This window comes from Balaenoptera physalus (assembly GCF_965194825.1).
Source record: "Balaenoptera physalus genome assembly, chromosome: X".
NCBI lineage: Eukaryota > Metazoa > Chordata > Mammalia > Artiodactyla > Balaenopteridae > Balaenoptera > Balaenoptera physalus.
In genome coordinates, this window is record NC_138903.1 from 113,467,279 (window position 1) to 113,753,546 (window position 286,268).

The window sequence follows — 286,268 nt, forward strand, 5'->3', positions numbered from 1 at the left end:
TCTAAAGCCCTCAGAGGAAAGAGGGAGTCACTCAAAGCTCTGACCAGATGCCAGGCAGGACAACTCAAAGGTGAGTCAGTGAGCTGTTGACAATGTTTTGCTCTACTCAGTGGGATCTCGAATGATCCGGGGGGCTCCCCGATTAAGTCACTGAAACTGCTCAAGTGAGGAGCCCTGGTGCCTGTCTTTTCAGAGATATAAGCTGGAGGACTCCCACATTCTGGCCAGGCCCACTTGGAGCTCCCCCTCCTAACACAGGCCGTTCCTTCCTCTACCCTGCAGTTTCTTTATTGAAAGTTTAAAATTGTGTCATATGATAATGAGCTAGGGATTAGAGAGAAGATTGGAGCTTGCTTGGCTGCCGATGGGTTTGTAGTGCAAGACCATCATTGTTCTGCACTTCCCCCTAGGGGGCGCTAAAATGTCACAACCCAGCAGTCGAGCGGTCTTGCCACGAACCTCGGCTCAGGAGGCAAGCTGTAGCTGTTGTTCGTTTCTTCCCAGGAAGATGAAGAAGAGAGAGATCAAAGGCAGATGATAAAGGAAGCTTTTGCTGGGGATGATGTCATCAGAGACTTCTTGAAAGAGAAGAGGGAAGCTGTGGCGGCCAGTAAGCCGAAAGACGTGGACCTGACTCTGCCTGGCTGGGGCGAGTGGGGTGGTGTGGGCCTGAAGCCCAGTGCCAAGAAGAGACGCCGGTAAGAACAGGGGAGAAAGCCTGTCAGAAGGGCACCAGGTTCTCCCACTTCACCTTCATGCGTCCTCTCTGCCCTTTTGACTAAGTCCTTAATGCTCTTAGTCAGACGTCCTGCTGTTCTGCTTTCCAGGTTTCTCATTAAAGCCCCTGAGGGTCCTCCAAGGAAAGACGAGAATTTGCCAAATGTGATTCTCAGTGAGAAGCGGAACATCCATGCAGCGGCTCATCAGGTGAGGGATAGAGAGCTCTTTAGCAGCGTCCTCTTTGCTGCCTGGCTCTCCTGCTTGGGAGGAGTGTTCTGGTGCCCTGTGGTCAAGAGGGATGTGTTATCTTGGCCACAGAATCGGATCTATTTTTGTTTTCACTGGCTCTGAGATGAATAATTCCAAATTGACTCTGCTGTTTTAATTACTGGCTGGGAAAGTTAAAACTTAAAGGATAATCTTTGCAGCAATGGTGAGGCCCCCAAATCTGCATTTTCAGCTAGTACCCCCAGATAATGCTGATGCAAATGGGCCTCACCAAACTAAGAATTGCTGTTCTGCAGGCTTGTGTCTATAGTCCAGGTAATGTTCAGAGGCTATAGGTTTAAGCTGCATCTTAAGAAAAATGAGGACCAACCGGTACTTGTTCAGGACAGTGAAAAGGTTTAAAATTGTGTCATGTGATAATGAGCTAGGGATGTTTACCCAAGAGAGGAGCAGATTTGAGCATGATCATGGTCTTCAAGTATATTGAAGGCTGTCGTGTGGAAGTCACATAAAGTAGAAGTTAGAGGAAAGGCAGAGTTCAAGGAAAAACTTTCTGCCGGTCGAAAGAGAGAAGGGGTTGCTCTGGGGTTGTGAGCATGTGTAAAAGGGACTTGGGAATGAGATTGGACTCGGTGACCTTTATGTTCCCTTCAGTTCTGAAAGTCTGTGGCCCTGTGATCTGTCCCCAGCCGGTTTAATATTGAAATGAGTTGTATTTTTCCTTCTGAAGTGGGGGAGGGCTATTTAATAGGTACAGAAGAGAGGAGAAAATATCGTTTCAGTAATACTCTGTTGATCTTATTTTGCTGCATAAATTGAATTGTAATCCCAATTGAGGATATATAACCAGAAAAATAGGCAATGAACAAGCAGTTATGGGATAAGAGGGAGAGAAAAGGGGTGCTTCACCGGGCCCGGATTCTAGGTGAAGGGCAGAGTACAGACCTCAATAAAGATCACCCTTCCCTTCCAGGAATCTTAACTATTTGTTTTTTAATACAGTCACAGTAAATTGACAAATAACTTTCCAAGAAGCTCCCTTGATTTTCCTCATCTTTTTAATAAGCTATATACACTTCAGGTCCCAGCATGCAATAGAATAAAGCACTTTGAGCCAAAGGGGGAAAAACCTCCCAAGACTGAATATTTTGTGCAGGTGTTTTTTTCTGTTCTTTTGCTCTGGGTGACATGCACAGATCTAGCTATCAACCCCACTAAGACCCTCCCTTAACCTAAAGAATCTGTGTCCTTCACCACCACCAGGACTGCCCGGCGGTACTCAGCTTCTCTTGAGTGTTCCATTGAGTATCTCTAGAGACTACTGATTGTAACTTACCCGTTTTTCTGCTTACGTCTTTTTGCTCCTCTTTGGCCATCGGGGAGGTGTTTAAAGATTATTTATATGTCTGAAGGTAGCGCTTTGGTGGAGTGGAGAAGAATCCTGGGCAAGGAAATGAGACTTGGGAAGAGCATGAAGCTAAGTGTAATAGCCTGGTAGAGTTCAGGATTCAGGAATAAATCTTTGGGTTCCGTAAAACATCAATCCTGTGAATCAGGGGGAGGAAAGGAAGGGATTAAGAGCATGAAGAAGGTAGGAGAGTCACAGAGATACACCAATACTCAGATGTGTCTTGCAGTCACAATGTTGTATAGGGAGACCCACTGGGGGCCAGCAACCCGCAGCTCCTGTAGTGTTCCTATAGCTGCAGGGGCCTTGTTCGGATGGTTTTTCAATCCCTAGATTGTTGTGTAAGCCTGGGGGAAGGGAGGTTCTAATCCAAATTAGGCCCCTCTACTCCCATATGCCATCAAGCAGATTGGCACTCCTAAGGTTGGATGGGGGCATGGGGATACCTTAGCCTCTCAGAAGCTTCACTCACTGCAGCCATTGTGTAGAACTGTGGCCTATGTGCTAAAACTACCTGACCAGGTGCCATTAGAGTTTACAGGCCTGGCTCACGCCACGTCTCTCTGCCTTCCTTTCTAGGTGCGGATGCTTCCATATCCATTCACACACCATCAGCAATTTGAAAGGACCATTCAGACCCCTATAGGATCTACATGGAACACCCAGAGGGCCTTCCAAAAGCTGACTATGCCCAAGGTTGTCACCAAGCCAGGCCATATCATTAAGCCTATAAAAGCAGAGGATGTGGGCTACCGGTCTTCCTCAAGGTCGGACCTCTCTGTCGTACAGAGAAATCCAAAACGACTCTCCATACGTCACAAAAAACAGCTGAAGAAAAACTCTGTAGACTGAGTTGCTGGAGTAGTGACACCTTGGTGCCCGGAACTGGGAGCCCTGACTGCTCCCCCATTGGCCCGGTTTTACTCCGAGCTGCAGGATCAGTTCCAAAACTGGCTTAGCACACCGCGGGTGTAGTTAAGCCACATTTTAGAAATAAAGGCGTTTTTTAAATCTATTTAACTGGAGTGTGTTCTGTGTTGTTTCCCATTTCCTTCAAGTCAGACAAGACACCTTTGGATGCTCCCCATTGCATTTCTCCAGTCGCACTTGTCAGGGGACCGTATTTTCTTACCAAGGACTATGTTGTCCTAAATTGGACTGGAGGGAAGTTACCCTAGCCTACGACCTTAAATCCATCACATCGGATATAACCATAAACAACCAGTTTAAAGAGTCAGGGATAGTAATTAAATACTGTATATTCTTAACCTCTGAACCTAGCAGCAGTATGCACAAATCATTCAATTGGATTCTGCTCGGGGCTGGTCCTAGGATGGTGCTGAAGCTGGGTTCAGCTTTAAGTCTAACCACTATGGTTTTCTTTTCATGTGTGAGCCTCCCGGCTTACACAGGTTGCTGTCTAGAGTAGTTAGCACTTTTACCCTTACTTTACAGATGAGGTAGATGAGCTTTCAGAAGTAAAGCTCTATTCCCTTTACTTCCTAATGCAGGGCCAACTCCTCACCATTGTTTATAGTTTATTCAAGCATTACTTTGCTACATGGCAGTTTACGTCAGCTTCTCGGCTCTGAGGAACCTGCCTTTCTCTGGATGACAATATGTATCGAAAGGGCCCCTGCAGCCAAGATTCCTCACAAGGAATTGGAGAAACCCCTCCATTGATTCCGAAAGGACATAGCCACTACTGCACTTCACCTCCTGCCTTGGAGATGGGTCCCCCCAGCCTTTTTAGACCAAGATGGGGGTTAATTTTTGTGTGTCACAGAACCCTCTGAGAATTTGAAGTTATGAACCCTCCCCAGAAAAATGCACAAACGCCTACACCATTTTACATACAGTTTCAGGAGCTTTGCAGACATTTGGAATCCCTGGGCCAAAAGTTCTGCCACTCCACGAATATTCTTTTGCAATGCCCCCCACCAATATGGCCCTCTTTTCTGAGTCCATCACTCTCCAGATCAGTTCCCAAGTGTTTCCACCTCAAAGGTAACTAGTCCCAATGCCTTTATTTTAGAGGCTTAAGATTTCAGTTAGTGACTATGCAGTGGGACCCCAGACTAACTCCGAAGCCAAAAGCCACGCCATAAATGTCTATAAAATTCCCAGTGGCAGCTGTCGGCCCGGACTACCATTGCTCATCCTCTCAAGAACCTGCCCTGTGCTGGGAAGGGAACTGAATATGTTGATAGTGTTCAGAGCTCAAGGGGTATTTTTAAGTTATCCATTGGTTTGAGATTATCCGCGATCCACTTGCTGGTTGTCACTTTAAGTCAGTAGCCAGTGAGGGGGAATGGTGGACCTCTGCCCACTCCTGCCTCCCTTGAAGAGACCATAACCTTCTCTTTCACTCTTTTGAGCACAAAGCTGCCACCTCCGTCCCACCCCCCCCCCCAAATCGAAGCACCCAATCAAGTGCCCCCTGTAAACGGCCAATCCCCGTCTACTTTCTCGGGACCCTCTTCAGCTCCGTGTGCTCCCCGCGGCCCAGGAGTGATGCAAACGACCCCATCCTTCAAAGGGGAGGGCAGGCGCTGGAACGTGCTATAAACGGCGCCCACTCCCAGCCTTCCAAGCCCCCAAACGGATTCGATTGTTGTTTCGTGGGGCTTTTTTTTTTTCTTTTCTTCCTCCGAACCTCCGAAGTGTTCTCCCTTCCCATTGGCCGGAGCTGCCCCTTGACGCCACCCTGGCCTTGCTCGCTGATTGGTCCATTCTGGATGTGCCCAAGCCTTTTTCCCAGGGTGTGGCCCCCCCGCCCCCAACAGGGTTCTGACCCCTGGCTCCTCCCTTCCCCCCCAGCCCCCCTCTCTGTTCCGAATGGTACCGCCCTGGCTCGGCTCCCCCTCGGCCCAGGCCCCTGCCCTTAGGGCCCCCGGACGGGGCGGGGCACGCTGGGGACGGGCAGAGGGCGGTGGTGGCGCCTTCCTGCCGAGCCCGAGGCCGCCCCCGCCACCCTTCTGCAGCCCTCGTAGGTCCCACTTTCCCCTGGGCAGTCTTCGTCCTGCCTTGGTAGCCCCGTCCCGTCTGTGCGGCCCCCACCGTGGTCTTTCGGTCATCCCGAACGGCAGCGTTAAATCCCTGCCCTCAGCGCTCCACACACGCCCATCCACCTCCACCCTCGGGTTCTTGCAGTACTCCCTCTCCCCGCGTCTGCTCACCCTTCCCCTCCCGAGCCCGCCGAAGCCCCGGCCCGCCTTCCTCGCGGACTGTCCATCCCCAGGATCCCCCTCCCTGTGTGTGGCCCTTCCTCCCAGCGGCCTCCCCTTCGCGGCTTCCCCTCCCCTTCGTGGCCAGCGTGGTGGAGCACTCCCGGCCCACCCCCCTTTCTCCGTACCCCCGCGCTCCCTTCTTATGTTGTCCCTTCACGTCCCTCTCTAAGTCCCTCCCACACCAGCCCCCCCACGCCGTACACACATACCCCTCCCTCCGAGGCGTCCCCCAGCGCCCCTCCCCTACCCCCGCTTGTCTACGCCCCTCCCACCCACCCCGTCCTTTTGTCTCCTCTTTGGTCTCTAAGTCCCCCGCCCCTCCCTCACTCCCGCCCTCGCTCCCCGCGAGCACGCTCTTATCTTCCCCAGGTCCTGGCGCCCCGCCCCCTGGCCGCGCCCCGCTGGCCCCCTCCCTCCCGCGGCCCCATCTCCGCCCTCGGCGCTCCGCCCTCCCCCCCCGCGGCTCCGGGCCCGCCAGCCCGGCCGACCTCCCTGGTTCCCGGCTCGCTCCTCCCGCCGCCGCCGCCGCAGCCGCCGCCGCTGCTCCCCGACCCACCCTTCCCGGGTCGGCGGCTCGCTCTCCCGCGCAGTACCCCCGCACAGACACACACGCACTCCCACCCGCCTCGCCCGCTCGCCCGCTCAGGCCCTGCGGCGGCCTGGCCCCGCGAGGCGCGCAGCCTGCCCTCGGGGGAGCCTCGGCGTCCCCCGGCCACCGGCACCTCGTGGGCGGGCGCACGGCCCGGGAGCGCGAACCCGGGCCGGGTCGCCCCCTCCCCCAGCCTGGCCCTCGGCGGCCGCCCGGGACTCAGGCGCCCGTCGGAAGTGATTGGGGGACGGGCGGGCCACGGCGCCTCCCGCAACCCGGGCCTGGCCGGCGCGCCCTGGGGACATGCTGCGACCCTACCGCACGGGATGACTTTACCCAGAGCTTCCTCCAGGCTCCCGCCCCAAACCTGTGCCACCAGCGCGCAGTGCGTAGCAGGGACTAGCGGCTAGCGGGATGGGGTGGGAGGGGGACTGTCCCGAAAATACCCTGAGGAACCTGAGCTGCGGACCGTGAGGCCCAGAGAGGTGAGGGCCAGTGACACGCCCCGGCCACCCAAGGAGAAAGGGCGATCCCACGCGGATCGCCTCGGCCCCCGCCTCCCAGTCCCGGGCTGCCCACCTCCAGGGCGCAGAGCTACGTTGCCTCTGGCCCTTTGTATCCACCCCACGCCCGTGGAGGACTGGAATTAAACCTCAATCCGGGGTGGCAGGCGCGGCTCAAGTGAACAGAAAACCCAGCCACAGGTCAATGGGCACTTTTTTTAAAAACAAAGTCTGTTCGGTGATGCCCAAATTGACCGCGTTTCCTCGCCTGAACCTCTTCCCCCAAGCCCTCACTCAGTCTTACCTATTTACCCACCAGACTGGAAGCTCTTTGAAGGGGGCCCTGTTTGTCTCTGTGGCTCCCTCAATGGATCCCTTGTGATTGGCGGACAAGTGGATTTATTTGTTAACTGCCCGCCTTTGGGATCTGTGTCATTATCGTGTGACTTAAGGTTGTAAACTCGGGAGGGCCAGGACCGGGTCGGGATTACTAGCTCGTGCCAGGCACAGCATGATGCCCAAAGGGATGGGCCGTCAATGTTTTTTGAGTCTGATGTAGCTAATTATGCAGGAGGCAGATGCCTACCTCCTCCTGGTCCTCAGAACTCCCAGTTCCAGAGCTGGATGTCCTGAGTAAGGAAGAAAATAAGGAGCTGCCTTAGTTCATTCCCAGTCCCAGGCCGACTTCATAGGGCCAGATCCGGCTGCACTCATCAGAACACACTGGGTGATGTGACTTTCCAGTACTGGGAATGGGTTTGCAGGGAGCCATAAACTCCCCACTTTAACTCCCATCAGTTTGCAACTGGAGCTGGGAGGAAGGAAGTAGCCAGTTTTTTTCTCCCTGTAAAGCAAACTGTCCCATATAAGGATCAAACCTGAAGCTCCTCATCCACTTACCCCAAGGTCAAGCTGAACCCCACTGTGTCAGAGTAAGGAGGCTACAAACAAACTGGACCCGATCAACAGCAGTCAACCCCAGGGAAAGAGGGACAGTGGAAGTGCTCCTTCCTCCCATTTATGGATGCAAGATTGATACTGTACTTTGCAGCGGTTTATTTGTAACCTGGTCACTTTAGAGTCAGTCCAGCTCCCTGCCCAACTCACACCCCCACCCCCAGTCGGACAGGTCCTCTCTGTCCTTCCTCAGCCCTACACTGTCTTTACCCAAGTCAGCCTGCTCTAAATGGACACGGTCAGTGATCCAAGCAGAAACTGAAACAGTAACAATCGGACAGTGTCAAGAGACTCGGGCAGAGATGCCTCGGAGCGCCCGGCCTCCTCCTCTGCCTTGGCACAGATGTTCTTATTGTCCTGGAAAGAAATACGAAATTCCCTCCCCAAGTGTGGAGGGGGGATGCTCCAGGGCTTAGCCTCCAAGGACAGAGTTGCTAGCCCAGCCCCAGTCTCTCTGCCCCCTAATTATTCAGAATGGGACAGTCACCATCCCTCTTCCCCAACCTAGCCAAGGCTGGTCCCCGAGCCATTTGTCCCCCTCACTAAGGAGATTAAGGCGAGTGGGGCTGGAGCTACATGAGGAGATTACTAAGCTGTTCCGACGTTCTCTTTAGGGACCGTTAGCACATCAAAATACATATTTGGAAAATACAATTAACACTGGGAGAAAAACAGTAAACACAGTGTCACTATGCCAGGCTCAACAGTTTTGTTTTGTTTTGTTTTGTTTAAATGCTAATGGCCTCAAATGGGGAGCAGCATCCATCAGTTAAATAAACAAGCCATTAGACTGAGACTAGAAGTGTCAACACATGACTAATCTACTAATAGGGAGAAGGCATCGCTAGTTAGGAGCAAGGCAGCAAAGCATGCTGGAGATTGTGGAGCGGGCTGCTGAAGCACATAGTATGTGGGTTTTGGAGCCGATGAGACCTGAGTTTGAATCCTACCTCTACCAGTTGTTCGCTATGTGGCCTTCAATGAGTCAAGTTGTTTCATTTCTCTGAACTTCTGTTTTCCATTCTGTAAAATGGGGACCAGCACAGTACCTCCATCACAGGGCTGTTGTGGGGATGAACTGAGATAATACAAGTCAAGTTCTGAGCCTGCCACGCTGTAAGTGTTCCACGCCTTTTAGCTATTACTGATAATAATAAAGTACCTAGCACATGGTATACACTCCAAAAATGGCAGCAATGAAGATGAAAAATAAATGACTTTTGGTTGCTAGATATTAGCCATAAAAGGTGAACATGGACCCCTGGTGTCCCCAGAACCTCCCAAATATAGCTGGCAAAGGGATGCTGTTGGTTGCTTAATTCCAACTTCTTAAGGCCATACCTTTAACCCGGGATTAGCTCTAGCCCGTAAGGATCACTGTCCTGTTCCAGGGTTGCTGGATTCTAGGGCCTTCTGTCCTGGCACCTGCCTAAGAAGCCTGAGTTAAGCTGGCTCTCCCAGGTGGAGACCAGCCTGGTAGTGGCCTGGGCATCCTTCCCCAGCTAACCAGACCCATCCTATAGAGAGTATGCTGGGCTGTTCTCAGTTGCCTTCTTCCTGTTGTGTGTGAAGACAGGTGGGGACCACAGTACTGAGGGGGGCCAAAGTGAGGAGGAAGGGGGCAGGGAGGGGCCCACAGGACGCTCAGGAGAAATAACTGTGACCTAGACAAAGTTGTTGGCCTTTCTTCTTGACCCACCCTCTCCTTTTGAAGCCCGCTCTCCTCCCTGTCACCTGCCAAGGAGGTCTGTCCTCAGCCAAATGGAGTGTCCCTCTTCACTTGCCAGCTCCACTGATACCCCCTCTCCCTTTGTCCCTTCCTGTTTCAAGAGAGTCTTGCTCTCAGTCTGGAAGGTTGGTAAGTACTGGTTTAGAAAATTCTCTCTGCACAGGTAAGGAGTTAAGCTAGTACTGGCTTAACATGCCACCCCCTCCCCAGGTCTTGTGGTTGCATAGGAGCCTCTTTAACTTGGGGAAAAAAATCCTCAAGGTGCCTAGAAAAGAATGCAAACAGATGGCAGGGGATTTCTGGGCCTTCAACAGGCTGAGGTGGCATGGGCAGGAGAGAACTTTTACCCTTCGTTGTCCGTGACGCTGCTCTGTTTTGCCTCCTTGAAAATTCTGCCTTGTATTCTGGGCCCTGAGCAGACCCAGCCAACACCCCTCCTCCAGGCACTCACCCTCTCCTCTCCAGTTCTACACCCGGAGTAACCCCACACCCCAGGAACCAGTTCAGTCCTCAAGCTCCATGCTCCTTCATCCACATCTCCCAGCTGAGCCCTGAAATAGGCCCCCTCCTGGCTCTGCCCTTCACTAGCAAAGAACAGATTAACCTGATCAATTCAGCCTTCTCCACAACCGTTTATTGAGCACTCAAGGGTTAATGTGTTCTCCCTCCAGCCACACCCAACTGGACTGCAGTTCTCAAAGCACACCAGTCAGGTCTGTGCTAGAGTCTATGCAGTTGGCAACTGTTCTCTGAGCCTGGACCACTGTAACCAGGCCCCCAACCCTGTTCTCTGCAAATCAAAGTCTCTTGTTCAAAGGACCAGCTGAACTGCCCCTGCCTCTGGGAAGCTGCCCACAGTGCCCCAGGTGAAGTCATCTTCCCGCCCACCCGCCTGGGTTTACAGCACTCAGTAGTCCCTCTTTGAGGGCCTCCTTGCACATTCTGCCTGGCATAAAAATTAGTTGCTGGCTTGCTGCTCTCCTATGGGATAGATGTAACCTTTTTGTAGCTGAGGAGGGCTTCTGCTTCACTTTATGCTTTGGGTTTCAAACCCACACAAAGGACTAGATAGTACAATGCACCCCCATCACCTAGATTCCACAATTATCAAGATTTTGCCACATTTGTTTCTGCTTCATGTTTGTATCCGGCATCCCACACAAACAGTGCCTAGCACTGCCTTGAACAGCTCTTTCAACAAAGGAGCTGAGGCTTGGTGGGAAACGGTGGGAATTCAGGCTTGCAGAGCAGGTTCCTGGGGGTGATGTGGGCTGGGGGAGTGGGTAATTAATATAAAAAGTTGCCCATGCTTGAGTATCTATTATGAGCCAGGTGTTTTCCAGTTGATCTCATTTCACCTTCACCTTATTGGGGTAGGTTCTGTTATCCTGATTTTGCAGATGAGAAAACAAGACTCAGAGAGGTGAAGGGACTTACCTAGGTCCCCCAGATGGACAGTGGCAGAGCTGAGATTCAAATCCAAGTCCTGTGCCCTTCTGCTATGCTGCGCAGCCTGCCTCGAAGAGTGCCAAGCAGGCTGCCACCTGCTCTGCTTCAGTTTGACAAAATGCAAGACACGCTTTGTGTGTGTCCTTGCACGGTAGCATGCATACACACGTGCACGCACAGATGCATGCACACCCACACAGCAACCTGCGTGTTCACAGTAGGATTGTAAAATAATTACACTGATCTTTGTGGGGTCAATATTCTCATCTTATAAATCACCCCTTAGCCCTGTAAGCATGGAAGGAAGAGGGGGTACGAGGGGGCAGAGGGCTGAGCAGTGTGTGTGTGTGTGTGTGTGTGTGTCCCACGGGTTGAGGGAATTGTGGAAGCCTCTCCCAGATCGCCTGGGGCCAGTGTTCTCAAAAGGGAAACAAAGTCTCTTTCCCTGATCCCAGCGTTCTCAAAAGGGAAACAATGTCTCTTTCCTTGATCCCCCCAGTACAGTACATTCTCTTCAGATCTGCACAATGACCTTGCAACACGCACCCTCCTCTTCAGCCATGCTGCCTCCCTGAAAAAACCTTGCTCTCTGCAGCCTTTGTTCTTTTGCACCACCCCCCACCGCACGGGGATTCAGATTCGTGGTGTCCCTCTAGTCTGATATCCTCCCCACCTCTTTCCATACCTGAATTTCCCAAGTCAAGGTTCAAGACTCACCTCCTCCCAGAAGCCTTCCCTGATTCTGACCACCTCTCAACTTTTTCATCCTGTCTGATTTTTTTTTTTAACCTGAATCTTGATGCTCTGCTCTCTTGCCTTGTTCTCTAGTTTCTTATAATCTGTTTCCTTGCCCACACTGTAAGCCCCTTGAGCTCACAGTTTTGGCTATAGAGAAATAAAGGAAAGTTTTTCAAGAAAGACACGTGGTCAGCTTCCTTTTTCTTCCCATGGTCCTTGCTTCCTCCATGTTGTCACCTGGGTTTGTAGCTTTGCTGCCACTGGCATCTTTTCTATGAAGATCATGAGGTAAAAAGGAGATTCACATGTTTACCTTGATCTCTTCTTTTTACTTTTTCATCCTTGTCTTTCATTTGCTCAGGTGGGCAGAGGGCTAACTGGGGTCTGAAAAGCCTTAAACCACAGAAGATTCACCCTGAAGCTACTCTCTGGCTTTGCGGGTCTTTTTTTTTTTTTTTTTTCCTAAGCATTTGTGGGAGGGGAAACAAAATCTATTGGGCAGGTTAATACCTGCAATACTACTTCCCATTTCCCTCCCCTTTACCTACTTCACCTCCCTCTCCTCCCTCTCTCCCCCACAAACCGCCCCAACACACACACACACACACACACACACACACACACACACACACACACACAATTACAGCTAGAAAAAGACAGCTCATTTTCCAGATTTCAGGAACTCCAAACAGCGAAGTTTTGGACGACAGTGTTCCACAGACTCAGAGATGGGGCCACCTTATGCCACCAAAGGAATTCTTTCCACTTGGCAAGATGCTGAACATTGAGGGGTCGCCTTAATCTTTGAGCAGTGATGTTGGAATAGGTTTCCCTTGCCGGGCCAGGGAGGATGGAGAGGCAAGGGTTGAGCCCCCTCCCTTCCTCCCAATACCACCCCTGGAAATTTAAGGGGGGGGGGGTGAGGAGCAGTGTCGTAGCCCTTAAAAAGGCCTATGCTAAATGCCCAGTCTTCCAGTGCCTGTCAGTAAAGGCACCAAAATGAATTATAACTCTCTTAGTGTGACGTGTACCTCCCTCCCAGCTGAGCCTGAAACTAGAGATGCTTCAACAACGTTGTACCCGATTCTTATGCATTTTCACTTATCTCCCCAAGGAGGCGGGGCCAGGAAGGCTATTGCTGCCCCATTGTACAGATAGGGGGAACTGAGGCACTGGTCCAATTATCTCGCAGGAAGAGAAATTCCTTTTCAACTTTGGGGAACTCCTTATCCCTCAGGGAGTCCCAGTCCCCTCCGCTGGGGTTCCCAGCACGGCGGAGTTCTGACAGAGCTTCCGGGAATGAAGGTGAAGAGAGGATGGTCCATTCCTTCCTGTAGCTCCAATTCCTTTAACCAGGCGTCACGGGTCGCATCTTTTCCCTCGATCTTTTCTGGCGCCCCTCCAGCAGCTCTCAACACTCCCCGCCCCTGCGCCCCGCCCCTGTTTCCCAAAGGCCTTTCAAGAACCGCCCTACGCTGGGCCGCTCCCTTCCCTCAGCTAACTCGGGGACCCCGGGAAAGGCCTCCGGGCCTGACCCTTCTGATCCAGCAGGCTGAGGGCCCCAGAGAGCCACATGGACGGATAGGAGAGATGTGCTCAAGAGGAGCCAGACTCTCCCCAAGTTAGAACGCTGGCTCTGAGTATCCTCCGTTGGAGCCCTGGACTTGCCTTTGTCTTTCTAGTTAAAAGGTGCCTGCCTGCCTGCCTGCCTGCCTGCCTATAGGAAAGTGCTGCCCTTGACCCTTGAAGGGAGGAGGTTGTATCGATTCACCCATATTCTGCCCCTGTCAGCCTTTCCATCATACGGATTTGTATGATGGAGGGTGAGGGTGGAGAAAAGGCTCCCTGTGCAACACAGATCTGAATTCAGTCTCTGGCCAGGGCTGGGGAGATTGGTCTGTGTGTGGAGTTGAGGGGTCCATTGAGGCCTGGATTAATGGGGTTGGGTTCAGTCTGCAGCCAGGGTTAGGGCCAGGATTAGAAGTCAGGGCAGGTGTCTTATCTTTGGGGCCTCCTATTCAAGAATGTCTAATCATGCTCCCTGTCAGGAGCTGGGTTTAACTGGGATCCCTTCCAGAAGGCAGTGAAAAGTCCCTAGAGTTGGCCTCAGGGGGCTTGACTTCTAGTCTTGGCTCTGACACCCATTTTCTGTGTGGCTGGCCTTAAACAAGTCACTTCCCTTCTTTGATCTTCAGTTTCTTCATCTGAAAAATGGGATCAGTCTTAGTCTCTGAGGTTCCATCTAGTTCTGAGAATGTATTACTTTGGGTCTGTGGGAATGTAGAAAAAGCTGTTCTACTGATCTTGTAGAGTTAAAAATAAGACAATGTAAGGGAAAAGAGTTCAAAAGAATGCAAAAGACCAGAGGAAAATGAAATGCTATTTTTCTTTCATTAAAAACATTATAAAAGTATCACATGCTCGTTGTAGAAATTTTAAAAATACAGGAAACTGTGAAGATCATAAAAAACATTTGTAATCCTACCACATAGCTTACCATCGTTAACATTCCAGTCTTTGTATTTTACTATATATTTTAAATAAAGTGGAATCATGCTGTATATAATTGGTCTGTAACCTACATTTTTTATATAAAATGTATATTGTAATTTTCAATGTCATTAAATATTTTTTGAAAACATGATTTTTAAAGACTTCATAGTATTCTGTTCAATGAATGTGCCATAATTTATTTACCCACTCTTTTGTTGGGTATTTAGATTGTTTAGCTTTTTCCATTATTATAAATATAATTTATTATGAACATCTTTTGTGCATATGTGATTTTACAAAAAACTGGATCAAGAGGTATGAGTATTAAAATGTTATGATTGGAACATACGCAAAGGTAAAATAGTTTAACAGACCCCCATGTACCCATCTCCTAGTTTCAATAATAATCAACTGATGGCCGATCTTTTTTCACCTATACCTTCACCTATTTCTTCCTGCCAATGGATTATTTTGAAGCAAACCTTGTACATCATGTAATTTTGATAGGTGTATATCATGTAATTTTGCTAGGTGTATTTTTAATATTTGACACACAGAACCAAATTGACCTATTAAAATATTTTACTAGTTTACACTCCTACCAGAATATTCATACCAGCTTTATTCACAATAACCCAGTCAGTGCAACCTGGAAACAACCCAAATAACTATCACCGGGTAAATAATTTTTTAATGGTATATTTATTACAGTGAAATACCACTCAGAAATGCAAAGGAATAAACTCCAATACAGGTAACAACGTGGATGAACCTCAAAAACATTTATGCTGAGTGAGAGAAACTAGCCAAAATACTATATACTGTATAATCTCACTATATGAAATTCTAGAAAATACAAACAAAACTATAGTGACAGAAAGCAGGTCCATGGTTACCTGGGGAGAGAGGTGGGGGAAGATATGGACTATTAAAAGCAAAGTTTTGGGGAAGATGGATATGTTCTGTATCTTGATTGTGGCCGTGGTTTTATGGGTAGATATATATACCAAAACTCATTAAATTGCACAATTTCAATGGACATTAATTGTAGCTAAAGTATCCCTCAATCAAGCTGATTTTTTAAACATGCTTCCCTAAACTCTTACCAACAGAGTATTATTTAAATAACTATTATTAAAATAAATTTAAATGTATACATATATATTTGTGAACTTGATGGGTAAAAAATTCTATGTCAATATCTCAGTATTTGACTTTGCACTTCTTTAGCAATATTGAATATTTTTCCTACTTTATTGGCCATTAGTATTTCTTGTTTTGCAAATTGCCAATTCATGTCCTTTGCCTAGTTTTCTAATGAGATGTTTGTCTTTTTCATGTGGATTTGTAAGACTTCTTTATATATCAAAGATACTTAAACTTTGTCATATATTGTAAATACTCCTTGCCGTCTAATTTTGCTTGTGGTGTTATTATTTTTTAAATATAGAAGTTTTACATTTTTACATAGCCAAATCTATATTTTCATGTCCTTTATTGTTTCTTCATTTACCTTTATGTCTAGAAAGACTTTCCCTATTCTCAGGACCAGAGGAATATTCCCCTATTTTCTTCTAGGTTGCTTATGGTCTTATTGTTCGCTGTTCTTTTCCACTCTGGAGCAGAGTGTATAAGTGCAAGCATTAGCTCTGGAGTCAGATGGAGCTGGGACCAAAATCAGCTCCACCCCTTACTTACTAGCCCTGTGACCAAGGGCATATTCATCTTCCTCCACTATAAAGTGGGGATAATAATAGTTTCCAACTTACAGGGTGGTTTTCAGGATTAAATGAAATAATATATGTAAAGAATTTGTAGAGCAATGAGGGTGCCATCTCTGGCTGGAAGGGTGGAAACGAGACTGGCATGCAGAGAGTCCTTAAGGAACCCCCATCCCAGGCTTAGGGGGCAGGGTAGGGAGTGGGGAGAGACAAAGATGGCAAGGGGAACATGTATAGCAAATTGATAGTGCTCAGGAAACATCAGCAACTGTATTTGGACATTTTTTATTTTGAGTTGCTCAGTATTCAAGCACTCTGATGATTTGAAGCAAATCCCAAGACACACGAAGGCAGATATTCCCTTTCTCTATCCACCAGCAGCTTGGTAGCAGAGATGTGGCCCAGGGTCTGCCAGTCAGATGCTCTCTCTCCCTCTGGACTTTGGAACTTGAGTGGTACAGCACTGCAAGGGAGAAAAGCAATTATTCCTGGAGATCTCAGCAGCCAGACATCCAGAAGAGCAGCAGTTAAGTCTCTGGAGGGGACCATGCAGTCACAGCATCCTGAGCAAGCCCGTCCTGTGGCATGATCCTGACTGTGCCTGCCTCCCCTGCTTCCTACCCTTTTCCTGAGGCTGGTTCTTTAACATAGTCACGGTCACAGTGAGATCCCCAATAGCCTTCCAACAAACTCCTTTCCTGCTTCAGTTAGTTCGAATTAGATTCTGTGGTTTGCAACCAAGAACCTGACTCATCAGGCTACTATGATTTAACTATGGAATTTACATTGGCAGATGGCATGAGGTGCTAACTTTTCCCCCCAAATAATCATATATCCACAAACCATTTGTTAAATAATCCATTCTCTTCCCACCGATTTGAAATGCGTGACATTTTCCACCGAATGAGCTCTTGCTCTTGGGACTGTCCCATTGACTAGAATTCCTTGTCTCTCCTAGAACACCAGAGGGTTTTTCATTCTCTTCTCCACAAGGGAAGTCTCCTGTTCTAGAACCCCAGACTGCCTGCTTCATACTGAGCACTCTGGATATCTAAGGACTTCTCTCTCTTTAAGCTGGAGGACTGCATTAAGAAACATGTCTGCTGACTTTAGGTCTCCCCATAGCAAGACATCTATTTGACGATTCCAGCCCCCATTTGGAGAAACTCAGAGGGGTTAGAAGTGCTTACCTAATGAAAAAAGAAATGCCCCAAGATAAGCACCCACTCCCACTCCACCCACCTCACTGGTTCCTTATTCTGTATAATTCTCATTGTCATCTGTGGCAACACCCAGGAGAGAAGAGGACCTACTAAGCTTCCTCCAGACACAGGAGCTTGATCTATAGACCCCCTGAGACCTGCCAGTGGCTACAGTGCTTGCCTCCTGGTCTATTTTCTTGGTGACATCAAAACTGAGGTTGTTGGGAGTTCCCTGGTGGCCTAGTGGTTGGGACTCTGGGCTTTCACTGCTGTGGCTCAGGTTCGATCCCTGGTCAGGGAACTGAGGTCCCGCAAGCCGCGAGGTGTGGCCACAAAAAACATAAACAAAAACAAAAACAAAAAAACTGAAACGGAGGCTGTAGAGCAGTGGAGGTGCCATCTCTGGCTGGAAGGGTGGAAATGGAGTTGGCATCCAGAGAGTCCTTAAGGAACTCGCAGCCCAAGCTTAAGGGGCAGGCTAGGGAGTGGGGAGAGGCAAAGGTGGTGAGGGGGAGGAGGAGAGGGTCCTCTGAGGCAGGGACTGTGTTGAGTTACAACATGGTACCACAAGGCCTGAGAATGTCTGGCTGCCAATGAGTGTATGGAAGGGCAGACACTTGTGGAAATGCCCAAGTGAAAGGACCAATCCATGTCACAGAAAATAACTAGATCTGAACGTGGGGGGTGGGAAACAGGTGGTTCTATAATTGTCTTCAGCAAAGACATGGTATTGCCGGGCTGGTCATGGGTAAAGGATAAAGGAGATGGTAGGACTGGGAGCTTTCATTTATTTTATTTGTTTATTTTCTATTTCCCAGCTTTACTGAGAAATAATTGACATATAACCTGGGAGCTTTTAAAAAGCAACAGGAATCGACACAATGGGCTATTACATGGCCACTAAATGATGTTTACAAGGACCTTTTCAATAACATGAGGAGATTCTTTTTATAATTTTAAGTAAAAATAAAAAAGGCAAGCTATAAAATGGTATATTGAGTTGAATCACAAACTGTATGGAAAAACTATGCCTTTTTAAAAAGACTGGAAGGAAATGCACCAAAATATTAACCGCAGTTGATTGTCTTTGGATGGTAGTTATTTAACAATACTAGGTAGAGGCAAACTATCAAAGACCTATTAAGTATCAGGTCTGTGCTTGGCATTTTACTTAGATAAATTATCACATGTCTTTGCACAACAACCCTGTGAGGCAATTACTCCCACTTTACAGGTGAGAAAATTGAGTCTCCCAGAGGCTAACTAGCTGAAATCCACACAGCTCAGAAGTGGCATAATTAAAAATTATTGATTAAAAATTATGTTTCTGCTTTTTTCTATTTTCCAAATTTTTGACAATGAACATGTGCTTTCTACCTTTTCCCAACTGTCCCTTTCTTCAACTAATTAATCCTTCTTGGATTAGGAACAAAGGGAAGCATTCTCTCCCATTCCTCAGAATTTGTGATCTCTTTCTCAGTAGAGCAGTAGTTCCTGGTGGGGAGGGACTCAGTCCCCAGTCCTGAACACAGAGGGGCACACAGTGATGCTGAATAGATGTTTGTGCAATAAAGAACTGAATGAAGGAATAAATGAGTAACAGTCATAAAAAGTTCATTGTGGTGATGTTAATACTGTGTGTCTACAAGGTGTTTGGGGAAGAGACAGCCCTTTCACCAGAATGTTGAGAAGGGTACCTTTAGGACTATACACCTTCCTATGAGACTTGGGTCCCCTTGCCCCGAGCAACCCAGCCAGTCATATCTCAAGTGATATCCCTAATCTTGGGGACTCCATGTACTGGGCCTGCCACCCAAGGCTTGTAGCTACCATGTCCTTCTTTCCACTAAAATACCCTTGTGTTTGTCAGGCCCCAGCTCCTGGCGGGCTGGAGCTGGGAGGGGGTCTAACTAAGGTCAGGGAGATGCTGGAATTTCAGAGCATCCTGGAAGGCCCTGAGGATAACAGGGAGTTGACTGTATTTTGCAAACTAAAAAAGATGAAAGATAAAGGAATTCACACGATTAATATGCCAATATGAAAGGCCTGGGATAGCCAAGGAACACCTGACCTGCTCACAGGGACCTGGAATCTGGATTTGGAATCCCTGCCCAGTGACCCCAATGGTGAGGCCAAGCAGGCAGTGAGAGGGGAGGGCAGGACCAAGGCAAACCTCTCTGTGCCCCTGGCCCAGACTCATCAGTGGGTGGTCACCTCCTAGCCCTGTGGGGCAGGGGGACAGGGGACAGGATACTGACTTCATTTCCTCCTAGCCCGTGCTTCCCCAATGGAAAAAGTGGAAAAAGTGGGCTGAGGAAAGTTTTCATTGAACTGGTAGCACTTTGTAAAATTATAGCCAATTCCCAGTAATCAGCACGAACAAGGGGCCAGCAGTAGGGCCTGCAATTAGATCAAGAAAAATAGCAATGTTTACAATCCAATTTGTTTTAAAACAGCAGATTTACCTTTATAATTATGAACCAGTGCAGGTTCCTGCTAGAAGGAGCTAGCCTGTGCTCCAGCCCTTCTAATGCTCAGATTAATCCCTCCACCTGCACCTACATCCCCCAGACTCCAGAGCTCTCCTCAGCCTTCAAGGCCATGTTCCTCCAAGAAGCCTTGCAGCTCCTCGGTCATTTCTCCTTCTTCCATACTCCCTCTAGCTCTTTCCTAGTGCTGGGTAGAGTCCTTTCACAGTCAACTCTGACTGTCCGACTGTTACCGCCTCTCTTAGAGCGGAAGCTCCCAGAAGGGAGGTCACAGCCTTTCAGCTGTGCTGTCCGTCTTAGCAGCCCCCGGACCCAGCACAGTGCCTGGCACAGTGGACTCCTCACCCAAACCTCGTTTCTTGTTGCCCAATGGGCAACAGTGTCTACCCCGCGGGGTCCCAATTCCCAGTGGACTTGCGGGGACGGGGGTAGCTCTAAGGTCTGGAAGATTCCAGATTCCCAGGGCCCTGGGGAAGCCCCCCTGCGGATAACAGGGAGTTGCCCTTATTCTGCAAGCTAGAAAGGAGTATTTACCAGGCCCAATTACAGCTGATTTTGTCGTTCCAGGAATGGGGAAGCGTCAAGCCTAGCTGCATGGGCAGAGTGAGACAGCGAGGGGAATTAAGGGCTCCTTCCGCGGGAGGACCGGGTCTCCGGCCCTCATTGGATCACTGGTCTCCCCAAGTGGGGGACCTGAGAGTTGAGGCTGGGGAGGAGAGGGAAAGGGAGGGGGAGACCCGGGGCCGCGCTGCCCTCCCTCCGGCTCCTCCTTCTCTCGCGGTCCCCGCCGGCCTCCCTCTTGGGCTCTTTGTCTGTCGGTCGGTCTGTCTGTCGGCTCTCTCGCGCACTGGCTCTCCTGCTCTCGTTCTCTCTCTCCCCCCCAACCCTCGGTTCACGTGACCGACTGCTCTCAACGGCTCCGATCACCTCTTCCTGAGGCAGCACCTTTCGGTTGGTAACAGGAGACACTCGGGTGTTGGGGGCAGGATGGGTTTCCTTCCTCCGTTTTTTCCTCCTCGCCTTCTCGGGCAGCTCCGGCCGCTCCTCTCGGCTCGGCCTCCGGCCCCTCCACCCCTCCAGCCTCTCCCAGCCCCCATAGTGCTCGCTCCCTCTCTTCTCCCCTCCCCTCTCCCCCTCACCCCTCGCCCGGGCCTCCCTCCTTCCCCGATGCCAGCCCTCTTTGGGGAGGGGGCTTCTGCGCGGGGGACAGACAAAAGGGCTCGGACGGACTCCGGGGGCACCCCTCTGCAGCTCCCCACCACGTGGCCCCTCCCTCCGCGGGCGGCGTGCAGCTCCCCCGTCCCCTCCCCAGCCAGAGGTCTGGGGAGTTAGGGCCCCCGAGGCACCATCCTTTCCCCGTTCGCGCCAATCGCTCTGCCGCGGGTGCTGAGCCTCCGGGCGCCTCGAACATCAAGGAATGCACCGGGCGCCGGTGGGGGGAGACGCTCCGAGGACCGAGGCAACGCTCTCGGTTCCCAGGCTGGGGAACCGCCAGCCTCACTGGGGAGACTAGGACCCCGCCGTCGGAAGGCTCCTGGTCCTGTGGGGGTGGATGACAAGGTCTCCAACCTCAGGGAGCCAGAGTCTGATGACAGAGACTCAGTCTCCCTCTCTTTTGCAGTACAAACTCAATGAAAAAAAGGATGAATCCGAAAGTGCCCTGCAAAAGCAGAGCTGGACCTACATATTCGTGAACTTCTGGCAGAACCAGATTGTGTTTCCCTGCCCATCTTGGCCAGCACTTAGCGAACTGCCTCTCCCTGGCCTACCAACCCCCGCCTCCAAAATTTGGAATTAAAAGTGAACTCTCTCTCATTCCATACCAGGGTAAATTTTTAAACAAAGGCCATTTAGAGATGGAAGTTATCAAGTAAATCAGGCAAACCATTTTCAAAGCTGCCTCACTGTACATGCACACTTAGCTGGTGCCTAGAGCCATGGTACTAGCCTGGCCCTAGATACCATGGGCATGTGTTTTAGAGCTTACGGAGGGACAGTTTCCCTGAGCCCCGCCCCCCCCCCACTGACCACAACTTAAAACCATTTTAGTCAATAAAGCTAAATTCCCTCAAGGGATACTGCCTGTGGCCAAAGTCACCCTTGCCGCACCTTAGGCATATCCCGAGCCAATCCTGATAACAATTACCCAAATGCTGGGAGGGGAGGGGTGCCGGAAGGAATTCCATCTCTCCAGGATCTTAGGGAGGGACTTGAGCTGAGAAATGCCCCAGGTTTGATAGGTAACAGGTAACACAATACTTAACTTGCAATTGTGAAGCAATTATACTCCAATAAAGATGTATAAAAATAAAACTTATTAAGAATGGTCACCACAGCTACAACGTATTGAGCACGTAAGAAAGTGCCAAGTACATAGTACACATCATATTTAATCCAATAACAGTCTCATGTGGTAGGTACTATTATTATCCCGGTTTAACAGATAAGGAAACTATGGCTCAGAGAAGGTAACTTGAAGAGGTCACACAGCTGGTTAGTGGCAGAGCTGGGTTTGGAATCCAGGTCTGGCCAACGCCCAAGTCCAGGCCCTCAACCACTCACTACACTATCTCGCCTCTTTCCCACAGCGAGTGATTCTAAAACTCTCCCAGAAGGAACAGGGACAATCATGGGCCAGGGCACAATCTTGCTGGAAATTGGCTGGCTACCAAAACGTGGGGGGTCAACAGCGGCCCTGGGTTACCCCACTGGCATTGTAAATGCCACAGACTCCCAAATGAAAGTCCAGACTCCTAGATTCCGAACGTAGAATCCAAAGAACACGTCCTGTCTGCCCATCCCCACAGAAATCATCCCACTTCCGGTTTCTGCTTTTCTGGTAGTGGGGAGATTTGCAGGCTACCAGGCCTTCAGTGAGCTTCTTGTAGGCAGTGTTATGGGGGGTGGGGGTGGGCATGATAATGGACCCCCACTGCCCTACCCCCAGTCCTCCCTGGAGGGAGGACAAATAGGCCCATTGATTTGAAACTCTCCCAGAGGGCATTAGAGTAATGACTCTGGACTGTGTGATGCCTACACCCCCTTTGACCTCCCTACTGACCCCTGCCCTGGGAGGTTCCAAAGGCCACAAATCTCGGTTGCTTGTGGGCCATGTGGTTTGTGGCTGTTTGTAGTTTTGGAAGGGAGGGGGAAACTACGGGGGTAGGGGACACTGCTTCTCACTGTGCCTGGCTTCCCGAGAGAACTAGCAAGGGGCGGGCAGGGCCCCTTCCAAACCCTGCCAAGACACACTGCAACTACTGATACGGGCTCCATCATTTATTTTTGAAAGCAGCAGGGCTCTTGGCTCATTTGCATAAATGTTTGCACTGCCTGCTATATTTTGGTTCGGGAGAAGGGCACCAGAGTACAGAACATACATAACAGATTTGTAACTGGGCAGCTTGAGCCTGCCCCTGGCTAGGTGAGCTAGCCAGCCAGCCCAAGACGGCCCCTCCTCCCCCGTGTCTACTTTTGAAAGCCCCTCTAACTGCAGAGTCCAGCACCAGGGATATGTGGCAACAGAAAGATCTTGCTCCTAAAGGGGTACTTCTAAGCCGGGTGTGTAGGTAGATGGGTAGATAAGAGAGCATTTAAAAGAAAAATAGTTATTTATTTATTTATTTGGTTGCGTCGGGTCTTAGTGATGGGATAAGAGAGCATTTTGACTTGAAAAGGGTTGGGAGTCTGGACTCCTGATTTCCATTGTTCAAAAAAGAAACATTTATTGAGTGACTCCTATGTGCCAAGCATTTTATTAGGCACTGAGATCACATAATAAATATCAAGACCCTGTCTCCATCATTGAGGCACTCACAGTCCAGCAGTGCATGGGTGACAGAAACGCGATTTTTAAAAAAACCAGAAAACAAAAACCCTAAGTGCGTTGTGCCATCAGAGAGAGGATAAGAGAGGATTGCTAAGGTAGCACCCAGCTAGTGGGAGGCATGGAGTCTGGAGAGACTTGATGGGGGATGTGATTGCTTAATCTGAGTCTTAAACATCAACCCCTGCCCCCCATCTCCAAGGTGTGTTTTAACCTCTATTACTAATTCCCTGTGTGAGCTCAGCAAACGTCCAAGCTCTCTGGGCTGCCTCGGTTTCTTCATCTTCAAAATGGGAGCAATAATCTGTGAAGTGGGCCCCTGTGTGCCCTACCTCCCACCGTGCTTGGTCCTATATCCAACCTCGACCCCAGGTCGAGAGCGTAACTACCAGTTTCATCGAGATGCCACGCAAACATGTGGCGAAGCCGGAGAGTGGGGACTATTGAGAGGTGATGGGAGTGGGTGATGCGGTGGCGTTCAGGGGGTGTGGCCCCAAAGGAAGGTGCGGGGTGGGGGGTGGGTAATCTCCTCGTTTCGCAGTTAACTATCTTTCCCCGGCGACTTCTCTCCCCCGGCGTCTTGAAGCGGGAACTAAGTAGCAGCATCGGGGAGGAGAGTGGGGCTGCTGGGGAGAAGGCACCTCAGGATAGCAGTCGAGCGTCGTCTGCTTCAGGCCCCCCACTCCATGCCGTCTATCTTGAGGACGGAAGCAGAGGGAAGGGTTGTCCTTTCCTACCTTCACCCCTCCGCGATTGGGATCACCTTAGTTTCTCTCTGGAGTCGGGTATTTGCCCACACTTTTTTTTTTTTAATCCTAAATCTGGCCCACCTTTGGGGAGGGGGGGGTCACCCGTTCCGTTAAGTTTCCTCCTCACAGAGTAAAGAAGGACTTCCTTTTACCCGTCCTAAACGACCCCCCTAGGGCTTCGGGGAGGCGCGAGAGCCGGGGGCCGGGCCGGGGCCGAGCCGGCTGCGCTGCCCCTCCAGGATTTCCTGCACTCGGCGCGGCGAGGTCTGCTCGAACTTCGGCCTCCGAAGCAGGCGACTCGGCTTCCCTTTAAAATGCAGAAACTCCCGGCCCACACCCCCGCCCCTCCGGCCACCTCCTCCCCTTCCCCCTCCGCCCCCGCCCCGGCTTAAGCTCCTCCCAGAGCCCTGGGCGCGGGGGCCTCCCTGCCACCTGCCCGCTGCCCATCCCACATGCAAAGCGTGACCGCCGGGGAAGGAAGGCGAGCGCGCGCCCACACCGGCCCTGCGCCGCGGCGACAGCGACAGCGAGCAGCTCGCCTACTCCGTCCGTCTGCGCTTACCCAGCATGCACTTCCAGGCCCCGAGCTATCTCGGAGCTGCAGCCCCAGGGTCAGAGCGGCCGGAAGAAACAGGAAGTTTGGGACGGTCCTAGTCGTGGGGCCGGGAGTCCTAAACGGCAGGCCCTTCGCTCGGCTCTGCCGCTCCCTTCCCCCGCCCCCTCCCTCTGGCGGACTTCCCTGGGGTCCGTTTCGGGGGCTGGCCCGAACTCCAAAAATCCAGATGTGTTTGGGGGTCATTCAAGGCGCACTCCCAGGGTTCCCTTCGCCGTAGCATCTCCGGGCTTTAGGGATCGAGGGGTGGGAGGGGGAGGGAGTGCTCCCGCCCTGCGGGTGGGTGGGTGGTGGTAGGCCCCGAGGGTGGTTTGTCTTCTGCCCGCGGAGAGGGAGAAGGACGCTAGGTGGGGTGGAGGTTGAGGGCTGCAGGTTAGCCTCCCACAGCTACCTCTTGGGCAGGTAGGGCAGAGGTTGGAACCTGGTGTCGAGTCCAGAGTTACTGTCTTCCCTCCCCTCCGCCAGTTAGCATCGCTCTAATCTGCCCTCCGCGCCGACTACGGCTACCCCATCAGCAACCATCTCACTAACGTGCACTGCTGTTAACCAGGGCCGCCGGGGCAAGGGAGACAGGATGCCTAACGCAGCCACGTTCCTCGGGCAGAAAACTCAAAGGGCACGCCCTGTTGAAGGCGCTCTCCATCCACACACCCCTTTGGCCAGGCAAGAAGGACTGGCGTCTCAGTTCCCTTGGCCTCCCTCTCAGTCTCCATCCCTCCAACACCAGGCAACCTCACTCAACTATCTGCAACTATGGCTCTCCCTGGCCTAGAGCTGAGAGGGGTAGGGGTCACGGTGGATCCCAGTGGGTGGTGCTGATCCTAGCATGCCACTTGGCCAATCCTTTTACGGTTGTGCAGACAGGCCCTTTGTGTGGAGGCGCTGGTTTTCTTCTCATAGCCTTATACTCCCAGCCGGGAACTTCTCACTCCCAGCTCTATAGGAGTTTCTAGGTTCTCCTGGTTACCTGGACCTAGTGTGCATCTTCCTAGATTTCCTGAGAAGAAGGCTGGCTAGGAGAACAAGGATGAATATTTTGGAAGTAGGAAAGTGAAGGTGAAAGCTCATTGGCTGTAGAATGATTGTGAGACTGTCACTGTAGTTTCTGTCCCAGACACCTCCAGGCGGAATTAATTGGCCTTTCCTCTGGGCTCCCATAGCATAGGATTTATACCTCTATTATCACATTGTATTGTAATTATTTGTTTACATGTTTCTCCCCCCTGCTAGAGGTGAGTTCCTGGAGGGCAGAAACTAAGTCTTATTTATCTCTGCAGCTCCCCGGCACAGATCCCGGCTCACAAAAGGGCTGTTGAATAAATGAATCAGAAATGGAAGGGATTCAATTAGATGACCTCCAGGATCTCGTTCAGCTCTAATATTCTGTGATGCAATTTAAACACGCACCCATAGTTGCACTCACACACATGTAAACACACAGCAAATAGACAAACACCATCATGCCACAGTCCGGGTGGAAAGCGAACAGACGTTACATGATGCCAAGTAACTGGCCTTTTGAAAGTTGAATCTTCAAACCTAAACATCTGAAGTGTCGACAACCAACGTCACAACTGGTTTGGCTGATTTTGTTTTAAATAAATTTATTTTTTTTATTTGTTTATTTTTGGCTGCGTTGGGTCTTCGTTGCTGCACGTGGGCTTTCTCTAGTTGCGGTGAGCGGGGGCTACTCTTCGTTGTGGCGTGCGGGCTTCTCATTGCGGTGGCTTCTCTTGTTGCGGAGCACGGGCTCTAGGCATGCAGGCTTCAGTAGTTGTGGCACCTGGGCTCAGTAGTTGTGGCTCACGGGCTCTAGAGCGCAGGCTCAGTGGTTGTGGCGCACGGGCTTAGTTGCTCTGCGGCATGTGGGATCTTCCTGGACCAGGGCTCGAACCGGTGTCCCCTGCATTGGCAGGCGGATTCTTAACCACTGCGCCACCAGGGAAGCCCTGGCTGATTTTTTTTTTTTCCGCTGCTCTGACTTTTTAAGTAGCCATAGCCTTACATGTGGAAACAGTGAACATTTGAGCTGAAAGGGCCCTCTGAGATGCTCTGGTACAAGTCTCTTCATTTTACAGAGGAGAAGGTGCAAAGTCAGACAGGAGCAGAAACGTCAATCCCGCATTTGTGCCACTTGGAGCGTGCACATGTATGACACGTTTGTATGCAGACACGGCTGCTGACATGCACAGACGTGGGTGCATCCCTGAAACATGTGCCACCACTACACCTGGGTACACCCTCCCCCCAACACCCACCTAGCAAACAAGGACGCCCCCGCCCCCGTGTGGCTGCTGAGCAAGGAAGGGAGGGCAGGGGTCAGCCGGGCCTAGGCAGCCCTTGCCAGAGTTCGAAGGGGACCTAGAAGCCTACAGGTTTGCAGCTGCCATTAACGTGCTTGGCTCGCCCAGCTCCCCTCGGCTCTCCTCGGTCTGCAGAGGGCGAGGAGAGGAGACATTCCGGGCTCATTCCAGCGAGCCGTGTGCACGCTGCAGGCGTGGTATGTGAGCAAGCGGCGGGCTTCCAGCTGCTGCCTTCGAGGGCTGACAGGCAACCCCCTCCCCCCAGACAAAACTCCTCACCCACCGCTGGCCTCTCTTCACATGGGCATGATTAAGGCAACCAGGACCACTGCAAGCCCTTCTCAAAAGGAGAGAAATTACGGCTTTTTCTCCACCTCGCCTGCCCACCTTTTCCTAGGGGAATCTCCTCTCTCAGACCCACCTCCAAGTGGGCGTCCAGGCGGACTTAAGCCCCCCGACCCCCGCCTGCCCCACTAGCCCTCTTACAACATGCTCCTTTAACACTCCCGTGGATAGCTTGCACCCTAATCATTGGTGCCCACTCATTTCCCGCCATCAGGGTCCTCTCTCCCACCTTTACCCCACTTATCGTGAGCATCCCTTCCCCGCCTTTGAAGGGTGCTTTATAGCTTTCAAAGCGTGTTTTATTTTACCTTTGCCACAGCCCTGTAAGGCAAGTATTAGTAGCTTCATCCGACACACCAGGAGACTGAAGCTGAGAAGATAAGCAAGCTGCCCAAAGTCACACAGCTAATACGTGAGAATGGGGCAGGGCCACAACCTCCATTTTTGACTATCAAGGGCATGTTTTGCCCACTCTGCCACCCTAATGCCCAGTTGATGTCCAGCTCCCCAAAGTGAGGGAGGCGCCTTTCTGCTTCTTTTGTACCTCCAGGGTACCTGATGTAGCACGGGCTCTGCACACAATGGGCATTCCGAGGCCTGGGTAGACAACAGACCGATGATGCCACCAGCCAGAGAATCCTGTAAGCTCCAGGAAGGGAGAGGCACTTGCAGACCAAGGGTGTTGTGTACCACCAGAGTCTTTTCAGCAGCCCCCCGCCTTGTCTCTTCTCAGTTCTAACTTGCTCAGGGAGAGCAGTGCCAAGGCCAGAGAGGAGAGCATCTCTAGGGTCTCCCCTCCCCCTCTCTACTGGGGCTTCGGAGTGTTCAGAGCTCATGAATAAAGCTAATATTGGAACTAGTCGTCTACTAGTTCGAGAGGGACTGTTGTCTGGATCCTTCTTTGCAGGGACAGATTGTGCCAATAGAATGCCCCAGGCCCCAGCCCTTTCTTGCGGCTGGCTCAAAACGAGGGCGTCCCCCCCCCCTCGCCCCACACCGCCTTTTTATGAGTCTCAGCTGATTTCCCTTGAGGGCCGCCCTCCTCGGCAGCCCCGCCCCTCACCAATCGGACTCCCTCACTGTACCTGGGCCCCGCCCCGACTGTCCTGAGGGGCGGGGCCAGCCCTAGGGCAAGCTGGGGCAGGAAGTGGTTGCAATTACACACTCCCGCCCCGCACTGGCTGCCACTGCTGGAGCGACAGTGCTAACTCGGCCGGCCCCAAACGTCAGGGTAGGAGCTGGAAGAGGGCTCGGCCGGGGGCTCCTGCGCTGGAACGAAGCTCCTTTCCTGAAGGAAGGGAGTTTCCAAGGCTGGGCAACGCTGGAAGCCTCAGTTGGCTGCTGGTCACATCCAGGGATGAAGGGAGGAGATCGTGGGTCTCCGTCCCCATCCCAGCATGGTAGCCACTAGGCACAATCGTCCCTTTTAAACCTGGCCACTAGCTAAAAGCAGCTTTTCCCTGCTGTTTGGGCCCCCTGCTTGCGACTGCCAGGACTGACGGCCCTGACCCCTCCTACCAGGGGAGGACAAGCTTTGATCCTCTACTGCTGCAAATCACCAGAGCACAGTGGCTTTATACCCCCTATTCCTCCTTAGTTCCTTGGGCATTCCCATCTGGGGCCAGCTCTGGGCCAGGTGGAGGGTGTGGCTGGTGTGGCCCGAGCCATGTGCTAAATACCACGTAGAGAGAGGGATGGGGGAGTTTGAGAATGTTTGGCTGGGATGGCTTCAGAACAATCTGGGGTGGACTTTCACTGAGAGCATTTTTAGCTCAGCAAATTGGGGCTGTATTCGAGAAATGGCGGGAGAAGAGGGCTCAGTGAAGAGACTGGAGAAATGAAGGTGATATGGGAGTACGGGAGGGAATGGGGATGAGTGAACTAGTCAGGGTTAAAAACAAAAAAGCCTAAAAACCCAGTGGATGCAATGGGGGCTCCTCTTTGCCCTTCACTAACATCTTCTCCTGCAAGACCCAGGCTCCTTCAGTATGTCTGCATCCTGCAAAGCCCGCACTCAGCGGTTGCCTCCTCAGCTTCAAAGCCCCATTTCACATCCTACTAAAAGCTTCATCACACCCTCCTTTCCTTGTTCAATTGAAAGCGCTCCTCTTCTCCCAGGCCAGGCCTGCCCAATCCGCTGAGGTGGTTTAAGGCTCATTTGGGGGCTACCCAAAGAGGAGGGTCTCCCCTGCCCACCCCACCCATCCTGGCAGGAGCCAAAGGCTTTGTGGCCCAGTTTGAGGGGCTACTGATCAGCAGCCTTTTCCCATGGGCTTCCAGGCTCCCAAGAGACTGGGAAGCTGAGTCATAGGCAACTCCAGGCTCCACAGACAGCACAGCAAGAGAAAGAGGGAAGAAAAAAAAGAAAAAGGTGCAAAAACAAACGGGAGGGGCAGGTTCATTACCTGGGGAGCGGAGTGGTGGAGCAGGAGGGACTCTTAGCCCTGCCTTAGTCTTGCTTCACTCATAGATGGAGATCACAATCAGAAGATTGTCTCTGAATATGAAAGATGATGACAGGACACAGGATCAAATAAAGAAATAAGGATGGAGGTGTTTTGTAAACTAGTAAGTTCTATACAGATGTGAGGGATTACTATTATTATTGCTATGCATTATGAATTTTCATTTTGCTCCCATGGATCTGGTTTATTCAATACTCTCCTTAATAGAGGAGCATGACATAGCCAGGTTAGCCTTGAGGCTTTTGAGGCCCTGAGTGAAGCAGTGTGTGTGTGTGTGTGTGTGTCTGTGTGTGTGTGTGTGTGTGAGTGTGTGAGAGAGAAAGAGATCCAGAGACACAGAGGGAGGGAAATGGGAGGGAGCCACTGGGTGGAACCCCTTCCCTCAACATTTGTCCCTGGAAAGATAGGGTTATAATGAACAAGGAGCCATTTGAAGGGGAGAAGACCTCACAGATTACATGGCCAGGGAGAACTAGGAGACAAGTCTTGTTCGTCTCTGCACCCTCAACACCCAGAACAAGCTCCTTCTGAGCTCAAGTGCTCAATGTCTGCCCATTGAATGACTGATGGAAAGGCTGCTGGAAGGAAAGAGCGATGGGTGTGCCCACCCTTCTGTCCCCTCTGCTGCCCTAGTGCTGACTGTGTGCAGATGAGTCTCAGCTCCTTTCAGCTGTAGGAGTCACGTCCACCAGCCCAGTCCCCCGAGAGCTGATATGTCCCTGCAAGTCTGTGACAGTCACTGTACCCCTGATGTCTCTGCCACAACTAGGTGCCTGGTGTTCGGAGGCCCTGCACACAGCCAAGGCCACTTGCGCCACACGTCATTGCTCTTCGAAGCTTCACAAGACCCTCCAGGCTCTTGCAAAGCCTCGGGACCATTCTGAACATCAATCAAAAAACAAATGGGGTCATGGATGGGGAAGCACTTTGTGACCAGCAAAGCCCCATACAAATGTAAGGGATTATTGCATTGTATCTCAAAAAGAGCATTCCGACTCTTTGAGGGTTGTAGTTATTTGGATTTTGGCAAACAGGAGTTTACCACATTATAAAATGTGTGTGTGTGTGTGTGTGTGTGTGTGTGTGTGTGTGTCGGGGGGGTGTCTGCACAAGTGCATGTTCAGTGATAAGACCCACAGATAGAAACCTACTTGGCCAAGTAACACAAAGAGTCGTTTAGACCATGCAGAGCCATACTGGTAAGTTAACAAGAATTCGAATTCCCTGGCCTTCTGTCTTTTTCAATATGCTTCTATATAGGTGCTCTCATCAGATTCTCCCACAACACTGTGCCACTGTTAAGTCTCTGTGACTTGAGTTCAGTAGAATAAAGCACACAGTGAGCTCCGAGGAATCTACTTTTGAGACTTGCAGGCTCTGAGAACTTTGCCTGGGAGAAATTTTCAGGCAGAGAAAAACATGGTCTGTGTAGGTCCTGGCAGGGCACTCCAGACCCATGCCAACTTCCCTCCATTCTCTGTCCCCACAGAGCAGCTCTACAATGCCTCCATAACGACCTCCAGACCAAGAAGAAGGCTCTCTTTCAGTCAGTCATTCAATCAACAAACCTGTTTTGAGTGCTTTCCCATCAGTTCCAGGCCTTCTGCTAGACCCTGGGGCTACAAAAATGAAGAAGCTTTCATTGCTCACTATTCACCTCTCGCCTCTCAAGCGACATGTTTTGTAGCATCTTTTCCCCTTCAAGGCTCTCCTTGATGTTCATTTTATTCTGCTGAGTGAAGCCAGGGCTAATGATTTTGAATCCAGCCCTGGTTGTTCGGTCTCTGATTGGGCAACAAGGGGCCCCTTTGGAGAGGGCAGTGCTCAGAACATCAAATGGGGCTCTCAGACATGGGGCGCAAGTATCACAAACCTCCAGAGGAGATGCAAGCCTGACTCTTTTTTTTTTTTTTTTGTCCACACCCTTGAAGAATCAGGAGAAAAATCATGCGATTAGCATTGTGTTGGAATAGCATTCTCACCTTAGGTTTTGTCAGAGCAGATGCTCTGGGTCTGGAAAGCCTCTCTGGTAAGTCCAGCTTAGGCTGTCACCTTTTGGTGGGGGCGGTTAAAGGGCTGTCTTATTGGTCCCCAGTACATGGCCATGTGCATCCTTGGTGGGGAAACTCTAATTAGTTAACTAGAACATTCAAACAGAATGCCTTCCTGGATTTTGGAATTTTCCAATTTAGTAAAGGTTAACTTCCACCTCCTTTCTTGTTTAGCTTCTTGGTGTGGAAAACCTTTCTCACGTGCATGAGACCACTTTCTAGATTGTCAGTAGACTTTAATGAGCAACTCAATAGAACCTCTCTGTTGACTGGGTGTCTTGCAGGGATTTGCAACCAGTGGATCCCAAACTGGGGTCCCTGAACCCATAAAAGCCTGGGAGAGAATCAATGAATTGCACTGGTATTTCATAAAGTCTAGTGAAACGTACCAGCATGAGGTTGCAGAGGTTAACTACAAGGGCAAGTGTTTTTGGCTTTGGCTGGAATTAAATGACCTCAGTGTGACTATCTTGGGCTGATCTGAAGTTCTGGCCCAATTTTGTATGTATCTGATACGTTATTCAATGGAAAATTATTACTTTAAAATATATCCTGTTTAAGTAGATAAATATTTTGAATACAGAGGGTTAAGAACACAGACTCTGGAACCAGACTGCCTGGATTCAGATCCCGACTTCAAAACTTAGTAGCTGGGGGACTTCCTTGGTGGTGGAGTGGTTGGGAATCCGCCTGCCAATGCAGGGGACATGGGTTAGAGCCCTGGTCCGGGAAGATCCCACATGCCGCAGAGCAACTAAGCCCGTGAGCCACAACTACTGAGCCTGCGCTCTAGAGCCCGCGTGCTGCAACTACTGAAGCCCATGCGCCTAGAGCCTGTGCTCTGCAACAAGAGAAGCCACTGCAATGAGAAGCCCGCGCACCGCAAAGAAGAGTAGCCCCTGCTCGCCACAACTAGAGAAAGCTCGCGCGCAGCAACGAAGACCCAGTGCAGACCCCCCCTCCAAAAAAAACAAAACAAAAACAAAACTTAGTAGCTGGGAATGGATAAACAAATTACTGCACATCCATACAACGGAATATTATTCGGCCATAAAAAGGAATGAAGATACATGCTACAATGCAGACGAACCTTGAAAACTTGATACTGACCAGAAACTAAAAGCCACATATTATATGGTTTCACTTAAATGAAATATTCAGAATAGTTAAATCTGTAGAAACAGAAAGCAGACAGGAGGTTGCCAGAGTCTGGAGAGTGAAAGGGGAGCAACTGTTTAACAGGTACGGAGTTTCATTTTGGGGTGATGAAAACATTTTGGAACTAGTTAGAGGTGGTGGTTGCACAATGTTGTGAATGTACTAAATGCCAGTGAATTGCACACTGTATTTTTTTTTCAGTGTTGAATTTATTTTTAATGAAAACATTGATAAATATTTTCTAGATTTCTAATTTTTGAAATGGAATGTTTTTATAGAACATTTTGTTAGCTCAAAACACTTTAAAAATTTTTTAATTGAAGTATAGTTGATGTAGCATATTATATAAGTTACAGGTGTACAATATAGTGATCCACAATTTTTAAAGGTTATACTACATTTATAGTTATAATAAAATATTGGCTATATTCTCTGTATTGTACAATATATCCTTGTAGCTTATTTTATACATAATAGTTTGTACATAATAGTTTTATAGAACATTTGTTTATTCTTTTTTACTGAAGTATAGTTGATTTACAATGTTTTGACAGTTTCAAGTGTACAGCAAGTGTATCCGCTATACACACACATATATATTCTTTTTCAGATTCTTTTCCATTATAGGTTATTACAAGATATTGAGTATATAGTTCCCTGTGCTATACAGTAGGTCCTTGCCGTTTACCTATTTTACATATAGTAGTGTGTATGTGTTAATCCCAAACTCTTAATTTATCTCTCCCCCCACCCCAAATTGCGCACTTTAAAATTGTTAATTTAGGGACTTCCCTGGTGGTCCAGTGGTTAAGACTCTGTGCTTCCACTGCAGGGGGCGCGGGTTCCATCCCTGATTGGGGAGCTAAGATCCCGCATGCTGTGTGGTGCGGACAAAAAGTAAAATAAAATAAAATTATTACTTTATTTTATGTGAATTTGGCCTCAGTTAAAAAAACCTACTAGCTGGGCAACTTTGGACAAGTCACCGAACCTTTGTGGGCTTCAATTTCTTCATCTGTAAAAGGGGAAAATAATAGTATTTACCTTATGGAGTTGTTAGGAGTATTTAAAGAGTAACTATTTGTAAAATCCTTTTAAAAAAATATTTATTTATTTATTTTTATTTATTTGGCTGCATTTGGTCTTGGTTGCGGCACGCAGGATCTTCCGTTGCAGCACGTGGGCTTCTTTCTAGCTGTGGCACACAAGCTCAGTAGTTGTGGCACGCAGGCTTAGCTGTCCCACGGCATGTGGGATCTTAATTCCCCGACCAGGGATCAAACCCGCATCCCCTGCATTGGAAGGCGGATTCTTAACCACTGGACCACCAGGGAAGTCCCTGTAAAATCCTAAAACAGTGTTTAGCACACACTAAGTGACATATAACTGTGTGTTTAAAATGGGGTCTATGAGGGGCAAAATAATAAAACCTTTGGTAGTGAAAAGTTTGGGGGTCCCTGGTGAAGATGAAAATAGAAAAAGTGCTCAATGTCTTTCAGAGGGTCATCTAAAAATCCTCTGGTTCCAACTTCCCGGTAGCGCTTGTTAGAAATTCAGAGTATGAGGCACCACCCCAGACCTATTCAATAAGACCCTGGGTGGGAGGGTGCCTTGGAATCTGAATTCTGACAAGCTCCCCACTCCCCCCAAGTGATTATTGTGTATATTAAATTTGAGAAATTTTGGTGTGAGCATTTAAAGTGAGTATGTACTGAAGGCAGAATGCTGGCTTCCTGGATTTTTAAAAAATCTAAATCCCAGGTCTCAACTTGTTTTTTTAATCATCTTGTGACGACTGTCTTCCCAAAATGGACAGTTCTTCCTCTGGAGCCCCTTGAAGTTTAATGAGCAAGAACAGACACACAAGAACACATATAAACACACAGGCCCGAAATAAGCATGGTATCTTTACCAAGTTATCTACAGCAGCTAAACCATGTGCTTACTCTAGTCTGTAATGTTGGAAGTACTATGCTGGGCTGTGTGGAGGACACAGTAAAACATGGCCCTTGTCCTCCGGATACTTGCAAATTCTAAGAGAGAAGATGGCTACTGAAAAGGCTGGGTGGGGTGTCCTGGGAGTGGTTGATTTGAGGAGTGTGGTACGTGGGGGGGGGGTCGGGGGGTTGGGAGACAATAGTGTGGCCCCGACTTGAAGGGTCCCATGCCCCCACTGAACACCTACTGTCAAACAATCCCAAAGTATTCCTGGAGCTCTGCCTCCTTGAATGCTCCCAGAAACTGTGGGCGATGCACCTTCTATGACTATGACAAGTCCCTCAGATGGGGAGGTAGAACTAAGGCACAGAGCACAGAAAAGAACCAAGTGCTAAGTAGTACTTGCCATGGGGCCAAGAGTTCAGAGGCAGAAGCATTCAGAGAAAGCTTCATGGCAGCAGGGCTTGAAGGATTTGGCCAGGTGAAGGGGCGCTCAAGTGTAGGCACACAGATAGGGGTGAGAATAGTATGTGTAGCTTCAGCAGGGCACGTCAATCCTGTGCCGGCATCCTGAAGCCGACACAGAATCACCACCACAGCCAGAGGAAGGCACCGCTCCAGGAACAGGAATTTGGTGAGCTCCCACTGAATGTGGGCCACTGGACTGAGTGCTATTCTCAATCTTCTTTAGCCTCTTTGGAGGAAGAGGTAATAGTTCGACTGACTCAAAGGTCTTGCTAAATTTTATTCCATTCTCCTCTTCAAAAATACACCTCTCTTTTTCTTTATGTTCAGGTTGTAGCTTTTATTCCCAGGCTTGAATTAAGCAGGTGCTCCCAAGTTCTGAACTCTTTAAAAACTCCTCACATTAAAAAAAACAAACAAAAAAAAAAACAAACTACTATGGGGTGTCTACTAGGGGCCAGGCCCTTTTCTAAGTGTTTAACATACAAGAACTCATCTGATCCTTGGAACATTTTCAGGAGGTATTTATTAGGCCTCATTTTATAAATGAGGAAACTGAGGCTCAGAAGGAAGTCGAGTGTCCAAGGTAATATTGCTAGGAAGTGGCGGAGCCAGGATTCAATCATGTCTGTCTAACTTCAGAGACTGTGTGAATTAAATGGGAAGAGAAAGACTAAAAAGGACCAAGATTTAAAACTGAGTCTTTGGGAATTCCCTGGTGGCACAGCAGTTAAGAATCTGCCTGCCAATGCAGGGGACACAGGTTCGGGCCCTGGTCCAGGAAGATCCCACATGCCACGGAGCAACTAAGCCCGTGCACCACAACTACTGAGCCTGCGCTCTAGAGCCCACGAGCCACAACTACTGAGCCCACATGCCACAACTACTGAAGCCCGCGTGCCTAGAGCCCATGCTCCGCAACAAGAGAAGCCACCGCAATGAGAAGCCCGCGCACCGCAACGAAGAGTAGCCCCTGCTCGCCGCAAGCCACAACTAGAGAAAGCGCGCACACAGCAACGAAGGCCCAACGCAGCCAAAAATAAATTTAAAATAATAATAATAATAAATTTTAAAAAAAGCCCCGAGTCTTTAATAACTGGCTAGAAGGGAAGCCAGGTCTGGGCCTCAGTTTCCTCACTATAAAATAAGAGGGTTGGATTAGATGATCCATTCATTCATTCACTTAACAAACACTCATAGAGGGCCTACTCCATGCCAGGGTGGGGGATGTTTGGAGGAGAGGACAGAGGCTGTGACACATGGATGAGAAATACTGGGTTCCTTCATCCAACAAAGGGAAAATCTGGTTGGAGAGCTAAATAGGCAGAGCATAGAAGTGCTAACTAAAGGGACAAGCTCAGTACTGTGGGGTACCACTAAGGAGGGAGTGAGGAGGTCTTGGGGGTCAGGGAGTGGGGAATCAGGGAAGGTGGCAGGAAAGAGCTGGCTTAAGTAATGGTTGAGTGGCATTTCAACATGCTGAGAAGGGCATAGAAAAAGCTGAGGGAGCAGTCAAGGAAGCGCTCCTCTTGTCCAAGGAATGGCAAGAGGGCCAGTTTGGTGAGAACAGAGGCCCTGTGAGCGACATGGGAGGAAAGGAGGCTGGAATCGGATCGGGGAAGGCCCTGAAAGCTAGGTGAAGGCTCATGGACTTGATTTTGTTGGCAGCTTGCAGCCACAGCCAGTTTTTCAGGAGGGCAGATGATTTCTTAGAGTTCCTTCCACCTCTAACACTGTCTGTTTGATTAAGAACCTTGTTAAGTGCCTAGGAGTCTTAGGGAAGGGGGGAGGCTTGACCCAGAGAGACCTCTGGGGTGATTTTAGTCCCCTTCCTCATTTCCCCCCCTTTGGCTATAAAATCCAGAAAGGTTGTTGGTTGTTTACAGAGTTAAGTTTAACCAGACATACTGTCTCCCCATCTAGACCCGGGGCTCTGAGAGGGCAGAGACCAGGCCTTCCTTAGCTGCAGTGAGCCACTGGAATGCTTCTCCAGCAGCAACCTGCTGCAATAGGGTTTGTGCATTTGAGATTTACGTGAATAGGGGGCAATGAATTTTCCCCTGTGGCCCCTCCTAGAGCATAAAGTGAAACACTTGAGAGCACATAGTGTTTGTAACTCATGGTCTGTCTTACTGACCTAGTACCAGCCCCACTCTTTTCCCACATTTGCAAGGTTCTTTCTGTACCCCAATCTCCCCTGGTCTGCTTTCAACTGGGGTGACTTAGAATGAGCCCTTCAGCAGTCTTGAGACCCTGGGTTCCAAACGTGACTTCACCTTCAACTGACTGGGGTGCAGGGGATGAAGGGATGACCAGAAGCTGCAAATGTGCTTCATTCTGACACTCTAAAGATCTAAACCACTGGGATTTTATTGTTGTTATTGTTGTCATAGGGCTGGGCTGTTTTACCAGAGAGACAAGGCCTGTGATTGCAGAATAAAGCAGAGAATTGAAGCAATTATCCTATGAATTTAGCCAGAGGTTGGTTTGGAGCTTAAATTACCCTGGGACCCCCCCCACCCCCAAGTGCCCTGTTTTGTCTGGTAAGCTTCAGGAAGGTAGGGCCCAGGCCAGTGTCACCCCTAGGTCTCTGAGCTACACCTAGGGAGGCTGGTGGTGCCAATGCTGATAATAATAACTCTTGCATGAGCCCAGTGGTTTACAGTGTACAAAATTCTTTCCCATCCATTAGCTCATCTGATGCTCAGGGGTGTCCCTGTAAGGGAGGTATGACAGGTGCATTGATTTCCATATTTTAGAGCAGGGGGAAGACCCAAAATACAGTACCGGGCATCAGGCTGGCACTACTTAAATGTTAGGGCTTGCTTGAGGTCACACTGCTAGCTATCGACAAGACAGGACTGGGATCTGATTCTTAGAACTCTCCAAACAATCCTCTTTCCATTACACCAAGCTGCCTCTCTGAGTCCAGCTGTTATCGATGGGAGAAACAATTAGAAAAACAATCCTGCCTGAAAAGGAATATTTTGACATGAAATGGAGGCGCTATTCCATATTAAAAAGAGCTCCGGATGTGGAAACAGGACTACTGGGGTTGAATCCTGGCTCAGGCACTCACTAGCCATATGACCTTGAGCAAGCCACTCATAGCTGCTCATGGACTCAGTTTCCTCAATTACAACATCAAGAGTTGTAGTGAGAAACAAATGAAATAACACAAGTGAAAGGGCTTTGTAAACACTCTGATGTTGTACAAAGGTAAGGTATTATTATGATGATGTTGTGGTTCTAGCCTCAAATAAAAGAATCATTAAACTCTACATTCTTTACAAGGTTTCCCACAGCTCTCCCCACCCTGCTCCTTGGTTTCCCATCATCTCCTGTAGGGCAGGAAGTGTGGCCCCCCAACAGGAAAAGGCTCAGAAATGCTAGGGCTTCAGCCAGGAAATAACCATCTTGCCCCAACCTATATTTCGCCAGATAAATGATGCAGCCAAATGGTGAGACACAGACGAGTGGGAACGGAGGTGTCCAGAATCTGTTTCATTCTCAAACCAAGGAGCAAAGTAGCCCTAAGGCCCTAAGGGCCTTAAGAGACGTGGAGATTTAGTAATTACCAGATTAATTAAAATCAGTGAAGACAGCCAATTTAAATCAAAGCAGAAGTGGTGGGGCCTGCATTATCAGGCCCGATAGAGGCAATTTCCCCCCTTAATAATGCATTTTGCGTTCATATGTTGATTAGCTTAAACAAATCATTTCCCAATCTTCACTTTCCCTTGGTGCAACTTAGGCCACATTTTTAAGGTGTGTGTGGGGTGCATGGCAGGGCAGGAGTGGTCAAGTAAAACAGCTAGTGAAGAGGTTCCCAAAGCAAAGCAAAATGGCAAGCGGTATGTCCACACTGCTGGCAACAGATTTTGACGTTGGTGAGGACAAGCAAGAGGGGTCATAGAACACCAGGCCTCATCCAGCAGCAAAGCCACTGCAGCCTTAGTGGCTTGCCCTCCTCCGCAATACTCACACACATCCTTCAAACCAGGTGAGGGAGACATACCAGGCAAGTCTCAACTGCCATCTCTAAAGTCCTTCCAAAGGAGAGAAGGAGAGAAGACACCCCACAGCTTAGAGATGGAACCTCTGGGCCTAGGACAAAGGAGGGGGGCGGGGAGGAGGGGAGGAGGAAGACATTAATCCTGCAGGGCTTCCTTCCAGTCCACATCACCCTCTGGCTTCCTTAGTATAGATAAATATATAATAAATAATATCAATATATCTGCACATTAAAGATTGTTTTTTCAAATTCCTGCTATTCATTTCACATTCCGTTTACAAAGCCCTGAACCCTCCAGGAACTGCAGGGCACCTCCCCTAATACCCTCTATGTTGAGGAGATGCCTTTGAAGTCCCCACCACCGACTCAGGGTTGGAGCTGCTAAGAAACACCCTAAGACTGAAAGTAAGTCCGCCCGGCAGCTTCAGCTCCATCGCAAGCTGCTCTCCTCAGAGTTAATGTAAAGTCATCAGAGTTCCAATGTGGACCGCAGGCTTCTCAGCCCTTCAGTGCCGGGGATAGCCTGGGATGTAAACACATACGAGGATTTATTCCTTTGGCCAGGAGAGGAGTCGTTAGGGTAAAGGGTAAGGGTCAAGGGGTTCAGTTTGGTGACTGAGGAGCCCGGGGAAAGAGAGCCAGGTTTTCGGCCCGAGTCGTGCAGGCTCCCCCCTTTACAGACCTTTCGTCCCCCTCCTCCTTCCTCCCTCGGGCCTCTCACTCCTACCCGCCCCCCCACCCAGATGCCTCCACGCCCAGGCCGGGGGCTGCCCTTTGAGTTCTGCCCAGGGGGGCTGCAGCCCCGGCCGTTGCCACGAAGGGTGGGCCGCCCCGGAGACGCGAGGCGAGGCAGCGTGCCCCGGCATTTTCCCTTCCCCAGCACCTGTCCCACTTCGGCGCCGGGGCTGGGGCTGCACCCGCGGGCGGCCTCGGTGCCCGTGCCGGAGCCACGCACCGAGGTCGCCCGGGTTAGGGAAGTGGGGGGCCGGGAGAGGGGCGGGGCGTCCGGCGGGGCGTCCGTCCCCCCCGCAGGCAAGACCCTAACCCCCCCCATACACAGAGGCTAAACGGAGAAAGAGAGAGCCACACATAAAGCTCGAGCGAAAACGCTTGCTCTCCGACCCCGAGCGGCGTTGCTCGCCCCCCCTCCTTCCTGGAGCCAGGGGCTGGCCAGGGAAGGTGGCTCCGTTCTTCCCCCGTGGCCAGTGCGGGGTCTGCGGCTGCCCGGCGAGGTTCCGGCTTCCCCGGGGCTGGCAGGGGGAGCCCCGAGAACTGCAGGCCCGCCCCCCCTTCCTCCTCCTCCTTCCCCTCCTCCCCCACGTGTCCTCCCGGAGCCCAGCGGCCTGATCCCAGCACCCCCCTCCACCTCCCTCCTCCTCCCGCTTCGCCCGCTTCCCCGGCAGCGTGGAGAAGAGCAAAGTTGCGACAGCGGCCGAGGGGCTCTGCCCAGGTGAAGGGGGCTCCGTGGGAGCGGGGAAGGGGGGGTACGGCGCGGCCCTGCGGCGGGGGCGGAGAGAAGATAAAGAAACTTGCTTTCCTCGGCCCCCACCCCGCGCGGGTTCGGATCTTGCGTGGACCCAGCCCTCGTGGCGAGACGCGGCAACGCCGCCGGGACCGAGGCCGGCACCGGGACCGGGACCAGGACCGCGCGCCTGAGTCGGCTCGGCGGGCGCAGGCAGCGGGCCAGGCCGGCACCCAGGCAAGGGCGGGGTGGGTGGCCGTACACCGGACCGAACCGGGGACTCCGGTGGCTTGGGCGCGGGCCGAACCCGGATCGGGCCGAGTTGGGTGGCGAAGTAGGACGTGGATTCGGGGGCGGGGCGCGGCGGGAGGGGGAAACCAGGCCCGGCCGGACTGGCCTGGGCGTGGGGGCGGGGGGCGAGTTCGGGGCACTTGCTGGGCTCGGGACCGAGCAGTAGGGCGGGGCGGCGCTAGGGGCTGGGCCGGACCAGCGGGGAGAGGGCGAGGGGAGGGGGAGCCGGGGGTGGAGTAGGGGCGTGGAGTTGCGAGCGGGGTCTGGCCTCGGCCGGGGGCGAAGGTAGATCGGCGGGGCCGCCAGCGGAGGGAGGGAGGCCCGCGGCAGCGCGGCGGCGGCGAAGGCCAGCTTCCGCGGAGTTTGTGCCCGGGCTTCCCGGGCTCCGGCAGCCTCAAGCGCACAAATGGGGCTAGGGGATTGACTGGTAAGCAACTACGAGTGTTAGACGGTGTTCGGTGGCGATTCCGGGAAAAGCTAGGAGAGACACTGTCTGCAATTATGCCGCACCCCCCCCACCCACCTCTTTAGCATCTGGATTCTGCTCTCAGGGGGCCGCGGACCCTCCCCGCCGCAACCCTTTCACTCTCCAGCACTCCCACCGCCTCCCCCCGCCCCTTACTCGGCCATCTGACTCTCCTAGGGTTGTGTGTTTGGGGGTGGACGACGGCGGGGGGGGGGTGTAATACTTTTCCTCTCGCGGCGGCAGCCTAGTTCCTATCTTATTCCTACATGTAGCGTCGCTTTGAGTAGCATGGACATTGGGGTTTAGATAATCTACCCCCAACTAACGCCCCCCGCAAGCGATTTGATGGCTTTTAAGGAAGGGGACGAATCCCTGGATTTCCACGCCTGGGATGAGGTTTGAGGATTGGGATTCACCCCCAGCTCACTTCCACTACCAACCCCTCTTTCCTTGTGAGCCATTTCCACGGGGATCCGAACTTGAGGGGGGGGGGAACGGGAGAATTAATGTGCTTCTCTGTCTCTACACAGGGTCGGCGTGGCCAAGGACGGCTAGTCTCGGAGGGAAAGTAGCCACCAGTCCAACTCGGGTCGCCCCCACTATTACTTCGGTGAGGGGGGCAACGCTAAGAAGGGGATACTGGTGGGTAAGGGCCCAGTATAAGGGAGGGGGCTGGGTAGTCGCCCCCGAGGGACTCCCTTTCTTGGCTGGGAGGGAGACGCGAGCCCCGGCTTCAAGGGAGGGGTTCCGGGGAGGGAGATGGGGGGTGGCGATGAGGGGGGGCGGGAAGAAGGGGGGAGTCACGCCCTGCCAGCAAGGGGAGCCTCCCTCAGGCCCCTGGGAGAAGGGGACTGAATGTGTCTGCTCTGTGCTGCCGGGCAGGGGAGATCTGGGGTCTCCGGATTTGCACACTGGATCCAGCACCAGTGGCCTGAGAAAGTCAGGTCGGGGCATAAGGTGGAGAGCGTTGGAAGAAAGAGAGAAACCCCTGGCCGTGGTGCACTGATCATTTCCCTTCCTCAACCTCCCCCTTCGTGGGGCGTACGGGGGGGGCGTGGAGCTCCTGCAGCCTCTCGAATTGAGCGCCTCCGCCTCTCCTGGGAGTCTAGCTTTTTGCCCGGCTTGCTGCAGCCACCGCTGCCTCCCTCTCCGGAATCCGCTCGGTCCTCGCAGCGATCCCCTCCTCCTCCCCTCCCCTCCCAGTGTCACCGGGGCTGCTTGGCTCTGCCCCCTTCGCCGCCGCTTGCTCCCTGCTTTCGTCCCTCCCTCTCTTGCTCTCTCCCTCCCTTCGCCTCCTCCTCCCCATTCCTCCCCCCGGACAGGCGGCATTCTGGGAGTTGTAGTCCCGCGGAGCGGTGGCTGGCGCCGCCCGCGAACCCGACCGGACTCCACTTCCCGTCGAGCCTTGCGACCGGCACCCACTCCACCAGGCTTCGCTCGCACACACAGACACACACACACACACACCGCTCTCCCCCTCACTCTTTCGCTCGCCGCGGCTGCTGCCAGTGTGTGGCTCTGTCTCTCCTCCGCTTTGCTGAGCCCTCCCTTCTTCCTCTCAGTTCCTAGAGTCCGACCGCCGCCGCCGCCGAGAGAGAGGAGAAGGAGGTCGGTGGCAATAAGGGGCGGAGGGGGCATCAGATCGGGGCAGTATTAGGCGGGTGGTGGCTCAGAGGGGGTAAGAGGGAGTCCGGGTGGCGGCCTGAGCCTCCCCGCGGAGCCGACTCGGGAACAGGTGCGTCTTTTTTTTCTCTCCTCCAACCCCTCCACCCCTTTTGACTCCCCGGCTTTCTCGTATCCTCCACCCGCTCCTTTCTACCTCAAGCCTTTCCCCAACCCTGTCCCTTCTTCGCCCCGCGGCCGCTCTGCTTGCCCCCCGGGGGCGCCGTCCTCTTCGTGTCCCCGGACGTAGCGCTCCCTGGAGCTCGCTCTGTCCTCGCCCCTCCCAGCGGGACAGCTCCCCTCCACTTCCCACCTTCGTACCCCATTCTTGCCCTACCCTACCCCCTCCTCACCCCTTCTCCCTTAGCCAGGTGAGACTTGTTCGCCACGATCCGAGAGTCTTCATCCCGGCTGGGCGGGGGTCTCCATGGAAACGGGGGTCGGGTTGATCCTGGGGGGGGAACCATTGGAATTACCCCACTCCTCGGAAAGGGAGGTGAAGGCTACGGTCTTGTTAACTACCTGGCCCCAACCCCCTGATACAAGGATCCGACGATCCGAAGGGAGGCTGGCCAGCAGGGCAGGGCGAGAAAGGGCTTGTTTTTTTGGGGGGGGGGCTGTCCGTGATGAAGTCCTGAAGAGACCAGGAGAAAATACCCTCCAACCTCAGAGGGGAGGTGCGACGGGTGCTCTTAAGGGCTGCTTTCTCCCTGGTGTCGGGGTGCAGGAACCGTAGGGTAAGGGGTACCCCTAGGTGGCGGCGGGGCCTGGGTTCGGGAGTGGGAGTACTGTGATGGGGGCAGGGGCAATTATCCGAGTCCCTGGAAAAAAGGCGGGGGATGACTTCGGAGCGCCCTGGCTCCGCTGCCCTCGCTCTAGGGGAGGGGGCCGCCGGGCCGGGCGCGGCGGGGAGGGGGCTTAAATTGAAGGAGGATGAGCTCGGGGGCAATTCATACTAGCCCCGGCAAGCCAGGGGGGAGATCCGGCGTGCAAGCTCTCCACCCGCTTCGCGCCAGGCCTGGAAGCAAGGGGTCTGAGAGCGAAGCTGAGGGCTGCAAGGAGGGAGGCTCCGGTTACTGGGCCGGGTTTCGGGATCGGGGGCAATCCCCCAGCCCTTGGAGAAGGAGGGAGAGGGATGGCCGCGAACCCCAGGGCTCCCCCACCCCGGGTCCTAAGGGGCGTGAGGAACGGACAGCAGGCCTGGCGGAGCTGGATTCGAACGGATCGCGGCTGGGGACTGGGGTGGGGGGGTGCTTAGTGGTGGGCTTTGGGGGGAGCAGTCCCGCGGCGGGGCGGGCGGGCGGGGCGTGGGGCTCCGGCGGGCGGCGGGGCGGGGCCGGGGCGGCGCTGCTGCCGCCGCCGCCGCTGCCGCCGCCGCCGCTGCTGCTCCTGCTGGGGCCGCCGCAGCCGTTGCCGTCGCCGCCGCCGCCGCTTCTGGGCGGGGAACGGAGGCCAAAGGGAGTCCCGTGCCGGGGCAGAGGGCGCAGGCGGCGCGCAGTGGGGAGGGGACCGTCCTGGGGGCGGGTGCAGGCGGGGGGTGGAGCCCCCGACGGGGGGCGGTACGAGCCGGGACGACGACGACGAAGAGCCCCGGGGGCCGGGTGCATGGAGGACGAGGTGCTGGGAGAAGGAAGCGGGGGGTGGGTCCCGCGACGGGCCTCGTGGGCTTGGCTTCTCGAGGTTCTGCTTCGGGACAGAGCCCTGCGGGGGTGCCCAGAGGCCCGGGAAGGGACCGGGAGGTGAGCTGGACGATGGAGGGGGCCCTTCTTGCTGGGGTCCCGCCGAGAGGAAGGCTGGGCCAGAGGGACGTCCGGGGCAAGGCTGGGAGGAGCCGGCCGCACCTCAGCTGGGGATTTCGAGTTATGGAGGTGTGGGAGATTGTTGTAGGGAAAGACGTGGTCGAGGGGAAAGGCGGGAGGGAACCACACTGCAAACCTGGGAGGCCGGTGGGGGTGCACTTCTATTCCGCCCGCTCCCCCCCCCCCAGTGGAAGCACTCTGGTTTTGTTTTATTGTTTTGAAAATTTTAAGTGTTGGTTGTACGAAGCTGTCGATGCGGTGATACTTATTTATTCTTGGTGTCTCCTAGAGTAGACAGTAAGGACAGGCGTACCTTGGTGAGGACGCATCTAGCCCAGGGTTTAGGGGCTCTTTATGCGAGTGTGGGAAGGGGGCCCTGTAACTTCTGCGGCAGCGGAATACTCTCAAGGCAGTTTGGAGGCAGTCCCCGTGGCACAGAGGTGGAGTACAATTGCAGAAATGTTTGGTGAGACTTCTGGGGGTGCAACTGTAGGTTTGCATTACCCTGGTTAGCCCGTGGTTCTTTCAACTTAGAAGGCTATTTCTCAAAGTCACACTGCTGAAACGTTTTTCGGGGGAAATGAATGGGGTATGTATTCGGGGTTGGGAGTAGATTAGGTTGATAATAAAATTACAAGGTTGGAAGGGACTTTAAAGGTCATCTAATTTTCTGTTTACCTGTCCTGTCCTTGAATGTTGGGAGAGAGGAAGCTTTATTTGGGGAGAGATGGTAGGCAGCACAATGGAGCAGAGTTTAGGGGTACTTAAATTGGATGGTGATGTCACCATGTAGTACTGAAGAGGACAGTATGTAGGAAAGAAATTTGGAGGATTCCACTGGAGGATTAAGTGGGGTAACCTAATCCCAAGAATCATCCAGAGGCTCCAAATAGAAGCAAAATGCAGGGGGAGGAACCTGTAAAATTTTGATGGAGAAGCGAAGTTAGTAGGAAAGACTGGGGGAGCTAGGAGGAGCAGGAGGCTTGGTGATGCAAGTTAAGAGACTCTGAAGGCTGATGGAGTTGAGGAGGGACGTGGCCATCTGACTAAGCTATGTGGATATTGCTAGGCAGTCTCATCTTTTGATATGGCAACTGAGGCAGCTGCCCTTGGGGTGGATATAGGGGACAAGAGTCACAGGCCATGGGGCACAGAGACTTACTCAAATTGATGTTAAGAGGGTTGACCCCGTTGCTAGCTTTGCAGCAAAGGTAGGTAGGTTTCTTTTTGTTATGGCCCTGAGAAGTTGCTGATGAAGGAAGGGGAGAGGACTCTGATGTCTCGGTTAAGGAGGACTAGTTCTTGAGGCCACAAGGAAGAGATGGCAAATTGTTGGGACAGGGCAGAGGAAAGCTAAGTCCCTGGGAAGTTCTGCAGTTGGAGTCTGGATTGGGCAGAGTGGAGGGGATTTCCACAAGAAATGGTGGCTGTACCAAGGGCACTTGCAGAGCTGATTGTTTTGATTTGCCAGGAGAGGATAGGGAGGGAAGGAGGATCCCTTTCTTTCTCAGTGATGTAAACTTTCTTGGGAAGCAAAGGGGGTTCCTCCAGAGGTCTCTTTGCTTTACTCATGCTACAGTTCACTACATAGGAAAAAAAAGGTTAGTACAGGGGGCAGAGGATCTCAACATGATGAGTCTGGATTATGGGTTTTAGAGAGGGTATTCTTTTAGGGGAACAGAATTATGGGAGAAAAGGACTTGAATACTAGAAAGAAGGAAGGCAGAAAGAGAAGTCAGAAGTGGGTTGGTTGGACAGTGAAGAGGGAAGAAAGGTGATGACACTGGTTCCATGTTAGGGCTAAGTAGGAAAAAGTGGAACCTTGAAATCTCCAGGATAATGTTTTCCGAAGTAAAGTTTGAAGAATCTTTAAGGCTCTTTACACTTCCATGCTAGAATCAGTGAGGTTTGGGCAAGAGAGAAGGATGATCTTTTTTTTTTTTTCAATTTTATTTATTTATTTATTTATTTTTGGCTGCGTTGGGTCTTCGTTGCTGCGCGCGGGCTTTCTCTAGTTGCGGCGAGCGGGGGCTACTCTTTGTTGCAGTGGGTGCTCATTGTGGTGGCTTCTCTTATCGCGGAGCAAAGGATCTAGGTGCGCAGGCTTCAGTAGTTGCAGCACGCGGGCTCAGTAGTTGTGGCTCACGGGCTTAGTTACTCCGCGGCATGTGGGATCTTCCCGGACCAGGGCACGAACCTGTGTACCCTGCATTGGCAGACGGATTCTTAACCACTGTGCCACCAGGGAAGCCCGAGAAGGATGATCTTGGGTAAAAATAGGGCTACAGAGAAACTGATATGTAGGAAGAAATAGAAATATATTTACACATAAGGAAATAGGGAGTTTAGAGATACTATACAGGCTGAAAAATGCAGAATAGAGAAAGAGGGTGGGATAACAAGCCAAAGGAGGAAGGTGTTTATTCAGATGTCATTGGGAGCTGGTGTGGGGAAGGTAAAAACTTGCCTTTGATAGCCGCTGCCCTGGGAGGGCCCAGGAAGCAGAGGTTAGCTGGGATCCAGGGCTTATAAGTCTAAGCATGAATTAGAAAATCTAGACTAAAGTAAGGATATTGAATGGGGGAAGGAATTAACCGTCATAAATAGAATGGCCTTGAAAGAATGAGAAAGTGGGAATACACCAGTTTTTCCAGTCTGCAAGTGGGAGGAATCCTAGATATATGGAGATGGATGATGGAAATTCCAGAATGAAACAGGATAAAGAACAGTGGCCTGAGAGCCTTGGGCCAGAATTGGAGGGTGGAGTGGGGGCATGGAGGAGAGGCGCTAATCAGGGGTTGGACAGCTGGAGTGGTTCATTGCTTCTAGGCTGAGCTAAGTTTGAGATGGACTAGAATGGCCTCAGAGGGTAGAGAGCTGTTTTCCAGTGTCAACCAGCATCTGGGATTGAGAGAGGAGGAGTTCATGGTTGAGTTGGGTGGGAAAGTGAACACTAGAGTGGAACGGAGAGAGTGCTGGGGAAAGCGGAAATTGTTGGGATAAAATAGACAGGGAAAAGGAGAAGCCACTGATGATTACATGAGGGGGGAAGGAAGGCCCTAGACCTTTGAGTTTTCCAAAAGAAAGGAAATTTCTTAATGTTGGAGTTCCAGTTGGGTGTGAGTCTCTGCTTGCCAGAAGGTTTAGCGTCTGACCGGCCAAAGAGGGAGGTAATAAGAAGTAATCTACCTTTCGGCCACTAGGATGCTATACAGTATTTTATATAATCTCACATACAAACTAGGCTTTATTAACGCCAGTTTTTGAATGGTCATCCTTAAAATAACGTAGAAACTGTTCTCCTTCTAAATCATACGCTTTCCTACTGTTCATAACTTAAAAGCACTCTTTTATGATGAAAACTTTCTTTGGTGAACTAAAGTTGAATTCTAGTCAAGAGTAAAATTTAACTCTGTTTCTATCCCCATCATTCCAATGTGCTGTTCTGGTTCCCTCTTTTTTTTTTTTTTTAAAGCAGAAGCCACCCTTTCCCCATGAAACATTAAAAAGTGAATCATTGTTTAAAAAGTGGCTGCAGGCTGCATGTCAAGGTCATATTCTCCCTGCCCAATGGATTGTGATGAATTTGAAGAGAGATGATTTATTATTTGTAAAATGGGGTAATTTTTAGCTTATTCATGAGAGTATGTGACGCAGGATACATCTTCATTTGGATTTTAAGAAGACCTTAAGCTAAGTATCCATGAAGAATTGAGAGTACTGAGGGGCAGGCAAAGTTTTGTGTTATAGGCTTCTTTGACCGTCTGCTAAGAAACAAAATTTGGTTACCTCATTGCTAAGGTATGCCTAGAAATCTTAGTGTTAGTGCCATTTAAGGGTACAGTCGAGTTTTGTTATAATGCTGGTGTCCGGGGACAAGGAGAGCAAGCAGGTTTTCATTTTTCCAAGTTCTATAGAGAAGTGCACTACATGTGGCTCTGAGCCCAGGAGTGAGTGGATGCACTCTATACCTGGACCTGAGAGGTGATTAGGTGTCTTACTATGATGAGGCTTTACTCAGCGTGACTTGGTGGTACCACGCACGGGTTAGTGTGGTCCAGTGGTTCTCAGACTTTAGCCCGCATCAGAATTACCTGGAAGCCTTTGGAGACATACAGCCCTCAGTTACAGTCCACATTCTTCTACTTCCTAGTCGTGTGGAACTTCCTTGAGCCTCAGTTTTCTCATCTATAAAATGGAGATGATAATCCTAGTCTCACAGGGCTGTGAGGATTACACAAGATGATGCATCTATAGTGCCAGGTCCATAGCAGGTGCCCAATAAATGGCATCTATTATTATAGTATAATCTAGTTTTTCTTATTCAATTGTGTCCTATGACATTACCTTTTTATATCACACGATGGTAGACATGGTGGCAGAAAGAAAACTATCAATAGCTCCTGAGTGCTCCCCTTATATCTTGATTCTCTGTGCTCTTTCTCCATATTCCTGTTGTATTAGTACACATTTAGCATTTACGACGTGGTAGGAGGAAAGAGCTTGGCTCATCACTGCATTATTGCATCCACCTTTGAGGTGGAAGTGGCAGCTTCTTTAACAGCTCTGCTGTAACCCTGCTTAGTATTTCAGAGCAGGAACTGAAGGGTGTATATCCAGTCGAAACTTCACGGCACATTTTGGTCCGTGCTTTAGAAATGACCCAAACGTAGTTTACCAGGGTGACATTTTAAAAAGCCATTGCTTTCTGAAAAGGGCTGCTGTGTTTAATTATGACTGGTTGGGCTTTCCAGCTGTCTCTGACATCTGGGAGTTCTACAAGAGCTGGTAGATAGAGCCCAGGTCTGGTATGGCTCTATGGCAAGGATGTTCATCAGTGATTGGATGGGAGAGATTAACGTCTCAAATAGCTCAGGTATCCCCAAACCAAACTTTTGGGCAGAGAAAAATGATGGGCTGTAAAATATAGTCCCTCTCTGCAGCCAAAGTGAAGTTTGATGCCAACAATCAGCTATGCCAATATAGGGAGAGTGTGATACCAGGCCAATTTAAAACTAGATGAGTAAACAGATTAATAATTTCTGTTTGACTTCAGAAATGCATTATTATTCTCTACCTGTCCCCCTCCCCAGCAGATCTACCTTCCTATTTATATTATGCTTAGGCAAATATTAAAATGAGTTGTTCCCTGAGCACACATCTACTGTAAGTGGCAGAAGGCAGTCCATAAGTCGGCTGGGTTTAAAAATTAGCTGTGGCTAAGCTACAGATAATTGGAAGTTGACTTTATTGTTTTGCCCCAGCCCAATTTTATTTTATTTCTGTGGTTTCTTTACCATGGAAGTAAGGAGAAGAAAGAAGAGAAAGTTTATGAGAGAGCACGGGAAGTAAAAGGAATTCAAAAACCCAATGCTTTTTTTTTTAAATTAACTAATTAATTAATTAATTAATTTTTGGTTGCGTTGGGTCTTCGTTGCTGCACATGGGCTTTCTCTAGTTGCGGCGAGCGGGGGCTACTCTTCGTTGTGGTGCGTAGGCTTCTCATTGTGGTGGCTTCTCTTGTTGCGGAGCACGGGCCCTAGGTGCGGGTGCTCAGTAGTTGTGGCTCGCGGGCTCTACAGCACAGGCTCAGTAGTTGTGGCGCACGGGCTTAGTTGCTCTGTGGCATGTGGGATCTTCCCAGACCAGGGCTCGAACCTGTGTCCCCTGCATTGGCAGGTGGATTCTTAACCACTGCGCCACCAGGGAAGCCTGACCCAATGCTTTTTACATGGGGTTGTTCTTGGTTTCTGTATGGGGTAGAGGGAATTTTAGTTTTTCCCCGTAGTTTAGCAAGTAATTATCGAGCGCATATTGTGTGCTTTGTGTCATGCTAGACACTATTGGGAAGAACTATTAAAAGAAGTAGAAAATATTTTTTCTAGCCTTGAGAAACCTATAGACTGGTAGCAGGTTGAGCCAATATTGAGAGTTTGAAATTCTGTGAGCTAATTGTGTGTGTGTGTGTGTGTGTGTGTGTGTGTACCTTTGAATGAGTAAATATATAAAATGAGTTAAGCCCATATTCTGGGGTGAGAGAATAGAAAAAAAAAATAGGCTGATATGGCCTCTCCAAATATTTGTGTAAGAGGTCCAGGAGAGCTTTTTAAAAAAAGGCCAAAGTTTGGTGAGGAGGAATCCTCTTTAGGTGAAAAATTCCATATCATGAATGCTGTATACTGAAATGGAGGACCTGAGAGCCACTGTCACAGTTTATGGCAGGGAGGACACAGAAGCATCACAAAAGGGACTGAAGTCTCAGATTACAATGATTCAACTTTGGAGTGTGAAAGACACACCAAATATTCACATGGTCCTGCTGAAGACCAAATTGAGGAAAGCCAACTCATTTTTTTGATCTAGTAGAAATGAGAAGTGCTCAAAGGATGACCCTACTTACTTAGGGTGACATTTTGAGGTGGCTTTGGAAAAGGACTGATTAATTTCATGATGTTTAGGTTTTCTAGATATCTGTGACATCTAGAAGTTGTACAAAATCTTGTTCCTAGAGCCTAGGTCCAGTTTAAAGCTATGATGAGGTATTTTCCTTAAATGGAGTAAAATAATTTCCTTACAGCAGGAAATGGAAGTGAGTACTATTTGAATAATAGGAAAAAAGTATCTTGGCAGTGGGTGGAAAAGCTAAAATGATCTGGTGGTATGAAAATATACGTGAGAGATTAAAACTTTTGTTTTTGCCTACTTCACTGCTGAAATCGATTACCTTTGGTCCGTTCAAGTGCTTTTGTGTTATTCTCAGTTTTTGCAGATGACATAGTAACTGCACATAGTGAGATGTCTCAGATGGTTGAGAAGTGGGGGCTGAAAATACCCTCCAAGTTTTGCCCCCCACAGTTTAGGCTTCGGGTACTAGCGTACAGCCGTCCCTTGGTATCTGCGGGGTATTGGTTACACGAACCCCCGTGGATATCAAAATGGAGACGAAAATCCGTGGACACTCAAGTCCCTGATGAAAAATGGCGGAGTAGAAAGAACACAGTCAGCCTTCCGCAGCCTCGCGCGAGGTTCGCATCCTTGCGCGAGGTTCGCATCCTTGCGCGAGGTTCGCATCCTCGCGCGAGGTTCGCATCCTCGCGCGAGGTTCGCATCCGCGCGCTAGGTTCGCATTCGCGCACGAGGTTCGCATCCGCGCACGAGGTTCGAATCCTCGCGCGAGCTTCGCATCCTCGCGCTAGGTTCGCATCCGCGCACGAGGTTCGCATCCGCGCACGAGGTTCGCATCTGCGCACGAGGCTCGCATCCGCGCACGAGGCTCGCATCCGCGCACGAGGTTCGCATCCGCGCACGAGGTTCGCATCCGCGCACGAGGTTTGCATTCCCGGATTCAGCCGACTGCGGATGTGAAACCCACGGTTACCGCCGGTAAACTGTATATCATTCTTCAAGGGTATTGCCGCTGTGTGATTAGATGATTCTGAATGGGTTTTGGCAGTTTTAAAACATCAAAATGACTCTGAATGGATGGATTCAGCGCTCGTGAGGAGACTGAAAAGGCTGTGAGGTGGACTGAGAAAGGTTTGGATGGTAATGCTCACCGGGAGAGCTCCGAAGTGGTCGCAAGCCTTGGTCACTGCTTCGAGATGAATGTCTAGCTTTCCAAAGTGACTACTTTGTCGGTAACGACATTTATTCATTTGAATGAGTAAGCTCTCATGCGTTTAGCAGATAGTTAACATTCCTTTGTATCTAAGTCTCATAAATGTTTATGACGCAGGGTTTTCAAACATGGAGGTACCCAAGGAGTCTGTGAAGGTGTCTGTGCTAGAGCCGTGTGCAGACAACTCCTTAGCCTTCTCGGTAAATACAGGAATGAATGCATCTGGGAACAGTGTGCAGTGTCCCTTATAAGACTTATCTCTTGGAGTAGAACTCGTGGAACTATTTGGATAGAAAAAAAAAACCTCAGGGTAACCAGGAAGTGCTAGAATAGAAGGTGGGGATGAACAGTGCAAAGGGCCCCTTCCTCCTTTCAATTGCCCAGCAGATTATTTTCAGTTGATTTTGTGCGTGTGTATGTTTGTGTGTGGTGGTGTATAGTGGTAGAGGAACCTGTTTTGCATAAAGGGAAGCAAAGTGATTGGGGCATGTATACGGGACTCTTCAGTTTCAAGGAATGGTATTTGGTTAATGGTAGGGAAAGAAGAGGGGATAGTGATACTGAGTGGAAAGCTGGAGGAGAATATTAGAATATCATATGGGAAATCATTAAATTAGAACAATTTAAGTTGGAAGAACTTCCTCATTGGGGGGTGAGGTTTAGGATACGTAATTAAGTAGGAGAAATAGGAATGCTAGTCCTACACGTGGAAGAAGGCAGAGGGACAAGGAGGGTAAGACCTGTGGTGAGGGTTCTATATCTAAAGTCAGGTAAAGTTATCCTTGTTGGGTATGTGTAAACTTTCCTGTTGAAAACAATGATTTTGAGACATTTTGACATCCTCTAAAGGCACTCCAGTGACTGGGTGGAAGCCGAGGCCTTTTCATGTTCCCTAGGATCTCAATGCCAGTGATCACTTGGACCTCCTTGGGGGTGTCTTAGATGCTGCTTTTCCCAAAGTGGGGTAGTAGGGTGGCCTTGCCTTTGCTTCTGTGGAATCAGAATGTGAATACCTCTGTCTTACGGGAGCTTTCCCCAGGGCTCTGGATTTCTATTGGAGCAGTAGGTCCCAAAGTTGGTTTTCTTTACTTATTAGTCATCACTGACCCAGCCCTCCTTCTTTAACTGTCTACTGGCCACGCCTATCCTCTTGAGGACAGATTCAGGGCCAGGCTTCAAGAGGAATATTTTCCGGCTCTTTCATTTTTTTAAAGTCATAATTGCTTCCAGGTCACAAGACAGTGTGAACCAAAAGAGTCCTGGGGGAGTACTACCAGATTTAGTTTAACTGAGGCCTTCTTAATTGAGTTTCTAATTTACTGTCTGGATGGTAGAGTCCAAGCAGGAGTAAATGGGCAGGCTTCATGCTATGTGTAGGGGTCCTAGTTGTATGCCATGCGTTGCCAGCACCAGTTGTTCTGCATGTAAGGGGTCTTTGGCCACAAAAGGAGCTATGTGATTCTGGGGAACTGGTCCACTAGACTAACAAACACCCTGTTTGGTCATTTTCTTTTCTTTCCTTTTATTTTTTAATATATTTATTTATTTATTTTTGGCTGCATTGGGTCTTCGTTCTTGCGTGTGGGCTTTCTCTAGCCCCGCGGTGAGCAGGGGCTACTCTCCGTTGCAGTGCACGGGCTTCTCATTGAGGTGGCTTCTCTTGTTGCGGAGCTCAGGCTCTAGGCACGCAGGCTTCGTAGTTGTGGCTCACGGACTCTAGAGCACAGGCTCAATAGTTGTGGCGCATGGGCTTAGTTGATCCGCGGCATGTGGGATCTTCCCGGGCCAGGGATCGAACCTGTGTCCCCTGCATTGGCAGGCGGATTCTTTTTTTTTTTTTTTATAAATTTATTTTATTATTTTATTTTATTTATTTATTGTTTCTGGCTGCTTTGGGTCTTCGTTGCTGCGCGTGGTCTTTTCTCTGGTTGTGGCAAGTGGGAGCTACTCTTCGTTGCGGTTCACGGGCTTCTCATTGCGGTGGCTTCTCTTGTTGCGGAGCACGGGCTCTAGGTGCATGGGCTTCAGTAGTTGCAGCACACGGGCTCAGTAGTTGTGGCTCATGGGCTCTAGAGCGGAGGCTCAGTAGTTGTGGCCCATGGGCTTAGCTGCTCCGCGGCATGCGGGATCTTTCCAGACCAGGGATCGAACCCATGTCCCCTGCACTGGCAGGTGGATTCTCAACCACTGCATGGCAGGCGGATTCTTAACCACCGTGCCACCAGGGAAGTCCCCTGTCTGGTCATTTTCGGGGGCAAAAACTAAAAGCTTTTAATAATGTCTACTTTTGTAAAGAAAAAAAAAAAGTCAGATAGATGCTCTGTTACCTCCTGTCATGTCCTCCTCTTCCTCACATGCAGGATGAGCATGCTTTTGCTTGTCCTTGTTGTGAAATCTGCTTGTTTTGGCATCTTCCTTTCAAAACAGAACCAAAAAAGTCTACCCAATCTGTACAATCTCCTTTGAGATTTTAGTGCTGACTGTCCCTTATTAACAACTCCCCCAACCCTAACTTGGGCTACAATTCGATGTTCTTCCCCTTTTGAGAACATATTCTCTCTAAACTTTTCTAAAATGTCTGCCTTCAGTGCTTCCCCCCAGTGTTTCAGTTTGGCCCACTATGGTGAAATATTTCAGGTTCCCCTATTTCATTTTTTTCCTTTTTGGTTGTTATATGCTATGGGCTTCTCTTTTATGCCTTTCACACCTGCACTTGTCTTCGAGCATTTTTTTTTTTTTCCGTTTGGATTTTTGGGGGAAAGAGTTCTGCCTCATCATGGTTTTTCTTCTACTACCTGCTCGTCCTCAGCTTAGCTGCTCTTTTCACCATTTTAAGGTTATTGCTCTCCTGTTAGTCCATTTCTCTTTGGTTTCCCCTGTTTCATAGTGCGGTGATTGTGCCTGGCTACCTGCTTTTTGCCGCCCGCTTCTTGGATTCATTCCCTTGTATCTTGGTCAGTCCTTTTACTTATGTGTACATGTGCCTTCTAAATCAAAAAGTTTTCTTTATTTATATTTTCAGCCACACTTATCACTTTGGATTGGTGGAGCATGTGTTCTCCTTTGTTCTCACCACAAGTTGGATGTGTCTTTTGAGTTTTTCCCCCCAAAGTGGGGACAGCTCACAGTGGTCCTGCTGCCTTCCAGGCAGTGACCAGCATTTGATTCTGGGGCCGTGCAGCTGTTCATTTCTTAGCAATTACATGGTTGTGACATCTGGGAAAATCCTTTGCGGTATTTCGTATCCCTGTGCCTGTGCTTCCTGGGTCACTTGAGATTACCAGGTTTCTTCCAAGTTCCTTTTAGGAACTTCGCCTTTTGCCTTTGATGTGATGGTTCCCATCAGAGAGGGAGTGAGAGAGAGATTGAGAATTGTACACCACACATGAGTGCAGGCACTACGAGCAAAAGCAAGCTGGGCCCCAAGTGTGTACACCAGTGAAACCTACCAAGTGTGGCGTGTCTGTAGGATTTTTCCTTTCTGCTCACCTCTCCTGAGGCGTAGTGTACAGCTGAGTGGTTATTAATTTGATCGGATATGATAATAACAAAACAAAACCCTGGGCCTACTGGATCAGAAATTCCAGGGCTGGGACCTATGAATCTGTATTTTGAACCAGCACCTCGGTGATTCTGACTTGGGAAATATTGGTGTGCATTGTCCATCTTGACTCCTCCTGTCCTATGTGGGCATTGACGCCACTGGTGCCTCTTTAGAAGTTCCCTTTGCATACTCTCTGGCTCAGGAGAACCGATCTTTGCTTCTTGTGTAGACCACTTAGCTCTGTGCTCTCCTGACTGCGCTTTCTACCCCTCCCCTCCCCTCCCTGCCTCCGCAAAGGCTACTATTAATTAGCAGCAGAGGACTTCACGTAAGAAGAGGTGTTGGTCTGACAAAATCATAGTGGAAGAGTGGGAGGCTGAGATTTAAGCAGATGCTCTATCTTCAGGATCTTGTGAAAGTGGGGCTGCCTAGGATCAGGTTTGCTCTCTAGGTAGTCATAAAATGCACATTGTATGGTAATTATTTTGGTTTTTACTTGCTTTTCTTGTTGTTGTTATTGTTATTTGGGGATTTGGGGGGTCTAAAAACTCCCTTATCTAGGTAATGATATTTTATACGTTACTCTGTTTCCAAATGCCAGGATACCCCCTCTGATTTCTGTCCCAGGCTGGTCAGCCAACAGGCTGAGCTATTGTTTCCTAAACTGGGATATTCCAAGATACTCTAAGAAACAGTCAAAACTTGATCAACCGGGATGTTTAGGGAGTGGGATCCCGGTGACCTGATGTGACGCAGACAGTCAACCCATTTGTCTTACCCCTTGTGGAAATCTCTAAAATTATGTGTGAGCCCACATAACTGTTTTAGGAATGTTAAAGATAACTTTCAGAAAAAGATAAAATCATCAGTCTCTTACAGATGTAAAAATGAACACGTATTAAAGATTTTATTTTACTCGTTAATCAGCAAGAGAACCAGACAGATGTTATAGCCGGTTCAAAGAAAAAGTCCAAAAAGCACAAATTTATATGGAGTAAAGGAATTGAATTGCAAATGGAGGCAAAACTGGTTTTTCCACAGTGGGGAGGAAAGTCAATCCAAACTGCATGGGACAAGACAGAGTTTGCATATCCATCAGTTACCTGCAATTTACAAAGGTGCAAAATAACTCAAAGACAATGAACTGGGCTAGAATCAGGCAGCTTGGAAGGGTGTGCTATAGATAATGCATAGCGTTTTCATTGAAATACGTTTTTTTAAAATAGTAAGCATGGTGAATACTTTTTAGGGAGGTTTCTTTTGCTTCATGTAATTTCTCAGGGTCACCACCTCAATTCTCATCCAGGTTTCACTTCCATATAACACGTATATACTGAGTACTTACTATACGTAAGATATTGCAGAAGAACCAGAGACAGAAAAGACAGTATTTCTTACCGTAAGTAAGATTGTCTGGGGGTGGGGGCAAGACAGACGTGCCACATCCCCAACTAACCACACAGCAGAGGGACTAAGAATCTGTGCTGTGGTAGGGGTGGGAATGAAATGTTTGAGGAGAACCAGAGAGGGAGGAGTTAACCGACCAGGGGCTGGGGCTGGGGAGATGACATGATGACATTTAAGCTAGGCTTTGAGAGAGGACAGAAAGGAAGAGGGGACACAGGAGAGGCCACTTCAGGGAAGGGCCAGGAGTCGGGGTGGCAAGGGCGCAGGGAAATAGCAGGATGTGGCTGAAGAGGAGGCTAGAGGGGAGGTTTGAGAGCAGGTTGTGGAAGGCCCTGAATGCTGTGCTAAGAAATGTGGGCTTGATTCTGAAGACAGAGGAAAGCTATTGAAAGCTTTGGAGGAGGGAGGGGGTGATGTGATCGAACTGGTTCTTTAGAAGATGAATTGATTGTAGAATCAAGAGATTGGAGGCAGAGGGACTAGTTAAGAGGCTAGTGTAATATTCTGGTCGAGAAATGATGAGGGTCTGCATCAGGGCAGTGGCGAGAGGGGTAGAAGGAGAGGATGGAGATGGCATTATTAAGGCTTGACTCCTGATTGCATGTGGGTGGTGGGGGAGAGAAGGAGTTGAATGCTGAAATTTCCAGGCTAGGGGATAGTGGTGCTATTAACTAAGATAGGAAACACGCTGGGCGTGGGGGTGGGGAGCAGGTTTATGGTAACATAATGAGTTCGGTTTGAGACACATTGAGTTTGAGGGGCTCGGTGGACATCCAATTAACAGCAAGTTGCTGGCAGCTGGAAATTCTGGTCTGGGTCTAAGGAGAGAGGTCAGGGCTAGAGATACAGATTTGGGAGTCATCAGCGCACGAAGGGGTGAGTTGAAACTGAGAGCTCTTGAGCTAAGCGAAAAGGAGGGGCAGGACACACACACACACACACACACACACACACAGGGGGAGGGGGTTTAGGGCAGAGGGAGGGGGGCGGAGGGGTTGGGGAGAGCCAGTGAGAGCCAGACTTGAGCTAGAGAGACAGGAAGAGGAGAGACAGAGGAAGACAGAAGGACAAGAGAGGGAGACTGAAGGCTGAGGCCCGAGGACTAAGAGTAGGGGGGGAGGCAGCGGGGAGGGAGGAGAGAGTGGAGCCTGAGGGGAAATAAGAAAAGTGAGATAAAGGAGGGAAAGGACAGGGGCAGGAGGGTGGGAAAGGGGAGAACGTTGGAGGAGAGGGGACCGTGGCAGGGGAGGAGAGAGAGGGAGAAGAGAAGCAGAGGAGAGGGGAAGAGAGAGAGAGCTGGGAGAATAATAGGGGGAAGGGGAATGAGGAGGAGGAATAGAAATGGGAGAGAGAGATTGAGAGAGGAGGGGGAAGGGAAAGAGAGAGATGAGTGGGGTAGGAAGAGAAAGAAGGAGGGAAGGGGAAGGGATAGGAGAGGGTGGCAGAGGTGAGGAGAGATGGAGGGCCAGGTTTCTGGGGTGGCAGGAGAGAAGGGCCCCAGATAGGCCAGCAGGCACTGGGTCTGCAAAGCCAGGCAAGGGGCAAGTACAAAGGAAGGGGCGAAGGCAACGGTATCCTATGCGACAGGGACAGGAGTAGGATGAGGACTGAGGAGAGAATGGGGGATGTGGCCCTGCTCTCCTCTCACTGACTCTCTCCCTTGTCTGCTCCCTCTGTGCCAGCCACACTGGCCTCCTGGCTCTTTTCTGATCTTAGCAGGCACCTCGTGCCTTAAGGACCTTTGCAAGGTTGTTCCTTCTGCCTGGAATGCTCTTCCCCAGATATCCACATGGCTCACCTCTTTGCTTCCTTCAGGATGTTTAAATGTCTCCTTCTCAGCAAAGCCTACTCTGATCACCCACTTACACATTGTAGCCCATTCCACTCCCCGCCCCCCACCATCGCCCTTGCCCCTTAGCCTGTGTTATACCACCTTCTAACATACTGTAACACAGACTCATTTAACGTGTTTATTGTCCATCTCATCCCACTAGAATATAAACTCCATGAAGGCAGAGATTTCTGGTCTTTTTTGTTAATTGTTGAATCCCCAGTACCTAGGACAGTGCCAGCACATAGTAGGTGCTCAATACATATTTGTTGAATGAGTAAGTGATGTTGTGTTGAATATGGATGATCTCTGAAAATTGTATAAAGGATAAATGAAACAAATTCCTGAGGTGACTGTATTTTACTGTGGTTTACTTCTTTGGAAAGTGGAGAACAGCATAAAATTCTGATCACTGTAGGGTTTTGTTCAGTTGAGCTTTGATGAATAAGGCTTTTAGCTAATAAGTTAATTTGAGTTTGAGGGTCTCAAGACAAGCTCATTGGATAAACCTCTTTCTCTTGATGCCTCATTTTCTCTGGAAGGTGAATTGGCTGTGCAGTGGTCGTCAACAGCGAGAACCCGACATTGGCTGGTGAAGGAGGCGGTAGGTCATGGGGATGACAGACCGATAGGAGGGGACAAGGGCAGACATGTGCGGTTCTTGCTGGAGCATTGTTTTCTGTTTGTGGTCAGAGCACAAGGAGTATGGCATCTGATCTGAAGGGCACTTTAAACCAGGTTAGGTATATGCATTATATCTGTATAACTCCTAACTTGAAATTAGAATGAGTATTTTTGAAGGGCTTATAAAGAAAGCATGTGCTTCCTCTGGAGAGCTTAAATTGGTTATGTCACTCAAATACTTCAGTACTCATGGATTGGAGAGTTGACAAGAAAAAGATTCCCCAGTAGCCTTTCGATGCCCTGTTCATATATGGGAATGACCCTCTAATTGTAGTTGGTTAGACTAAATGTGTGTAGAACAATATACTGGCATCTCACTTGTCTGAAATAGATTGAATTTCCTTGAACACTCATGCATATCTGTCTTTCAGATAATTTAAAAATCACTCTAGGTGATTAACAGCATCCTCGTCTCCATCCTGAAACCTATGGATTCCTGGAAAGCTGGTGCTCCCTCATCCCCATTTGGACCTTAATTTTCCATAGCAGGCTGGCTTGTGAGAGAGACTGCTTTAACATTTTGGTGCTCTAATTACCTTTATTTATTTAAATGTTTCCGCATAAAAGGTGGTTAAAGCAGCTGTCCGTGTTACAAGTTTTGACTTTTGGGAGTTCTTTTTCCCCAGGGGGAGTGGCCACAGCAGGTCCTAGCTGGTGGTGAGTGGCTGTCATGATCTCTACAGCACCGCTCTACAGCGGCGTGCACAACTGGACCAGTTCTGACCGGATTCGCATGTGTGGCATCAACGAGGAGAGGTGAGGAGGCTGGGAAGGTGGCCATCGCCGGCTTCCAGTGAGCGGTGCCTGCTCCCTGGCGAGGTAGCTGCAGCAGCGCCTGAGGGGGGACCTTGGGGAGGGGGCTGCTGGTTGTTTCTAATTTTCCTGAGATGGGCTGGGGCTGGGGCTGTGTGAGTGGCCTGCTCTGCCATGCCGTCCCTGTTCAGATGAAAGTGAGGAGGCCAACAGATGACCTTTTGCCAACTAGTATTTGTCTACTCATTAAGAACTGTCAGACTGTGGATTAAAGGGAAGCTCAGGCAATTGCAAGTTTTATTTGCTGCATCCATGTTCTGTGCTCAAGGATACGTGTAAGATATTTTTGGTCCTCGATCTAAGCCTGGAAGAAAGGCGATTTTGTCATTCAGCTTTATACTGGAAACTGTTAGTGGGTATTCTGGTGATCAGCACTTTCCTGCCTCACGAGGCTAATGATGATTCGCAGTGAGATCCTTATGAAGTATCAAAGGAGGATCAAACTGCTTAACGTAGTTTTTGTATGAAATTGAGAGTTGGTGATGCTTGCCTGATCTGCGTGTGTTTTCAGTTTTCTGTTCACCAAAATACTGGGTTGACCAGGCTGTTCCATTTCCTGATCATGCCCCGTATGAAGAGCACTCAAAATGGCCTTCAGATTCTACATTTGATTTTCATAACCCTTGGCCAAAGAGCTGTGTGTGGTGGTTGCAATGCCTCTCCCATTTTTAGAGAAGGTATGGCTCCCCCATGCTTGCTGGTTTCAATATATCGACTGTTGAAATCCAAATACATCAAATCAGTCACCTAGAACACAGAACGGTATGGCTTTCCCTGGGATTCAAGATCTGGCATTTCCTTGGGGAAATCTTGGAAGTGTATGCATGGGTGTGTGTGCATGTGGGGGAGTGTTGGTAATATTGAAGGGAAAAGGAATGGACGTCTTTGTGTGTATCTATTTTCTTCTTCTGTTCTGAACTGGAGAAGTATGTACTTGTGTGAGGTTCAGGTTAGGAGAATAGACCTTTTTATTATTTTTTTAAAGCCATTAGCTCCTGATGGTTTAATGCTGTCTATACTGAGGAACAAGTTAGAGATGGACTTAAAAGGAATTTAATTTTAGAATATAAAAATCAAGATGAAGGAAAATAAGACAAAATTCTTCTCAGATCTGCACGAGAAAGGTATTTTCCTTTGCATATGAGGTATGTCCTTAGATAATAACTAAGAGATGATCTGGGCCCTGATTTGCGTGAGTATTCATTGGCAACTAGTTATAAGTAGTTGAGGCTTTGATGTAGAGATCTGGACTAGAGCCTTCAAAAAATCAATGAACAAGTTACCTTAGTTTACTGTCTATTCTAAATCCCCTCTGAAAAAGGACCAGGAAGTGGGCCCGAACCTGATTTTCCCTCCTTATGGACTTTTCTTGGGATGTTAGATTACCAAATATGCCAAGTGGTTAAGATGACCTTTTTTAAGTGTTGTCACTTCTGATCTCATCTACCCATTGCTGTCACCTTCCCACTACAGCCCAGGCCATGCTATAGCTGATTTCCAAAATGTGATCTCACCTTATTTAAAAACCATCTTCCTTAGCCCTTGACCACCTGTAGAACTTCGACATTTCGGGTGTAAAGCTGCATCTGGGGGTTAACTCTTGAAGTTATGTTTGAGAAGCCTGCCCAGTGCCATCAGATGTAGCTGAGGACTGTAGAAACTGGGGACAGGGGGTTTATGGTGGCCTCAGGTGGCCGACTCTAGACAAGCCCCCAGCTAAATCCCTCTGTTTGCTTGCTTGCTGCTTCCTTTCTTGTACCCATTCATGCCATCATTCACCAAACATTTATTAAACTCAATCAGAGCAAACCAGTAGTCATGGGATATTGGTGGTAAGTGCTGTCGAGTGGCATGTACAGGTCCCGTGGGAGTCTACAGGCCAGAATGAAAAACTTCCTGGGGGAATAAGGGAAGGCTTCCCAGAGGCAGTGACCTTTGCGCCGGGGCTTGGGGGATGAGTAGGAGTTTCAGGTGAGGGCTGGTATTTCTCACATGGTGTGTTTGCGGGAGACCTTGGCTGGAATGAAGGCAGTCTTGGGGTGCTATGGGAAGTCTGCAGGGGCTGGGATCTAAGCGAGATGTGTGCCATGTAGTTAGGGCCCAAAAGGAACTGAAAAAGGTCTGGTTTGACAGTGGTGCTAGCCCTTAATAATTAGGGAAACAGCCCTGAAAGGTTATGGCTGTTTCTGGTTTAGGTTCAACAAAGCCTTGAGTATAATGGCCCAGGGTCATCTCTGTTGGGAAGAAAAGGTGGGATTGATTTTCAGACCTGACTGAAGCCTGCTTTGACCCCTGCTCCCTTCTCCCCGCCACCCACACCCTCCTAATCTTGCCCAGTTGACCCTCCTCTCCCCATGCACCCCTGCCCTGCAAGCTGTCTCTGTCCCAGGTTCTTCTCTCAATGGAGCAATTTAACGTTTGCTTGGCTTTACACACCTCTCTCCTCAGAGGGTTTGAAACGTGGCCACAGGACATTTTCCCAGAGCCTTGGGGGCTGGCACTCAGGTGTGGGTATGGCTGGAGTAGCCACGACTGCTGTTGGCCGCTGCCACCTCCAGAGTCTCTGGGCCGGTGGCTCTGCCGTTCTCTGGTGGCTGCCTTCGAAGGCAGGGTTTCTATTTTCAAGGTGACTTTATGCAGGGTGGGAGCCGAGCAAGGAGGACCAAATATGCAGCTGAACTCCCCTGTGTATGGTGAGGACGGGGGAAATGGAAATAGTGTCTCCCCTCTGCGGTCCCTCATGTGGGGTTGGTGAAGGGGGGGTTCCCTGCCGCTCCTTTTTCCTCGTCACCATCCTCCCCACAAAACCATCCCTGGCCTGGCCTAAGGCTGGGTATTGGTCTTGCTTTTCTGGGCTCTCAGGGATTGATGTCGAAGTATGTTTTCCCTTTCCCTCAGGCTCCCCTTCCTCCCCTTCCTTGAGACCCCCGACTGCATCTCCAGCCCGCCTCTCTCCTTATGATCATTTCTGTTTGTCACCAGCAGTCATTGCCAGCAGTGGAACCCTCCCACTTCTGCCAGCCTAGATGCCTTTTAAAGGGAACAAGCCTTTCCCCCCGGTTAGTCCCTTCTGGAGCCCTGAAAAGATGGGGAGAGGCCCGCGGTGATCCCCTTGCCTTTTTTGCTTCTCTTGCCCCAGGTACAATTTTGGGGTCCGTCAACGGTGCCCTGTTCCAGTGGGAGGGAAGGAGTTAGTTCTTGTGGGGGGTTGGTTGTGGGCGCCCTGACTGCCCTTTGGTTAGGATGGCTGGTGAGGCAGGTGCTGGCTTCTTCCCTGGCTGTTGCAGAGCTCAGGGCGAGGCTCTGAAGAAGGGGGGCAAACCCCAAGGCAGTCTAGCTCCCCAGAGGTGCACAGAGCATTCCTGTGCTTTGCACCCTAGGAACCACATCTCAGGGCTTCTTCTGGAGCTTTATTCCTGCACCTCAGCTTTCCACTTGGCCACTCACACCATGGCTCCTGCCCCACTGGTGTCTTCCCTAGGGCAGCAGTGGCACATTCTTGCTATAACTCAAAATACCAAACTTCCAGTGGGTGTTTGTTTTCTCTTCAACTTCACCCTCCCAGTCTGACCTTTTTTGGTCAGGATATACCATTTCCTAAGATTCTTGCCCAAATTTTAGAGAAGACATTTTGAGGAGGTGAGGGTACAGTTGAGTTTTCCTCCTTTGGGAACCAACTCTCTGGCCTTGAGCATTTCCCTCTGCAATATACCAACTTGAATTTGGGGTCTGTAGCTTTGAAGGCTTCCTTCCCTTTGCGATGGGAGAAAATGCAGTGGTGCTTGGAGGCCAAGTGGAGAGTAGGGGAGCTGGCAGGGGATAGGATGCAAGCAAGAGCAGAAAGGTAGGAAGGAGGGTGCTGGCTTGAGCTCTCTGGTACCCTAGAAAAGGGGGAGAGATACCCTAGAGAGAAAGAAGTCGTGCCCTTGAAATGCCCCTTGATGCTCAGTGACCTGCCTCAAATCAGTATCATTATGTGCGCTAATAAACGTGTATCTGCTCTAGGCAAGCTCATCAGGTGACTAGGTGATGATTTGGATTTAGAACATGAACCACAATGGGGGTGGTTATTTGTTTTAGGAAAGGGTTACCCTTATGGTACCTGTAGCCAGCTTTCCTTGTAGACTTAAAATAAGATCATATTTACGAGGAAAGCAGTTCGCATGCCTTTTGGGATCTTCTGTGAATTACCTCTCCCCTTCTGGCAATGCCCAGTACCTCCTGGACGGTCACCTTGATGGATAAGCTCTAGGGACAAGGCAAAGGTGCTGGGGTCCTCCACACTCCTGGTGAGAGCCCTAGAATACACAGCCCAAAGAGGGGAGTCTAGTCAGATCAGGCTCCTTTGCTGGAACTTGAAAAGCTGGGCACGGAGGCTCCGGTTTGCAGCCTGGACCTCCCCTACCCCTAGTTCCTTGTGATTTCCCGCAAGCCACCAAAGGAAGCGAGACAGGAGGGTTTTATGGGAACCCAGGCAGGCAGGGGGTGTTCTGGGGAAGGTGGTGGTGGCCTGAAGACTAGGCCTCATGTCCCTTTTCTGGTTGTGTCTCCCATGCTAGAAGAGCACCTCTTTCTGATGAGGAGTCCACGACAGGTGACTGCCAGCGCTTTGGATCTCAGGAGTTTTGTGTCAGCAGTTTTTCCAAGGTAAGGGGCCATGCAGAACCACATGCCACCTGCCAACGGGTGGAGCTGAACTGCTCAGGCAACGTGCCCAGCCTGCCATCCCAAGAAGGGGGCCAGGAAAGGACAGGGTGTTTCCCAGGAGTTGCTGTATGTGAGACAGAAATTGGCCAGCTTCTCTTTGCTTCTGCCTGGTTGGTCGAGTTGCAAAGAGGACCAGCAGTCACCTCTCCTGGGCCTCGGGACACTTGCACGATCTACAGAGAGCTCGCTAAGATGGGCACGCTGCTCTGTCGTTGCAGGTGGAGCTCACGGCAGTTGGAAGTGGCAGCAATGCCCGGGGGGCAGACCCAGATGGCAGTGCAACAGAAAAACTTGGGCACAAGTCAGAAGACAGGCCTGACGACGCCCAGCCGAAAATGGACTATGCTGGGAATGTGGCAGAGGCAGGGGGCCCCTTGGTGTCACTGAGCAGCCCAGGAGAGGGGCTCAAGCTTCCCACTTCCGACGGCCTGGAGGCCAGCAACGGCACGGCGGACTGCTCCTGGACGCCCCTCAGCACCCAAATGAGCAAACAGGTGGACTGCTCGCCAGCTGGGGCGAAGGCTTTGGACTCTCGGCAGGGTGTCGGGGAGAAGAATACTTTCATTTTGGCAACTCTAGGAACTGGCGTCCCCGTGGAGGGCACCCTGCCTCTGGTTACCACTAACTTCAGTCCGCTGCCAGCCCCCATCTGCCCCCCGGCTCCCAGTTCAGCCTCTGTCCCCCCATCTGTTCCAGATGCATTCCAGGTCCCCCTCTCCGTCCCCGCCCCAGTGCCCCATTCCGGGCTCGTTCCCGTCCAGGTTGCCACTTCGGTTCCGGCCCCTTCCCCTCCCTTAGCACCAGTCCCGGCTCTGGCTCCGGCGCCACCATCAGTGCCCACACTCATCTCCGACTCGAGCCCTCTTTCGGTTTCGGCCTCAGTCTTGGTGCCCATGCCAGCTTCTGCTCCCCCGTCGGGCCCCGTTCCCCTGTCGGCTCCGGCCCCTACCCCCATCTCAGTCCCAGTTTCAGCTCCTCCCTTGGCTCTGATCCAGGCTCCCGTGCCCCCTTCGGCTCCGACCCTGGTCCTCGCACCTGTCCCCACTCCAGTTCTGGCTCCGATGCCGGCGTCCACGCCTCCGGCAGCTCCAGCCCCTCTGTCGGTGCCGATGCCCACCCCGACCCCGTCCTCTGGCCCGCCTTCTACCCCCACCCTCATCCCTGCCTTTGCTCCCACGCCGGTGCCTGCACCCACCCCAGCCCCAATCTTCACTCCAGCCCCCACGCCCATGCCGGCTGCCACGCCCACTGCCATTCCCACCTCTGCACCCATCCCGGCGTCCTTTAGTTTGAGTCGAGTGTGTTTTCCTGCAGCTCAGGCACCAGCTATGCAAAAAGTCCCCCTGTCCTTTCAGCCAGGGACAGTGCTGACCCCGAGCCAGCCGCTGGTCTATATCCCGCCTCCAAGCTGTGGGCAGCCACTCAGCGTGGCCACACTGCCAACCACCCTGGGAGTCTCCTCCACCCTTACACTCCCTGTCCTGCCATCCTACCTGCAGGACAGGTGTCTCCCTGGGGTGCTGGCCTCCCCAGAGCTGCGGTCTTACCCATATGCATTTTCTGTGGCCCGGCCTCTGACTTCGGAGTCCAAGCTGGTCTCTCTGGAGGTGAACAGGCTCCCCTGCGCTTCCCCGTCCAGCAGCACCAGCACCCAGCCGGCACCCGATGGGGTCCCCGGGCCTTTGGCAGATACTTCCCTCTCCACTGCTTCTGCCAAGGTGCTTCCACCACCACAGCCTCTGCTGCCAGCCCCCAGCGTGAGCTCAGCCCCACCGCATCCTGCCAAGATGCCAGGTGGCAACGAGCAACAAACAGAAGGGACTTCCGTCACTTTCTCTCCCCTCAAGTCACCTCCACAGCTGGAGCGAGAGATGGCCTCTCCGCCCGAGTGCAGCGAGATGCCCCTGGACCTCTCCTCCAAGTCCAACCGGCAGAAGCTCCCGTTGCCGAACCAACGCAAGACGCCTCCCATGCCCGTGTTGACCCCCGTGCACACCAGCAGCAAGGCCCTCCTCTCCACGGTCCTGTCTAGGTCCCAGCGCACAACCCAGGCTGCCGGCAGCAATGTCACCTCATGCCTGGGCTCCACTTCCTCGCCCTTCGTCATCTTTCCTGAGATCGTGAGGAACGGGGACCCAAGCACCTGGGTGAAGAACTCCACTGCGCTGATCAGCACCATTCCCGGCACCTACGTGGGAGTGGCCAACCCAGTGCCTGCATCCCTCCTGCTGAACAAAGACCCCAACCTGGGCCTCAACCGAGACCCCCGCCATCTCCCCAAGCAGGAGCCCATCTCCATCATCGATCAAGGAGAGCCCAAGAGCACTGGTGCCCCCTGTGGCAAGAAGGGCAGCCAGGCTGGGACTGAGGGACAGCCAAGCACAGTCAAGCGTTACACCCCAGCCCGCATCGCCCCTGGGCTGCCGGGCTGCCAAACCAAGGAGCTCTCCCTCTGGAAGCCCACGGGGCCAGCAAATATTTACCCACGGTGTTCAGTCAACGGGAAACCCACCAGCACCCAGGTCCTGCCTGTTGGCTGGTCACCATACCACCAGGCGTCTCTGCTTTCCATCGGCATTTCCAGTGCCGGGCAGCTGACCCCCAGCCAGGGGGTGCCCATCAGGCCCACCAGCGTCGTTCCTGAGTTTTCTGGTGTGCCGTCCCTTGGCCCTGGTGAGGCTGTGCATGGACTTCCCGAGGGGCAGCCACGGCCCGGGGGCCCCTTTGCTCCAGAGCAGGACACGGGCACAAAGAACAAAACTTGCCGGATTGCTGCCAAGCCTTACGAGGAACAAGTGAACCCTGTCCTCCTGACGCTCAGCCCTCAGACAGGGACCCTGGCACTGTCTGTGCAGCCTAGCAGTGGGGACCTGAGAGTGAATCAGGGGCCTGAGGAATCAGAGAGCCACCTCTGCCCCGACAGCACTCCTAAGCTGGAAGGCCCCCAGGGGGCTTGCGGCCTGAAGCTGGCAGGAGACACGAAGCCTAAGAACCAAGTGCTGGCCACTTATATGTCCCATGAGCTGGTCCTGGCCACCCCCCAGAACCTGCACAAGATGCCCGAGCTGCCTTTGCTACCTCATGACAGCCACCCCAAGGAACTCATCTTGGACGTGGTCCCGAGCGGCAAGAGGGCCTCCAGCACAGATCTTTCACAGCTCGGAAGCCAGGTGGACCTGGGGCGGGTGAAAATGGAGAAGGTGGATGGTGATGTGGTCTTCAATTTAGCCACCTGCTTCCGGGCCGATGGCCTCCCAGCAGCTACCCAGAGGGGCCAAGCTGAAGTGCGGAGTAAGGCCGGGCAGGCTCGAGTGAAACAGGAAAGTGTAGGTGTCTTTCCTTGCAAGAACAAGTGGCAGCCAGACTCGGTGGTGACCGATGGGGTGACCGAATCTCTGCCGCCCAAGAAAATGAAGTCTGGCAAAGAGAAGGATGGTGAGGAGCAGCAGCCACAAGCCAAGGTTATGGTCCGGAGTTCCCATGGACCCAAGGTGAGTGCTGGGCTGAGGTTGAGGGCCGGGCCGAGACACCAGGGGTCTGCTTTGTCCTGCAGACGTCAACCTCGTGCAGTGTTCTTTAATTTTATTTATTTATTTACCTATCTATCTATCTATTTATTTATTTATGGCTCCATTGGGTCTTCGTTGCTGCGCGTGGGCTTTCTCTAGTTGCAGCAAGCGGGGGCTACTCTTCGTCGCAGTGCGCAGGCTTCTCATTGCGGGGGCTTCTCTTGTTGTGAAGCACAGGCTCTAGGTGCGTGGGCTTCAGTAGTTGTGGCTCGCAAGCTCTAGAGCGCAGGCTCAGTAGTTGTGGCGCACGGGCTTAGTTGCTCCGTGGCATGTGGGATCTTCCCGGACCAGGGCTCGAACCCGTGTGCCCTGCATTGGCAGGCAGATTCTTAACCACTGTGCCATCAGGGAAGCCCTCGTGCAGTGTTCTTGAGTAGCTCTGTGAACTGAGCTGATTGGAAGGCTTGTGTAAAGTGAATCATGACCCTTACCAAGTAACATTCTCCATATATGGTGTTTTAGCGTGGGGAGGGGTGGGCTTCTATTTTGTAGATGTGGGAAATGATTCGGTCCCTGAGGCTAGGAAAGCCATTGTCCCAGATGAGGTTGGAAAGTGGAAGAATACCGTACGATACGGGGAGGGAAATCAATTAATAACAGGCCCTTCCTTGCATGGCCATTCTTCCTTTTCCTTTTCTAAGATGACTGCTGGCCTTGAGAGCTTAGGGTCCAGGGAGGCAAGGGGCCTTTGACAAGGTTGTTCTCTGCACCACCGGGGTAAGCCTGCTCAGGATTTGCTTGGAGTTTTGTGGGGCTTGAGCCAATTCAGCTTCTGGGCAAATCCACCAGTTTCCTATCCCCCTAATGCTTGGGGTGGCAGCTGTGGGTTTCAGCCCATTGGGAATTTGGTGTCCAAGGCAGATGGGCATCTGGGTCTGGGTTCTTAATAGGCTAAGGATGATGGCAGGGTTCTAGGCCAAAAGGTGGGCTAAGAGGACTTGGCCTGAATCCAGTGTTCCTCCAAAGAGGATCTGAAGGCCACTAGTGATCAAGGAGATTCTTGAAGCAGTTGAGGATAGGGCTTATTCAAAATATGGAGCAATTTGAGGTTATGTTAACAAGCCTTCAAATTGGATGTTGAATAGATCTCTAGCCAGAGCACTATGAATTTGTTTGTGGCAGAAGCTCTTAGTCTTTTTTGGACCATAGAGCACTTTGGGGAGCTGATGAGAGCTGTGAACCCTGCTCCCCGAAACATGGCCTCAGAATTTTGGCCATAATTTCAAGGGGCTCATGGACCCAACCCCCTCCCCAAAGCCCACCCATGGCCTCCAGGTTAAGAACCCTGGGAGTAGAGTTTGGGTGGGTTTTTCTCAGTGACCCCATGACCACCTCAGTACGGCAGAGACATGCCAAGTAGGAACATAGGTCATTACACAGTAGAGCATATGTCTAGCATTTGCTCAGGTAACTGCAATCTGCTCTTGGTGATAATAATAATAGTTCATGTCGTTATAGTTGTTACCGTTTGTTGAATTCCTACTATATACCAAGTGCTTTCTACATATGTTATCTAACTTAATCCTTCAAATAACCCTATGAGGTGAACACTACACCCAATACACAGATAAGAAAATGAGTAAGTTGTTACCCAAAGTTACACAGCTACTAAATGACAGAAGTGGAACTCAAGCTCCAGTCTCATTGGTTCTGAAGTTCACATTCTAAAACAACTGTACCCCAATTTAAAAAAATTAAAAGAAAAAAAGAAAGATAAAGTTCATGTTCATCTTGAGCTATGCCACACTGTCTTCCACTCTGCTTATGTATAGCTGTTTCACTGACCATTTAGCAAGTGTTTGTTGAGCGTCTACTATGTGCCAGTCCTTGCCAGGCAGTGGGAATACATCTTCAGGAGGGCAGTACAGCATTTTGGTGAGGAGTATGCTCTCTGGAGCCAGGCACAGCGCCTGAGTGTGAATCCTGGTTCTGCTTCTTCCTAGCTGTGTGATATCAGTCAAGTTACTTCATCTCTCTCGCCCTCAGTTTCCTCATCTATACAATGAGACAGTGATAGTACCTACTCATAGGGCTGTGTAAAGATTAAATGAAATGATGATGTGAAATGTCCAGAATGGGCAAATTGATAGAGACAGAAAGTAGATTAGTAGTTGCCTAAGGCTGGCAGGGATGAGGAATTGGAGAGTGACGGCTTAATGGGTACAGGGTTTCTATTTGGGGTGATGAAAAAGTTCTAGAACTAGATAGTGATGATCCTTGCACATTTCCGTGGTTGTATTAAAAACAGTTGAATAATAAACATAAATCAGTGTATGATATATCTCAGTAAATTATATGTCAACAAAGCTATTGTTAAAAAAAGATAAAATGAAGTGATACGTGTAAATGCTTAGAACAGTGCCTGGCACATAGTAAGTGCTCAGAAAGTGTTAGTGGCTGCTGTTGATATCATTAGTATTACAAATAGGATAGACCCTCATGGAGCTTACGTCTTGCAGGTGACTCGCTGACAGGCAGGCACTGTCCCTTCCTATATTAGATGAACAGTTCACTGGGCCCACTGACAGATGCAGAGGGCAGAGAATAAAGTCACAGCATCAGGAGCCTTGAAGCAGCCCTTGGCAACTGCCTGTAATGATTTAGTAAATGTCCATTTTTCCGGAAAGCAAATAACTTAGATCTTTCTTTTCTTATGTTCCATTTTCCTGAGAAAGAAACCATTGATAAGCAAAACTAAGATCAGGGGTCGATTCAAAGCAGCCCCTTTCAGGGTATGGCCAAGAATCAGAATACTCTCTGTAGTGTATACAGCAGTAGGAATATAATGTTATGTACATGAAACTTATATAATGTTATAAACCAATGTTACCTCAATAAAAAAATTAAATAAAAAATTTTTTTAAAAAAGAATCAGTCTCCTGTCTCCTACACCACCTGCCCCAAGGCCGCACGGAATCCTGAAGGACCTTCTGAATCATCAGCAAAGAAAGTTCTGCTTCATCTGGTGCTGGTTGTCTTCTCATCTTTTGGAAAATTCTTTGGAAAACCCTTCAAAACTCTGTTAACCAGAACATTCATCTTACATGGTCTGTTCATCATCGCAACTTTTTGCCTAAGTTGGAGTGTGCGATATATTTTTACTCTGAGTGTTGCCCTTGCAGAACATACAGACACAGATCCCTTCTAGATGTTCTGTTTTACTTGTTTTTGTCTCTCTTAGGAAGTAAAAGTTAATGATCTGTACTTGAAAGAGCCAGCTAAAAATGATATTCAGAAATAAATACGACATGTTCAAATTGACATGCACTGAACTTTATTCCGCCTGACTTGAGGTAGTTGTTCTGTGGCCATACCTGAAGGTCACACTTCAAGCAGCAGTTGCCCATATTCCTCTTTCCTTCCCATTTCTTTCTTTCTCCTAACACTTTGGTTTGTAGGAACTGGCAGCAAGTAAAGGGAGAAACTGAATTTTCAACTCAGCCCTCTGCTGAATAAGAAGCAGGAGGAGTTCATGGGATAGCAGGAGTCCCTGGAATTTGATGGGGAATGGTGACTCTATGGAGACATGTTCCCCCCACCCCCCCACCGGAAAAATGTTCCATCAGTAAGACATCTGCCATCCCCTTAGCTGGAGCTGGACCATGATAACTTTTTAGAATGTGGTGTGCGGGTCTGCTTAGGGGGAAAACAACTCTTCCTTTCTTCCTAGGGCCCGCTGTCATTGTTAAAATGTTTTGCTTACTCTGCACTCCCTGGATCCTACAATACTAGAAATCCCTACCTTGCCCTATTTCTTGTTGGGTGGCATGGAGAGATCTCAGAGCTTGTGAGAATCTGTGACTGCTAGGCTCAGAGTGTCCTTGCAATGTGTAAGCACAACCATTGTGCCTACCCCATGCGCCGGGCAGTAGGTATGAGTGCGGATGACCAAAACCAGTGGAGGACACAAGTAAGGAAGAAGAGGAGTGAGAGCTGAGGTGAAGAGGCCCGGGCTGGGTGCCAGGAGCCCTGGGTCTTAGTCCTAGCTCAGCCGTTTTCTCACTGCAGGCACAGAGCAGCTAACTTGCAGGTTTGCCTAGTCCCTGACGGCCCCTGAGCAAGTGGACGCCTTGGGCTGTGTTGCCCTGGACAAGTCATTTAACCTCTTATCTTGGAGGCTCAGTTTCCTCGTCTGTTCAAGGGTGTGATACTAGCTTTTTCTCTCTGGGTTGTTGGGAAGAACAAATCGAATATTAGAGAGAGTCTTTGGAAAAGGTGAAAGGGCCTCAGAATGTAAAGGGTCGTTATTGAAAATGCCTGGGCCTTTTCGGTGTCTTTCCTAAGTACGGGGAGATTGGAATTGCTGCCGTGGTAGACTTTTCTTCTTGCCTTAGTTGAATCTTTTTTCTGGTATTAATCTACACGTGAAAATAGATAATTTTTCTTGAGTTGGCCCATATGAGAATTAGTTTCAGTTGTTGATGTCAATACTATTCACAGTGAAGTTATTTGAACAATGTAGTCATCCAACTTGCAGAAGAGGCATTTTTGTTTTCTGTCCATCTCTCTATTGCTGTTCGGATATAGAGAGTATGGGGCCTGACTTTGCACCTTTTCAAATGACTTTGGGTGTTTATTCGGCTTGTGAATGCAGACTCTGTGGACGTGTTTCAAATGATGGGGTATGGATGTCTATGGGGATTAGCTAGGGCACTGGATTCAGTCCAAAAAGCCTCTGTAGCCCACTGTGGAAGGCAGCGGGCGGCCCCTTCCCCCAGCCTCCACCTGGGCAGCTCGTGTCCGTGTGTCAGTATCAGGGCACAGGGCTCAACATTAAGAGGGCTTTCTTAAGAAGTGAAACTGACCTCAGACCTGACTCTCTCCACCTCTCCACAGTGCCGGAAGCCACCTAGTGACCCCCAGGAACCCACCAAGAAAAGCCCCAGGGGGGCTTCAGATTCAGGAAAAGAGCACAATGGAGTCAGGGTAAAGCACAAGCACCGGAAGCCAACAAAGCCAGAGTCCCAGTCTCCAGGAAAACGAGCCGATGGCCACGAGGAAGGTAGGCCCCGTGGGTCCTGGCCCTCTTGATGGGCTGCAGAGGGATCCCTATGGTGGGTGGGGGGGAGGGGCTCTGAAACTGACCAGGAAAGTGAGACTTCCTCACTGTGGGAGAAAGATATAATTTGAAAAAAGTATTTATTTATTTATTTGTTTGTTTGGCTGTGCCGGGTCTTAGTTGCGGCACACGGGATCTTCGTTGCAGCATGCGGGATCTAGTTCCCTGACCAGGGATTGAACCCGGGCCCCCTGCATTGGGAGCACAGAGTCTTAGCCACTGCACCAGCAGGGAAGTCCCAGGAGGAGGATATAATTGACACCTCTGAAATCTAAGCGGAGGGAGAAGGGAGACGGGAGTGGGGGCTTACGCTGCTCACCCTGGTTGCTAGAATAAGGCACACTCTGAAGTGGTGCTTTTCAGACAGACAAGAGTCAGTCCTACAGCAGAGTAGCCAACCTATTACCCTGCAGTGGGTCTAGGCTCAGAGAAGAAATGGGTTTAATGAGGATTAAGACCAAATGGGGGTTATTTACACTGTTTTCTCTACCTTTGGTATATTTGGAAGCTCCCATTATAAAAGTTAAAAATTAATAGCTAGCTAGCTAGAAGGGTTAGAGGAATCCTAAACCCTTATTATTTAGGGACACACAGGATGTTTGGGTTGGGGAGGTGTGTATGTAACCCGTATGCTCTGCCACTAATAGTGCCTTGGCGCCCTCAGCAGAGAGAAGCCCGCGTATTCCTGCCCATAGTAGCCAGTGTTCATAGCCTTGCCTGTCTGAAGTGACCTGCCTCTTTCTAGTCTGTTCTTATATAGCAGTTTTCCGCTGTCCGCCGCTCCCTGCTCCCATCTTCCTGCCTTGCTCAATCCTCTACGATTCATGGAGGTTGCCCTTCTCTGGGACCTGCTCCAGCTCAGTTATAACGCTGTGGAGGCGCAGCAGCCTCACAGTCGTCCAGGCAACCGGGCCTTCCACTTTGTGGCGTGCCGGCGAATCGATGCCGTGCACTGCCTTTTTTGGTGTCAGCAAAAATGACCCAACTCCCAGTTTTCAAAAACCACCGGGAAAAGCTCCTTCTCTAAAAGAGATATGTAGGTGATAGCAGCATAAGGGGAATTAATAAATGTAATGCAGGGAGAACACAAACCCTCCCTTGAGTTTTCCAGTTGAGCCTCTTGGGTTGGGAGGGTGGGGGAGGCTTTCCTGTCCTGAGACTCTGATTGTGATATTCCTGCCTTCTGCCCTGAAACCACACACCACTCCAGGTTCCTTGGAGAAGAAGGCAAAGAGCAGTTTCCGTGACTTCATCCCCGTGGTCCTGAGCACCCGGACGCGCAGTCAGTCTGGTGAGTGACCCTGAGGCTGAGGCCCATCTTGGCACTTCTCTGCAGAGAGGTAGAAGTCTGGTCGAGCGATTTTGCCATTGGCCCAGGTGGAGAGTTGGAAATTTGATTCACCGTGCCAAGATGCCCAGCTCCTTGAAGAGACGAGAGAGCCCAGGGTAGGAGCTGGGTCGTTGCCCACGATTTTAGGATGATTTACTTAGCTTTTCATAACAGAGATTTGACATCTCTTGTTGGCAGCCAGTGGTGGAAAGAGGAAAGGCCTGTGCCACTCAGGAAAACTGGTTCTACTCCAGGCTTTGGCATCTCGTGATTTTTGGGGCCAGTCTCTGGCACAGACATTTAACCTTTGGGCCTCTGTCCTCTTGCCCTGTGTGCCAGGCATCATCCAAATTGGAAATGGTCACTGAGTCGTCAGGGCCAGCAGAATCACCTCTGGTCCCCTGAACTTGTATTGGTCAACCCCCAGTGTCTAGAAAAGGATAGCCCTTTATAGCTACTACTGTTGTCTGCTAGCCTCCAAGTTGGTATTTAGTGCTAGAAATGGTTGCCCCAGTTCACCCAGATTTCCATGCAAAGTGGATGGAATGGGGAAGCAGGGCACAGTGTAAACTCAGTTATCTGACATTCTATTAATGGGCACCTCAGCACATGGAGAGCGCGGTGGTAATTGGGGCTCGTAATGACAGCCTGGAGGCCTCGAAAAATCCTGAAGTGTCCTCTGAATCATCAAAGAACGATTACATTACAGCCGTTCCCATTTTAGTGTTAAACACATTGTAGTGTATTTGATTCTTTGGAAATTGGTGATCCCTGTGTGATCTCTATGGTGATTCGTGTTAACCAGAATATTAGATTAACTAGAACACTTCATTCCCTGCCTAGTCTGTATAATGGAAAGTTTGCTGGATATTTGCTGTCTTTAAGCGGTCTGACTGACTTGAAGCTTTGGTCAAGAGCCACTGCCACTCCGTTGGCCTCGAACCTTTTCTTTGTTTTTTTGGCTGCACCGCGCGGCTTGTGGAATCTTAGTTCCCCAACCAGGGGTTGAACCTGGGCCCTTGGCGGTGAAAGCGCGGAGTCCTAACCGCTGGACCACTAGGGAATTCCCTCGAACCATTTCTTTCTTCTGCTGACCTCACTTGGGTTTGGGGATTGTCGAGTTAATAGCCGGGCCTCGAGAGAAAGATGGTGGTATCTCAGAGCTGCTTCTGAGAAAGATGTCAGATCTCCTGGATCACTAAACCGGGCCAATTTAGGACTGTGCTTGTTGTTAGCAGAATTGAAGGCAGGCGTGGGGAGGAAAATGGCCTCTTGGCCGGGTGGCAGAGGAGGGTAGTAAAGGTCCCATCATCCTGGGGTGGTGGGGAGAGGAGGGGGAAGTGCCTGCCTAACGGTGAGGAACAGCTGCAGCGGGGCAGGGGGGTGGAGCTGGGGAGAAAGCTCCACCCCTGGACTCTTGGCTGCTCAATAGGAGGTGGGGTCAAGGAAGGGAAGAGGGCCTGGCTGAGGAGCATTTGGGCGGGACTAACGCAGGCTATGTCACAGGAAAGGGGCTCCTTCTTGCTTCACTTTTCCTGAGACTCTTTGGTGACAACTCTGCTTGCCCAGGGTGGCTCTGTCAGCAAGATTGGGGTGGTCACATAGCATGGGCGGGGGCGCCATGTCAGTCTGCCCTCCCTCACCCTCTACTAAACCCTGTGGCCCTTTCCTGCCCCTCAGACAAGTCTCGGCACCTTATAAGCACAAAGTAAGAGTTTGTGGAATGAATGAAAGTGGCAGGGCAGCGTGGATGAGGAAGGGTGTGAGGTTTGGATACTTGATAGCTGTGTAACATATTGGACTCTGTAAAGCGCTTAAGGGTGAATTATCTCATTTGAGCCTCAGAACAGTCCTGTGAGGTCAGTAAGGCAGAGAACAGTATTCTCATTTTATAGACGAGGAGACAGAAGTGAAGGAACTTTCTGAGAGCATACAGCCAATAACTGGCAGAGCCTGAACTCGAACCCACCTTCAAACTCCTAATCCAGGGCACTTGCTTCGACACCATACTCTTGGTCCTTTGAAGAGGTACCTGACCGTCCTCTGTACATCCCGTCCACAGGAAGCATCTGTAGCTCCTTTGCTGGTATGGCAGACAGTGACATGGGAAGCCAGGAAGTCTTCCCCACCGAGGAGGAAGAGGAGGTGACCCCCACCCCGGCCAAGCGTCGCAAGGTGAGAAAGACCCAACGGGACACCCAGTATCGCAGCCACCATGCCCAGGACAAGACCCTGCTGAGCCAGGGCCGCAGGCACCTGTGGCGAGCCCGAGAGATGCCCTGGAGGACAGAGGCTGCCCGGCAAATGTGGGACACCAACGAGGAGGAGGAGGAAGACGAGGAGGAGGGCCTGGTGAAGAGGAAGAAACGGAGACGGCAGAAGAGCCGAAAATATCAGACTGGGGAGTACCTGACTGAACAAGAAGAAGAGCAGCGGCGGAAAGGGAGAGCAGGTAAGGCCGGCCAGGGGCTGCTGCCCCAGGGAGCTGCTGTCCCCCGTCCCCAAACCACAGTGACTCTGGCTTCTGGGGACCCTCGGGCATCTTGGGTGTTCCCACCTCTGCCTCCTCTACGCCAGCCAAAGGCCTCTGCACCCAGAGAAACATGGTGCTATGAGCTCCAGCTGCCAGAGGGGGTCACTCAACTCCATTCCCGAGGTCTTGGCTTGGGGTTGAGATTGAATGACATTGGACTGACCTACAGGTGAGCTGAGGACATGCAGCCCCGAGCTCTCCAATTTTTTATAAAAGTCTGAACCTGTGGGCAAGGCCACAGTGACGTCCTTGGTGTGGGACAACTCAATACCAGGGAGTTCTCTGGTTGGCTTGAGGGAGTTGGGTCTTTTGGGAGGTTGGGTTTTCTCTCCTAGAATCCGGGCTTCAAGAAGAAAGAGGGTATTGGCTGCCTTTCCTGGGATGCCTCCAGCCCCTAAACTAAAAAGAAGCACAATGGTTTCCTCAACCCAACAGAAGAACTTCAAGTAGAAGCGGGCACAACTTGGCTTTCTTGGTTAAAGCCACAAAGGTTATTAAGAGGCAGAGTGAAGCTTTCAGATGACATCATTTTTGTTGGACCTGCAGGCATCATTTTTGTTGGAAAATCAGGCAGCCCAAGGAGAGAACACCAGGCTTTGTTTGGCCACGTTAGACGCTATAATATGTAATCATGGAGGCACAGACTGTCACCAAGGCTAATATCAGTTTGTTCTGCTAAGTGCTCTTCGGGCCCATTCCTATAGTGGATTTCTAGATGAGCAAAAAGCACATCTCTGGGTTCAATGAGAACACCTCTGTCTCTCACTCTCTTTCTCTGACTTCTGCCCTTGAAACAACAATTGATTGGCTCCTATAATGTATTCATCCTGAGCTGTCGGTAAATATCTGCAGTCTCCATATTAGTGAAAACTGAATAACCACATCTGAGTGGGTAGTAGATTCTGGGTTTGCTATAATGCGAAGAAGGCTAAACCTCATTTCCAGCTCTGTTTAAGTAGAGATATATACAATACCTATTCCTACACTTAAGAGAGTGATCGAGCCAATTTTCATCAACCGTGTGAGAGAGTGGGGATGATTTTCCCAGTTTTCTGCCATAGCCATATGGATTGGTCAGGAATGAGTTGTCAAGCAGTTGGCCTCAGCCACTTGTGTTAGGATGAAGAGGAGCTTTTGTATCACCCAGTCTTCTCTAATGAGATCTGGTTTCCTAGAAGCTTGGAAGCTTCTTATGGAACTTATCGGCTTTTGGAACCAGAAGGACCTTCGAGATTACCTGGCCCAGTTTTCCACCCAATGCGGAGATCTCCACAGCACTCTTGACAGGTAGCCTCAACTTAACCACCTCCAGGAGCATGGGAACGCCATTCAGCAAGGCATCCTGCTTGTTGTGGAGGCAGCTCCAGCTGTTGGAAAGTAGATCATTCTCCCTTTGAGTTGAGTTTGTTGGCTTTGGCCTGTGGTCTGGTCACCTTCCTCTAGATCTGATGGTGACTCTTCATGAAGGAATTGCCTGGCAAACATCTCTTTTCTCCGAAACCTCTGATCCCTCCTATTGCTACCCTCTTTCAGGTTGACATCAGAGAGTCAGGCAGAGACCAAACTAGACAGGTCACTTTACTCCTGTCTGGGCCTCATGATCTTTCCTTTCGTCCTTGGCTTGGGTCTCTCTTTTCTTGATTTGCAGAAGGGGATAGGAAGAGCCATTGCCACTCATACACCTGCTACCTTCACTCTCTGTTCCTTTCTGTGCTACTGTGAGGCTGTTCCACTACAGTTGAATAAACTCCACAGCCTGCCCTGCCCTGAGTACATAGGGAAGGGGCTGCTGCTTTTTCTGTGGCATTGAATGCTGTAATATGGCTTCCCTGTGTTTCCTGAGGTCCTCACAAGGCATGGTTCTGTTCCTTCCTCTTTTGCCTCAGCCCAAACTTGTTGCATCAAAAGGCCTGGTTGAGAACGTGCTGGCTGGAAGTGCCATTAGAAGCCATCCAGCACAGCAGTTCTTAGACAGATGTGGGGACCCACTAGTGGGTTGGAGCTAGTTGGGAGGAAGGGGTGGTATGGCAGCTGGCCTTCTAAGAGCTGTGCATAACCTGCAGACAATTCCTCATGCTGTAATGATGGTTCCTACATCCGGATCTGCCCTTGGCGATTTCACACGTAAGAGCGCGTGCAAAGGTCAGGGGAGGCGAGTTGAGAACTCTTGGATCTTGCTCAACCCCCTCGTTTCACAACCTGGAGAAACTGAGGCTGCAGTCACTCACTTCACAGACATACTGATCTTTTGCCGTGTACTGGGCACGGTGGCCAGTCCTGTGGGGGAGATAAAGAACACATGGGCATGGCCCTACCTAAAGAGCTTACACTTAAATAATACGATAATGATACCTTATTCTTTATAACACTTTATAAAGGGGTGATGTGGGTTATATGCTCCCATTTTACAGACGTGGAAACTGAGGCTCAGGGAGATTATGACCTGCCCTCAGCAGTCACACAGCTAGTGGCCAAGTCATGTAACACTAATGCTAAGAGATAAGGATAAACTCAATCTGTCCCCCTACCTCTGGAGTTTAGGACTGACCCTGTGGGATGAGGCTCTTGGTAATGGAGTTCCCAGCAGGCCTGTTTGAAACTGGAATGTGCTCTGTTCAGTGAGCTATGGCTAGAATTAGAGATGTTGCCCAGTGTGTCCCAGTGACTTGATTTCCAGCCACGGAGGGCAGCAGGTTTCTGTGATTGCCCACCAGTTAAGTCGGCCCATGGCAGCTTCTGGTTTCAGGGAGTTTCTGTGGCTTTGATCTTTGTGTGCTTGGAGAGAGACCAACAGGGCAGTCAGGCGGGTAGAGCTGAGGCTATGAAGGAAGCCTTCTACCATTTACTCCCCACCCCAGTATACTTCATATTTCACTTCAGCAGAGCTGCTAAATTTGTTTTCATATTAGAGTGGAAAAAAAGACAAAGTGGGGAAAAGCTGAAAAGAAAGTTCTGATTTGCTCTGGGCTATGGGGAAATCCTTTTAAAATTACCCTCATCTTGGGGACAGCCAGATGGGCCACCCCCTGCTAGCAGGGCTGGGAGTTGTTGTCTCCTGCGTGTAGAAGAGGGACTTTGATGCGGAAGCACAGTGTCCATTCGAGAAGCATTTAGTGGAATAGTCAGCACCGTGCCAGATATGGGTAGCGAATAGTTACACAACTTTGTACTGAGGTTCTAATCCCCAAAGTCCTCTGATTCAGCTTAGAGGAAGGCGTTGCTTTTCTGTGTTCCATTTCCCTGACATCCATTCTTTCCTGTTTCTTGCCTTCAGATTTAAAGGCCCGTAAGCAGAAGACTTCCTCCCAAAGTTCGGAGCACCACCTCAGGAACAGGAACCTTCTCTTGCCCAACAAAGCCCAGGGGATTTCAGATTCACCAAATGGTTTCCTCCCAAATAACCTAGAGGAGCCAGCCTGCCTTGAAAATTCAGAAAAGCCATCAGGAAAACGAAAGTGCAAGACCAAGCACATGACGACGGTCTCAGAAGAGGCAAAGGTACATTACCAGCCAGGGGAGCTGTAGAGGAGGGGCATTGTGGCGGCCGGGGCCGGGCTAGGTTGGCACATTTTCCAGGCAGGCTCCTCAGTCAACAGTCTTCTGAGTGAGTGAGTACACGGGGTGGGGGGGGGGAGATCAAATTAACCCATATTTATTAAAATATTTTAAACTAGTTCTAGAAGGGTTGGGGTGTGGATTTGAAGAATGGGAACTAAAGTTAGAGCTAACAAGAAGCATCTGCAAACTATGGGGTTTGGCCCATGATGGCTTTTCCTTGACAATCCTTGAATCTCCTTTGAGTTAGGGAAGAGCTAAAGAATATGGCAGGATGTTACCCTGAATAGCTTGTTAACATCCAATCAAGAAGCTTTTGTATGGGCTTAACTCACTGGAAACCAATCAGGGAGCTTTCTGAGTCAATCAAGGTAGAAAACAACTTACAGAAGCAAGGATGTTGATGTCCAGGCCAAGGTTGCCTAAGGGTGGGGCTGAAGGAATTCTTCCACTTGGGCCGGTCATAGCTGTACTTCCCCAACCCCACTCCTCAGTTCCTTTGCTTCTCGTGGAAGCAGAGGAGCAGGTAAGTGGGCACTCACCAATCAATAGCCAGGCAAGCGTTCTAGAACCCCTGTTCAAAATTGACGTCTCTTTTGGGTCTGATGTTCATGGCACTGGTGTTGAGTTCCGCATTGCACAATTCAAAAAAAATTACACCGTCCTTATCCTGGGTGAGCTGTACATTTGAGAGAAGTGAGGTTCAGGTTCAAATGTTTACCTGTAATATGTGTTTGTCTTGACAACCAAAAAAAAGGTCATATTGGGCTTGTTTTGGTGGTTGTGATCCTTACGGTTCTTTCCAGCTCCAGAGCAGGGATCCCTGTGTGGCACTGGCAAAAGGTAGGAGACCCAAGTGCTTGAGTCCCCCCTCCTTTCCCCTTCCTCGTTCTGGAATCTGGTTCCAGCTCAAAGTACTCAAGCCTATTTCTTCTTCTTTAAAAATGGAGATGATACTTCATGTCCTTTCCATCTCAAGAGGGTGCTTGGGGGAAGAAAGGAGGCAACGGATGTGAAGGGCTTTGAGAACAGTAAAGTGCTCTCTCTGAGGCTGGTGTACATCCTCGAGTTTCAGGCCGAGGTAAGAATGAGGAGACAGAGGCTCGGAGAGGCAAGGTAGCAGTGCCAGTTCCCTGTGACCCCCAGAGGAGGCCTAGGCAGGAGAGGGGAAGTCTGGTCTGTGCCAGGTGCTCTGCTTGCGTGATCGCTCTTAATTCCCACAGTAGCTGTCTTCATTCTATGGTGAGGAAACTGAGGCTTGGGGAGGTTAGTGGACTTGTTCGAGGTTACTCGGTGACCTGAGTGAGAGACTTGGGGTGTGAGGCCGGCCTGGCTGCCCTTGGCGCACGCCCCCCACTCTTTGCCTATGTCTCCACCCTGTGAATGGGTGGCTTCTGTCTATCCGGGAGACACTGGGGGAGGGGGCAGCTGAGCAGGGAGACACTGCAACCCTGAGCAGCTCTGGCGAAAGGTGGGCGTCCCCCTCCCCTGCTCTTCCCCACACACTCAGATGGCCCCGTCCCACACAAAGGTGGCCAGCCGCCTGACGTTCAGCAGCACACGCTGATGCTTCTGTCTGGTTATTCTGCCTGGCGGTGTGTCCACTGACATGTTCTCCCAGAGAGGTTTTCTCCCTTCACAGGGCCTCCCTTTCTCCCTCCCGCCTTTCTTTCTCTCCTAGTCACCACCACCTGCTCCAGTTGCCCCCATGGCACGGTGCTTTGTAGTGGGAAGCAAGGTGGTGGGAGGGCGGGGGACGCACGTGCAACACTAAAGCTGGGGCATCGGCCAAAGGCTTCTTCCCACAGGGGTTCCGAGCCAGGGAGGAAGGGGGGAGGGGGAGGTGGTCCCCATTTGCTCTTGCTCCTCCCTCAGGCAGCCTCCCTTGTCTCTGGCAGCTCTGGCCCCTAGAAAGAGAGTCACCCTTTGGCTCCCGGCTTGGCTTAGCAAAAACCTGGGTACTTTACCCAGCGTCCTCCAGTATCACCATAATACACCTCTATCCTCCCGGCAGTAAAGCAGCATTCTACACTCATAGCCGGTGCCTTCCTGCTAGCTATCATACCTCTCTGCCCTTTTGGGATGTGGACATATAGCAGCTCTTGTCTTGGGATTTACCAGAGGAAACAAATGCCCTGGGACCTTGTCTTTTCCCTGCTGCCATTCCTTTCCTGGCTTCGTGTCTTTCTAGGCAACTCTTCTGGCTGCCCAGGGCTCTCCATATAGCTGCCTTGGATCAAGTCAACAAATGCTTGTTGCAGTGATGTGCCCAACCCCGAGTTAAGTGTTGTAAGGAACAAAAGAGAAGATGACAATGTGAACCCTGACCCCGGGGAGCTTCAAACGTAGCAGGAGAGGCCAGACTTGTCCGTGAAACAACAGGAGGAAATTGACAGTCAGACATAAGGCATTGGACTATGTGATTCAGACTAGGTGTTCTGGGTGTTGCAGAGAAAGAGGGCAGTGGGGACCAGAGTGTTGTAGAATGTTGTAGAAGACACAGGATTTAAGTGAGACCTTGATGCTCTAAGGGACTTGGGTAAGTGGGATGTATTAGTTATCTATTGCAGTGCAACAAACTACCCTAAGAGTTAGCAGCTTAACCCAACAATAAACATGTATTATCTCGTACACTTTCTGGGGGTCGGGAATTCAGGAGCAGCTTCGCTGTGTCTGGCTTGGGGTCTCCCGCGCGTGAAGTTGCAGTCATGGTGTCAGCCAGGGCTTCATTCATCGGAAGGCTTGACTGGGGCTGGAGGATCTGCTTCTAGAGTGGCTCCCTCACATGGTGGCAAGTTGATGCTTGTTGTTGGCAGGAGGCCTCCTTTACTTGCCCCGTGGGCCTCTCTAAAGGGATGCTTGAGTGTCCTCATGACCTGGCAGCAGGCTTCCTCCAGAACGAGTGATCCAAAAGAGAGCAAAGCAGAAGCAACATTGTCTTTTAGGACCTAGCCTTGGAAGTCACACACCGTCATCTCTGCCTTCTCCTGTTGGCTACACAGATCAGTCCTCTCCAGTGCAGAAGGGGGCTACACAAGAGCATGAATATCAGGAGGTGGGGATCATCAGGGGCCATCTTAAAGTCTGATGAAGGCACATTCTTGTCCTCGGGCCCCCCAGTGATTCATACCCTTCCACATGCAAGTCATACCCTCCTCTCCCAAGGCCCCCCCCAGAGTCTTGTCCGCTTACGGTATCAACTCCAGGTTTCGAATCTCATCATCTAACTTAGGTCCAGGTGCAGATGAGGCGCCTTGGGTCTGGTTCCTCGAGTACAGCTCCTCGAACACAGTTCCTCCCCATCTGAAGTCCCCTCCCTTCATCTGAAAGAGACAAGTTACCTGCCCCTATAGACTCACTAAACCGTGCTGGGCCAGGCATGGGAACTTGCTCTAGACATTCCAGTTCAAGATGGGAGGATAAAGGAGACACGCAGGGGTCATTTCATCAGGAGAGGACACTAACGTTTTGTGAAAACCCACCTTGTGCATTGTTCTGGAGCTGCTCTAGCTCATTATCGCAAAGACCCCGCAAGGGAAAAAGCGAGGCTCCGAGAGGTTGGGTCTTGCCCCAGGTCTTATAGCTAGCGGCTGGCAGAGGCAGGATTCAAAACCCGGTCTGTCTGCTTCGTGAGCTTGATCGCTTTCCACCATCCCAGGTGGGCATGAGTGTGATCGGGGACACAGTGTGGTGAGAGGTGGGAAAAACCTGGTGAGGGTTGGATGTGGGGGGAAGGTTTTTGCAACAAGAGTGAAGGCTTCCACAGCCGTGCCTCTTTAGTCAAAGCTAGCTGTCTCCACTTCTCTTTACTCTGAGAGTTTGCTCCCGCTTATTTATCGAGATGACTTGTAAAAACCACAATAAACGGGGACTGAGGCAGGTAAAGAAGGCATGCAGAGTGCTTGAGAGAGGCTGGGATGTCTCCTCAACCTGCGCTTTCCAATCCTGTCGTTATTCCTTGGTTTCTGGGGTTGAGGACTTGAGCCCCTTAGCGTCTGCTCACCAGGTAGAAATGAGCGGGGACCTGTGCTGATCTAGGACTGCGTCTCTGCTTTCCAGGGCAAAGGGCGTTGGAGCCAGCAGAAGACACGCTCTCCCAAATCTCCCACCCCAGCGAGACCCACAGAACCATGCACGCCCTCGAAGTCCCGAAGTGCTGGCCCAGAGGAGGCCTCTGAGTCACCTGCAGCCCGGCAGATCCCCCCAGAGGCTCGTCGGCTCATAGTGAACAAAAATGCTGGCGAGACCCTCCTGCAGCGGGCGGCCCGTCTTGGCTATAAGGTAAGGAGCCGCCCCAGCCACAGGATGCCATTGCCTGAGCATCTGTGGAGAAGCTTCTCGCCACTGGCTCTTCTGTGGCCTGGGCAGGGCTTGGTTTGGGGCTTGAGCCCAGGCTGGCCTCCTCCTACTGCGCAGACGGCCTCTGAGGCCACCTTGACCCTGGCGTGGTGTGTGGGAATGCAAACCCTTTTGAAAGGCAATTTAGGATGAACAGAATTGAAATGGTAACACAATATCATCCAGTACATTCCTAGGCCAGAAATGGGATTTGGGGGTTTTTATGTCGTCTTGAATTTCCCGGTGCCGTGGCTCCCCCACTCAGGGACGGGGGTGATCATTGCTCACTCTTTACATCCCTCTCCAGCTTCTCCTCGTTTCGGCTTCTGGTAGTGGGGGGGTCAGGAGTACATTGGAGGGGCAGAGATGAGCTCACCCGACCTTATGCTACTTCCCTATGGATCGAAAAGAAATTAGGAAAGGAAGCTGGTGTTTATTTTGTCGTGTTGAGTTCTCATTACGTCGTGTCCTTTCATCTTCACTGTAAGCCTATGGCAGTAGGTTTTATTAACCCCATTTTATAGGTGAGAAAATCAGGGGTTAGCAATGTTAAGTGATACATCCACAGTCACTCAGCTACTACGTACATGTGAGTCTGAATTCACACCAAAGTCTTTTTGATTCCCAAATGCCAAGGTAGGGGCAGAAGCCTGACTCATTTGCCATCATTCAGTTACCTTGTTGGACATTTTTGTTGATATGAGCTCCTTGACCATGCGCCTTTGCCCGCCACACCACTTATTTCCCCAGGATTTGCTCTGAAGGGTGGAGCTGCTGGGCTTTAGAGTAGGCCCTGTTTTTTTTTTAAGGCTTCCGACACGCATAACTGACTCATTTAAAGACACCTGCACTCCCAGCCAGCCTGGTTGGCACGGGAGAGCCGCTTTGACAATGTCTTACTGGCAAGCCACGTATCTGTCTCGAGCACCTCGTGTGGGGGCCTGGGTAGCTGCCAAGGGAGATCGAAAGAAAAAATGATGACCAACACTTGCCCTTTAAGTGAACTTCTTTTACCTGGGGCCAAAGCAGCCAACAGGAAACCACAGGCCAACCAATCAGGACAGGGCAAGAGCAGGTTGGACAGCCTGTCATGGGAGGGAGGGAGGGAGGGAGGGAGGAGTAGTCTGAGGCCTGGAGGAAGAGGCAACATCTGCACTGATGAGGAGGGTAGGGGGCCTTGTGGTCCCCTGGGTAGAGGCAGTGGGCACACACAGGCTCGCGCGCTCGCTAGCTCTAGCCAGCCAGCCAGTGAGCTAGCTGTCAGTCAGGACGACTGAGTCCCATCTCACCAGGGCCTGGGGGAGTTGATGAGAGGCCCCTGGTAGCTGCTGTCAGCCTCTTTCCCTCAGAAGAGGGGCTGCCTCTCCCCTCCCCGTCAGCGTGTTCACCAGCTTCATCCTAGACTAGCTAGGCTGCTTCTCGGCCTGGAGTCCCACTTCTGGTCCTGTCGCCTCAGCCCAGGGAAGCTAATCATTACTACGGATGAGTGACCATACTGGCTTATCCTTGGAACAGTCTTGATTTGAGGGGAGGGCTGGAATTGACTGCCCAGGGATAAACATCCAGCGATAGTACTTAAAACAATTAAAACCAGCATCCAGGGATAGTACTTAAACCAATTCTTTCTTCCTTGTTCTCGAATTACTGCCAGGGGCTGTGCTTGCCAGCACATGTCTCATTTCTCTGGTCTGGGGCTGTCTCGAAAAGCCCCAGACTACAGAAAGGGTGCTCAGACACTTGAGGCCTGAGGGTGCAAGCTCTGGGTGGGCAGGTGAGCCTCTCTGAGGGCCTCACGCCAGCAAACCACACCCAGATGAGTATTCTCGGTCACTGGAATTGCCTCCCCACGGCTGAGGACACGGCCCAAAGTTGAGCCCCTGGCAATGGCACCTCAGGACTGATTTTGTTGGCAAAAGATTTTGAGATTTGCCTGTCAGTCTCTGGACTAAAGAGCAGGTTCTGAGACTCTGGACATTTGGAGAGCTTCACACCTAACTCGGGTGATTTCCGGAGTTCGGCCTCTGTTTGCTCACGGTGCTCTCCCTGTTCCCACAGGACGTTGTTCTCTACTGCCTCCAGAAAGACAGTGAAGATGTGAATCACCGTGACAACGCTGGCTACACGGCCCTGCACGAGGCCTGCTCCCGGGGCTGGACTGACATCCTGAACATCCTGCTGGAGCACGGTGCCAACGTAAACTGCAGCGCGCAGGACGGCACGAGGCAAGAAGGCTGCTCCCCTTACCCCCCGCCAGCCCCCCCCCCCCCGCTCAGCCCCTCCCTCAAGAGAACCTGCCCCGGTTCGGACAGGTTTAGGGCAAGGCTGGATGAGTTCCTGCTGGCCAGTGCACGTTGCTCACTGAGGGGAGGCTGGTGTTGTCTAGGGATCATCCTGTGCACCTGTCTCAGGCAGAATCTCGGGCTTTAGGAATTGGGAGGTTGACCTTAGGGTAACATCCCAGATATGATTCTTGAATTGATGTCTATATACTTAAGAAAAAAAAAAAGACACCTGCCATTGTCTTAAAGAAATTGCACCCGTTCTCCTGTGCTCTATTCGAGGGACTACTTCCTGGGTGAAACTGACACAAGTTGCATACCGCGTGGGGGGACTTGGGTCAAAGGCTGTAGGCTCTGCTTGGCCACCGGCCTGGTGTGTGGAGCAGCTCTGCTCATCCCTGCTCTGGGGCAGTCGTCTGGGTTTTTCCGTTCCTATCCCCCAGCATCTGCTCTAAGTTTATCCTCAGTCAGGGGCCCGTTCTCTCCTGAGCTCCAGAACTAACAGCGGAGCTCCATTGTGCCACAGGGACTGTCCCGTCATGGTGGGGGAAAGATAAGAGAGAGAAATGGGAGGGAGGAGAAAGGTAGGGCTAGAGGGCAGTGCAGGCCAGCAAGTGGTTCCCCTGCCCTAAGTCTTACCCACGTTACACTGGGGTCATCTCAGTTTGCTTTCCCTGATGAGGTGGCGTGAGGCCTAGACACCCAGCTTCCCACTTGGGCCCTGCTGTTCTCACCCTGTATCACCTCGCAGGCCAGTTCACGATGCGGTGGTCAACGACAACCTGGAAACCATCTGGCTCTTGCTGTCCTACGGGGCTGACCCCACGCTGGCCACCTACTCAGGACAGACGGCCATGAAGCTGGCCAGCAGCGACACCATGAAGCGCTTTCTGAGCGGTGAGTACGGCCCAGACTCAAAACCTCGTTCCTAGGTCTGGCCTCTGATCCCTGAGCTCCCGAGATGCCCTTCATCTCCCTCCATCTCAAGCACCTCCCATGAGGGGCGTCAGCCCTCTGCACGGGCTTTTCTTCTGGCGGCTCAGAAATCTCTGTGAACTTTAAAAAGTCAGAATGTCGCTTCCTCTTGTCCCTGTGCTTTGAGTGTCCACATCACACACATCCTCTTCAGGGCCCTGGTAGCCCGCGGGGACCCATTTCCCCGCTCGGTATGTGGGGAGGCCTCCCTGTGGGACAGCAGCCCCACTAGTAGATTTAGTTGGGGGCAAAATGTGTGGACTTGTGCTTTGAATGGTATGTCGGTTGCAAAGAAGTGACACTTAACATTTTGCTTTTGTTTTTGCACTTTGTACTTTCTCCCTGTTGGTGATCAAAGTCCAACCCTTGGGACCCCTCCAATGCTTTCTTCCTCACACTCTGTGGCGACTGTGATGTTCCCTCTGCATCCTCCTGCTTCTTTTTCCTCCTCCCTCACCTGCCCCCTCTGGAAAAGTAGTGTTAAGGCCCATGGCAAGGGCCACAAGCCAACTTGCATTTATTTTCTTATTAGTGGATGACAGCTGTTTGTCTGCAGTTAGATAGCTCTGCCGAGTTGGGCAGCAGGGAGGAGGGAAGGAGGGAAGTCTAGCTTGGGCATGCTCAGTGGGAATCTCCTCAGACTTGACCTCCGAATGAAGGAACCCCGCCTCCTTCGTGACATCACAGCTTGGCCCTTGCACTAGCAGTGACTTCTTCAGGCTGCCTGAGCGGCAGTTGGTCGGATGGAGCAGCTGGGAGTTGTGTTGCTGATCCTCCGCGGAGGCTTCAATGTTTGTGGTACAGCCCCTCTCGCCTGGAAGCCCACAGGGCCAAGGATTCGCCCGAGGCCGCTCCCTCTCTCCCAGGCTGTGGCCTCAGTCCCCAACTCTCCCCACCCCCTGCCTCCCCCAATACAGTCCTGGGCTCCCAACCAGGGGCTCATTTGTTTATTGAACAAAGGTTAACTAGGTAGCTGATGATGGAGGAAGAAACAAAGGAACCTGAGCTAAAGGTCCCCATGGAAAGAGGACTAGGTGGGAATTGCCTTCTAGGTACTAATAAAAGCTGGAGGGGGAGTGACAGGAGGCCGCTGAGGGAGCCCTTGACTCCTGCTCGGCCAGCCCCCATCCAGTCCGCAGCCAAACCAATGCATCCCTGCTGGCCACCCGCTGTGTGCAGGCCTCCCGCCCCCAGCAGGACCCAGCCTCTCTGGCTGCAGCAGGAGGACTGCCTCTTCCCTCTGCCAGCTCTGGGGTCCCAGGCCCGTGTCTGTGAGGGGTGGAGCCGCTTGGGGATGCTCCTTCAGGCCTTTGTTCTGGGGCAGTGAGGACTCTTGTTCACTTTAGCTGGACCATCACTGGGGCGCGGGGCTCGGGGCAAGCCACCCTCTGTGGCCTCTTCCTGCGTGCCGCGCACCGCACGCACTCTCCTCCACGCGCACGCGTGTTGTCTGCACTCCACACAATTCCCAGGAAAAGCTGGCACACAGGAACATCTCAACATGATAAAAGCACTGCACGAAGCTCTCCTTTGATCAGCAGGTCTCATCTAGGGGTCTCTTTGGGCTAGAGACTGCCCTCCTGAGGGCTTGGGGCCCTCTGGGTCCAAATAAAGCTGTCTCTGACCACCATTGCACGCAAAGTCTTTTCTTCCCCGACCCCTTCTCCAAAATCCCCAAGGAGTTTGAATGTTGAAGCCATTTTAAGTAGTTAAAGAATTAGAAATAAACATGTTTTTCTCTCTTCTTCTCATGTCTGTTAACTAATCCCAACTACTAGAAAGCCTTTTGATGCCTCCTTAAACTAACTTGAATGCTAGTCTGTGTTGCAGACGCAAGAGGAGACTTTTCTTAATTCTGGCACTTCCTAGCCTGTCCAGGCTGAACACCCTCATTCAAATCTTGACATTGTTTCTCAACTTTATGGGCATGGAGCTATAACTTCATAGTGGGAGCCGGGAGCTGAAAGGAGTGTTAAAACTGGGCCACCTCTTTTCCATGCAAATACTGAGTGCCGATTGAAGACAGAGCTCTGACTGGCTGTTAGGGAAAGTGCTCAGTCTGGCTAGGACCTTGGCAGCCGGGAGATGCAGGCACCGGGAGGAGGGACTTGAGCCCAAAGGCTGTTTTGGGGGGATGAGAAGTATTACTCAGGGCCTTTTTTAAAAAAATAAATGTATTTAGTATTTATTTATTTCTGGCCGCGTTGGGTCTTTGTTGCTGTGCGCGGGCTTTCTCTAGTTGCGGCGAGCGGGGGCTACTCTTTTGCTGCGGTGCGCGGGCTTTCTCTAGTTGCGGCGAGCGGGGGCTACTCTTTTGCTGCGGTGCGCGGGATTCTCATTGCGGTGGCTTCTCTTGTTGCAGAGCACAGGCTCTAGGCTGCACGGGCTTAGCCCGCTCCGCGGCATGTGGGATCTTCCCGGACCAGGGCTCAAACTCGTGTCCCCTGCATTGGCAGGTGGATTCTTAACCACTGCGCCACCAGGGAAGTCCCCCCCCCCACCACCTTTTTTTTTTAATTGAGGAGAAACTCACCCAACAGGACCATTTTGAAGTGAACAATTCAGTGGCATTTTGTACATTCACGATGTTGTGCAACCATCACCAGGAGCTTTTTCGATTCCTTGAACCGGGTATTTCTCTTTTTTCATCTCCATAGCGCTCCCCTGCCCCAAATCTCAAGGAACCACTGGGTAGAGTGGCTGCAGGAAGCACCATGAGGTTGAGGGTTGGGGAGGCCCCTACACCTAGATGCGTCCGTGTGGACTTCCGGATTTCTTTTTACCTTGCCTGTCTGGCCGAGGTAGTTAAAAAGCTTTTTGCTTTTCATCCCCAAGCATTTGCCTGACCAAATTCTCCATAGATTAATTGTCTTCTTCCTCCCCTAGTGGAGATCCCACTGGGCAGCAAATGAAGGCGAGTCCCTGTAGGGTGTAAAGGGCAGAAACGGCGAGCCAGAGAGATTATCAGGGTTGTGCCTCATGTAGAGCATCCCTCGTTTTGTGCAAGTCCCCTGCTCTGGAAAAGTCTGGGAATCAAATCCTCTTTTAAATACAAGGGGATGGTATCCGGTAGTGAATTCTTCTGTAAAGCAGAAGATGCTGGTAATTTGTGTGGGTTGAAAATGTGGATTTTCCTACATTGGCTTGGCTTAACACGAGGCCCATTTCTCCTGAGATCCTGAAGGGTATAGTGGTGCTCCTTCATGCGTTTGTTCATTCGTGAGTTTATAGAGCACCTGTTAGGTTTCAGGTACAGTTCTGGGTACTGGAGGTCAGACAGTGAACCTTTTCTCTCTCGTCCTTGGGCTCGGAACACCAAGCCATCCAAACCCTCCGAGAGGCCTTTGGAAGACCTCCTCCTTGGGCCAGATTACAGGCAGGCATGTGACCGATTTCCCTTTGACCCTTTGAAGAAAAGAATAATATCCAACCTACCCAAGGGAAAACAGATTCGTTTTTCGTCCTCTGTCAGAAAGAATGTGGGAGCTGGGGGGAATTGTTGCAGTTTGGGTTGGGGCATTGGAGGAAGTATCAGGACTGCTTTTCCTTCCACTGATGAAAGGGTTAGCAATTTACCACTTGAGGTCACTGAATCACAGGTTTTTGTTTTTCCTGCCAGAGACCTCAGCCATATGACCCCATGTCGAAGACCGCTTGTTTTTTGTTTTTCTCTCCTTTCATGTCCCTCAGCTGGTGACTTGGTTGGAGGAGATGGGGAGGGGTACGATGGGACCCTGGGACATAGAGAAACTCTGATTGCCAGGGTCACGGCTCACACTGAGTACTTTAAAAAAATGTTTTTTTATCAAGGCAAAATTCACATAACATAAAATTAACCATTTAAAAGTGAACAATTCAGTGGCGTTTAGTGTGTTCACAGTGTTGTACAACCACTACCTCTATCGAGCTCCAAAACATTTTCATCCCCCCAAAATGAAACCCCATACGCATTAAGCAGTTGCTCTCTACCACCATGCCCCGCCCCCTCAGCCCCCTGGCAACCACCTGTCTACTTTGTCTCTATGGATTTGCCCATTCTGGACATTTCATATAAATGGGATCATACAATATGGGGTCTTTTGAGTCTCACTTCTTTCACGTAGCATCATGTTTTCAAGGTCTGTCCACGTAGTGGCATGTTTTTAAGGCTGAATAATATCCATTCGTATGGATAGATCACATTGTCTCTTATCCATTCATCAGCTGACGGACATTTGGGTTCTGTCCACCTTTTGGCAGTTGTGCCTAGTGCTGCTGTGAACACGCGTGAACAAATATTTGTTTGATTCAATATTTGTTTGTTTTCAATTATTTGGGGTATATACCTAGGAGCAGGATTGCTGGGCTGAGGGTTCTTTTTTGAAGGCAAGGTAAGAGAAAAGAACTGAAAGTTAAGGGGACGGCAAGGGAGAATCAAGGAAAAGGAGTCACTCCTCATCCTGATTGTACGAGAAGACGTGAGGAAACGTGCCTCAAAGCTGCCCCGTCAAGCAGACCTTGATGGTTCCTCTTGTAAGCCACTCGTGGGCCTGTTCCGACTTTGGCATCTTTGCCTGTGCCAGTTAACTTTGGGCTGTCTCAAGAAGGCAAATTCACCTGCAAATGACAAAGATGTGTTGCCAGCGAGGAAAATTAGAGGAATGTGCTGGGGGCTCTGAAGGCAGCTCCAAGAGAAGCTTGGAGCCCCAGGAATGTGGTGAGCAAGGGCTGCTCTGATGGAGTCCTCGTGTGACCTGTGCGGGGGACAGCAGTCACTTGAATGCATATGTTCCGGACCCAGGCTGAGTAAGCACATGACTTTATAGTCTCGCCTTACAGTAATTTCTGCCCCGCCGCCCACTTTTTTCCCCATGTGTTTATTATGCTCTTACTGTGTGCCAGGCACCTGGGCTTCGGTACCAGGGAGGCAGTGATGAACAGGACAGACGTGGGCGCTGCCTTTAGGGAACTTACGATCTCATTCCTTTATCTTCCGGGACACCTAGCACAGGGCTAGGCACAGAATAGACACCTACCTGACAGATGCCTTTGGAAGGAATTACTTCCAACTCCCAAATGGCACAGGGTACAGAAGAGGAAATAAGCTGGCAGCCGTGACCTCAGAGTTTTTTCACATAGAATGCACAAAAGATCTAATGTACATGATGAAAGGTTTTCCGCTCTGGCTGCTCGGCCATTACTTGAATGCTTCTCTCTGACTGCCTTTTCCTCTCGGAAGAAACCCTTCATCTCCTAGAAGGTTGCTAAAAAACGACTGCTTTCAGTAGCTCACAACAGCTGATGGGCATTTTTGCTGATAGAATGTGTGACCCAAAGGGAAGGTATATTGGACCGTGGCGATGCCTTCCATCCGGGAAGCTTAGCTCTGCTCCTTTAAGAGTAGCTGCCAACTTCCTCCTGGGATTTGGTTTTCAGGGGGCACCCTCACCTCACCTGTGCCCTTTGGACTCTCTCCTGTCCTGTTGCCCAGGTGTCACAGCTAAATCAGCTTGCCAACTGTACTACGTGGCATATTGGCAACCACTGGGCCACGTGCCCACAGATGACACAGTTGAATTTGTCATGGAAACCTGCCTTTTGTCCACGTGGGGCTGAGAGGTGAAACAATTCACCTAGATGGTGCTTAGCTAGGGAACAAGGAGGCTAAGGGGTGACCTGATGTCTGTTCTCAGATCAAGTAAGCAAAAGGTTTAAAATGGGGTTTTTTTGGAGAATTTGGTGGTCCAGTGGTTAGGACTTGGTGCTTTCACTGCCAGGACCTGAGTTCAATCCCTGGTTGGGAACTAAGATCCCACAAGCCATGTGGTGCAGCCAAAAAACAAAACAAAAAAAAAACAAAAACAAACCACTGAGTCCTAACCCCTTAGCCTCCTTTTTTCCTAGTTTCGTCCATGTTATAGTGTGTAACAGTACTTCATTCCTCCTAATGGAGGATTGGATAATATTCCATTGTGTTTATCCACATTTTTTTTAATCCCTTCATCAGCTGAATGACATTTGGGTTGTTTCCACTTTTTGGAGATTGTGAATAGAGCTGCTGTGGAACATTCATGTATGAGTTTTTATTTGAATACCTGTTTTTAATTCTTTTGGGTATATACCTAGGAGTGGAAGCAATAGGTTTTCATGAGGATAAACTTGGCCATTCCCCTCCCCACCATGTTTTCAAAGATGAAACAGAAGGAATTATGCTTCCTTATCTTACTTTGAATTGGCAAGATCGCGATTGGATATATGAACATTGTGACCAACAGGGAATTGAAATTCTGGGATAGGTCTAGGATTCTGCTTGCAGAGTAATTCCCTACATCATTTGAAGCAGGGGTCGCAGGCCTAAATGCCTTCAGGCTGATTGTGTTAGAGAGCAGAGCAGGCTGGGTGGGGCCTGCTGAATTGGAGAACGCACATGTCGCCTCTCCCTCCAGCCAACTGTTGACATGTAGGAATGTGGATGCAGTGTTGCCAGATCTCCTGATTTTTTTTCAAGAAAAGTTGGAAATCCGAATTTTTAAGTGAAATTTCCCGATTTTAAAATGTTAGAAGTTAATTAAATTATAGGGGTTTAAAACACTGGACCAAAACCTAGACAGTAAGCGGGCTAGATTTGGCTGTTGGCTGCTGGTTTGTAACCTCTGATGGATAGCAGGAAGCGGATTTCTCTTGGGTCGCTCCCAGCCCCTCTTATGGTCCTTCCTTTCCATCTTCCATTCTCCTAACCCCATATGGATATACTTTGCTTCTAGATTCCTTCTCTAACCTACCTCCTTTTCTCACTTCCCTCTCTTCTTTCATCAGATCACCTCTTGGATCTTCAGGGCCGGGCAGAGGGTGATCCTGGCGTTTCCTGGGACTTTTACAGCAGTTCTGTGTTGGGTAAGCTTTAAGTGGGATTCTTCCCACCCTTGTCTATGGCTCAGAGGTTTGGGATCTGCTTTGGGTTTCACTGATTCTTCTCAAAGCTAGGAGTGACCTAATGGAGGTAGCCCTTCTTCACCCATTAGTAGCTTACAGACCCTTTCAGCCCACACTCTAGCCCATGCCTCCCCCAGACTCAGAACTTGTTGGCCAAAACCAGGAGATGCCATTGATTTGGAGAAAGCCATCCGTCATTAGCCCTCTACCACTCCCCACCCTGGGTACGTTAAAAATTCTCTCTTTTCCAAGTCCCTTTCTCCTCCGTTGCTTTGTCCTAACCCTGCCAGAAGCGCCTGTGTGCGTTGTCACCTCTTCTGGTATTGCTCACACTCCAGAGGGACCCAGCCCCTCATCTGGCAGCTACCATTCCCTCCCTGCCCTGCCCCCAAGATGCACACAGAGTTTCTGAGATAGCTGCTGTCTCCCGAGCCCTTAGCCTTCTTGCCCGAGCTTTCCTTTGTTGGAAGAGCAGTGAGCCTTTATCTGTGGCCGTCATCCGGCATTCACGCATTGGACCAGGGGCTGCAGATCGAGGGAGGCACCCACTACTAAGCTTGGGGGGAAGCTGGAGCAGGAGAAACAGGCCACACCCGAACACACGGCTGGGGAAGGGAACAGGCTGAGCCCCCTCCGGGCTTCTGGGGACGCCAGCAGGCAGTCTGGTGGCTTGGGAAAGCTGCGGTTTGAAGGGCAAGTGTTTTCCCTTGCCTTCGACTGCTGATGACATCTTCAGGCTTCTGTCTCCAACAATTGGGCAGCGTATCCTTCACACCACCTTGCTTTTTTCCGGTTGAAAGGTGGAGGAGTATAAGGAATCTCTGGCCACAAAGTACTACCTCCCAGGGCTAGAACTTTCACGTGCCCTCCCAAGGATGTGAGCCACGAGATGAGAGACATTTGGCCCTGACCGGGGATCTGGTTGTTGGTCTCCTGATCACCCACCGCCGCACCTCTTTGTCTTGTTGGAACATTTCTTTGGTTTTATGCATGTAGCTAAGTCCTAATTCCCTGTATGATGTCTTTACAGAGGAAGAAGAAGGGTTTGCCTGTGACCTCCTACATAATCCTCCTGGGAACTCCGATCAAGAAGGAGATGATGTGGAAGAGGATGATTTTATGTTCGAGCTCTCAGACAAGCCTCTTCTCCCTTGCTACAACCTCCAGGTGTCAGTGTCCCGCGGGTGAGTGTTTGAGAGATCTATGAGGACCAAGCACTAGCAGCCTGGCAACCCTGGCCCGCCTCCCTGCGAATGCTGGAGTTCTCCAGAAGGAAGCTGAGACCTGGAGAACAAGTGCTAGAGCATAGGAAAGATAATATATGACCAAGTCCAGCCTGACTTTCCAGCCCAGATTAGATATGTTCAGAATAGCTCTAGGTACATTGACTATGTGTGTTTTCCAAAACCAAAATCTAGATTCACTCTCTGAAGGATTTTTGCCCTGTTCCTGGGTGTAAGAGATGATCTGGGAGATATTTGGGCTGGTGAACTATTAGAATCTCTGGAACATTTTTGTGGTTTCTGGGGACAGCCAGACAGAATATTTGAAATTGAGATTCTTGGAAAAGCCGGGACATATGGTTGCCATAGCTATGGGGCCACCGGGGTCCTTAAGTAATCCACAGGCTGGTTTCTCATTGCCTTAATGTTGGCGAGATGATGGCGTGGCCGCTGTCCTCTCAGATTACCGTGCACATTATAACGAGGATCACCCGTTTGCGGAGGCTAGGATATACTTGATGCTTAGCATTAGACTGAACCCAATTTAACCTTTATTTGATGATTCAGAAGGGAGTTCAGCGGCCTGCAGGGCCGTGGCTGTACTGGTTAGGAGGATGCAGGATACACTGTCCTTTTGTTCTTGGCCTCCATCATTAAGTGTCCTCTTCTTGGTATCTTCACATATTTCAAATACCTTTGCAGACACTTTTAAGGATACTTTTTCTTTGATATCTATTTTTAAAATATCAGACCCTATTTTTTTAAAACGAAAGCACATGAAGTGCACTTGATAGAGAGACGGGGAGGAGGGGGCAATGGATTAGGAACCCTGTGAGGGAGCCCCTCAGTTGACGACTCTAACCACTAGACCACAGTTTCTTTGCATCCCTTCCCCCCTGGCCTGATAAGAATAAAAATAGCCTCTATGATGACACTAGTAGGGATCAAGTTTCACGGGGTTTTGGTCCTTATTCTTCTGGGCATAAGCTGATCCCTGAGGGCGGGGCTGGGCCTCTGGGATATAGTATTGCACAGTTAATTAATTCTTCCAAAGTATTCAGCACCTCCTTCTCTGAAACAGGATCTTGGGCCCCAGGCAGTAAAAGGACCGGGGTAGTGTGCTTTAGGTGCGGACAGAACACGGGGCAACCGAGGGCCGCGCACCACTCAGCAAGCTGGGCGGCAGGCAGGTTTTCCGTTGAGAGCTTGGTACCAGCAGAGCTGGTTTTCCTGATGTTACATCCTCCAGCGCCACTTCTTTTTTTTTTTTTTTTTTAATTTTATTTATTTATTTATTTATGGCTGTGTTGGGTCTTCGTTTCTGTGCGAGGGCTTTCTCCAGTTGCGCCAAGCGGGGGCCACTCTTCATCGCGGTGCGCGGGCCTCTCACTGTCGCGGCCTCTCTTGTTGCGGAGCACAGGCTCCAGACACGCAGGCTCAGTAATTGTGGCTCACGGGCTTAGTTGCTCCGCGGCATGTGGGATCTTCCCAGACCAGGGCTCGAACCCGTGTCCCCTGCATTGGCAGGCAGATTCTCAACCACTGCGCCACCAGGGAAGCCCCAGCGCCACTTCTGAATCTGCCCTTCCACACGGCTACAGCACGATGTGAACGTTTATGTTCTTAAAGAAGTGTGTGTGTGTGTGTGTGTGTGTGTGTGTGTGTGTGTGTGTGTGTGTGTAGAATGATGACTCCGAGGCCCTGTGGCTTTCAGAAGTGCCTTCTGACTCATCAAAGCAAGACTGAATTGTGATCACCAGTGTTAATGTTCTGAGGGGGTTTTTCCTCCATTCTTTGAAAGCGATGTCCAAGTGTCTGGCATCTGTAGTCCCTTTCCCTTAACCCAGAACACCCCATTCCCTGATTGTGTGAGATGACAGAGGTTATTGTCATTTGGAAGAAATGCTGCATTTTAGGGATGAGGACTGTGGGTCTGGGTAGAAGTTTTAGGTGCTGTACAGAACATTCAATTCCAGAAACATGTGTTAAGCAGTTGTACCAGGTCAAACCCTGAGGGCTAGAGTATAGCTCTGGCCTTCAAAGAATCTCCAGTCTGATAGAGGACACAGACAAGTATACCATTAACTCTAATAAAAGACCAAGTTCCTAAGCAGATTTATTATTGTAAAACACTCAAACAGTTCAGAAGGGTGTCAAGTGAAAAGTAAAAGTTCCGGTCCACCCCAAGTCCCCATTCCTGTGCCACAGAGAGAACCACAGTTTACATTTCTTTTATATTCTTTCTGAAATGGGCTCTGTTACAGGTATTATAATAGGGGTACAAGCCAAGTGCCATGAGACTGTGGAAGATGGGATGAGCAACCGGTTACATCGGGGGAAGGCTTCACTGGTGACAGGGAGTCTGCACTGCGCCAGTGAGGAGAGGAGGATGGAGGGTGTGGCATGAGCAAAGGCACTGAGACATTCAAGTTCAGAAAACAGGGCTAGTCCTTCATCAAATGGCTGGCACTTGGTGGGATGGGGATACAGTGTGCGCGTGCGCACGTGTGTGTGTGTGTGTGTGTGTGTGTGTGTGTGTGAAAGAGAGAGGGAGATTGGGTGGAGACAGGGCTGAAGGGGTTGAATGGGGTCGTGTTTGAATGGGGTCTTGCATGATAATCATGCTAAAGAGTTTGAAGGGTTTTTTGCTGGAGATACTGGGGATCCATTGAAAGTGGTTTAGGGAGCGAGTGAAAAGGTCCGATATTCTTTTTAGAAAACGAAGAATAACAGAGGACCCAGTGAGGGTGGGTGGGGGCTGGCTCTTGGCAGAGGGAAACCAGTTAGGAGGCTGATGCAATATAGTCCAGGCTAAAAGTGGTAAAGGCTGGAAGTGGGACAGTGGAATGGCGAATGGCGAGGAGGGACAGCCCTGGAAACAGGGACCACTGACATGGGGATGCAGCATTTCCTCGTGGTTTAGTCAAAGCAAGCGTTTGGCCCGGGCCAGGCTAGCAGCCCCCCTCCCAGCTGCCCCCAGGCTGTCGCCCAGTCGGGTGTGCTCAGCAAAGTCAGACTGGCTGTAGCTGTAACGTGAGCTCTGGCCCTGCAGAAATGATGGTGCTCCGCTGGAGAAAAAACTTGTCTAATGCATTCCAGAGCCAAAGAGAAATGCCTTTTGGATTACCCGCAGTTTAGGCCTTTCTCCACGGCTCCCCCTCTGCCGGGGAAGGTCTTGGAGAACAAGGAGGCAGGGGAAGCAGGAGTGAGAACAGGAAAGGGAAGCCAGACAGGCTGGCAGGGATCGCTCGGGGCAGAACTGGTCCCAGCAGATGGTAAATTCCAGGTCACGGGTGCGGGTAAGGCCTGGGGAAGCCTGCTCAGAGTTTTAGGTTCTGGAAGGCCCATTTCCCTCATGGGTTGAGTGCTCGCCATTTAGCTGAAAGCTGGGCCTGCCAATGTGGGGGACAGGAGAAAATATGCACCTCCGCTACACCCATGGGGTCTGTGGCTTAGTGGAGGGTGGCCAGACCGGCAGCCCTCCCACCTGCTCCCAGCACCCCACCCCCGCCGCCCCGTCCCCTTGGCCCCCTCCCCTAACTCCCATTCTTGCCGTTTCTAGGCCCTGCAACTGGTTTCTCTTTACCGACGTCCTGAAGAGGCTGAAGCTTTCCTCGAGGATCTTTCAGGCTCGGTTCCCGCACTTTGAAATCGCCACCTTGCCCAAGGCCGAGTTCTACCGGCAGGTGGCCTCCAGTCAGCTGCTGACCCCCGCCGAGTGGCCTGGAGGCATGGACGCCACCTCCGCCCCGGGCTCCTCTGAGACTGTGGAGCTGGTGCGGTACGAGGCGGAGCTGCTTCGGCTCCTAGGGTCTGAGGTGGAGTTCCAGCCTTGGAACAGTTGACCGGGAAAACAGCCCCTCCCTTTTCTTCTTTCTCCTCCCAAGTTCACCCTTCCCCCACCTCCCATGTCTTTCCCCCACCGAGCACCAGACTGCAGAAAGAGGCAATAATACGGACCAACAAGAAGCCGCCTTATCAATGCCAGCATTAGTGACTGGATTGTTTTTTGTTTTTTGTTTGGTTACAGTTAGTTCTCATCTCCCTGTCATCGTCATTGTTGTCGTGGTTGGTGACGGGGGTGGAAAGTTGAACTCCACGTCTGAGGACAAGAGGTCCCAGGGGTGGTGGGAGGTGGCGCCAGGGTCCCTTGGACTGGCCTCCTTGTGTGTGACCAAGACCAAACCTGGGCCCTGGGTGGCCACGGCCTGTCCGGAGGAGAAATGAGAAAAGCCCAAATCTCTGAGCGCCCCCTCTGTTCCCCTGTGTTCTTTTGTCTTCCATAGTATTTATTTTATTAGTATTTAATTTGTATTGTTTCATTGGTTTCTGATAAGTCTGTATCACTGTGACAATTTGAGACAACTTGTTGTATTGAGGGACTTTCTTCACCTCCTTTCTTTGTCTTTCTCGATTAAGCTCTGAAGCTGTTCCCTCCCTCTGAAAAAGTTACTCCCAGGTTTTTTTCTACCACTGGGGAGGGGGTGGGGAGGGGTGGGGGGGGCCATTGGCTTGTGACTAATGATGGTGGCTGGTGCTGGCCCAGGTCTGGGGGGTGGGGGGTGAATCCTGAGTCTTTGGTGCTCACCCCTCCCCCAGTTTTTCCCCGTTTCACCCTCCTGCCCTTTGCAGCAGCCCTGCTGTCTCGAGATCAGTGTTTACTGGGAAGGGGAGGATTATGGGAGTAAGGGGTTAATGAGTTACTCTTACGGAGGAGAGTTGAGAATGGGTCTGAAGGATAAGGTAGCCCCCTCCTTGCTGTCCTCACCGCCCTCCTCAGAGTGCACAATATGGGTTTGTTCCTGCAGCTTTCCCCCCTGAGCCCCCGGCCGCCCTGGATACTGAGCCTCTCAGCTCCCCACCCTTGTCCCCATCTCTCCCCCTTGCCTGACTCAGAGCACCCCTTTCCTCTCTCTTCTCTCTCTCCTCCCTCCTTCTCCCTCTGCCCCCCACCCCTGTTCTCCTTTGGAATCTGCAGAGGGCTCTGGGATTGCCTGCCAGATGTTGAACCTAGGCCTTAGCTATTTCCTAGGTTGAGGGCAGGAGTCTGGTCTCCGGCCAGCCTCCACTCCTGCCTGGGGACCTGGGGCTGAGTGTGCGGCCCTACCAGGCTTCCCTTCCGGCGCTGGGTTTGTTCATGGAGAGAGAGGGAGGGGCTTGGGCTGCTTCCCTGTCCCAGCTCCCTCTGTGGCGTTGTCTTTCCCACTCTTGTTCTTATTTTTCTACCAATTGCTATTTTTCCGAACAATCCTTGTAGAGAGTACGTGCCATCCAAAGGTGGGAGGGCCTCCCTATGGCCAGCTATGGTTGGAGATGGTACAGTTTTATTGTACAGGTGCTAAAACAACAACAACAAAAGAAGAAAATGGAAAAAAAAAGGACAAAAAAAAAGGCAAAAAAAAAAGAGCCAGTTTGAGGATGGGACAATCTGTTCTCTGGAGACTCCTGACCCTTGAAGGAGCATTGGTGGTTATTTTCTTTGTATTGTGTTTGTTCTTTGTTCCCAGGGGGAAGTTCTAGGCCCCCTTCTGTAGGACTGCTCCCCACCCCCACCATACTGCCCAGTTGGTTTTGAACAGTTGTTCTCCCTTTCTAAAAAAAAAAAATATATATATATATATATATATATATATGTATGTGTGTATATATATATATATATATGAAATTGAGGGGTTTTGGGGGTTTTAATTTTTTGGTTTTGTTGGGGCTCATGGTATTGTGTGGTTTATTTTATGTTTGCCTTTACTTTTTTGCATTTGGGTGTGTATTCTGGCTGCCCTTTATGTTTAATTTTAAGCAACTGGCTGTGGAGTCAAAAACACTTGCATACTGAAAAACCTGTGTCAGGGCTTCTGTCTCCTGTCTTCTCTCCTCCCCGTATTGGCTCTTCCGTCGTTACAGAAGGTGGGCATCCCCATGAAGTCAGTGGGGAAAGCCCTGATCCTGCTTTGCGGTTTTGGGTCCTGATGGGCACAGCAAATGAGGACAAGGTGGAGTGGCCAGTGAGCATTTGGGTCACTGGGGCAAGATCTGGAAAGGAAAGGAAAGGCAGGGGCAAATCCTGGGGGTGGGCCAGTGGGGAGAGTTGAGCACCTGCGTTGATTGGGCGCGGGGGGGCGGGGTTTGGTGGGGTCCCCCCGCGCGTGTGCACACGTTCCTCGTTCTGCACAGGAGGAGCATGATCGGAGGGAGGGACCCTCTTTAGGTGGCTGTGAGGGATGATCCTCTTTAACTCAAGGAAATCACCTGCCTGCCAGCTCTCTTTCCTGCCCTGGGCCACCTGTGTCAGCAGCTGACTTCATGGTCTTGTCACTGCCCTCACTGTCATGCCGGTGTCCCCCCTGCCCCCCTACCCAGTGCAGTCTTTCTGTGGTTCTGCTTTCCCAAGACCCAGCTACTATGGAGGCAAGATGCCCATCCTGGATTTTACAACTTTTCTCCCTACTTCTGAAAACCAGTGGTAGAAGCTATGATTCCTTCTGACTGCTGGCTCCAGAATGAGCCCGTTATTGTTTGAGGGGAACGGGATGCCTTCAGGCCTGGGATGAGGCCCTTTTAAGCTATGTTCTTAGGACCTCTCACTGTGGCTGCAGTCTCTGGAGCACCGTATCAGCATACAGGCCAGGGGTCTGTGTGTCTGGCCGACGGGAGTCCAGCCAGCCCCCGAGTGATCTGTGAGCTGCCCAGGTGGAGGAGCAGCAGCATTCCTCCCCAGTGGCCTCCACTTACCCGCTTTCTGATCCTGAGGCCTCGGGTTCCCAAACAACACCTGAGGCCATGTGGCGAGTGCAAGGATCCAGCTAGGCCAAGGATGCTATGGGAGCTCAGAGGCATGGGCAGGGGCACAGGGTTGTTCAGAAGTGATGCCTAGTTGACAAGTAGGAAAATGGGAATTAGAGGTGGCAGGGAAGAATCTTTGAACTAAGGAGACATCTGAGCACAGGCTTGGAGACAGACAAGGGTAGTATGTGCAGGAAACTACAACCCACTTCAGTGTCACTGGAGCTAGAAGGTACAGGTGGGGGAGGAGGGTGTAGGAGCCCTGCCAGCCATGCCAGGGAGTATGGCTTTGACTTTTGCCTGAGGTGATGGGGAACCATGGGAACTCTTTAAGCCAGGTATGACAGAGTATTTTTTTTGTTTTTCTTTTAATACATTGGTAAAAATGTGCTGGAGGTAGGACAGGCAGAGGGAGGGGAAAAGGTGATTCCTTGAGATTCAGAAGAAAGGATGAAGGGAGAGTCGTGGGGATGCGACAAGGATTTCCATTTAGGGCAGGAGGGAGATGCTGTGGGCAAAGTCCGAATGACCCCAAAGGAATAGGTGATGGTCCTTTGGGGACCCGTGGACAGCCATGGGCGTTTGGGGTGTGTGGGTGTGCACACCCCTTTATTTCTCTGGAGAAAGGGGATGAGTTAAAAGCGGGACCAAACAGCAGTTTCTTTTCTTGCTTTTGGGTTCCCTTCCCCACACCTTTTCTGGAGTCCTCTCACTGCCCTTCTGCCAGAGTGGGAAGATCAAAGCAGGAGGTACGGACTGTGAATCCCATAAAGCAGGAGGTAAATCTGCATCCCTGGTCCGGACTAGGGTGAGGACGATGGCCTCTTATTAAATGATCTAATCCTTTCAGTGCGGCCTAGGGGAAAGAGCCAGCCCACCACTTAGCATCTAGGCTGACTTCGGGTGAGAGAGAACCTAATCTTTCGAGCCTTCATTGCTCCATCTGCCAAATGGGGCTCAATTTACTGCCGACGGAAGAAAATCATACTGAGTAAACATGGCTGTTTAGCTTAAGTTAGTTCCTCCTACATGCTGAGGTCACGAGCTTACAGTTAATGATGGTCTTACCAGAATGTTCATTTTTGGGGTGCAGTGTTGAGAGGGAGGCCCTGTTCAAGTCTCCGTACTCCGAGGAAGGATGACCCGCGATCCGTCTGGGTTGCGGGGGGCGGAATTGGGCGGTAAGCTCCTGCCCCTTCCATATTTTACCCTATGACGGGGAAGCTTGTTGGGTGCTTTACTGTGTCCCGTCCCTGCTAAGACAAGTGCGTGTGTGGTTCGCGGAGGATGAGGTCCGCCCCAAGGGCGGCCTGCTTAGCTCCCAGGGGGAGGGGCCAAGTGCTGGAGCCTTCTGGACCCCGCAACGGGGCGGGCCAGGCTCCACGTGTTCCCCGAAACCACGGGTTTCCATGGCGAGGCGGGCTGCTAAGCTGCAGCGTTGGGCAAACGGACTCGAACGCCTCCCAGGAGCCCGGGCTCACGCCGCGGGCGGTCGGGGCCCTCCACGCGCAGACGGCTGTCGCGGGTGCCTCGATCACTCTCCGATTTCAAGGTTGAAAGCGGCGGTGCGTGCAAGTGTAGCTAAAGGCAGGCCGCGGTGGGGAGGTGGCCAGGCCGGGCGCCCCGCGGCTGGGGGCGGCGGCCCGGTCTCACTCCCGCCGCCCGTGCGAGAGAGGCGGCCGGCGCAGGAGGCCAGGCCCGCCGCGTGCTCACCTGCTAGTCCCGGAGGCTGGGGGTGGGGGGCGACGGGGCGGGGCCAGGGCGCGACCGGCCAATGGGGAGAGGGCATTCATTCGACTGCTGAATTCCCTCTGGAAAGGGGAAGGGGAGGGGGAGGGGGCCGGGGGAAAAGTTCCAAGCTACGGAGCGATGGAAGGCCTTGGTGGGGGCCGGAGCCGCCCAGGGACAGTTTGGGGCGCAGGGGCAGGACTGAGGGAGAGGAAGATGCCGGCCGCGGCCGCCTCCGCCAAGAGCGGCGCGCCCCGCCCTGGCCGCCTCTCCCTTCCCGGGCTCCGCCGGGTCACCCGCCCGCCTGCGCCGGCTCCGTAGCGCCACCTGCTGGACGCCGGCCGCACGCCTGGAGTGCCAAGGCGGAGGCTCTCACAGGCTGCGACCGCCTTGGCCTCCCAGGCCTGGGAGCGGCCGGAGGGCAATGAGCTCACCTCGGATCCAGCGGCTTTGGAGCCGGAGGCAACCGCCTCTTTAAAAATACATGATGGGGTCAGAAAGACTGCGACCGTGAGAATAACTTATTGTTCCGCCCCTCCCACAGGGCCTGACACTTCTACCACTCAGTCGCACCCAGGGATGAGGAAATAGTGATGAGTCTGTCCCAGGAAGGGGGCAGCAGAAAAGGGCAGGAGTTCAGAGTCTTCGGGGCACCCGGTGGCAGCAAGGCACTGCTGGAAGCAGCCTTGGTCTCCTTGTGGACCCTGCTGTCCTGGGGTGGCCGCAGACGTGGGCAAGGGAGGCAGCTGCCTGCAGTGCTGTATGAGGGGAAAAAAGCCGTGGTAGCCCCCAAGTGTGGGTTGTCCTTTTCTCGCCCCTCTTGCCTGCCTTAGTATAGGGCTGAAATCCCCATGATTAGAAACAGGACTCATTCATTCTTTCAATAAACATTTATTGAGCACCTACTGTGTGCCAGGCACTGTGCTAGGCGCTGGGGATACATCAGTGACTAACACACAGTCCCTGTCCTTGAGGAGCTCACAGTCTATCGGAGGGGAAACATACATAAACACATAGCTAAGGAGCTACCATGTGCTAAGTGCTACAATAAGAGGTATATACAAAGTGCTGTGGGAGCTCAGAGGAGGGAGTAATGCATCAGCTGCTGGGGGTGAGGAGCAAGTCTCTTGACTCTATTAAACCATTGCAAAGGCAGGGATGTTGTTGCCACGTGACCCTGGTTGAAATGAACCTGTCTCCTGAGGCTCTCCTCTAGCCCTCTCCCATAACTATATCAGCACAGGTTAGTTTATCAGATTAGCTAATTTAACACTTCGAGTAGGAAAGAAACTGGACAGGGAAGTTTCTTTAGGGGCAGGAGATGTTCAAAGTAGTAACAACTCTTGGGTGCTAAGGCTGGGGGGTGGGGTGGGGGTACCATGAGGGCACTGAGCCAGGGAGGGCAGGCCCTGGGCAGTGGAGCACCTGGGGTGAGTGCCTGTGCAGAGGGGAGGTCGGAGGTCACCTACCTCAAACTTTGGTCCCCCATCTCTCACCAGCTCAATCAGTAACCGTCCGCTGATGCTCACTAGTTGCTTCGTAGTGTGCCCTGCTCTTTGGGTGATACAGTCCCCTGCCCCTCAGAAGGTAACACACTAATTGGGGAGACTAAATAGGTTCAGGTCACTGAAGATTTGAGTAACAGTTTGTGATTATTATAGAGGAGATGTCACAGGCTGCTCACAATCAGTTGCCAAAAGAGTGGCAACTGCAACAAGTTTAAATGAACTCACTTAAGGATAGGCTGGTCTGGGGAGGCAGCTTCCATGAACCAAGACTTGAAGGATGGATACAACTTAACTGGTACTAGCGGGGTGGGAAGACCATTCCGGTTGAGCAGAAGCAAGTAAAGCAAAAGCACAGAGGTGGGAAACTCCAACAGAGGCACATTCAAAGTCCAGCCAATCCATCCCTTTGACTGGAGCAGTACACAGGTCAGGGGAGCAATGTTGAGCCGATTGGGGAAGTCAGGCCCTGATGGTGAAGGGCCTTGTCAGAAGGTCAAAGACTTGGGAACCTGTCTGAAGACAGAGCTGATGCTAAGCGCAAAATACTTCTGGAACGGCTGCCCTGAGCCCTCAAGTGCTCCCCCACACCTCCTCCAGGACCCCTGGACTGCCTCACGATTCAGAAAATAAAGGGTTAATGCCCAGCTGCTCAGAACAGATTGGAGGTGAAGTATTTTGAGTGTCACCCCGACCTGGAGGCATCCTGGCAGAGGAATAACAGAGGTGGTGCCCTGGCAGATTGGACGGGCTGAGTCGGATCACCCCGGGGGGCTGCTAATATGTCTGGGGAGGGGGTTAAGCTCTGAGTGAGTTTCAGCTAGGCTGGGACTGTGGAAGAACGGCCAGATTTGAGAGACAGTGGGGAACTGCGCTGGAGTTCAGGAAATGGGGAGGGGACAGGGTCAAGTGAACGCAGCCATCAGCTGGCTCTGAAATGTCAAGCTTAGAAGGTCAGGAAAATGGTGGCACCATTAACAGAAACAGGCAAGTCATGACGGCCGTTTTGTTTCGAAAGGTTTTGTGTGTGTGGAGGACTTTCAAAAATCCATTTTTGACAGAGGGGCACTCTTTGAGGGACTGACAGGCATCCAGGTAGAACTATCCAGCAGACCGCTAGAAATGTGAGCCAGAAGCTGAGGAGAAGAGTGAGGGCTGGAGCTCTAGATTTCAGACCCAACCCAAAGAGCCCTCCTGGAGCCAGGAGGATGGATGAGGCCCTTGGGGGCACCCACATGTAAAGTGGTAGATGTGGAGCCAGCACGGGCACAGAGAGAGAGGGTGACGGAGGGCTCGGATGAGCCCAGCTAGTGCCGAAGGGGATGGGAAGTAGTGTCATGTGCCGTGAGGGCTCACAGGGGCCAAGAACTCTGAAGAAGACCTTCGTATGATGAGTTCTATGGGGTTGGGGTGAGGGGGGCAGGGCCACTCTTAACCCATGTGGCACCTTTGTGCCAAAATTACTTTTAAAGGTGACCCTTTTCAAGATGCTTTACTTTCCGCCACCAGGAAATGGTCATAATAAACTGATTTTATTAGAAAAAGTCACGTTAACGCCAAGCGCTGGAGACGTGTAAGAAATACACCTGCACAACCATATATGCTTCCCTTCTGGGGGGAGAAGAGGGAGAACAAGAGGACGATAATGGGCTTGGCAGTGACCAGGAGAGAAGGGCAACCAGGGGAGGTAGTTAGGTCACGTGGCTGGTTTTGTGCCAAGGACATAGCAAAGGTCCTGAGGCACTGATTCACATTAACCAAATTCATCAGATAATATCACTGTTTCCAAGGCTGACACATTAGAGCTCTTAGCCTGGCTCTGAAACTTGGCGGAGAGAGGAAAGCGAATTCACAGAAGAGAAAGGGGACAGGATGGAGGCCCCAGGTCGAGGGGTTGACTTCACGAGAAAATTGGCTGAGCCCTTCTCAGAAAGAGGAAAGACGGAAGGAAGGCACGTGGAGAGACAGGAGGGACGGGAAGCTCACAGCTGCTGGCTCCCATCTTCGTGGAGGAGGAATCAGGGTGAGGTGAGAAAGCTGGAGATCAGGGGCCGAGGCCCACTGGAGGTGGTCTGCTGCAGCCGTCGCGGGAGTGGCTGGGTGGACCGACCTGTGAGGGGAGTAGAAAGTAGGCTGAGCAGCAAGTAGGCACGAGCGGGGACGGAGGCGGGCCCAAAGCACATTGCTACTGGATTATCCGACTGTCCCCGGCACCACCTGCCAGCAGGGAAGCGGCAGGGGCAAAATTAATCAGGAGGGAAGCCAGGATCTGGGGTGCAGGGCAGGGCGCCCGTGAAGGCTGGTGTTACAGCCCGAGCCCTTGGCGCAAATATCCAGCTAATTTAGCCCCCCTCCCCCTGGGGACTTTGTGGCTGGGTCTGCCCCCGGAGGGGCGCTTCAGCAAAGCACTCTGGGGAGCTGACGTTTCCGGCCTGCTGGCTGATGACTGGTGGGCAAAGAGGCTGAGCCCAGGAAGAAAGCGTCTTCCCCAACACACGTGCCCATTGAAGGTCTCCTCCCCTGGACCTGCTCCAGCTCTGTGACATCTCTCCAGATTTGGGGGCTCCAACCTGTACCCCATAGGCTCAGAACAACCGAATCTTGGTTTGTACAAAGGGAACCGGAGAAGGCTTTCCCTTAAAACAAAAAATTCCCCATCTCTGTGGCTGACCCACAGAGAGACACACACCCTTGAAGACCTCACAGCTACACCCCCGTCCTCACCAAAGAAATGGAGATACAGACCCACGAGTACACACAAATACGTACAGAGATATTCACATACGGGATAGTAAATACTCTGTGGAGGGAAAGAAGATGGTGAAATACAGCCAGGTGAAAAGACTCTTCTCACGAAGCCCCTACCCCAGCCCTGGCTACAAACGTCTCAGGAGGTCTGCCCTCCATCACCAAGTCAGCCTATTACCCCGACAAGAACATATCCCCTAGTGCTCTTGAAAGCCGTGGTCTGACACCAGGGATGCTCCGACTGGGCCTGTCTTGGCCATGGTGACGCCAGGCAGGGGTGGGGCACGGAGGTGTGGTGTACTGACACCCCACTGAAATATAAGGGCAGGTGCACTACTTAAGTCAGTCTCTCTTAGAGGAAGTCCGTATACAAATGCTGCTCAACTTTGCCTGGTGGGTCACACTTCCCCCCAAGCCCTCCGTTTATATGTCATGGGGCTCCATCTTAATGAGGGAAGTAGGGTTGAATGGGGAGAAGGGGGCTGGGGTTGGGGATCTGGTCAGCAGGCTCCCAGATGTGGTCACACTAGGCTCAGCCGTAAACAGGGACCCTGAGCCCGAGGAGAGCTCAAGTTCAGCCACCGGGGTCAGCCCAACAGTGGGGCGGCTGGGAGGAGAGAAAGTCTGGTTTCCCAGAAGGCTCGGATTGTGGGAACCCCTTGAAACTACCTGGGTTGAAAGTGGCTGAAGGTGAGCCTGATCCCTCAGGAGCTCCCTCAGGGTCTCTTCAGGAACCAGCAGCCCCTCCATGGGGGCCCCAGTCATCATGCCCTGTACATAGGAGGAGGGCCTCAGCGGCCCCTCCTTGACCCCAGGGGCTGCTGTGGCACCGGAAGTCCTGATGAAGGCCGCAATCACAGTCCCGGGGGGCTGAGAGCTGGGCCCGGCTGGGCCAGCCCCTGTGACCGAGGGTGGTGCTGGATTGGTCGCACAGTTGCCCCCAGCCAGAATTTGGGGGAGGCTACTGAGAATCAGCGGAGCCCCTGGTGCGGCCACCTGGTTCTCTTGGAAACTGGTGTTCAGGGGGAAGGAGGCCTGCAAAGTGAAGGTGTCCTTGAAGGTCGAAGCAGGCGGAACACTCTGGAGAACGAGCTGGGTTGAAGCAGTAGTACTGGCAGGAGGCCCGTTGGTCAGCACGGTGGTCAGCGGGATGGTCTGCAGGGTCAAGGCCGAGCCTGACCCGACAGGGGCCACTCCTAGGTGGATGTTGCTGGGCACTGAAGACGTACTGAGGAGAAACAGAAAACAGATTTGGTTCAGGTAGGAGGCTCAGAAGGAGGGCACAGGAGGAACAGAGCCGAAGGCGTTTTCTTTCTTTGTCGTCACTTTGGCTACCGTTTGTTGAGCACTTAGTAAAGGTCAGGGATCATTCTAACTGGCTGGCATGCAGGATTTCACTCAATCTTCCGATCAGCCCATGAGTTGAATAAGATTAACAATCTGATTTTACTGTGTGAGGAAACAGGAACAGAGAGGTTATGTAACTTGCCCTAGACCACACAGCCAGTAACAGGGACACATCAAGGCTTTCTGACTCCAGAGCTCGTGTTTGTCACCGCTCCACTCTACTGCCATCCCTCTTCAGAAGAGCATCCCTGTGGCCCACACCAGCGTAGTAACAGGTACATACATATAAGCCAGGCAAGGCCCAAAGTTTTCATGGAAAATTGGAGGCACCTTAGTGTGGACAAGAAGTAGCAAGAGCTTTCCTGGTGGGCTTGGAGGGCCTGAGGAAGGCAGGATGTAACATTCTCTGTTGCCTCTTTTCTGGAGTGGAGGAGGCTTGGGGGGATGGGCCCAGGAGTGGAGGCTCCCGGTGGCTGCTTGGGGAGCACTCTGGGGTAACAGAAACAGCCCCAGCTGGCAAGAGAAGCCCCCCAGGTCAACAGCTGGCTCGGCCGTTACATTGGCGTGTGACCTCAGGCAAGTCACTTTTCCTCTTTTAACCAACAAGTGTCCCACTGGCTTCCCAGGGATGCCACAAGGGTCCCAGGAGACCCGAGAGAGTGCGGAGCTTTGCAAGAAGCTGAAAACGCCCCCCATCACGAGGTACTATGGGAAGACTTGGAACGACCTGGGTGCACTTACCTCACAGCTTTGGTGCGTTTGGCCTGGCTCTCTGGTGGAGAGACAAGCACCGTGGAGGTAGTGGGGATCTCCTCGTCTAGAGACAGTCCCGATTCCAGACTCGCAGATGGCTGTAGACCAACGTGCTGAACCTTTGGCTTTTCCCAGGAAGTGGCGCCCCTGCCATGCGGGGCAGCTCTGGATGATACCCTGGAGCTGGCTCGCCGGGTGGTGCTGCTGGACGAGGTGGAGGGAGCGGAGGCCTGAGGGGATGTGGCTGTGACTTCACTTCTCTCATCCTCGTCTTCAATCACCACCAGGTCCTTGGGCATCTCCTTAAACTGGTACACCAGCCTCTGTCCTTCCACTTTGGCAAGGATGCCTCTTTGGTAGTAATATCTGTGGGACACGGGGCAGAAAGTGGGGGGTGAGCCAGGGACACACCACCCTCCCGGGCAGGGCGCGCATGAGGTGGAGGCTGGTCGGGGAGCCAGACGGGAGCCCAAGGGCAAGGGAAGGGGTAGGGCCAACTCTCGGACTTGGAAGGCTTTTATGAAATTTCTGATCTCTCCCCCTGATGACTCAAAGGGTCCACAAGAAGGGATTGCAAACGCTGATCTCCATCCTGCTTTGGGGCAGAGGACGGGGGTGAGTGAAGGATGGGAGGGGGTGGACGATGGGGGTTCAGCGGTCCCCCAACCTGAGAGACCAACCGTGGGTAAGTCAGGCCCATCTTCCTGGGCCCCTAGCTTGCAGAATGTGAAGGAAGCCCTTCTTGGGGATGGGGGGCCCTAAAGTTCTCTTTCTGCTCTAAAAAGAAAAAAGGCTAGGACAGAAATGCAAGAGGAAGGGGACTGTCCCTCCCAGGCGGGACCTGGGAAATGGGCTGGGGGGCAAGCAAACGGGAGGGTCACAGGAATTCCCTCCTCCGAAGAGTGTCCCGGTGACCCAGGCCACAGGAGCGAGGCACTTACACATCACCCAGACAGAGCCCAGTCTCTTCAGGGAAAATTGGAGACCTCTTAGCGACAGGACTCCTTGGACAGAAGGAAGAGCTTGGTGGCCCCTCAGGGCAGGGGCTCCTACCTTAGTGCCCGCCCCATCGTCTCATAGTTCATGTCAGGCTTGTTCTTCTGCTTCCCCCACAGCTTGGACACCGCTTTGGAATCCACCAGCTTGAAGATGCCTTTCTCTCGCTGGGTCCACTTGATGTACTTGGGGCAGGTGTTCCGGTCTTGCAGAAGTGCGAGGAGGAACTCCCACAGGTAGATGGTGCTGCCTGCAGAGCGGCGGGCGGTGAGGGGGCGCCCAGGCCCCCCGGCTCCCTACCCGCCTCACCTGCCTCCCCGCCGTACCTTTGCCATCCTTCGATTTCTTCCGAATGGGGATGCTGGGGTCAGTGACGGGTGAGGTACTGCGGTTGCCCTTGGTCTTCCGGACTGTGGGGGGATGGTGGGAGCAGGATGAGGCTGAGCCCAGCCAGCGTGAGCGCTGAAGGGCAGGCTCCTGAGACGGAGGGCCCAAGCGCTCGCCGAGTTAGGGGTGGTGAGGCAGACAAGGAAGAGGCAGGTTGGGAGGCCCAGGGTCACTCTCCACAGGCATAGCCTTCAGGTGCCCGCACCTGCCCAATGGCCCGCCCTCGTTTTCAGGCCCCAAAGGTAGAGCAGAACACCGCTCCTGTGTGGGGCAATGGAGTGCTTGCCGATGAGCCACCTTTAGAAGATCAGAATCTGCCGCGCCTCATTTTTGAAACAAAAAGGCAGCCTAAAGGCGTGACTGTGGTGCGGATAAGTGTGGCACCAGGGTTTGCTTGCCGCACGGACACGGCAGTATCGACCAGCCACCGCCTGAGTAAATCAATAACACTGGCGCTTGGGAAAGCCCAAAGTCCTCTCCCATACGTGGTCTCGGCTCCGTAAGCTCCGAGAGGGAAGATAAGAGCACGGGTTGAGGCAGAGGCCCCCAGAGGGCCAGGGACTGGCCAGGGGGCCAAGCCTGGTGTCTGAACACTCAGTACAGGATGCAACCCATGGGGATCATTGGGTTTTTAAAAGTTTACATATCTGCTGGGCAGATGGGGGTGGCCTGGGCAATGTCAGGCTTTGGGCAGGCCACCTGATGAGGCCCGTCTTTCCAGAAGGGAGGACTTTCTGTCCACCCCGCCACACCAGAGAGCTGTTCTCTTAATGTGTCTGTGAGCCTCACCCCGACACTCACCCCTACTTATGGTCTCCCTGAGCCCCTCCTACTGCCCACCACCCTGAAGGAACACTCTCCCTCCCCCACCTCCCCCTTTCTCTCTCTTACTTCTCTTCTTCGATTTTCCAGTCTTCTTGGCACTTTCTTCTCTGGGGACCTTCTCCTCCAGACAGTGTTCCTCCTGGTCACCAGTGTCACCAGCCCTGTTCAGGGCGTCGGGCTCAGAGACAGGAAACAGGTAGTTGGGCAGAGTGACGGCTGGAGCAGGGTCCGGGTCTGGAAGCATTTCGGAGGTGCTGACTGCAAGAAGAAAGGCCTGAGGTGGCTGGGGCCCAGGGCACGGCCTCCCAGTGCACAAGAGAGCGGCGGGCTCCTGGGGGGGCGGGGCGAGGCGCCATTCCCCATGGTCCCAGACACAGGATACACCTGAAAACGCCTCCCGTGTCTCACAACACTAGGAGAGGAAACATCTGCAGAGCTGTGGGCGCGAGCTGGCCCCAATCACGGCGGCCACGTTTATAGCCCACTGCTGGTGGTGGGGAAGTTCCAGGTGACACCCAAGGAAAAGGGCCACCTTGATTTAGTCATCTACTCATTTCACAACCGGAAGGGGCCTTAGACATCATTTAGCCCAATTCCTCTGCTTTTCTGGTGAGGAAACTGAGACCCAGAGATGGCAGAGCATGTGCCCAAGGTCACACAGCAAGCTGGTCACACATGCCTGGTACATGCAGGCACTCAGAAAATATTTGTTGAATCCTGAATGAATATTAGTGACAGAGTCGGGGTTAGGAATGCTAGGATTCAGAATTTGCAGCTTCAGGGCTTTCTTTCCCCCACTGTATCCCAGCGCCTCCTTGGGAAGGGGCAGTTGGAGCCAGGAATCCTCCTGTGGAGTCACGGCAAATGCCTGGGGGGTGCCGAGGGAGAAGCCTGCCTCGGGGGCCATCGGAGGAGGTAGGGGCCAATCTCCCAGAACAGTGAAGGGATGAGAAAGCTCCCAGCCTGGTCCATTTCTAAATAAGCCACACCCTGCACGGTCTTCCTGGGAGCTCAGCAAGACAGCAGAGGGGCCTGAAGTTACCCTGGCCAATAGTATTCAGCCTTAAAAAGGAAGGAAATTCTGACACATGCTATGCATGGACGGACCTTGAGGACATTACATAAGTGAAATAAGCCAGTCCCTCCAAAACAAGTACTGTAAGCTTCTACTTATCTGAGGTCCCTAGAGGAGTCGAATTCATTGACACAGAAAGTAGAATGGTGGTGGCCAGGGGCTGAGGGGAAGGGGAAATGGGGAGTTAGTGTTTCATGGGGACAGACTTTCAGTTTTACAAGATGGCAAGAGTTCTGGAGAGGATGGTGGTGGCCGCACAACATAACAAATGTACTTAATACCATGGACCTGCACACTGAAAAATGGTTCAGGTGGTCCATTTTATGTTATGTGTATTTTACCATAATTGAAAAACTAGAAAAAAAAAACCCCAAAGAGTCACCCTGGCCATCTTTGCTTGTCTCCAGTGCCGTCCTGCCCTTCCCATTCCAGCCAGAGCCAAACAGCACGTGCACGTGTATATGGGTGCGTGTGGGTGCGCACACATGTCCCTGAGAATCTAATACACGGATGTGATATTTTTAAATGGAATTTTGTATTGCTTCAACTTAAGGTGCCAGGGTTCAAACTTACAGATCTGCTTCTCATCCAGGATGTCATTGGGAGACTCGACGTTGAGCAAGACTTCAGTGGTTGACATGGTTTGCGAGGTTGCTTCATTGTCATCTGGTGCCGGGTTCCATGATGTGGGGGAGAAGAAAAGTTCCCTCAGGGCATAAGGCAGTGGATGCAGCTACAACCAGGGCCAGCTCAGAGAATGGAGCTAAGGAGCCCAGGGGCAGCCGGGAGGGGACCAGAGCGCCTCCCACCCTGATTCTCCACCTCTCTCTACACCCATCCCAGCTGGTCTCCCCTCACTGTCCCGCTCCATCTCAGGAGATCATGAATCCATTTAGGTGGTTTCCTCCTCTCTGAAGTGGTACTACCTCCTGCTTATCCTAATCACCCCATCTAATTTCCACCTGTTGGGGGCCTTGACCTTGGCTGTGTGGGGTCACTAGAAGCCATTGTGGACTACTGTTCCCTGAAGACAGAACCCCTTTCTCCTCCACACCTTCTTTGCCCAGGAAGGAAACAGACCTGCCAGCAAAAAACTGCCCTCCAGGATCTGATCCTGAGTCATGCACAAGGTCCCGTCTGTTATGATGCCATTGTGAACGTCGTCCAGCTCCAGGCCTGAGTACAGATGCAGTAATTCGGGGTAGGGGACCTGCTCCACGATCACAGCTGGGAACACTGAGGGGTCTTCCAGCTACGGAGAAGAGAGGGATCTGGTTCAGGGCTCACCCGCCTCTCCCAGGAAGCCCTCCGTACCAGAATCTGGCCCTTCTTGCAATTCCTAATTCTTGGATCCCTCAGGGGCTGTCCTTTGTAGGGCATGACATTGCTCTGGGTCCAACCTCACTAGGTGATGCTTTGAGTGGGTTCTTAATTAATAGAGATGGGTTAACTCTGTACCAGCTGCACTCAACCAAGGGCAGACAGTTCTAACTGGTCGTAGTTACGGGTTAATCAGTGACCAGGGTTACTGCTCAGTCTATGAGGATAAGGCTCATTCTGAAGCCAGTAGGAAAGGATTCGTCAATGGCAAGGGCGAGGGACTCAGCCTACCCTCAGGGTTGGGTACCAGGGTTAGGGGCTCAGATTGTGAACATCTTAGGGCTCAGTCTGTGGTGATGAGAGTAGGAATGAAGACAGAAGAACAGAGGCATTATAGAGGTAGGAAGGTGAGGGCCTAGTCCCTGCCTGGATGGGGGGAGGGTTCTGATTTCCAGCTTGATTCAGTGGGTGCATGGGGATACTGTTCTTGTTAAGGGGGAACCCAGAAGGACGTGGAGCAGGTTTTTGGAGAAAGATAGGGAGAAAGTGTCTGAATATGGTGAGTTGGAGGTACCACTGAGGTATTTAAAATGGAGATACCTCAGGGAGACAAAAATATGTATCCAAGAGCTCATCCCTGGGAGTGGATAAAATTATTGGCATGAGAATTTGACCCCCAGAGGACATAGTTGTTCTAAAATCAAACAAAGCTAAATTTAAAAAATGAGTGCAATCACCACTGTTCTTTAAAAATGACGAATAGGGGCTTCCCTGGCGCAGTGGTTAAGAATCTGCCTGCCAATGCAGGGGACATGGGTTCGAGCCCTGATCCGGGAAGATCCCACATGCTGCAGAGCAACTAAGCCCGTGTGCCACAACTACTGAGCCTGCGCTCTAGAGCCCACAAGCCACAACTACTGAAGCCCATGCGCCTAGAGCCCGTGCTCCGCAACAGAAGCTACCACACCACAACAAAGAGTAGCCCCCGCTCGCTGCAACTAGAGAAAGCCCGGGCACAGCAACGAAGACCCAATGCAGCCAAAAATAAATAAATTAAACAAATTTTTAAAAAATGACGAATAGAAGGAAATATACCAGGATGTTCATAATAATTATATTTTGGTTGTGGGACTTTGGGTGATTTTTTTTCTTTTCTACTTGTCTGTATTTTCCAAATTTTCTTTCATGAGTCTGTTAATTCTTTCTTCATGAAAAAAAGAATGAGAATGCTCAGTTCTGCCTAATGTTCCTGAAGGATCCAGAAGAATAAAATCGATGAAACTGGCTTTGGGTTTGGCCGCTGGGCAGTCACCCGGCTAGAGCAGTTTCAGGGGAGTGCTGGGGTCCCAAAACACATTACAACAGATGTCAGAGAGGACGGACAGAGGGAGGCAGGCAGGTGGGCGTAGTGATTAAGGCCACAGAGTCTAGAGCTACCTGTCCAGTACGATAGCCACTAGCCACCGGTGACTGTGTAAATTTTTTCAAGATTAAAGTTTCAGTTCTTCAGTTGCACCAGCCATACTTCAAGTGCTCCATAGCCACATGGCCCCACATTGGACAGCGCAAATCTAGAGCATTTCTAGCATCTCAGATAATTCTATTGCACTGTGCTGATCTAGAGCCAGACTACCTGGGTTTGAAACCAAACTCTGCTATTTACGAGCAGTGTGATCTTGGGCAAGTTACCTAACCTTTCTGTGCATCGGTTTCCTCCTTTATAAAACTGGGGCGATCATATTATTGACCCCATAGGGTTTTTTAAACAGATCAATGTAGATAAAGCACTTAGAACAGGGTCTGGCATAGAGTAGGTTCTCATTAGGTGCTTTAGGCATCAGGGGCTTCTAGGAGACTAGTAACGTTTTATTTCTTAACCTGGGTGGTGAGCTAATGCGTATTCACTTTATAGTTATTCTTTAAAAAAATATATATATATATATAATTTATGCACTCTTTTGTATTCATTTTTTAAATTGAAGTATAGTTAATTTACAATGTTGTGTTAGTTTCAAGTGTACAGGAAAGTGATGCAGTTATACATACATACACACACATATACACACACATATATATGTTCTTTTACAGATTCTTTTCCATTATACATTACCTCTTTTGTATTCACAGTATATTTTGCAACAAAAATTGTTTCCTAAAAAGAGTGAGAGAAGGGAGGTGAAAAAGTAAACCCGGAGGGTGGAGGCTACACTGGGGAGAAGAACAGAGCTAAGAAGGTGGTATGTTGGAGGAGGCGGGCAGAAGGGAGGAAAGGGTTTCTTTTAGGGTTGGGGAGACATGAAAACGTTCTAGGTTGAGGAGAAAGGTGTGGGAGGTCTGAAAGGTACAGGAGAGAGAGGAGGTGATGGATGGTGTGAGGTCTTGAAGGCGGCAGGAGAGAAGAGATTAAGCACTGGGGTAGGTGTTACCCTTGGAAGGAAGAGGGACACTTCTTTGTCCCAGGCCGCTGGAAAGGAAATAGGAACAGGTGATGTTATTGCTAAGAGGGAGAAGGGAGGGAAAGTGAGGGCGTCCTTGGGTTTGAGCTTCTCTGTGGATTGGAGGAGCGGCTGTCTGCTGAGGGTGGAGGGGCAGGCGTGGGGTCGGGAGGGAAGAACAGCTTCGGTGAAGAGCAGCCTTTATGAAGAACAGAAATAATTGCTGAGTGGACTAGAAACAAGTCAAAAAGTGACTAGCGGAGTTGAGAACCCAGGTAAAGTTAGATTTTTCTTCCCTTCGTCCAGGAGGCTAGGCACACCAGAGATGCTGGATAAAACTGAGCAACTTTAGGTTAAGACCTAGCTGGACAGAAAGTACCATGTACTCCAAGCCCACTAGGGGGCAACCTTTGGTAGGTCACTAGAGATTGGACAAAGTTTCCCATCCTCACAGGGATCTGGGATAGACAGCATCAGAATTAGGCTGGGGTGCCCTTGGAGATAATCCAGCTTGACCTCCTCTTGGTGAAGATGGGGAGATGGCAGCCAGATAGGGTCGGGGACAGGACTTGCCCAGGCGACACTGTGGCCACACTGGGATCAGAGCCCAGGACTTTGGACTTCTAATCTTCCATTCCTTCTACCGGACCTGGCTGCCTCTTCTTCTCCAGTGTGTGGAAGGAGGGTAGTGGAGGGTAGGGATGAGTGTGCCAGGACACCATCCAATGGGTACATATAAGTACCCTAGTGCCAGGCAAGGTATGGAGCAGTGGGGGCCTGAGTGCCAGAATTCTGTCCTATTTTCCAATTTCCTCCCACTAGAGGAACCTATCTCCAGTTTATCCTGAATCCTTAGATCGAGGTTGAAAAGACGGTTATGGAAGGGCTCGTCCACCGGGCTAGAGACATGAGTCTGAAGGTGCTGGGGGTTGGACTGTACCCTGCGGTGCCAGCTGGCAGTTCTCAGTCCCGCTATGTGGTTGTCCCAGCACCTTACTCACTGTGACACTGGAGGTGAAGCAAAGTGGCCAAAAATGCACATGGAGGTCAGTGTACACCTGTGCATTCAGCCCCTGTTGCTGACTGACAGCTCAGCTAGTGTAATTAGCAGCTGCTTGGCTGGCTTGGGAACTATACGTGCCCTGTAGTTGCATGTGGGCAAAACCAGCTCACTAAATGACCACCCGATGACTACTGCCTGGCCGCATGGGACTCGTTGGTGCACAGTCTGGCTGGCAAGAAGCCCCTATGTCCTGAACCTAGTAGGTGCTTGATCAATATTTGCTGACTGGGACTTCCCTGGTGGTCCAGTTGTAAAGAATCTGCCTTCCAATGCAGGGGATGCGGGTTCGATCCCTGGTCGGGGAACTAAGATCCCACATGCTGCGGGGCAACTAAGACCGCGTGCCTCAACAACTGAGCCCGCATGCCTCATCTAGAGAGAGAAAACCCGCATGCCACAACTAGAGAGAAGTCCAAGTGCTGCAACGAAGAACCCGCGCACCACAACAAAAGATCCTGCATGCCGCAACGAATATCCCGTGTGCCGCAACTAAGACCCGACGCAGCCAAAAATAAACATACATAAATAAATAAATAAAATATACATTAAAACAACAACAACAACAACAATATTTGCTTTCTGGCTAGCTGGCTGGTCGGCCGGCTCACTGGCTGTCTGCCTGCCTGTCTGTGTCTATCTGATCGTCTGTGCCGGCTGACCAGGCTCTGTTCTCTGGGGCCATACCTGGTGGATGTCATCCATTCCGTTGCTTGCAAACTCAAAGATCAGGTCACTGGGCTGCAGAGTAATAGCCATGCTGTCTTCTCAGAGGGCCGACTGCGGGATCCGCAGGGCCCTCTGGAGGCGTGGGGTTTCCTAAATGAAGAGATGCTGTACCTTGGAGCCTAGAGCCTACACCACGAGCCACGGTAAAATAGGGGTTGTAGAGAGCTGGAGTAGGTGGTGGCCTAAGCCAGGTTCAAGGCTGCATGCTGGGCTGGGCCAAGTGCAGGAGCGACCTATAGAGAAGGGAGAGATGGGGGCAGTGAGTAAGTCCCCTTCCTTGAGGTCTGTTCCTAGGACAGACTGCCAGAAGAGGGATAGCCAAAAGTGGAGGACAGTGGGAGCAGAAGGGGGAGGGAAAAGAAAAGGAGGCAGGTAAGGAAAGAAGGAAGAAGAGAAAGTTAATTGAGTCACCTTGAGGGGGAAGAGGCTGAGCCTCAATGCCAGTCTGGGTCACCAGCATCTGCACCTGAGCTGGCCTCCCTCCCTTCCCACGCCCTCTGGAGAAGGTGAGAGATAGCGGGAATTTGGGCTCTCTCCACTCTGAAGATTAATCCCCAGGGTGTGCCACAGGGGAAGCCAGGGGCAGCCCATCTGGCCTCATGGATGGAGCATGAAGAATCCCTACAGAACCCTTGGCTGGGGAAAGAATCTGTGTGCGAGACTTGGGGTGGGGACATTTGGGTGCACGGGATGGTCTTCTAGGCTCTGCCTGGCTCAGTTTGCCTTGGGAGTAGGGGCCACTTAGTTCTGAAGGGCAGAGTCCACAGTGGAAGTAATGTCTCACTGTAGGGGTTGTGCTGTCAGGGCCAGTGACAGCCTGACCCTGCTTGAGGGGATGGGACTCTCAGACTCAGCCACGCCTCCAGAGAGCCTGGAGACAGAGGGACAGGTGGGCCGCATGTCCTGCGCTCTCGTCAGCACCCAGCCACCGCCGCCGCCCGCCAGAGACGATGGCCTCTGTGCCGTATGTGGCTTGTGCTCTTGGTTTAGCTTTGCTTTCAGTTTCAAGACTGAACTGTCACCCTGGGAACCGGCGAGGAGAGCCGCAGCTGGGGGAGGGGCGCAGGGAACCTTCCCCATCGTCCAGGGCCAGCTCAGGGCCCCCCTCTTCCAGGAGATCTGTCTGCTGCAGTCCACACGTCTGTCCTCTGTGGCACTCACAGTCTGTACCTCAGGTGCTCACGTGGCACCCGGGCCTCTGATTGTTTCCTGTGCTCGCTGCCCTTCTCGAGTCATCTGCGCAGCACCCAGGCCTGCCTCCCAAAGCCCTGGCTCCCCTCCCACGCCCCTCCCTCCACCGCGGTCAGCATCTCCAGCCCGAACACTCAGGTAGCACAGCTTTGGCCCCGAGGGTTCTGCTCTGCGTGGTACCCGCGTGTGTGTAGCTGTGGCAGGTCTACGAACAGCCTGGTTCAACCATAAGCGTCTGAAGAACTGGCTCCACGCACCATAGGAGGAGCGACACACTTGACCCCCAGCTCCTCGACACTCCTTTGGCTGTGTCAGGGTGGCAAAACCTTCTCCTGGCCCGTAAAGAAAGGAGGAACTTCAGAGAGGGACAAAGGGGAGGAAAGGGAGGGGGATCACGGGTGACCTCCCTGATGACCGCTCTCCCCCACAGGAGACACCCAGGCCTCTCCCACTTCCTTTCCGTTAGCCCACAGGGCTGGCTCCGCCCTCCCCCCCCCCACACCTTTCCACCCACCCCCAAGCAAAAACTTTGAGAAGTCGCTCAAGTCAACGTGGCAGGTCTTAGTTTCCCTTTGGGTGAATGAGAGGCTGAGCCCCGCTAGCACGGCTTTCCACCACAACCCCCCCACCCCCCCCCACCTGCACGTGACCCGGGCGCCTGTGGCCTCCTGGAGAAGCCTCCCAGGGCCATTTATGCTTGGAAGGTCTGTCTCCCCCAGCCAAAGTGCCCCAAGGCCCGCATTCCGCAGCTCCCGCCCTCCCACAGGCCGACGTCTGCCCCCAGGAAGCATTCTCATACTAATCAAATGAAAGGCGATCACTTTCACCTAATCCCACTTTGTCTAAACATGAAACTCCTGTGTCTGCCCCCCCTCTCCTCCGAGGTCATTCCGCCATGGCCTCTCCCTCCAGGTTTGCTCATCAATTTGGCTTCTCTTCACAGTTCTGTGCACCTCCCTTACCTCCCCCATTGGAACGTGGCTTCACTGAGGGCATGGATGAAACTTTAGCACCTTGCACCGTGCTGGGCATGTAGCAGGCGCTCAATGTATGTTTGTGGAACGAACACATGAATGAATGGTACTGGTCAGCTAGTACCAGTGAGGTGTGTTTCCTGGGCAATAAGTATACCCATGCGTACACTGGGTGTGGGGTGGGTGTCACGTGCTCTAGCTTACAGGAGAGAGAGAAACGTGTGCACTCTGTGTGTGTTACATCTGTGTATTTCTGCACTGTAATTTACAACGAGGGGAGCTCGGGAGGGAGTTTGCTGTGGGTGTGCAAACACACTGTAGATATACATATGTGCAGGGTGTGGGGATATGTGCGTGAGAGCCTCTGTGTGTCAAAGGGCTCTGGTCCTGGCTGGGCCAGCACAACCACAAGCTCAGTCGTCGGTTCCTCCTCCGCCAGGCCTGCCTTTGTGAGAATGACAAGCCCGAGCTAATACTGGCTACACACCAAGCTGATGCCGGCTGGCAGAAGCTGGCTGTGGTGAAGTGGGCCGGGGTGGGGCCCAGGGTTCTGCTGGTGAGAGGGCAGCCACGGCCACCCAGCCCCCCCCACGGAAAACTCAAAGTCCTCTTGCTTCCCAGGAGGAGAATGCCAGTAGCAGAATGTGTACGTGGCCCACGGGTCCTTGGTGTGAGCCCCCACCAGGCCCGCTCTCCTAGGGGGGTGGTGGGAGAGGGAAGGCAGCTCCGCACTGGATTGGATGGAACCCTTGGCCATCAAGGCAAAAAGGAGAGGTTTGAAATACAAGATAGAGACGAATCCAATTGCCTTCTTTAGGTATCAGCGTGTCTAAATATCCAAATTCAGGACTTGGTTGGTGCAGGTCCCGACGGCCCAGAATTGTGACTACTGTGAGGCTGCACCCAGCACCCAAGGCTGATCCTGGTTTCTCGCTCTGCCCGAGCTCGAGCCTGAAGCTAAGGTGAAGAGGTGTGTGCGGTGGGGGTGGGGAGCTAAGAAAAGTCTCCCCTCACCCCCATGGAACCTTCCAGTCCAGAAGGTTTCACCCTTCCCCCTTCAGATGTTTGAGGATTTGAAAGTGAGAGGTGGGGAGAGGCTCATTTGCATGTTCACTCACTCTCCCCCAAGTCCCTCAAAATAACCTCCCTCTCCCAGGAACCTGAAACCAAAGAAGCCACCAGCACAAGAAGGCCCGCCCTGCTGGAGGCCGGGGAGGCCCGCACAGGGGCTCCCCTCCCTGGCGTCCTTACAGACGCCCTGGGACACACATTCACTGGCCTAGAGCCCTGGACACCGCCTCATGGGTGAGTGGGGGGCTAGGAAGGTCCACAAGGACACTCGGCTCAAGGAATCGGGCACCTGGTTACCCTTAGTAACCAGTGCTGAGTTCCTCCCACCCCGCCCCATCATTGCAAAGCTCACAGCTGGCTCCAGTCAAAGTCCACTCCCAGGGTGGCAAGAGCTCCACTCCCTTTGAGGCCACTGCAGTATCCCTGGCTCCCAGGGCCTGTCCTACTTGGGCTGAAAGCAAAGCCTTTGTGAGAGCATATGGCCCCGGCCTGTGCGTGTGCGCGCACATGTGCGCATGCGCCACAGGAGGGAGCAAGAAAGCGAGGGCGCCCACACCCCCGGCCTGCAAACGCACACCTCTGGTTCTCTGTGGTTGTGATTGCATTTCAAAACCAAAATAGCAAAATAGAAGTGGTTTGGGCTGTTCCTGCGTCATCACAGCTGGGCCCCCTTCAGACGTACAGACCCTTTCTGGGACTGTCACTGGAACACGTCAAGCGGTGTCCAGCACCCACCCATCTGGGCCTCCCCTACAGGAAACAGCCCCTATGTGAAAGCCACGTCCACAGCCTCCGTGGAGCAAGTTTAAATCTACACCCGTTCGGCTGAGCCAATGGCTCTCACAGAATCACTAATAACACCCGTGGCATTTTCACACACGCCGGCAAACATGGGGGCCAGATGGTCAGCTCGGCCCACAGAGCAGAGCTCTCCAGTTCCTCGCCCTCTCGCAGCCGGCTCTCACTCCTGAAATACCCCGTCCTCCCTGAAACCTTTCTGGAATTCTCTGGAAAGGAAGTGACAATTTCCTTCATGCCATTTCCCACTCCCTCAACACCCCTCCCCCACAACCACAAACAAAATGGAAACTACCCCAGGAACAGCTGTACCCTCTACTTAAAAACAGCCCCTCCTCCGACTAATAGTCATCAAGCAGCACATTTGCACACTGCACCACATGACCAGTGGCGTGTATTTAAGAGGCAGAGGGCCAGACTCGGGGGTCCAGTCTGTAGCCGTGGACGTAGCAGAAGTAAGCCAAGTGTGGGACTCCTGCACAACCTTGGTCCAACTAGAGCTGGACTCCAAGCAGCCAGCTAAACCCCCCTCCTTGAACAGATGCCCAGCGAAGGGGCCCTGGCCACAGCTATTTTGTCAGCTTCTTCTCCTCTATTCCTGCCTTCTTACCACTCCCTCCATTTGAGATGAAATCAGGAAGAGGGAGGGAAAAAAATAAAGGTTTTGCAAGCTCTGTTGGTTGGGGTTTCTCTGTGCTTATTTACAAGAAACCCAGTTTCCTTCCTTGGCCCTCGGTCACTGCCTGATTCTCGTGTAGGGTTTGTCACAGCTCTGATGGTAAGGCAGGCCCAGAGCTCTTCTCCAACTGCCCCTGCCCTTTCTCAGCTCCAGGCCTGCCCCTACTTTCCCGGGCCGGAGCTGGCGCAGTGGAGGGGGGGTTAGGGCTGCAGGTCGCAGGCACAGAGATGTCTGCTCCTCTTTCTCCAGGAGACCCAACAGCCCTCTCCTGGCTGCATCCCAACAAGAGGTGTGACCCCGGAAAAGTCAGCCATCTTTCTGGGCTGTGGTTTCTGTCATCCTTAAGATGGGTGAGGGCTGAGGGGAATCCAGGCCTAGCAGCTGCTCACCAGGGAGTCTCGGGTGAATGAAGATGGTGGTGGGAAAGTGCTTTGAAAATTAAAACACACTCATTCAGATGATGAGTTCCAGGTGACCTCCCAGAGAGCAAGGGGGGCTGGGGACCCCATTAAGCTCCTGGATACCCCCCCCATGGCTCTAGAACATAGACAGGGTGGGCTGCAGGCTTCCAGTTGTCAGCTTGGAAGGGGCTGGCTCCTCTCCTGGGATGGGGGCCCTGTAGGGAGGGACAGGCTGCTGTGGTTGAAGGAGTGCTACCAGTCCCGTCCTCACCACCTCCACCCAGCCCCAGCCCTCTGGGTTGTGGTTATGTGGCAAGAAGAGCACTACAGAAGCCCCAGTGGGGGGGGTGAGGGGGGAGGGCTATGACAAAGGGAACCTATTTCCCCAGCTGCCCTGACTCCCAGGCGCTTGGCCTGAGAAAGCCAAAAGAGCGCCCCCTGGAGGTGCCTGCAGCCACCACACCCTCATCTCCAGAGCTCCAGGGACCAGGAGGAAGCAGAGGGGCACCAAGCGCTCCTGGGAAGCGAAGAACAAGTCAGTGATGGGGAGAACATGCTGCGGGAAAGCGGGCAAAGCCAAATCCAGGGCAGCTACTGAACCCCAGCGGGGTGCGCTACCAGCCACAGCCTAGAAGACCCCAGAAGTCCCTGCAGACTGTAAGGGCATGGGCTTCCCAGCGAGAGGACCCAGCTTTGCCTTGGGGCTTAGGCAGGTCACCCTCTTCCTCTGGGGAACGAGGCCATCCTCCCTAGCTCACGGGATTGTTGTGGAAGGCCAGCAGGTCAATGTAGGTGAGAGCCCTCTGTTACTCCCTAAGTGTGTTTTTAGATTTCCTGGTCAGATCCGTGTCTCTCTGGCTGAGGTCATGCATTAAGCATTCAGGATATCTTTACCTGGATGGACAGGAAGAAAGAAAGGGAAATGGAGTGGTGGGATGAAATGGAGGCTGAGGGGGGACATAACCAACAATTATCAAACATGGTAGAGAGCGGAAACCAGTTTGACTATGGGGAGGAGGTGGGGCTGGCTGGGGGTGGGCAGGGAAATCAGGGGGATAAGTGCATAGGCCTCGATTCACCAGGTGGTGGAATTTGAACTTGATATGGAAAGCAACTGGGAGTTACTGTTGATTCTTGAGCAAGGGAGGGGCATAAGGCAAGCAGTTCTCAAGGAAGATCAGTTTGGTCTGAGTGCATGAGAGGAGGAGATGGAAGGGGACCAGGTGGGGCACCTGGAGCCAAGGAGGTGAATCCCAGGGCCACCCTGAAGGAATAAAATGACAGAGTACAGGGCCATACAGTAATTGCAGAGACCCCAAGATTGCAGCCTGTTCTTGCTGTGAGAATTGTAAAAGATAGAGAGTGACTGGGGCAGGAAATATGGCAAGAACATGAGCTCAGTTTGGACATTTTGAAGTTGGGATTATCTTGAAAAATCCAGGATTAATGGTGGAAAAAAGAGGGCCCAGACAGTCATTTTGCTAAACACACACACACACGCGCGCGCGCGCGCACACACACCCGGGCAGGGGGGCCTCGACAGGCCTTCAGTGGCCAGAGGAGCAGGCCTGGCCTGGCGAGGCTGGCATTCTGGACACTGTAGCAGAAAGCTGCATGTGCTGAATGAAAATGCTTCGAATGGCACACGCTCCACCCCCACCCCTGCCCCCAGTAAGGCCTGCCTGCTTCCACGGGGTGGGGGGATGGGCGGGGGACAGACACACTGACCAGAGACTAATTAAATTTATTAGTGGGTTTTTTAGAAGCTGGGGCAATCTGTGGCTGGGCACCAACAGGATATTAAGTCAGATAACTTTTATTGAAGGGACAGTGTTCTTTGTCGAGGCCCCTGCCAGCACGTGTCCTAGAAACGAATGCAGAGGCTCCCTGCTGGGATCTGGGGCTCCCCCAGGTGGGAGGGGCGGCGCGGGGTTTGAGACCTGCTTGGCTCTTGGTGCCCCTTCCAAACACCCCCTTCCCCTACTGGCTACTTTCCAGGCAAGGAAAAGCAAGGGGCAGTCCAGCGTCCCCTGTACAGAGGGGCGGGCTCGAGAAAGGATGAGGTGGAAAGAGCCAATGGGCTGGGGTGGGCAGACAGGGAGGGCACCTTCAGCCCTGAAGTCACCGTGAGCTCGCGGGGGGCTCCTCCCTCCCCCTCCCCCACATGGCTGAAAGCCTCTCCTTGACGCAGTCTCAGGATGCCAAAGTTAAAAGGGACCTGAAAGATCATGGCATCCATCCTTCCTGTCATCCAGCTGCAGACACCGAGTTCTCGAGGAAGGAGAAGTGACTTGCTCAAGGTCACACAGCTAGTTGCCGTGACTCCCAGGTGACCTTTCTTTCTCCCCTCCTCTTTGTCTCTCTGGCATCCTCAAAAAAGCCAACCCTTTCCTTTGGTGAGAACAGACAGCAGCCAAAGACCCAGGGCTGGCAAACAACAATGAAGCCACACATGTGCAGAACACATTTAACTTTCGCAATGACTTCCCCACCTCCATGCCTTTGTTCACACTGTCCCCTAGGCCTGATATGCCCTTCCCCAATTTCTGTGGCTCCAATTCCCACACGGTGTTCAAGATCTGAAGCAAATGTCACCTCCTTTACAAAGCCTTACCTGCTTCCTCCTCACCTGATATATCTCCTCCTCCTCCTCTTCTTAACACCTTAGCTTGACTTACATTAAAGCAGGAGGTCTTCAAACTATGGCCCATGTGCCAAATCCAGCCCACCGTCTTTTTGTGTGGCCAGTGAGCTAAGGACGGTTTTTGTATTTTTTTAAGGATTGGGGGAAAAAATCAAAAGAAGAACAATATTTCATGCCACAGGAGAATTATACAAAGTCCAAATTTCAGTGTCCACAAAGAAAGTTTTATTGGAATGCAGCTACGTGCATTCGTTTACATATTGTCTGTGGTGGTTTTGCATCATAAGTTGAGTTGCTGTGACAACAGTTCACATGGGCCGCAAAGGCTAAACTATTTACTATGTGGTCCTTTGCAGGAAGAGTTTGCTGACTCCTGGACCAAAGGCTTCACTCCCCTTCAGAGTGAATAAATTCATCAAGTTCCTTTCGTAGAAGAATGTCACAGAGACTCAGAGGTGCCTGGAGGGAGGCGTGGAACATCAAGTACAAACTCCTAATTTTCATCAGAAAGTTCTGGCCCTAGCTCTGCCCATACTGTGACCTTGAGGAAGTCACTTTTGCTTTGTGGGCCTCAGTTTCCTCAGCTGCACAGCGAGGGGGGTTGGCCTGGATGGCCTCAGGCCCTTTCCAGCCCTACAATTTAGAGACTCAGCAATCTGCTGCATTTCCAACTCACACAGTTTTGAGCAGGCACCATTCTGATCATTTTCTCTCCGAACAAGACCTTACAGAAGGTTCCCCTGCCCAGCTGTGGCTTTCCCTACCACTGTGGGCCCCCTCACTTATACTCACCTGCCCCGCCCAACCCTTCCCTTCTGCTGACCTGTCTGCCCTTCTCTCCGAACTCCTCTTCCGGCAAAATGAACATGGCCTCCTCTGAGGAAGCACCGCCCCCCCCCTCACCCGGTGGTCCAGGAGCCTCCATTTTGCAGGGTGGGGCGGAGGGAGGGAAAGAAGGGCTCTCGGCTCTCCTCGGCCTCGCAGGGCCCACAGCAGACAGGCAGTGGAGCAGGAGATAGGGCCAGCCCTCCCCGCACCCCTGCTCTGCCAGAGGAAACAGCCCCTCTCTGCCACTTCCTGTCCCAGGGGTTTCAGCAGTTTCCCCTTCAGGGCCTGCGGGCCCTCCCAGCCCCGCCCCTGCCCCACACAGGTCAGAGAGTGCAGAGAGGGGAGGGGCCCTGTGGGTGAGTGGGGAAGGCTGAGGAGACAGCTGTCTACACAAGGGGACGCCCCAGCAGCTCCTCTGCCAGCCTGCTCGGGCCGGGGGAGCCGGGACCTGGGAGGGAGGTGGGACTGCCTCCACAACCCGCTCCTGTTAGCGGATGGGCACACGTGAGCTCATCACCTCACCTAGCGATCACCTTGGAGAGCACAGGGAGCCTGCTGGGTGAAAGAGTGGGCTGTAAGTGCTGAGGTCAATTCCGCCTGGGCTGAGGACCAGCCCTGGGTGGCTTCAGATGGAGAGGCGGGTTGAAGCGAGAGAGCCTGGGGAAACCAGGCCAACCATGGTGGTTAATTCGGAGCAGCAGGTGACACTGAAATCAATGGCACGTCAAAACTTTGCATGATTTTGTCCGTAGCGCCGATGGACAGAGGCAACAATGGAGAGCAAAGTATTCTATTACATGCAGGTCAAGGGTAGTGGCGTTTTCTGGGTGATGGAACAGGAAGCTGTCACGTTCCACAGCCGCTGCTGATTTGGTGTGGTGACTTCTACTTGTAAATACCTCCCAGTTGCCTTTGCAAGGTGGGGCTCCTAGCAGTGGGGCTGTGTGCCCGTGAGGGATCCGGGCAGGTGACCAGCTCTGCCAGGCCTTCCCAAGGCAATGGGTCAGAGGCGCAGTAGCAGCCTGAGGCTCTGCACCTCTGCCCAGTTGTCAGTCCCCCTGAAGACATGTTAGAAGTACATGATGATGGTTCTAGAAGCCTTGGTGCCTGGGATGGGGGCCTAATAGTGGATAGACACAACCACCTTGGCCCCCTGTGGTAATATTGTTCCATGAGGTTCAAGTAGCAGTGAGCGAAGCTAAGGGTAAGGGGACCCCTCGAAATGATGGTTCTGAATGGGCCAACGAAAATGGATGGGAAGATGGTCTTGATACCTCTCCCGGCTCTGAGAGGTCATCTTCTTGTGCTTTTGGCCAAGAGCCCTGACCAGCCAGGCCTCCTGTCAAGAGAACAGTCCGGCTTCGCCCTCTCCCCTCTCCCTCCATGCCTCCAGAGCCAAAAAGACCCAGTGTCCCTGCGATAGAGCCCCATCGCCCCTGAGGGGAGTGCCCGCTCCACCCCGCAAGTTGGAGTAAATACTGCTTCACAGCTGGTATGGAGGATGCCACGGAAGCCTCAGAGACAACATCTGGATGTGCACCTGGGCTGCTGCCAGCCCCTCCCTACATCTGCAGTGCAAACCCAGGGCCAGGGTTTGGTTACAAGCCCAACTCAAAGCTGGTGGCACGTGTTTGGAAAGCACACCTGACTGGGCGGAGCGGGTGGAAGCACTTGAGACCGGTGCCAGCTCAGGGCAAGCGCTTGCAGGGTTGGCACCGATCTGAGCTAGTGCTGGACCCGGGATGGCGGGTGTAGCCACTGTGGCCTCAGCCGTGGGCCTGTTGCAGGATGGGCAGAGTGGCGTGGGTACTCATTTAAAGTGGGCAAGATTTTCTTTTGTGCCCTCTGATATCACGCCAGGCTGTTCCCTCTGCTTCTGGGGAAGGGGACCGAACAGTAAGCATTACAGGGTGACAGGGCGGAGCATAGGGAAGATGGCACGGATTTACATTTATTGGGTACAAGCTGCGGGGGTGGTGTCGCGCCAGTCACTTGCCGTAGGGCTATCTCCTTTCATTCTTACAGCATCCCAAACAAAGTAGCTCGTCAGTGGCAGAGCCCGGGTTTGAACCCAGGTTTATTTCCAACTAGTACGCTCTTTGAACTTTGTTTTCAGTTACATCTCTTTTGGTAATAATCCTGTTTTAATAGTTCCATTTTACAAACAGGAGAAGTGAGGCTTAGAGAAGATTAGGTAACAGGACCAAGGTCACACTGCCTGTCAAGAATGGAGGCAGAACTCAAACCCAGGCCTGTGTGACCTCAAAGTCTGTGCTTTTTCCCACTGCTCCATGCTGCCGACCATCTGCTCAGAGTCCTAGCTCAGAGCTTGCTCGCAACAACCAACGTTGAAGGCTCGGAGCCCCTATGATGTCCTTCAACGAAAGCTTCCCAAGCCTGTGTCCCAGACGCCTCCAAGCTCCATCTGATAGGTGAAACCTAACTTTCTGGGCAAAGATGCACCAAAATGGTGACGAGTTGAGCCCCCGTGGCCAGCTGTGGAGGAAAGGTATTGTAGAGCACAAGGCTTCCGGCTCTGTTGATGAAGGAGGCTGACTCTATTCCTGTACCTCAGGAGACTACTGTCTCCAGAGTGTTGCTGGCTCCAGACCTGGAGTGGCTTAGGCATGGTCCCTGCCCCATAAATATACACTTGCTCTCGGCTTACACATAATTTAAGTCTGGGTTCTTATCTCAGGGTGTTGGTTCACATGTTTTTTCAAATATTTATGGGAAGTCAGCCCTGAACACCTCATAGGTGCCAGGTCTGTGGCCAGGGGCCTATCGCTGGGCCCACCCCATTCTTCTCTGTGGTAGGGTCTATTTGTATCTAAGTTCCCGGTAAGCTGGGTTAGCCCATCTGCCTAAACAACATTGCTGGGGTTTTTTCCCCTCAAAACACTCCCATAGCAAGTGTCTCTTCAAAATTGAGGCTCGGAGGTTGGGGGAAAACGGGGAGTGACTGCTAATGGGTATAGAGTTTCTTTATGGGGCGATAAAAATATTCTAAAATGGGTTGTGGTGAAGTACATACAACTCTGTGAGTATACAAAAAGGCATTGAATTGTATACTTTAATTGGGTGAATTGTATGGTATTGAATTATATCTAATAAAGCTGCTATTAAAAAAAAAAAAAAGTGGCCCAGAGAGGGCTCACTCAAGGCCACACGAAAGTTCATAGAACAGCTCAGGCCAGACTCCAGGTCTTCGGATTTCTGATTCTGAAGCTCCCTCCTCCCATCAGCCTCCCCATAACCCTGAACAAGCATAACTGCTGAGGTTCAGCGAGTGTGCAAGGCAGCCCTATGCGTGAGGGTTGGCGGCTGGATCTAGAGCAACAGGGTAGGAGTAGAAAATGCTCTAGAGCTGGGGCTTCAACTTAGGTCTCCATGAGCGTGGCCAAGTCCCTGCCCACCTCTGAGACCCAGTGGCCCCATCTGTTAAGTGAAGTGGATGAGTCTGGTGATCCTTTGCAAAAGGCTCCACCAGCTCTGACCATCTGCAGTTCTAATTATAAAGCCCTGCAGGATGGAAGAGACTGGCATGTCGGATATGGGCTTCTTCTTGGAGTGCTGCAGGGGGCCTGGACACGATTAGGTGTTCCAACTGATGCTCCTCACGCAGAGTGACGAACAGGACTTTCCCGTGAGAGTCAGATGCTCTCAGAGGATTCCACTGCTGAGTTTCTCTATGGGGGGGTAGCTGGTCCTGATTTCGCTCCCCCCACCACCGCCCCTGCCCACCAGCAGTGCTAGGTGGTGGAATAACCCATAATAGAGACCCGTTGATCATGTCCTTTGGAGATGTCAGGAACCAGGTTCTTGGCCTGGCCCCTAGGCAGCCCCACCGCGTGCTGAGCTTGCCTCCGTGGTGGAGGGAATGATTGCTGATGGCCACGAGTCTAGTCCCCACTGGACAGGATGTTTCCACATCAAGCCCCACTTCCTGCAGCTAGGCCTGGGCTCCGGTTTCCCCCTTCTCCTGCCATCTGGTTGCCTGCCCTCTGCCCCCTCCCCTTGCTGGGTGTTTACAGGCTGCCTTATCAGCCTGGGGAATCTGGGCCTCACCCAGTCGGCTGCCCTGCCCCGCCCGGCGCAGCCAGCCTGCCCAGGGCCCTACCTGCTGTGGTTTCGTCACTCCAGGCAGGCACCCCTACACCCCCGGCAGGCAGGGGGTGTGGATGAGGGCTTGCTGCCTGCCGGAGTGAGAGCTGAATATTCATAGCGCGTCGTCCACCTTGTCCAAGCTGGGGGAGGGTATGCCCTCTTTCTACATTGTCATTGTCTCTACCTGCAGGCTCTGGGGACAGAAATGAGGCGCTCGGGTTGCTGAGGAGGCTAACTTTGGCCTGGAGAGCCTCGACGGCTCTTCTGTTCTCAGCCACCAAGAGGTGAGCGGGGGGCTGGGGGCGCAGCCGTAGGCTGGAAGGCTCTGAGTGTACAGACAGTTGGTTGTTGTGTTTTTTTTTAACTGCAGAGTACTGTAAACACTTCACACTATAGGTGGGGCAGAATGAGGGGCTGCAGACTGAGTGTGGTGGAGTAGGGAGGGCTGGGGAATCCGTGGGCACAGCCTTCAGAGCCCAGACCTCAGAGCTTCCTGGGTCCCACGCTGTCTCCATCTCACCTTGGGATCTGGTCACCCACCCAAAGGCTAGGATGAGGCCAGAGCCAACCACTGAGCAAGTCCGATGACTTCCCCTCAGAGCACAACAGCTTAGATTTTTCCATCAAATGAGTTTGAACTAAGGAAGGGGACAGGAATGGGGACAGTGGGCAAATAAACATGCAGGAGGTGATGGATTTCCCTTCCAGCACTTTGGGCTAAAACCTTGAAAGTTCACGTCCTGACCTGTTCCTAGGCGGGTCCCACAGGGACAGGGCTTGCTTGCTAAAGCTGACCAGTCCCCAGAGCAGGGATCAAAGCCACAGTCCGAAACTGCTCCTCTTCCAGGGGCTTCCATTTTGTTCACTGAGAAATCAATTAAAATATGCTCAGGCAGTACATTGCGGCATTCACACTACAGATAAAATGCCACACTTCAAAGAAATTTTATGCAGCTGTGTCTTTCTAGGTCTCTAAGATACAATTCAATAGTTTGGGGCGCTTGGGTGGGAAAGTTTGGAAAAACTCTGCTCAGGCAATTTTGCCATTAATGGGCTATGTAACCACAGGCATGCCATGTCACATGGCTCTCACAGCCTCGGGCTTCCCCCGCCCCCCTCCACCAGAGATTTCATGCTACTCAGAGCTTCTCACAAGCTTACTGACCCTAGTAGCAGTCAGGGCTCCACAGGCCACCCCACCTCCCCAGGAATAACTTCCCACCACTCAGAAAAATCATAAACCATTTAGTGTTAATGTGTTAATGGGTGATACTGGGTTAATGTGTCACCTCTCTCCTCAGCACATTTTCATTTTAAAAGGCCATCCGGAGCTACCCTGCTTTAACCTAAGGAGTGGCTCTGGGGTTAATAGGGGTGCCAGTGAGCCAGGGAGTGTTTCTTGCTGACACCATTAGCCCTGGAGCGAGCCGGCCTTCCCCATCTACTCCCCATGCCTGTGGTCTCTGTTGGGAAGCTGTATAGAGGGGATGTGAAAGTCTTTGAAAAGCTAACCAGGCCTAGTGCAGCAGAAAGCCCACTTGACTGGGCATGAGGAAGAGTGAGTTCCAGTCATGGCCCTGCCTCTGCCTAGCTCCTCCCCTAGCCTCTGAGCTGGCGCCTGCTCCTACTCCAGGGCACACATGTACATCTACGGCTGTGGCCACACCAGCCGTACTCGGCAGAGCTTTACAGTCCAAACTCATCTGCTTGCTTTCCAAAGGTCTTTCACAGTCTGACCCCACCCTACCTACTCAGCCTTGTTTCCCATGATTTCCCAACTCAAGCCTGGGCTTCAAGCCCAGTGGTCTCCTCATGGTCCCCTGAGGGAACATTCCAGGCTCATTCACGGAGTTTCTCAGGCCTGCCAGGCCCTTGCTGCTCTGTTTTGGTTAATCAAATAGTGCCCATCCAGCAAGGTCCCAACCAAGTCCCCCAGATCCACGGAGCTGGTTGTGCCCTGATAACGAGAGTCCACACCAATGGAGCCCCCTTCTAAACTCCCATAGCCCTTAAATTTGACCACAAGATCTCTTAATCCCACGCAATCTTGAATTGCTCTTTATTTCATGTGTATGTCTTATTTCCCCAACAGGTGGTAAAATCCATGGGATCAAGGTCTATTTAATCTTCTCCTGACTCTAACACAGGTCTGGGCATTCATGAACTAAGTCCATGTAAATTCTCAGCCCAAGTGAGATCTCTAGAAAAGAGACCCCGAAACCTGATAGATCTGAGGGCTACAGTCTACGGGTGGGGATAGGGATAGAATTAGGGGGCAAAGGTCTCCAGGCTCAAACATTACTCGTCTTCTCTTGCTCCAGGCCTCTACTAAGGGAAACACATACCAGCTAGAGTCATTTATTCCAAACGGCATCAAGAAGGCGGTTGATGATCAATCAGGTCATCATCAGAGCATTCTCTCTTCGTACAAAACCACAGTGTTTCTACCTGGTGAATGAATATTGGGTGCTGGTCGGATCACTGGACCCTTGGGAAAGACTTCATGATGCTGGATCAGTTCTAAGAGCTAAAGTGGTTCAAGAGAATGCGGTGTGAGGATAACTTTTTTTTTTTTTTTAAAGAGGTCTTTTGTTGGCTAGATAGACAAGGTTGAAAAGGGATATGACTGTCATCTAGAAAATGATGTATGGAGCAGATAATCATGGAACCCTGCACCAAAAATAGGTTATAAACGAAGGGCAAATAATAAATAGTTCTCTTTTGCAAACGCATAGTAAAGTTAAGAAACTCTTTACTGAAGAATATCAATGAGGGACTTCCCTGGTGGTCCAGTGGTTAAGAATCCGCCTTCCAATGCAGGGGACATGGGTTTGATTCCTGGTCAGGGAACTAAGATCCCACATGTCGCAGGGCAACTAAGCCCACTTGCCGAAACTATTGAGCCCACGTGCCTCAACTAGAGAGCCGGTGTGCCACAAACTACAGAGCCCACGTGCTCTGGAGCCCGTGAGCCACAGCTAGAGAGAAGCCAGCATGCCACAACGAAGATCCCGTATGCTGCAACTAAGACCTGACACGGCCAAAAATAAATAAATAAATAAATAAATTTAAAAAAAGAATGAGTTAAAAAAAAAGAATATCGGACTTCCCTGGTGGCACAGTGGTTAAGAATCCATCTGCCAATGCAGGGAACAGGGGTTCAACCCTTGGTCCGGGAAGATCCCACATGCCGCGGAGCAGCTAAGCCCATGGGCCACAACTACTGAGCCTGCGCTCTAGAGCCCATGCACCACAACTACTGAGCCCATGCGCCTAGAGCCTGTGCTCCACAACAAGAGAAGCCACTGCAATGAGAAGCCTGCATGCTGCAATGAAGAGTAGCCCCCGCTCGCCACAACTAGAGAAAGCCCCTGAGCAGCAACGAAGACCCAACATGGCCAAAAATAAATAAAAATTTTAAAAAAAAGAATATCAATGAAGAAATCAAGCATCTTCTAAAATGACAGTAACATTAGGGTCATCCATGATTATAAAATAAGATCACAAAAGCACAGCCAAACATATCTGCTATAACAGTTAACGTAAATAGAATAAATTCAAGTATTAAAAAAAGATGATATTATAAATAAGCCATAAGGATATATTGTACAGCACAGGGAATATAGCCAACATTTTATAATAACTCTAAATAGAGTATAACCTTTAAAAATTGTGAATCACTGTGTTGTACACCTGAAACTTATGATATTGTAAATCAACTATATGTCAATTAAAAAATGATACTGACAATCTGATTCTAAAATTTACATGGAATTGCAAACGACTTAAAATAGGCAAGAACAACTTTGATAAAGAACAAAGTTGGAGGGCTAATACTACCTGATTTTAAGAATGATTATAAAGCTGCAGTAATCAAAACAATTGGCATTAGCATAAAGATAAACAAATAGATCAATCAACAGAGCAGAATATAGAGTCCAGAAATAAACCTATATATAAGGACAACTGTAACAGACTAACGATAACTTTTTCAACAAGTGGTGCTGGAATAACTGGATATCCATATGTAAAAAGAGAAAAATGAATTTGGATTTGTACCACTCATCATAGAGAAAAATTAACTCGAAATTGATCGAAGACCAAAATGTAAAACCTGAAACTACAAAACTTCTAAAAGAAACCATAAGACAAAATATCTGTGACCTGAGGCTAGGTGAAGCATTCTAAGATACAACACCAAAAGCATGATCCATAAAAGTAAAAACCGATTGGTTAGAATTCAACAAAATTGAAAACTTCTGCTCTTCAAAAGACACTATGGGACTTCCCTGGTGGCGCAGTGGTTAAGAATCCACCTGCCAATGCAGGGGACACGGGTTTGAGCCCTGGTCTGGGAAGATCCCACATGCTGCGGAGCAACTAAGCCCGTGCGCCACAACTACTGAGCCTGTGCTCTAGAGCCCATGTGCCACAACTACTGAGCCCATGTGCCACAACTACTGAAGCTTGTGCGCCTAGAGCCCATGCTCCGCAACAAGAGAAGCTACCACAATGAGAAGCCCGTGCACCGCAACGGAGAGTAGCCCCCGCTCATTGCAACTAGAGAAAGCCCGCAGCAACGAACACCCAATGCAGCCAAAAACAAACAAACAAACAAACAAATAAATAAATAAATAAATGTAGTAGTAATATTCTGACAAAAAAAGACACTATGACTCTGAAGGCATGTCTACATTAATAAAATAATAACTTAAAAATAATTCTTCTAGCTCATTGTAATCACTAAATGGCAAGGATTTTATGTGGCTATATTTTGTCTTCAATAAAAAATTTAAACCCCTCCCCCCAAAAAAAAGACACTATGAAGAGAATGAAAAGACAAGGCACATACTCAGACAAAATCTTTGCAAAGCATGTATCTGATAAAGGTCTTATATCTAGAATATATAAAGAATTCTCAAAACTCAACTACAAGAAAACAAACAAGTCAATTTAAAAATGGGCCAAAGATTTGAACAGACACCCTCACCAAAGTAGATGTATGAGTGACAAATAAGTACATGAAAAGATGTTCAACTCCTCAGTCATTAGAGCAATACAAATTAAAACTACAGTGAGATACCACTGCACACCTATTAGAATGGCTAAAATTTTAAGACTACCCACACCAAGTGTTGGCAAGGATGTGGAGCAACTGAAACTCTAATACACAGCTGGTGGGAATGTAAAATGGTACAATGACTTTGGAAAACAGATTGATAGTTTCTTAAAAAGTTGAACCTACAACTACTGAATGATCCAGCCATTCCACTCCTAGGTATTTGACCAATAGAAAAAGACACATATAGCTACAGAAAGATTTGTACAAAGATGCTCACTGCAGCCTTTTTGGTAACAGCCAAAAAGTAGAAAAAATCAAAACCACCAAATGTCCACCAAGTGATGAATAGATCAACAATATATGGTATATCCATTCAACGGAATTCTACTTAGCAATAAAAAGGAATGAAATACTGATATAGAAAACAACATGGATGGATCTTAAAATAAATATGCTGAATGAAAGAAGCCATACAAGGAGAGAGTACATCCTATATGATTCCACGTATATAAAACTCTAGAAAATGCAAACTATTACAATGAGTAGTGAATAAGCCCTAGGACTCTACTGCACAGTGTAGGGAATGTAGACAGCAATATTGTATTAACAACCATCAAACTTGCTAAGAGACTAGAACTTAATTATTCCAATCACTAAATAGAAAGGATAATTATGCAACATGATAGAGGTGCTAATTATCACTACAATGGCAACCACATTACAATATATAAACATATCAAATTACCATGGTGTACACCTTAACTTTACACAATGTTATATGTCAAATACAGACGGTCCCCAACTTAATGATGGTTCAACTTATGATTTTTCAACTTTACGACGGTGCGAAAACGATACACATTCAGTAGAAATTGTACTTCAAATTTTGAACTTTGATCTTTTCCCGGGCTAGCGATATGTGATGCTGGGCAGCGGCAGCCACCACATCGCCCAGTCAGCCACGCGATCACGAGGGTAAACAACCGGTAGACTTACAACCATTCTGTACGCAGACAACCATTCTGTTTTTCACTTTCAGTACATTATTCAATAAATTACATGAGATATTCAACACTGTATCATAAAATAGGCTTTGTGTTTGTTAGATGATTTTGCCCAACTGTATGCTAATGTAAGTGTTCTGAGCATGTTTAAGGTAGGCTAGGCTAAGCTATGGTGCTCAGTAGGTTAGGTGTAATTGATGTATTTTCAACTTAAGATGGTTTCAACTTCCGATGGGTTTATCAGGATGTAACCTCATCATAAGTCAAAGGAGATCTGTATATTTCAATTAAAAAATGAATACTAACTGATAGTCACAGAAAGCAGATAAGTGGTTGCTCGGGATGAGAAGGAGGGATTGCCAAGGGGCACAAGGAAACTTTCGGGGGTGACTAGTTTCGCGAGTATATACGTATGTCAAATATTATCAAATTGTACACTTTAAATATGTGCAGTTTATTGTATGTCAATATTGCCTCAATAAAACTGTTAAATAAAAAGAAAGAAAAAGGTCCCCAGATTGGGTAAAATAACAACAGCAGCATTTACTATGTAATTTTAGCAAGTAATATTACTGCATAATTTAACTATGCAGTAGTATCACTATATGAGAGCAGTGAAGACAAAAGAGGCAAGAACACGCACGCTCTCCTAGAAAACACATTCCTTGATGCCACCAGTGGAGACAAATTCTGAACCCTGGAACTTACTGAGTGTGCTGATTCGAATGTGTTTTGTTGTTTTATCTTTTGCTCACTCTCCTGCCGATGTTATTGTCCCACCGTCCCACCGAGCCTGGAAGGCCCCTAGAGCACAGCCAATGCGCTCTCTTTCCTCTTTTGAAAGGCCATCTGCCCTCTCACTTCCAGGAGACCTTCCCCAATTAAGTTAAGGAGGGAGCAGAATGATCTTCCTCTAGGTAAGCCCTCCTCGAACCCACCATCACCTAATCTACAAACCTTAAGTGCCACAGGCTGGTTGGCACTTCAGCTCCCGCCTGCTGTGAGGCTAAGTGCATGTGTATTACTAGAGCTCCAGAATTGGGTTTAGATTCTTCAGAGCAGCGGCCTGGGCCTGCTGTGTTTTTTTTTTTAGGATCAGGGTGGCGCCAAGAAAGTGGTCACCTAATGAGACAGGTGTTTTCTGTGCATGGATTCCCACAGAAGCAGCAGAGCTGAACTAGCCTCTCTTATCCTCTGGGGGAATTATGGGAAAAAGACAGATTATCTCCTAAATCTATGTCTTAAGTACCTCCTTGTTATCAGGTCATCAGGAATTTGGGGAGGTTAAGACTAATTGCTCACTCTCCCATCCCCCATCCCATCCCATCCCCCAAGGCCTACGGGTGGGGACCAAGGGACTGAGTGAAGTGGCTCAGGGGTGGTCCAAGGGTGGTCCAGGGCCTCCTGCCCTTGTGGGTGGTCACAGGCTTCTCAAGCAAACAAAATCCATTTGCTAGCAGATGGAACCTCCAAGTTACTTTCTGGGAGGCCTTTGGAATGGGAGTGGCCCCCAGCCCCCCAGGAACTCTTCTGGGCAAAGGCAGTGTCCCAGCCCCAACCCAAGGCCTCTGGGCATGAGCGAAAGGAGGCAGAAAGTGAGCAGTGGTTGGCCAGTCGCTCCCAGAATTCTACACTCAGTAGGGTAATAACAACAAACTGATGATTGCTAAATACTTGCCAGGGATGGAACATGAGGCCTTCTCTCAAAGGAACGAACTCACTCGTATTCCTGCAGAGAACGAACCTTGAGATGAAGTGGTGAAGAGATAAAGATGGCAATGTTAATAAAAATGTTAAAGACTTGATTTTTACTCTTCACTACAGCACTGCCTGCCACTCAGAAAGATTTTAACACACACACACACACACACACACACACACAATCTTCTTCCACATCCCTTCCTTATCCTGTGTGACAGCAGAGTTAACAAAACGTTAGCAGAAAGATGTGGAAAATCTCCCTGTTGGTTTTATGAATGGGCATCGCGTGCCCTGCCAGCACTGCCAGAGAAGCAGTTGATCCCTGGAGCCTGGCAAAGTCAAGGGTGTGGGAGGAGGAAATGATAAGAACAACAACAACAATAATAATAAGAGCCACAGAATAATAGCAGCTAACACTTACTGGGTGGTTACCATGTGCCAGGCACCATGCTGAGTGCTTTACAGGCATTATCTCATTTAATCCTCACTCAAACCCTGGGAAGTGGGCTCTGAGACTCAGAGTGGTTATGTGACTAGTCCATAGTCACACAGCCAGTAAGTGATAGGTCTGGGATATGAACACAGAGAGCCTGTGCTCTTCCTCCTCCGGACAATATCGGTCTCGAGAAGAATATTGGGTTAGACTGGAAGAGGAAGGGAGCTTCGGGAAGGGCAGGTGGAGTGAGAAGTGGGAAGTGCCAGCACTGGGACAAGAAAATGGTCCCTCGAGAAGATGGGAACCTAGGTCAAAGCTTCCTCAATCTGGGCAAGTTGTTTAACCTCTTGCTTCTTGTTGGTCTGGCTGAGAAATGTTCTGGCACTTTCCCTCGCAGATCCTCCTGCATGAAACACCCCTCCCTGCTCTGCCTGACCCTCGTCATCACCCTGGGAGAAGGCTGGGTGGGGTCTCTTTGCCAAGAAACTCACGTTAGGACACAATTTCCCAGGCCGAGAAGTCAGGGCACTCTGGTGTGCCTCTGTAGTTTTGCAATGTGCTGGGGAGGGTGCAGGGCAAGAGGGCAGTGAGAGAGGAAAACTGATGCATGGCGGGGGCGGTATGTGTGTGTCCAGGTGTTTTTATCCAATTAAATCCAACAAGGACCAAGTCCCCCTCCACATCCAGGCATGGGAGATGCAAAAGTCGCAGAACAAATACATGGCTAGTCCTCGCCCTTCCCCAGGGGGTCTGGACAGAAACATGTGGGACATTTTAGTTCTCGGCTGGCTGAGAAAATGAAACTCTCTATCCTCTACCTGAACCTCTGGGCTTCCAGAGCAATCCGAGGACCCTGGGGAAAGATGGGACTCAACCAGCCCGTGCCTGCAGTGAACACCTGTGGCGGGGCAGTTTTCCTGTCCCTTTGGTGCCATCTGCCTCTCTTTTTCCCCTCTCTCCCCTCCAGGGCCTGTGCATGGGCGGTGGAGGGGACGGAGGAGGCAGGAGATCAACATGAAATCCCCTCAGCTTGTGGGGCGGGAAAGCCTGGCCAACCTTTGTGTCTTATCAATCCGTCCTGGGGGCGCTGGGCTCCCCACCTGGGCCATCCACTTTGCATCTCCCGGGATGGAGACTGGGGCTTGCACCGAGCCACCCACACTGGCTGACCTGGTCTTTTATGTGACATGCATTCGCCAAACAATTATCGAGGCTTTGAAGGTCAGCCTGTGGCCAGGGAAGAGAGAGAAAGGCGTCTTCTCGCCCTTTTCTGCCTAGCCCAAACTCCCCCGCGCCACCCTGCCCCCTTCAAGGTCTAGCTCAGAGCCGAGGCCCTCACAAAGCCTTCCCTCCCTCCCCCAACTGCTGCTGACCTCAGAGCCCCGGCCGCCTCTGGCCCCTGCTCCAAGGAGCACAATTAGCACCTGACCAGCCGCTGGCCTGGCTGCTTGTCCTCGCCTCTGATTGTCTCAGTGTCTTAGTCATCTCTCCCACCCCGCCCCCTTCGCTCGTCTCCCCTACAGCACCTAGCACAGGTTGGGCACACAGTAGGTGTTAATAAATGTCCGTTGAATTGAAACTCAGCGGCCCCTATGAGGTCAGAACCGTCATAAGCACCCCGACCAGCAGTTCCTTGGCAACCAGCGCTGGGGTCCGAGCTATAGGGCATTAGCGGTGCGGCCGCTATTACAGGCCACGCAAGACTCAGCGGCCAGAGATTTGCAGGCAGGTTGGTGTTGATGAGAAAAGCCCCTGACCCCTAGGAAAGCGCCCATGGGATTCTGGGTACCTCGGATGAGTTTCCTCTCTCCCCTGCAGAACTAGTTTTCAGTCTGAGAACCACAAAGGGAATAAATTGGCGGTGAAGCCAGAAACCTCTTTGCAGCTTAGAAATCCTGGAGAGAGAACCAAGCCTGCGTTGGGGTCAGGCCCAAGCCTGAGGGGAGAAGGCTGCCCAAGGCCCTTCCAAGGTTGGTGGGGGACCTCCGGGAGGTGCTGGGGGCGTGGCAGGCAGAGGGGCTAGAGGGGCGTCTGGGGGTGGCCCTAAGTAACGCCGTCCTGTCCTGCAAACCAACAAATCACACCACTGAATGCTTGCCACCTGCAGCCCACACAGGAATTGGGTCTCCCCCTCCCTCTCATTCACCCAAATCCCAGGGCAGGCCTCTGTCCAGGGGTGGCGTCCTGACCAGAGCCCAGCCAGTGTCCCCAGACAAGGAGAAGCCTCCAAGTCTGGGGTACCTGGCTCCCCACACTGGCTTTGAATTAGGCATTCGAGCCTGGCTTCGAATTATGGTTATTTATATAGATGACTTAGCCACCCTCTCTGGCCCCCTCCCACATTCCCCACCCTGACTCTGGCCCATGCCAGAAGGTACACACAGCCCCGGAAGACAGGCGGTGTCTTCTTCACCTCTGTATTTCCCTCACTGCCCCTTCGCTGATGCCTAGTACCGGGACTGGTTCTCAGCAAATGTTCGCTGAGTTCAATCTGAGTTTTAGGCACCGTGTAAGACAATACCATAAGGCTCGCTTGTGCTTACCATGTGCCGTGCACTGTTCTAAGAAGCAGCTTATGTGTATTGATGTATTTGATCCTTGGCAAAACTTTATGAGGTGGGTCTGATTTGACAAATGAGGAAACTGAGGCATACAATTGACTGGAATCACACAGTTAGTAAATAACGGAGCTGGGATATAGACCCAGACAGTCTGGCTCTAGGGATGGGAGGGAAAATGAAAAAGCTGAGGGGTGAGGGGTGAGGCTCGCAAGGACCAAGGCCAAACTTTGGCGCAGGGCTTTCCCTGGGAAAGCAATCCCCTCAGCCTGCGTCTGGCTGGGCCTCTCAGGGAGGCCCTGAATTTTGCAGGCTAGGGATATTTTGGACATCCTATTAATCAGGGCCCTGAATGACAGACCACAGCACCCTCATTTTTAGATTCCCATATAGGACAGAGGAGACAGAAGCTGCTGTCCCATCACTTAGCTCAAGGCAGGGGGAGGGCTGCTTTCAGGCCTCCAGTTTGTCCAGGGGTGGGCGCCAGTTCCTGAGCAACCACCGAGCAAACAGTGCAGCAGTGGGAGGAATGCCAGACATAGTTGCAAACAAGCCACTCCTTCGGCTCACAGCTAGAGGCTGGGTGAGGGTGGCAACGTGGAGCCTGCTCCACGACCCCCACCCCTGCAACTCACACCACCCGGGCTTTGAACCCAGAGACAACCACTTGCAAGGCAGCCTCTTCCCCACACTGGCCAGGATAGGAAGTCCTCCAGGATAGTTAATTCCTGCACTTAACTCAAGATAGCTCCCCGTTATCTGTTACTGCTGTGGGTCTACTGAATTAATGGTTGAGAAAGTGCCTTATAACCGGTAAAACCCTACATAACTAACTGCGAGGAGGAATTTGCATTCTTGCCGTGCAAACGTGACCCTGAGCATTTTCAGTGCCAAAGTGTCCTGTCTCCCCAGAGGAGAGAGTTAGATCTGATCCCTTCACCTCCCCCCTCCAACCTGGCACTCAGGCCAGGGGTCAGCTCGCAGTGGGTGAGTCCCTGATGGGTGTGCCCACCAGCTGTTGGGGCCAAGCAGTGGTGGCTCTGGCCCTGGGGTGGTGACCTCACTTCCGCTCCTACCTCCCCAGCACTCCTCCCATATGAGGCCCCACCAGGCCAAAATCGAGAAGTTCAAGGTTAACTGATCCTCCCCACTTTAAGAGCTAATTAAAATGATTAGCCACAATGAACCGCCAAACATTAACCAGAAGAAGCTGCAGGACCAGACAGGCCTCTATCTCGGGCAGAAGGATGAGGGGCAGGAATCCAACGGCCATCAAATCCCATTGCTGGCGTGTAGGGGGTGGGCAGCCGGGGAGAACCTGGCCGAGGCGCGGAGCCAATGGGGTCAGGAGGTGACTCTGGTCAGGAAGGCCGTGTAGTGAGGGAAGGGCGGCAGACCTCGGGTGCGACGGAGGGACCGGGAATCCATAAAGCCGCCGCCTCAGCAGTCTCCAAAAGCAAGGCGCTGTCGGCAGGGGACCCCGCGCTGCGCGGCCGCTGAGTCCCCGTGCCGGCAGCAGAGGAGGGAACAGAGAGGCGGGAGAGCCCGGGAGAGCGGGAACGCGGGAGCGGGAAGGCTGGCGGCCGGCTCACACGGAAACTCCGGCCCCTCACGACAGAGGTCTCTATTTTGGCGACCCAATTATCCAAGTCATAGGTTCATAGGTGTGTGTGTGTGCGCGCGCGTGTGCGTGTGCGTGTGTGTGGAGAGAGGGAGAGAAAGAGAGAGTGTGTGTGTGAGTGTGTGTTACCCTAAGGCGCCTGGTCCCAGAAGCCCTAGAGGCCGCCAGATCAATCTAGCAGCCCCGCCAGTGAGGCCCAACCTCCTGCCCTCGGGCACCGAGCTTTTGGGGCGGGCTGTCACGATAGGCCCAGTCACGGACCCCGGGCTGCCTGGGGAGAGGGCAAACCGGCCTCCACCCCGACTCGGGAAATCGACTCAGCTTTTAACCCAGGATCCGTAGTCCGGGTTCCACAACGCACACGCGGTGGGGCGAGGCAAGGGCGGGACGCAACACGCCGCCGCTCTCCCACCCTGCCCTGGGCCCCCAGCCCCTACGCTCCGGGGCCCAGGCGTCCCCTATCCCGCCCTCCGGCAAACTTTCCGAGGTCCCCGCAGGCTCCGAAAACCGGCGCCATCGACGTACCTGCCGCCGAAGGGGCTCGGTAGCGGGGCCGGGGTCGATCGCCGCGGTCCCCTCCCCGCTCCGAGGGCCGAGACGCGGGTCCCCAGCCCGGCCAGCCCGCTTTCTCCCCTCGGAAGCCGGGCCGGGCGAGTGGCGCCGATACCTCGGCGCCGGCGAAAGGAGAAGTGGAAGTTGAGCGCGGCGCCCGGTCGGTCCCCGCGCCCGCCGGGGCCACCGTCCCCCTCCCTCCTTCCCTCCCTCCTCTCCTCCCTGCCCGCCTGCCCCCGCGGCCCCGCGCCCGTGACTCACCTCGGCGCCGGGGCAGGCTGGTCCGGGCGGGCGAGGCGCAGGGCTCTCCCACACGTCGCGCCGCCAATGGCAAGTTGGAGGGCGAGATGCAAATACCGGGTGAGACGGCGGCGCCCCTGATAAAGCGACTCCGGGGGGTGGGGTGGAGTGCGGGGGGAGCCGGGTGGACGCCGGGGAGGGTCAGGCCGAGGGAGGGGGCGGCGGGGGCGCCCGGGGAGGGGGCGCGAGCCAGCGGAGACCTGCACTCAGACAACCGAGCGAAAGGGGAAATTGCACTAGAGACACACACGTCCCCGCAGGCGGCGGCTGGGGCGGGCGCGAAGGAGGCAGGGCGGGAGGGAGGGAAGAGCCGGAGGGAGGGACCGACGGGAGGGACCACGGGCGGGCGGGGTGGGGGAGGGCGCGAGGGAGGGACGAGGCGTCTTGGTGGAAACAGCGCCCCTCCACCCCCGGCCCGCCGCGGTCGCCAGCACGGCAGGGGGAGCCGTGCCAGGGGCCCGCGCGGCCTCTCCTTCCCCTCCCGGCTCGCTCGCCCCCGGGGAACCGCGAGAGCAGGACTCCCGCGGAGCCCACTTCGCGCTCCCAGCGCCCCAGCCCCCACCTGGCGCGTTCCGGGGCCCGCAGCTCCGGCCGGGAAGCCCCTACACAATGCCTCGCAGAGAAAGCCGCTCCATTCCCGGGGGACTCTGGATGGCTATGTCCGGCCCCCTTGGCCTGCGCGCTCCACTCGCTTGACGCCTTTGGCCCCAGCCCTGCGCTCCAGATTATTACTGAGCGCCTGCTGTGTGGAGGACCTGGCGTGAGGGCGGGCCGAGCGGGTGGGTGAGGCCAGGAGATGCCCAGAGGATACAGTTCGGGAACGATATGCCAGATGCCGCGGAATCCCTGGCCAAATGCTCGTGCACTTGGCGCGACTGGAGAGTTTTGGGGATTTCTTAGGGAAGTCGAGCTTAGGGCTCCGGGTGGGGGAGGCCGGGAGGATATAAATCCGGGGAAGGATTGGGGGGAGAGGGGCTGGTGCAGCAGGTGCAAAGGTAGCCAGAGTTGGGGTGCTGGGAAAAAGCTCATGCCCCTTTCTGTCCAGAGCCAGGCTGCTCTGCTTGAGGCATCTACTTGAACCCCAGTCTCCCATTCTGCCTCCCCTTTACCCTCTACTCTGACCTGCCCCAGCATCCATACCAGCCCGCACCCTCCTCCGTCCCACAGCTAGGAGGTTCTAGGAGGGAGTTGGCTGGGAATTCTCACTTCCTATGGCTCTGTATGGTCTGGAGGAGGGGCCCAGCCAGGCCTCAGCCCGGCATCTACCTCCCGGGCAGAAAGCAGCAAAGTGGAAAGGGCCCCGGGGGAGGAGGGCTCTCTGGGGGGTGGGGGTGGACCAAGGGCCTGAGGTTCAGGGACCTGCTCAGCCACCAGCATCTGTCTGCTTCCCCAGCCTTGGGAAAGGAGAGTCCCTGGCACAGGACTGGGGAGCAGGAGTGGTGGTGGATGATGGTGGCGAAGGCAGCTGCAGATTACAGGTTTCCGGGGGAAGACCTAGGGGCTGGACTGGGGCACCGGGGCACCTTGAGACCTCTTGGCCACCTAAAGTTAAGTCCCTGAAATAAGTGCCGAGAGCAAATTTCCAGTTTTTTTCTCTTGTAAATGGGCACACTTTCCCCAGGGGATTCTGGATCAGGAGACACAACAATTTTCTGTTGTTCTCTTGCCAGGGAGGCTCCCCTCTCAAAATTGTGGTAGGTCCCAGTCATCCTTAAGCCCCCTTTACTTGACCGTCACACACACACACACACACACACACACACACACACACACACACACACACACTTTCCCATTTTGCTGAGAGTTCAGTGGTCTCTAACATCAGACAGACCTGGGTTCCTATTCCAGCTGCACCATTTAGCGGCTGTGTGTCTTTGGGCAAGTCGCTTAAACTCTCGGAGCCTTACTGTCCTTATTTTTAAATTGAGGATAATAAGAATCTACCTCCCAAGGCTGTGGTGAGGCTTGAATGAGATAGCCTGTGTCTGTGGCAGTGCCTGGTGCTTAGTAAGCCCTCAGTAAACGTTAGCTGCCTTCAGCACCAGCTCTGTCTCATCTCGTTTTTCCTCAACCCAGTATCGGGAGAAAGTCTGCCAGGGCCGGAAGCTGCTGAGGACGAATGGTGGATGCCTCCTATGAATGTTTGTGGTTTAAACCAAGGTTGAAGCCTCAAGGCATGGAAGTGCCAGAGGAGAGGCCTTCCTCTTGGGATGGGCAGGGAGAGAGGACAGCATCGGGCCCACCAGCTTATGGTGACAGGCCCTGATGCCTGCCAGTGACCTGGAGCCTATGGCTTGTGGGAATCCCATAAGTTCCCACCTTCCGCAGCCACTCGGAACTAACCGCAGCCCCATGATCTGGGAGTTGCAGCCAAAGCAAACCCCACCCCCTTGATGAAAACCTGGTGCTGCCCTCGCCTTAGGGAGCCATAGGCCACCTGAATGACCTTCCTGACTCCACGGCTCCAGGTCAGCCAGGCTGCCCTTCCCGATGACCTTGCTGCTGCCCAGCCCTTCCCCACCTGGCTCCCCGCTCTTCCACTTACCCGTTGGGTGAGCCCCAGCCAGGTGGGGCCAGCCGGCTGAGATCACCACTCCTGACGACAGGCATGATGTCTCTGCCAATGGCTCATTCCCTGACTTGGCAGGAATTCCCCTTCTCGAGTTGCCCGTGAATGCCCAGGCTGCGCCATCCAGCTCTCAGCCTCTCTCCTTCCAGCCCTGTTTCCCCCCCACTCTCCGACCCCAACTCTGTCCTCTCGACCCTCAGAACTGGGGTCCTCCTGGAAGAGGAGGGGCCTCCTGGCTGCCCAGAGCCTGTGTAGGGCCACCTCCCCGCTTCTGCACTCAACTTGCCTTTCCACCTTGGCCACTTTCTCAGCCCCTCTTTTCAGCGGTGCCTGCTAGCCTATGTTCTCCTGCAAATCACCCCAGGTTCTCTGGAAACAAGGTGGCTGGTTGCTTCCTCCCTCCCTTAACCCCTTAGCCTCAACAAATTCTATTCAAACCTGTGGCCAGAACAAAATACCACAGTGCCACAGCCTCTGTGGCCATGGCCCTTACTTTCCACCACAGGCACATGCTAGAAAGGTCGCCTATCAATCAGACTTTCAGAATGAGAAGCATATTCAAAAGTCAGGAGAGAAGTTATGGTTTAAAAGGAATCCTCCCACCTGTAAAGCTGAGATGTCCCCTCTAATCCTTTCTATACAGCCCGCAATCATTCCTCTGTTGATATGTTCAGTAACTCCAGATTTGCCTCTGTTGGGTTGACACGACGAGGCCCTAGATAGATGCAAATGATGGACAGAAATCTCTAAGTCCCAGGCTGTGGCTGGGCATCATAAGGAGTTTTTGTCCTAAAAAGATTGTTGAGTAGCTGCAAGAGAGAAGAATTCCTTTGGCTAGGTTGTACCAGAGTGCTCCTTCCCGGGAGACGAGCTGATCTACTGTCTGGCACATACTGGGGGGTGACGGAGGTGGGGTGCCCAGGCCAAAGCACAGGCATGCCGGTGGGAGAATGTAGTTGGGAGCAACTTCCCAGATTATGACTTTCATCTGGCCAGCCACCTTCCTTGGCTGGGGCTCTTGGAAAGCCACTTGGTCCCCACCCCTCACCCACCCCTTCTCTCATTAAAATGGAGAGCTTTCCATTTCCCCTCCAGGCCTTTACTGGGACAGGACCTGGCATCCTCAGAGCCCCTACAAAATTTCAGAGGAGCGCTGGGTTTCACTTTTTGGAGGGGCCAGACAGCAGCTCAGGGGCCTGCCTGGAGGGAGATGACAGCCAGATATAGGAGGTGCCACGGGCCCTGAGTGAGTGCTCTGCGTGTCCACCCTGGGCTCAGCGGCTGCGGGGAGGCGCTGTCCCCACTGCACGCACTGCCAGGGGAGCCGGCCTAATACTGTATTTGGGAAACAGATTCAGTGCCTCTGGGCTGTCGGGAGATTTGGAGGGTGGGTGTAGGGGGAGGGACCCGATCCTGTGGTTCATTTGCAAAAAATAAGGAAGAATTGGCTCAGGCAGAGTTCAGTAAATGAGGGCAAGCCCTCTGGAGTCTCTAATCCCACTGGTCCCTAGCCCCGATCTTGGGGCCTAGGCTCGGCCTGGAAAAGTCCCTTGGAGAAGAGCCGAGAGCAGGCGCCTGCTCTGGGGCACCTATCAGAGGCAGCACAGCATCCAGAGTTTTTGGGCCACTGTCCAGTGGAACTAGAGTTAACCCCTCAACCCCCGACATCTGCTGGCTCAGCACCCATCTTGTGTGGTGGGCAGCCTCGCTGTGCCCCTCAGCCCTGCGGGGATTCCAAATGACACTCCAGAGGTGCCTCTCCTCAAGGCTGCAGGAGACACGAGTGGACCTAGGGAGGCCTTGGCCCAAGGAGCTTCTGCTAGGGGGCAGGGCTCGAGACGGGGGTGCAGAGGGATGCCAGCACGTGGAGGCCCTGCCAGAGGAGAGCAGCGAGTGATTTCCCTGGCGCTTGAGTGTGCTGGGGTACAGGGACACAAGTAGCCATTGGGCTGGGCGGTACCTCCTCAGATGGAGAAGAGGCTCAGGAGAGAGGAGGGGGCTGCAGTCACGTTACATGGGGCGCTCATGTTCTATACGGCGAGTGGCGCCTCCTGGAGTTGTGCGGGAGAGGGCAGTAAGGACAAACCCAGGAGAGCTGGGGAGGGGCGCTTGAATGGATGGAGAGAAGACGAAGGGCTCATTTTGGAACACCAAGTGGGGGCACTGGGCCTGACTGCAGGTCCTCGGGACTGGGGATGTGGTGGGATAATGGGGAGGGGCTGTGAGGGGGACTTGGTTCCCGACTTCACCCACTTCACCTCCTGCCAAGGGGCGGTTCCAGGCTGAGCTTTGTACCAGGAGGTAAAGGACTCTGCCCTTTCAGGATTGCCCCATCCCACAGGGAGGCGAGGACAAGCCTGAGGCGGGCGCTAGACAGAGGCCCGAGAGGAGTGCAGGCACGCCTCACTTCCCCTACCGTGCCCCCATGACGGGGCATGTTGTTGTTGTTGTTGTCGAATCCAGAAAAATACAACATTTAATGTCTATAAAGGTGCAGTATGAGTCATTTCACGGAATGTCTAGGCCCCTTCACTGGCAGCAAACAAACTTTCCAGCCCTCTTTTGAGGAAGCCATCCAACTGGGCTGCCGCTGCTGGTGTGTGTGTGACAGTGTGTGAGTGTGTGTGTGGGTCTGTGTGTGGGATGGGTCTCTGGAGGGCCTAGCCTGCCTATGTGTGACTCCGTGTGTGTCCCTCAGATGTGAGCGAGGGCGTAACCGTGGCCAGTGTGTGCATACACACACACACACACACACACACACACACACACATACGGGCTCTACTCTTGGATGTGAGTGTCAAGTCCCCTCGTGCATGCGTGTGTGTTTGTGGAGGGCGTGTGCATGTGTGTGTCTGCAAGGCAGTGTGGTATGTGAGCCTGTGCGTCTGAGGGTGTCTACGTGTACATTTTTTCCTCATCGCTGCCAAATTATCTTCCCATCTCTCCCCTCACGAAGTGAAGGGCTGGCTGAGGGAAGCTAGAAGTCTAAAGGGGGGGGGGCAGCCGCGGAGGGGAGAGGGGTTGGAGGAAAACCAAAGCAATTCCACTCGTCAGAGGAAAGTGTCAGCCAAGGATGAAACTGAAACCGAGGCAGCAGCTCGAAGGCACCAGCACCCTGGGATTGTCCCGAGGCTTGGGTTCCTCCCACTCCCCGCCCCCCCCAGCCGGCTGTGGAGATTAGTCAGCCTGCAACCTCGACTTGGGGTTGAGGCCGTGAGGCAGTGGTTAGCACGTGACCCCATTAGTGCCCATTATCACATTAACACAAATTAGTATATCAGATCCTCTCCCAGTCACCTAGTGGGGCGCAGGGCCAGGCTGGAGGGAGAGGCCACAGCTCAGGCCCTGCTCCGGGAGGAGAAGCCAGCACGTGGGCATCAAGGGAGGGGGCAGGCTGAGGACTGCGGCAGGTCAGGTTGGGGACAGAAAGTGGGGATGGGGGACATCAAACTCTGACAATACAATCCTTTTCCTAGGTCGTGCTCTGGGAGGAGACACTTTGGGGAAGGGGTTGGTAGAAAGGAGGGGGTTTCCAGGAATAGCTGGGCACCGCCCTGTAGGAAGGAGGCCCGGGCTCTGAGGTCTGGGCGGGAGACAGACGGTATTTCTCCTGGCACACAGTGAAACCTGGGAACGTTTAGGATCCTTTGGGTTTTTTTTCCCCCTTTCCTCTCCTTTATGGAAAATCCTTAGATAACTTTCTCAGATGGCTTTGGACATCCTGAAAGCAGAGGAGCTGGACTGATTGACGGAGGAGAAGAGGCACCCAGAACCCTAGTACAGGGCATAGCTTTTATATCTTGGCACCGATAAGGGAGACACACTCTATCCATATATTTATATGTAAAGTTCTGTCATGGAAAGAGCCAGCCACTGGAGCTTCTGGAAAGGGTGAGGCTGGAGCCCCTAACAACTTTTTTCTTTCAGCTTAAAGGTGTCTGGCCACAGGTTATTTTTGTGCCCTGATACTCTCAATATGTTAACTAACCAGCCACCACATAACCATGAACCAACATGGGAAGGTCAGCTGCATCATGACTACTAGAGCTCAGGGCCTGCACGGAGGTAGGGCACAAAGCTCTATCAACCGAGGCCAAGGTTGCAAGTTTGAGCCCCAGATGGGCCTCTTCGCTTTTTTTTTTTTACATAGTTGCTGAAGACCGGGTTGACAAGCATGGAATCCCTAACCATCGCCCTACATCTAGCCCAAAGCTGAGCCCCTACCTCTCATCTAGCACGAGCCCTGGTCCCAGACTGCACCCCAACGCCGGCCACAACCTGTCCCTTTGCAAAAGATGCACCCTTGGTCTCAAGGGAGCCAGGCTGGAGAGTGGCTGCTCAGGGAAACCCACCCCTAACGCTGGAGAAGCGATTCAAAATTTCCATTCTACTGCCCGCGGGTCAAGAGCGCCATCCCTGGAGAGGAAACGCTGTCCCTAAACCGCGGTCCCTTAGCTGGAGGTGAGCTTCCCCGAGCTCTGCGGGACCCGGTAGGTGCCCCGAGGGACCCTGAAGAAGCGCGCACCAGGCGGCCCCACGCCTGGACGCTAACGTAGCAGGTCGGCTCTCCGAACTCTGCCGCCACTCGGGTGGGAGCGCCGGGCCCGAAGGACAGTGGGGGTTATGGCGGCCCCTTGCGCCTTCCCCTCGCCATCCCTTTGCATGGGCCGCCCACCCTGCACCCCCGGGATTCCCCGCGGGGGCAGAGCTCCCCACCCAGACCCCCAGCAGCGCGCCCACGGCGCCTCAGCAGCGCCACCTACAGGCGGAACGCGCGCCACGTCTCGGGCCGAGGCGGGAACTGGCTGCGGCGGAGGAGGAGAGGGGGAGAGGTCGGCGCCGCTGCCCCGAGCGGTCCCCGCTCGCCAGCGGCCTCCTAGCGCCGCCCCGGCCCCGAGCGACCTGGCCAGCCCCGAACCCCGTCCCGCAGCCCCGCCCAGCGCTCCGACCTTCCACTCCAGCGGCTGCACTCCGAGCGGCCTCTTGCCCCGGGCGCCTCTTCTCGGGAAGCAGTGAAGTCACACTGAGCCCGATCCGCTGACTCATGAGAATCCTGCCCCCTCCCCGGCACACCCCTTGAAACTTCCCCTCAATCCCTTCTTTCCTGCCCACCCCCCTTCCTCGCTCCCCGTCGGGCGCGAAGGGGCGGGTCCGGACTCCTGGAGAAGGACTTGGTGGGGCAGCTGGGAGAGGAGCGGCGGGAGGGCGGGAGTCCTCGTGGAGACCACCAAGCTCGGTCTCCGCCCCATCCACGCCGCTCTATTCTGGGGAACAACAGGTGATGCCTGGGAGGGCAGTGTACGTTTGCAACTTTGGGCAAAACTCCCATCAAGGTATTCTTTTGCAATTATCCATCTCACGCAGTGAGCCTCGCTGCTTCAGGACTGGCTGGGGAGTTCACTTGGAAGCTGAGGTCTCTTTGGAACCTCCTGTTCTAGTGAAGAGGCCAGCATAAGGGCTGGCGCCACCAAGGGGACAAAGACAGAGTGCTCTGAGCTTTGAGCTGCCCTCCACCCCCTGCATTAAGTCAAGCTGATCAATTGCCTGAGAGGTCGATGTGGCCTTTCTCCCTTTGGAGAGAATACCTCCCAACTTGGTATTGGCCCAGGCCAGGTTGAGGTGGGGGTGACTTTGAGGCCAAGGATTCCCTGTTTTCACCACCAGTCTCTGCCCCCCCGCACTGTGCCACTAGTTTGAGGACTCCCACTGTAGTGGGAGACCCGAATCTCACTCAGGCTGCTTGGGTTATTAGTCTCAATAAAGGTGGCCGAGGACCTCAGGCCTGGGCCAAGGAAGGCTTCACGCTGGCGGGGCTCTGCAGGCCTGCTCTGAAACACCTAAAGCTCCCCTTTCCCTCTGGAGGCACAGAGATCCTTAAGCATCCTTTTCCACCTAGCAAATCACAGTGCTGGATTTTCTTTCTTTCCCTGTATGCAGTTTCCTTTTGTCTCTATGGTAAGAATCGGGTGGTGAAGCTTGCCAGCTTCCTGGCTCACTTGTCTCTGCACTTCAGGGCAGGGCTCTGCCAGGACCATGGCCAACGTGGAAATGGCCATGGACTTAAGAGCAAAGGGGGTGTACAAGCTAGTCTCAGGACTTGGGGCTTATGTGGTATGAGGGGGGTTTTCTGAGCTAATTATCTCAGCATCAAGTTGAAAGCTGCTTGGGTTAAGGTGGCTGTTCACCGGCCAGCTCTGCAGGGTGTGTTTGTTGGGGATTGGGAGCCACTGAATGCTTGTGTAGGAATATATGTGCTAGGATCATGGCTGAGCATTGTCTCACCATAAAGCCTTCCTGGGGAAATTCTGGGCTTTCATGGAGCGTAGTTTTAAGGCTGTCAAACTCTCCATGGAGAGCAAATCTGGCAAGCAGCGATTTCTAGGGGCCTAGGTCTAAATGTTGCTTGCTGAGTCAAAGAAGAATCATAAGCCTCAAACTAAAACAAACAAACAAAAAATCTGTTGAGCCAAAGGGACAGCAGAGGCAATGTGGGGAGACATCTGCCAAAGGCTTTGGGTCCCATTAGCATCTGCTCTAGACTTAGAGATGAAAGGCAACTGAGTCCATGGAGAGATGAAGAAAGTCCTGGGCAAGCACCTGAGAGACTTTTCCATACACAGGATGTTAGAGCTGAGGGTGGAGGGATGATCTAGTATGTTCTCTTCATTTTACAGATGAGGCTGCCGAGACCTAGGAAATTAGCTGCTCTGGGTCATCCAGGAGTGAGTGGCAAAGCTGAGACGCAAATCCCAAAGAGCGCTTTTTCCGCTGTGCTCCCCAGCTTCGGGAGGAAGAAACACGGGCAGGGAGCACTTACTGGAACCTGAAGAAGAAACACAGGTAGAAGGAAAACAAGTGGGCGAGGAAGGAGGGAAAATGAAGGGGCTGAGGAAAAGTGAAGAGGAAGAGGGGTGATCTCTTTGGGCAAGGAGGCTGGCAGCTCCATCCTCTGTATTCAGGATATTATACATATTTATTTAAGAAAACATATTCATGTTCTGCTCCTAGAGATGAGAGAAGTTACAAGCAGAGAATGGAGGAAGAAACACGATTTGGTCAGTGGAAGAAAAGCCTGGAGTAGATGGAAGCAGGACAGTAAAGCCATCTGAGGAGTGACGAAGTTCCGATGTGAACTCACACATCATACTCCCAGCACTTCTGTTGCACTGATGGTTCCTGTTGACCCGTCTGTGTCCGCCACTAGGTTCTAAAGCCATTGAGGGCAGGGACTGTATGTTACTCATCTTCTTATCTCTGGGGCCTATTGGCCCACGGCATGCAGCAAGTTCCGCAGTATGTTTGCTAGCTGACCAATAAATCCATTTACGAACGTATGTATGTATTCATAAATTCAACACCCATGTTGGGTGTTCCTCCAGAAGCATCCCTGTGTTGTGCTGCAAATGCCAAGAGAGCACAGGCGGGAACCTGCTTGGGAAGCCAGACACCTCTGTCCAGGCACCAGATGCGACTCCTGGCCTTCTCCAACTGAGACACAGACCTTGGAGGCTCCACTGGGACCAGGTAAGGTCTTCAAGAAGGTACGAGACTAGGCAAAACTCACAGGTGGGCCTCCCGAAGGTATTTTGGCTCTTTGTCTCCAAATTGTCAATGCCCACCAGCCAAAGACCACCAGGGCACTCTTGCAGTCGAACCAGTTGAGTTCATTGCTCACTGCAGCAAGGGAGGATGCATGCCCTGGGGAACCATGGGGTGTCTCAGGAAGAGGGTGCTGGGAAGGACTTATTATAGGATTCAGGCCAGGCTGGGTGATTTGGGGGAGGGTTTAAGGAAGCTGGGCTTTGCTCTGGATTGGATGCTGTCAGGGAGTGTCTTACTGAATCAATCATATCCAATAGGAGGGCAGACTGGAGCGAGGCTCAATATGTAATTGGTAAGGAAGCAGCAGTCACTTAGATTAGCCAGGACGGAGGGCGGTATTTGGTCATTTCTGTGGCTTGGGCAGTGTTCATATTTTTGCCTGTGTTCACACATGATTCTGGAGTAGTCTTGCTTTTGTCTCCATCCACCATGATCAGGGTGGCCTTGTACGATTCTAATGTCCTGTGAACCTGTTTACGTTCAACAGAACACCCAGGCCTAGTGGGGCGTGTTAAGCCAGTTTTTAGTGACACCAAGGCCTTGCTGACAGTCCCAGACCAGCTTCCAGATGTCAGGGGCTGCGTTTCTCTTTCCCAAAATGTTCATTTTGAGACGATCCCTGTCTTCCAACCAGGGCTTAGCAGTCCAGAATTTAAATATTCAGACCCTCCCTATACTCTGACCCAGTTCACACCCATCTGTAGAACCAGCCAGGCAGGGGACGTCATCACTGGCCTGAGCTGTGTGTCTCTGTGTGTGGTTCTGTGTACATTTGTCTGTGCCCGCCAGAAATTCCCTGATAAGATGGGAAAGAGGCCAGAGGCGGTCTTACTTCACCTCTGGGCCCGGCAGGACTTTCCCTCTGCCCAGAGAGCAAGGCACTGGAATTGAGTCCCAATGGTCTCTAGGGCAGCAAGGGTGCCCAGCTTTAGGTGGAGTCAGGGAAGGACAGAAGGGATATTGCAGCAGCCAAACTTGAGAGGAGCGGGAAAGGGAAGGGGTAGTGGTGGAAGGGAGGGGAGAGTTCCTTTGTATAAATGGGTCTCTAGAGGGGCTGCTGATTTTCCTTCAAGGAAGCAGCCTGCAGTAGGTCACTGTGGATTCCCCACCCCCCCTCCCTTTCACTTTAAGCCTCTTGTCTCCAAAACAGGCCCTGTTGATTAGAACAACAAAAAAGTCACACATGTTGACCTCATCCTCCACTAAGAGGCTTACTCTGACCCCTTTCCAATCAAACACACTTCCTTCCCTCAGGTCCATTTCTCCAGCTGAAGTACGAGGACATCCCTCGCCGTGCCTTACAGGTGGCCAGGCAAATGTTAGTACCATCGTGAAGCGGTGCCAAGGTACCACCAGATGTCAGTTGTAAAATGGCAAAGAAAAGCGAGGTTGAAGTCAAGTGGGTGAGCCCTGAAAGCTGGCTACTTTGGCAGAGCCCCAACTCTGCAGGGTGTGGCTAGCCCTGTACTGCGCTGTGCTGTGGCCCGGCTAATCACAGGCCAGCTCTCAAGGGCCAAACCTCAGCTGGCATTGGTCGTCTGTACAGTCAGAAATTGGTCCTTGCGATCCTTGGGGGCCTCAACAGGTTAAATGCATCCTGGGTAAAGTGGCAAGTCGTGGCAGTGGGTGAAGTAATGGGGGTCTGATAACCTGGATTAGAGAGAACTGAGGCTACAAGGCAGAGGCTCACTCTTACAATAAGCCCTGTTATCTAGCATCATCCAACCAAGCAACCAAGGACTTGGTCAGCACTTTGCCAGGGTTTTGGGGGATGGCGCATGTTGTCCCCATCCTGAGAAAAAAGTCTCTGCTCTGGGGTAGCTTGCAATCAATTTAGGGAGTGAACACTAATAATGCAGAGAACGACTTAAAGAACAAAATCAAGTTCAAAGGCAGTAGGTGCAATCGAAGTTCAGAGATGAAATCATGCGCGGTCACTAGTCCAACTGGTACTACATCACCACGGTGGGACTTCATCTGGGCCTTGAAAGATGAGCAGGATTTGGATACGTAGAAGGGAATAGGGACGGCGTTCCAGATGTGAAGAGCACAAACAGAAGTTTAAAGGTGGCAATAAACCAGATGTATATGTGCGTGTGCACATGCACGTGAAGTTGTGGCAGAGGAGGCCCACAGGGCAGAGTGGGCTGAGGTCAAGAGCGCTATGGAAGGCTTCGGACTTGATGTGATTGGTGACAGGGAGTCAATGTCACCAGGAGGTAGGGTGGGGGGATATGGACCAAGTGATGCTTTAGGAAGTGATCTAGCAGCAGTAGTTGACAAAGGACGGAGGCTCTGGCTGATGTCCATTCTTGGTGTGTATCTTCCTGTGGACACAACTGACTATATTATACTTCTGCGTTCACATGTCTGCTTTCCTCACTGACACCAGGAGCTCCTTAAGAGAAGTGGCCATGTTTTCTCCATCTTCCTCTTCTGCCATCTACCTGGCTCATGGTAGGCACTCAATGAACACTGAATAGAAGAATACATCCTTTCATTTTAATTAACTGAATTATTATGACATTCCATCCAAGGATGACAACTGTCAAAGAATTAGACTAAACTGTACCTGATACTAAAACAAGGCAAATCACAATTCGATCCGTTTAAAAAATGATTTGTGAAACACTTCAGGATCTTACAGTTGTAAGATCTTTGTAAGCAGCAATTACTGTATAATAAGTCCCGTTTCACAGGATACTAGATGAGTTTTCTACCTACATTATGGACTTAGATATGTCATGCCTCAGATCATATTTCACTAAACCTGTATACATATAGTAAGAACCTGTTCTAGTACAGCTAATTCTTAAAGTGGACATTTGTCCTGTTCTAGTGTTCAGAAGGGATTTCATTGTAGCTGCAACTCCCTTTAAACAAACCCAATATCGAAAAAATCCAGCCTGGTAATAATTTTCTCTTTAGAAGAAGATTCACAATAGGACTCTTGAAAGTAGTAAAAATTTCCTCTTAATTGAAATAAGATTTGATTTTTAAAAGTTAAGTAATTTGAAATGCAAAAAATGAGTTGATTTATGAAACTTTGACTTCTCTTCCCAGGAAATCATTTGTAAAGTGAGGCATGCCTATAAGCCTATTTGAGATAAAAGGGGTTAGGAGAGGGCAGATTTCTAGTCTGGGGGACAGTGGGCGGAGGAGTTGAGAGGCCACAATCCCTCAGAGTCAGGCTCCAGGCTTAGCCATGAGGCGGCAGGTCTCCGAACCTTCGTTTCTGTCTGCAATAAATGTCTTTTCTGCCCTCCCCTCCCAAGACCAGTTCAGTTCTGGGCTGGGGGGGTACACAGGGGAGCTGTCCCAGGTAGAGCAGAGTCTAGTCCACATGTTTATGTGTACACTCATTCAACGATTCACTAAGCACCCACTGTGAGCCAGACCCTGTGCTCAGCTCTGGAGCAAGAACCATGAGCAAGACAGGAGAGCCATGGTTCTGGCTTCCAGGAAGCTGCAGAGCAGCAGGGAGACATGTAAACAAGGAACAGGCTTGGAAGGATCAGGAAAGTCTTCGGAGACCGGGACGTTCCCCAGAGGAGGGGAGAGGGGTCAAGTGCTGCGGGCAGAGGTCACAGCAGGTCCGTACAGGATGTCTGGAGGGGCGAGGGAGAAGTTCAGTGAATGAGAGAAGCTGAGAGTGTGTAGCAGGGATTACAAGGCCGAGGAAGATGATGCACTTGGGAGTGGCTCCAATTGACTTGCTCTCTAATATGCACAGCTTTCCTCCCTTCACACACTTGCTCCCTTTCAAAGAGAAGAGAATTGAATTTAGAAGAATCGGGTTTTATTTAGTGATGTGAACATTAAGAATTTGCCTACATGGTTGAAATATTCACAAAGGACTTGATTATTCACACTCATACATACAGAGGAATTCTGCTGAATAAAAAACGCTCCTTTACCCATCCAAGCTGCTGTCGGGGACAGCAAAGGGCCTGCCTGTTCCACAGCAGTCTTCAGTCTTCATGAATGTTGAAAAGCTTCGCTACTTCATTGAGATCTTCATGTTCCTCACCGTCCTTAATGATCTGAGGGACAGAGGAACAAGGAGTGTGTGCGCTGGGCCACACACCAGGGCAGCCCGGGCCAGTCGCCACTTCACACTGGGAGGGAGTTGTGGGAATGGCTTTCTACGAAGCCCAAGTGAGCATGTGCCAACGCCCGTGCTACCCAGCCATGTCCCGAGTGAAAAAGAAACATACCCGAGCCAAGGCGATACCTTTGTTCTGCTCAGGCACAGTCTGACCCGGGTGGACAGTGCGTGGCAGGACATCCGACGAAGTCACAGAGACGGCTTCCGCCCACACCTCCCATCTTCCTCTCAGAGCCCTGACGGGCACCTACCTTCCTTGCTATTGGCATTCGGTTGAAGATGTTCCACAGCACGATTCCCACCACCACTTTGTCCCTGAGGTAGAAGATGATGCCTTTGCCGTAGTCCTCCCCTTGGGCGGGGGCCTGGGGGACTACAGGGTTGCTGGGAGGAAGAGTGATTTCTGAGGCCTCAGACTCTGTCTCACTCTCTGATCGGATACCAGTCCCTGTAGCCAATCCCCAAAACAAACAAGCAAAGTCAAAACAAAACAAAGTCAGTTCTTATGAGCTTGGAAATTTTAGAAGGCAAGTATCTTTCAACACCTGCTTCAAGCTGCTTCTAAATGATTTGTTTTTCTATGCCGCCTCAGTAAACACTGGCCTATTCTAGCCCCTCTCCATTGACAAAGCCAACAAAAGCTCTTCCTTGCCAGCTCCTGGGCACTGGGTCAGTCTGACCCCAAACTATCTCATTTTAAATTTACACTATGGATATTTCCTGGTATCTTTTTTCAAACTACAGAAGACTTGCTCTTGTCCCCTGAGAAACATTCTAGTGCTACATGGTCAGTACAATAGCCACTAGTCACATATAGCTTTTCTAATTAAAATTAATTCAGAATTGAAGTTTATTTCAGTTAAAATTAAATAAAATGTAAAATTCAGTTCCTCATTTGCACTAGCCACATTTCAAATACTAAAGAGCCACATGTGGCTAGTGGCCAATGTATTGGGCAGAGTAGAGATAGAACACCGCCATGATAGCAGAAAGTTCACTTGGATGGCACTGCTAGAGACACTCTGGCCAAAGCAGAAGGCACTTCCATATGGAAAAACCATAGTGCAAGTGCTTCCTCCTGTGCAGGGTGGTGGCAACAGCCTGGGGAGAGGGCATTTTGTCTTCTGGGAACAACCAGGCTTCAAGTAATACTGCCCAGTGGACAGAGTAGTGACCTGGAGTTTATAAACACCTACTGTATAAGTCCCTGGGTCCCCCTCCTGGATCCACTTCCCAGGAGAGGTCCGAATTAAGGAGTGGGTATATGTAATCCACTTAGATTACACAGGAAAAGGACCTCATATCCATATAATGTCTTGCTTCCTCCTTCCTAAAGAGCAACTTGTCCTTGAAACGCCTCTAACAAGAGGACACAGAGGTTAAATAACTTCAGCCAAGGTCACGAAGGGAGAGAGAAGAGACCTGGGAGTTAATGAAAGAGATGTGTGTCGGAGAGAAGTTCATTCCGAGAGGTGCCTCCCGTCTAAAGAAAACCCGCTATTAAGATCTGACAAATGGAATTAGAGGCAGCTCAAGAACTACTCAGCCCAGTTCTTCACTGTTCAGGGCCCAAGGAGGGGAGCAGGTCCCAAACTAAGGTTCTCAGGCCTAGTTCTTGGGATCAGCAGGAAGCAAAAAAAAAAAAAAAGCCATTGAAAAAGTTCAGGTTTTCTTAATCACGCAGGTCTTCCTAGTCCCTTGGGACAAACTAGACTTACAGAGTCGTTGAGTTAGCCACCGTCCAAGAGTCCAAGAGTCTGGGACGACACCCACAATTCACAATATCTATGCTTTGACCAGGATACCGGATTTTGCCAGCTCTCAGACCACTAAAGAGCGAGGACTTCGGGTTTGGTTTATTTTAAAGCACAACATGAAGAGAGGCTTTCACTGACAGTTCCCTCTGGCCAATACAGATACCCCTTGTTCAGGAGGATTTGGACCATGGTTTCTCAACACTCTTCCAAGAGAAGTGGTTGGGCTTCCTTACCTGACTGCTCTGTGGCAGATTTGGGGTTGTCTTGTGCGGTTGCTTTTGCAAAAACGCCGACTGTGGGCAAACTACTGTCCACAAGACCAATAGCTTCATAGCCAACATCGGGGCCCAAGTCACTCCTAAGGAAGGAGAGAGAAGAGGGTGTTCTGTCAAAGGACTGTAAAGGATGGTGCGGTAGAACGCTTCCTCTAAGGCACCACACTTTTATGCCAACCAAAGAAACTGGTATGTGCCACAGCAAGAGAAACGCCAAACTGATCTGTCGCCTGCTAGGACATCTGGGGACGATTGTGAGAAAGCATGATTATTCCAAACAGGTTTTATTTTCCTAACAAGCCACTATGCATATCACAGATCCATACAATGATCTATACTTTCTTAAATTTAATCATTTAATTTTTACCATATCACATTTGGTGGGGGTGGGTTCCCCACATTTACTATTCACTACCTTCCTTTACTCTTTTTAAAACTGCCTTTTTGAAACTTTAAAGAGTGCTCCATATTTATGGAATCCAGAATCTGGGACATTTTGTGGTTCTATTAACTGACAATACTTCCTCTTAGCCTTCAATTTTCAAGGCTGAAGTGCTTTCTATAAAGTGGCACCTTCACTCACTTGGTCATTTTATTTTCATTGTTCTTCTTGGAAACTTTTCCTATCATCATCATGCTGTTTTTAATATGCTAGGAACTTCACAGAATACTTGTGGCACAGACACACTATGGTTTTGTAATCATCCAAGTTACTTGAGCTGTTTTGTTTCTGGTGCTCTACATTTTGTTATCTTCTTGGCCACAGAAGCTCACTGGACTGGTGTCTTCAGGGAACAGTCTACAATGACTTCTTGGATTCTGTTCCTGGAACCTAACTGATAATTGTATAGCTACAAACTACTTTTTTTCCTAACTGCATTATCTTACACGTGTTGATCCTGAAACCCATCTGTCATATGTTTTTTGCTGCCCACTCATGAAACTGTGTGTGATCGTCTTAAAATGTACTCCCATCAGCTGAGAATTTCCCCAACAGAAACTGCTTAGAGGCTTCTGAAACCTTGAAGTTTTATGTACCCCATCTTTCAAATCAACAGATGACAGTGGGCCAAACAGGGGCAGCTCCAGTATTCAAGAATGTCCATTGTTAACTTTCTACTATCCAGAAAGCTGCCTATATACGTCTGACTCTGAGTTGCTGATCGTAAGGGTTACATATGAGTGAGCTGCCTTTTCTGTCAGTAGGTTGGGCTCAGTAGAATTAGCAGCAAAGAGCAAATAAAATATACTGCTGTCTGTATCTAAGAGCACACTTTTGTACTACCTACTGTAGCTCGAACTCTGAGCTATTTTAGCAGAAGTGCTGATGCCATTTCCATTCATTCACCTAGTCTAACTTATGTCAGATGGAACCCTTTTACCAGAAGATGGCTCGGGGGTAGGCTGCGTGGACACGAGACGGAGTTTTTTCACCCTCTGTATGAAGCTAACTGGCCCACCAGGAAACCAAAGCATATAACTCTGGTTCCATTAATTCTGTGTTCTAACCAATTGAGTCCTCAAGGCACAAAACTATTACCAGAACATTGACTGATGCCAGTACGGCTTAGCAGCTCCAGTCATATTTTCTCCAGCCAATCTTCCGCTCACAACAGCGTGATCATGGTGCTCCACCCGCCTCCTACCCAACTTTATATCGTAGAAACATGCAGCATCTCCTGCCTTTGGAGACAAATACATTACATGAGCACATGATAAAAAAGCAAGTTAAGGACAGAACATACACTTTTGGGGCTCAAAAAATGCTTGTGATGTTAACTAATGATTTCCAACCACAGGCCAGAATCATACCTACACTATCAAAAACAGTTGAGCTTCCATTTTCACAAAAACCATTCTATGCTTCCACAAAGCTAACCTTAATCTTCCATGCTCCAGCTTACACCTATTTCTTCTCATTCTGCCCTCAGCAGAAACAGGATATTTAATAACCATGATTTGCAGAATATTCTTTCCTGTGTGGAATCCAGTTTTTAGATGTGACTGCCTCTTACCTAGACACCTTTTCCAAGATAAAAGTTTTTTGGTCATTCACTATTCATTCATTCATTCAGCAAGTATTTACAGAATACTTACTCTGTACAAAGCATTATACTGTCTGGGCTGCAGAGACACGCCTGACACAGACCTTGCCCACGAGGAGTGTATAAGTGAGTTGAGGAAGGCGCGGCACTCTTCCTCACTATGGTGTGCCATGCCAGAGGTGCGCAGTGAGCGAGCTCAGTGTTTCAAGCAGAGAGAGAACCCCCGGCTGGAGGTGAACAAGGCCAGCTTCACAAAGGATGTGGTATGGGAGCTCTCTCACCCTTTGTTCATCTTTGTGGCTATTCAGACACCCCCAAAGCAACCTAAAAATCCAACATGTGAGCAATGGCGAGATAAACTCTGAAATCCACCTAATGGAATATTATACAGTCGTTACACTGTTTATGGAATCTGAAGCAATGTGGAAAAAACTTACATTCGAATGTTAAGTGAAAAAGAAAATACAAATGTTTATACATAGTACGCTCGCCATGACTGTCTACAACAAAGAAAAAAACTATGCGCGAGAAAATGAAGGGAAGAAACTACACCTAAACATCAGTGGTTGCTGCAGGGGAATGTCCCTTTCTCCTTTTTGCTTGTGTTTTTCATACTGAGCGTGTATTGCTTTTATAACAATTTTTAAAAATCCAGTACACTGTAACTTTAAAAAAAAAAAATCTTTACGGGAAAAACACCCTGCAAAGTTCCTATGTCCTCAGTTGCAGAGTCCATAATCAAACACAATACACTTGTAATGATCTAACAATAGGGAAATTACCTCATGGTTCCTACATACTATAGTCTTGTTTGTGTCATAACAGATTTTTAAAAACAGCTAAAAATAGTACTCAAGGAAAATGAAAATGGAGTAATTTTCCTTTCCAGAGAATGTTATAAAACTGCCTCATCCTCCATTCCCTGGACTCGTGTTCAGGCAAGGGAATAGCAGATCAGTGTGAAAGCTGCGCACACGCCCGCCAGGGTCATGCTGATGGCTGCTGCCAACAGTGGAACCAGGAGAGACCTACTCCTGTGGGCACGCACACTGTTCATTTCCTTTTCCATGAGCCTGCAGCGTGAGGCCAGACCTGATCTCGTAAACCAAGCAGTTCACAAGTTTCTGCTCTCCACCCTCAGCTTCCAAACACGCTGACCCTATTTGGGTGGGCTGCTGCTGAGCCTTCGCACACCACCGGGCAGACCTGCTCCCAGGCCGGGACCAAGGCACCGTGCCTGGTTAGGCTGTCATCGCATACTTACCACCCAGATGTTAGAGCGGGCCTGGAGCTCTGCATTTACCCGGAAGCCACCAAAATCAGAGTCTATCTCCAGTCCGCCAGTCTTGGCCAACTCAACATTGGGCTCCAGGCCCACGGCTGCCACTATGTGGTCAGTTTCTACCTGAGGACAAAAAGAATTCAGTCAATTATTACAGTTTCCTCGTATGCCTATGAACCCAGCGACTATAAATCACAGTCACAAAAAATCACAAAAAATCACAAAAAATCGGGGCTTTACAAAAAAAATCATCGGGTAACTCTGGTCAAAAGACTTTAAGTTCCATTTCATAAAGTGCCACCCCTCCACATATACATACCCCCTACCATCTGAACAGAAATCTGCCATCCTAGGAAGGTCTCAAAAATCTGTGATACACATAGGAAGAGGCTATGGGAAATGGTTCCCAGGCAGCTACTCTGGCTCTCATCATTCTTCTTTTAGCAAAAGACAGTTCATTAAGAAAATTATGACAGGTTAATGGTGACTGCCAAGACAACTAATCTACTGGTATCAAATGAAGGACTAAGAATGAGGAAAGGGCAGAGCAGGCTTGGAAGGTGTTCTGGCAGCCTGTCTTCCCCTCCTTACCTTCCGGCCATCTTTCAGCTTGATGAGTAACCTGCCACCGCTGACTCCAACTGATTGCACAATAGCACTGGGCAGCACCTTAACCCCCTCTGTAAAGGCAAACGAGACCTGAGGCTGAGCCTGTGAGCCTACCACCTTCATGACAACCAGAGAAGCTGACGAGAGTAATCATTAGTACGTAGGCAGCCTTGGAGAGCCACAGGCACCCACGCCCACAGTTCACTTCCAGCACTTCCAGGAATCTGGTGTGTCAGATTCAGAACACCTACATGAAGCTGGCTGACAGGAGGATGGTGGAAACTTTTCATAGGGCAGCTGGTAAGGCTTATGGACAGGGGGTTCCCAAAGAAGCAAATTTTGCCTTAGTCCTCACTCAAGGCAAGAGTGGGAGCATATGGAAAGAGTGCCTCTACCTTGCCTGACTTTTTCCATGGTCCAGTTGCTGAGGTATTCGGGGAGGATCTTTCCCATATTTCCTTTCTCAGGGAAGAGCTGAATCACTTCTGTGCCCGAGGCTCGAGCTGGGAAGAAGAAACAGAGTAGGTATAGTGGAGGCAAAAGTCAATCCTAGAAGACAGGAAGAGAAGTAAAGGAGCCACAGGCAGCCATCTACTGCACACAGGGCAATGCCGCGGCCCAGGCCAGAGCGCCCATTTGTGGGGCACTAGGGCACAAGGGCATCCACAAGGCAAATACAACAGATGCCAGAACTTGGTCCCTGGATTCAACTACATACTGTGAACTCGGTGCACTTATACTTAGGCTTACACAAGTGCCTTGCAAGCTCTGAATAGTAAGCACCCTCCCGAGAAGATGCCCTGATTTCACACAGCTGAAAAATAACATTAAGAAAAAAATGGTTGCCATGAAACATTCAAACTGGAACTCACAGATCTGTCAAGCTGGGAACCATCATGTATCTGAAAGAAGCCTTTGACTTTTACAGGGAGCAGCAGTTCAAAGATACATACAGTTCTGTAGTCTACATTGCCCCTACCATCTTAATAACTCACTTTCCTTAATATTTTATTTCTAAGGAGTCCTGGCCTAGAGGCGAGAGGAAAGGAAAAAGGAAAGAAAGCAGCACTGCTCAGCTGCTCAGATGACAGCTTTTCGATCACTAAGGCATCCCTCATCAGAGCTAAGCTCAGTGATTAGTTTTTCACCATGTAAACCTTAATCAAACTCTTTCTACTGATCCTGGTAAATGCATCTCTGAAAAGCATGTGATATAAGACCAGAGAAAGAAAATCGAGGTCACTCCCCAATACTCACCCTTTCTGCCAAGAGCACAGGCCAGTTCGCTACCAAGGAAGCCCCCACCGATAATTGTAATCGACTTGACTTCCCGGGAAATCTTCTCTAAGGTTCTAAAGTCTCCAATCTGCAGGATCACACAAGTTTAGTCCACTGATTTCCCAAAGGGGCATAGGATGATAATACCAGGAAATATTTTCGCTAAATCTTTGACAACAGTAATTTGCACATAAAATCTTCTCCTTGTATAAAGTGGCTCAATTATAGCCTCTATTTTATTGATGTAAATTTCTTTCTCCAATGTAACATTCTTTCTAATAACAGTGGTTCTCAACGGGGGGCAGATATACTCCCCCTCCCCCAGGGGACATCTGGCAATGTCTGGAGACATTTTTGGCTGTCACGACTAGAGTGGGGAGATACTAGTTGAAGCTAGCGGGTAGAGTCCAGGGACGCCGCTGAACACCCTACAATGCACAGGACAGCCCCTCACAACAAATGGTTATACGGCCCAAAATGCCCATAGTGCCAAGGTTGACAAACCTTGTTGTATCAAGAACTTAAAGGACAGTACAAACCTTTTCCGGTACCCATAGCGGTGGCTGAAAATTTTCAGCAGTTTTCATAAGTAAAGCATGGTGTTAAGAAGCAAACCCCCGCTTCCTTTTTCACTTAGGTACTCTTAACTTTTCTCCCTAAAGTCTCCACAATAGCACTTGCAGTGAAAAATGCCAAGAGGCTATAAGGAGTTCCAATGACTCAAATGCATCAGGAAAAAACAACTATGGAAGGGCAATCGAAGGAACTATAGCAAGCAATAAAAAACGCTAAATCTGTTTTTCTCCTAGGAGCTCAAAAGCCTTGAGTGAGGTATCTGAGGTGCAGAGAGAGGAAGTGACTTGCTCAAGGCCAGATAACAAGCCTGTAGAAGAGCCATAGTTAGAACTTCAATCTCCCAATTCCCGGGTGGGTACTTGGGGACCACAAGATTGTGCTACCTCTTCAAAACCGCCACAACGAAAGCACTAAAGCTGACAATTACCTTTCTGAAAAGTGTTGTTCTACTCTTCACCTCTGCTCCAGCCCTATCAATGGCAGACAGACTTCTTGGAGTGCCTCCTGGAAACAAGAGGAGAAAAATCCTTTAGCCCGAGCAGGAGCTAGCCCAAACAATCCCCCCACAAGGGTGGTGCTGTGGTGTGTGCTGCTGGCGTCACAGCGGCATCAACAGGACACAAGGCTTTGTTTTCCCTCCACTCGCCCCACAGTGGGCTTTAATCAATTTCCTTTGAAAAGCAGATTTGAGAGTCTCTCTTCAAAGGGCCCACCATTCCCGTAGATGGCCAGAAGCCCTCACTTTTTGCTCCCGTTCTCTTCTACTTTTTCATGAGGATTCACCAGAAAGCACGGCTACGTCTGTTTAAGCAACTGCATCCTTCTCCTCTCTTGATTTCTGATTGGAACTGGCAATGAAGCCATGAGGTTATATCACTTTCAGGACACAGGGTAGAGGGCAGAAGGCAAAGGCTAAGCAGGGAGAGAAAAAAGAAAGGCAGTCCTCTTCAATACCCATCCATCATGCCTTTACCAGAAGGAACAATACGGATAATCCAGAGGGGCAACTGATCAGATGCTTGTAGTTAGCCAAGCTTTGCACCAAGAGAAGACACCCACTTCAGAGTCTGGGTTTCAGTTTTCTTAAGATTAAGTAATGCCTTTATACTAAAACTTGAATGAGCTGTATCAGGGAATAAAGCCATCTCCAGAAATACTCACCTGTTGCAATCAAGCACTTTTCATAGGTTATTTGAGAGCCATCATTAAGTTTCGCCACATTGCCTCTCACATCCAGCTGTACTACCTGGTCGAGTCAAACACATACACAAACAGAAAGATATAAATTGGCTTTAAAATTTTTTACTGAGATATACAACATAAAATTCACCATTTTAAAGTGTACAATTCAGTGGGTTTTAGTATATTCACAAGGTTGTGCAACCATCACCACTATATAATTCTGGAACATTTCCATCACCCCCAAAAGGAACCCTGTACCCATCAGCCCAATGAGAAGAGTTAGTTCTTGACCTAAGGTGATCCTTAAGAAACCATTTCTAGATAATCACTGGCACTACAGTTTCTGGTACCCAGTTTCTTCAAGTAGTCATAATTTCCTAAGCAGCCAACATTAGAGTTAAGTCCCTACTGTCCCAAAGTTCCTGCCCAATTTGTGGAAATGGAGAACAGGGACAGACTTTTCTGCCTGGCTCTTTGGGACCCTTACTTCCTTGTTAACAACTCTCCTACATCCTCAACAGCTTTGCAGGATGCTTTCTCCAACTTCTAGCTTTCACTAAAACTGAGCCCGCTCCCCCCGCCCCCAGGAAAGCTCATACATAGAGACTGCTCACTCACCCACACTCCTCCCCATCACAAGGAGAGGGTGTTGGCTGCTGGTGGTTCCAAGTTATTTTTGTACTATCATCCCCTCTGAAGGACACCGACATATATCCCTACAAATCAGTGTTATCCAGCCTCCTCCTGGTCACTCCTCATTCACTGAAGTCCTTGGCAGCTGGCTTATACTTCTCCTCTGAGCCACATCTAGAATCCTATCTCTTAAACTTATACTTCAAACATCTCACTCTTTGGTCACAATTTTCCATCCTTCCAGCTTTCTCTCGGTTCCACCGTCACCTATCCTTGCTTTTGATTTTCTCCATTTACCCAGTGGGCTGTTCCATTCCAACTAATCTGGGCCCATAGTAGATCATCCAAACTGTGCTCTTGCCAGCATCCCTAATTTCCTTGCACCCTGCTCCTTAGGGTGAAAAGCTTGAGCTTTGCAGTCAGAGAGACTGGGGTTCCTGGCTCTGCTCTACTCCTTATGAGCAGTGAGACCATTCATTCAAGACATATTTATTAAGCACCTAGTATGTGTCAGGCACTGTGGTAAGTGCTGGAGACACAATGTTGAGAAAAACAGATACCTTCCTGCCTTCAGAGTGTAGTAGCCAAGACAGACAATTTAACAAGTACTACAATCAAGAGTGAAAAATCGAGTGAGAAATGCTCTAAGAAGGACAGTACAGGTAGCGCTAGAAACATATGACAGGTGCACTCAGTCGAGTTTTCCGGGGTGGGGGGTGGGGGTGGGCAACGACATAAACTGAGATTGGATGGGTGCGCAGCCTCCTTAGCTGCCTTTGATTTGTCCCTCTTCAATCCAACCCCTGTACTCAACCCTCAAACTGCTCACTCTCAGATAACCACCTGGTGTCCTAGTTTATTGCAAAAACAAGTAAAGCCATCAGATGTGATCTTCCTCAGCTTCCCGTACGGATTCCCACCTCCCAATGCCCAAATAAAAACTTTACTTCCTTTCTTCCAGCTTCTGGGATGAGGTGGCCTTTCTGTTCTGTTTCTATGCCTGACCCCCATCCCTTTCTTTCTCTCCCAGAACATTCCCCTATTAGTCACCTGCTCATTCCCCCATCTCTCTCCTGACATCTTACCCCTCAGCCCATTGACATGTTTAAGTCTGTCCCATCCTAAATGTCCCACCTTTGATTCTATGTCCTCCTCAAGCTTTTGTCCAATGTCATCTCCGTTTTGTCATTTAAACTTTCTGAAAGAGAAGTTTATCCTCTTTTCTAACTTCACAATGATATCTGAACACCTAAATGTAATGGGTCATTTTATGATTCTTTTTTTAGCAGATTCCTTTGCTGCGGTAATACTGTGGATCACATCCTGCTTCTTGAAACTCCAACCTTGGCCCCTGCCCTGGGTTCTCCTCATCCTATGCTTTTAGTACTTCTTTCCTAGTCTCCTTTTTGGACACTTTTTCTTAAACCTGTTTCCTGAAATTTGGGTTCCTCAGGGTTCCATCTTTGCCTCACTCCTTTTCTGACTACCTCAGTTCTCCACGGGAGGCCTCACCTACTCTCATGGTTTCAAATCCTACTCACATGTGGATGATTCCCAAATCTGTATCTGAGCCCAGAACCCTCCTCTGAACATTATAGTCATGTGTCCAACTGCCCTTAGGACATATCCACACAGATATTCCATTTAATACTTAACAGTCCAAAACGAAATTTTATGTCCCCCTTAAACTAGGTCTTCCTCTTGCAATGTCTCTCTCAGCTGGGGGTGTACCACCATCTACCACACAAGCTGGAAATCAGAAAGTCATCTTTGCCTCCCCCTCTCCCTCATGTTCTGCCTCCAATCAGTTGTCACCACGCCCTACCAAGTTTGCCTTTACGCCGTCAGTCTGTTCCCTGCTCTTCACCACCTTTCTGTTAGGAAGCTATACAATGATGTAATTAAGAGCTTGGGCTCTGGAATCAGAATTCTCCATTCAGAGAGATCTGGGCTCAAATTCTGTCTCCACCACTTATTAACTATGTGATCTTGAGCAAGTTACTTAACCTCTTTTTCATCTCAATTTCTTTCTCTATAAAATGAAAATAATAATAGTACCTACTTCATAAGATTATCGTGAGGGTAAAATTATGTAATACACGTAAAGCACTTAAAAAAAACTATACTTACTTCATCTTCTTCATCATCATCATCATCATCACCACCACCACCACCACTACTGCCCTAATTTTGGCTCCCATCATCTCTCACCTGGATTATTATAATCGTCTTCGAAATGGTTTATCTCTAATCTTGTTCCCCTGAAGACCATCTTCCTCACAGCCAACCGAGTGATTACTTAAAATTCAATCCAACTGTTTTATATCCTTGTTTAAAACTCAACAGCTCCTCAGTGCCAATGGGATAAAACTCAAGCTCTTTCACACGACAGAGCTCTCGACGATCAGACCCCGCACAACTTCTCAGTTTCATCTCCTGCCACTCCTTAACTTTCTGCTCTATCGGTACCTAGCTGCTTGTGTTCCCCTGCACCAAACATGCTTTTTCATACCCTTGTGCCTTTGCTTATGCTATTCTTTTTTACTTGAATGTTTTTCACTTTCCTCTAATCTGGTGAATGCCTCTTCATTCCCTAAGACTTCTCATTCTATAAGACTGCCTTCTCCAGCAAGCCTTTCCTGAAACCATCATTATACTGGGCACACTTCCCAATAATTCCCACAGTATACTGAATTTCTTTCTTACTCCAAATCTGTGTTATGATTATCTGTTCATGTTTCTGCCTAATACTGTTAGCCCCTGGAGGGCAGGGCCTGTGTGCTATTTACCCATAGGTGATACTTAATACATAAGGTCTTCTTACCAGCTTATCCACAAACCCATATCCACCTTCTCTGCCTAACATCCCCTTATAGGAGAAGTGGGCCTATCCCTATCAAAGGTCAATGCCTCCACTTGTGCTCTGGATCCCATCTACTCTGGGCTTTGCTCCTTCTGATAACCCTTCCCTCTCTACTGGAACATTGCCATTAGTTTACAAACACACTCTAGACCTCCCTCTTGTTAACAGAAACAAAACATAACACAACAAAACAAAATCCTCCCTGGACCCTAAATGCCCTCCAGTAACTGCCCCCAGTATTCAGGCACTCAACTTTGTAAAGTCTAACAATATTTCCATGCTGATGTCATGCCTGAATCATTTTACTATCCTGAATAATATACATTTGTGAATGTCTTGCCATCAATAATCCCAAAGAAATGTTAGTGTGGAAAAACAGGAAGAAGAAGGAAAGGCAGAGGAGCAAATCAGAAAAAGGAACAGCTTCAGAGTCACGGTCCCCAGTGATTTGACTTCCCCGGGAAAGTTTAGCTAGCCTGCTATTCTAGGCTTGAGACTAGTGCTTTCCCCAGGAAGACACACTAATTAGTGTAGACTGGCAATATTAAACCTAAAATGACTTGATCTTTCTTTGATGAACCACAATGGCAGGACAGACGTAAATGGTAGTGGGAATACAAGTCACCATGTTCGCTGCCCACATGGGCAGATAGGTGGAGCCTGACAAAGGAAGCAGCCTACTAGCTCACCTTCTTCCCAGTGAGGACGGCCACACCACCATTCTCAATGTGAGCCAGCTCCTGAGCAGAGACATAGAAAGAAGGTGGCTGGAAATATATGCTGTATGGAGAAAAGGGAAAAAATGTTATAAGTACCTGGAACTGCTATCAACTTCCCCCAGAGCTCTAGTAAAATTGCTTCCACCATGGAAAACTTTTAGGAACATTTTCTAAAGTAAGTCTCCAAGGCCACTAAATCTTGGTCGCAACTTACTTATACAGAGGTGTTTTACACTAGTGAGTCTCAACTGGGAGCAGTTTTGCCTACCAGGGACATTTGACAATGTCTGGATACATTTTTCGCTATAATAGCTTTGGGGGAGGATGCTTCTGGTATCTAGTGGGTAGAGGCCAGGGATGCTGTTAAACATCCTACGATGCACAGACAAGGCCTCCAAAACAAAGAATTATCCAACCCTAAAGGTCAATAGTGCCGAGGTCGAGAAACCCTGCTCTGGATTTAGGTTCCTTTCAAAGTTAGAACACGAGGAGTGTCCAAGGAGCTGGTATGCACATCCACCCAAACGAGCTGTCCAGAATGGCACTGGTCAATGGACAACTAGGTCTAGCTCCTGAGATGATTTTGCCTCAAACAGTAGACAGTAACCATGAAATATTAATTAAGGGATGGATAACATAACTGGAAGTATGCATCCTGCCTGAGAGAAGGACATGATAATACGAGTGAGGGAGGCAGGTAGATTTATAAAATTTAGTCCAGTGTCAAAGGGATCCACTAATGAGAAAAAAAACTGATACCCAAAGAACACGGTACTGGACTCAGGAGATCCAAGGAGTCTTTTAAAAGGAAAGGGCTTCTTGACTTGTATTTCCAAGTCTCTCATGCAAACATTTTAATAGAGGTTCTTCCTTACAGTGTTCCCACTATATACCCCCAATTCTGAGTGCCTCCTAGGGCATCCAAGGAAGTGCCACTGAACAGTTTCTTTTTTTTTTTTTTGCTTTTATGGGACATGCCTAGGCAGGTGTGAAGAAGTGACAACACAGGCTGAGCTGCTCTTCACTAGAGACGTCTAACACAAAGGTCCTGGAAACAGGAGCATTAGTGCTTCAGAGGCCAACATTACATCTTCAGTTGTTGGTAGATCTGGTTAACAGAATCCAGGACTCTTGCCACTATAGCCTGTTGTTGCCTATAAGCTATACCAAGTGTGTACCACAGCGGACTCCAGTGTGCAGCCAAGTCATCTGTCCTACTCACTACATGCGGTTCATGCAAAATCCTGACCTACTCTTTGTGCTTAGCTGAAGTTGCTGGTCGGACCCATTTTACATAAGTCAACAGACCTCCTCTCTTTCCCATTCCATTGTTTGAATCGCAGTGTCTTTGTGACATTTGGATCATCTGAAAACCACAGTTCTTTTGAAAGAGGAGGTCTCATGTATGGCAGCTCAGGATCTTCAGATACGATTAGTACCTTTAGACACAAAACAATGATACTTATCAGAGCCAAGTCATTTAAGAGGCAAATAAAGCGTTCACATTGGCTAAGTGCTTGCAGACCGCACCCTCCATGCCAAGCAGGACAGTATGTGCCTTACCCTGGCCCCAGGGTCCCGAGCCCGGATGGATCTGGCTGCAGCAAAAGCAGCAGTGCCTCCACCGATGAGCAGGAATGGAATGTGACTTGGTACCCTGACTTCAGGAACTGGCTCTCCTTCTGGAGCTGTAAGCAAAAGACCAGACAGGGTGAATTTTTTTTTAAGTCTCAGACAACTCCTTGCCACTATTTAAAAAAAAAAACAAAAACACCTTGCACTTGGCTCAATCCTTTACATAAAAAGCTAGCAAAACACTGCAGCTACATTAATCTTATCAAATTTCATTGCATTCTGATAGTATAGGAGAAGGAAGCATTCCTTGCATTTCATAAGTGAAAAATACCCAAAAAAGAGGTGAATAATTTGGCCAATGTCATTCACTCACTAAGTCTCTCAGAACTAGAACCTAGCTTAGTGTTTAGCTATTTCTAAAATATATTAGAAAGTATATATTAGAAAGCTTCTGCCCTTCCCATTAATTTCTTAATGACCAACAGGAACATATCAAGTTCAGTTTCACCTTTTGTTAGCAATAAAGGGGGAAAACCCAGCAGATCAATTGTGGATTATTAAACAATGTTCAAAACTAAGGAGGTGGTATGAAGGAAAGCAATGGAAATTGCCTACCCAGAGTCGTGGGGCTTATTAAAGGATTAAAACACTCCTCTCTGAAAAATCAAGCCAGATGTGTGGGATGGAAGTGATGGCTAGAGCTATATGCTTTAGGGAAACAGATATATCTTTAACAAATTGAAACTCCAAAGACTCAAAAGGGGAACAAAACAGACCAAAAGAATGTCCTCATGGAAAAAAAAGGCCTTCATCTCTTTTCCAATAATTTTCCTTGCCAAGCTTGCATTTTTTATTTAAAGCTTGCCCTTAAGGGTCTAATATAAAGAAAAACAACCAATCATAATTATCACTAATTTTATTCTCAAACCCAAATTACAGTCAAACACTGTAACAAATTGCTCCCCGGTCTGGGGTAATACCACAGTTTCTGGAAGCTTACAATCTCACAGCATCATCGTGTCTAAACAATATACCCGCAAAGCACAGCACCCAAATTGTTTATAACTTTCCCTTTATATATTGAGTCTCAAATCATACTCACCAGATGATGTGGCCCTTTTCTGTTTCTCTTCTGGTGTCAGCCCTAACCCTGAAATTCTTTCATTGTATCTTTTTTGGTCATCTTTTATTGTCTTGTAGGCCTGAAGACCCAAACATGGAGAAAACTTATTTCATCATACAGCTAGCTAGCTCATACCATAAGTAACATTCATTATCTTTCAATTAAATGAGAAGCTTTTGTCTACATGAGGTAAGTTCTTCTATGTTAGAATCACTAAGGCAAAAATTATTTTCTTAAGAAATAAAAAATACCAAGTGTGTACACACTTGGTGTGGAAAGAATACAGGTAAGTAGATGGAAATGTTGCAGTTTCAGATTTCCTTAGGCTCTATGTGAAGAATTTTCCTCATATTTAATTCTGAAGGTACAGCTAAAGAAAAAAGAAAAACATTTTATACTGGAAGAAAAAAGTGCTAGGAAGAGCTAAACTTTATAAAAGGGGTTTTGGACTATGCTGGATACTACCTGTGAAACCAATCTATATGGTCCTGAGTAGGAAGCTGGGACATAGGTTTTCTTGGTAGATGTCCCAAGTTTCGCTAAGTACTTAGATAATGCCCTGAAGCATGTCCGCCAGTATGCCTAGCCTTATAGAGTAACCCATCTTTCCCTCAATGGCCTATCCTTTTATGACACTCAGATACTTAATGGGCAAACGTCTCGCTTAAACACCTACTATATTTCAAATATACTATCTTCTCTATCCTTTCAAATTGAAGAAGGGTACCTTAGCACTGACTAGTTTTTTTTTTTTAAATACAGCATCAGAATTTATTGAAGATTTTTAAAAAAGCAGTAGGCAAGAATGACTTGTTTTAATTACAACACTTTTGCTCTTTTGTACCCCACAGGGTCAATAAGATAGGAATTTAAGTGACCATATGTCAGTTGAAATCCCAGATTGTTAATTAATTGGAGGAGAAAGTAAGGACAATCAGAGGAAGTATCATAAAATATGTTCTAAGAATACTTCTATGAGCCCCTTACAAAGCAGCCCACTAGGCAATGTGCTGCAGTAAGGAACCTGGACTCTCAGACCTGGACTTGACATTTATGAGCTTGGAAACATCTAACATATGATATGAATGGACTAGAAAATTAAGTACTGTATGTTTAAAGATAATGGTTATTCCTTGAATTTACCACTAAATTCATCAAATTCATAAACTGAATTCAACTAACATTAACTTCAGGAAGAAAGTTTTTTTATCTTGGCATCAGATATCATACACAAGTCCAGCATTTACTCATTCCTTAAAAAAATATTTATTTTAAGAAAGGGACATTTACCTAAAAAGACGGCTTAAGCTGGTCAGTGTGAGTGAACAGAGAAATAAACTGGGGTCATGTTCACATTAAGAGGGATATCCAAAAATAGCCTAGGGCCTCTCATACCTCCTAATGGCTTCACACACGAGGGGAAGAGCAGACCAAGAAATATCTTGAGGTTTAGTGGGGAAAGGACAAGAAAGAGGTTTGTCACATATTTATATACATATATATTTATATATTTAGCTTTTAAGTAAATGTTCCGATATAAAAATAAGTTTACAGACATACTAAATAAAAAGTTACCTTTTTCCCCCGTGTGTTTCTGTCTCCCCAGTTTGCACAGATTTTCAGTTAGTGACATGAATACATGTCAGGTTAAGAAAAACTACAAACTTATGAAATATGTTAGCAGACAACTTTTCTAAACAGATGAATATAACGCCATATATTCATCTTAAAGGAATATGAAAGGAAACAGTTCATTTTCTGAGTCAGGCAATGTGGTCCTATCAGTTGAACAATGGCAAAGGGCCCAAATACTAAATCTCACTAAATATTCTAAAGGCCACCTTGACTCTGCTCACTGACAAATCTAAGCCACCTCATTATTTAAAATGTAATATAAAACTATACAAAATAGTTTGGTAGACAAAAGCTTATCATTTAACCTGAAATCACTATAATATAGCAGCTTTATTATTACCAGTGTTGGATAAACTCAGAGGGCAATGAGGCATTTAACTGAATGGCTTGAGAGGAACTTGTGCTTCACAGGCATTTCTAGGCAGGAGAAAGCAACAGTGAGTGGCCCTATCTTGTGGCCTGGCATTAAGAGATTCGCCTGGCCAGCTCTGTGGAGGCCATCCAACTCTGGTACAGCAACATAAACCAGAGGTTTAATAGGTTTCAACTGTTACAAACATATCAGGTGCAAACAATTTAAATCTATTTCTGAATGAATGGGGTGGAACTGATGGGAAAAGTTGAGAGAGCTATAAAATGGAAAAGGTAAGGTTTAGAGGGTAGTATCTGAATTATGAAAGAGAGGCATTTAAGAAAGCTATCCACACGAATGCATTAGCTTGTACCACTTCAGCCACTAGTTTGACCAAATTACAGATTACAAAAGGGACACTGCCAAATGAATTTACTTGAAATAGAGGCTGGGGGTGAGCGGGAAGAACACTGCAATTTCTATGGCTTTTTGGACCTCCTCCGAAGCATTCAATAAAATGCCTTTTCACAATAAAAGTAGGGTTAATTTACTGTTTCCCACAAAACACGAAAATTACATTTTACCTAAAATGATTCAAAATGGATGGTGTTCAAGTTACCTTTACTTGCATTCAATGTTTACTCTTTGAGACTGTCTTGTTAGGTATGCAGCACTAAAGCACAATATAATTTAGCATCATAAAAAAAAAGAATTATGAAATTGGCAAAAGTTTCAAAGAAAGGGTTGATGATGAGGATTTATAATAATCATTAAATGTATGGCTTTAGATATATCTGGTAAGACTTCCACAGTCTGAAGAATGAGACTGGAGGACTCCCTAGTGACTGACAATGTCCTTTTAATAAATACCTAGAAAGCACATGCTGTGAATATTTCATCGTATTCTAATGGATCAAGTTTTCATTAGTGCCATGGTCTCACCCACCCTACCCCAAAATATATTTTACTGTAAGTATCTTACATAATAAACTCCTGCCCCAGTGACTGTTGCTCCTACAATTAAGAAGTATACTAGGCTGCTGCCATCTTTCCCAGAAGCACCTGTAGACGCTAGTGATCTAGAAGGGGATCCTAGGTGATGACACTGCACAACTGTAGGTAAAGATAAGGCCAAGAAAGAAACAAAAGGAAATAGAAAAAGCACTAAGTATTAATGAAGAAACATTCAACACAAAGGCAGGGAAGCATTTTTGGTTACCCTGTGCTAAAAAAGAAAAAAATGCTGCTCCAGGAATGGAGGAGAATGTATATTTCCTCAAAGTCTGTTATCAGACAGAGCTCACCTATTTCTTACTCTGATTTGACCCACAACTGGCAAAAGCTGTCTACTTTTCTTGTGCACTTGGGAGTTAGGTCAGGGAATGATAATCTAAGTAGCTGCAAATAACTTTCATGTCCCCCCTTTTTTTTAACCTACATCAAGTAACAAAGATAAGTTCACCATCTTACCAGGGTAGAAAGAACTAAAACTGTAATGTCATCCAACCATTTGCTCTCAATAAGTAAAACAAACAGCTTCCTTCAATCAAGGGTGTTACTAGGTGTTACCTAAGTTGGTTCACTCAGCCTTACATGATCCAACTTTAGACTGATCTGCTTAGTCACAGTAAACCCTGCCAAGTTAAAGAAAAATGCCCACAGAATAACTCCTCTGTGACCAGCTAAGCTGATCAGAGTTCATTTAAGGAGATATTATTGTGGTACTACCACATAGCAGTTAAAACCATACTTCCCACCTCACACAAACTCCATCCTAAAACTGGAGATACTAGGCCTACCTCTATAATTTAGTATTTGGGTGAGATTCAGGGATAGTTTTCCTTTCAGGAATGCCAGATTGAAGGTTGTTGTTTTTAAATGTTTATTATCCCAAACTAAGGAAAAATAAAATATTTGACAAATGGGTCAAAATCAAATATTGTGCTAAGGAGCTGCAATAAATTTTGACCATATTCACAGGTTAGTGTGTCACATCCAAGAGAAAAGGTACAATTTTGTGGATTAGTCAAATCTAAGAAAACGCAGAGGCTTTCAAGTAAAGTGTAAAAAGACAAGTGAAAAAAGCAAAGATAATCAACGTGAGATTAAATTTCAGTCATTCCCAAATTGGCTCTCATAGGAAATTAGACAACAGGCACTTTAAAGAAGGCTTTTTGGAAATTTTTCCAAAAGGAGAAAGGAGAATTAGTTGTAAAAGTCTTAAAGCAGAGAAGTATTGAGTCTATTAGTGGGAGCTGTTTGGCAGCTTCTTTACACACGCTGCTTTTCTACTTACATATGCACCAGCTCCTATTGTTGATAAGCCCACAATAAGGACTAATACAGAATTATCGATTTTGCCCCCTGATGCACCAGAGCTAGTCATTTGTCTTGTCATCTGGAGTTCTAGAGGAACATGCCATCGCTGGAACAAGTTGTTGCCTAAGGAACACAATTTATTAAGACATACACACATACAAAAATAAAATAGTTAATACATGTTTATGACTAAACATCAATGCACTGTACAAGTAAAGACTTAACTGCCCATTGGGCTGTGTGATATTCACTGTCAAATGACCAAGGGAAAAAAATCTTCAAAGCTGTACACACAAATACAACAGATATCAGAATGCACACTCTTAAGTTGTTGGAGTTTTAACAGTACAATTTAATGCTGTCCAGGGAGGAATTTATAGCTTCCAGAAAAGGTAATGAAAAACACACGGGCAGTTCATCAAATACCTCTCTCTTCACATCTTCACCGTAAATGAAGTAAACATGGAGAGATGACTGAATAGATAGATATAACAAGTTAACTACAGGCTACCTGGGACACGCTAACAACTACTTAAGGAGTAGTCTAAATGGCTGGTTCAAACCTTGAACAAAATAATAAACTCCTGCAACACAATCTAACCAGAATACAGTTTAGTCTTGTGTGAAAGGCAATGTGTCCTGGAAGACAGAAATGGTAAAGCTTAGAAGAAAACCAGAAAAAAAAATTAGGTGAATTTATCTCCCCCAAAGAACTGAAGAATTTTGGACTACGAAATATTTTTTACAATGACAAAATTTAAAATATCTACCAACTATCAATACTTGGCTCTCAGTCCTCCAAAATAATACAAAGATTATGTTGATGCAAAAACTCGGTACAGCTATGTAAGAATCTGAGGATCATAACAACGCTCACACATGGAAATGTAAGAGTTTCATAGACTTCTTTCTCCAGGAGGATGCTGGCATTTTCAGATGAAGGAAGAAGGTCTCAACACCTTCTCTGCTTGTGATATTCCTCGTGTTGACTATTGACCTAGAACAGGGGTTTGCAAAACTTTTTCTGTAAAGAACCAGATAGAAAATATTTTCAGGTTTGCGGGCCACATGGTGTCTGCTGCAACTACTCAATTCTGCTGATGTTGCACAAAAGCCATAACATATAAATGAATGGGCGTGACTGTGTCCCAATAAAACTTTGTTAATGGACACTGAAATGTGAATTTTAAATAATTTTCAAAAAATAGTCTATTAACAATTTTTTTCAGCCATCTGAAAAATGTAAAAACCAATTTTAGCTCAAGGGGCATACAAAAGCATGTGGCTTTGGCCTGTGGGCTGTAGTTTGCCAATCCTGATCTAGAACAGTGGTTCTAAAACCTGAGTGCGCATCAGAATCCCCTGGAGGGTTTGCTAAAACATGGATGGCCAGACCTACCCCCAGAGTTTCTGAGTTGGAGGATCTGGGATAGGGCTCAAGAATGTGCATGTCTAACAAGTTCCCAGGTGATGCTGATGCCGCCAGTCTACACTTTGAGAATCACTGGTCTAGAGGCAAGTAGATATGTTCTGCTCTGACCAAGCTTTAAAAGACAAACAGAACGGCGCCGGTAGCTATTCCATATGTACTTGCAGAGATGTGAAATAGGGAGCTTTCCCCCTTGCTTTCACAATAACAGGGCTCAGAGGGGTAAAAACACGTCCAAAACGGGGCTGCAGTCTCTTACCTGAAATCCTTGGGAACATGTGCATTCCAGAACTTGGAATTGTTAGGTTTTAAGTATATAATGCATACACCGTATAGTAACACCCAACACAGTAAGGGGCAGCAACCCAGTCACACACATTAATGTTTCTATGACCAAGCACACCGAGTGGAATAAACAAGACTCTAAGTAGCTTCTCTCCAGTTCAGGTCAGGTTTTACTGACAAATGACTTACAAAAACTTGATTTTTAGTCCTATTTTGATTTCTAGATTATAGATAAGAGACTATGGACCTATATTCTTAGAACTGGAAATGTATTTTTCTCTACTGTTTTTATTTCTTTCCTGTTTTAGAATCCTTCATCACCACATGAAATAAAACGGCTTATATTTGGAAATAACAACAAATCACGAAAATAAAAACATGTGCAAGAGTGGAGAAGCTTATCTCGATCTGGGCAAGCTTTTGATTTTCAGAAGTCCATAAAAACGATGAAGCATCGGAAATAGAAACTGACAACTCTCAGAGCTTAGAAAATGAAACTGGGTAGAAAAAGTTCCACATGGCTTAGTACAAATAATTTAGTTTTGTCCCTTACCTTCACTCCAAGTTTTTTTTTACTGAAAATAAATGCTTTTAAAATTCCATTTATCCCTCTAGAAGATCCTAAATACAGAAATAATAATAACTTTGCTTTAATATAATAATTTAATATAATATTCTGATTTTGCTTGCTTTTCACAAACATAAAACTAAAGGTGTAGATTTGGGTTAGTTCAGCAGTTCTTGCCTCAATTTGCACACAAAAAAAGACATTTAAAAGTAAATTGGTTTTCTCAGGGTATATGCCCAGCAGTGAGATTGCTGGGTCATATGGTAGTTCTATTTTTAGTTTTTTAAGGAACCTCCATACTGTTCTCCATAGTGGCTGTATCAATTCACATTCCCACCAACAGTGCAAGAGGGTTCCCTTTTCTCCACACCCTCTCCAGCACTGATTGTAGATTTTTTGATGATGGCCATTCTGACCGTCATACCTCATTGTAGTTTTGACTTGCATTTCTCTAAAAAAAAAAAAAAAAGGTTCTAAAGAACCTAGGGTCAGGACAGGAATAAAGACGCAGACGTAGAGAATGGATTTGAGGACACAGGGAAGGGGAAGGGTAAGCTGGGACGAAGTGAGAGAGTGGCATGGACATATATACACTACCAAATGTAAACTAGATAGCTAGTGGGAAGCAGCCGCATAGCACAGGGAGATCAGCTCTGTGCTTTGTGACCACCTAGCGGGGTGGGATAGGGAGGGTGGGAGGGAGACGCAAAAGGGAGGGGATATGGGGATATATGTATACATATAGCTGATTCACTTTGTTATACAGCAGAAACTAACACACCATTGTAAAGCAATTATACTCCAATAAAGATGTTTTAAAAAAAGTAAATTGAGGGCTTCCCTGGTGGCGCAGTGGTTGAGATCTGCCTGCCAATGCAGGAGACACGGGTTCGGGCCCCGGTCTGGGAAGATCCCACATGCCGCGGAGCAACTAGGCCCGTGAGCCACAACTACTGAGCCTGCGCGTCTGGAGCCTGTGCTCCGCAACAAGAGAGGCCGCGATAGTGAGAGGCCCGCGCACCGCGATGAAGAGTGGCCCCCGCTTGCCGCAACTAGAGAAAGCCCTCGCACAGAAACGAAGACCCGACACAGCCAGAAATAAATAAATAAATAAAGGAGTTCCTTTAAAAAAAAAAAAAGTAAATTGATTTTTTACAAAGTAAATGGATTTACATTTAAACTATTGCTTGAAAAGAAATATAATACAATACTGTCATTAACAAACCAACTTTTTACATACCTAGTGACTTTAATTTTGTAAAAGGTGATAATATTGTATGGATGTTCATATTTTCCCTCCAATTTTCTTTTACCTATAAAATTATTCCCACTCCTTTCCCCCCATAGCCTCAAAGTTTTAGGAGATTTTACATTATGACTGAAACATGCCTTTTCACTTGTCTTATTAATGTGGGAAAGCCACCTTACTCCTTGACTTCTTATTGCCCCAATCTACTTGTTTTAGATCTTCTGCAGTCAGACCACATGTACAGAGGTAGAGCTTCCTTCCTCACACTTAGGATTCAATTCTTTTTTTTTTAAATTTGATCATTTATACATAATAATATGATTGCCATTTTAGCGATAATTAGAACCTCTACTGTGTCATATAATTATCATTTCTTTTTAGTGATTGGAATAATTAAGATCTAGTCTCTTAGCAAGTCTGATAATACAACATTATTGCCTATATTCATTATATCGTGCAAAGATTCAATTCCTGTAGGTGTTTGCTCAACAAATATTTCTTGAATTAATGAATAAAATAAGGAAGTAGAAATTCTTCCCAGTTCTACTGATAAGGACTGAACATTTTGAAGAATTCTTTGCAAAGAAGTTTTGGCCATATCCCATTGTACAGGCTGCTTAATAATAAATTAGTAACTTCAAATACCACAGGCTAGCATTAGAATAGTACCTAAATTAGCAAATTCATTTCTGTAGATTTCATAATCTCCTGTTTTTCCATACTCCCAGAAGGCCTTTTCCAGAAATACATCCACACAATTGAGGCACCTAGGAATCTCAAGTGGTTAAGAGGTCTATATGCTCTTGAATCTTGTTTTCTGAATGTCAAACTTATTTTTCTGACATGGATAAAACACAGGATAGGACAAGCCTAGATGATCTGTCCATTGTAGTTAGATGCCTCTTGTGTGAAACACTCTGAAGGCACCAGAAGAAAAATGATTTAGAAGACAGAAAAAAAAAATCTAACTCTATTCTGCAAAGTTAAGTCCTTCACAGTACTAGGGTTCAGTCACTGAGAATTCACCACGTGCCAGAGACTGTACAAAATGCTGAGGACACAAAGATAAATATGACATAACTCCTGTCTCAGACAGCGTATAGTTTAGGAGGGGAGAACGGCTGCTACTATTCTGAATATCAGAAAATGAACCTGACACAAATCACAAGAGACTCAAGGCTGCTCAGTTTGGTTTTTAATCCTTAGGTCAGAGGAACGGAAGGGAAAGAGTCATTATTCATCAGAACAGTAGTTTCCAAACTTGCCTGATCATATGAATTACATCAAGGGGCTTGTTAAATATAAATTCCCAAGGCTCTCTCCTAGAGATTCTCATTCAGTACTTTTAGGGTTGGCCCTCCACTCAATTTATATGACCAGGCAAGTTTTGGAAACATAAAACTTACAATATGCAACAACTCCCTTAAAATATTAGAAAATGTCTAGAAAATACAACATATTAATTGGTTGCAGAAAATGCTGACTTGTTAAAATTTTCTTCTGGAAAGTTTTGCCTCAGCAGAAAGAGTGGGTAAAGGCTCATCTTCTAGGCTTCAAAGAAAGTGTCATTTGGCAGTGTCCAGGAAGCCTGGATCCTTGCCCACAAGATGTCCAGTTTCCTTTTTAAAGAGGTGAGAAGGATTCTGAACAGAGAAAAATGTTCAAACATTTGACCCTCACCTCAGGGGTCGGTGATCAGTCTGATCACATCGGTGGCACAATGTTTGATAACCAAATAAAATACTACAGAACAGAAAATATCTACTACCTAACCAATCTGCTCAGTGCTGAATGCAGATATAAAGTGGTGACTATTAATTACCTTTAATCATTTCTGGAAAGAGGCAGAGCATCCAAATAAAGTAAATAAACAAATAATAGCAATTATGGTTTTAAGGTAAAAGGCAACATATAATGGAAATGAACCTGACAATGGTGACAGATGTGGATGAGATGTTTCAAGGGAGGTTTCAAGTTTGCTGTAATCCTGGCAAAGAACTAGTGGGGAGGAAGGGAAAAACGGAGGGGAAATGGCATATCAACAAACAATGCCTCTTTCTGATCTATGCAAAAACATATGGTAAATGCTGCTATGCGCAAAAGAAACCAGATTAAAAGCAATCAGTAATCAAGCCAGAAAACAAGGTTGATTCCTTAAATGACAGAAGCATTGCTTTTTGAAATTGTAACCACCCCCACCCACTGCTAAAGGTAATGATGTTATACTCTGGTGCTTGGCCAAAGGACAAAGAGTAAGTGTATACAAAGAAATGATGGATATGTCGAGAAGTCAGAATATATTCTACAGCAGACTGCCTTAAAATAAAGTCATGCAATGGAAAAGAACATTTTCAGTGAGTATTTTTCAGTAGTTCTAATATCACCAACCACCTCAGATGTCTCATAAATCAATTTACCTTTGCAAATCCATACTTAATTGATGTGAACTTTTGGTCAGACTTCAGAATGCTGGCAAAAGTTGTGAGTTTTAAGCAAAATAAGTACACAAAGTTTGAAAGCCCAGTGTGAATGAAAATCTTCAGCTTACCTAAATTTCTGTCCAACTTACATAGAGCATCCTCATTTCAATGCACAAAACCCATACAGATGACATCATAGACAGGAGGTTAGTTTTTAAAATCTAATCTGGTTTTTAAGTTCCCAAAGCAACATGTCTTAGAACATACGTCAGGTATACCCATCAGGAAACATTTTCTTGAGGCACAGCAACTGGAAAAACTATTCAAATGCACATTTCCGTAGACTCTCACAATCTAAGGGAAATATTTTCCACTTTTTTTTTTAAAGCACCCAGAAGGCAGTTCCAAATTGAAAAGGCCTCAAGGCAGTTCCACACTGACATAGCAAATGTGAATATCCTCGGGTGGCCAAAGATGATTGATAAAAGAAACAAGAACAACAAAACAGCACCTCCTACAGGTGGATAATTCTTTACCCCCCTGAAATTGTGCGGGTTGGAAATCAGCAGGCTCAAGACATGCTTAGATAAATTCAAGGAATCTGATGCCCAATGGGCTAAAGGGGAACCGGATTAATCCTTAACCTTTTGAGGTCAAACTTTAGGAAGCAGTGTGGAGTTGAGGCAAGAGGATTAGGGACCTAGAGACTGGCAAACTAACCTTTGCTCTGCCTGTTACTTAGGTATGTGACCTTGGGCAAGCAATTTCACCTCTCTGTGCCTCGGTTTATTATCTATAAAATGAGTGGGCTGAACTTTACTACGAAATCCCTTCTAGCTCTAAAATTTGCTGAAACAACTTCAGGGAGGGCAAATACAATGCGTTCTGCAAACTGTTTGTTCGAAGCGTTGAGACTACCAAGAATTACACTGAGCAGGCATCTCAGACTAATTCTGGGCCAACTCTTCCCCGTGGCTGGCGCACGGCGTACTGACTCCTTACTTGCACTGATTGCACTGTTTCTGTTTCACAGGGCACTCAAATCTATGAATCTGATCTGGGGTTTGGAAGGTAGGCAGGTAATATGCTCATTTACAGAAGGAACTGAGGCGTAGGGCTTAAGTGTCCTGCTTAAAGTCTCTCAATCGATAAATGACAAAGTCTACTTCACCTCATTGCTCTAAAAAGGCGAACTGGGGGTGGCCGGGAGGTGGCATTGGACAATACGAGACAGCCAGCTGTTCTGTTATACCTGAACAGCAAACCGTCCCAGGAAAAGGCCTCAAGCCGACTGACTACTGGGCTCAAATCCCTTGAAGGTCAGGCCGGCACCGGCTTGCGAAACTCACGGTTTGGATCCCGCCAATTCGGAATTCACGCGACTGTAAGTGTGTTTATAGTTTTTCCCCAGGGGTGGGGGTGGGGGGGGGAGGCCTGAGGGGCATAGGGAGCCTGTAGAACCCAGGCCCTTGGTCTTCAAGGTGGGGTTTGTCCGGGATGGGTCAGTCACCTGGGAGCCGGTTCCTCTGCCTCGGGCCTCGGACGCACACCGTCCGCACCAAGGGCGCCAGCTTCTGCTTCAAAGCACCCGCCGCCAGGCCTCCACACCGGTACATTTCGGCAACCGCTACTCTGGACCTCCTCCTCCTTTCCTTTCTTCTTAAGCACGTACCCACAGGTCAAACACCGTGGGCCTTGGCCCGTTCCTCCGGCTCCCTTCACACGCACTCTACGTAGGCTCCTCCTCCCAGCCCCGGGTGGGCATTGGACAGCTAAGCCGGCCTTCTAGAGCAGGGGAAGGGGAAGCGCGACTGGAGACCTACTGCGCAGGCGTAACGCTCAGCGCCGCATTGCGATTGGTCCGCACGGGGAGAAGCTGGGCGCATGCGCCTAGCTGTCCGAACACTTGGAAAGACCCCAGGCTGAGTTGCTTGCAAGCTTCTGCGGGTTTGATGGCAACGCGTTCCGCTAAGAGAGCTCAAAAGCTGTCCAAGGAGGGACCGGCGGGGCCGCCTTGCCTGGCGGTTGTGGCCGGTGCTGCCGCTGTGTCGATGGCGGGAACCTGTAACGGCACCTCACAAAGCGTGGCCCCAGCACCGCAGTTTGTTCTTCTGTTTTAGGCCACTAATTACTAGGTACTAAGCTTTCCGGGTTCTCTGGCTGTAGTCCACTTCCAGTCTTTCCGTAGGTCCAGCCGGGGGACCTGGCTTCCCAGATTCGGAGTGGACTTCCGTCTTTTACAAATTGCTGGCGCTTTCCCACCCAGCCCCTGTTTGCAGGACAAGTAATCATTCCGCGCTCTCTTTCCCAAATCGCTTTTATATTGTGCAGTTCTGTGTCCTAGATGCTGTACGAGGTGCTGCGGACAGTCTCCTGCTATTATGGCTTCCGTGCTTGAGAGCAAGATGCTGGCAAAAAGAGTTCGTGCTTCACAGACTTTCTGTGAGAGTATTCCTAAGCAGGATTTTAAGAGTTGTGGGAGGAGTAGGGTGAGGGGCTGAGTGTAAATAGGTGTTTTGACTCTACCAAATGTAAGCTAAATTGGAAATAAATTATTGGCTGTATGCAAAACATAACATATGCCTATTTCAAAGTTTTGAGTTACATGTTCATTTAACAGGTATTTATTGAGCACTTGCCACTTGGACTGTGCTATTAAAGGAGCTCTGGGATATGAAAAGTATAGGAAGTGGTCACTGTCTAGTTGGGGAGATGACATATACTGGTCATTTAAATAATAAATAATATCTGATGTAGTGCAAGAGCAAGAGAAAATATGGGATGGAATAGCTAAGGAAGGACTTCATGTAAGAAGTGTTACTTGAGCTGTGTCTTGAAGGATGAGTAGTAAAATTCAAATAGTGGAGGAGAAGGAATGATATTTCAGATGGTGAATACTCTGGGACCAAAGGTAATATTTTCAGTGGTTAAGCACCATTGACTTTGCATCCGGTCTGCCCCAGGTTGAATCCTGGCTCTGCCACTTGGGCAAGTCACTTAACTTGTGCCTCACTTTCCTCTTCTACCAATCTCATAGAGTTGTTATGAAGATTAAATGAGCTAATATTTGTAAAGTATCTTAGAGGAAGCACCATGCTGCTTGGAGGTATAAAACAAAACCCAGCACGTTTTCAGGGGACAATGGTAGAGAGTACATGCTAGGAAGTAAGTAAGGACAGGTGAATATGGTGGGGCCAGATTTGAACAGGCAAAAGAGTTTGGCCCTAATATTGTAGGTGATGAAGTTATTATCTTTAGTGGAATAGGGATAGAGAATGAAATTACAAAGTTGTTTTAGGAAGTTTAACCCAGGAAGCAGTATTTATTGGGTGAAAATGATCCAGGGTTCCCTTACTCATTAAGAATAGGTTAATGTTCAGAAGTGCAGGTAGTAGGTGCCTTTTTTTGTTAGTAAACTTATTTATTTTTATTTTTGGCTGCATTGGGTCTTCGTTGTTGCGTGCAGGCTTTCTCTAGTTGTGGCTAGCAGGGGCTACTCTTTGTTGCAGTGTGCGGGCTTCTCATTGCGGTGGCCTCTCTTGTTGCAGAGCATGGGCTCTAGGTGTGTGGGCTTCAGTAGTTGTGGCACGTGGGCTCAGTAGTTGTGGCTTGCAGGCTCTAGAGCGCAGGCTCAGTAGCTGTGGCGCACGGGCTTAGTTGCTCCGCGGCATGTGGGATCTTCCTGGACCAGGGCTCAAATCCGTGTCCCTTGCATTGGCAGGTGGATTCTTAACCACTGCGCCACCAGGGAAGTCCCAGTAGTTGCCTTTTAACCTAGCGCTGTTTGGGGGGATAAATATTGAAAATATCAATTCCACAATAAGGTAAAAAATTATTTCTACTTATTTCATATTTTAAAGGTCTTGCAGACATTGACATTTATTGCTATTTCTAAAAGCCAATAATAAACATGGATTGATTAAATACAAAGTTAATCATATCTGTTGGTGAAAGAAGCTTTGGAAAACACTATCACAATCATGACGATCAGATACCTATGAAAACAACTGGGTGTATTTGAAAGACAGTCATTTAATGATGCACAATTAACATACAAAAAAGACATTGTACAGCACATTTATTTTTGCAATAGATACCATGAGGTTTTCTTGTCCTCTTAATAAAAAATTATATTTTATCATTTTGGGTGGCAAAAGCAACTTACACATATTGAATAACTCCAAAAATATAAGTGAAATTTCCCCAAAATCTCACTCCACAGAGTATTTTATTAGGGCATGGGGCCCATTTTGATATACCACATTTCCAGAAATCAGTGTTTCTACCTTACAAATATAATGTGAACTCTCAGACTCAGTGACAAGTTTTTGCTGGGAGCATATGTCTAAATAATCTTATGTGGATGTAATATTTTTTTATATCTCCCAGAAAGTTAGCATTAATTATGGCTATGAATTAGCAAAGCTTCTTTTCACTCTTTTTTTTTTTTTTTTTTGGCTGTGTTGGGTCTTCGTTGCTGCGTGCAGGCTTTCTCTAGTTGCAGCGAGCAGGGGCTATTCTTCATTGCCGTGCGTGGGCTTCTCATTGCGGTGGCTTCTCTTGTTGTGGAGCACGGGCTCTAGGCGCGCAGGCTTCAGTAGTTGTACCACGCGGGCTCAGTGGTTGTGGCTTGTGGGCTCTAGAGCGCAGGCTCGGTAGTTGTGGCGCACAGGCTTAGTTGCTCCACGGCATGTGGGATCTTCCCGGCCCAGGGCTCGAACCCGTGTCCCCTGCATTGGCAGGCGGTTTCTTAACCACTGCACCACCAGGGAAGCCCTTCTTTTCACTCTTACTTACTGGATATGCCTAATTAATAGTTACCTTTTTTAAAAAATAGCTACTCTTCTGTAGATAATGATCACCAGGAGCATTAGCTTCAAATTCAGAGGAGAATGATTCGGCCAACTATTATCTAGACATCGACCAATCAAAAACAAAATACTGTACAATGAGGATTACTGTTCACACTGGACAATGATAATTGGTATTCATAATGATGACCTTCGATTAGCCAACTAAGATTAAATCCTTCTCGAGGTTTAATATTGAATAGTATAATCTAGGGTTTTAGAAATGGGTGACCCACGTATATGCTAAAAGAGTTAGCTATAAATATATCTGCTAACTCAGCTTAAAAAGCTTCTTAACTAGAAGACCCCATTTTCCCCGCCATTTTGAGTAACTTGCACTTGGCTGAGCAGTCACATTCCAGTTTGCTTACAGATCTATCACTGATGCACTGAATTGTTTTCCTCATAGTGGGAATGGATTTAGTCATATTTGTCTCTTCTGCAGCTCAGCCTCACACACAAATAAGATGGTAACTCACGTGTGCTGCTGGAATCCCTGACCTTGATGGCGTTAGCAAATAACTCATACATTGGTGCTATTGGTATGTGTCAATATTTCCTTAGCTTATGAAGTATGTGGGAGGAGGGATAGAGTCTTAAAAGCAAACATAAACGGGCACATTTTATTGTATGTAAATTGTACCTCAGCAGAGTTGATTTCAAACAAATTCTGAACCTGCAAATCACTTTCGGCAGAGGGAATACTGGTCTTGACCAAGATGTGTGATGCTTATTAAGCCTTGGGAAGCTGCCCCCTAACACCGTAAGAAAGTTCTGTTCATTTATCATCTTCCACGCATAACCTAGGCTTCTGGCAAATTAGACCCAACCACTTTGTTCTACATTCAGTTGCAGAGGGGTGAACGCTCCTAGGGGTTTCTAATTCCTTTTGAAACTCCACCATTCTGGAAGGATTTATGATTATATGGAGGGCTCGGGAATGCAACACACTGTGAGGTTTATGCCATGTCCCAAGATCCCTCCACCTGGACCTGTAATGGTTAGCCCCGGAAACAAAGTCCCCTTTTGCTGAAGCTGCCACCACCAGCTTCCCCCTTCTTCTACCCCATGTTCGGCCCTCTCCCGTGGCGGGCCTTCCCCATTGGCCAGACAAACACAACCGACTGCGGCAGCCAATGGGAGCCACTCTCCTGAACATTCAGAGGATGGGTGCTCGTGGTGTGATGAGGGGAGGTTGGCGCCTGGCACGCGCCCCCCTACATCTGACAGGTCTGTGACAGAAACACTAACTCCCCCTACACACGCACACCCGTGCCCCTGCCTACCTCTCGCAGCTGCGCGGACCCCCATAACCCACAGCGTGTCTTGGCAGCGCCCTCCCCGGCTCCTTGGAGCGCGCGAGCGCACCTGCTTTCTCAATAAGACAGAGCATCGTTTTATCCTAAGGCTTGGGAGGGGGCTGCGGAGGCGCGGCGCAGCTGCCGGCCGCTTGGTGAAGGCGGTGAAGGAGGTATCTCCGCCCCGCACCCCACCCCCGCCGAGTAGTGTCGCTCCGAGGCCGAGGTGCTCCAGAGATGCCTGAGGGTGCAGCTCTCTTTGTCCTCCCCAGCTGTGCCCGCTGACCCCGTGCGCTCCAAGAAAGTGGGGGTGGGGAGCCCGAAACCTATAAACCTATAAAATAAATGGGGGCAAGGAGAAAAGAAGACCATCCTGGGGTGGTGTGTGCGGCTCTCCCCACCCACCCTTTCCTCCTTAGGCTTCCTCCCTCCGGTGTGTCCCTGGAGTCCAGGCAGGGGAGGGTCTAGGCGAAGGTGCGGTGGCGGCAGCGGCGGCCTGGGGAGCGCGGTAGGATCGCACGCCCGAGCGTCCCGTCCCAGCGCACAGGCGCAAGGAGAACGCTTGCCCACTCTCCTCCATCTCTCCTCCCCTCCCTGGCTTTTGTGTCGCTGTCTCAGAGCTGCTAGGAGGGTGCGCTGGAGGAGGGGGGGCGGCTGGGGTGAGAGGCACCCCTTCACGCGCGCGCGCGCACACGTTGCTGGCGCACGCACACACGCGCGGATACAGACACGCACGCACACACACACATATACACACACGCACAAAGCTCGCTCGCCTCGAGCGCACTAACGTGGCCGTTTTCTTTGTGTGGAGCCCTCGAGGGGGGTTGGGGCCCGGGTCCGGTCCGGGGGAGATGGCGCAGCCCATCCTGGGCCATGGGAACTTGCAGCCCGCCTCGGCCGCTGGCCTGGCGTCCCTGGAGCTGGACTCGTCGCTGGACCAGTACGTGCAGATTCGCATCTTCAAAATCATCGTGATTGGGGACTCCAACGTGGGCAAGACCTGCCTGACCTTCCGCTTCTGCGGGGGGACCTTCCCGGACAAGACTGAGGCCACCATCGGCGTGGACTTCAGGGAGAAGACCGTGGAAATCGAGGGCGAGAAGATCAAGGTGATCCAGACGGTCAGGTCCGGGAAGGGAGGGATCTGGGAGGGGGCCTTGCCAGAGGCGTTGCTCTAGTGGTTGTAAATGTCCAGCGCGTGGCTGTGTCGCCGCTTGCTGAGCCCAAGACCCTCGGCACGTCCTCATCCCCTTCGCCTCTCTCAGTGGCCCAGTACCCACCTCACCCGTTTTTTGAGGGCAGGCGGGAGTGGTTGCATTCATGCCCTTTGCCCCTGCCTGACAGCTCCCGGTAGGAAAAGCCTGTTTGATCCTATCCTTGACCCTGAGCTGGGAGCAGCGGCACCTGTGGGCAGAGGGCGGTATGAGGGATCTCCGTCCTGGTCTGTGGGATGGATCCCAAAGCGCTTTACACATCTTGAGGTCCCTTCTACCTCGTGGGTGCCAATAGGTTGCAAAAACCTGCTTTGGCTAAGTCCCCAGGCCTTGCGGGGGTGGGGGGAGATGGAAATCCATAGAGAATGAAAGCTGCTTTATTTTAAATTACAAGTTATAATTAAGTTTAAGGCTGATTTGGAATAGGAGTGGTGTGGGGTGCTTCTGGCACAAAGCCATGAGCCCTTTTAACGAAATTGAGACAGGGTTACCTGCCAACACTTCATAATAGATAAAACTAGTTCTTTTGGAAAGTACCCCTTAAATGATATCTTCTTTATTTGTCTGGGTACCTAAGGCCCGTTACTCATTCTGTTGGTATTGTCTTCAGCAGGCCTTTGTAAAAATGCAGAGCAACTTATCTGAGGGCTAAGGGAAGTGTCTTGGTGCCCCCCTCTCTTTAGTTTGTCAAGTAGGCTAAGTACAGATATTCTTGTCTGACCATTTGTGCTCACTTTTGGTTCAGAAAAGGTAGAAACTCGATAGGACAGTAGTATTTCAATGTGCAGAGGACGGAGGGAGGGAGGACATGGCAAGGGCAGCTTCATGTGTCAGAGGAGCAGAGGGGGCAGGGTTATGGGCAGGAAAGCCACCTCAGAAGGCACTGGGCACTAAAGACCAACTTCTTTAGACCCACAGCTGGCCTTTTCTTAATTCTTTTTGTCTTTTAATTAATTAATTAATTAATTAATTAATTTTTGGCTGAGTTGAGGCTTTGTTGCTGCGCGCGGGCTTTCTCTAGTTGCGGCGAGCGGGAGCTACTCTTCCTGCAGTGCACGGGCTTCTCATTGCGGTGGCCTCTCTTGTGGAGCACCAGCTCCAGGCACGCGGGCTTCAGTAGTCGTGGCATGCAGGCTCAGTAGTTGTGGCTCACGGGCTCTAGAGCACAGGCTCAGCAGTTGTGGCGCATTTGGCTTACTTGCTCTGTGGCATGTGGGATCCTCCCGGACCAGGGCTCGAACTCATGTACCCTGCATTGGCAGTTGGACTCTTAACCACTGTGCCACCAGGGAAGTCCCACAGCTGGCCTTTTCTTGAGCCTATGGTCGGACACTTTCGGGTGAAGGTAACCCTCCCTCCTGCTGGGTAAACAGCCCCAATGACCACAGGGCCTCTCTTCTGAGTGATGTGGAGAGAAGGACTGAGTAACTGAGGAGAATGATGCAATGCTCTAAACTGTACAAGATTCCTGACTCCTTCATTATTAAAATGAATGTGTTTTAAAATGGCTTCAGAGACCAGGCCAAGGCAATAGATGTCAGGAAGATGGGCAGCTCAGTATTGGTAAGGGAGTGCTCTTGAAAACAACTGAGACCCAGGATCAGGAAGATAGGGCACTGTTTGGAAACAGTGATATTTTTTTGCCCCTCGCATTTTGGAGGGAATTGCTACATTTCCTTTTAAAAGTCAAAGTAGGTATCTGTCTCCATCCTTTCCTAGGGCTCTTATGTCAATATCTGCTTGGCTAGGACTTCTTTAATGTAACATTGTAAGACTCTGGCATTTCTAAAACATGCCTTCTAAAATCCAAAATAGAAATGTACTTATGGATGTGCTCTTAAACCCTCAAAACCTTTTGAATTTAATGCTATCGCTTGTTTAAAATTGTGTCACATTGAGCCAACGAATCCTCTGGATTTAAGAGAGGGGGAAATAAGTCCCCTTGAAATTTAGATGGAGGAAAAAGGAAGCGTTTGGGAGTCTAGGGAAGGAGAACAGGGGGAGAGGAGAGGAGGAAGCCAGAAAGTGGGAGGTGAAAACGAGTGGAAGAGGGTCACTACCCAATGGCCTTGGGGAAATTTTGCAAAGATTCCTTCCCTTCTAACACCCAGTACTTGATCAAACTGGATTTTACAGTCTCTGCCAAAGATTCCGGACTTTTTCCCAGAGGGCAGAGCCTGTGACAATGTGACTCACTAGAAACAGAGCCCAGCACAGCACCACGTGCAGATAAGTGCTTAACACAGGCTTTTTTGGGAAGATGATATTTTCAAGAGGGCAAAACCTTGTGACACTGCTCATGGAGGAGCCCTCTGAGTGCAGATTCTGAAGGAGCTCAGGGTGGGGTGTGGGCGCAGCGGGATGGGGACCCTGCCTCTGGCAAAGCTGTTGCAAGCTCAGGGCCCCAGCCAGCAGGCAAGACCAGCATGTCCTTGGGGAGATGGCAGAGAATGGCAGCTAGCAAATGAGCTCCATAGGAGATGATTTTGCCCCATACTCCGGCTGGCCTGAAGTTTCTCAAGGAACAGGTACCCAAATCACGCTAGGAGGTGACTGCTTTTGGGGAAGAGAGAAAAGTCCCCAGGCTGAGGTGGCCCTAGACCACAGCCAGTGAGAGAAGCCTGTCAGGCTCTAAAATGCCAGTGCTCACAGGAGAGTGGCAGAGAGGTCTCAGCAAGCTCTTCTCTCAGTTCAAGAGTAGGGTGTGGCCTCTCCTGGGCTGCCCCCCTGTGTCCCAGGGTGGCACATACTGTCAACCCCTGCAGGGGGACGACTAATTTAGCATATTTGGAGCTACTGTCTTAATTACCAGGGCCATCCCTAGGGCCTTGAAGCCCCATTTGGTGTCTCCAATCAATGTGTCCCCCATGCCTTCACAAGATTTATAATCCAGTATTTCCTGGTTCACAAGAACATCAAGAAAAGCCTACAACGAGTAGGCAATAATCATAATAACACCAAGTTCTATTTATTGAAGAAGCAAAGAGCACAGGCTAGGCACTTTCCATGCACTATCTTATTTGATCTTCTCAGCAACCCTATGAAATTAGGACTATTATTACCATTCTTGTTTTAGAGATAAGGAGACCAAAGTTAGATTAAATAATTTGCCCCAAGGTATGTGGATCTGAGCTTCAGTCTTTGACTCTTGTGCCCAAGCACTTCGCCATCTCACTATCCTGCCTTCCCCGTGACAGGGCCAGGATTTCAACCTAGATGCCGAGCTCATGCTCTTTCCTACTGCTCTCTCCTCTAGCGGGGCAGTATCTGGCTGGGGGGCATTGTGCTCAGGGCGAGGTGGCATGCCGGGCAACCAGCCTTATGGTCTCTTCTAGGCCAGGGGCCCAGGGTTTCAGCCCCAGAACCCAGGAACCTTCAAGATGTCACCTTCAGCTGCACCCCAGACATTGAGCCGGGTTTTACTTTTTGCACCTTGACTGTCTCACCTTGGGTATGAGAATCAGAGGATGTTCAGAGATGGAAGAGACCTTAGAGCATCTCTAATCTGACTTCCTTATTTTACAGAGAGGAAACTGAGGCTCAGAGAGGGAGCGTGACTTGCTCAAGATCACCCAGGGCCCGGCCTACAACTCAGGTCTCCTATTCCCTTTTCGGTGCTCTTTCCACACACCATGCTGCCTGGCTTAGAAGAGCATGTAAATCCCCACTCTGGGCCAGCCCCATCGTCCATCCAACCCACAAAGTTACCTGTGACAGGGACATGGTAAGACATCATATGGGAAAGCTGACAGTCCTTCCTGACATCAGCCTAGGAAGGATGGAGGCCTCCCCCAATCCCCAAAGGCAGGGTGGAGCTTCCCTTAATGACCATTAAGTGTCTGTCACCTTACAGGTTTAGCTAAATATTGCGCCTGTCTCAGTCTAAAACATTGGAAAATGCCGACTGGGGCGTGTGTTTGGGGGTGGGCAGGTAGTAGAGGGGAGGCTCAGTTCTAATTTTTGAACCATTCCTTGTAAATTTTCATGCAAGCACCCCCTGCTGTCCAGTTGGGTTCCTCCTATAGCCTGGGCACCCCCTCTGCCCCAGCACTCCAGACCAGGCACGCTGCAGGACAGCCGAGGCTGTGGGCAGGTGCCGCTCAGGATTGTGGATTTCTCTTCCTCCGCTGATCACTTGGAAAAACACCTTCGTGTGTTACATTACCGAGTGGCTGAGCTAAGCGTTCCCTCGGAAGCTGCCCGCAGTCAGAATGACATCATGTCTTCCTTAGGGCTTCTGAGCTTCCATCTCCTGCCAGTTAGCTGAATGGTTAATTATCCAGCAGTTTTGTTGATTCTCTGTCTCCCTTGCTGCCTCTCTTGCTGTGGGTGAGTTTCTCTTTGTCGTCCTCCTTTGCCATTCTCTGTGTCAGCCTGGTGTGTGAACGTGGTGTATCTTAGATGCAGATGGGACAGCCAGCTAGCTGAAGAAAGATTTATCTTAAACTTTTCCCGTCATCCACTCGGGCATCCTCCAAAGGTTACAGATGTATTTTCTCTCTTTTTCCACTTCTACCCCCGCTCCACCAGCCTCCAACAAAAGGACATTCATGCCTTATCTGTAGAAAGACGCCAGATGTCTTCCCTAGGGATAAGAAATACCCATGTCAGCTAAGAGCACGTGCAGGGGGGAGGGACTTGCCGAAGCCTGCTCAGGCAGCGGTAGCCCCAGGAAAATGGTTTACAAGGCTAGATTTATCTTTGGCAGCTCCCCACCCTGTGCCCCTTGACTCTCCAGAGTCCCTGTCACTTTGGGCCTGCCCCCAGCCACCCATGGCATGTTGCTGGCCTTCCTCTCTCTTCCCCCTCCCCACTGACTGTGTTTGCCTTGGCTCTATCTCATCATCAAGAAGCCAAGCTTGGACTTTCCTGGCGAGCCAGTGGTTAAGACTCCACGCTTCCAATGCAGGGGACACAGGTTCAATCCCTGGTCGGGGCAGAAGGATCCCATATGCTGTGTGGTGCAGCCAAAAAAAGAAGCCAAGCTTTCTGCGCTTTCCAGGATGAGAACCAGCGGATCCAAGGAGCAGTGCTACCAGGACAGGGCTCATGGGCCCTCTGAGACAATGGCAACAGCTAATATTTGCAGAGCACTTTATATTGTGCAAAAGCTCTTCCTCGCATGTTATTTCATTTGGCTGGTCATTGACTCAGCTAGAAAGCTGAGGGGCTAGAACCCGGCTTTCCCAATTCCACATCTACTGCTGCGTTTCCAACAGCGCCAGCCCGATTAGCTGTCTGGCCAGACTTGATGGTGGCGGTTTCAGGCCAGGGACGAAGCGGGAGTGTATTAGGCACTGTGTCCTGTACTTACGAGGAATGCTACCAGATTGCTGTGTTTATCCTTAGTTTCCAGAGGAGGACGCTGAAGATAAAGTAACCTGACTGAGGACACCTAACTAGTAGGACGTGATTGGGTTGAGATTTGCACCCTAGTTGGTTTGACTCCACTATACCCCACTGGCCCTTCGGGAGAAAAGAGGGTCCTGGGGGCATGTGTGTGGCTAAGGGGCAGGCGTCAGATGCCGTGCCCACAGGAAGGGAGGACTGGGTGAGGGAGCGCCAGCTGCCAAAGGGAGAGGAGATGCTTTCATTGTCCGACAGAGGCCAGGGGTTTATGAGGATGCTGAGAAGGACAGGGACACTCAACCCAGAAACAAAATGAGGTCGGTCGTGTTCCAGCGAGCCTGACTGCCGTGCTCTCCCTTCGTGATAGCTCTTGAGGCCACAGCATTGGCTCTTCTGATTCTCTGCTGTGAGCAGCCTGCTTCCTGGCTCCCCTCTCACCACAGACAGGGGTGCAAAGAACTTGGGGTGGGGTTTCTAAAGAGCTGGAATGAGAGCAGTCGTTGAAATTCTGAGCCTCCAAATAAAAGCTTCAAGGCTCCCCAGGCACTGGAAAGGCAAAGGAGGTCTCCAGCAGAGAGGGCCCTCCCTGCAGTTCTGGCAGCTTGGGTAGCGTGCATAATTCTGAAGCCATAGAAAAGCCAAACAGCCAAACTACTCAGCACCAAACACCTCATACACTCCCACCCACGTTCCTGCTAGTGGCAGGTATTTTTAGAGTCCTGAGCTCATGGTGTTAAAGCATCTGCCACATGCCTGAGGGCTGGTAGGCATTCAGCCTTACTCAGAGGCAAGAGTTACGACTACCGGAGGGTGGGGGTGGGAGCCAAGTGGTAATGATATTCTCGCAGGATACCTGCCCTCTTCCCACTGACCTCCATTCCTTTCTTGGCCTGCTGTCCTCTTTCTTCCTGCTCAGAGCACCAGAGAGGTGGAAGAAATGAAAATCTCTTCTGTCTCTGCTTGCCGAAGCAAATCAGCCTTTGAGGACTTATGTTTTTCTGGGTAACCAAAGTCGAATGTTGTCTCTGAAATCACCTTGGCAGGTACCTAGGATGCCAGACAGTAGTTTTGCTGGCTCAGGCCAATACTGCGTTTTGATCACGATGACGATATTGATGACAAGCATGATGACGAGTGATCTGATGCAGAAAAAGACTGCTTACAGTCTAGCTGGAGGGATGCCAAGAACACTGATGAAACGACTAGAGAAAAAATAAATATATTCTAAATGGTGTGGTACAGACTCAAAGTGCGATAGGAATGCCTAAGGAAAGAGAATTGAAGAAAAGTTGGAGAAGGTTTTAGGAAGAAGGTGCAGTGTGAGCCGAGTCTGGAAGAATGGGTGAGCTTTGGATAGAGCGATGAGGGGGCAACCACCAAAGGTACAGAGGAGAGAATGAAGCAGGTGCAGCTGAGTAGTTGGAAACCAGGTTGGGTGGGGTCCGATTATGGCAGACAGAAATGTTTCCATTTTGATGCCACATGCAGTAGAGGGCTATCGGAATTGGCGGAAGAGGAGGGTGACATGCTGATGCAAGCAGGGATTTAGGAAGGCTAGTTTGAAAGCAGTGTGCAAGAGGCACTGGAGTGGAGACGTCTAGAATCCGAAAGACTTTGCTGTAGTCCAGGGGTGAGGAGAGGAGAGTCTGACCAAGAGACATGGAAATCTAAATAGAAGAAGGAGATGAATTCGAATGTCGTGCCAAAGGAACATGGTGGCCATCTCCATTGAGGAGATGAAGGGAAGCCTGGACAATGAAAACTGATGTTCACAATGATGACTCTGGGGCCCTGTAAGATCTTCATTCAGCAAAGAGATTTAATTACTAGATTATACTTACTGACTGCTAACTCCAAATAAAGGCTATACTTCGTTTTAAGAACCATAGTAGTCAATTAGTGACCATAATCACATTTTCTTTCATAACTGAGAATTGTATAAGGCGTTGGGACCATCGTTCTCAGCATGATTTCTCTTGTCCAAGACTTTGGATGTATAACGGGAAATAGATTGGGCTGAATGTGTTTAGACTCCAGAGTATCCCCTGGGAGTTGTATCTTTACATATGTTACTGATTGGCCTTATCCCAAAAGCTGAGATGCAGAAGAAAAATCCAGTGAGCTAAATTACCTTTTACATAACAAAGAAATGAACTTAAAATAAATTGAGCCACACGGTGAGATTTTAACACTAACTTTGTTTTCTTTAAAAAATCATTAAAAAAACCCCAAACCAAACCAAACCAAACAAAAAAAACCAAAGTGATGTATTCATGCAGTAGAAAATTTGGAAGATCCAAAAAAAAAGGGCTTCCCTGGTGGCGCAGTGATTGAGAATCTGCCTGCCAATGTAGGCAACACGGGTTCGAGCCCTGGTCTGGGAAGATCCCACATGCCGCAGAGCAACTAGGCCCGTGAGCCACAATTGCTGAGCCTGCGCGTCTGGAGCCTGTGCTCCGCAACAAGAGAGGCCGCGATAGTGAGAGGCCTGCGCACCGCGATGAAGAGTGGCCCCCGCTTGCCGCAACTAGAGAAGGCCCTCGCGCAGAAACAAAGACCCAACACAGCCATAAATAAATAAATAAATAAATAAATAAATAAATAAATAAATAAATAAATAAATAAATTTAAAAAAATACAAAAAAAGAGAAGAAAGTAAATATCACCTAAGTTCCACTGCTCATAAATAACCATTAATGTCCTGGCATATACACTTCCAGTCCTATGCATTTGTCTATGTTTAACTTTTTAAAAATAAATTGGGGCCATAGCATATGAAAAATTTTGTTTCCTACTTTTTTCACTTACTTATATTTTATGAGCATTTTCTACACCATTTATTCTATGAAAAGGTTATTTTAATGGCTGCATAATAGCCCATTGTATAGATATATATTGGGTTGGCCAAAAAGTTCATTCAGGTTTTTCATAACATTATATGGAAAACCCCAAACGAAATTTTTGGCCAACCCAATACATACGTTTTAGCTGCTCCTCTCCTAGTGAACATTTAGGTTGTTTCCTGTTTTTTTTTTTTTTTAAGTGATTAAGATCTTTGTGCAGAATTTTGACCACATATCTCTTTTTTTCTTTTTTTGCTCCCCCCCGTTTTATTGAGATATAATTGACGTACATGACTGTATAAGGTTAAGGTGTGCAGCATAATGGTTTGAGTTACATATATTGTGAAATAATTACCACAGTAAATTTAGTGAGCACCTATCATCTCATACAGATACAATAAAAAGAAAAAGCCAAAAAAAGAAACAGTTTTTCCTTGTGATGAGAATTCTTACGATTTATTCTCTTAACAACTTTCATATATATTATACAGCAGTGGTAACTACGGTCATCATGCTGTATATTATACCCCAAGTACTTATTTACGTTATCTGCTATTTCTTTTGTATAGATTTCTGGAAGTGGGATTCTAGGCTCTAAGAGTTTTGTACATTTTTAAGGTTTTTGATAATATTGCCAAATTGCCCTCCAGGAAAGTTGACCGATTTACATTCCAGTTTTTCAACTAAAAACCTTAAGAAAGACTTAATAAACCTTGAAAGAAACTTCTCTCTATATGTTGATAAGTCCATTCTGCCAATTTGTCGAAGAACCACTTCCTGTGTCAGGGCTTGTCACCTCATTTTTATAATGCCACAGAACCATGTTTTCTCCTATCTGTTCATGTTTCATTTTCTGACTCCAAATACGGGTCTTTGTATCTTCCAGGTTCAGGTGTGGGACACCGCCGGTCAGGAACGCTTCCGAAAAAGCATGGTCGAGCATTACTACCGCAATGTGCATGCCGTGGTCTTTGTCTATGACGTCACCAAGATGACATCCTTCACCAACCTCAAAATGTGGATCCAAGAATGCAATGGGCATGCCGTGCCTCCACTAGTCCCGAAGGTGCTTGTGGGCAACAAGTGTGACTTGAGGGAACAGATCCAGGTGCCCTCCAACTTAGCCCTGAAATTTGCCGATGCCCACAACATGCTCTTATTTGAGACATCGGCCAAGGACCCCAAAGAGAGCCAGAACGTGGAGTCAATTTTCATGTGCCTGGCTTGCCGATTGAAGGCTCAGAAATCCCTGCTCTATCGTGATGCTGAGAGGCAGCAGGGGAAGGTGCAGAAACTGGAGTTCCCACAGGAAGCTAACAGTAAAACTTCCTGTCCCTGCTGAAACCAAACGGTGTAAATACAAGAGCAATTATCACTGGAGGTTTTTTTCTTTCCCTTTTTTCCGTGCCTGTGTAACACTGACACCTGCTTGTTTCCATACAAATTGATATTAAAATAAAATTTGTATAGATTATCATATGCCTTCATGTCTTGCTTTCCTCCAAGAAGACATTTCTGATTGTGATGAGTGGAAGAGGCAGCTCGCCCTACTAGAAAGGCACACTCCCTACCAGCCTTCTACGCTGCCTGAAATGCTCATCCTTTGAGTCACTTCTTCAGGACTAATTCATTCTCTCACATGATGTCATCAGTGGTCAGAAACACCCGGAGGGGGTGGAATACAGGACAGGTATGTGGTTCTAGAGAGCCAGTGCAGGCGGAGGGATAGAGAAGTTTTGAGAGCAGACATTGACTCATCATTATTTCCTAGGTTCCTAGGATGTCGAGAGTAGGCTGCTCTCTTCTTATTTCCCAAAATTTTAAAATAAAAATACAGGTTGCCCAGGCTTCCCTGGTGGCGCAGTGGTTGAGAATCTGCCTGCTAATGCAGGAGACACGGGTTCAGGCCCCGGTCTGGGAAGATCCCACATGCCGCGGAGCAACTGGGCCCGTGAGCCACAACTGCTGAGCCTGCGCGTCTGGAGCCTGTGCTACACAACAAGAGAGGCCGCGATAGTGAGAGGCCCGCGCACCGCGATGAAGAGTGGCCCCCGCTTGCCGCAACTAGAGAAAGCCCTCGCACAGAAACGAAGACCCAACACAGCCAAAAATAAATAAATTTATATATACAAAAAATATATATATAGGTTGCCCAACAGGCCCAGTTCCTTCCAACGCCGTTAGCTCCTGCTTCCCCATTTTTCACCAAGCAGCCCCTGATACCAAAAGTATTTCTTTCCCCCTGCCCTTTCTTGAAGAGGGCAGGGTTCAAGCTAACATAGGTCTATGATGCCCCCAGATCTTTGCTGGAAGAAATGTAACAGGAGGATTCAGCCCCTACGTTCCAAGACCCTCTGATTTAGTTGTGAGAACAACGTACACACTGAAACTACTTGGGAACAAAAATTAGACAAGAATATTACCAAGGGCAAGACTGTGCTATGGAAATTGAAAGCATCGTATACTCAGCGTCAGGGAGGAGTCACCAAAAAAATCACTGAACTTATTCTGGTTGTTGAATAAAGTGTAATATTTGGATTGGTAAAGAGGAGGGGAGTGGGCAAAAGTAGGGAGGCAGGAATGACCCTGGGGCTTGAGCAGAAGGACAACTAGGAGTCTGGCCCACTGACAGCTGAGAGCCCTGGTGCGGAGCCAAGGCTGGGGAGGCCCACGCCTCAGGCAGGACAGTTTATTGCTTTTTGAGCCAATGGGAACTTCTGGTGGCTCTCCAGCAGAAGTCCTGTAGGTATTTCTTGTACATCTGGTCCTATGGATGTGAAAGCTCCTTATCCGATGGTTAAAGAAACTAAAAGTGGCTCTGAAGGCGTATCTACTGTACAACAGCCCCAGGTAGATTTCTTTGCTTGGGGGTGCTTCTAAAGGCAGCCCTCCTGTTGGAAGCCCAAGAGGAGGGGAGGGGGTCCCAGACAGATAGCCCCTGAGCACTGTCCTCTGATAGGCGAACGCAGCTCTGGCCCTGCCCCTAACAGCAAAGGGTAACAGACGTGCTTCCCACCCAAACAGCCTGTCTGCTCCTGAGTCCCTCACTGACTACTTCCCCGCCCAACCCCACTCCCGCCTGCTGTCAGCCTCAGCCCAGCTGCCAGTCTGGTTCTCATCACTTTGTTTCTGCCTGGATCCTGGTTTTTGGAGTCTTCTTAGTACCCCCAGTTAAGGCTGTGTTTTCTGACCGGTTGTCCCCACCCAACGTCCTGCCCCTGACTCTCACCCGAGGGGCTGGGGTCCTGTTGTCTATTGGTGAACTGCCCGCTGAAGCCCCTGTTGCTGTGCTTCTCCCCGATGGAATACCCCAGGACCTTGTCTCAGGCTTCAGATGCCGACTTCTTGCCCAGGATATGGACTACTGTTGTGGCATCTTTTGGCTCTTGTGACCTGGCTGCAGGGCCGGGCCACCTCTCAGTGGCTGCGGGGACACTTGTCCATCCTAATGGATGCATTTTAGTCCGGGTCCCGGCCCGCCTTGGTCACGCTCCTTTCTGCTTTAACAGGGTCAAGATGACAACATTCCAAGTCCTCTGACCAGGCTTGCCTCTGACACCTTTCAGGCATTCAACAAACGTTTACTGAGCACCTACTGTGTGCCACTGTTCTAGGCCCCAGGGATACATAGGTGAACAAAATTAAATCCTACTCTCATAAAGGAGACAGACACTAAACAAGAAATGAGATATATAAATGAGATCGTTTGAGAGAGTGATAAGGACTCTAAGGGCCGTAAAACGGGGTAAATGGACAGAAAGTGCAGGAGGTGGGGGGAGGGCAACATATTAGATAGAGTGGTCACAAGAGGCGTCTTTTTTTTTTTAATTATTTTGCTTTTAAAAAAATTTTTTTTAATGCTATTCTTGTCTGCTTACATTCTTTTTATGTATGTATGTATGTATGTATGGCTTTGTTGGGTCTTCGTTTCTGTGCGAGGGCTTTCTCTAGTTGTGGCAAGCGGGGGCCACTCTTCATCGCGGTGCGGGGGCCACTCTTCATTGCGGTGCGGGGGCCACTCTTCATCGCGGTGCGCGGGCCTCTCACTATCGCGGCCCCTCTCGTTGCCGAGCACAGGCTCCCTATGCGCAGGCTCAGTAATTGCGGCTCACGGGCCTAGTTGCTCCGCGGCATGTGGGATCTTCCCAGACCAGGGCCCGAACCCGCGTCCCCTGCATTGGCAGGCAGATTCTCAACCACTGCGTCACCAGGGAAGCCCCAAGAGGCGTCTTTGAAGAGAGAACATCTGAGCTGAAACCTAAATGAAAGAAAGCAACCAGCTATGAGGGAAATGAACCCCAAGCAGAGGAAACAGCAGATACCAAGGCCCTGAGGCAGGGGTAAGGTTGGTGCATTTGAGGAACAGAAAGGGGGCTGGTGTGGCTGAGCAAGCAGGGAGGAGAATGTCGGTTTATTTAAGTGCAATGGGAAGCCAGTGGAAGGTCTTAGCATCATCTAGATTTAGTAACCTTTGGGAAGATTCAGCAGGTTTACTGACCGGCAAGAGGGAAAAGCCTCCACTTTTCTTAGCTCCTCTGAGAGGAACGGGCAGCCTTCCCGGGTGCCTCCTGAGTGTGGGCCTCAGGGCTGTCCCTTCCACGCTGGCTGGTCCCCACCTTAAAATCCAGACTCTGAAAACTGCCCCCAGACAATTACCTTTTGGTAATTGGTACCGCCAAGGCTCTGGTAGTTTTGCTGCCAAAAGCAGGCACTCACCAATCCTACCTGCCTGTATCTTCTGCAGCTCACCTGCCCAATCCCGTCCCTTCCTGTAGGATGACGTTGCTCTTGCTCAGGCACCTGGGGACAGCCAAGAAGTCAGGGGGTTCCCCACTGTGGCCCCAGGAATCCTGAGAAGCTCTGGGCTCCATCCAGTCTCCCAGCCCCAGAACTTCCTGCTGGCAGCAGCAGGGTGGCATGGTGGCCCCCAGGCCGCCCACAGACCGAGCAAGAGGACCTGGGAATGGGCTGTTCCCAGAGTGCACCCAGAGGAAGGGGACTCAGGAGGCCAGAGAACGGTGACACCCTTGTTGCTGTGAGGGTGGTGAGGAGCGGGGGGCTTCAAGAGATGCGGGCTCCTCATTCAGCCTCAGTAAAGCTCTGGAACGATCCATGATGGCCAGTATCTCCCCTCTACAGCCCCCCTTCACTTTCCAGACCTGTACCCTTGAGTCTTCAACTGTGCTACAGAGACAGGACCTGGAGAAATAACTACGAACATTTCAATGCCTATTGGATACCAGACCCTGTGCTAAAACATTTTATATTCTTTCACTAGCTCATTTAATCTTCCTTCAACCCTGTGAGGTAGGGATAATGCCTTCCATTTTACAGATAAGAATATGGGTGCTGACCTGTCCAAGGTAGTAAGTGGTGAAGGGAAATTTGTCTTACTTCAAGTCGAGGCTCTTTCTATGATATCATACTGTCTTTCCAGCTGGTTCCAAGCTCCAGGATTTCTCCCCTTGCAGGGATTGTGAGTTTGCTCCAGCCAGTGCCCCTGACCCATGGAGGCTTGACCAGGAGGCCACTCAACATCCGGGAGGCCAGACAGGGACATTCCTCCCTGAATGGGACACCCCTGACCACATCCTCCAGGAAACCCAAGTGGCTGACAGAAGAAGTGTCAGCTCCAGGCCAAAGGAGTCCCTGAGATGTCCTTGGCTTGGACAATAGCTAGGAACCACACAGCCAGCCGGACTCCGCAGCTCAGCCTTTGGGGGCTGTAGGATCCTGTCACTGGGACCCCCAGCACCACCCTTCCCCCAGTATCGGAGCATTTGCTCAGGCCCCCGATTCAGCCTGAGGACTGGCTCTGGCTGAGTTCAGTGTGGCTGAGAACTGTCTCAGCAGGGCCCTTCAGTCAGGGAGACCAGGACCAAATGCTTCTCTGAGCACCGCCACCTGGAGCGGTGCTGGGGAGGGAGGCCCAGCCCGGAATAGCTGGAGAAGCCCACCCCCCAAGTGTAGCTGACTGCCGCCCACCCTGTGTACATGCGGGGCCGGGATGGAGGGCTTGGAGACGTGCTGAGAGCTCCCTGGAAAGCAAGGCTTAGCTTCTCCTGCAACTTTGAGCGGCAGATGCAGAGAGGGGTCAGTGATTATTCTGTTATAACATCTGAGGGGACAGAGTTGCTGCCTTAACTTATAGAGACCTCCCTCCACCCACCATCCCTCATCCCCTCACTGGGAGGGGCCTTGCTCCCTCTGGAAGGGCTGGCCTAGGCCCCACTGGTTTCACACCTAGTTCTGACTCCATGACTGTCCATGTCCCTAAGGGCTGGAGCTGCAGCAGCAGAACTGAGATGTGAACACCAGAGATTGCCCTAGATTAGCAGTTCCCAAACGCCGGTTCACATCTGACTGAATGAAATCCGTTGGCACCGTGTTAAAGTATAGATTCCTGGGGCACCAGCCTGGACATTCTGATCTACTAGATCTGGGGGCAAGGCCCAGGAATTTATTTTTTTTTAAATATCCATAGTTGATTCTGATGTGCCTCCAGGTCTTTCTCTCTCCCCACCCCCCCCCCAGGCTTCCTGATAAACCCTAAGATCTGCAACTACCTTTCCTGAGCCACGCCTTCAAAATTAGTGGTCTAGTTAACCATGGAATCCAGCCTGGTGAGGTGGATCCTTTCCTAGGATAAATGAAACTGTTCCAGTCATAGCAAACGTCCTTGGGCTGTGCGTCTGAAACTAGTAGGCAAGAGCCTCTTAACCATGAGAGGCAAATGAAGAACTAATTCGGAGCATAAACAGCTCTGCTCTATGAGGACCACTCTGGACGCAAGGTTGATAATTCAATAGAAATTGCATGTCTGTTGTGCGCCCTCTGCTGGTAAAATTAGTGAAGGCTGGAAAGTGTTTACCGGTAGTTTTTTCTTTTTCTTTTCTTTTTTTAAAAAACATCTTTATTGGAGTATAATTGCTTTACAATGGTGTGTTAGTTTCTGCTTTATAACAAAGTGAATCAGGGAAGCAGCTGCATAGCACAGGGAGATCAGCTCAGTGCTTTGTGACCACCTGGCGGGGGGCATAGGGAGGGTGGGAGGGAGGGAGACGCAAGAGGGAAAAGATATGCGGATATATGTATATGTATACCGGTAGCTTTTCTAATGGGTGCTGACCATGTCCTGGCAAGCAAGCCCATACAGAAGGAGCTAATCCTGGTCCCAGTTTGGGCACTTAAGACACTGGGAACTAGAAAGGTTACTAATTAAAAAATATTGAAGTGGACTTCCCTGGTGGTGCAGTGGTTAAGAATCCGCCTGCCAATGCAGGGGACACGGGTTCGAGCCCTGGTCTGGGATGATCCCACATGCCGCGGAGCAACTAAGCCTGTGCGCCACAACTACTGAGCCTACGCTCTAGAGCCCGCGGACCACAACTACTGAAGCCCACGTGCCACAACTACTGAAGCCCGTGCGCCTAGAGCCCGTGCTCTGCAACAAGAGAAGCCACCACAATGAGAAGCCCGCACACCACAACAAAGAGTAGCCCCTGCTCGCTGCAACTAGAGAAAGCCCGCATGTGGCAACAAAGACCCAACGCAGCCAAATAAATAAATAATTTTTAAAAAATATATTGAAGTGTAATTGATATATAAAAACAACATATTGACTTTATACAATTTGATGAGTTTGGACATATGCACACACCCTGTGAAGTCATCATCACAGTCAAGGTAATAAACATATCCATCACCTCCAAAAGTTTCTTTGTGCTCCACGCTTTTGTGTCAAGAACACTTAAAATTTGTTAAGAGGGTGGATCTCATGTTAATGGTTACTCTTATAAGTAAGCTACCTTCACTAAATCACTGGGGCTTAACTCTCCTAAGGGAAATCTGTGACCCCTGGTGAGAACTACGAGCCTGGCAGCAGAGAGGGAGGGGAGACATTGAGAAGCACCTCACCTGTCCAGGAAGATAGATTTTGAATCTATCCCAGGTAAGTAACCCTGGGAGCCTTGAGAGAGACCCCTGGGGTCACAGGGAGAGTCCCCTAAGCCATGACACAGTTGAAATAGACAGAAATGGACTTCATGACCTGAGCTGACTGTGGTTGGTCCTTAGTCTCTTCTCCAGTAATAAAGTAAGTATTGTGACCGGCCACGTTTAACCTTTTTTTTTTTTTTTTTAAACATCTTTATTGGAGTATAATTGCTTTACAATGGTGTGTTAGTTTCTGCTTTATCCCGTTTAATCTTAAAGTATTGGAGGAAGCGTCAGGTAAAAGCACGGATAGGAAACCTGGCTTATCTGATTCTTACTCACCAATTCCAGGTGGAAACCCCGATGCTTCAGATAAAGGGGAAGTACACAGGTATAGTGGTCCTGCCTATCCTTCCAGGGGGATCATTCCATGGGAAGGATGATATCAGATCTAGCCTAATTTTCAATCTCTATACCTCCAACTCAAATAATGACAATTATTAATGGCAGCTAATCTTTATTGTTTACTCTGCACTGCTAAGTACTCGGTTATGTGCTTAACATGGGCTATCATGCTTGATCCTCACAGTAAACTCTGAGGCACAGAATGATCAAAGCAACTTGCCCAGACTCACACTGCTGCCCAGGGTCAGAGCAGGGGCTAACCCAGGTCTGTCTAACTGCAGAGCCAGAACCACAACGCTAACTTCTCTTATCTCTGTTTCTTTCAAGCCTGGAAGGAAGCTGTGCTCCTGGGCCTGAGACTAATGGCTCTGCTCCTGCTGCATTCAGGACTAAGTAGCAGATTAGCTGGGAGTTGATCCTAGATGCCAGGGCTTGATCTGGTGAAATCACTCTTAGCCCAGGGGTAGGTCCAGAACCTGGGAGTAGGGGCTGAGTAGGTACCTGAGGATCGAACTGTCCTCCTAGGAAGAGAGGGCAGGGCAGGGGGATGGAAAGGCTAGGAATGGGCTGGCTCTAACAGTTGGAACTTTAAAAAGAGATACTTTAGAAGAGCTTCTTGCACCATTTGAGAGATGGGAAGAAATGACCTTTATGAACCTTTCCAGTTCTCCATTCATACGGACAACACCAAGAATAGCGTGATTGTGCGCTAGCTTTTTTCTATGGCCGTACGCATTTTAAGCCAGCTATGAAGATAATGACGTTTTAGGCCTTTGGATAAGGGTTGCTTCCTTGTCTGCAGATCAGAAGTCAGCTTTGAAATTGTGCAGATCTTCCATTAGAGAAAATGCTCAGATTTGACCAAAGCTGGGGCAGGGAGGATGGTGCTTCCGAGTCAGTACTTCCTGATACCATTTTATTTTCAGAATAAGTAACCTGTTTGTTCCTCTGTAAAATGGGATTGAAAATCATCTTTACAGGATTTTTTGAAGATTTAAATAAGATAGCATGTGAAATGTAGTGTATGGGTGAACATTTGTATATTATACTTTATTCAATTCCCCTAATATAAAGGGCATTAGGAAGAAACAAAAATGGAAGACTATTCAGGTTTTTCCAGATCATTCAGTTTTAAAAATAAAGCAGTATTGAATAAATTCTTCTCTTAAATTATTCAGAACTGAGGTAATTTGACCACAAAGCCACTTGAAAGTCACTGAGATAACTAAATCGTTTTTAAAATAAATAATTCATTAATTAATTTTTGGCTGCATTGGGTCTTCGTTGCTGCACGTGGGCTTTCTCTAGTTGTGGTGAGCGGGGGCTACTCTTCATTACAGTGCGTGGGCTTCTCACTGCGGTGGCTTCTCTTGTTGTGGAGCACAGGCTCTAGGCACGCGGGCTTCACTAGTTATGGCACCCGGGCTCAGTGTTGTGGCTCATGGGCTCTAGAGCGCAGGTTCAGTAGCTGCGGTGCACGGGCTTCGTTGCTCCGCGGCAATGTGGGATCTTCCCGGACCACAGCTCAAACCCGTGTCTCCTGCACTGGCAGGCAGATTCTTAACCACTGTGCCACCAGGGAAGTCCCTTAATCAACTTTTAAAATCACTTCAAACTGTGGTCTTTAGGACATTCGAGTCAATCAATAAATAGACAACTGGTTAAATAGCCTAATTTTCTAAGCTTGAGATATTGATTTACCCAAGGATTCTTATGCTTTGAGGCTCTGAAGATTTGCTAGATAGAAATACCCCATTCTGTTCTCAACATTTTATCAAGAAAGAGAAACTTGTACAACTTCAAACGTTCCTTCTGTTCTATGTTACAATTATTCAGGTAGATATACTGGAGAAAATGGAGGACAGGAAAGGAGATAAGGGGCAAACAGATGGAGCAATTCCCAGGTTGAATGAAAATATCCCTAACTTCTGAGAAAAGCAGGTACTTTTTAATCATTTCAAAGTCCTATTAAAGGAAAGGCCACTTTACTGCTGGTACTTACAATTACACTTTTTCATAAAATTACTGGTATTAGATAAGAAGCCGGGATTCCTGGAAATGAATTCCTGGTAATAATCATTAAAAAATTTCCTGTAAAGATGGGATTCTCTCAGCACAAAAGGAATGTTTTCCCCCAAAGCAAATTGGATTCTGTACTCATTTTTAACAAGGCGGTGTCTTTTCATTGTCTTGACAGGAAAAGCCAGAACTACCCTCATTTCCGACATTAGACAATTATACCACGTGTAATTGAAGCATTGTGGTAAGATGTCATCCACACTGCAGTCTGGAGGAATGTACTGCAGGACATCTGAACTACAAGCCAAAGTTACGGATAACCACAGCACTGACGGATTGCCTCTAAAGCTGCCAATGAGAAGATTCCACTGATGTGTAGTTCCCAGAGTCTCCTTCCAGCGGTAGCAATAGTAGTAACAGCAATGAAAGCAATCACAGCAGGAGCAGCGGCAGGAATAGCACTAATGTTAGCAGTACTAGGGTAAGCAATAGCATTTATCGAGCGCCTACTTTTTGTCAGGCCAGTGCCAAATTATTTATATATATATATATGTATACATATATATATATATATATATATACATATATATATATATATATATACACACACATACACTTTTCACTGATGAGGAACCTGAGGTGTGACAAGTTTAGGTAATTCACCCGAGGCTACACAGCTGGCTAGGTTCAAATCCAGGATTTAAACCTAGGACTGTCTTATTTCAAGCCTGAATTCCCTTCATACCACCATATAACCCAGTGGTATTGATACATAGATATTTTTCAGTATGAAGGATTAAAAACAGTAGAAGAGGGGCACAGTAGCCTCTCCAAGTTGCTTGACGACAGCAAGATTTTCCACGTGGTCGAATACCAAAGTGACAGGAGTGAGGCCATGGAAGGATCTCAAAATCAGAGAATCGAGGTGTGTGAATGAGTATGAGGTGAACCATGGTGTGATCAAGTACAAGGCAGAGTAATTTAGGAGAAATACCCTAATACTATTTATAAAAGACAGTTATGACTCAAAGGAACCTAGGAGCGTTCATACACGTTCCCTAAAAATAGAAGTCTGGTGAACTTGAGACACCAAAAGCTAATGGTATGCCTACCTTTAGTACTCTGTGCTTCAACCATGATTCTCAAGAAAGACATACTGGGTTAGGAAAAGAAAGTTAACAGAAATGATTGTGAAAGTGGTGTTGGAAGGTAGGAATGAAAAATAGGGAGGAGGTTGGTGGGAATGTAAATTGATACAGCCACTATGGAGAACAGTATGGAGGTTCCTTGAAAAACTAAAAATAGAACTACCATATGACCCGGCAATCCCACTACTGGGCATATACCCTGAGAAAACCATAATTCAAAAAGAGTCATGTACCACAATGTTCATTGCAGCTCTATTTACCATAGCCAGGACATGGAAGCAACCTAAATGCGCATCAACAGACGACTGGATAAAGAAGATGTGGTACATATATACAATGGAATATTACTCAGCCATAAAAAGGAATGAAATTGAGTTATTTGTAGTGAGGTGGATGGACCTAGAGTCTGTCATACAGAGTGAAGTAAGTCAGAAAGAGAAAAACAAATACTGTATGCTAACACATATATATGGAATCTAAAAAAAAAAAATGGTTCTGATGAACCTAGGGGCAGGACAGGAATAAAGACGCAGACGTAGAGAATGGACTTGAGGACATGGGGAGGGGGAAAGGTAAGCTGGGAGGAAGTGAGAGAGTAGCACGGACATATATACACTACCAAATGTAAAATAGATAGCTAGTGGGAAGCAGCCGCATAGCACAGGGAGATCAGCTCGGTGCTTTGTGACCACCTAGAGGGGTGGGATGGGCAGGGTGGGAGGGAGGGAGATGCAAGAGGGAAGAGATATGGGAACATATGTATATGTATAGCTGATTCACTTTGTTATACAGCAGAAACTAACACAACATTGTAAAGCAATTATACTCCAATAAAGATGTTAAAAAAAAAAAAAAGAAAAATAGGGGGGAGATTAGGGTCATTCTATCTGAATAAAATGAAGGTAGAAATAAAATCAGGAAGTTTAGTAATAGACTAATAGTAACAAAGATGACTTACACTCCTGGGTGCCAGTCACTGTTCTAAGTGCTATATACATGTATTAACTCGTTTAATTCCCTTGACCCTATGAGTAGGTGCTGTTATTTGCATTTTACAAATGAGGAAACTGAAGCACAGAGCCCAGAGTAAAATATCTAGCTGCTGGCGGGGCAGGAACTCCAACCTAGGTAGTCTGCTGCAGGCCCTGGGCTCTCAGCCACCCCACCAAACTGCCCCTTTAAGGTACAGGGAGGCTTCACTGTGGAGTTTGGGATCGAAGCTCGTAATCTTAGTATCAAGGAAAATCTCTTGAAGCTGTTTAAGCAGGAAGTAAACTTTACAGAGTAAGAAACTCCTTAATAGATAAAAATTGGCTGAAATAGTAATAGTTTCAAGAAAAGTAGGCAAATGTGTAGATTTGATAAGCATGAGTTACAGAGAGAAAGAAGTTAGACATAATTTCAATAAGAGTCTGAAGCCTCTTGAGTTTGAAACAATGTAAAGTGACCATATACTCCAACACAAATTACTGGTCTCTTCCAGTTATGTATTTCTTATACTTTACGACCACAATCATGAGCACACAAGTTTCTCCTGATATAATTTCCAAAACTATGAAAGTGGATATTGCTAGCCTCCAGTTTCATACTCCATCTTACAAATGATTCATGAACGTGAATGAAATGTCTAGAAGTTCATCTTAGTCAACACTCTCACCCAACTATTTTTTATTTCCCAGTTCAGAAAATCTGACTAATGATTATTCTAGGTCAGCATTCTCCACACTGTATCTTATGGAGATTAATGTTTAGAAGTTATTACGTATTGGGGGTGAAATTCCAGAGTCAAATAAATGTCTGCTGATTTTTTTCTTAGAGAACCATAAACCACATGTAGCATGAAAAATCCCACAATAAAGAATCTATTTAACTGTAACCCAGCATTTCCTAAATTTATTTTGAAAAGTCCCACAATAAAGAATCTATTTAACTGTAACCCAGCATTTCCTAAATTTATTTGACCATGGCACTTTTATTATGCAGATCATTTACAAATTATGGACAACAGCTCTAGACCTAGATCCCTTCTTTTGCAGAAATGGGAAGAGTATTACTTTTACAAGAGTACATGTAGAGAGTTAACCATGACTAGGAATAATTGGGGTATTTCATTCTCTCAATGTATAAAAAAATCTGTTTCTGCTATTGGGGAGAGTGGATGTGACATTCTGAATTCACTTTCCTCTAAGAACAAATTATAAGCGATGTTTAGGTATAACAAAAATACAATAATAAAATCCAAGAACTCCAGAACAAGTTAGTACCCACATTTTACAAATAGGGTATCTGAGGTCAAGGATACTGCCACTTCCCTGGTGTTCTTCTCCCATCACTAGCCACGCCTCAGTCTCCTCTGCTGATTCCTTCTCATCTCTCTAACCACTTATTGTTGGAATGCCCCAGGGCTTTATCTGTGGACCTTGTCCGTTCTCTACCTCTCCTCTATCCCTCGGAGATCTCATATCGTCTTGCGACTTAAAAAAAATTTTAAATGTTATTGACAGCCTGGACCTCTCGCCTAAACTCCAAGCTCACACATGAGAATGTCCTTGACATCCCCACTTGGATATCTAATAGGCATCTCAAATTCAAACATGTCCCAAATCAAAGTCCTCATCTTCCCTCCCAAATCTGCTCCTCTTTTAGTCTTCTCCACCTCAGTTAATATCAGCATTATCTTCCCAGGTGATTAGGCTAATGACTGTGGTGTCCCCTACAACACTTTTTCTCTCACACCTCACATCCAAACCATCAACAAATTCTGTTGGCTCAACTTTCACGATATAGCCGCAGTTGAACCACTTATGAACGTACACTCTTACCATCCTACTCCAAAGCCCTGTTATCTCCCACCTGGATTATTACAATAGCTTCCTAGCTGATCTCCCTGATTCTGCCCTTGGTCCCCTGCGTCTTATTCTCAAGTCAGCAGCTAGAGTGATCCTGTTCACTGTACTTAAGAATTTTTGTTTTTCACTGAGGTATAAAACACTCCTGTATTCATCTGGAGAGGGTGTGGAGAAAAGGGAACCCTCCTACACTGTTGGTGCGAATGTAAATTGGTGCAGCCAGTATGGAGATTCCTTAAAAAACTAAAAATAGAGTTATGATATGATCCAGCAATCCCACTCCTGGGCATATATCTGGAGAAAACTCTAACTCAAAAAGATACATGCACCCCAATGTTCATTGCAGCACTATTTACAATAGCCAAGACATGGAAGCAACCTAAATGTTTACTGACAGATGAATGGATAAAGAAGATGTGGGATACACACACACACACACACACACACACACACACACACACACACACACAATGGGATACTACTCAGCCATAAAAAAAGAATGAAATAATGCCATCTGCGGCAACATGGATGGACCTAGAGATTATCATACTAACGGAAGTAAGTCAGAGAAAGACAAATATCATACTGTATCACTTATATGTGGAATCTAAAAAAATGATACAAATGAACTTATTTACAAAACAGAAATAGGACTTCCCTGGTGGTGCAGTGGTTAAGAATCTGCCTGCCAATGCAGGGGACACGGGTTTGAGCCCTGGACCGGGAAGATCCCACATGCCGCGGAGCAACTAAGCCCTGTGCATCACAACTACTGAGCCTGCGCTCTAGAGCCCGTGTGCCACAACTACTGAAGCCCGCGTGCCTAGAGCCCACGCTCCGCAACAAGAGAAGCCACCGCAATGAGAAGCCCGCACGCCGCAATGAAGAGTAGCCCCTGCTCGCCCCAACTAGAAAAAGCCTGCGTGAAGCGTGAAGACCGAACGAAGACCCAACACAGCCAAAAATAAAATAAATTAAAATTTAAAAAATTAAATTAAAGAACAAAACAAAACAGACTCACAGACATAGAAAACAAACTTCTGGTTACCAAAAGGGAAAGGGGGGAGGGGTGAATTTGGAATCTGAGATTAACAGATACACACTACTGTATATAAAATAGACAAACAACAAGGATTTACTGTATAGCACAAGGAACTATATTCAATATCTTGTAATAACTTAGAAAAGAATAAGTATATATGTATGTATAACTGAATCACTTTGCTGTACACCTGAAACATTGTAAGTCAACTACACTTCAATAAAGAATAAAAATTAAAAAATAAAAAACACAACACTCCTTTGTTCAAAATCCACTAATGGCTTCCTCTCCCAGAATAAAAGCCAAATCTTCACAATTGCCTGTAAGGCTCTATACTACATGGTCCACATTACCTCTCAGGCTCCATCTCCTACTACTGTCCCCCCTCTCCCCAACTCTACTGCAGCCCCATCAGTCTTGTTGCTGTTCCTTGAGCCAGGCATGATCCTACTTCAGGGCCCTTCTTTTTCTTCCTCTCATTATGCTAGCTGTAGATTTTTATTAGGTTTAGGTTAGGTTAAGGAGGTTTCCTTCATATTCCTAGTTTGCTAAGGTTTTTTTTGTTTGTCTGTTTTTGGTTTTTTTTGTAGAAGATTCACATGCCATAGAATTAACCATTCTGAAGTGAACAATTCAGTTGCATTCAGTCCATTCACAATGTTGTGCAACCATCTTCTCTGTCTAGTTCCTCCACACTGTCATCACCCTGAAAAGAAAACCCTGTACCCATTAAGCAGTCGCTCCCCATTCCCTCCTCCCCATAGCCCCTGGCAAACACCAATCTGCTTTTTCTGTCTCTATAGATTTGCCTATTCTGTATATTCCATATAAATGTAATTATACAATATGTGACCTGTGATTTTTTTTCACTTAGCATCGTGTTTTTGAGGTCCAGCCACATTGTAGCATGTATCATTACTTCATTCCTTTTCATGGCTAGATAATAGTCCATTTTATGAATATACTATAATTTATTTATCCCTTCATCTGTTTATGATATTTAGCCTGTTTCCCTCTTTTGGCTATTGTGAATAGTGCTATGAACATGCATGTACAAGTATCTGAGTCCCTGCTTTCGAGGCTTTTGGATACATACCTTGGAGTGGAATTGCTGGGTCATGTGGTAATTCTGTTTAACTTTTTGAGCAACCACCAAACTATTTTTCACAGTGGCTGAACCACTTTGCATTACCATCAGCAACGAATGAGGATTCCAACTCCCCCTTCAAGGCTTTTGCCTTTGCTGTTCTCTCTTTGGAATGCTCTTCTGATAGATACCCAAGTGGCTCACTTCCTTATCTCCAGGTCTTTAACTCAGTTGTCATCCTGTCATGGAGGCCTATTCGGATCACCAAATTTAAAACTGCAACCTCCCAACTACCAATCCGTACTATCTTCCTTCCGTACTTAATTTTTCTCAAGAGTATTGATCATCATCTAACATACTATACACTTTTCTTATTTTCTATTGTCTATCTTCCGACACTGAAAAATAAGCTCCACAGGGGCAGAGATTTCAGTCTGTTTTGCCAGCACCTAGAATAGTGTCAGGCACATAGTTAAGTGCTCGATAAATATTTACTAAACAAATAAATGAGGTCCAAAGAGGTGTTTTGGCAAAGTTTGACAAAACAGAGTAAGAAACAGTCTTTGTAGTTCAGAGGTTATTTTTCTAATAATGGTGATGGATTGAAACTGAGCCAATCACACTTTTTATTCAGCTGTAACCAAGACACATGCGTGCGTAAGATGGCTATTTCTAAATCAGGTGAAAGGACTATTTAGAATAGCCTGAAAGTAAAGAGATCAGACTGTCAAGCTAAAACTCATTAGCACCAATGAAAACTCAACTAACTGCCTATAATAAGCAAGCTTAGTATTGACTGAGATGTTTTATTTAAATGAAGTAAAAAAATGATGCTACAGGACACAGAATTTTAAGAGCATTATACTTTAAGAAAATGAACCTAATATATACTGTAAGAAATAGAATCCTATGGAAGAACACAAAGGTTCACCCCTGCCTAAAATATTCCTATAGCAAGAATGTGGTTTATCGTATTTGTGAACTATGACAGAGGCAGAGAAAATATCGGTATATAAAAAGAGAACCTATGTTAAAACCACAAAGAAGTTATTTCTGGGCAAAAGTTTAAAGCTTGGTGCAATTAATACTGATGAATTATTCACCTGAAAATGGTTAAAATGGTACATTTTATGTTATATATTTTTACCACAATTTTTGAAAAGTAAAAAAAAATGGATGGAAAGATGGTGAATGAAAAAACATCTTAGAGACAGATATGGAAATAAAGACTAGAAATATCGCCAAGTCCACTACTAAGAAACAAGCAACTTTTGGAAATTTTGTAAAATCATTTACAGCAGAAATCAGTCTGGAAAATTAAAACTAATAAATTCAACTCTTTTGACTATGAGTTACAAGTAGACTACATAACAAGTGGTCCTTGAAATTGGCTTTCAATATGTTTCTGCTATAGGCTGAATATTTGTTTCCCCCTCCCCCTAGCCAAATTCAAATGCTGAAACCTAATCCCCAATGTGATGGTATTTGGAGGTGAGGCATCATTAGGTGATTAGGTCATGAGGGTGGAGCCCTCATGAATGAGATTAATGCCCTTGTAAAAGAGACCACAGAGAACTCTCTTGCCCTTTCCACCATGTAAGGACACAGAGAGAAGACGACTGTCTAAGAACCAGGAAGCAGGTCCTCAACAGACAATGAATCTGTCAGCACCTTGGTCATGGACTTCCAGCCTCCAGAACAATGAGGAATAAATTTCTATTGTTTATAAGCCATCCAATTCTGTTCTAGCAGCCCAAACGGACTAAGTTTCAAAGTACAATTCAAGAAGTTCTAATGTTAAGAGGAAAAAAACCACTCATGATTGAGCCAAACAACTTCTGAGCCTGCCCACCTTTATGGTTATTAGGATTACAAAGGGACTCTTGCCACCCTTTAAAGTTCTAAAAATTAGTAAACTATACATAGTGAGCTTTTAACTGTGCTGAAGGAAAAACCAGAAGATGGATTCAACAGATAAAGCTCTCAGTCTGTAGGCCAAGTAATCAGGCTTCCATGTAAGAAGCAAAGCAATGCTCCTAGTTGTATGACAAAATCTACAGCTTTTATTCAAAGTTATTTATTAGAAAATAATTCCGGAGGCATTTTAACAATACAACTTTTATTAAAAAAATAAGTAATAACATCAAAACTGTTCAGCAAATCTATATTCAATGTAACCAAAATAAACAAACACCAAATAAAAAAAAATATACATCTATATATATATGGGCAAGAAACAAGTGCAGTTTTTGGTCCCAATATTTTCTGGATATATTATCTTTATCCAAAGGAATTACATTAATGGCTAAGAAGACATTATGTGTTAGATGTACAGAAAATGTAACTCTAAAATTTGTTTTAAGGTCTGTAGGAAGTGTTTTTTGCCAATTCTTTATGTCTCTGACCTCACACTCACTAAGATAATGTTAATGATAGTCCCAAGATAGACAGAGGATATAATAATGTCTAAGGGTCTGAACAATTACCAAATTAAGAAGCTACCAATAGGTAGCTACATAAAATCTTGGAGAATTGTAAGGACTTTTTGGGGAGTTATTAATGAAACAAAACAAACACAAAACAAGTTTAAAAGACAAGAAATAAAAGAGGACATAACAAAATGGACGTTAATAAATTTGGTGAAGACAACATAAAACCAAGACAACAAAATTAAATTAGACTTAAAAAAAATTGAATATTAGTATTGCTGAAAACTCCTAGGGTTTAACACTGGATAAAACTTTAAATGACAGTAAAAATAACTAATTTTAGAACTGTTTTAGAAATTTGTTTTCCAAGAACATGAAAGTAACCTTGGTTCCCTACATAACCAGTTTTTATATTCCTTGGACTGCATGCATGCTAGAGAAAGATTAAAGGGCAGCAGCCAAAATGATTAAACTTCAACTTGGATGTTGAAGCATTGATTTGACAGGCTTTTTTCTTGGTCAGAATCGACCCATAAGCTTAAGATCAAGAACCAAAGCCCCCAGTGGGAAGTTGTGCTCAATTTGGTGGGCCTTGAGGTCATCTCTGGCCACATTAGCATCAGTCTTATGGGAGGCCAGGCATGAAGGAACGGACTCTCCCTAAGATCTGATTTCTTAAGGCCACAACCTAGTGGAGGTCTCACAGTCAAACAATTCACATTCCTTGGAAAGAGAGAACAGGCATCAGATGTGTCCATCGAAGGGGGACACTGACCAGGAGTACCCTGGACTTTTTTTGAAATTTCTGTGTTGCTTCTGCATCTGAAAAATATGAAAAATAGAACAATGACAGCCAAGGAATGAGGAAAAAGACAGCTATCTGACCTAAAATTTTAAGACTTATAAGAAATTAACGAAGAAACCAGACAAAACAGACAAAAAACGAACAGTCACATCTTTTGGAATGCAATATTCTGAAAGCAAGTATAGCAGAGAAAAACACAAATTATTTTAAGCAAAGCAAGAAAAGACCATAGCAACAAAAGTTATTTTTGAAGAGAGCCAACTGGAGAGAAAAGCATATGTTAAGATATGTTAACCTGACACAAAGATAAGGTGGAATAAGACTCTAGTGCCATCTGAAAGCTGAAAAGAGCTGAATAATGAGAACTAGTGTCATGAACTTGGCTGTTTAACCGCCTTCGTATGAGAAAACACTTCAGAACTTTGAACTTAGGAAACTGCCTTTGTGTAAGAAAACACTTCAGAACTTTGAACTTAGGAAATTCCAACTTGTCTTGCACCAGGTTGCACGAGCTCCATAGAGCAGGAATCTATTTCAACAAGTGGCTTTAAAAACAAAAACAAAAACAAAATACTTTAATATTTTTCATTTCTATTAATGACACATTTAAAAAATGCAACAGTGCTAAAATCCATCAAAGAAAAATGCGCTGAATGAATATTAAACTTACGCAGAAGTGGGTCCAGAAGCTGAGATACTTCCAGGAACTGAAATTAGAAGAGTTTTACATTTAAAATAGAATATATGAGGAATGAAAAGGGGAAAGGGGGGAAGGGATAAATTAGGAGTTTGGGATTAGCAGATACAAACTACTATATATAAAACATAAACAACAAGGTCCTACTGTATAGCACAGGGAACTATATTCAATATCTTGTAATAAACTATAGTGGAAAAGAATCCGAAAAAGAATCTATGTATATGTGTATAACTGAATCACTTTGCTGTACACCAGAGACTAACACAACATTGTAAATCAACTATACTTCAATAAAAAAATTTTTTAAAGAATATATGAGGAATGAAACTATCATTTTAATATGTAAGAGCCGTAATGTGGCTGATCAAAAACACTGGAATAAGTATCAGAAATCCAAAGTAACACAATTATATACGTACCATTCTCTACTATAACTTGGCAAGTATGAGTTTTACGTTGACTTAAGTGTTTAGCCATAAGATCTAAACCAGAAGAACCAGTTAGGAAATTACATTTAAGGCACACCAGAGTAATGCCCCTATGAAAAAAAGAAGACAGAAAGGTTTTTATCTTTTATGAAAATCCATATACAAGTTCAAGCATTAGTTTTCCATGTAATAACTTGATTTGTTTTTTATGTGTCATGATCACCATTTGCAAATTTTGTTATATAAGCCCAATATATATGAAATGGTATAACCATGTCTCTAGAAAATGGCAGAGCCATGTCTAAATTATGCTAGCATTTAGTGCTCTATAAGCTGTTCCCTCTCATGCCGGTTTCCAAAACATATGAGTGAAGAGAACGAAAGCCCAGTCATGACTCCACTAACTTATATAACTTGTGCAAGGTACAATCTTTCCATGCCTTTGCCCATCTGCAAAGCAAGGCTACAATATTCATCCATTCAATACACATTTTCTGAGAACCTTCGTTACATACTCTGTACTACTAGGTCTTATGGATACAAGAGTGAACAAAAAAGGATACACTCTGTGAAGCCTACAATCTAATGTCCTATTTAATTGATGATAAAATCAGAAAAGAAAGGAGGCCTTAAAAATAAATCATGCAGGGAGTTTCAAGATGGCGGAAGAGTAAGAGGTGGAGATCACCTTTCTCCCCACAAATACATCAGAAATACATCTACATGTGGAACAACTCCTACAGAACACCTACTGAACGCTGGCAGAAGACCTCAGACCTGCCAAAAGGCAAGAAACTCCCCATGTACTTGGGTAGGGCAAAAGAAAAAAAAACAGAGACAAAAGAATAGGGACGGGACCTGCACCAGTGGGAAGGAGCTGTGAAGGAGGAAAGGTTTCCACCCACTAGAAGCCCCTTCGCGGGCGGAGACTGCGGGTGGCGGAGGGGGAAAGCTTCCGAGCCATGGAGGAGCGCAGCCACAGGGGTGCGGAGGGCAAAGCGGAGAGGTTCCCGCACAGAGGATGGGTGCCGAGCAGCACTCACCAGCCCGAGAGGCTTGTCTGCTCACCCGCTGGGGCGGGCGGGGCTGGGAGCTGAGGCTCCGGCTTCGGTTGGATCCCAGGGAGAGGACTGGGGTTGGCTGCGTAAACACAGCCTGAAGGGGGCTAGTGTGCCACAGCTAGCCGGGAGGGAGTCCGGGAAAAAGTCTGGAGCTGTCTCTTTTTGAATTATGGTTTTCTCAGGGTATATGCCCAGGAGTGGGATTGCTGGGTCATATGGTAGTTCTATTTTTAGTTTTTTAAGGAGCCTTCATACTGTTCTCCATAGTGGCTGTATCAATTTACATTCCCACCAACAGTGCAAGAGGGTTCCCTTTCAGAGCCCATATTCTTAAATGTGAGATTACACCACCTCGCCACCTTAACCCAGGTTATCTTATTAAATCAGTGTTAACTACTGCAATAGTCTTAACCAGTCTATGTGCCTCATGTAGCTACAACTCACCTTGTATACCCCTCCAAACTGATCTTCTTTCAGTACCCTTGATTCTACACAAAACCCCAATGGCTTTCCCAACATCCTCAAATTAAAATTAAGTCCAAGTTCCCCAGCCTTTTTCAAGGATTCCGCAATCTGGATCTCAGCTCAAAACTATTTCCCCAGACTCTGAACTTAATGCTATGTTACATGAACTTCATGCTCCATTCAAACTGTACTACTTGTCATTCATTGTGTATGTCTTCTGCTTTTTTCCTGTCTGCCTTTTTATTCATGCTACTTCTTCCAACTAAAATGCCCCGTGCCTCTTCTTATAAGTAGAAACCTTTCTTTCTTTTGAAATCAGTAACTCTCATTGCACTTATTACAAACCTCCTTGCATTAATTTCTGTAGTTATTTATGTTCACACCTTACTGTAAATGGTACATTCCTTGAAGGTTGGTACCAAGCCTTCTTCATCACTGTCATCTTTATAGGACTTGCTACATTGTGTTATACATAATAGATGTACAATAAATAGTTAAAGAATGAACACTGCATTTTAACAAAATATTAACCACAAAATTTATTGCTTTGTAAAATTACAAGTATGAAAACTCCCATATACAGAAAATAACCAATTTTCTGTTTAAATTTGAGATCCACCCAAGGTAAGAAAAAAGCACCTCGGATCTTTAAAGTCATACAGTTAATTTAAGAACCAAACACAAAACTGTGTTTGACAATAGTGAGGTAAAAATCAAATTAAATTCTCATCTTTACAAATCCTTTTCATTACTATAAAAATTTTTAGTACAGGTTAATACCTAAATATAGTTTATCAGAAACTTCTAATGCCTTGAATTTAGTAATATTTTAAAAATAGCACTAATATATGTTAAAAATGGAATCAAACTTTCCTCTGCCTATGAGCTATTTGTCTATCATCCACATACTCCACATATGTCACTTTCAATATTAATTTACTCAACAAATATTTATGGAATGCCTATGATGTGCCAGGCACTATTTAATACCCAGCAAATGTCTGGCATAGCTCAGTATCTGAACTCCACACATTCTAGTGAGAAGATATAGACAATAAACAAGAGGGTGAAATATACAATGTACAATACATTGAACAGTAAAAAGCTGCCATGAAGTAAAAACAAAATAAGAAAGGGAGATAGGGAGTGCTGGGGGTGGGGCCCGGGGAAAGGATGCTACTTTAAATGGGGCGGTCCAGGAAAGGCTCACTCATTGGAGGAGAGATCTAAAGGAGCTACCTAAAGGTAGCTACCATGGGAGCTAGCTACCCATGCAGATATCTGGGGAAGAGGAAATGAGGCAAAAGGAATAATAAATACAAAGGTCCTGAGACACAGCATCCCCTCTTCTACTTTTCCACTAACCCAAAGCATCAAAACAAGTATTGGCTAAACTTAAAGTCTATGTCTCAGCCTCCTGCTACAAAGATCTTGACACTGGTATTTCAAATAGCAATGAGAACTTAAACAAAGGAATATGGAGTGAAAATGAATTAGAAGAATGTGAAAAAAATGGTGCTTAGTGGATTCTGAGCTAAGTGTGTGTGGTATAACCAAAATGAATTATCAATGCCTTTAGAAATGTTCACAACAATTCCTCTGAACAGTAAACAAGTTGTGTACTTTTATTTCAAAAATTAAAAAGCCCCAAGGATTATGAAGGCTATATATTGATCACAACCAAAGTAGTGTTAGTCACTTTACTAGGCATCTTAAAAGTCTTTTAAATTTTCAAATATTGCTGGAGAGCCTTATTTTTTTAATTTTATAATGCAAATTCATGGAAGTTTCACCTTAATGCCTGACATCACTGAAACAAGTTTAGCTAGAGAATATAGGCAATCCCCTCTTTGAGCTAAGGATATAAAGTACAGAACTCTATTATGTCTAGTAGCAATCATTTCATTTTCCAAACTAGGCACTCCAGCATCAGGTTAAAAAGCTACTATAATTTTTCAATAGAGAGAATGAAAAAAGATCGAGTAGTTACCTGAGAGTTCCAGAATGCTTCTTAAAAATATAAAACTTTTTAGTTGGCTGGTCGCTATGAGCGCTGGAGAGACAAAAGACAAATGAGATTTTATTATACAATAAGCCATTAATTAATTTTATGACCAGTTTTCAAGCCTATGCTTAGTTTCTTAGTTTTGAATAAAAGACCATGATTTAAATTATAAAGCTCTATTAGCATCTCTGTTTAATTCAAGATTTTTATCTTACGTTTCATTTTCCCTGTGTGTTTTCGAACAACATATTTCCCTGAGAATATTCTTAAATGATCATACCTCACCATTATTAAAAAAAAAAAAACCTTTAGAGTTAAAAATGCAAAGAGCATCAAATTAATTTTTTCAACTGTTAAGAGTTGAGAACAACTTAAAAGGTATTGGCTAATAATGTATTTTGCTGTAATATAAATTGTTATGAATAATAATTATTACTTTCTAATCTTGATATACTTAGCCCAGGGGACCAATCTGAATGATCCTGGAAGTAAATGTTTCTTGGGCTAAATGACATTACTTACCATCAGTAAAATGAAACATTTAAAGAATCTTTTGCAATTACTAGGAGAGCTTTTAAAGAACGCGAATTAAAAGCAGAGCTCATGAGTTAAAACAATACTTTCTCTACGCACAGAACAGAAAACCACTAACCAAATTTTGTAGCCAATGCTAATAGCTTTTATACCCCCTTTTAAACTGACAGGGAAAGCTTTCCTGTATTAGAAAGTCAGGCAGAATTAGCTGGGATTAGTGTAGCACAGTATTACTCAAACTGTGGTCCATAGACCAGCAGCATCCGTATCACCTGGGAGCTTATTAGGAATACAAAGTCTCAGCTCCCACTCCAGACCTACTGAATTAATCTCTGGTGGTGGAGCCCAGAAATCAGTTTCAACAAGTTTTTCAGACGATTCTTACGCAAGATAAAGTTTGAAAAGTACTAGCCCTAGCTTGCACTGACAGACCCAAACCAGACAACACATCAAGTCAATGGTTACCCTTAGACACACAGTAACTATCATCAGCATACCATGTATACATCGGCAAAGAATGGCTACCTATAATCCCAAGAAAAAATCCTCAGAATAGGTGCTATGGTGAATACAAAGAACTGCTCTCTCAAGTAGGTAAGACATAGACACATATTTAATATGAGGCAGAACAGCTGAGTAGTACAGAACTCAAAAAGAAACAACTGATTCCTACAAGTGGCTGTGGTGATCAGATACTTCACAGAAGGTAAAATGAAAGGGAAGGAGAAGGGCATTCCAAAGAATAAGGAAAAGTCACTTTAGATATTGAATATGGGACAAACTATACATTGGGGAAGATTAATTAATCTGGGAGGCTTGACTTCTCTATGATTACAGAGTTGGTATGGGCTGAGAATAAAGATACTCAACCTCTGAGAAAAATGAAGCTTCTGTATGTACAGAGCTTAATCCTATAACAAAAGTCCACATGGGTCGGAGTGAGGGTATCCAATTAACAGGGAGGTACTTGAGGCAACCAGGGAAGCAAGGCACCAATGAAGTAGGGGAAACACAGAGAGAGCCTCAAGGCCCTTAGAAGAGCAGAAGTGGAAGATTTCAGTTCTACATGAGGCTGACGATGAGTAAGCAATCAGTGTGCGTGACGACAATGCAGTGCAGGGTAGGGGCTAACTGGAAATTAGAAAAAGGCTATGAAGGAAGCCTGGAGCCAATTGGGAATATTTTGGGATAGAATGGGGTTAGAGGTCCTACAGGACAGTTGAGGAGCCTATGGAAAATGGGAAAGGAGAGGACAGAATGATCCATGGGTTTAAGAAACACCAAAGATAATTTCCAATTTAATCTCTTGGAAATTAGGGGCAGAATTAAAGCCCCATTGGGGCAGCCATGTGTTTGGCACAGAATAAGAGACCAGCATTCTCCCCAGCAGTATACTGAGAGAGAGGGTGGCTGTGGTCTGGTTTGGAACAACTGAGGTATGGGTGCAGAACCACTGCAGTAGTTGTGAGGCAGAGTGGTAAATTACAGAAGATGGACTTTCAGGAAGCCATGATGAATGGTGGCAGATCAAGAGAACTCCACAGGCTTCAGAAACTTAAAGTGTATTATTTCCAGGTGATGCTCCACATTTATGGAAATAATGCATGGAGACAGACTGAGCTTAAAGGGTATTGGGGTGATAAGAGTTTGGTTCCCAGACAGACAAAAATGTTTGACTTATTTGTGTCCTATGTAAATGCCAGTGAGTTAAAGGTGAAAATATCTATCAAATAGTTAGAGATGAAGAGTTGGATCTCAGGAAAACTCAGCATTGAAATTGGAGGATTTACAGTTGAAAGGTAAAAGATAAAACTCTGAGAGTGGTTGAAGTACCAAGAAAAGAAACGTAAAGAGGCAAGAAGAGCTGAAGAAAGAAAAGGTAATGAAACAGAGGAGTAGCAAACGAGAAAAAAATGGTGGTAATAGTTTAAGAGAAGTTGAGAAGAGTTTCAAAAGTGAGTGATCGAAAGTATCAAATACTCTAAAGAAGTCATGGAGGAGTAAGAATGAAAAGCAGTGAGTACACTGAGTGATTAGGACATGACTGATAACCTTCAAAGGGGCAGCTTGAACTGATAGATGGGGGTGATACTCAAATTACAAAGGGTAAAGAAATGACAAACAAGATAGTAAAGAATACTCTTTACAAATGTTGACAGTAAAAGGAAGATAAGAAAATATGCAAAGTAAAGGCAAATCTCCCTCATCCTAAAAAAAAAAAAAAATACCTGAAAATATTTGCAGGCAGAAGGAATGTGGTAGAGAGAAAAAGATGAAATGAAGGTGCATAAGATTATGGAGGAAATGGAGGAGATGAGGGGCAGGATTAACTTTGAAAAAGAGGACATATCTTTTTCTGAGATTAATGTCTGGATGAAGGAAAAAAAAACGAGGTAGAAAGAGGTCAACCTTGGGAAAAATGAAAAGGATGACCTCTGAGTAACTAGTAGGCAAGGTTAACAACTGAGAGACTAGAATAAAATCTTGACAGTACTGAAAAGGATTTAAACATGTGGTAGATAAAAACAAAGAGGTATTTTTAAAAAGACAGGACCACATTAAAGTTAAAGATCAGGAATTCAGAGCTGACTGAATCAAGCACAGTTTGGTGGTCTAGAATTGAGCATAGAGGAATGTCGAAAAGGATAAGAGAGTCAAGGATAGCAAGGTTAAGCATGATTGAAGATGTAAAGGATTCTAGAACAAAAAACAAAGCAACATTCAAAACAGATGAACTTGAGGGTGAAGCTGACTATACGATTGGATTGGTGATGCTGGACTGGAAAGAGGGGTCAAGACTGAAAGTCCTGGGGTAATGAGATTTCAAAACGAATGAATATTGTATATGATGAGGTAAAATTGGATGGTGGTAAAGAAGCGGGTACAACACCTCAGAGGTGGATGTGAAGTGCTGGCATTAAAGAAGTTAAGGCAACATGATGACAGGCTGATCATCAAGGGGAAAAAAAACAACAACTGAGAGCTAAGTTCTGAAGGCATTAAAAAATGTGGGCAAATCCTTGAAAGTGGTAGTTAACTATGACCATAAAGTAATGTAGAGGTCTTGTTATGATTTGCAAGAAAACCACTTTTATTGGTTATACCTTATTTCTGACTGAAAATAAATGGAACTACCTCAATCTGAATAATCAACTTAGTATATTTATATCTGAATAATTTTTGTCTATTAAAAAAAATCTATCCCGGAGGCATAAAGTACCAATGAGGTTCAAATGAAAGTAATGTGGGCTCTGAAGTCTTTCTCTAGCAATAGAGTACATGGTAGGTGCTCAAATAATGTAAACAGAATTGATATATGAAAAGAAATTCCAACAGTAGCGTCATGACCGGAATATCCCTGTACTCCCTCATTTCACATTCATCAAATGAATGCAAAGATAGATGGCTTGGAAGACAAATGGACAGACAGATGGATGAGAGAGAGAGCGAGCGCGAGAGAGCGAGCATGTGAGCACCGATGACGTTCCTGGCGTCTCTGACAAAGCTGAAGTCTCTAAAAGTTGACTGCTTTGAAGTGCATAACACTCACGTGGTTACATGTATTTATTTGATAAATATTTAGTAAACATTTAAAATTTTATGGACCACTTTTTGAAAGACTTCAAAAAATAATTTCCCTAACAAACCTATTCTAATTTCATTAGTCTAACTGTTCTTGAAATTTTTGTTCCACTAATTTCATGAGTTATTATGCTGGAAAACAGTATTGGGTAATATCCTAGAAGTTCCCTGTTGCTAGATCTTTTTAGATCCTTGATGTGACAAACTGGCTTTGTTTTCAAAAGCCAAATATCTTGAATGGCAGTTTTGACTGGCAGTGTACATGTTTAACTCACCTCATCATATGATTTACAAAGGCTTTGTTACAGTTTGTTTTGTATCTGCAAAAATTACAGTGCATATACATTGAAAAGTGGCTTGCAAAATCTTTTATTCCGGAACGACACTCAATGCACTTGTGAACTCCCTGAAGACACCTTATGGAGACAGAAAAAAATGATAAAAATATATTGTAAAACGAAAAAATAAGGTAAAGCCTTATTAATGTTTTATTAATTGAAGCCAAGGTGTTTAAATTAAATCTTTAAATAGAGACTTATAATTTGAAAATCTGCTTGGAAACAACAGGCTAGAATAAGTAAAAAAGTCTAATACCAGTTAATGTTTCCTTGGAATAAAAAGGATCACGTTAACAATTCAACTATCACAAGATATAAGCATAAAATATAAGATTAGTGTAAAAGATGACAATTATACAATAAACTCAGTAATTCAAGTTCTGTTCAGCAGTTGTAAAAAGTACCTTTTTATTATCTTCTTGGCCTTCATGCCAGATAAGTGATTATCATGTAAATGTGCATATCTAGTGATATGCTAAGCTATATTAAAATAACCTTTAATATTTAATATTAAATTAGGATTTCTTTTATCAGGAATATCAGGATATCTTTTATCAGGAATAAAGATATTACCTTAAGTTCTTCAAAGCTATGCTGATTTTATTCTTCCTGTTGCGCTCTTGCTTTTGCTTGTAATAGGTTTTTGCTTTATATTCAAATGCACCTCTACCTTGCTTACTTGCAGTGGACGTAGCTGCACAAGGCTTTCTTGTCTTATATTTACTTTCATTAGCTCTTGTAGGATTTTCAGCAGTTGTATTTGTAGACCTTGGAGGTGAGACCTGAAGAGAAGAAGTGCCTGGAGTATCCTTGGAAGATGTAGTTGGTGACCCTGAATGAGGAGGTCCAACTGAAGCTCGAATGGTAACCTATAAAAATGAAGGCAATATACATTTTTACAAAATTAAGCATCACATTAATATTAAAAAGATCACACATTATGCAGGCCATAACTGGTTTTTGACAAGGATGCCAAAACAATTCAGTGAGGGAAACAACAGTATTATCAACAAATGGTGCTGGGACAACTGGATATCTACATGCAAAAGAATGAATTTGGACCCCTACCTCATACTAAATACAAAAATTAACTTAAAATGTATCAAAGACCAGACTGTAAGAGCTAAAACTCTAAAACTCTTAGAAGAAAACATAGGAGTAAATCTTCATGACCTTGGGTTAGGCAATGATTTCTTAAATATGATACTGAAAGCACAAGCAACCAAAGAAAGAATAGATAAATGGACTTGGTAAAAATTAAAACTTTTCTGCTTTGAAGGACACTATTAAGAAAGTTAAAAGATAACCACAGAATGAGAGAAAATATTTGCAAATCGTATCTCTAATAAGGGACTTGTATACAGAATATATAAAGAACTCTTACAACTCAATAAAAAGACAAATAACCCAATTAACAAATGGGCAAATGATCTGAATAGACATTTCTTCAAAGAAGATATACACATGAAATAAGCACATGAAAAGATGCTCAACATCATTAGTCATTAAGGAAATGCAAATCAAAACTCCAGTAATGTATCACCTCAGACCAACTAAATGACTATAATGAAAAAGACAGGTAGCAGCACGTGCTGACAGGATGTGGAGAAATTGCAGCCCTCATATATTGCTGGTGGGAACGTACAGTGGTGCAGTAGCTTTGGAAAACAGTTTGGCAGTTCTTCAAAATGTTAAACGTAAGAATTATTATATAATCCTAGGTGTTCCGCTCCTAGCAATTCTACTCGAGAGAAATGTACACACAAAAACTTGTACGTGAATTTTCATGAGAGCATTATTCATTACAGCCAAAAAGTGGAAACAACCCAAATGCTCATCAACTTATGAGTGAATAAATAAAATATGGTATATCCATACAATGGAATAATATTCAGCCATAAAAAAGAATAAAGTACTGATACACAAGTACTTAATACAGCCTTAAAAAGGAACGAAGTACTGATACAAGCTACAATATGGATGAACCTCAGAAACATTATGCTAAGTGAAAGAAACCAGTCATAAAAGACCACATATTGTATGATTCCATTTGTATGAAATGTCCAGAATAGGAAAACCAACAGGGATGGAAAACAGATTAAAGTTTGCCTGTTGCTGGTGGAGGGGAAATTGGGAGTGACTACTAATGGATATGGGGTCTCTTTAGGGGGTGATAAAATGTTCTAAAATAGATTGTAGTGATGTTTTCACAACTCTGTGAATATGCTAAAAACCACTGAATTGTATACTTTAAATGGGTGAATCATATGGTATATGAATTACATGTCAATAAAGCTGTTACCAAAAAAAAAATCACTGCAATACAAAAAGTTAAACATCAGAGTATAAACTACAATCAGGTAAGTCTTGCATTTATTCTAAATGGTCATACCAATTAAATGAAATTTACCTCAGTATTTATTTACTGTTGTAATACTAGTTTTGTATTGATAGCATTTATATGTTAACACAGATAGTAATGGGTCAAAAGAGCACATTCCACGGCTATTTTATGCTCTGATGTAACTAAACAGCTTTGGCAAATATAGAGGTCAAAATTTAAATCTCAAATCCTGAAATAACTCTGGAAAGGCATGCATTACTCTTTGGTAACTATAAGACAGATCTCCAGAATCACTGTTAACACCTGAAACTTATATAATATTGTACATCAACTATACCTCAATTAAAAACAACAATGCACCCCCCCAAAAAAACCAGATCTCCAGTAAATGTGACCTTCTCTCTCTGGGGGTTCTTTGGGCAAAGGTTACTACTGTGGAGGTTACATCAATTCATCATACAGCATGGAGAATTTAATAATATTCAGAATTTTCTTAGAGGGAACTAATATAAAATTTCTCATTTAATATTCAGAAAAAGAAATGTCTGATTATACCCATTGGTTGATAATGAAAAACAGTCACCTATATATTTGGTATCATACAAAAAGCACTGAACTAGGAGTCAAAAGACCTGAGGTTAAATTTCAGTACTACCTCTTCCTAGCCATGTGACCCTGAGTAAGTAACTTATCCTCTCTAAGCCTCATCTGTAATATGGGAATAATACCTGCCTTCTCTACCTCACTGGTTTGCTACAGGGATTAAATAATATAATGTATGAAAAAGCACATGGAAAGCTTAATTCTGAAGTGCTAACAAGACATTTAGTATCATTTATTAATAATATCATAATTGTAGTATACTAATTATTACTATTATTATTAATAAGGGAAGATACGAGAGAGGATTGCACTGCTTATGTTAGTATTCTGCGCGTCTTGTTCCAGCATGGAATGAATGGACTACAGGGAAGGATACTGGATAGCTTCTCTCCCTCTGGAGCTTCAGAGCATTGCTTTACATTATTTTAATGAACTCAAATAGCAGACATACTCACATCAAAGTTTAGTACTCAAATATAAGTACTGAATGCTTGGGAATTATTTCACTTTGGATTGTGCATCCCTCTACTGGAGCAAATAGTCAAAAGCTGACTTTACATAAAAGAAGTCAAAGAAAACAGATGTACATAAGGCAGAGGGAAAATGAAATTTGTAGTCAGATGTGTGTTTGCTCACTTAACACTGCAATGCTAATCAAGAGAATTTGCTTCTCTAAGAGTAGACTCAGTAATACCAACTTCAACAAACTACGGCATTCAAGGCATTATGACAGATGTTGGAGACACAAAGATAAATTAAACATGATTCCTCACCAGATGAAGCAGACATGTACGCTGCCAACTGGAAAAGCTCAAAAACAGACTACAGAATATTTTTTTTAAAGTTAAGGTTTTTTTAAAAATAATTAATTAATTAATTTTTTTTTTTTTGCTGCGTTGGGTCTTTGCTGCTGTGCGGGCTTTCTCTAGTTGCGGCCATTGGGGGCTACTCTTCGTTGCGGTGCGTGGGCTTCTCATCGCAGTGGCTTCCCTTGTTGTGGAGCACGGGCTCATAGGTGTGTGGGCTTCAGTAATTGTGGCTCACGGGCTCTAGAGTGTGGGGTCAGTAGCTGTGGCGCATAGGCTTAGCTGCTCCGCGGCATGTGGGATCTTCCCAGACCAGGGCTCGAACTCGTGTCCCCTGCATTGGCAGGCGGATTCTTAACCACTGCGCCACCAGGCAAGTCCCCAGACTATAGAATATTGAAACAGGGCTTCCCTGGTGGCACAGTGGTTGAGAATCTGCCTGCCAATGCAGGGGACACGAGTTCGAGCCCTGGTCTGGGGAGATCCCACATGCCGCAGAGCGACTAAGCCCGTGAGCCACAACTATTGAGCCTGCGCGTCTGGAGCCTGTGCTCTGCAACTGGAGAGGCCGCCACGGTAAGAGGCCCACGCACCGCAATGAAGAGTGGCCCCCGCTCGCTGCAACTGGAGAAAGCCCTCGCACAGAAACGAAGACCCAACACAGCCAAAAATAAATAAATAAACTTATTTAAAAAAACAAGAGTATTGAAACAACACAATGACTCAGTCTACAGTTAATATAGTTGCACTCACTGCAAAGGAATATGCTCCAATATAGCACATTTCAATCAACTCAAAAAACAATGGATAAAAAATTTTCTTTCCAAGCATAAGAATGATAAAACCTAAAATTAAAATTTTAATGACAACCAGAAGTCAATTTTTAATATTATATTGAATAGATAAAAACAGGCAGGGGTTTATTTCTATTATCATACAATGTTAAAATACAACATACTTAAAACTCACTTTTGTACCAGGAGGCAATCCTTCTAGCTCTTTAGGCTTTATAAATGTCCGATGCTGGGTCTTGTGATCCAGTTTCTCTTTGTAGGTCAAAAATTGTAGTCTGCATTTTGTACAACGATAAACTCCTTTCTTCTGTTTACAATAAATATTAGAAATAATATTAGAAAATAATTTCTACCACCACAAATCCCGAGACCTGAAATTGCTAATTCTAATAGCTAAAGAATTTTAAAACCAGAATTTTACCACATCCTATCATAAATAATTCCAAAATATTTCATTTTTTACAAGTACTTCTTGCATTAGTATTTGAGTTTCAAAAGTATTTGTTATCATACAGGCAATCAATATGATAATTATATCAATTAGATTACAATGGGACAAGTCCTATACTATTTGTAGTGTGAGTTTATCTAATTATTACTTTGAAGTATAAACTATTCAAATATATGATACCATGAAAATGAGCTATATTATATTTTTATTCTTGGAAAGATCAAATAATTTTTGTTATTTCCATTTGTTTCACAAGTTGGTAAACTGAACTTTCTAAAACCAAACAAATTTAACCAGACACTCCCAAGAAAGTTATGTTATAGAAATGGTTGTATATGTCAGTGTTTGTCCAACAGAACTTTCAACAGTGATGATAATGTGCTATACTGCACTGTCTGATATGGTATCCACTGCCACATGTGGTTATTGAGTTCTTGAAATGTGGCAAGTGCAACAGAGAAATCGATTTTTAAATTTTATTTAATTTTAATTTTAAATTAATTTAAATTTAAATAGATGCACGTGGCTAGTGACTGATATTGGACGGCATGGTTACAGAAGCATAAATCAGAACAACTGATCTGAATTTACTATTTGAGAACCCCTTGACTACGTTCCTTCTGAAACCTGGTCATATTATTACCTTACCAATAGGAAACAGGACCGAAGAGAGATGTAAGGCACTTGCTCACAGCTAGTTAGTGTTCTTTCTACTACATATTAGCAACTGCAGTTTTTTTGTATATGCTGTCATCAATTAAAATATGTATTGTACATTCATCTGTAAATTTGGAACAACGTACAAATATAAAAATGTTTTCTCTAAAGCTGTATCTCCACAGGTTCATCACTATTTGCATTTAAAACATAAATAAACATTTAGGAAAAATCAAATGAGGTAACATACATTAAAGTACCTAGCCATTACTGGTGCACAGCAGGCATCTGATACATAAAAATTCCTTACAAAGTTCAAAGCAATAGGTAAATATAATGTACTTGTATTACTATTTTAGTTTCATCTTAAGAAGTATGGTTAATTGGATCATATCATAGGTACAGCCAACATAAACAGATTCACCTATATGTACTCAAGAGAGGGGAAAGAGGGGGAAAAAAAAACTCAGTCAAGAAGCTGACAGCAAGGTAACATGACAGAAAGTTCCCCAGATATAGTTCCCAGAAATCTTTTCTCTACCTGTACCTATATCTCATCCAGTTTCATGACTTTAAATAGTATTCATCCAACTGCCTACTCAACATCACTACTTGATATCTAACATGCACTTCAAATCAACATGGACAAAATTAAACTCTAGATTTTCCCCCATCCACCCTGAAAAAAAATCTGTTCCTTCCCTAATCTTCCCAATATCTCAATAGATGGGAACGTCATTCTTGCAGCTGCTCAGGACGGAAGAACTTGGTCACTCTCAACTCTTTCCCTCACACCCCACTGATAAAACCTTTTAGCTCTACCTTCAAAAGCATAATCTTTCCACTTGTCGTCACCTCCGACCACTGCCACCAGATCAGTCCAAGCCACTCACCCGCACTCTCACAATAGCCTCCTACCTTCTCGTTTCCACTCTTCCCTCCCAACAGTCTATTCTCTCCATAGCAGCCAGAATAATCTCTCACATGCCTAAACACTCCAATGGCTTCCCATAACACTCCAAAATCCTGACTCTGGCTTACAAGGCCATATACTATCTTCCCCGCATTCTATTGCTACAACCTCATTTCCTACTACTCTTCCTCCCACTTGTTTACCATGCTCCAGCCACACTGGCCTCCTTGTTGCTTCTTGAACATCTAGATATATGCTCACCTCACTGCCTACTTACTGTTCCCTCTGCCTGGAACATTCGCTCCCAGATAGCCACATGGCTTAATCCCTTATTTCCTCTGGAGAGGCTTCTTTGACCACCCCATATAAAAAAACGGAAGCTACTCTTTCACCTCCTAAGCCCTGGCATTCCCTATCCTCGTGTATTTCCTTCCTATGGTACTTATTATCAGCTGGCATACAGATATATTCAGACATAATACACATTCTCATTCTCTCTCCCCCCTGCCACCATAATGCAAATTCCAGAGGGCACAAACTTTGTTTTGCTCACTTCTGTAAAACAGTCCCTGGCATATATTAAACAGTAAATATTTGTTAAATAACCAGTAAAGCAGGCAGCAAGAGACTGACAGAGAGTGCACATGAGAAGCAAGCACAATTAAACTAGTTCAAAATGTCTTCCATTCCATTCAATGAGCATTTGCCCAGAGCCCTGAGATAGGTACATTAACCTACTGTTCCCTTAGATGGACTCAAGTCTTTCATATCTCTCTTATGCATGTATACCTGTGATGTGCTGAGAATAATACAGTACGTTTTTTATTTTAATTTTTTAATTTTATTTATTTATTTATTTTTGGCTGTGTTTGGTCTTCGTTTCTGTGCGAGGGCTTTCTCTAGTTGTGGCAAGCGGGGGCCACTCTTCATTGCGGTGCGCGGGCCTCTCACTATCGCGGCCTCTCTTCTTGCGGAGCACAGGCTCCAGACGCGCAGGCTCAGTAGTTGTGGCTCACGGGCCTAATTGCTCCGCGGCATGTGGGATCTTCCCAGACTAGGGCTCGAACCCATGTCCCCTGCATTGGCAGGCAGATTCTCAACCACTGTGCCACCAGGGAAGCCCCCAGTACGTTTTTTAAATAACATGTTAAACCAAAAAAATGGTGACCTATTCCAAGGGTAGAGAAAAAAATTGTGTTGAACTTTTTGACAAGGATACTATATCTTTTGGGTGATTTGAGGGTTTTCAAGGCTAATTCTGACTCTCTGTAATATCTGCCTTTAGACCTAATGTCAGTGAAGAATGACTCTGTGGTAAAAGCTTGGGCCCTAGGTCAATTTTTGGCTCTGCCAACTATTAGAGAATGTGACACTGGGCAAGGTAACTTACTTACTTTCTATAAAGCTTTGTTTCCTTATCTATGAAATGGAAATGATTGCATACCTGCTTTGTAGAGTGGTTGTAAGGATCAGACAAGATAATGCAAGTAAAAGCACTAGTGGCTGTCATACAGCAAGTGATTAGTATATGTTAACTGCTTGTTATTACTATAAAGATCTAATGAGGCTATTTAACACATCTGAAATCCTTCATCCTTTCTTAAAAGTTGTACAAACTACATTGTTAGCTCTGAAATCACTCAATACATAATAATCTATTCTTTTAAGGAAAAGGTTACAACCAAAGTCTTTAAAAAGAATAAAATGAGCCACAGACTCAACAATTCTTATGGTCTAAAATTGCCCTAATATCATCTCAATTACAAGCTTATAATCTTGCTCAGCTATGGCTTTTGAGTCTTTTGTGAACAATTATATACAAACTGAAATACTTTGAAGGATGCCTGACGACGCTTCTTATTGATAGAGTCTTTCCTCTATTGATTGCTGACTGCCTACCTCTTAGGTACTCCAAACTTAAAAAAAATTGGGCACCCATGGTGTGTCAGTAGTCCCAAGACTACTCCCCGGTTTGATGATTCAATAGAAGGACTTATAGGGCTTAAAAGCTGTTATACTCACAGCTATGATTTATTACAGTGACAGGATACAGAACAGGATTAATAAAGGAAACAAGTGCATCGGGTGAAGCCTGGAGGATACTGGCGCCAGTCTCCAAGTGCCCTCTCCCAGTGGAGCTGCATAGGATATGCTTATCAATCCCCCAGCAACTAACTGCAGCAACAGGTATGAAGTTTTTTGGTTTTGTTTTGTGTTGTTTTATTTTGTTTTCCAGGGAAGCTCTCTTTGAGTCTAAGAGCCCAGGTTTTTCATGGGGTTCAGTCACCAAATCTTCAGACTCCAGAAGAAAAGCAGGCGTTCACCATAATCATATTTTTGCACAAGATCTAGAAAAGCTGGTACCACATGGCTCAAGGTTCCAGGCGTGTAAAACACTCATCAATTAATAACAAAGGCTCAGTTTCCAGAGTTAGCCAAGGGCTAGTTATGCAAGCAGACTCTTCTGAAAATGTGCATGATTTGAGCAACTCAGACCCGCTGGGTTAACGCTTTCCTATATATGTGGCAAGTTAAGACATACAACTCACGGCAGCAAGAGTGACTACAGATCAGGTTAAACCATTTAGGAGACACAGTCCACATAGCAAGCCCATCCATCTCTTTCTTACCTTTCTAAGCATCTATTACTCCCTCCACATCTACACCTCACTCTGGAGCTTAGTAAAGCACAAGAGAAAGAATTACATTAAAAGCTTCATAATAAAATAGAGCTACTGCTTTATATCTCGTTCTTTCTTTCAAAATCAAAGGTTAAAAGATGAAATATAGAGCACCAAGATCAGTGTTTCAAAAACTCTATTCCTCAAGAAATCTTAATATGTACTGTGCAAATAAAGGATTCAATGGTCAAATAAGTTTTGGGAACAACATATACAATATCACTTGCTTGGAGATTTATGATCTTTTAAGCATGTTTTAGCATGTTAAAAGCTCTGAAAAATCCTATTAAAAAATAAACAAAAAACTATTCATTTTGTAAGTGCAGCCATTTACTGAATTTCTTTTTCCAGGAACAATTTTAGAGTAGAACATCTATTTGACATCTGATGGAACATGGGGGAAACTCTAGAATAGAAAGATTTTGCCAGAGTTTAACAGTGAGGTGATATACCAGGATAAAAAAATAAGCATGTTGCCATAACACAGGTGATCTTGAATGTATTTGGATATTCTATATTTATGATTTTTTCCAATTAACAACTATAAGTTGATTTCATGATTATATAATGACTGGAACTGAAAGCAATGTTAGCACAAGTGCTGAATAAAATGGCCATGATAACGCATTCAATAATAAGGAAATGTAATGAGCTGATCAGTGAGGAGGCAAAACTTGATTACATAATCAGATTCAGTAAATTCACTGACTTCTGATTTTGGCAAATGTATGACTGCTCTTTCAAGCACTCAAGAATAGGCTCACTGTTCTATCAAGTTTTCAGCCCAAATAAAGGATGGTCTAATTGTGTCAGGAAAAGAACCAGCAAGCATAAAATGAAAATTCAAGGGAAAGGTGCAAGCACTAGTACTGATATTCCAGAAATTACAAAAGCAGAACTGGTAAAAGTCATCTAAGAAACAAGTTATAACCTAAACACTGCTCTTTGGCATAGTTCACATATCTAGAAATGTGTCATTGCTGTTTCCTTTGTCACTGCACTGGCTGCTACAAGAGACCATCCTGGATCACTGATGACAACCACATGTCTTCTCATAATAAAAAGTGGGCTAGGGAATTCCCCGGCGGGCCAGTGGTTAGGACTCTGCGCTTCCACTGGTCAGGGAACTAGGATCCACAAGCCGTGGGGCCAAAAAAAAAAAAGGTGGACTAGAAAGTGGAGATAAAGTTTGAAGAGAGAGGAAAACAGAAGATTGTGAATCCTCAATCTTATCTTCCTTAGTTCAAACTTATCCTTTCCCCTGCTCTTTAAAATCATTCCCATTCTCACCACTCTTAAACCCTTGAAATGTCCAATGTAAATATTCCACTCATCTTTCCTCTTCCCCTCCACACTAGGCTCCTATTTGTACCTACCTTTCAGAATTTTCACTATCCATGAGCCTCATCAACACCAGGAAGCAGACAAAGAAAAGAAGTGGAAGTTTCACAAGTATTTCAGCATAAATTATAAATTAATGGTGTCATTTGGAACAACTTTGCTTTCCTTCTAGAACAAATCTAACTAATGTTCTAAGTTTATATATATAACCTTTACACTAAGACAAAATGAACAAATAAGAACTGCTAAATCTCACCTGATGCTTCATGTAATGATTCATGTAGGGGGTTGCCATTCTACTAACTTTGAGGCAAAATGGACACAGCAAGTTCTTAGTATTTTCATGGGATGCTCTAAAATGAGTTTCTACATCAGAAAATGTTGATGATCTAAACTGGCAAACCTAGAAATATAAAGAAGATTTAATTTAACTTGAAAATTTATAAACGGTATGCAATTATATCAAAGTAGCAACAATAAGTCATTTGTTTAGAGTAACATGATGTACTACTAATTCAGCTCTGCTGCCTATACAACCAAGGATCCTGATACTGCAAGTAATACAGATAATCTCTGAGGCAGAAAAGTTGTCTTTCAAAGTTTAGGGATATATTCCTAAACATCAGTAGATTCCCTTCTTTTCAGATCTACTATCCCCCATCCTGACTTGAATTTTCAAAGTCTGACACCTCTTGACCTATAAAGTTTTTCCTGTTACATCAAATGAGGATTCTCTTCTTTGGATTTTAAATAGCATCCAGGCTGTAACAGAGGCAATTTATCTTTATCTTGCTATCTTACTGGGAACCACTTGAAATTCGGGAAAAATACTGGCCCCAAAGCCTTTAGTTGAGTTCCCCGTAACTAACAGTATTTCTTATTTCTCTACCACGTCTATATTCTTCCCTACAGGGTAAGAAAGTCAATATGTTTGTCTTTCTCCAGCAGGGCTTTTTGTTTGTCTAGTAGAGGGGTCAGCAAACTATGGCCCACAGGTCAAATCCAACCCACCATCCACACATACATGAGTTAAACCAAGAGTTTCAACTATTGAAGAGGGTCTTCATTTTAGTAACTCATTTTTATTTAAAAAAAAATCAAAAGAACAATACTATTTCATGGCATATGAAAATTAAACACCTAAATACACAATAAAATGTGTGTGTACCTGGCAAACATATGGCATTTCACCGGGTTTATGAGTGTCCTTCATATGTTGTAAAAGAGTCTGTTCTGTTTCAAATGATAATTCACAGATTTTACAAATAGCTGAAAGTGGAAAAAAACACATTACATCATTTTAAGGATGTATAAATCAAAGATTCAGTTTGCACATCCATAACAACAGCAACAACAAGTAATAATAATAATAATAATAATAACAGTGGTGATGGTGGTTCCAACAATCCTACAGTGGTTAATTTTGTAACGCTGTTCTAAGGACTTTGCTTAGTATTAGCTTGTTTCATTCTCATACCATCACTGAGAGCTGTACTGTTAAGTTTTATCCCCATTTTTCCGATGAGGAACCTGAGGCACAGAAAGATTAATTAACTTGACTGACATCTCACAGCTGTATTAAGACGCAGAGCTGGGATTTGAATCCAAGCTAACTCCAGACTCTGTGATTTTAACTATCACTGCAGTTACTTTTCTTATTAGAGTGTAAATGAAGACCATTAATTTTATATTTGCAAACCAGGGAATCTGAGTTTTATAATTTACTTCCTACGTACAATGCATAAGTTATGCCAAGGAAGCTTCAATTAAGAGGGACTTCAATTTTAGTAAGTAATTTTATTGAAAAGTTTATACAAGTTAAAATATGCTTTCAACTTTGCCCCCAAATTACAAAATCTATCTCTTATTCTTATTTTTCCATCAGAATTCTTAAGGATTCTTCATAGGTTAGATAATCAAAATCATTAATGTTCAGGATTTTAACAAAATTGTGACTTACTAGAAAACTCATGGGGAGTGTGTGTGCTCTCAATGTGACACTGCAGCTGGAATGGTGTGGGATACTGACGGTAGCAGTGCTGGCAGGTGGTGTGGTTTTCCCAGCTCTCAGTGTTCTGTTTCTCAAGTTCCAAATGATGTTTCATGTGGTTCATAAACCTATAAATGATTGTTAACAGATGCAAATATTCAAATTTATAACCAAAGACAAATCTCACAAATAAGTATCTGAACCTAAATGCTAAAAACGCAGTTGTATGACTCAAAATAACACCTCCAAAGCCATACAGTCCTCTGGAAAAGTGTGCACTTCAAATGATCACTTTCATTAAGTGCATCAGCAAACATTCTTCTTTGCATCTTTGTTTTAAAATAATCCATTAATATAGTTAATACGAAATACTGCTAATTTGCTTCTTCACCATTATTTCAGATTAAAATTTTTTTGTAAAGAAAAACAGCAGGCTTCTTTACCATACATGAAATACTATTTACATTTTAAAATAAAATACTTAAAGGAAACTCTACCACCAAGAGCAGCTACAGAATCATGACAGAAATCTTTTGACGGCCTTGTGATATACAATAGCTTTCAGCTGCTCAAGAGACAAATTGTTAGCATTTTTATTTGTGCCTTGGTTTCTACATGCATGTAATAGCAATTTTAATACCTATAATTACAAGAATCTTTTGTTTTATTTAATGATACAGGTTTACTGTTAGCACAAACAGTTCATTTTAACTCGCAGACTGTGCCCTTTGTAGCACAGTCCATTTTTCAGTTCTACATTCTGCTATGTCAGATTCCCTAAAAGGCTTCTTATGAGAAGGAACTATGACCTTTAATGGCAGAGAGTACAATATAAACAGGCATATCTATTTCAAACGGCTTACTGAAATGTTCTACTGAATTTCAACGTAAAGTTATTTAATCAAAATTACAATCTCAAGTCTGGGTCAAATATTAATAGCTAGTCACTATGAGTCCCTAAAGGAAATAATCTTGAAATGAAGTAATAATGTCAGCAACCTAGGCAGCAATTATTACAGAGGCTTTAACATTTATCTCTTCACACCTTCAAAACACCACTTCTCTTTAGAGCTGCTTATGGTACACTGTGAAATATCGTTTTTTCTCCTTTCATTTTAATATCATCTCTATTAAATCTATTTAAAAATCCTAGTCTTGCCTAAATATTTACATATAAAGGTCATGAGCCATTAACCTTTCAGCTCACAACTTTAGTAAAATTTATTTGTATAAAATAATCTGTTAACCAACTAGCTATCTCTCAGTTATTACCCTGCCCCCATCAGCAGCTCACACTTCTTAAACCAGTAGATGGAGATGTGGAAAAAAGGAAACCCCTCACAAGGCTATTCTCAAAATAAAATAACCCTAACTGGTTTTGGTGACACTCACTGTAGGGAAAAATATACTACAATATGTTGACAGGGCTGAGAGGAGAAATCTTGAGCTATTAGCGTCTACCATCCCTTAAAACCATCAGTTTTCCATCCTAGTTTTTACCATTAAGGTAAAATGTTATTTAACACATATAACATCTTCGGTTATTCAGTGTTTACTGTTCTGGTTTCATTTACTAAACAGTATGTCAAAATGCCACAAAATTCCTAGGTATTACAAAACATGGTTAGTTTAAAATTTCTAGATATTCTGATAATCTAGAAATCTGTAGCCAGTCTTTTGAAATGAAAACAAAAAAACAAAGAAAATTTCATGCTTAATATTAAATGGGCTAATCTTAAAGAAAAGCCAAAAAGCTAATGCTGGAAGAACTTCTAATATCATATACATAATATTTAAGTATAACAAGGAACTTAACTAGTGAACCACTTTTCTATGCATTTTACGAAATTTATCAACACTATTTTCTGATTTTTTTTTTTTTTTGGCTGCATTGGGTCTTCGCTGCTGCGCGCGGGCTTTCTCTAGTTGCAGTGAGCAGGCCCCTCACTGCGGGCTCTAGGCACATGGGCTCAGCAGTTGTGGCTTGCGGGCTCCAGAGCGCAGGCTCAGCAGTTGTGGCGCATGGGCCCAGCTGCTCTGCAGCATGTGGGATCCTCCCGGACCAGGGCTCAGAACCCGTGTCCTCTACACTGGCAGGCGGATTCCCAACCACTGCGCCACCAGGGAAGTCCCTTTTCTGATGTATTTTACTATAAGAATGATAATATGGAATGAGGTCTCAGAGTTGGGTGTGTTTTTTTGGCATTATTTTATTTTTATTGCGATATAATTGACACATAACACTGTATAAGTTTAAGGTGTATATCGATTTGATAATTTATATATTGCAATATGATTACCACAGTAGCATAAACTAACACCTTTATCACATCAGATAATTATCATTTCTTTTTTTATGGTGGGAATAATTAAGATCTAGTCTCTTAGCAACTTTGAAGTTTATAACACAGTATTGTTGTCTATAACCATTATGCTGTGCATTAGATCTCCAGGACTTATTTATCTATAAGAAGTTGCAAGTTTGTACCCCTAAATAACATATCCCCAATTCTCCCATCCCTGGTAACCACTGTTCTACTCTGTTTTTATGAGTCACAGAGTTTTATCGTAACGTTGTTTCAGTGTTATATTGCAAATAACAATTTCTCTTCTGTTAAGCTACTGGGACCATTAGCAATTGATGGCTGGTAGGGCTTGATAAAAGGAGGTAAAGAAGTGTGAAAACTCATATGAATAATATAAGTGAAAGGTCTTTGAAAACTATAAAACGCTACCATAAATGTAGCATTCACAATTGTTTTAGGCTTATATTACAGTGTATTTCAGTGTTTTTCTATGTACTTCATTTTGGACCCAAGAATTCACCAGAAAAAATAAATGCTGAGCTTAGAAATGACCTATCTATAGAATGTTTAAGAATGCTAGTTATAAATGATGGTTTTCAAGGGTAAATATTTTTAAAAGTTTATAAGCATGTATGTGTCACAATATAGGTACAGACATACATATACATATATGTATCTCACCTAAGGGAAGTGCATTGATGTCTGCAATTTACTCTGAAAAGTATAAAAAACTCAGATGGGTCTATGGATAAATAGATATGTAGTAATGCAAGTAGAGTAAAATATTAATGGTAGAACTGAGGTGGTAAATATATAGAGATGTTCACTGTAAAATTTTCTCAACTTTGCTATCTGAAATTTTTTATAATAAAATATTGGAAAAACAATGTCAGGCTATATAGCCAATTAAAAAATACCAATCAATATGTCTCGTTACTTTGTTCTTGTTATATCTCACTTAGGATGATAGATATGTAATATGCCATATAACTCAAAGACTGCAAAGTATAAGTTCCTAAAATTTTGAAGCATACATGCATAACTCCTCAGAATTCCATTGAGAATTAAATCTCTACTTTGAAAATGTGTTAAATTATAAAATCAAAGCAGACATGTTGCATAGAACTGGTACTTCTGGGCTTCCCTGGTGGTGCACTGGTTAAGAATCCGCCTGCCAATGCAGGGGACATGGGTTCGAGCCCTGGTCCGGGAAGATCCCACATGCCACGGAGCAACTAAGCCCGTACGCCACAACTACTGAGCCTGCGCTCTAGAGCCCGCGAGCCACAACCACTGAAGCCCGCGCGCCTAGAGCCGGTGTTCCGCAACAAGAGAAGCCACTGCAATGAGAAGCCCGCGCACCGCAACGAAGAGTAGACCCCGCTCGCCGCAACTAGAGAAAGCCCGCCTGCAGCAACAAAGACCCAACACAGCCAAAAATAAATAATAAATTAAAAAAAAAAAAAGAAAGAACTGGCACTTCTCTAAAGAAGACGATCAAAAAAATCACTTTTTCTGTAAGGAAAATGTACTAAAATTATAAATATGAATTGTAAAAGAGAACATTAAGGGACTTCCCTGGTGGCGCAGTGGTTAAGAATCCGCCTGCCAATGCAGGGGACTCGGGTTCGAGCCCTGGTCTGGGAAGATCCCACATACTGCAGAGCAACTAAGCCCATGTGCCACAACTACTGAGCCTGCACTCTAGAGCCTGTGAGCCACAACTACTGAGCCTGTGTGCCACAACTACTGAAGCCCGCGCACCTAGAGCCCACGCTCCGCAACAAGAGAAGCCACTGCAATGAGAAGCCCGTGCACCTCAACGAAAACCCAACGCCTCCAATAAATAAATAAATAAATAAATTTATTAAAAAAAAAGAACATTAAATAAGACAAACATGGTGGAGGTAAAATTGGATAAAGTGGTTCTTCTTGTGATAGGAAAAATGAGATTCAGAAGCAGTTAAAAAATAAAAATATCTCATGGAAATTCCTAGTTCAATGATAAATACAGAGAAAAGAATGATTTTCCCCTAGCTTAAAATAAATTTTGTCCTTTCTTAAGCTATCTGAAATACATACAACTAAAGTGGATCCAAGTGTCAAACTCCTAAAAATACAAGAAAAGATAAAAGCTTTTCAACATGAAAATCTGCCTTTATTCTCAGTAGAAAGTTAAAATTGCTTATCTAGGATGGCACAGAAAAAGAAATACAATATTTACATCTGTAGCATCCCAATTTTCAAATAGAAATAGAAATAAGTTATTTACATACCTAATATTATTTTTAAGAACTTTCAAGCAACTGAAGCATTTAAATGTTGTATAAGTCTTCTGTTCCACATCAACAGCTCCTTCATGTCTTCCATAGTAAAAGTCACTAACTAACATAACCAATTTTCCTTTCTCTGCACCAGTCTCATTTTTATCTTCAGTACTGGAAAGTTCTACTTTACTCATTTCCAAAAATGCATTTACCATGTCTGGACAACAACGCTGAAAGAGAAAAAAAAAAAAATACAAGCCTTATTTATATTTCTTTTAAAAATTAGACATCAAAAAATGATTCTGTGTTTATAACTAGGGCCAGCTCATGTGGAAAGACAGTCTCACATAGTTTTAATCACAAACAATAAATAAAAGCTACATTTTAGAAAAAGTCTGTCACTTTCTCCAGGTGCAGAAATATATATAACATGCTATGATTTGTGTATATTAATAGATGGAAAATAAGAACATTCACGTGTGCCTGTATATGCAGAAAGAAAATCAAAGAGGATACAAAACAAGTTAATAAAAAATGATTCCTTTGTGAGTTGTATTGAGAACTAGGCAAACAGGAGTCGGGGTGAGATTTTTCACTGTATTCCTTCTTTTACTTTTTGAATCATGTGACTATAATTACCCCCAAATTAAATAAACTAAAGATAACTAACAAACTCATTCCTTTCTTTTCTCTATCTATGATGCAAAACATAAAATCATCACTTGATTGTGTATCTCTACACAATATTACATAAATAGGAAACCTGAAAGCATTGTAGAAGTTACTTCTTACTTTTAAAACCAAAGCCCAAAGTCCAGTTAACAGAAGTCACACTCAGGGAGATGGAAATAGTGATAGATCAAATACAGTTTTGCCCAAGAATAAAGAGACTGTAATTGGAATTCTAGGACGCTCCTTTTCTTTCTACATTTTTTTGTAAAATGCTGAAAAAATTGCCAATCTTTGAAATAGTGAGCAATAACTTTTACTAAATAGTTTTCTTTACCTTGCATTCTTCTCATCCCTTGTTTCCTGCATATATTCTACACTACCTTTTTTCTTGCCTCCTTCCCCGCTTCCTGCCATTTATACTGGGCATACAAAAAGAATACGGACTATCTTTCCACAGACACGAAGGACACTGTAGTATCTACTAAAATATTTTTAAATATTTTCATTAGTACTTTGAAAATTACCTAAAACCTAATTTCAAGAGCTTCTTACACCAATATAAATCTAGAATTAATTTATAACAACTACACATACTATATTCTGGATTGAGTTAAAATTATCATTTCATATGAAATGCTCCATTAGTTGTTTATGTCTAAGTGCTAAAAATTAAAATGCAAGGCTAAGATTTTCATTGAGTAATGTGACATGCATATATCACCATGGACAAAAAATAACGTAAAAAAAAGGAATTAAGTTACATGAAAGATTAAGCACCTAATAAAATGCCTGCTTTCCAAGAAGTTTGAAGAATGGCATGACCTAGTCAATAAAATATTCTGATTAATATATTATTTCATTAAAAATTAAAATATAATATGTAGTGTTTGTAAACTTAATTTTAATAATTTAATGACTGGGAAGGATTTTAAAATCTCTTATAAAGTTAATCATTATGAGTATCAATTTTTACTTAAGTTATATGAAAATACCAATGAGAAGATTTCTTATCTAAATATCTGGATAAACTAGCATTTACTATATATCAATCCTTAATATTTTAATATTAATATTTTCAGAGATTTGTGAATATTTTTAAAAATCAAATTTTGAAAAAGTTTTACCTTCATGTGATATTTCAAAGAATCCAAAAGACTGAAATGAACATTGCACTTTGGACAAGATCTTAGAAAAGGTGGTCGAGTTTTATGGAGACTTGGTGAGGTATTTGTACCTAAAATAAATTAAGGAGTTTTATGAGTCAAATTCTCCTTTTTTAACCTTAAACCCAACCAGTAATAACAGTTTTAAACTTGATCACAATTTCTGAAATTTATGTATAAATAACACAATTTCTTTTTTATACGCCAGATTCATATTTACCTTTTGATAGCAAGACATGGGAGGATGTCGCTGAAGGAGAGTTAGTTAAAGACAATGAAGCACAAGGATTTATGTCAGAAACTCTTTCGCTGGTCTTTGGCTTTTCTGGAGTAACAGTGTCTACTTTAGAAACAGAAGAACGTTCTATTATAGGCGGAGTTTCATCCACACCTACAATGATTAAAATAGTGGGAAAGATATTTGAAATTGCTTTAGTATAGAGTATTGCTTACAAATGCTACTAAAATGGCCTTACATTTAAAATTAAGTAAGAATACTTTGGAGATAAAGGTAATATAATTGAATTACCATATCATACAACTGACAATGAAGAATGACCAAAATTTATATGATCAATAGGTAGAAAGAAACTGCACATATAGCCATTATGGACTACACAGTTTGAACAATTCATGAAATAAACTTTTTATGCAAGAAAATTCTAAAGATGCTTTCAAATTAATATATAAATAGGTTATCATGAAAAAAGTCAGACCAAAAAAACCCAAGCCCTCCCCCCCCCCCAAAAAAAAGGCAGCAGAGAGAATATTCTAAAAGCTCAGTTCCAAAAAATGAATTTCTCTTCAGATGCTTAAATGCATTTGAGCTTGTGAACAAAAACAATTTATATTCTAATCTAAAAATTTAGAGAAACTCCTTAAGATACTTTAAAAAATATCCTAAGATATCTAATGGAAAACCAAGCTGGTTCTTTTCCCACTTAACAATCTGATGGGTAGTTTAAATTATCTATTTAATTCCTACATGCAAAGTAGAAACAACTAATCTTAAATATCTTGAATGACAATACCTCACTTATTCATATGAAAAGGTTTGGAGTTAGTATGATGGCTTTCAAACTATGTTCCCCTGAGCCTAACGGTTCTGTTTTAGGGAATTCAGTGGGCATGTTAGATAGAGAAATTCTCATTTTACTTTAAAAAAAAAATGAGACTTTTACATATTTTGTTTGAATAGAGATTTCATTGCTAAAAATAGTTTTAAGTTTGAAAACCACCACCTTAAAGGCTAAAGAATTATGCAATTCAGGGTATTTGCAAGAGAAGTGGGGCTATTTAGGCTATAACCAGACCCAGAAAAAGTCCCTTTTGAAAATAACACACAATTGTACTTTGTGATAAAGATTCTAAAACTGCACATGTTTTAATGCTCCCAACTGTATACTAACAGGAGAAGCAGAATAGATATATGCCAGGAAAATAAGAGTATTACACCAGTGGGCTCCTCTGTCAAATCTGCGTTTCATTCTTTGAGATAACACAGAAATGATTTTTTTCCATCTTCAAGCACGTGATTACTGACAGCTATATTGCAGACACTTGGGACTGATTTCTGTGTAATCACACTAACATTCTTCTCAGTTGCTTAGTTTAACTGAACAACCAATGAGTGCCGGTATTTTGGACTAGGCTATTTTGGACTAGTTATCTAATAGGCTGTTTTATATATAATTTTTTAAGCATGCATAAATCTCCAAGTTAAATAAAATCACTCTGAGCTCAATAGCTTTAAATTCTGATTCTTCAACTTATTTATCTGTGTTGCCTTTGGCTTGTGCTGTTCGCTATCCTCAACAGTGCCAATAAAAATCCCATTCTCCTTCTTCAAAATCAAGTTCAAATCCAGCCGTCTCCAAGATCTTATGATCATCCTAGACAGGAGTCCATTAATCATGCTTCTGAACATATAGTACATATTATTATTCATAATTATCATGCTAACAATGTTTATTGTCAAGTCTTCTAAAGTTTTAATGAATTTTTCACTTCTCACTTATCTCATTTGAGCCTCAAAAAAGCCCTGAGATAAACAGAGCAAGAATCAAAATTATATAGCTAAATGGCTGATTTCAGGTCTAGAAAATGAATGCATTACGTGAGAAAAATAAAAATATCTATTTTAATAATATGAGAAAATTGAGGTGTAAAGAGGTTAGGTGATTTAATAAAGGCTACAAAAATATTTAGAATAGAGGCTCAAGCCTACATCTTCCTAATCAACTATAACCTTATTTACCATCAGGGCAAAGTTCCACTCTTTGCAGTGTAACAACTTAGAGAGAGAGAGAGTGGAAGCTTCAAGAATTCAGATTTTTTCTATGAATAAAGACTGTGTGCATTACAAAATCAGATTTCAGACATCTATTTCATCTTCTTATTTATTTTGGTTCTTGGTTATTTTACTCACTAGATAAGTGGCGCCTAGATAAGTGATTATCAAACCAAGTATTATCAAGGGAAAATGTTTTTGGCGCACATATTGCTATAAATTTCTTTCTATTTTGGTTTTGTAAATATATACTAATTTGTTAGTAAACAATTTAAATATTCACAAAAATTTTTGTGTACCTTTCTCCAGTTAGTGAAATACATCAAATTTGCTAACATAGAAACAATAATTGCTTTGGTAACAGGGAATTTTTCAACTAGATAAAACTCCTTCATGGCATACTATTTCAGGTTAATGAAGAACTTTGTTATGGTATACAATCAAAGAATTGTTAATTCTTCTTTAATTGGAAATTTTTATTATTCCTTCAATGGATATTTACTGAGTAGTTACTATGTGCAAATCACTTATTTCTTTAGTATTGCCATTTTATACTACTACTCTATAACCATATTTAACTATCACATCTACAACATTAACTTCGATAGAAAGACTCTAGCCTATTAAGAAATCAACTATAACCATGCACTTTTTCTCATACTAATTACCAAGTAATTAATACTTTTTTTTTAAACCATAGTATTAGGGTATCAGGGGACTTCCCTGACTCACAGAAATTATATTAAGATTTTTCAGTGCATGGCTGGCTCCAAGTTAGAATGAGCTCAAAGAATATGTTAGCCAACTTAATAAAAAGAAATAAAATATTCTACCATGAAATACGATTTTATATAAAATCACCCAAGAAAGGCATTCAGGAACGATTAGCTTCCATTTTACAACATATGAAAAACACAGCATGAAGATACAGGCTTCAAAATAGAAATCCATCGTATATGCATATTCATCAAGTCTCTTTTTATTATATTTATAAAAACTGCCAAACCAAACCTTCTATATAAACTGTTGATCCATCTTGGGATAGTGGTATTGTAACCTGGGTCAACTCGAACACTGAATCTGAAGAATAATCCAATTCATCTTGTGATGAATTCTTTGTAAAATCCTGTAATAAGTTACAATTATTTTGTTTTACAAAGTTTTATAAAGGTAAATTTAACTGTATGTCAATACTATAAAGATAACCTTAATGATTCAATTACTAATAAGTTATAAAACACAAAGATATTTATTACTTGCTGTCAAAATCAGCATCTACTAGGTAAAGGGTACATGAGAACTCTCTGGATTATTTTTGTAATTTTTCTGAAAATCTAAAGTTAGTTTTAAATAAACAGTTAACATTTAAAAATAATGATAATATTACTAGCAAAGTAGAGGTTATATTTTGGTACAACTTTTCTGCAAGAAAATTTTGGGAGTATCTATCAAGGGCTTTAAAAAGTTCATATCCTTTGATCCAATTATTCTAAATAGTCCATTTCCAAGAATTTATGCTAAGGAAATGAAAATATTTCATGGAGAATTATTTATAATAGCAAAAATTTAAAACCTGTATGTCCAACAATGGTGGAATGGTTAAATAAAGTAATAGACTATCATGCAACATTAAGTTTTTCAGAAACAGCCAATGACAAAGAAATGTTTCTAATATAAAGTTCAGTGAAAAAAAGAGGACCAGACATCTGTGTATAAAATATAGTCCTGATTGATATACTCTATATACCATACTAACCATCTGCAGAAAACAAAATTCTCTTCCGTTTCTTTTCAACCCCTGCCCCGCTCCGCACCAAACCCCATACATATTACCTTTATCATGGGAATATAAGGATCCTGCTTGCATGTTTTGTGCTTACAAGTTGAGAGACAATCAGGTATTAAGAATTTTACTTTGCTACTAAGTTTTCTGTTGACAGAGACTTGTTAAGAAGTTATGGAGACAGATATCGAAGTGACACAAACCATTCTATTCCTAGAATTTGAGGCATAACAGGCAGATTTCTGCATTTGAGCCTTACACCATGTATTATATAAAATCAATAATAGCTATATGACTTAATTGTAACCAAGCACAATCTAACTACGAGGTAAATATTTTCTCCAAATATTTGCACTTAAAAATGGAAAATATTCACTAGCAATTCCCAAAATAGTTCTTTAACAGAAGTTCCTCCAAACAAACTTAACACTTTAAATCCTTTCCTAGGTGATAACTCTGGTCAATTAAGTACCACCGTTTCAGAGAGCAGATACATTATTAAACAAATAACTTGTTAAAATAATTCTCCAATTGGGATTTTTTAATATCTCATAAAGTAGTTCAGAAAGATACCAAATACAATGGTAAGGTACAAAAGGTGATAGACTGGGATTCGGAAGACTTGTCCATTTATTTAACTATGGAACCTTGGGTAAGTCACTTATGAGATTCAAGTTATTCCTTTGCAACTGAAATAATAGCCACCAATTATTGTCTATTTAAAATGTACTTGCCTCTTTCACAGTACACATGGTCCCAGACTTACGATGGTTCAACTTACGATTTTCCACATTACGATGTTGTGAAAGCCATACGCATTCAGCAGAAACCATACTTCGAATTTTGATCTTTTCTCAGGCTAGTGATATGTGGTTCGATACTGGGCAGTGGCAGCAAGCCACAGCTCCCAGTCAGCCACGTGATCACGAGGGTAAGCAATCAATATACTTACAACCATTCTGTTTTTCACTTTCAGTACAGTATTCAATAAATTACATGAGATATTCAACACGTTATTATAACATAGGCTTTGTATTAGATGATTTTGCCCAACTACAGGCTAATGTAAGTGTTCTGAGCACGTTTAACATAGGCTAGGCTAAGTTATGATGTTTGGTAGGTTAAGTGTATTAAATGCATTTTTAACTTATGATATTTTCAACTTACGATGTGTTTATCAGGATGTAACCCCATCATAAGTCAAAGAAGATCTGTACTACATGTATTCTATTAAGAAGTTGTCACAGCAGTACTAATGAAGACCTAATATGATCTCCCATTTTATAAATAGGTAAGCTAAAGTTAAGTATGGTTAAGTAAGGTTCCCAGTACAACCCAGCTTGTTATTGATGATGAAGCTGGAATTAGAACAAAGGTCGGCCTTATTACGAAGCCTGTGCCTTAAGCTATATCACACTTACTTTAAAACGGATAATAATAATTATGTCCCTGCCTGCCGAAAAGAGTTATTGAGGTTAAAAGAGAATTCTTAAACTTAAAAAGTTTAGAATTTCAGAGAAAATTCCCTAACATAGGATTCTCAATTCATTTGAGAATATATGTCATCCTCAACTGTGGCTGCATAATAGAATCACCTGGAGATTTTTCTGTTTTAATCTATTATGCCCAGGTCTCACCCAAGACCAACTGACAAAAATCTCTATTTTTAAAAAACTCCCTAGGATTGGGAACCTGATTGAGTAACTTTGATTAAACAACCATGCCCACAGAAACAAAATTCTGAGTTTGGATGAGCTCTAGTTTCTAACTTTCCTAACACGAAAGATATCCCTCCTCCTTATTATTCTTCTTCCCTGGGTCCAACATAGGAATGATTTTCATCTATCTGTATTTAAATAATGATGTTTCCTTTATTGTTTTTTTGGTTTGTTTTTCCTTCCCCCCCCCCTTTTTTTGGCCTCACCGCATGGCTTGTGGGATCTTAGTTCCCCGACCAGGGATTGAACCTGGGCCCACCGCAGTGAAAGCGCCGAGTCCTAACCACTGGACTGCCAGGGAATTCCCTGGTTTGTTTTTCCTAAATGCCAAACAGCTTATTACAGTATGAGAAAACCACTGAGTTAATCTGATTCCAGCTAAAATCAAATAATTTTTGCATTTCTTGTAGCCTGCAATCATCAGGTGCACCTATTAAGTTTATAAAAACATTAAGAACAGCCTGTGGATACTTAGAGAATCCAAGTTTGAGAGCCAGTGGTCTGGGTAAAGGTTCTCATTTTAGAAATGAAGAAAGTGAGGCCCACAGAGGTTGTGACAATGCTCTACTTAGGAACAAAGACAGAATCAGCATTCAAGTCTCATTTTCAATCCAGGTTTCTTGGACTATTAGTCCAGGGCTCATATTATGATTGATAATAATTTCAGAATACAGATATAGGTTTTCCAAAATTGAATTTTTTGCTTGAAAGCTCAAATTTTATCATTGGCAAGAATAGTATCAGTTTTCTTCCATGATAGGCATGCTTTGTATATTTCTGAGTACTGAAAAACTGTGTGTGGCAGATAGACTCTAAAGGTGGCCCCCATAATTTCCTCCTGATATTTACACTTGTATAATCTCCCCTTGAGTGTGGACGGGACCTGTGATTGCTTTTAACCAAGAGAATATGGCAAAAGTGACAGGATGTACATGATTATGTTACATAGGCCATCTTTCCCTTGCTGGCTTTGAGGAAGCAAGCAAGTCATGTTAGGAAGGCCCACACGGCAAGGAACTGAGGACGGTCTCCAGCTGACAGCACCAAGAACTGACACCTTCAGTCTGACAACCCACAAAGAACTGGATACTGCCAACAACAATGTGAGCTTGGGAGCAGTATTAACTGATACTGCAGCTCTGCCTGACACCTTGATTGCAGCCTGGCCCAGCAGAGGACCCAGTTAAGCCATACCCTGACTCCAGACTCACAGAAACCATGAAATAATAAGTATATATTGCTTTAAGCTTCTAAGTTTGTGGTACTATTGTTAAGCAGCAATAAATAATTACTCCATGGTGCTTTGTCAGTCATCCTTTCAAGTAAAAATGGCATTCTATTTAAAAAAAACCAGCTAGTTCAGCTTGCAGTTCAATCTCACAAGTGCTTTTCCTCAAGAAAAACTTTATACTGCAGATACAGAAATGCTTTATGATGCATACTAGCCATTTCGTCCCACAGAATATTTAAAAACAAGTGTATTCAAGGGTTGAAAGTTAATAAAATTAGAAACAATTTATTACTTCTTCAAGAATATTCTTAAGTGAAAGTGAAATTTTTCTACTGTGAGTGTTTGGTGGCCACCAATACAAAAACTACTAGTACAGTTAGTTGGGTGGCACTGCCTTGACTCATATTAAGGCACCAGCAGTTTCATCCTCCATTGCCTTTGTACCACTAGTGCAAATGTTAACAGAGTGAAAAGGGCAAACGTCTTAGGGTTAGTATGACAATGGTTTTGACCTCACAGACTACTGAGAGTCTCAGGGAACCCCAATGGTCTGTGAAATACACCACTGCTCCAAGGCAATGCTTCTATTTTTAAAAGCACATACTTAAATGTATGTATGGATGTGTGTATGTGCATATTTTAAAAACTCTGGGCTAACCTGGATTGAAATCCCAGATCCATCATTACCAGCTGTGTGGCCTTGAGTGAATCATTTAGACTCTCTGAGCCTCAGTTTCCTCAACTACAAAATGGGGGAAATAACTGCGCTTACCTCATAAGAAAGTCATAAGAATTAAAAGAGATTAATTTATATATAGCATCTAGAACTAAGACTTACCCATGTTGACAGACTAACAAATGTTAAATATTACCATTATCTATTATTTCTGTTAAAAGTTTTAAAAACTAAACTATGAAAGTATGTTTTCAAAATAAACAGCGATAATGACCTTGGAAAAATCTTCCCAATTAAGAATACCTGGTTCAGTTTACTGTCTTAAGAATTTTGCCATTATGCAATATTCATTACTGATTATACTTTTTTACTCACCTTTAGATAGCATAGTTTTCAATATTACACCTATTTAATTTAAGCATATTACCTGATTTATTGACAGGTTGGATAGTTAGTTCCTGCAGCTATTATTCTGGGTATTGGCTGAGCCATCATAAAGATGGTGACATTTTCTTTTTCCTTTTTTTTTCTTTTTTTCTACTCTAATAAAGATGTTAAAAAAAATGGTATATATGTGTCAATCCCAATCTCCCAATCACAGACTCTTTGTTTATAATAGCCCTTCCACTTTCCCTTGCTCCTTTTTTTAACATCTTTATTAGAGTATAATTGCTTTACAATGGTGTGTCAGTTTCTGCTTTATAACAAAGTGAATCAGTTATACATATACATATGTCCCCATCTCTCTTCCCTCTTGCATCTCCCTCCCACCCTCCCTATCCCACCCCTCTAGGTGGTCACAAAGCACCGAGCTGATCTCCCTGTGCTATGCGGCTGCTTCCCACTAGCTATCTATTTTACGTTTGGTAGTGTATATATGTCCATGCCACTCTCTCACTTTAAAGATGGTGACATTTTCTGATAGTGATTATGTTTCTACTGGGATGGTGACTAGCTATGACAGTCCACAATTCTGACTGGGTATTATAATATCCACTGTGTCCCTGATCTAATTCTGTAGTTTTAGAAACACTTACAGGTTTAGACATGTCCTGAACAATAGCAGGGCTACGTGAAGATTTAGATTCAGGATGAAATCTAGGCAAGGCAGCCACTGGATCTGATGTCGGGTCTTTGTAGTGTTCACTTGTAGGCGTGAAATCATCAGTAACATCTGTATTTTAAAATTACACAAATATTGAATATTTCTCTACACAACCAATTTTGTCAAAATATTTCACTTTAAAATTAAAATAATACAATAATACTATACCGTGACTGACTGTCTCAATCTCTATTTCCTTTGAAGATGAGCTGGGATTACCTCTGTTCAAAATATCTGTAAAAATTATATTTATTTAAAAAATTTTTATTTGAATGAAATATATATTAATAAGATAATAGAAAAAACTTTCCAAAAATATATCCATATATAACCAATAGTTGAAGTATATTTTTTTCTCTTAATGGTGACAGGGTTGTATATAGACTTGGGTTACTGTGACTGGAAATCAAGCCCTTCCCCAATCTCCATGCCACATTCACACCCCTAAAAGCCTGGAAGTTTCATTATGGGCAAGCTGATGGATTATCTGTACCATTACTCTTGACTTCTGAAAGGGATACCATCAGAGACTGCAGACTAAATTGAATCTAGAGTTTACAAAAGTATCTCATATCTACTTACTACACCAAAAGTCAATTTGAGCCTGACATGACCTTCTGGATCAGTTTAATATTGCTCACTCTTATACCCATGTGAACCCATAACTTCTAGGTTATTGAGAAATCAAATGAAAATTTGGAAAATTGCTAATCAGAAGAAGATACAAAGAAGACAAAAAAATCCCATAAGACATCAGAAAATTTCCTTTTTCCCCTCCTAGTAGAAAAGAACCAGATCTCATAAAATAATTCTATAAAGTAAAGGGTCACACAGAAGTAGGGTTTCTGACTAAGCGCTACAGAAGTCTTCTAGGAGAAAAATCTGCTCATTCAAACAACTTGGTATTGTTTTCGTTCAGAAATTCAAGGTAAGTATTTACCCAAGCCATTAAAGAGCTATTCCTATAGTACTTTTTGGTGACTGCAGTGTATCAAACACAAGTTTTTATCCCCCCTCTTATAGTGGTTCTTTTTAAATATTTAGCTCATGTTCCATATGCTAAAATATTTTATGGCTCACACATAAAACATCAATAAAATCATTTAAATTTTGAGTTATTTAGAAAAGAAATTTCACTGGGGTCAATTTTCTTTCTGACAGAATCACTTAAAACTAATACAGGACTTCCCTGGTGGTGCAGTGGTTAAGAATCCGCCTGCCAATGCAGAGGATAAGGGTTCGAGCCCTGATCCTAGAAGATCCCACATGCCGCGGAGCAACTAAGCCCGTGCACCACCAACTATGGAACCTACACTCTAGAGCCCACGAGCCACAACTACTAAGCCCGTGTGCCACAACTACTGAAGCCCGCACGCCTAGAGCCCGTGCTGCACAACAAGAGAAGCCACTGCAATGAGAAGCCTGCGCACCGCAATGAAGAGTAGCCCCCGCTCGCTGCAACTAGAGAAAGCCCGCACGCAGCAATGATGACCCAATGCAGCCAAAAATAAATAAACAAATAAGTTAATTTAAAAAAATGGATATTAAAAAAAACTAATACACATTATTCTAGTTGAGTACTAGTCATCTATAACTGATAAAAATCCAATGTGAACTGTCATGCTTTCAATAAGATGATTTGAATAATATTGAAATATGGCAATATTTCAGTATAAAAATAATCACAGTGACTAGGAAACATTAAGAGAATATAATATTCTGTTCCTCTATCAGCAGCAAATATGCCAACATGCCTACTTCTTTGAAGTGGCACTCCACTTAGCATCTCTCAATTTGCCACAGGAAGTGATACCGAGAATTAAACTAATTAAATTATTCTACCTTTTATAAAACTGAATAGAAGTGCTATTCTAAGTTTAGAGTCAAGAGAAGTAAGAACTAAGCTTTCAGAAAGTTACAAACTTTTCTCTAAACTACACTATTATGCACTGCCATAGTAAGTAAGAAAACACTGGTATGCTGGCTACATTCTTTGGTAAATTCTCCTGGCTTAACAAAAGTTAAGTATAATGAGAAAGAATCTGTTTCTTCATTCTCCGCTGAAACTCAGTATGTTGTTCCTCTGCATTTTACACATTTCTGATTGGACATCTTAACAAGTATCATTAATATCTTCACTTTAACATTATAACAATGTCAAGTCTAATTACTCTACCAGAAATCCACAAAGGTACTGGACATATTCTCCTAGAAAGTGTGGATTAAGGATTAAGTGTGCTGACTGCCTGCATCATCCCAATATAGTAGCTGAAGATCAGGCCACTGTATATTCTTCATGAATACACAGTCATCAGGAGTTGCTGAAAGATGGGTGCGGCCAGAAGCTACCGGCCATGTTGGTACACAGACCAGCACCTTTTTATTTTTGTAGCCGTGAGTCAAGATGACACTGATGAGGCACTTGCCTGGGTGTAAGAAACTCCATCAGAGACTAACACAAACTTATTTAGTAGTCTGATATTTTAAGCAAAGCATTCCAACACTTCCTTTTCCGGGTACATTTGGGCTTAAGGGGAAAAAAGAAAAATTAACAAATAAACAAGTAAATAGGCTACTTGGCTCCAATAAAATTATGATTGCTAATCTCAAAAAGCCTACAATGTTGTTAGGTAATCTTAACCTTTAGGTAATTTAGTTAACATTTTCCTTTTCTCTCATATGATATTTTTACCTCTCACACCTCCTTATTCAACTCTCCAACCACATTCTCCCTCTGATTCTCACAAATTCTTACTGACCTCTATGCTCTCTCTCTCTCACCTCCAGATCCTTATAGAGTAACAAGGACATATAAGACAGGCCCAGGTTTTCCATTAGAAGCAACATCTTATAAAACTTTGCTTCACTGAAAGTGAATGCTTACTTGAAATGGCTGGTTTTGAACTTTGTATCTCTCCAACAAAGATCAGCTCATCATCATCTTCATCCTGAATTTCTTCTACTTTCTTCTGCCATGGTTCCAGCTCTTCTTCTTCACATTCCATGAACAGTTCTGCCATTTTGGGATTATCTAATTTTCAAAAAGAGAGAATCAAATTTTATTTTTTTAAATACTTTTTTTTGCAATACATAGTATGATATTTAAGATGTACTTTAATATTCTGATAGCAATTACTGAACTGATATTTGTCAGTAAATGGTAACAGAAGTATGAAACTTGGAACTCAACCTCTAATATCTAAACTAGTAAAATTAATCTAGCTAGATAGATAATGGATGACAGTAGTTATTTACAGCAGCTAATAAATTTTAGGAACAATCAAATCCAATCAAAGTGAGTTTTTTTTTTTTTAATTATTTTTACTTACTTATTTATTTATTTATTTTTGCCTGTGTTGGGTCCTCGTTTCTGTGCGAGGGCTCTCTCCAGTTGTGGCGAGCGGGGGCCACTCTTCATCGCAGTGTGCAGGCCTCTCACCGTCGCGGCCTCTCTTGTTGCGGAGCACAGGCTCCAGACGCGCAGGCTCAGTAGTTGTGGCTCACGGGCCCAGTTGCTCCACGGCATGTGGGATCCCCCCAGACCAGGGCTCGAACCCGTGTCCCCCGCATTAGCAGGAAGACTCCCAACCACTGCGCCACCAGGGAAGCCCGAGTTTCAGTTTTATGACTAGAATATGATTATATCCATGAAAAGGACTGTACCTATTATCTGAAAACCCCCCCACAAACTTCTGTATTAACAAAAGGGAGATAAACTGAGAATAAGAAGCAACAGGTGGGAGATATGCTAGAAAAACTGAACCAGATTCAGGGATACCAGGCACAGGACAAGGCAGGGATGAGATGCTGGAACGAAAATAGGATAATTAAGTGAGGCTTATTCCATCCCAGAGCAGATTACGCATTTCTCACCTGAAGAAACTAAGTAAAGAACATACTGTGGATACCACCAGCCTACAAGTGCTGACCAATCACACAGAGCTACCAGGAAGCATTTTAGTGCCTCATTCTTAAATATGGATAGACACCCAATAAGCCCCAGAAATATGACTAAAATCTCCAATGTGAAAGACCAAAGTAATAAAACGGACCAAAAGATATTAAAGAAAACACAGATAATACAGAGGACAAGAGAAAACATTAGAGACTGTAATTAGCATTTTTAAAGAGATAAGACAGGAACGTTATAAAAAGTAATATTCACAAAGCAAAAAGATTAAAAATAAAATAGCCAAAATTCAGTAAAGAAAAATAAAATGCCAAAGTTGAGTAAACAGCCCATAAGTGGAACTAAAAGTCAAAAAGTATACATATACTAAATAAAGACAAGTTTGTTATAAAATCAATTTCAAAGGTACAACTCACGTAATAAAGGCCCAGAAAAGGCCAGAGAAAAAAGTGGATATAATCAAAGGAAAAATACAAGAAAAATTCCCAGTTCTAAAGGACATAAATCTCCAGATTGAAAGGGCCCACCAGCACCAAGCACAATGATCAAGAAAACAACCTACAGTAGATGGACAAATCATGAAATTTCAGAATGCTGGAAATAAAGAGAATATCCTAAAATCTGAGAGAGAGAGAGAGGGAGAGAAGAAAGTTGGAATAATGATTTCAAAAGTCTTAGTAAAAATAATTTTCAATTTAGAATTCTATACCCAGCCAAGATTTTCGTCAAGCATGAAGTTACATATTCTTTCATCAAGAATAAAGACCAGTGGGACTTCCCTGGGGGTGCAGTGGGTAAGAATCCGCCTGCCAATGCAGGGGACACAGGCTCGAGCCCTGGTCCGAGAAGATCCCACATGCCACGGAGCAAATAAGCCCGTGCGCCACAACTACTGAGACTGCGTGCCACAACTACTGAAGCCAGTGCGTCTAGAGCCCGTGCTCCGCAACAAGAGAAGCCACCACAGTGAGAAGCCAGCGCACTGCAACGAAGTGTAGCCCCCGCTCTCCATAACTAGAGAAAGCCCATGCGCAGCAACAAAGACCCAACACAGCCAAAAATAAATAATGAATAAAATAAATAAATAAATAAAAACATAACCTTTAAAAAAAAAAAGGACCAGCAACATCACACAAAATTTACCTCCCATTCACCCTTTCTTTCTTAGGACCCCATCAAAATATGAGACTTAAGGAGGAAGACACAGAACGCAGAAAACATGACATTCACACAATACAAAGACAAAGGGAAGTCCCAGGACAATAGCTGTTCAACAGGTCTAGAGAGCAACCAGCCAGAGTAGAGACGACCATTACTCCCAGGAGAAATGTCTCTAGGAGACCACACACACACACACACACACAGAGATTAACAATCAAATTGTTAGATTACCTGACAAGTTTTACCATAGAAAATCAACTTAAGAGGTTACAGAAGGGTGTGAGAAGACTTGGCTATAAATTTTAATAAAATTTAGCAAATTTTAAAAACCAAAAAATTTAAATTGCTGGATATATAAAAAAAAAAGAAAAAGGAAATGTATCCATAATATATTATTACCATCGTATCAATACTATGCTCATCAGCAAACAATATTTGTTATAGTCATCACAATAAAAACATCAAATATGATTTAACCAAAAATTGAGATATAACTACATTGGGAGGTGCTTGCGGGGGGTGGTTAAGTGTACGAAAACTAAAATCCTCCTATTCCTTAATGGAAAAATCATTAGATAATGGCAAAAACTGATGATTCAAGAGACAGCAGTACATATTTCAAAAATTTAGAAATATGAAACTAATTATTAGAAAAACAGCTAAACTATTCAAAGTGGATGCCTTGAAAAAACAGGGAGTACGTAGGCCCAAAACACACGCACACCTCTCTCTTGCTTGCTCTCTCACTTTTCAAGAATCTGTGGGTATGCAACGTATAAACTTCTGATTGTCTTTTTTAAACTATGTATTATTTTTAAAAATGCACCCAAATTAAAATAATAGCAATGAAGATGGATATAAGTGGCACTAGATATATGGAGTGAGATGTGGATGGGGTAACAACTTTGAAAAAATAAAAACAAAACAAAATAATAACTCTAGAGTTCTGGCTTAGACAATAATATCCTTTTTTTATTAGACAATGATACCTAAAATTTATCTTTTAAATTAAATAATTTCTAAAGGTAATTTTACTAGATTAAAACAATGTCATTTCTACTTTTGACTCAAAATTAAAAGGTACTATGTGAATATAATGATTTGGGGATGGCATACAAAAGAAACAGTTTAATAAATTGGTGCTATTTTCTAACAAATTTTTAAAATGTAGTTTCCCCTTCTATACAAATAATTTCTTAGCATAGTGTTGTTTAATGCTTAGTAGTTCACCTAACATAAAACAAAATAAAAAAATCTTCCACCCTCCCAAATGTAACCAATTTTAAGAACTGATCTCTTTTCTAAACCTTACTTAAAAAAATATATACAGCATGCTCTAAGTGAAATAATTAAGAGTGTAATTCATAGTTTAGCATTTGCATATTGTGTCCCTCAGAGCCCTCATTTGTACTGTTTTTTCCATCTAAAATACCCTTCCTCCTTACCTTATACTGTCCATATTATTCAAGTATAGTAGAAAGAGCATGGACTTGACATCAAATTGAATAGTTCACTGCACCATTTCTAATGTAACGCTGGAGAAATTACTTGAATCTGTTTCCTCACCTAAAATATGGGTGTAATATCTACCTAATAGAAGTGGTAATGTAGATTTAGGGAAAAGCTGTATGAAGTATCTAACTTCAAGCAATACTCAACAAAATATTAATTCCCTACTCCTTCCCAACTCTTGGTTTAATTGTAACTCCTCGATAAACTATTAGACCCTGTTTTTCTTCCACCTTTTACTACACTGACAGCCTATGCCAGGCAATTCAGAAAACACTATATATAATCTCAAACTGCTATTTCTTAACGTGTCTTAACTGTACACGTGTAACTCCAAAGTAAGCTCCTTGAGAGTAAAGAACATATTTTCTTCTTCCTTTACATTTCCTTTTACACACAGTAGTCTACTAGATATGCAGTATGCACTTAACATATGGTAATCTAAGGGCTAAGGAACTAGGCAAAGTCAGGCAATGCCAAATTTAAAAAAATGAGAGACCCATGTATACTGATAATAAAGAAATTTATATCTACGTTAATACCATGGTCTTAATGCCATGTTGATACATAGGTCTTCCTCATTCTTTTTAACTGGGTACCGACACTGTCAATATATTCAAGATAGATGGTTGAGTAAAAAATTTTAAGGGCACATAACAGCATATATAGTATGATCTTATTTAGAAATAATTTATTTTTTTGTCTATGCATAGAAAAAAGTTTGTGATTATGTATACCAAACCGATAATAGTAGTTATCTCTGGAAATGAGGAAGAAACACTTCATTTCTACTTTACTGACATTTTTATTGTATGTAGTTCTTTTTTACTATGGTATTACTTTAAAAAATTTAAGTGTTCTTGTGTGTTTTTTTTAACGTGCCCACCTCTGTCTCTCTCACCTTTTCTCATGAAGCAAGGTTATCAGTACAAGACCCAAGTACACTAGTATCACTTGCAGCAGCAATACTTACTTTTTGGTTGAAAAGGGTTGTTGTTGTCCATCAAGCTGCAGAGTCACCTAAGCATTAACACATGACATCAATCAATTTTATGAGTCACTTTAAGTAACACCAAATATACTGAAACATGATACTTGGGATTCAGAAATCTTTGGGTCTAATTTCAATCTCCAGAAACTCACCATGTGACTCCAGACAAGGTAGCAAGTTAGGTCTTAGTTTTCTGCCCTATAAAATAAAGATACTTACTATTAGGGTGGATTTGTTAAATTAAATGTACACACATTAAATATTTTTCTCTACAAAAAGTTTACCTGTTGAGTTTGATATACACATGCTACTCACTTTCCATAACTGGTTCATTCCTGAATGAATGCAAATTTCGTAAATAAAATGCTGAATGTAATAAGCATTTATTATTTGAAGAAATCTGAAATTATTAAATTACAAATAGTTTTTGAAAGACACCCTTCTGTAAATGAGTAATCACCCTGTAATACATGCTTTAGTAAATCTGAATTTTGAAATGCTAAGTTAACATTAATCTTTAACTGTTGTTCCTTACATTTCAGAAATAAATTAATATTATAAAAAAACACATTCAAAGAAATTTTTAGGTTTTTTTTGTTTATCAACGCTAACTGAAAGGAACAGAAAATTAGTTGGATACATTTTATCATAGATTAACTCATTAAAAATAATTACTCATTGCCTTCTGTACTCAATGTAATGTGCTCAGTTCTAGGGAAAAAATTAAGATGAATAAATCATAGTCCTTGCCTTCAGAAGTTTACAATCTAATGTCTATGTTTCTTTGGGCTTTTTAAAAAGCTGTTATATTAAACATTTTCAAAAAAGCATTTAAATTGCTTTCTTTAAAACAGGAATTTCTGTTCTGAATTCTCATGCACATACATATTTTTTTACATACAAGATAAACATGCTTAAAAAACTATTTCAGCTATTTAAAAGTTAAAACTTAAACATCAATAATCTAAAGTATTAAGATAAATAGAGTTAACTGAGTTTCCACATTTGTCTTTATCCTCAGAGTAGCAAAAGCAAGCTTTCTTGCTTTTTCCAATTCCAAATCATTTAGACTGAAATAGATCAAAGGAAAAAAATGACTTTAACTCCAGAAGAAGTTACTGGTAAAAATGTTTGAATTACTATTACAAGAATCTCTAGTGAATTCTGTACTTAAGTAAATTCCCCTATTTCTGAGGTTTGGCTATTGAAACCTCTGAACTCAATTATTTGAATAGTTATTGCTTGTCCCTAAATGAGAATTAAGGTAATGCATATGTCAAGTAGATAAATACATGACAATTCTTGCTCAGCATTAAGGACCTACTGCTACGAAGAATACAGAACATTTTTTAAGAGTCACAACTGTACAGCATTTGAGACTCATATAGAATCCTTTTATTAAATGACCATATACAATATCTATTGGTACAAATACCCTAAATTGGTACTAAATGTTCAAGTAGTCTATATAAACAAGTCATATCCACTGCCCATGACTACAGCGGTACCTTTTGAGGCTGATAGCAGCCACCAAGGAGCCTCAATTGGTACATTCATAAACACTCTCAGATGCCATTAGAACCACAACTTCAGTCTAAAGCTGTGCTATCCAATAAGGTAGCTGAGGCCCCCCAAAACTAACAGTTCTGGTGGCAAGGCAAGGAATTCCATGGGACATTAAATTATCTGTTAGAGAAATGGAATATCTAGCAAAATATGCAAGAAGTATCTTAGAATCCCTGTAAGAGCAACTCCAGAGGGTCTCTAGGTTCTGCAACTCAGAGCTGGCACCAAAATAAGCGGAAAAGAACTCTCCACCTCAGCTATTGACAAGTAACTGACTAATTCCAAGTAACTGACTAATGAAAGACCTCTTCCAGCACAACCCAATCAGTTTTTGGAGACTGTGTGTATAAATAATTATAATTTACATATATATATTTTGTTTCAGCTTTTATACATCTAAAATTCAACTATCTTTTAAGAGTTAATTCTACAAAAATTTTTAAAAAAACATTAGAGGATTAAAATAGTTACAATAGTAAATTGTATGTTGTGTGTATTTTACCACAAAATAAAATATTTTAAAAAGTAATAGATACAATAAATATAACCATCCCACTAGGATGGTTATAACCAAAAAGACAGACAATAACAAGTGTTGGCAAGGATATGGAGAAACTGGAACCCTCATACACTGCTGGTAGGAGTATAAAATGGTGCAGACACTGTGGAAAACACTTTTGGCAATTCCTCACAAACTTAAAGTTACCATATGACCCAGGAATTCCACTCCTAGCAAGAGAAAATTGAACACATATGTCTACACAAAAACTTGTAGATGAAAGTTCACAGCAGTATTATTGATAACAGCAAAAAGTAAACAACCCAAATGCCTGATTAATGGAGAAACAAAATGTGATATATCTATACAATGGAATAATATTGTCATAGAAAGGAATGAAGTACTGATATATACTACAAAATGGATGGATGGACCTTGAGAACATTATACTAAATGAAAGAAACCAGTCAAAAAGACCACATACTGTATGATTTCATTTATATGAAATGTCCAGAAACGGCAAATCCATAAAGGCAGAAAGTAGAGTAGTGGCTGCTTAGGGCTGGGAGGGTTGCGGGAAAATAAGGAGGGACTTCTAATGGGTATGGGGTTTCTTTACGGGGTGACTAAAATGTTTTTTTTGGTTTTTAAAAAATTATTTATTTATTTATTTATTTATGGCTGCACGCGGGCTTTCTCTAGTTGCGGTGAGCGGGGGCTACTCTTTGTTGTGGTGTGCAGGCTTCTCACTGCGGTGGCTTCTCTTGCTGCAGAGCTCGGGCTCTAGGCGCTTGGGCTTCAGTAGTTGTGGCTCATGGGCTCTAGAGCACAGGCTCAGTAGCTATGGTGCACGGGCTTAGCTGCTCCACGGCATGTGGGATCTTCCCGGACAAGGGCTTGAACCCGTGTCCCCTGCATTGGCAGGCAGATTCTTAACCACTGCACCACCAGGGAAGTCCGAAAATGTTTTAAAATTGATTGTGGTGATGGTTGCACAACACTGTGAATGTACTAAAATCATTGAATTGTACATTGAATGGGTGAATTGTATGTTATGTGAATTATAGCTCAATAAAGCTGTTAAGCATATAATAAGCTGGTAGGATATAAGCCTGGTGGTGATGGAAGTCCCTATGTGGAGAAAGACTACCTAAGAAAGACGCCAACAAAGAGAATAGCAAAACCATAAGATTGTGGAGTAGAGAAAAAGAGGGTAGGACAGGGAGACATTCAGGTTCTTTTGCTACCATTTAAACACCTAAGCCATGCTTGGAGGCAAAGTAGCTACTAGAACTTTTCAGTTAAGAGAGAGAATAATTGTTCATTTCTGGTCAAACTACTTTGAGTTAAGTTTCTGGTATTTACATTCAAGATTAATAATACACTTTCCAACAAATTACCCCAACATTTTTGAAACTAACAGACCTCTGGGAAAATACTTATATTCCAGATGGTACAAGAAAGCTCTAAAACAATACATTGTTTTGCTATCTAAAAAATTAACATAAACATACTCCAAGAATCATCTGAATGACTACCTTATAACTAAGCTCAGTCACATAACTTCAGTACTCACATTTTTAAAAACTGAGATATAACTGACATACATTATATTAGTTTCAGGTGTACAGCACAATGATTTGATATATGTGCATACTGCAAAATGATCACCACAGTAAGTCTAGTTAACGTCCATCACCACATATAGTTACAATTTTTTTTCTTGTGATGAGAACTTTTAAGATCTACTCTCTTAGCAACCTTCAAATATACAATAGTCTTATTAAGTGTAGTCACCACACTATATTACATCCCCAGGACTTATTTTATAACTGGAAGTTTGTACCTTTTGACCACCTTCACCCAATTTTGTCCCCCCCCTCCCCCAACCACCAATCTGTTCTCTGTATCTATGAGGTGTGTGTGTGTGTTTTTAAAGATTCCACATACCAGTGAGATTATATGTTATTTGTCTTTCTTTGTCTGACTTAGCATAATGCCCTAAAGGTCCATCCATGTTGTCGCAAATGGCAGGATTTCCTTCTTTTTTATGGCTGAATAGTATTCCACATTTTCTTTATTTGTTCATCCAAAGATGGACACTTAGGTTTTCCCATGTCTTGGCTATTACAATAATATTATAACATTATATTACAATAATGCTGCAATGAACATGGCGGTGCAGATATCTTTTTGAGTTAGTGTTTTTGTTTCCTCTGGATAAATACTCAGAAGAGGAACTGTTGGATCATACCACTACTCATGTTTTTGTCTGTATTTACTACTGCATTGTCATCAAGTACTATCACTTTTACTGCTGCTGGCTAATAATAAAAGAACAGAGGGAGGGAATATCTAAATGATGCATTTGTACTAAATGCAAGGAAAATGACAGTATTTATGGTTAGCCAGAGAAATGAAGGTATTGATAAAGTTTAAACAGAAAAATCTTGCTACTGTTTAGATAGATATGAATCATGGATATGAAAAACTCAAAAAAAGTAGTCAGTGACTTTGTTTCACCAAAATACGTTATTCAATGTATTAAAGTTGATTCGAATGGCATTGATTTTGCAGTTTTGAATATTTTGTTTTATGACTGTACAAGAACTCTAAGAATATTTAAACATTTTAAGTAAGAGGGTGTCTGTGAAAATGTTTTCCTTGTAATAGGAATTAATTGGTACCGTACTCAAATCCAAGAAACACTGGATTATACCTTGGTTTCTTAGACAATTTCACTGGCACCTAAACAATTCAAACTCTCAAACCAGGTTTTGGGAACAAATCACATATAATTTAGAAGAAAAATATAGACTCATCATCTTTTCTTTGTCCAAGAAGTTTTTATATTGTGGAAATTTTTTATTTTTTTGAAAGCCTGAACACATGAAGTCCAGGTACATTTTGAGCAGATCTTTAATAACTCTATTTCCCCCCTAATATAAGTTTTCAACTTTTGTCTGTTGACTTTCATACTTCATCTATATGTAGAAAATAGCTAGTTGACGCTAAGATTTAAAATTCATCAGCATAATACTTTGCAAAGATTGTCTATATTTTAAAACATTTTAAAATTAGCTCTTGGGATGGACCACCCCTCTAATAAAATTTACTTTCTGCAAAGTAATTTTTAGATCATATGCAGGGTAAAGATTTTATCTATAAGATGTTTTTATTGTAATTGATATGTAAAAGATATAACCTGGAGAAAAGACAAATGCATAATTGGCCTTTCAAAGACAAACTATATAATAAATGTTTTAGTAAGTTTCGTAAGATATTCTTTAAAAAAATTATTTATTTATTTGGTTGCACCGTGTCTTAGTGGCGGCAGGTGGGCTCTTTAGTTGCGGCACGTGAACTCTTAGTTGCGGCATGCATGTGAGATCTAGCTCCCTGACCAGGGGTCGAACCAGGCCCCCTGCATTGGGAGCACGGAGTCTTATCCACTGTGCCACCAGGGAAGTCCCCTTCATAAGATATTCTATAATCACTAATTCCTAAAGTAACTTCAGGAAGTATATATTCTTAATTAATTCACATCTTATAGGAGTAAAACTGATCCACTGGGAAAATATCAAGTAAAAACATGGAGCACAATTATGGGAATACTGGACATAGGGGCTGAATAACTGAGTGGGAATTTGAAGTCTACCACTTTCTGGTTGCCAAACGTATAGGATATTTAACTGGCCTCTTTGAACTTAGTTTTTCTATCTGTAAAATGAAAACAGTAATACCTTCCTTGCAGCACTACTGGAAGGTTAAATGAAGCACATGAAAAATTACTGCACAATACTTTGCATTATTTTGCTCAACTTTTCCTTCTTTACTGAAAATCATACAAGTTGATGAATATAAGCACTAAAAAGAAACAAAATTCTAGTTCATGTATAGAACTGTTAAAATACTGTCACAAATAAAGAACACCAGATCAGTAGTTCTCAAACTTTTTTGGGCTCAGGTCCACTCTTCATTCTTACAACTTACTGAGGACCCCAATGAGCCTCCTGTTTATGTGGGTTATATCTATTGATACTTACCATATTAGAAATTGAAACTGAGAAAAAATTTAATATATATTAATTTATTTAAAGTAATAATAAGCCCATTACATGTCCATATAAATATTTTTAATTAAAATAACCAATTTCAAAAACAAAAAATTTAAGGAGAAGAATGACAATGATTTACATTTTTGCAAATGTCTTTAATATCTGTCTTAATAAAAGACAACTGGATTCCTTTATCAGCTTCTGGAATGTATTTTTTTGTTCTTCTAAGTATATACAAAGAAGTACACCATGTCTAAACACATTAAATATCTAATAAAACTGGTTTCACTATTTCTTTATTCTTATGTAAATTATTTCTAAAATGACTTAAAATATAAAAGATGAAATAAAAATTGTCTATTGGACCCAGATGGTACATAGGGATGACTACTTTTCCTGATATACTGAGTATTATTAAAAACACTCCTTAAGGGCTTCCCTGGTGGCGCAGTGGTTGAGAATCTGCCTGCTAATGCAGGGGACACAGGTTCGAGCCCTGGTCTGGGAAGATCCCACATGCCGCGGAGCAATTAGGCCCGTGAGCCACAACTACTGAGCCTGCGCTCCGCAACAAGAGAGGCCGCGATAGTGAGAGGCCTGCGCACCGTGATGAGGAGTGGCCCCCACTTGCCACAACTAGAGAAAGCCCTCGCACAGAAACGAAGACCCAACACAGCCATAAATAAATAAATAAATAAATAAAAAATTAAAAAAAACCCAAAACACTCCTTAAAAGAAAACTGCTTTGCAATGAACGAATTTAAAAAGTCTAGACACATGTTTGATACAAATTACTGAGTAAAACAAGTCTTCTGGGGTCATTATTTAAAACAACTTGACTGAAAATCATATATATTTTAAGTCCTTCTCTGAAGCAAGAAGAAAAAATATTCAGGGCTACGTATTTTAATTAGTCAATATGTCAAATATTTCTGATCTTTGAAAAGTCACTTTTGAAATAAAACACATTTTCAATATAAATTTCCAATATCCTATCTGTCACTAAAACTATGGGTTACTTTCTATTCACAAAAATTGCTGTTCATTTAGGTATTGCCCCTGTCCAATTGGTATAACAAGAACAACAGAAAAATTTGGGTATGGTTCTAAATGTCCTCTTGAATAAAGAAAACAAATTGGATAGAAGAGGAGGTACAGAATTATATATCCTTTCCCCTTACTCTCCTCTTCCACTAAGAAAGCTGATGCTGAGAAGTAAAACCCTGGACTGAAAAAATCAGATTGGACTAGAAAACTTAACTGGGGAAAAGGGGTTGAAGAGAAGAAGCTGAAATTTGGACCCCTTCAACGTAGAACTTTTTTCAACTTTTCAACATGCTTGGAAATAATAACAATATTATTTAAATACTAAAAAAGTTGAAAAGATATGAAATCTTTTAAAAATATTTTACTGAAGTATAGTCGATTTACAATGTTGTGTTGATATGAAGTCTTAAATATTTTAAGTATAAAGGAAAAGAGAATTGAAAAGTGTTACTTATATATTTTAGGTGAGTCTCCATGCTTATTCTCCTTGACCAACTCACTCTCATAAAAAATGAATCATAATATAGTGAACTGAGCATTGGGTGAGGAGTCAGAAGACCTAGGTTCGAGAATTGGTTCTATCACTCCTAGCCACATGACCTCGGTAAAGTCTCCTCCTTGAGGCTGTTTCCTCACCTAAACAGTTCTTTCAACACCCCACAGCCCACCTCAAAAGAGGTGATAGCCATGAAATATACAAATGCAAGATACAACTGCAGTGGGACTTGTACAAATGTTAAAACATCAAGGGCACACAGCCTTAATTTTATAAGCAACCCAGTGTCTTCATAGGCTTAGTAAAGTTTCTGCTTAAGGAGACAGTTTGAGTTTTCACTGTAACCCCCCCAAAGCAAGACACATCACAAATGCTAAGACCAGACTTCTGTAGTTAAAACTCTACTTGTTTGTTTTAATTTTATGTTTAATGGCACTAAAAGGCATTAAAAATCACAGTTCAAACCTGAAAATAATAAAAGCAAAATATAAGTTCACAGATTAAAAAATCTTTGCAAACAAAGAGAACTCCTTGGATGTAGACCCCCTGTGCTTGTAGAAGCTGGTTCACTTGACATTTTCTCCTCTGATTTCTCCTTTTTAAAAAAAGCATTAAAACTTGACATAAGTTAAGAGGAACTCCCTCCGTGTCTAGAGAAGGATAAAACCTCAGAATGAGATAATTTTTTCCGTCTCAAAGTAAAACCTGCAAAGATCACTGTTAAAAAACTGTGTCTCTAACTCCACGTTTCTCCTCAGGGCTCTTCTCCTCTAGACAATAACGGAATGGAGCACGATTTCTATGACGTTGGAGCGAAGTCCCTTTGGCAAGAACAAGGGTGTGAGCACTGAATGACCAGTAACCTGAGTGTGTGTGTGTGTGTGGGGGGTGGAATCAGGACAGAAAGGAGGGGCCCAAGAGGCCCTGAGGCCAGAAAGTTCGGAACCCTCTCTGGTCTCTATTCCCATGACTGAAGAGCCGTGGGGATGGGCGGGTCTCGCCAAACATCGGCATCATATATACAAAAGACCAAAGGGAGTTGCCTCCAGAAAGAAAAGCCAAAACCAGGCTGGGACCAACCGACACATAGGCCCCGGAAGGTGAGGAGGCAGCAGTGGCAACCCGGGCGGCCCCGGCCCTCAGGCCGCCAAACGCCAAACGCTGCCACCAACCAACTACCTTTCCGAGATGCCTCCCCCCGCCCGGCTGGTGCAAGATGGTGGCCCACCCGCCACCGCGCCGCCAAGTCCGTCCCCTCCCCCGCGCCCTGGGCCATCCTGGCGACGCACGCCAGCATCCAGACCCTCGACCTGCAGTCCTCACGGCCGGGCCACCTCAGCTGCCCTCAGAGTACGGTGGCCATAGCCTCGCGGGAGAGCCCCTGCCTGCTTCCGCGCGGCGCAGGCGGGGGCGGGGGGCACTTACCGCGAGCGGAGCAGGTCGGCCTGACTGGAACTCGGAGGAGGAGAAAGAGGAGGAGGAAAGGGAGGAGCGTGAAAACACTAGGCGGCGACCACAGCCACAGCCTGGGGCGACTCTCAGCGCGGAATGAGCGCCTTAGAAGAGGGCAGAAATATATAGCTACGCGCGCTGATTCATGGGTAGACGCCAGCTTCTCCCCCGCCCCCCAAACATCCGGGTTTCTTTTTCTAACTGACCAGGGAGGGCGGGCGCCGACATGTGCGCGGCCTTACACATTCTCGAAGGCGGCGGTGCTCTGCCTGCGGGTGGTGGGCTGTGGGCCACATTCCGCGGGTCAGGGCGAGGGTCTGGGCTGATGCCTATCTCCTCGGCCAGACCACTGTCTAGCCCATGTTGCAATCCCGAAATCAGGGCTACACATGAAATGTGAGCACATGGAAACGTGAATTCTGGGTCCTCCCAGTGTTTAAGGGCTAGAAGCACCAATTAAAAAAAAAAATACTGTACCCAAGAGGTGAAGACATAAATCAGATGAGTAAAAGGAATAAAAATCAGGTTATTTTAAATAATTGGTTAATTTTACTAAATTTGTTTTTAAAAATATGATTTTGGTTGCATCTCTGTTATTCCTAACCCGGTCATATAGTCGTCTATAATAGTTATTAAAATGTTAAGAAAAAAATACATTTACAAGAAAAACACTTGCAAGATACTGCTTGCACAAACATATTCTAAACCATGTGTAATAAACAGTATAGAAAATTTTCTCTCCCAACTTTCCTCACAAGGTCTATGGCACTAGTGTTCCTCCTCTCAAGACTTAAAATCTTGCCTCAGTAGTTCCTTAACACACATGTAAGTTCAATCAGCCACTGAACTCTACCAATTCTTCTATTTGAGCTAGTTTCTTCTTTCTCACCTATACTGCTCTTTGCTACTGGCCCTGATAGACAGAGAATAATCAAAATAACAAACATGGAAAGTTTAAAGTTCAAAAATCTTAAAGTATTCATAGATTGCTCCCCACTTCTGGACAGGCTGATAAGAAAGCCCAGCTCCCTCTTCCATGTTGTCAGTAGCAAACTTAAAACTAGCAAATTTACAGTCCTGGCGCCTTCACCCTCGTGGGAAATTTCAAACTCGCAACTCTCCAGCCTGACTCCTCCTTTGGTACAGGTGGGAAATTTAAAACTTGCAAACCAATAGCTAATGAGGGAGTGCTTTCCCCCAGTCCCCTGCCTAAAGACTATAAAGGCCCAACGCACTCCCTCTGCCTCTCTCTCAAGACAGTCCTAACCATTTTGGCCCCCCTGCTTTCCGTGGGGGGGTCCCTTGAATAATAAAATTTCTCTCAAATTCTGTGTATAGTGTCATGAGCCTGCACATCTGAACTAAAATCAGGAGGAGGGAGAGTCAATCTGCCTCAGAGGGAGGACCAGAAATTGTTTATAAAACAAACCAAAATTCCAATCCAATTTATTCTTTTTTCAGGAAAAATGTAACAGCCAAGAAGACTGGAAAACTCTGGTCAGCAAATTTTCTTTCAAAAGGAAATGTACCTGAGAAGCCAAATTATAATAAAAAGGATGCCTGGTGAGAATGGAATCAGCACAAGGGAAATTGTTTGGATGATTTTGACTACTCTATCCTTAAAACTCCTCCCCAAGCTTCTAGGAAACCACTCTTTTGGTTCTCTTGACTTAACTGACCACGTGTTCTTTTTTTTTTCCAGGACCACCATTCACCAGGCTTTACTCCTGTATAGCCTTTTGTGGGCAATTTTTAATTGAGATAAGTTAACATAAAAATACACCATTTTAAAGTGTAAATACAGTGATTTCTAATATACTCACAATATTGTGTAACCATCTCCACTGTTTAATCAGAACATTTCCATCATCCCCCAAAAGAAACCCCATACTTGTTAATAGCCACTCCCAATTCCCTCCTACCCACACCCTGTGGCCTTTTTTAACCAGTGGAGGGAAATAGAATCAAGGGTATCCCACAAAAGATGCAACACTCACATGTTTTTCTACTTGAGTTTGGAATAACTTTTTATCATCTTTTTATCAATTTTGTGTCTCTACAGATCTGCCTGTTCTGGACATTGCACATAAACAGGATCACAGTATGCAGCTTTTTGTGTCTAGCTTCTTTCACTTACCATAATGTTTTTGAGGTAGGTTCATCTATGTAGTATAGCATGTATCAGTAGTTCATTCCATTTTTATGGCTGCATAATATTTTATTGTATAGATATACCAATTTTTGTTTATCCATTCTTCAGCTGATGGATATTTGGGTTATTTCCACTTTTTGGCTATTACAAATAATACAGCTGTGAACATTGGTGTACAAGACTTAAAAAAACAGCTTTATTGAGATATAGTTCTCTATTGAGATACAGACATATATTCAAATGAAGATAAAAAATTATTCCAAACTCAAGTAGAAAAACATGTGAGTGTTGCATCTTTTGTGGGATACCCTTGATTCCATTTCCCTCCACTGGTTAAAAAAAGGCCATTTCTAAGCAAAACGGTGACACTGTGAAACAAGTTTGTCTGCTACTCCTTTTCCTTCTTCCCTTTCCATGTTTCTTCCCCTACTGCCAACACACTCCAGTTCCCTGGAAATTCATGATGCCTTTGTGTGTTTATGATACCTACCTGAGCTTGCCTTCTCCAGAAAGTGTCTCATTCTATTTCTTTTTATTCTTATCTCTTGCCCTTATTTTTCTCTGAAACCTTACTTATCTCTAGCATAACCCTCAGAGACTTGCTCTTTGCTAGGTAGCTATTGTAACTGACTGACCTGGGCTAATGGACTGGTTTTGCTCCTAAAGAGTGGTTGCACACAGAAAAGTATGGCAAATTTTAACCCTTGAAAGTTGGCCATGGTAGGAAAATGACTAATCAGGGCTCATTGGTTCTAGGAGAACTGATTTACCAACACAACACTGATTAAATTCTGTGGTTTCAATGCCTGTGGCCCAGTGCTTAACTAAGAGGTGCCTCAGGAAGCGCCTCATCTTCTTTTTAACCAAAGGAGCAACTCCATGTTTATATTTTGAACTCCTACCTAATATTTATGTGAAGAAAAGTTTCCACTGATATAAAATAAATAATAAACATTTGAAAACTACTGTTCTAGGCCAACCAACTAATTTTGAAGATGAGTCAATAGAAAATTAGAACGGTTAAAAAGAGTTGTCCAATATCACACAAAGGACAAGAGAAAAATGGCAGGGCAAGTACTAGAACCTAGGTTTCCCTATTCCCAGTCTAATGCTCTTCCTATTTTTACTCAATGGTTCCACATTAAAACTTCCCTGTTTTGTTTCTCATCCCATGAAAAAAACAAAGATGTCAAGCAGTATATCTGATAGACTAACCAAAGTTCCCAGTAATGTATGCTGATTATGAGTGGGGCCTTCTAGAGAAAATGCCCTCTCAGATCATTTTAGTGAATGGAAGAAACTGAATGCAAGAAAGAAAGGAGAAGTAGCAGTAGAGGCACTGGGTATATAGTAATGATTACAATTGTAATAAAAAAATTATAAAAAATTATATAGCACTTAGTGTGTGCCAAGCACTGTTCTCAGTACTTTATAATATTAATTATTCAATACAACAATTCTATCGGGAAAGTACTCTTTTTATCATCCCCATTTACAGATGGCACAAAGATGGTAAGTACTTTGTTTGCAGTCGTACAACTAGAAAGTGATAAAGCCAGGATTTGAACCCAGGCATTCCTGCTCTAGCATCTGGAATCTAAGCCATTAGACTGACTTATCTCTTTAGATGTTCAATAAATATATGTTGAATGAATGAATGACTGACTAGATAGTAGATACTGGGATCAGAGATTCTGGGGGACATATCAAATAACGGGAATATCAAACAATGCTGCCTTCATGTAGAATAAGTGCAATAGAGTAAGTCGAATGAATCTTTTATTAAGAAAAAGTCACTCTTGTCATAAATTTTGGTGGGAAAAAACATGTTTAATCAACTAGGCCTCTAAGATTCTAGTTAAGCCTTTCTATGCCCTAGCTCATTTTATAAGGCTAGTATAGCCTTAATACCAAAACAGGAAAAAGATATTATAAAAAAGAAAATCACAGATCAATATCCTTCAGAAATATAAAGGCAAAAATCCTTAACAAAACATTACCAAATAAAACAGTATATAAAAAGAGTCATACTTGAAGGCTAAGTAGGGTTTATTCCAGAATGCAAGGTTAATTTAACATCCAAAATCAACCAATGTAATTCACCATATTAACAGGGTAAAGGAGAAAATCTATACAGTCATTTCAATAAATGTAGAAGGAGCACGTGACAAAATCCAATGTCCATTCATAATTAAAATTTTCAGAAAATTAGAAATAGTAAAGCACTTCCTCAAATGAATAAAGGCCATCTATAAAACACCTACAGCTAGCATCATTATTAATGGTGAAGGACTGAATTGTTCTTTCTTAAGATGGGAACAAGGCAAGGATGCCACTATCATCACTTATATTCAACATGGTACTGGAGGTCCTAGCCACTGCAAAAAGAAAGAAAAATAAATGGAAGGCATTAAGATAAAAAAAATCCCTATTTGTAGATGATATGATTATTAATGTAGAAAATCCCAGAGAACCTAGAAAACAAATATTAGAACCAACGGGTGAATTTAGCAAGGTCACAGGATATAGGGTTAACATAGAAAATCAACTGCATCCTTATATACCAACAGTAAATGATTGGAAAATGAAACTCAAGGGTTTCCTGGTGGCGCAGTGGTTGAGAATCTGCCTGCCAATGCAGGGTTCGGGCCCTGGTCTGGGAAGATCCCACATGCCGCGGAGCAACTCGGCCCGTGAGCCACAATTACTGAGCCTGCGCATCTGGAGCCTGTGCTCCGCAACAAGAGAGGCAGCGATAGTGAAAGGCCCGCGCACCGCGATGAAGAGTGGCCCCCGCTTGCCACAACTAGAGAAAGCCCTCGCACAGAAACGAAGACCCAACACAGCCATAAATAAATAAATAAATAAATAGAAAATTTTAAAAAAAAGTTTAAAAAAAATGAAACTCAAAAAACAAGTCTATTTACAATAGCACTAAAATATAAAATATTTATAAATAAATCTAATTAAATTCCTCTACGTGGAAATTACAGAGTTGAGAGAAATTAAAGAATACCTAATACAGAAATATAGCATGATTCAATATTGTTAATGTGATAATTCTCCCCAAATCTATAGGTATAACACAAACAAAACTCCAGCAAGCTTTTTTTTTTTTAATGCTTAAAATACACCATTGAGAAAAAGAAAAGGCAAGCCAGATACTGGGAAAAAATATTCACAATACATACATCAAAGGACTTATATCCAGAATATACACACAGACATACACACACTCAATAATAAGAAAACAAAACAATAATGGGCAAAAGATTTGAACATACACTTGACAAAAAGAAGACATATATATATATATATATATAAATGGCCAATAAGGTCATGAAAAAATACTTGATGTCACTAGTCATCAGGGAAAGGAAATTAAAAGCCACACTGGTGGTGCAGTGGATAAGACTCCGTGCTCCCAATGCAGGGGGCCCGGGTTTGATCCTTGGTCAGGGAACTAGATCCCATATGCATGCCACAACTAAGGAGCCCGCCTGCCGCAATTAAGGAGCCCACGTGCTACAACTAAGAAGCTGGCAAGCCACAACCAAGGAGCCCTGGAGCTGCAACTAAGGAGCCTGCCTGTGACAACTAAGACCCGGCACAACCAAATAAATTAAAACAACAACAACAAAACTGACCATACCAAGTGTTAGCAAGGATGTGGAACAACTGGAAATCTTATACTCTGCTGGTGGGAATATAATATGGTACAAACACTTTGGAAAACAGTTTGACAGTTTCTGAAAATTTTAAACATAAACCTACCATATGACCTAGCAACTCCACTTCTAGCTATTCACCTATGAGAAGTGAAAACATATGTTCATATTAAGACTTGTACACAAATGTTCATAGCAGTTCTATTTGTAATAGCTAAAACTGGGAACAACCCAAATGTCTATCAACAGATGGATAAACAAATTGTGGTATACAATGGAAATTGGGGTGTACCTATAAAATGGAATACAGCAATAAAAAGGAACAATTATTAACACAAGGAACAATATATATGCATCTTAAAATCATCAAGCTTTGTGAAAGAAGCCATTAAAAAAGTGCATAGTGTGTGATTCCATTTGTTTAGAATCCTAGAAATGCAAAGTAATCTATAATGACAGAATGCACAGAATCGGTGAGTACTTGAGTTGGGGATGGAAGGAGAGATTCACAAGGCTGAGGCACGAGAAAACTTTTGGGAATGATGGAAATGTTTTATATTTTTCTTTTTTCCCGTTGAACTTATATTTCCATTCCACTTCTCTACAGAATTTTATCCTAATAAAATATATTTCTATTTTTGAAAGTCTTTAATTAAACATCCTCGAATACTTCTATGCAATAAAATCAGAGGCATATTCTTAATCTGATAAATTTTAGGGAAGAATTCAAAATGAAGCAGAGAATCTGGAAATTCTAGTTTAAAGATGATGGACTATAACATTCATTTGGCATTTACTACGTTAAATTACTACATAACTTATTATCTATATGCCTTATTTGACTAGATAATTAGTTCGTTGAAGGCAGGGATGCATCTCAGATCTTCTATAGCACAAGACCTGTATAGCATACAGTAGATGGCTCATTGATTTATTTTCTTATTCATCCATGCAACAAAGATTTCTTGAGCATTTGTATATAAGGTGCTTACCAGGCCTTGGGCATATAATGAAGGGTACATGCAGGGCTCAGTAAATTCCTCTTGATAACTGATTGATAACTAATTATTAGGTACATTTCAGAAAGGGTGTAATTCTCTTTTCTCCTGTAAGTACAGGTGCATCACAGGTCCTATTAACCCTGTTGTAAAATCAAGGACTCTAAGACACAGAGATTAAGTGACTCACTTAGGGTCATGCGCTTCATTGTGAGTGAAGCAAAGATTAAGACCCTTACAGATTCTTTCCTGAAGCAAGGTGCTAGAGGAATTCATTCAGATTGACTGGGGTTCACATTTCATTTAAACGCTCTCATTTCACTTCTGCTACATCCACCTTCTCAGACTCATATTTCTGAATTGCTTTACTTCCACTTTAGACACTGTCAGGATAAATTAGACACCAAGGGTCCATGATATCCTCAGAAGCAGAACTGCTATATAACAAAGGAGTTTTGTATTTCTATATAGTGTAGCACTTTTTTGGAGATTTTTTTCCTAAGAGCAAAAATGGAAATGATAACTTGGGTGAATTTTGAAGCATAAAAAAAGAAAATAAATTTTTACTTTACTACATATCCTCCAGCAAATGCAGCCAAAGGAGTGTAAGTAATAGTAAATATTTTATCGCCTGACAATGCATCTACAAATCGTTCTGCTGAATAATCTGATAGATTCCTGACGATGAGCAGAGAAAGGAGAATGACTCTGATACATAAACTTGGATCAGATATAGGCTCCACTTTTGCTGTTATCATCCATCCATGGCCTAGCCCACTCAGTTGACATGGCATATTGTTAATAAAGCATTAGTACCACAAGTACATTGCCCTACACCGTGTTTATCTTGTTGGAAACTGTAATTGTGTGAAACAATGGCCTCAGTGAAAACCGTAATATGTTATGAATTATATAAAGATCAAAATAATTTAGACTAATAATAGTAGTTGTTTGTGAAGGATAAAAACATGGGTTATACTGTGTAGAGTTTACAACTCAGCATTGCTCTTAGGTTTTGTTTCCATTCTAGTCCCTGTGAGACAGCCATGAATTTCAAGCCAAGCCTTGTGGGAGAAACAAAGTTCCCGGACCAGAATGTGAGCTCCATGAAGGTGGGGAACCTGATTTATTTAGCAATATCTTCCTAGCACATTGTTCTTAGAACAGAGTTTACTATTTGTTGAATGAATAAATGCATAAATGGGAGTGTAAAAAGAAAACCAACTTTCAGTTTCAAGCTAAGTCATTCTCTGATTTCCTCCAGGATGAGACACAGAAAATTAGAGTGAACCCAATCTCCAGGGGACTGTGGCTGGTGGGGGTGCAAGGGAGCTGAGGATACCACGTGGCACTCCTACATCCCAGAGTGGGACAGAGAATCCTTGCGTATAGAATCTTGGTAGGAAACAATAGAGCATGCTCTTGGCTCTTGCCTCCCTGTCCCCACTCCCGCCCCACCTCATAGAGTTTGAAAGAGTTCTTGCATCTTTAAATTCGGATTCCTCTGGCACAAAGAAAAGGGCTTCAGATCTCGCCTGATTCTCACTAATATAGTGCCAGGTGGAAAAGCCTGCAGATGTGGTTCAGGGATCACTGTAAGGGGCTAGAAAAAGAGCAAGGTCAAGGATCAATCAGGTAGACTGATAGAGGGTCAGGTTTTGAAATGGATGGGAATTACCTCTCTGAGATAGTACAGAATCTGGGTGAAGACAGAACAATTCAGAGGTGATTAAAAGGGAGCAGATACAGAAACATTTTGCAGTAGAAGGGAGTATGTACAAACATTTTGAAGTAGAGGAGAGGGAAGGTGAAGGAACTTGTTGGGGCCTAAGCCACAGACACCTTTCCTTACTTCTTTCTCGTAAAATTTCATGTTTGAGCCTACTCTGCCACATCTTCTGGGAAGGTGATTTTCCTCCTCAGCATGAGAGATGGATTATGAGTATTGTCATTACCTTGACAAGCAATGAGTTTAGCATGGGTGTATGACACAATTTTGCCCAGTGGAACCCAGGGCAATTCTGCTATAGGGCTCCTGAAAGGGTTTTTCTTCCTTTGGAGAGAGAGAGAGAGAGAGCGAGAGAGAGAGAGCGAGAGAGAGTGAGAGAGAGCGAGAGAGAGAGAGCGAGAGAGAGCGAGAGAGAGAGAGAGAGAGAGAGAGAGAGAGAGAGAGAGGGAGGGAGGGAATATGAATATCACAACTATGGGAGGCAATATCCCTGCTCTTTGCTGGATGCCCCCATTTGCATCTGACATCAAGGAATGCTGAAGCCATGGTGTAGCCTTGCCAGGAAGTGCCAGGAAATATACCATCATGCTGAGGATGGCAGAGCAGGAAGAAGAAATCCACTTGGGTCTTCGATGACATACTTGAGCTACCCAATTAACCAATCTTGGAACCATCTTCCCCCAAACTTATTTTATGAGATAATACATTTCTTTATTTTTAAAAAGTCACTTCTGGGGACTTCTCTGGTGGTTCAGTGGTTAAGAATCCACCTTCCAATGCAGGGGACGCGGGTTGGATCCCTGGTCGGGGAACTAAGATCTCACATGCCTCGGGGCAACTAAGCCTGTGCACTCTGGAGCCTGTGCATCACAACTAGAGAAAAGACCACTGTGCCACAAGGAGAAGATTCCGCATGCCACAACAAAGATCCCACGTGCCGCAACTAAGACCTGACAAGGCCAAATAAATAAATAAATATTAAAAAAAAGATTTATCAGAACACAGCCATTAAAAAAAAAGTCACTTCTAGTGAGGTATTCTGTTGCACTTGTACTGATGCCTTCCTTGATCCTTTGGAGTAAAGTAAGAAGTGAGAGCATGTGTGATAAATATGAGGTGTGGGATTTGAAAAGTTTGAAACAGATATTTCAGCTTTCACCTTGGCCCCCCTTCCCACACACCATCCCTACCCCACCTCCCACTGGACTCAGACTAGGGCCAGGAAGCACAGGACTGGAGTCAGAGGATCTCTCTCTTTTGATGACATGGGCTTTGCTTTTGGCTCAAGCTTATTGTGTTTGGCTCCTTCTTCCTTCAGGACATGTTCTCTCCCAGGAGGCTCC

At 46.6% G+C, this 286,268-nt stretch overlaps 6 protein-coding genes and 1 long non-coding RNA gene across 35 annotated transcripts in view; 4 read left to right on the forward strand and 3 right to left on the reverse strand.

Moving 5' to 3' along the window:
* UTP14A (UTP14A small subunit processome component) overlaps window positions 1-3,371 on the forward strand; it is an 18,173-nt gene extending 14,802 nt beyond the window's left edge. For both annotated transcript variants that reach the window (XM_082446112.1, XM_082446113.1), the window contains exons 13-15: window positions 505-698; window positions 828-927; window positions 2,936-3,371. In XM_082446112.1, the coding sequence (XP_082302238.1) occupies window positions 505-698; window positions 828-927; window positions 2,936-3,208 (567 nt within the window). In that variant the 3' untranslated portion in view covers window positions 3,209-3,371. The remainder of the gene's footprint in view (window positions 1-504; window positions 699-827; window positions 928-2,935) is intronic.
* Window positions 3,372-40,686: 37,315 nt separating this feature from the next.
* BCORL1 (BCL6 corepressor like 1) lies at window positions 40,687-101,744 on the forward strand. 11 transcript variants are annotated; one of them, XM_082446110.1, is made up of 16 exons: window positions 41,391-41,564; window positions 42,134-42,245; window positions 60,775-60,904; window positions 63,944-64,100; window positions 65,521-65,608; window positions 65,887-69,159; window positions 74,074-74,239; window positions 75,507-75,587; window positions 77,689-78,078; window positions 81,434-81,657; window positions 85,774-85,995; window positions 88,108-88,274; window positions 89,083-89,228; window positions 96,102-96,179; window positions 97,249-97,402; window positions 101,004-101,744. In XM_082446110.1, the coding sequence occupies exons 6-16, from the start codon at window positions 66,004-66,006 to the stop codon at window positions 101,284-101,286; spliced, it is 5,067 nt and encodes a 1,688-aa protein (XP_082302236.1). In that variant the 5' UTR covers window positions 41,391-41,564; window positions 42,134-42,245; window positions 60,775-60,904; window positions 63,944-64,100; window positions 65,521-65,608; window positions 65,887-66,003; the 3' UTR covers window positions 101,287-101,744. The 11 variants fall into 11 exon arrangements, with proteins under 11 accessions (XP_082302230.1, XP_082302229.1, XP_082302236.1 ...); XM_082446102.1 differs by having other exon boundaries at window positions 63,944-64,020; XM_082446111.1 differs by having other exon boundaries at window positions 63,947-64,100.
* Window positions 101,745-106,824: 5,080 nt separating this feature from the next.
* On the reverse strand, window positions 106,825-154,665 carry ELF4 (E74 like ETS transcription factor 4). Of its 7 annotated transcripts, none has more exons than XM_082445335.1 (11): window positions 147,018-147,157; window positions 121,241-121,362; window positions 121,088-121,141; window positions 116,666-116,837; window positions 116,159-116,251; window positions 114,577-114,768; window positions 113,625-113,708; window positions 113,356-113,548; window positions 112,291-112,668; window positions 110,872-111,430; window positions 106,825-110,254 (listed from the first exon to the last, which is right to left on the reverse strand). In XM_082445335.1, the coding sequence occupies exons 3-11, from the start codon at window positions 121,103-121,105 to the stop codon at window positions 109,760-109,762; spliced, it is 2,184 nt and encodes a 727-aa protein (XP_082301461.1). In that variant the 5' UTR covers window positions 121,106-121,141; window positions 121,241-121,362; window positions 147,018-147,157; the 3' UTR covers window positions 106,825-109,759. The 7 variants fall into 7 exon arrangements, with proteins under 7 accessions (XP_082301461.1, XP_082301460.1, XP_082301459.1 ...); XM_082445334.1 differs by lacking the exon at window positions 147,018-147,157 and adding an exon at window positions 146,730-146,869; XM_082445333.1 differs by lacking the exon at window positions 147,018-147,157 and adding an exon at window positions 154,575-154,665 and having other exon boundaries at window positions 121,088-121,362.
* Window positions 146,978-189,009, forward strand: LOC309652029. Its single transcript, XR_014258513.1, has 4 exons — window positions 146,978-147,116; window positions 156,300-156,465; window positions 156,634-157,149; window positions 183,581-189,009. It is a non-coding gene; the product is annotated as an uncharacterized lncRNA (long non-coding RNA).
* On the reverse strand, window positions 161,010-189,274 carry AIFM1 (apoptosis inducing factor mitochondria associated 1). Its single transcript, XM_082445344.1, has 16 exons — window positions 189,020-189,274; window positions 181,536-181,681; window positions 177,232-177,331; window positions 176,118-176,242; window positions 175,863-175,993; window positions 174,525-174,615; window positions 170,319-170,403; window positions 169,585-169,661; window positions 168,561-168,669; window positions 167,699-167,806; window positions 167,286-167,374; window positions 166,677-166,817; window positions 164,908-165,050; window positions 163,326-163,450; window positions 161,587-161,783; window positions 161,010-161,270 (listed from the first exon to the last, which is right to left on the reverse strand). Exons 1-16 carry the CDS (start codon window positions 189,123-189,125, stop codon window positions 161,199-161,201), a joined length of 1,845 nt encoding a protein of 614 aa, XP_082301470.1. The 5' UTR covers window positions 189,126-189,274; the 3' UTR covers window positions 161,010-161,198.
* Window positions 189,275-189,397: 123 nt separating this feature from the next.
* Window positions 189,398-204,540, forward strand: RAB33A (RAB33A, member RAS oncogene family). 4 transcript variants are annotated; one of them, XR_014258509.1, is made up of 3 exons: window positions 189,398-189,644; window positions 189,854-192,901; window positions 203,953-204,008. XR_014258509.1 is itself a non-coding variant. In XM_082445454.1 (2 exons), exons 1-2 carry the CDS (start codon window positions 194,512-194,514, stop codon window positions 204,059-204,061), a joined length of 384 nt encoding a protein of 127 aa, XP_082301580.1. In that variant the 5' UTR covers window positions 193,661-194,511; the 3' UTR covers window positions 204,062-204,185. The 4 variants fall into 4 exon arrangements, 3 of the variants coding, with proteins under 3 accessions (XP_082301580.1, XP_082301578.1, XP_082301579.1); XM_082445454.1 differs by lacking the exons at window positions 189,398-189,644; window positions 189,854-192,901 and adding an exon at window positions 193,661-194,786 and having other exon boundaries at window positions 203,953-204,185; XM_082445452.1 differs by lacking the exons at window positions 189,398-189,644; window positions 189,854-192,901 and adding an exon at window positions 193,667-194,781 and having other exon boundaries at window positions 203,953-204,540.
* Window positions 204,541-222,662: 18,122 nt separating this feature from the next.
* On the reverse strand, window positions 222,663-279,560 carry ZNF280C (zinc finger protein 280C). 9 transcript variants are annotated; one of them, XM_082445325.1, is made up of 20 exons: window positions 276,352-279,560; window positions 267,413-267,458; window positions 267,243-267,289; window positions 262,574-262,720; window positions 259,858-259,923; window positions 259,622-259,758; window positions 254,188-254,302; window positions 251,107-251,277; window positions 250,848-250,957; window positions 249,061-249,281; window positions 244,449-244,606; window positions 243,657-243,757; window positions 242,745-242,891; window positions 236,621-236,752; window positions 232,472-232,767; window positions 231,836-231,976; window positions 227,430-227,492; window positions 223,905-224,023; window positions 223,456-223,492; window positions 222,663-223,330 (listed from the first exon to the last, which is right to left on the reverse strand). In XM_082445325.1, the coding sequence occupies exons 3-20, from the start codon at window positions 267,271-267,273 to the stop codon at window positions 223,315-223,317; spliced, it is 2,208 nt and encodes a 735-aa protein (XP_082301451.1). In that variant the 5' UTR covers window positions 267,274-267,289; window positions 267,413-267,458; window positions 276,352-279,560; the 3' UTR covers window positions 222,663-223,314. The 9 variants fall into 9 exon arrangements, with proteins under 9 accessions (XP_082301451.1, XP_082301454.1, XP_082301456.1 ...); XM_082445328.1 differs by lacking the exon at window positions 223,905-224,023; XM_082445326.1 differs by lacking the exons at window positions 222,663-223,330; window positions 223,456-223,492 and adding an exon at window positions 263,019-263,496 and having other exon boundaries at window positions 223,500-224,023.
* Between the last annotated feature and the right edge of the window lie 6,708 nt (window positions 279,561-286,268).

Bases quoted from the DNA above. Each gene is read 5' to 3' on its own strand.
- BCORL1 (XM_082446104.1), top strand. From the start codon at position 60,819: ATGATCTCTACAGCACCGCTCTACAGCGGCGTGCACAACTGGACCAGT. The intron at 69,160-74,073 runs GTGAGTGCTGGG...ACCTCTCCACAG, and splicing joins GGAGTTCCCATGGACCCAAG to TGCCGGAAGCCACCTAGTGA. The intron at 89,229-96,101 runs GTGAGTACGGCC...TTCTTTCATCAG, and splicing joins CATGAAGCGCTTTCTGAGCG to ATCACCTCTTGGATCTTCAG.
- ELF4 (XM_082445333.1), bottom strand. From the start codon at position 121,159: ATGGCTATTACTCTGCAGCCCAGTGACCTGATCTTTGAGTTTGCAAGC. The intron at 113,709-114,576 runs GTAAGAGAGAGA...ATCCCCCCACAG, and splicing joins TGGAAAATCGAAGAAGAGAA to TCCGGAAGACCAAGGGCAAC. The intron at 111,431-112,290 runs GTAAGTGCACCC...GTTTCTCCTCAG, and splicing joins AAACGCACCAAAGCTGTGAG to TACGTCTTCAGTGCCCAGCA.
- AIFM1 (XM_082445344.1), bottom strand. From the start codon at position 189,125: ATGTACCGGTGTGGAGGCCTGGCGGCGGGTGCTTTGAAGCAGAAGCTG. The intron at 176,243-177,231 runs GTGAGTATGATT...TTTTGCTTACAG, and splicing joins GAAAAGGGCCACATCATCTG to CTCCAGAAGGAGAGCCAGTT. The intron at 174,616-175,862 runs GTCTGTTGACTT...TTCTCCATACAG, and splicing joins TGGAATGGGAAAGAGAGGAG to CATATATTTCCAGCCACCTT.
- RAB33A (XM_082445452.1), top strand. From the start codon at position 194,512: ATGGCGCAGCCCATCCTGGGCCATGGGAACTTGCAGCCCGCCTCGGCC. The intron at 194,782-203,952 runs GTCAGGTCCGGG...TGTATCTTCCAG, and splicing joins AGATCAAGGTGATCCAGACG to GTTCAGGTGTGGGACACCGC.
- ZNF280C (XM_082445322.1), bottom strand. From the start codon at position 267,273: ATGGACAACAACAACCCTTTTCAACCAAAAA. The intron at 249,282-250,847 runs GTAAAACTTTTT...TTTCTCTTTCAG, and splicing joins CTTTGAAATATCACATGAAG to CGTTGTTGTCCAGACATGGT. The intron at 243,758-244,448 runs GTAAGTCACAAT...TTCCACTTTCAG, and splicing joins CACTCCCCATGAGTTTTCTA to CTATTTGTAAAATCTGTGAA.